This window comes from Canis lupus, chromosome 13 (assembly GCF_048164855.1).
Source record: "Canis lupus baileyi chromosome 13, mCanLup2.hap1, whole genome shotgun sequence".
Taxonomy (NCBI): domain Eukaryota; kingdom Metazoa; phylum Chordata; class Mammalia; order Carnivora; family Canidae; genus Canis; species Canis lupus.
In genome coordinates, this window is record NC_132850.1 from 23,514,892 (window position 1) to 23,803,249 (window position 288,358).

The 288,358-nt window shown below is 36.3% G+C and overlaps 1 protein-coding gene and 1 long non-coding RNA gene across 11 annotated transcripts; one reads left to right on the top strand and one right to left on the bottom strand.

Annotated features, from left to right (window-relative positions):
* Nucleotides 1–10,049: 10,049 nt before the first annotated feature.
* On the bottom strand, nucleotides 10,050–149,503 carry PPP1R12A (protein phosphatase 1 regulatory subunit 12A). 7 transcript variants are annotated; one of them, XM_072772882.1, is made up of 26 exons: nucleotides 149,034–149,503; nucleotides 101,497–101,627; nucleotides 84,982–85,100; nucleotides 74,757–74,916; nucleotides 70,555–70,699; nucleotides 64,341–64,415; nucleotides 63,559–63,647; nucleotides 63,045–63,202; nucleotides 59,086–59,207; nucleotides 51,471–51,686; nucleotides 49,555–49,649; nucleotides 48,817–48,921; nucleotides 47,693–47,860; nucleotides 47,123–47,299; nucleotides 40,221–40,311; nucleotides 38,676–38,876; nucleotides 38,270–38,438; nucleotides 36,065–36,186; nucleotides 30,402–30,467; nucleotides 25,939–25,955; nucleotides 24,577–24,712; nucleotides 22,526–22,630; nucleotides 17,620–17,667; nucleotides 14,926–14,976; nucleotides 13,876–14,045; nucleotides 10,050–12,478 (listed from the first exon to the last, which is right to left on the bottom strand). In XM_072772882.1, exons 1-25 carry the CDS (start codon nucleotides 149,268–149,270, stop codon nucleotides 13,911–13,913), a joined length of 3,138 nt encoding a protein of 1,045 aa, XP_072628983.1. In that variant the 5' UTR covers nucleotides 149,271–149,503; the 3' UTR covers nucleotides 10,050–12,478; nucleotides 13,876–13,910. The 7 variants fall into 7 exon arrangements, with proteins under 7 accessions (XP_072628983.1, XP_072628988.1, XP_072628985.1 ...); XM_072772887.1 differs by lacking the exon at nucleotides 13,876–14,045 and adding an exon at nucleotides 15,705–15,717; XM_072772884.1 differs by lacking the exon at nucleotides 13,876–14,045 and adding an exon at nucleotides 15,687–15,717.
* Nucleotides 147,245–237,797, top strand: LOC140602799 (uncharacterized). 4 transcript variants are annotated; one of them, XR_012005714.1, is made up of 10 exons: nucleotides 147,245–149,201; nucleotides 151,829–151,883; nucleotides 154,719–154,845; nucleotides 160,775–160,912; nucleotides 175,139–175,300; nucleotides 208,633–208,676; nucleotides 231,003–231,198; nucleotides 231,787–231,868; nucleotides 236,898–237,103; nucleotides 237,260–237,797. It is a non-coding gene; the product is annotated as an uncharacterized lncRNA (long non-coding RNA). The 4 variants fall into 4 exon arrangements; XR_012005712.1 differs by lacking the exon at nucleotides 208,633–208,676 and having other exon boundaries at nucleotides 236,898–237,796; XR_012005713.1 differs by lacking the exons at nucleotides 154,719–154,845; nucleotides 160,775–160,912; nucleotides 175,139–175,300 and having other exon boundaries at nucleotides 236,898–237,797.
* The last annotated feature ends 50,561 nt before the right edge of the window (nucleotides 237,798–288,358 follow it).

Sequence of the window (288,358 nt, forward strand, 5' to 3'; positions counted from 1 at the left end):
GTTGTTAGACAATATCAAACAGCGTAACAGGCATGTAATTGCAAACCAAAAGGAGAAGAGAGAAATTATGTAACAGGGAAGAAGAAATATTTGAAGTAATAATAGTTGAAAATTTCCCAAATTTGGTGAAAATATCAACCTACATTTCCAAAAATTTCAGTGAACTCCTAGCAGGAAAACACAAAGAAAATCATATCTATGCACTACCAAACTGCTAAAACCAAAAATAAAGAGAAAAATCTTAAAACAACCAAAAAAAAAAAAAAACCATATGAGGGGAAAATGAAAAAATACTTCTCTCATGAGAAACAATGGGGACCAGAAGACAATTGTATGACAATTATAAAGAGATGAATGGAAGAAGAAATAAGTTAAACTAGAATTCCATATCTAGAGTAAATCATCTCCATAATGAAAGGCAAATAAAGACAATAAAGACATAAAGATAAAAGAAAGTTGCGAGAATCATCACTAGCAGGCCTCCATTACAAGAAACACAAAAAGATATTCCTTAAAAGTAAACAACATGATAGGACAATTTCTAGCTACAGGAAGAAATAAGGAACACCTGGAAAAGTAAATACAAAATATACCTATATTGGTTTTTTATTGCTGCTGCAACAAATTACCACACAGTGGCTAAAAATGAGACAAATGTATTGTCTTAAACTTGGGAGGTCAAAGGTTGGACATGGGCTGCAATGACCTAAAATTAAGGGGTTAACTATGCTCCTTCTGGAGGCTTTAGAGCAGAATCCATTTCCTTGCTTTTCCAATTTCTTGAGGCCACCTGCACTCCTTGGCTTGTGGCCCCATCTTCAAAGCCAGCAATGTCATGCTGAATCCTTCTCATGCTGCCATTTGTATTGTTTTTTATTTTTTTTTGCCTTTCTCCATTTTAGGGATCCTTGCAGACTATGTTATAATCTTTACAATAATAATCAGTTGCCCTTTATATAAATTAAGAGGAAAAACAGTTGGTGTGGGCAGTGGAATGATGCTCCCCCTCCCATATGGCCATGTCCTAATTCCCAGAAGTTGTGAACATGTGAATATTACATGTCAGAAGAGAATTATGGAATTCCCTTCAGAAGAGCAGATGGAATTAATGATGCTAATCAATTGACTTTATGATAGGGATATTGTCTTTAAATATCCAATTAGGCCCAAAACAATTTCAAGGATTCCTAATACTTTTTTTTAAAGATTTTATTTATTATTTATTCATGAGAGAGAGAGAGAGAGAGAGAGAGGCAGAGACACAGGCAGAGGGAGAAGCAGGCTCTATGCAGGGAGCCCGACGCGGGACTCGATCCTGGGTCTTCAGGATCACGCCTTGGGCCAAAGGCGGCGCTAAACCGCTGAGCCACCCAGGCTGCCCACCTAATACATTTTTTTAAAACTTTTTAATAAGTTTTGAATTCATCTTTGTACATGGAGGTGTAAGCCAGTGGTTCAACTTCATTCCTTTGCATATTGGCTGTTCAGTTTTCCCACATTATTTTATTGAAGAGACTATTTTTTTCCGTATTGTATATTTTTGTATCCTTTTTCATAAATTAATTGACCATATATATATGTATGGGCTTATTTGTGGGATTTCTATTCTGCGCTTTTGACCTATGTGTCTGGTTTTATGCCTGTGCTGTACTGTTTTACTATAGCTTTGTAACATGGTTTGAAATCGGAGCGTGTGATATCTCCAGCTTGTTTTTCTTTCTCAACACTGCTTTGGATAATGGAACCACAAAAGACCCCAAGTAGCCCTCTATTTGGGGGGCTCAACTTTCTAGTGAAGGCCCAAAGGTTGGGGCGCCTGCTGTGGGGCATGAACCCCCAGGTCTCAGCAAGGAGCTCAGGCTTTGTGCTATCTGTCCTGATTTTGGGTCGCTGCTCTGGGAGTGGGCTTTTTGGTGAGACCATGTCTTTGCCTCCCACTAGCCTCAACGTGGCCCTTTTATCTTTTGTTGTGGAGGAGCTGCTCAGACTAGTTTTCAGGCCTTTTTCAGAGGGAATTGTTCCATATGCAGCTATAGATTTGCTACATCTGTGGGAGGAAGTGAGTTCAGGACCTTCCCCCATCATCATCTCGGACTGCCCTTTCCAATTTGACTCTTCTTACAGTTTCCATAACTCTGTTGAATTTCCTTGTCTATTCATATTCCCTATCTTTTCCACTTTAGGCTAACATATTAATCATAATTATCTTAGATTCCCTATCTGAAAATTTCATCCATGCCATATCTAAATCTGGTTCTGCTGATTGTTTTGTCCCTTGATGATGGGTTTTAAAGGTTTTGCTTTGTATTTTGTACTTGATTACTTACTCCATCTAATGTATAGAACAGTAGATACTAAGGCAAATAGTATCTATTATTGGAAGTGACCCCCCTTCTTTTGCTAGGCCTGTAGAGGGTTGAGTCAATACAGCTGGAATTGAGCTAGGTTTGTCTTTTGTTGCTGCTATGTCTACTTTCCATGTCCCATGTTTTAAATTCTGCTGGATTTTTCTTGTGGTTAGGGTGGGAGTTGGTTTCCCAGAGACTTTTTCTCAATGTTCTGCTTCTCCCTTAAGTCTTCTCTTTGAGTTTGTTCTTCCGGGTGGGGGAGGGGTGTCTCTCCATGCTCTTGTCCCTTCCCCAACAGACTTGTGTTGCTTGTTACTTGTTACTTGGTGCTTGACAGGAGGGTGTGGAGGGTGGAGAGAGGCCAGAGGAACTGTCTTTCTGGTTCAGCCTCAGCCTCAGCCTTAGACTGTTCTAGGGGTCTCAGGGGTGGATGATCCTGCGGCTCACCTTGAGGTAGGAGACCTCTATTAGACTGGGGCTTACTTGTAACTTTATAAGCACTGAGTAACAAATTCATTTAATAGTATAACCCTATCTGTCCCCAAATAATAATTTATTGTTGGGTTCCTTTTGAAGACTAAAGGAGATGCTTTCTTCATTTGAGATGGATATGCTCCACTTCAGATTAATTCATCTGCTTATGACCCTTCTCAATCCAGTTTCAAAAGTAAAATGTTTCCTGGAATTTTTCAGATTGAGGGAATAAAACCAGCAGCATGCTCTGGATACAGCTAGAGATTTCTTACTCCCTAGTGATCATTCTTTTCACTTTCCACTAATAAAGTCTTTGAGAACTTTTTAAACATTTAATCCAGGGGATCCCTGGGTGGCTCAGCGGTTTAGTGCCTGCCTTCAGTACAGGGCGTGATCCTGGAGACCCGGGATCGAGTCCCACGTTGGGCTCCCTGCACGGAGACTGCTTCTCCCTCTGCCTGTGTCTCTGCCTCTGTGTCTCTCATGAATAAATAAATAAAATCTTTAAAAAAATATTTAATCCAATTTCAGTCCAGATTATCTGGATTTAAAAATTTTAGACCAACAATTCTCAAATTTTATCTTGCACCATCTCTTGGAGGGCTTGTTAAAGACCGTTGGGCCTCATCTTCAGGTTCTGATTCATCAGGTCTGGGGTGGGGCCCAAGAATTTGCATGTCTAATAAATTCCCAGGTGGTCCCAGGATGACAATTTAAACTCTGATGGAGATTTATACGTCTGTATGCATCTGAATTTAATCCCAAGAAGTTTAGCTCTATTAAGTAGCAGCCCTATAAAGCTAGCCACTTAGGCCATCCAGGAAAAAGGGATGCATGTTCAGATGTTGTTGAGTCCCTGTAGCATGCTATACAGTGTTTATGATGCATTGTATGTAATGCAGGTAGCTTGGGCTTTACAGGTAAGAAGGTAGTTATGTTGGCTTTCCTGATTTAAGCTTGCAAGAGAGCTAGATTTTTAAGACATTTGCCTCAGCACACCTGGAGTTTTAGACTTTTTAATCTACCAAGTGGAGAAAAAGGAATTGGTTACCCTTTTCCCGACCAAATGTATGGGACTGTTGTCAAGTTGCTTGTCTCACATGAAGAAAAAATCCTTTTCTGTTTTGATTTTTTTTGGCAAACTGTATCTGGTTTGTTTGCATGTGTCCTTTTCCTCAGCCTGGGTATATGTGTTATGATTGGACACATGATTTTTTTTTTTAAAGATTTTTATTTATTTATTCATGATAGTTACACAGAGAGAGACAGAGAGGCAGAGACACAGGCAGAGGGAGAAGCAGGCTCCATGCACCGGGAGCCCGACGTGGGATTCGATCCCAGAGCCTCCAGGATCGCGCCCCGGGCCAAAGGCAGGCGCCAAACCGCTGCGCCACCCAGGGATCCCTACATGATCTTTTAAACTATCACTGGTGTTACTCAAGGTTTGTTATCTCTGTGATCTCTAAGTATTAATATAGTATATCCACATTTTGGTTTCTCACAAGAGACTTTCCTTTTGTATTCTCTATTTCCATTTAGGAGATGGACAAATGATACTGTAATGTCATACATCTCAAAATACAGTCCCTCAACCAGCAGTATCAGCATCACCTGTTTAATTTGGTAGAAATGCAAATTCACCGGTCCCACTCAAAACCCTGAATACGGAATTAGATATAGGAGGGGGCTCAAATTGTGGCTGAACAAGCTCACCACGTGACTCATCTTTGAGAACCTCTGTTGTAGAAGAATGATTAAGCTAACCATTCCTAGGGCAAGAAAGATGGTTGAAATCACACACTGGGATTAAAGTAATGTGATCCTTCTTGGAGCTACGTCTTAGCAATTATAGAAGCACATCTTACATTCTAGGTTTTGCTCTTTTGAAAGCAGAAATGAGAAATGACCATTTGAACAGAAATACTACCAAACCCCTCTCTTCCCACAAATGAGGACAATGTACTAGGTGTACAGACCAATGGTAAAACTGATGAGAAAACTTTTGAGAACTGACCTAAAATATTCATTTTGCTCAAAGAACTGATGTGCTTCTTTTATATAGTATTGATGTTTATAATAATCCATTTTTCCATTTCTAACTTGGTTGTCAGGAGTCTCAGCAAATGTTTTACATTTAATTTTCCCCTTAGGAGACCTAAGTATAAGTTTTCTAGTATTCTTTTTTTTTTTTTTAAGGATTTTATTTATTCGAGAGAGAGAGAGAGAGAGAGAGAGGCAGAGACACAGGCAGAGGGAAAAGCAGGCTCCCTGCAGGAACCGTGACCAGGGACTCGATCCCGGGTCTCCAAGATCAGGCCCTGGGCTGAAGGCGGCCCTAAACCCATGAGCCACCAGGGCTGCCCTAATTATTTTTATTAATTCAAAATTTATAATCCAATATTTTAAAATAAAAACATAGTATTTGTGGCTTTTATTATAAAGAGCTACAAATTATTGTTGGCAAAAGGGCATAGATAAACTAGTTAAGGTTGTTGAAGAAGCAAGTCTATCATTCAGGGGCAAGGCTAGTGCAGTCTGTGGCCCATATATGTCTAAATGGAGTCCCTAATCTAGCTCTTAGTTGACTCTCTGATCTCTCCTACTCTTCTTGCTCACAGGGCTGGAAATTAGCCTGTTTGTCAGACACTTGAGAACATTGGCATCTCAAGGTCTTTGCTTTCCTTGGTCCCTCAGAAAATGCTCTTTTCTCAGATACCTGTGGTATTTTCCCCTTCTCCTTCTTCTAGTTTTGGCTCAAATGTCATTATTATTTTTTAATATTTTATTTTTAAAAGTAATCTCTATACCCACCATGGGGCTGGTACTTACAACCCTGAGATCAAGGGTCACATATTCTACTGAGTGAGCCAACCAGGTCCTCCTCATGTTACCTTCTCAGTGAGGCCTTTTCTAACCAGCTCTCCCTGAAATCTCTTACCTTACTGTTTTTTCCATAGAACCTAGCTTCTACCATAAGTGTATCTGCCTGTTTTCAACCTTTCCACTGTCTGAATGTAGCTTCTACAGGGCAACGATTTTATACTGTTGCCCGCTTTGCTTCTGAGTGTGTACCCACCACACAGGGCTCTATCTGGCATGTGAGTGCTAACACGAACTTGCTGAACGACTGAAACAAAGTGCAGGAATCAGAATGTTTACATTCAGTAGCTTAAAAAACTTAAAAAATCTAGAAGCCGGCTGAAATTTCTTCTTCCACAAAGTGTATGTATCACAATTTAATTATTTGGATTTACTCTTTCCTTTTTAAAAACATTCAGCCAACACCTACTATACGCAAGGCACTGGGTTAAATGCTGAGAACAAAAATGAAAGAGACCCTGTTCTTTCAAGGAGCTCATAGTAGAGTAAAATAAAAAAGAAACAGCCTAAAATTTTTTTCTCTAAACCACAAAACCAAGATATGTGTAGGATGTGGTACACAGAAAATAGTGAAATTTAGCTTGCCTTCCCTCTGTTTTTTCTATTTTCTGGTTGCAGTAAAGTAAGTATCAGACAGAGGTATGGTCCAGCATAGAGTGAGACACAGGACTGTAAATCTCAGACTAAAGAATAGATAAGGTAATAAAGCTTTTATGCAGAACATCGTAATGTTAAAAAATCAGTCAGATCTAAAGGCTGATAAACAACCGAGATGATCTCAGGATATTTTATGAGAAGCACCATGTACACTTTAAAGCATCCAAAATTAGTGATGATCCTGACATTCCAACAACTATAAATCTTAACGAGAACAAGAAATATTGAGTAGCAGTTATTATCAGCATTAAATCTTTTTTAACTAGCCCATACTTACCACCTGCCTCTTCTATGGCAAATAAATTTTATATCATATTTGTAAATCCTCTGCCACTTTCCCCATCTCTCCTTCTCTGGTACCAGCGACTGGGGTCCATAAATGGGTTAGATTCACACCACTAGAGTCAGTGTCCCTGGGATCTGTTGGCACAGGTATGGCATGGTTATAGAGGTGTACCTTTTCCTTCTTTGCAATGGTTGAAGAAGCCCTCTGAAATCCACCTTTTATGTATCTTTCTCCCTTTACTGATCCTAGAGCAAAAAATTAGGTGTACTTTTAGGTAACTTAGGTGTAACTTTTAGGTGTAACTTATGGTAACTGGGCAAGTCATTCCAAAATTTTGTTTTAATATATTCTAAGAAGAAACTATTAAATTTTAAAATTACTACAAGCTTCTTTGGGTCATGATCTCAGGGTCATGAGATGGAGTCCCACTTGGGGCTCTGTGCTCAGCAGGGGGTCTGCTTGCTTTTTCTCTCTTCTTTCCCCTCTGCACTCCCCCGCCCCCATCCTTCTCTAAAATAAATGGATAGATCTTAAAAAAAATGCTACAAGCTTCTTTGGAAATAAACAATTTTAGCAAAAATAAATTACATTCCAAAGTAAATTAGTACTTTTAGAAAGTCACAAATTAACTTCTTCAAAATAATAATTGTGACTTTGAGCATCTACTCACTAAACCCTAGGACGTATTCAAGGCATTTTGTAGAGATATGTCATTTACCTGAAGAAACCGAGCCTAAATGGTCAAGTGATTTGATCAGTATCATACGACCATAAAGTGGTAAAGCTGAGATTTACATCTAGATCTAATTGAATCCAAAGCTCTTCTTCAGTGTTTAAAAGCATAAAATAAGTAACAAATGAGAAAATCTTGCTGTAATGCCACTTAGGCCTATTTTAACTTCTGAGTACTTTCTTTTGGGCTGAGATCATTATCTAGGAGTTAACATAAATATAATTTTTATGTTCTATACTGACATTCCAAAAGTTTTCACTGGGGAGAAAAACTTGCTGCTAAAACCATGGCATTATCAATATTGCCTGTCTTACTTGGGAATAAAAAAGTGGGATTGAAACTCTGATAACCAATTAAAAATGTCTATTTTTAAAAAAGATTTTGTTAATTCATGACAGATACACACACACACACACAGAGAAAGAGAGAGAGATGTAGACACAGGCAGAGGGAGAAGCAGGCTCCATGTAGGGATGTAGGGAACCTGATGTGGGACTTGATACTGGGTCTCCAGGATCACGCCCTGGGCTGAAGGCAGGCACGCTAAACCGTTGAGCCACTGGGGCTGCCCAAAAATGTCTATTTTTTTTTTAAGAATGCAGAAGCCCTTTTGCATGTGGGTAGTGAAAATATTTTTAAAGAACTTTATGATGGTGTACCCAGATAGTGAGAATTTGCATCAGGGAATCAACTAGCTGCTTGAGCATTAAAGCATTCATCTAAAAAGAAAATCACATTGTAGGGCAAAATGGTTTAGTAATAAGTTCTGAGGAGAGAAGGAGAAATTTAGTGAGTGTGGGGGTGGGGATGTAGAATTAAAGAATGCACAAAAAAAAAATCAAGAAATGCTATCCTTATTTTAAGCCGAGGCATATAAAATAGGCTCATAGATAATTTATGCAATTTCATCCAAATAGACCATCCAACTAACTGATATAGTAGAAAAAGCCCTGGATTAAGGGATGGGAAAAACAATGACAATCACAACCAAGTTTGGGTAAGAGCTCCACTGTGTATTAGGCTTGCAACGTAAAATCAGTTAATAATCTATACATCTCAGGTTTCTCACCTTTAAGTTGGAGATGGGACTTTATTTACCCAGTCTGTTGTACAGATCAAATGAAATATCCTACTGAAATGGATCTGTATCAAATCAGATCTCTAAGAAAAGCGGAGGGTGAGGAAGGGGAGAGAACGTAAATTTCTTCCTTTTTCGACTACCAGTCTCCCAGTCATAAAAGCACAAGGTACAGGCCCTATTAGCTGTATATTATTCAGGACAAAATCTACCAATATTGATAATTTAAGATTTCCCCCTTCTTTTTCATTAGCCTTTTAAAATGAAAACCTAGTCAATTTTTGTAACATATATTTATTGGAATTCAAGTAGTGACAAGTTGTGACAGCCTGGCTCAAAAAAGCTTAAACTTTAAAACACTTGTAATAAAATTTCAAGTTATAGTCATAATTTATGTTACCTTATTATAAGAATCTTAAACTTCTGACTCTAATAGAGCTTTTAAAGTTCTTCTTTGTAATCTGGTCATTTTGTAGTCAAGGTACAGAAATATGACACTCTGTGTCACTTACCTCCAACAAAGAGCAATCTGTTGTTTAGATAGCACTTAACCTCAGAGAGCTTTTCCAAAATGGAAAGAAAGTCAAGAAATGTATTTAGTTAGAGGTATGTAATAAAATAGGAAAAACAGTTTCATTCTGTACCCAATTCTTTTTGGGTCGTACATTACACCTGTTGTATATGCACACTCACTCACAGAGATCGCACACATACGGTATACAACATGGACATCACAGAAAAGATGGCCAGTCAGCCTTCATCTTTGCAGCCAAGGGTTTTCATTAGTGGGTAGTTAATAATTGTTATTGGGGTCTGCTCTGTATTCTGCTTATAATTACAAAGTAAAGGACAAACTATGGGTTTATTATGTCCTATGGGAAATACATAGTCCTAGTCTGGAGAGAATTTGGCCTCCTGGATTATTTTCTTACAACAGACTCTGTGAGTCATGACTGTTTCATTTCAGACTGGCCAGGAAAGACTAAGTGATAATAAACCTTTAATCAGAAGAGTAAGATAGCCTAATGGACTGATGAATATCTACTTTTTATATGAATACTCTTCAACACGGTTCTATTGCTGCTTTTCATTTGGCTTTCAAGTATTGACAAGTGAAATTCTTTTATGGAGGACAAATAGCAGTAATATCTTTCAATCCGTGAGCATGCATTGGGTAAAGTACTGGAAATAGAACAGAATTCTATCCTTACTGTATTTAAACATAGGCTTACTACAAGTCTTCAACCAAAGTTCCAAACTGAAAAGTGCCTCCTATGATAGTTATATTCAGTTACGTATGTGTAGGTAGATCGGGGATTGGACTTTGGACAAACCTAGGTCGAAGAATGATCTAATGTCTTATATCTAAATGTAGTATTATCTTTATATGTATTCCCAAACCCATGTTTGCAGCTAAGAAAAAGCACAGGTTTAATTTAGAAACCACAAAAAAAAAAAAAAAAAAAAAAAAAAAAATTTAGAAACCACAAAATGTTTATGTAAATGAAATCTTGTGCTACAAAGCGACTATCTTAAGACTCACTGTTATTATTTTTTTACCCACTTATTATCATAAAAAAACTAGTTCTCAGATTCTGCATACAGACAGCTTTATGTAAAATATATAAACATTTGTCCAAATTGGTACACAGATTGCATAAATATGGCAATTAAGATTGCATTTACAGATGTGCATGTACAATGTTGTGCAAATTATCACAATATTACAATTTCAAAAATTATTCAAATTGGAATCCAAGTAGAGCAGTTAGTGAAAAAATACCCATGCAGAATTTAAATATCTCAGAACAAAATTTAAATGTCTTCAGTAAAAGGTCACACATTTAAAATAGTTTTATTCATTTTATTTGTATATGTCAAAATACATTTTTATTTCCAAAATAGTGGGTTTTGCAACTAGTTTCATGCAGAAACAAGGTCTGCTCAATACTACCAATAAAATCAATATAGCACAGTAGCTGTTCAGTTTTAGATACAAAGAATAAATAACCTAAATACAAAACACTAAAATATTAGAAACATGTATTTAATCATTCTTCACAGGCATCCAAACTTCACAAATATAATCCTTAGCATGCCTAACTGTTGTGCAACCAGTATATGTTGCAGTCACTCAAACGGATCAATTATCTGTATATTTTACGTCCACATAAGACCCTGGAAATTCTCTCTATTCAGACCCACCATTCATACAGTTACCAAAAATAAAATTCCCATAACTATCCTTGTACCTTTAAAAATCAAGAATCCTGAGCTTGGTAGTAAGAGCATAACCTTATATCTTCATAAAACCAATCAAGAGAGAGAGGACTTAAAATCCTGCTTACCAAAACACCCTTTCCCAGCCCCAAAGTAATCTAAAATAGGCAGTAGAACACAATGACCTTTTAAAATGAAGGGGTACAAATTCACATTTAATATAGTATACAATACAATCAATAATACAATTAGCTACTATAAGCTTTACAATGTACAATTTATTCAAATGGCTGAACTGTTCAGTGGTTAAGGAGACAGTTATGTGCCAGAAAGATGTAATATTTTTTGCATGGTTTGATGAAAATATAAAAGCTATTTGTCCAAATAAAAGCCATCTTCACTATGTACTTGGTTTTGCTTTTTTTTTTCTTTTTTCTTTAAAAAGGCCACTGAAATGTATAAAATGGTTTGAACATGATGGTGGTATCAAAGTCAATGCCTCTTCACATGGCAATAACAGTGCATTTAACATTAACTCACGGGTTAAGTCTGCAAATGATTTCATAGCATTACTTTGGCTAGCACAACAGTTTTAGACAGCACTCAGATAAATATCGGTATGTGAAATGTGAAGCAATTATCTTATGCAAATTTAATTGTGGTTGAATACTATCAAATGAAAACTGGAAATAAAAGTAAAAAGCACTTTACAGTAGAAAACTTTTGTAAAGATAGGGCTCCATTGTAATGTGTTACTTTTAAAGTCTTTTTATCACATTGTTAGCAAATTTTGTTTTTAACACTATTTTGGAGTAGCCTACTTTGCATTAACAGACGTTTGAAATAAGAAAATAGTCAAGCATGCCATGTGGTGGTCTAAAAATCAAAACAATACACTTATTTATATATACAGCATCACTCAGTACCTGCTAAAATGAATGTGAAGATTACAGAATCTAACATCTTATACTACAATAATAAAAAACAAACAAAAACAAAAAAGTGACCAATGAAGGCAGAAAAAAGGACTTAAAAGATTCTAATCTCAATTGACTTTAAAGCATTCATATAAGAAATAAATGCATATTGCACAAACAGTGAAAGCAAATGTTCCACCAAGCAATTCAGTTCCAGGTGGAAGACAACACAGCATGAGCCTAATACAGGACAATGTTATCAGAAGAACAAGTGTGTTCCTTTCTGTAAATGAGAAAGTTGTGAGAACATAAAAGAGTCTGCCACATGAAGAGTTAGAAGGAAAAAAATACAAACCCAAACTTAGATGTAAAGCAAAAAAATTAAATATCGAAAAACTGGAAACTGTGGCACATCAGAAACTGTTGAATAACTGTCTTCTGTGAGAGCTGAAAGTTTTTGTCGACACAAAAGTATTTATGTACAACTAAGGCTTACTGGTTAAATATCTGAGGCATATCTGGCCTTGAACACTTTCCTTATATGCTGGAGCTGTAAACAAGTTTTCTCAGTCATTAAAAAAAAAAATCTTCTCAGCAGCTGCATTAACATGAAACAATGGTCTTGATACAAGAAAAAAAAAAAACAGAAAATTAAACAAAACAAAATTCCTAGATAAGAGGGCATTTGGCAGGATATCCGAAAATGACAGTCTCCAAGGATTCCTCCCAGGCTTCCAGTGACTGTCAGTTATGGTCCACTGGGTTGCTAATATGTGCAATTCTGTTATTTGCTGCTTTTTATTTGGAAAGTTTGCTTATAACTCTAATCAAGGCCCCATTTTCATCCTTTAGCCTCTGGTTGTCTGCTTTTAGGTCTGGTAACATCTGTGAGGGGAAAAAGAAAAGTTTTATTTCAATTAGAAGATACAATGTTACTCTTAATAAATTTTGTTTTCACCACAAGACACATGAACAAGCTCTGTCAGTTATATAAATTTCTAGTGGCTAAAACATATATGAAAGAAGAAAAAACTTGATTTGTGAAGCTAATTAGTTTAATAAATGATGGAATTAAAAGTTTATTCTTCCAAAGTTATCAATTGAAATGTACTAAATCACTTGCTATTATGACTCACAAGCACACCATATTAGAGCAGCCAAGAAAATGAAGCCTGTTTTTGTTAGGATAGGCTCTCAAAGGGAGTTCCTCTTAGACTTCCTGTCGGCACCTAAACCGAGGTCTTTTACTTTATTTACATCGGACCTCAAACCATCGTACTTACTATTATTCCACAAGAAAACCAGCCTATTTGGCAAAGTTTTGATTTGTTCTAAATTATTAAAATCCCTTAAAGGATTCACCTGTAGTCCCAAGTTTAAGCGTGTAGTACAACGTCTGATCCAAGAAAGGTGCTCATTAAATTACAGTAATTACTACTATTAAAATAGTATAAAGTATAAGTCAAAGTAGTCAGTCTGTATTTATGAAAATATCTAAGCCTTGAAAAAAACCACCGGTATTTGGAGCAAACAGAAAAACAGAAGGAGGGGGTGGAAATGTTATCAGTAAACTGGATTTTCCACTAAGAACAAATTAAATTATATGTGCTCTGCCAGATTTGCTAGGAAGCGGAACAGCTTATATTTTGGACATTAAAACATACTTTCCAAAGATTCCAAAATCTTTCTTTAGCTATCAAAATGTATTAGATGAAAAATCAGATAAAAGTAGAACTTCTACTTGGCAAAATTACCTTAAGCAAAATCTTTATCAAGAGTTTATGTGGAACCAATCAATTCTTGTGTTCACAATGTATGGATATAAAATACAGTAATCTCAAGTTTTTATATTAGGATACCTCTGTAATAAAGAACTAAGTGAATATTAACTACAGTGGTTCTGATAGAAAATGACATTATTTTGAAAAACTGATAAAGCATGCTTAATCTTCAGTTTCAACATATTAATTATATATAAAATGTTATACTGCTTATGCTCCATTTTCTTTCTAGTAAAGAACTTAAGTCATATTTTTAGTCCTTAAAGTATCTGTAGAGCCAAGAATGTGCACAAGCTTTGTAAAAGTGCAGACAAATCTTTAAATCCCTAAATCATCTCCTAAATTTATTGTAGTTTATCAGTCAGAATATACAATTAGTGACACTTTCTAACATTCTGAGAAGCCATGCATAATTAACAGTTATATGATAAGCTTCAGACACAATGGCATTAATTTGTAAAAGTGAGCTTAAGACACGCTTACTAATACAAAAACACCTGCCTGGCTCTACCAAGAAGAAATGATGAAACTATAAATTATAGGTTCACAGACTGCAGTTGCCTACAGAACCCTGAGCGCTTGGCTACCACTCTTGTCAAGGCCCTATTCTCAGTCAGCAGTCGCTCATTTAACTCTCTCAGAGTTTGAATTTGCTTTATTTGGTGCAGGTTCTGCAGGAATTGAAACATAAAGAAATAGAAAATAAAAAAATAAGAAAATGGAAAAGAGTACAATAAAAACACAAAGAATCACAGATAATGAATACAAGAAGAAAAAAATTAAGAGTCTTGACTATAAGGATATTCCATGAGTTTTACAAAGTAAACAGTGCAGTCCTAAAGTTCCATATCAAACAAAATACATACACAAAATCCAAAGAATTTGCCTCCAAAGCCATTCAATAATAATGTTCTAATAAGGAACCAATTTCAGTAATATAATAATTAAATCCTGAAATTCTATGGGCACACCTTCCTATGTACCAGATCATTAATACATAATGTGATAAAGATATTTTATGCAAGATAATATGATAAAAGGTAATCAATTAACTATGCTATTTTTCCCCCCCAGCAAAGAGTGTCCCTTCCAACATTCAAAACAAATAGTTACTTCTACAGGTAATTTAGAGTTAAACAAAACATAGCTCTGCTAGTCCACCACTCTAATGTCCTTTATTTTCAAAAGAAAACATATTTGTATTGAAACCCCCTCCACCATTTACTCTCTAGGAAACAGAGTATGTGAAATGCAAAGAATAATAAATCCCAAATCTTATAGTTATTATTGTCTAATTTCTTTGATACCTGAACACCAAAAGACCCATAAAAACTATCAATTAACAAAATGATCTGAATTATAAATGTTTTCCTAACTCACATAAAACTTGGATTTAGGAAGAGAAGCACAAAATATAGATAACCCATAAATTACATAATCAGGATTGAGAACAATTAATGTAAACAATTAATGTAAACCTATAATAGTACTGAAAAACTTGAAACTCATAAACAGCACTATTTCTCGTAACTAGTAGCATGGTTTACTTACTTTGAGTTCTTCTTCCATTTCAGATATTCTTCTTTCTAGAGCTCTTCGTTCCTAGATCAATTTAAGGTACTGATATTAATCACATAATTATATTCTTAATTTTCTTCTAAATTGTGAAATAGTGACACTTTAGAGTCAAAAATCAAATCAGGAGCGTGTGGAAAAAGATGTGATGCCAGTGATGTGTAAAGAGCCAAATTTTGAGATAAATAATTACGAAGATTATTATTTTTATTAATTTCTATAAGCTCTTTCTTTAAAGCTTTGACTTTCTGGTAGCTTGGTACATAACATGTTGATACTATTTTTTTAGTTCAATTAAACTTAGGAATAGAATAAATCAATATTCAAGACTGAGGATTATATAGAAAAGAAAAAAAAACACACATAGATGCAATTATTCTACAGTGACAGAAGCAGAAATGCAGGAAGCAAACATGCCTAAAATATGTGTACTTTAAAATTTCAAAAGGATCTAAGACCTTCACCTACAATGTATACTAGCCATTATTTATCCAATTGACTTTTACAGTTTTGTATTTAGGTTGACATTGTGTGCAGCATTAACGCAGTGAATCTAAGGAAGAAGCAACTGCAGCACTTATTTTAAAGTACCTCCTTCCAAAGAGTGATAGGCAAAGGCAACATACACTACTGCAGTGTCTGGTTTTATTCTCCCTTAAATAAGAAGCATTCTAGAGTGTTATGCAGAAAGCAAGCAGCGGTAATTAATGTGCTGTAAAACTTTGGTTAGGTCATACCGCCCAGAAGATACTGACTCTTGCCGGTCACCTTTCAGATACAAACCATTTAAATTTAGTTTAATCACTATGAATCTCCAAGACATTCTTTCCCAGATTAATAATTGATGTTGATATTTAGTAAAGCAGTATATTTACTGTAAATGTTAATGTTTTTAGATTATGTGATGTAAAAAGTAGATGGAATCCTATGCACAGACGTTTAAGTATCATGTTACTGTTGATAGCTTGTTTAAACACGATTATATAGACAAAACCATTATTTTCTATGAACAGAACTTTCTCCTAGTTAATAATACAGCCATGACTAATTCATAAAAAACACTATATTTCCCCAACAGTGGGATATATAATGTTATATGTGATCTTCATAACTTGGTGAAATCTCATAAATAGCATACTTTCCTTCAGCCTCATCATCAATTTTATTAGGTACCTTTAAGATTTTTTTTTTAATTTTTATTTATTTATGATAGTCACAGAGAGAGAGAGAGAGAGAGAGAGAGAGGGAGGCAGAGACACAGGCAGAGGGAGAAGCAGGCTCCATGCACCGGGAGCCCGACATGGGATTCGATCCCAGGTCTCCAGGATCGCGCCCTGGGCCAAAGGCAGGCGCTAAACCGCTGCGTCACCCAGGGATCCCTACCTTTAAGATTTTAACTACTTTCTGGTAAAGCAAGACAAGCTGTCATGTCACCAAATCAGCAACTATAAAGTTGTATGGGATTTCTTCTGTTTGACAAACTTTTTAACATCAAAAAATATGGTTAAGAGAAAATACATGTAAAGTGCTTAGCCCAGTGCCTGACTGGTACATTAGAGTGCTGAATAAATGTTAGCAGTTATTATTAAAACTATGATTACTAATGACTTTAAATTGAAAGTGAATTAGCTACTTTGTAATTTATCTGCATTTGACAGGCAGACAAAGGAGGTCAGGTGACAATGTCAGAGTATGAAGATGTGTATCGTGTGCACAAGCCTAGAAGAAAGAAGGACAGACATCATTTCTCTTTTTTTTTCTTCGGTCAAAAAGGTAAATTCGCTATTTTTATAATGGAATGGAAGAAAATGTTTTATCAACTGCTCCTGATTATTTATTCTTTGACCTAGCTACCCGGGATGTACTTTCTTCTCTGGCTGAAGCCTTGTAGGTGTAGCCACTGCTCACTTAGACTAAGAGACACTCCTTTCTTTAAAGTTTGATCATTTATACATTCTCAACTGCTCACTAAACTTGTAGAGTTATTCCTATGGCCACTGGCAGACCTCTGAGCAATAACAATAATAAAGAAACACAAGTGAATATATCATAGTCAGGTAAAAAATTATAGAAAGATATAAAAGAGCAAAAGGCTTTTCTAGTAATCATTTTTTTTGTTTAAAATATCCTATTTAAAAAAATATCCTATTTAAGTTAAATATTCAAATTCAAAATTAAACAAAGTTATCATTAGTTTTAAAAAGATTTTGAGAACTTGATATCCTTAGAATCTTTACAAACTTTAAGAATGTATTTAAATTTTCCAAAGAGTTAAACTAAATGAATGTATGATCAAAATATTTTAAGTATACCACCACAGGAAACCAAAGAGAGATAAGGAAACCAAAGAGAGATAAATGGCATTTCAAAAACATCAGATTCACTATTCACAATGTGTACATTTCAGAATCAAGGCAAAGATTTTTTTTTAATCTGTTAAAAGAATAACATGGTAAATTTAAGTCTTATTACCTAGACAGGTAATTTCATGCCTAGAGAGATCCTACAGAACTGTAAAGAAGCTAAGCCAGAAAACATTCATAATTAATATTAATTTATACTAACAAAAACTACCAACCATAAAAACAATACTAAAGGACAATAAAAAGATCTTTTATTGCTTACGTAAATTAAAGGGGGAAAATGATATTCAATAAAATGGACACTTACCCTTTTTTCCATTTCTAATAGTGACCTATCAGCAAACCTTTCTTGTCTCTGTAACAAAGTAACAAATATAAAAGGGATGTAAGTGCAATAAAGGTGGAAGGAGGAGGAGGAGGACCACAGTATCTCCTCTAGTGGTCTTCAAATAAATAACAATATTCACAGAGTATAAATAAAGTATTCACAGGTATAAATAAAGGAAAAACAATTTTGTATTGAAACAATAAAGAGTTAAAGGAAAAAAAAAGAGTTAAAGGAATACTTAGAAATAGAATGGTCTCTACATTTCTCATGGCATACCCGTTACTTTTCCTCAGGTTTTTACACAATATAGTGGGGCTAAGGATGGGTAAGGACTGTTCTGTGGAACAAAACCAAAAACATCCTAGAGTTTCCTCTCCAATGCTCAAGTTCTCTTTTCTTTTCTTTTCCTTTCCTTTTTTTTTTTTTTTTAAATCTTATTTATTTATTCATGAGAGATACAGAAGGAGAGAGAGGCAGAGACACAGGCAGAGGGAGAAGCAGGCTCCATGCAGGGAGCCCAACGTGGGACTCGATCCCAGGTCTCCAGGATCACGCCCCGGGCTGAAGGTGGCGCTAAATCACTAAGCCACCGGGGCTGCCCAAGCTCTCTTTTCTTATACACCACTAGGAATGGAGGCTAATCTGAATGATCAGATTCCAGGACCTTGACTGAAAAGTAGTTCAGTCTTGGATGTGAGTATCCAAGCAGCCAAACCAGTAAAATGGCCTAAATTTTGTTGTCTCTCACAGCTTCGTCTTGCTCACTCTCTATCTAGGGTTTTCTTTTCCAATCATCCACACTCAAAAACTGGTAAGAAGGTTCACACCCCTTGTCACTTAAAAGAAATTCTAGCTATACAGCTTTTCTTCTGGAGAGCTTAGGGCTTTTATTTTTCTTGCTTTCTGTACCCAAAGTTGACAAAATCCTGAGATTTGGGGGATGGAGAGGGCCCTTGGAGTTTTAATCTACACGTTGCAGCCAATACCTGAGAGCTGTGCATGTGGATACTGAATAAAGACCCAGTTAAAAACAAGTGGCATCCTAGGGGTGCCTGAGTGGCTCCATCTGGTGAGCAACTGCCTTTAGCTCAGGTCACGATCTCAGGCTACTGGAATCAAGCCCCTCATTGGGCTCCTTGCTCAGTGGTGAGTCTGTGGCTCACTCTGCTCTCCCCACCAACACTTGCACACTCTCTCTCTCAAATAAATAAATAAAACCTGAAAAAAAAAAAACCCCAAAACAAAGAACAAGTGGTATCCTGGTTCTTACTTATATTGACTTCTGTACATATATCTCCCTTGAGATTCCTGGTCAGTTTGCTATAAAAATCATCAAATGACTCATTTCCCAAAAGTGACTTTGCTGAATAATCAATTTTACCAATTTACCAAAATCGTTTTTGACTTTAACAAGAATGCTTTTATTAACCACAAAATATACTTAAAAATATATTTCATCAATTAAGCGTTCTTTTTTTCTTTTTAAAGATTTTATTTTTAACTAATCTCTATACTCAACGTGAGGCTCAAACTTACACCCTAAGATCAAGAGTCACATTCTCTACTGACTGAGCCAGTCAGGTGCCCCTAAACATCTTCTTTATCTAATTTTTTGTTCTGTCAACTATTTCAGCATTCATAATTTAGTATCATCAAGGCCTGTAACCAAGTTACTTTTTGATCTTCTTTTCACAGTTTTTTTGTGTGAATATGATACATAAAATTGAAAGATCCGTGTCCTTCCTTTTTTTCTGTTGTTTAAAAATTTTTTTTTTTAAGATTTAATTTATTTATTCATGAGAGACACACAGAGAGAGGCAAAGACATAGGCAGAGGGAGAAGCAGGCTTCCCGCAGGGAGCTTGATGCAGGACTTGATCCCAGGACCCTTGGGATCATGACCTGAGCCAAAGGCAGATGCTCAACTACTGAGCCACCTAGGTGTCCCATTGAGCCATCCAGGTGGCCCTCTGTTGTTTTAAAGGGTTTTATGCTTTTGTGCTTACTCTTCCTGGAAAAATAAAAGTCAATGTATTTTAATTACTTATCACATTCAAAATGTCAAATATGATGAGACTTTTCAGCTACTTCTGATTTCTTTTTGATGTTTTAAAATTTAAATTTTGCATTTTAATTGCTAAAAATATAAAACAAAGGCTAATATGCTCTTTGAGGATCTGCAAATGAATCCTAAAAATGCTTTAAAGACTGAAAAATACAGGGGTGCTTGGCTGAATCCATCAGTAGAGAGTTACTCTTGATCTCAGAGTTGTGAGTTTGAGCTTCATGCTGGATGTAGAGATTACCTTAAAAACAAAAAAGACTGAAAAATTTAAAAATGACATTCAAAAGCACCCAAAAGAAATCAGAAATAGCTGCAACAATGCCATTACATAATAAGTTGATAAAATTTTAGATGGAAAATTAGCATTTTTTGAGGATTTTTCTTCATATAGCAGCATTTTAGCAATTTTATGATTCATCTGCTAATTTCTTAGATTAAAAAAACAACTTAAAAAAATCAACTTTAGTTAGTATTCTGGTGAATATTCTAGTCAAAGCGGTTATAATCATAATTAGTTAATCTAGTGAATGGCATTTGACAAAATATTATTCATCAAACTGGTTTCTGGTAAATCAGTCTATTTCCTCTGTTAGAGATTACAGGAAGGAGGGTGGCTAGACTAGGGCAGGATTCAAGAATTCTAGAGTCCCTCAGAAAAAACTCCATGCAACTGTCAAATTGCCACCACTATGTATACTCATGAATAATTATGGAAGTAATGCCCCAAAAGAAAATAAAAATCAGGTGGAATGATTCATAGTAGACTTAAATGCTCAGGATAAATACTCTAAAATTGAATAAAAAGTTTAATGTTTATCAGTTTTGCCTTTATATGTGCCTTTAAATTTTAAGGACATTTACGTAGTTTTCCCAACTAAGATATTAACTCAGAATATGTACCAATGTCTTATACTCTGAATTACCCTTCCCATTATTCATTGACTATGCTGGGCATGGTACTCAGAATGTCTGCTAAGGCAGTTAACAGTAACTTGTTTTTCTAGACACAATCCATAGGATAAGAAATTGGTACATGACCCAAAGGCAACTTGCTATAGGTTGTCCAGCGTCCTATGAAATGGTCACTAACAGGCTCATGAGCTGTAACAGGACTGTTTCATGCTGATAATAACTGGATAATTCTATCAGTTTCCCTCTCTTTTAGGCTTTGAATGAGAGACATATAGGAAGAATTAAATGACAACAGGGGAAGCAAAAGAGCAGAAAAACAGAGAAGGTAGTAATAAGCAGTAAAAACACAGATTAGCTGACTCACTGTAATGACAGGACACAGCAGTAGGAAGCAGTGGACTTTTTTTAAAAAAGCAGTGGATATTTTTATTTAGAAAACACTTATGATCAAATCTCTAGAGCTAAAGCTATTTTCAGAAAACTAGTTGTGATATTTTTGTGTGAGGAGGCTCACGAAACTATTAATGCAACCCAAAGAATGATGACTTTCCAGTTTACCATGAAGCCTCAGTGTACCCCAGCAAGTTGTAACTTGAATGACATTCCAAGGTTTTATGACACCTCACTATGAAACGTGTTCTTGTTCTGACTTCTTTGTGTATCTTTATAGTAAACTCTCATCAACTGATGGAATCTGCAGAACCTTTTTAACCTCATAAGGTTAGCTTAACTCCTGGAATTTTGGCAAAGCCTCCACTGTGCGTAAACAACTGCTTCACAATGTAATAGTGGTTAACAACAACAAAAAGGGACCTGGTAACAAGTTAAGTTCAACACAGAGAATTAACTTAAAAAATTATAAAAAAAAGATGAATGTAAAAGAATGACCAAAGAAAGTATACAAGCTTCATTTACAGAACCAGAGATGTCATTTTTAGAGCACTGATATTAACTGGATTTCAAAAGCTGAACTGCAGAAATATACTACAAAGTCTCAGTTTAAAATTAAACAAGTTTGTTTTCTTAAAAATTACAGGACTGCTTAGAGTCTTTTAAAAAAAGGCCAATTAGCCAATACATAGTACAACTCTAGTTTCAGATGCAGTGTTCAATAATTTATCAGTTGCATATAACACCCAGTGCTTGTCACATCACGAGCCCTCCTTAATGCCCATTATCTTTTAACACATGAACAATATTCTGCAAAATCTCCAAGATGTAGTACAGTATTTCCCATGAAATACTTGGGTCAAAAAAACGTCTTTTCTTTGAAGGGAGACAGGTGGAGAATGGGGGAAGGAATGTGCCTATTACTATCCCTTCAATTAGTATTCCATGGAAAAAGCTTGGGAAACAAGCTAGATCCTACATAGCCTAGATCATAAGTATATAGCTGTGAATTTTGTTTGGCTATCCCAATTTTGTCTAAAATGGTCTCCTATAGGCTGTTAAAGAGAAGGTAAGTTAAAAGACTTAACAACAAACTATCTTCTTCTAGAATTAGTATATCAAATTAATTCTGGGAACAAACAAAATATTTATAATGAATAAAAATGATTATATAAATTTTTAATGGCTTTAAGAAGATTCTGTATAGATGCTATTAATGCCTTGCTACATTTGGTATGCTGGAAATAAGCATTTAATCCCTTTATGTATCAAAACATAGGTATTTTTCCCTTAAAAATACTTAACCTTTCCATTCTAATACTTCCATATTTTTAATTTATTCTAGAAAGAAGTAAATGAAGTTATCAGTAAACTGTATTGATTCCTTATTTTAATAAGCTATCATCAGTAATCAAACTTCTGTTTTGAAGAAACATCTGAAAGTATTTCAATATAATATTTTAGATAGAATAAATCATAACCATTATCTTCAGGGTAATAGAGAGAAAAAGGTACAAACCTGGGTGGCCTTTTCCAATTGTAATTTAAGATCGGTCAGTTCCATATTTGTATCATGTAGCTGTGCTTTCAGCTTTTCATTTTCAGCTAAAATTTGTTCATAAAGCTATAAAAATTAAGGGATAACAACAAATTACTTTTCTCTTAATATTTTAAGATTTTCCACTGATTACTTTGCAATATTAAAACCAAAAGATTAATTTACATATGAGCCTTTAAAGGATCCATAAAAAATATTTTAATGTTTTACAGTTGCAAGGAAAACATTTTTGGTTATACAAGTATTTGTCTCATGTAAACTCTTTGACAAATTAGTTCCAGTATTTAAAATTTAAGACTTCACTTAAAAAATTTCTATTTTCACTAAAAAAAAAAAAAAAAAAAAAAAAAAAAAAAAAAAAAAATTCAGTCCTATGATAAAGAGGGACTACATATCTAAAGAGCAACTATAGCTGGGGCTGAGAAGTCACTAATTTTCATTTAGGGCCTATGAGCTTTTCTGCCTATAATTCTCTCCTGAATTCCTGGCACTGACATGGATCTTCAGTAGTATTTATCATTATAATTGTATTACTTTTACTAAAATTTAAAGGAAAGTGAAGTACTTCTTGATACTTTCATTAATACTTGAACCTACTACTTCTTTCCCTCTCATCTCTACTATTACAAATACAGATGGTTAAAATAATCTCTCATCTAGACTATCCTTCTAGTATTAGAATTATTTTCCTGACCTCCCTCTAATTTGTCCTATACTTAGCATCAAGAATTAATTTTTTAAAATGATAATCTCAATTTCATATGCTAACCATTCCATTAACCCTGACATTAGAAACCCTTGAATAGCTTCCCAGTGTTCTCGGTATAAAGGTATCCTTAAAATAGCCTGTAAAGCACTATATGATTTGATCCCGGCCAGTACAACTAACTGCAACCTCACACTACCGTCCTTTCTGCTCTACTAGCCATACTGAGAATCAATTACTTCAATGCATCCTGTGCCCTTCTACCACCAGGTCTATGTCTTTATATTTCACTTCATGCAGAAAATTTTTTTCTCCCATTTTGCCAATTCACTAATCATCCTTCTATGATTGGTTTCTGAAGCTTCACTTCTTAAGGAAATCTATCTTTAGGCCCTGTCACTTTCCTTTGTTACACACTTTCATGAAACGGATTCTTTACTTTAGGATAATTGTTTCAATTTTTAAATCATACATTTATTAACATGACTGTCTGATATTGTTGGTCTCTCCCACTACATGAAAGATGTCCATAAGAGCAAGGACAGTATCTTCAGCTCTACTGCTCATACGTAGAAGCTCACTATTTAGGACAGTTCAGTGTTTAGTTTTTACTGAATGAATGACAATCTTATGCAAAAGGTAAACTGACCCCTCACTTTCCTTCTTTTGCAGACTTGGCTTATAAGAAAGTAATTTAAATAGCTGCCAACTACCTGGGGAAGGGGAACATGTACAAATATCACAAGCCTTCTTTTTTCCCAGAAAACTTCATCAGGTTTATTCTAAGCTCATAATATTAAGAATTATGATAGAATCCTAGACTGTTGAGTTTCCAGGACTTACTTCTTAAATACTTCCAGCCTTAAGACATAATAGCACTTATGCTACCATAGGTTTTTTTAGTTACCTAGGAAAAACTTGATTCTCCAAGGAAAAGCTCTGTTCTTTGTTTGGCTGCCTCTTACTGACAAACAGGTAAAGAAAAGTGTGTGTGCATGCTTGTGTGAGTGTACACACACACAAACACCCCCGAACCCCTACACCCATGCCTCGCTTCAGCTCAATTACAGTGTCCCAGTATCCTAGCACTGGCCAGAGACACTTAAGTGTGAAATAAAGTCTCTTCCCTTTAAAAAACAAACAGCTCTTTATATTACCCCTATCATTTAGTGCCCCAAATTGAAAATCAAAGTAAGTTATTTCAAGATACTGATTTCATTATGAGTTTCCAGGAATAATATCCAAACATAAATATATTAACACACAAAAAAATTTCTAATTAAATATAGTTACATAATCCAAGTACCTTTTTAAAGTCCGTTGAGTCGTCCTTTTCTAGCCTGCTACTATAAGGTTTTCTTTCTTCTAAGTAACTGTATGATCCTGAGCGACCCAGCAAAGAATCATACCGATCACCAGCTGATGTGGAACTGGTTTCGTATCTTTAAAAAGATGAGTTAAAGTCAAAATCTTTATTACAGACTTTTACAGCTCACATTAACATGCATCCTAGCATATTTTAACTTGACATTCTAAAATAGTACATAACATTCTCTTTCATCTATTATCATTCGTATTTGTGATATACAATGGAAAGTTATTTATAATACTATTAATTTCTATCATTTGAGAAAGAAATTCAATATATCTGTATCTAAAAAGTCAAAACTGGTTTCACATCATGATAAATTTTTTCAACAATTTTAAACCATACACTTTCTCTACATTTTAAAATCTCTGAAATCAGAACATGACTTTTAATTGGTGGTGCATTATAGTTTAACTGTTAGTACTTTTCTTTTAAGTGGTATGTAATTATTTAAAAATTAGTAACATTTTAGGGACGTCTGGGTGGCTCAGTGGTTGAGCGTCTGCCTTTGGCTCAAGTTGTGATCCCAGGTCCAGGGACTGAGTTCCGCGTCAGGCTCCCTGCAAGGAGCCTACTTCTCCCTTCTCCCTCTATGTCTCTGCCCCTCTATGTCTCTCAGGAATAAATAAAATCTTAAAAAAAAAAAAAAGTAACATTTTAGATTTGATAAACTTGTCTATCCAAAGTGATAGATTATAGGTCTGTCCTAAACAGAAAGAACGTAGCTCATCTGTACATGAGAATTTTCTTCTCTTGTTCTGAATTCAGGTTACCTTTTCCTGATAAATGCCTGTACATTTCAATTCAACAGAATCATCAGTATATAAAAATTTGTTCCTGGTTTTACAAGGTTTTGGTTAACTAAAATGAGTGAGGGAAATGGAATGCAGATTAGACTCAAGGACACCGTGGAGGTTCTCCAAAATGAGTAATTTTGAGCTAAATGACAATTTTTAGCATCTTCATTGTTTTTCTTTTATCTAAAGCAGGGATCAGAGAGATTAGGAATACCCTATCAAATAAATTTCTGGTGGGTTTCATCAGCCCCTGCTGTTATTTAATGACATAGTTAAAATGAAGTAACTTAAAAAGTTATCACTGTTATAAGGATTTAAGAAAATATTTTCTTTCTTAGTGACTTACTGTGATTAATGAACTAGACATAAAAGCTTTGACAAAGAAAGATGGTAACAATTATTCGGTCATCTAAATATCTACAGATTTTTACTATTAACTTACAAAATCTATAAATATCTAAGCAACCACAAATAAAAATGTCAGTAAAAATGTAAAACATACCTAGGAATGGAATCCGTCTAGAAAGAGAAAAACAAACATAGGCATATTAAATTTTTATACTCTCATTAAAGTAACTTAACTGATGAAGTAAATTTAAAATTTATACTGTTTTCACACTATTAAACTATCTATTTACTATACATATATGTTTTAACTTTACTGTGATTGTTCCTAGAAAGAAGTTCTAGAACAGAGTCACTATGTATTTTTCATGCACAATGACCATCCATACAATTACACTTGGCAATTTATGGTCATCTTTTATGAATTCCTACAAATGCCACCAAACAATATTTTTAATTAGAAGAAAAAAAGGAGACTAAGATATATACCTATTACTTCTCCCTATTCAGCAGGAGAAAGCAATATGTTTGTTTACATTAAGAAATATAAAGTTTAGTATGTGACATCCCAAAGCAACTATTTTTCTCATTTTTTTCTGTTTCTGAGGCAATAACTCAAGAGGCAAATGAATACTTAAGGTGTTTATGTACAATAATATGGACATAATTTTGCTTAAAATTACTTTCTAGAAATCCAGCTACAAAGTTTTGCAACTGGAGATAGGAAATTATGACTTAACTTTCTCAAGCAAGTGGTATACTTTATCAATGTTTCATAACTCTTCTTATCTACATGGTGAAATGATTAATAGGGTAAAAGAATTTTAGTTGGAGACAAAGTAGTTTTTTTGGTGGTCATCTTTAGCTCTTTTCTTTGCTATTAAAAATCTTGCTCAAACTATATTTTTCTGTAAGGCAACTATTCAGAAATGGTTTGTTAAATTTCTGAATTAGGTTATTTGTATTTTCCCATTATATTTATCTTTGAATGCACTGTAAAATTATTGCATTCCTTTGGGATTGTTTCAAGTCTAATTAGGATTAAAAATGCCTTACTAAAGTCTATTTAAATTTCCTTGCAAAACCAATTTTAATTTTGCACTTGCTTCCTAATCTTTTTGATGTAATGCTTTAATTTCATTGATTTGTTCATTAGTTTTATGGCAATAATTTTGAAGTTAAATTTCAACTTTTAAGAGATTCAAATTCACACACTGCTAAGAGAATAGACTTTGAAAGTTCTTATCACAAGGTAAAAAGTATGTAACCATGTGTGGGAATGAAAGTTAACTAGAGTTATTGTGATCATTTTGCAATATATACAAATAATGAATCACTATGTTGAACACTTGAAACTAATACAATATTGTATGTCAATTATATTTTAATTAAAAAATAACAGAACCAAAAACCTCCAAGAGATATTCAAATTCAAAAAAATATCTGTGTGTGAAATAAAAAGTGTACCTATCAAATGAAAACACTGCCATTTTCCTGACAGTTTGCATTCTGGTTCACTGATTTAAATTTAAGAAAAAATAAAAACTCCAAGCAGTCACAGAAATCACTCAAATTCCATTTCTTTGTCTTTAAAAATCGTGGTGCTATCATTGGTTATTTTTTACATTTTTGAGATTGTAATAAAAAACACATGACATAAAAGTTACCATCTGAACTACTTTTAGGAGCATAGCTCAAGAGTGTTAACTATATTCACATTGTTGTGTGATATATCTCTAGAACGTTTTCATCTTGCAAAACAAACTTTATCCCCATTAAACAACTCCCCATATTCTTCTATGCCCAGTCCCTGGAAACCACAATTCTACTAAGAGTTTGAATAGTTTGGATAACTCATGTAAGTGGAATCATACAGTATGTCTATTTTGTGACTGGCTTCTTTCATTTAGCATATGTCTTTATTTCATAAAGTAATGTTCTAGCTCCTGTGTTTTAAAATTTTTTCCAAAGTAAAAATACTTAATTACAGTACTGTAAACTCGTACGAAAGTACCATAGCATAAAAAGTTCCTCTATAAACTCCCCCGTTCCAACCCTTTAGATAACAAGACTGTGATCTTTTTTGTATACGTATCCACATATGAACTTCTGATTTGTACTGTTAAACTAATCTCCATAAATACTATTTCAATAGTGATCATACCGAATCTGAGCCTTTGCCAATTTCACTTTTTATATTAACTGTCATGTCTTTGGTTATTAATGAGATTAAATGCATTTTCAAGCTTACTGGCCATTTATATTTCTTTTGTAAAATTCATAAATTTCATGTATTCAGTCTTTCTTTTCCTTGAGTCTTTTTATTTTTTAAAATTTTATTTATGTATTTGAGATAGAGAGCAAGAGAGAGAGCACAGGAGGAAGGGGCAGAGGGAGAGGGAGAAGCAGACTCCCCGCTGAGGATGGAGCCCAAAGTGGGGCTTGATCCTAGGACCCTGGGATTATGACCCAAGCGGAAGGCAGATGCCTAACCAACTGAGACACCCAGGTGCCAAAGGGTACCTAATCTTTTAAATGTTATAAAAGACAGCTAAGACTATTTGCTTTTAACTGAGCAAATGTGTCTCAACTTTAATAAGGGTATTTTTTCTGACATATTCTAGTTTTATATGTTTAAATAATCCAATCTCTTATTAATCTTTTCTTTTTCTTGCCTTGGTATCATATTTAAATCCTTGATTTATTACTAATGTCCTTTGCATGGTAAAAGTTTATTCTATAACCTGAATGGACATTCTGTTATCAAACACACTTTTCAGATGACGACGTTATTTATTTCAGAAAACACAGAAGAATTTTGCTGCTAATACTTTTACATGGAAAAGTAAGGGCTGATGCTACAAGTTTTTAAGAGTGGTATACTTAATGACTAGAGGCACTTTTCTAGTTTATTGTAGTAAGACACTGTTAGTGTTAACCTTTATTCTTCCTTTTCCTCAGGGTGTACTAGAGATTCAGTTTAAGTGAGATGGTATATAGCCCACATTTGCAGCAAAGTGGCTGCAATATCCTAGTGGTGGAACTTGTCTGGCCTAAGCCAATTATTGTAATCCTAGCCCTGTGAGGTTAACCTGCTTGAGGATGAAGTGGACATAGAGGGTTGTGTAATATAACTGGAGAATGTAATAAATTCTCTTTGTTCAATTCGGTTTGAGTTGGGTTTTCTGTTATTTGTAACTAAATGCTAGCACAAAAGCAAGTGTTCAATAATCCCCTGTTTAAAATGAATGAAACCTATTGAAATTGTTTGGAACTAAGAAAATGTTTCTTCTTAGGAAGAATTTTCTACTCAATCCTAGTGTATCTCATGTATAATTTTAAAAGGAAAACTTAAACACAACAATTATCAATATGCTTCATGCTTCAAAGTCACAACTTTGAAGTCAGAAAATCTTTTCCCTTCTCTTCCAGCTTGGTGGGATGTGGGTCCATGTGATAAGGCAGTGAGAAGTGACAGCTGGGTATGGTTTATTAACCCATTCCTTCCTTTTTACCCTTCTATTGTCTTTTCCTTGAAAGATAGGTATTCATAGGGTACCACTGGGAAGGGAAGACAATGGTTAAGTTTACGGAAGATAATAAACACAAGACATAGGGAACTGGGGGAGTGCTGACAGTTGATATGCAAAGGGTTTAAAAGTGATAAAAACCCTGCAAATAGTTTACCCTTGGCAGTATTTAGTTCTTCAATATCTGTCTGGTTACTTAATTATAAAATAAAAGTACCTTTTTGGACAAAATAGGAAACTTCACCCTAAAAGTAGCATCCACAGTCATATAGCACAGGTAACAACTTCTGTTCACTTCATATTATTGTAGATCCTTGCTGACTGAAAAGAATTTCAGTAGCTCTACTTAGGAACTCTAAGTCAAAAATAAAGATGATATGACCAGAATGTCATTTCAGGTTAGATCCTGCTGAGCTTAGAAGATTAGAACTAACTCATATTATATGGCTCTACCCCTATGTAAATAGAGCTCTTTAAAGCATGTCAGCTTTTCCACAGCCAAATGCTAGGGAATAGAGACGGGAAAATAGCTAGTGGGACGAAACTTTCAGTATTTGCTAGTTATGTAATTTTTTAAGTCATTCAAACTTGCCTTAGTTTTTCATCACTACTGAGGAAAAAAAAATGCCTTTTTTTGAGAAGATTGTTGGTATGATCAGTTGTGATAATATAAAAGTCCTTTAAAGCACTAATTGTAAAGAAAGTTAAAAAGACCTACTAGACCTACTATCATTTCTAGAATGTAACTTTGCCCTCCCCATTTCTCGATATCCCTTTTTTTCTTTTCAACTTTGAAAATTAATTTACCTACAATAAACTATACACTTAGAGTATGCAGTTTGATGTTTGACAGTTGTATATATTCAGAAAATCAGTACTACAAGCAAGATCTAGAATATTTCTATTGCCTCTAAAATATTCCTTGTATCCCTTCCAGTCTATCTATCCCTGAACCCAGAGAAACAGAGTCTAACTGTAGCATGTAGGTACAGTGTGCAGTAACTGTTTTGCATGAATAAATATGAACACGAATAAATAGTAATCCTTAAAAATATGAATACTTCTAAACACACAGAAAAATGCTTTTTACCTGAGTTTCTTTCTTATTGGATCCTTCTTCTGTATCTGATTGTTGTTCTTGTTCATTTTCGTCACTCTAAAATAAAATAGATTGTCAATTTACTTTAGAAAAGTGAAAATAAATTTCAAAGACTTCATACTTAAAAAAAAAAAAGACGATACTTAAATATTTTAGGATTTCTTAATTTTTAAAAAAGACTTATTTATAATTTTCTATTATTTATTTATTATTTGAGAGAATGTATGAGCAAGGGGGGGTAGTGTGGGGGCGGTGGGAGGGGCAGAGAGAATCTTGAGCAGACTCCTACTGACCAGGAACCGTGACGTGGGGCTCAATCTCATGACCCTTAAATCATGACCTGAGAGGAGATCAAGAATTGGTCCCTTAACCAGTCCCTTAACTGCAGGCACCCCACGACTGATTTTTAAGTGGGAATTTTTCTACCCTATTTTGTCTGCATGACACAATCTAAAGTAGGTTAATATACCTGGTGAAAAAAGACCATCTAGCTAAAAACATGTTTTAGCAAAAACACATTTATAGTAGGAATGAAGAAACTGGAGGCTCAGTGGAAGAAAGACGGTATTTTATATTTGTTGTGCTGTTAACTCCCAAGACATTGATAAACTACCTAAATATAATAGGACCTTTGCCTAAATCTTGCCAAGCTTATGAAATCCAACTTTTCTTACTTAATATAATGGATTTCCTTTTGTTGCTACCCCATTATAGTTGGGTGCCTAAATACTACATTAGAATGTGTACCTTTAGAATGTGTTCAAACTTAAGCAATGGCCATTAACTTAAGGTAGACTATTATAGGATATTATATATGAACCTCATGGTAAATAGATACACAAAACCTGAAATAGACACACAAAAAACAAAGAGAAAGGAATCCAAGCATACACTAAGAAAGTCCTCAAATTACAAGGGGAGAGCAAGAGAAGAAAGAAACAGAGAAAAACTACAAAAACAACCAGAAAACAATGAACAAAATGAGAGTAAGTACCTATCAATAATTACTTTACTTGTCAATGGACTAAATGTTTCAAAAGACAAAAGATGACAAACCGGTTAAAAAATACAAGACCCAATGGTATGCTGCCTACAAGAGACTCATTTCAGATCCGAAAACACATATAGACTAAAAGTAAAAGGGATGAAAAAAAATATTCCTTGAAAATGGGAAAAAAAAAGCTGGAGTAGCAATACTTGTGTCAGACAAAACAGACTTTAAGACAAAGACCGCAAAAAAGAGACAGAGGGCATTACATAATGTTTTTAAAGAGATCAATTCAACAAGAGAATATAAGAATTTTAAGTATAAGTGTACCTAGACAGGAACACCAAAAACAAAGGAAATATTAACAGACATAAAGGAGAAAATTAAAAATCATACAATAACAGTAGGGAACTTTTAACACTCTACATATATCAATTGACAGATCATCTAGAAAGAAAAATCAATAAAGAAGCAGTGGTTTTGAAGGACACATTAGTCCAGATGGACTTAATAGATTTATACAGAACAGTCCATCTCAGAACAAAGTACATTCTTTTCAAGTGCCCATGGAATATTCTCAAGGACAGATCATGTTAGGCCACAAAACAAGTCTCAATAAATTTAAGATGGAAATCATATCAAGTATTTCTCTGACCAAAATAGTATGAAACTAAAAATCAGAAGAAAACTGAAAAAAAAAAAAAAATAAGCCACACATGGTAGTAAACAACATGCTACTAAATAACCAATGGGTCAACGAAGAAATCAAAGAGGAAATAAAAAAAAACTTGGACATAAACGAAATAACGGTTCGAAATCTTTGGGATGCAACAAAAACAATTCTAAAACGGAAGTTTATAGCAATACAGGCCTACCTTAAGAAACAAGAAAAATCTCAAATAATTGAATCTTACATGTAAAGGACTAAGAAAAGGAGCAAAGCCCAAAGTTAGCAGAAAAAAAGGAAATAATAAAGATCAGAGTAGAAATAATGAAATACAGACCAAAAAATAATTAAAAAGATAAGTAAAACTAAGACCTGGTTCTTTGAAAAGATAAAATTGACAAACCTTTAACCAGCCTCATCAAGAATAAAAGAGAGTTGAAATAGATAAAAAATGAAAGAGAAGTTATAATAGACATCACATGAGTACAAAGAAATATGAGAGTCTACTAAAAACAATGAAATGCCAACAAATTAGAAGAAATTTCTAGAAACACATAATCTCAGACTAAATCAGGCAGAAATTAAAAAAAAAAATCTGAACAGACTGATTACTAGTAATGAAATTGAATCAGTACTCAGAAAATGCTCAGCAAAGAGTGAATTCCAGAACCAGATGGCATTAGAGATGAATTCTACCAAACATTTAAAGAGCTAATACCTATCTTCTTTAAACTATTCCAAAAAACTGAAGGGGAAAGAATGCTTCCAAATTCACTCTATAAGGTCAGCATTACCCTGACACCAAATCAGACAAAGACACACAAAAAGAAAATCACAGATCTGTATCACGGATGGACATATATGCATAAATCCTCAACAAATTATTAACAAACCAAATACAACAACAAAAAGATTATTCACGATGATTGCATGGGACTTATCTTAGGGATGAAAGATACAATATCCATAAATCAATCAATATGATACAACACATTAACAAAATGAAGGATAAAAATGATTATCTCGATGCAGAAAAAGCATTTTTTTTTTTTTTCAGAAAAAGCATTTGACAACATTCAATATCCTTTTCACAATAAAAATTCTCAACAAAGTGGGTTTAGAGGAAACATATCTCACCATAAAGGAGGCCTTGGATGAAGCCCACAGCTAACATACTTTATAGTGAAATGCTGAAAGCTTTTCCTCTGAGATCAGAAATAAGACAAAGATGTCTACTCTTGCTACTTTCATTCACTATAGTACTGGAAGTTCCACCCACAGCAATTAGACAAGAAAACAAAATGAAAGTAATCTGAATCAGTAAGGAAGAAGTAAAACTGTCATTATTTGCAGATGACATACCATATACAGAAAACCCTGAAGATTCCACCCAAAACTATTAGAACTAATAAATGAGTTCAGTAAGTTCAGGATACAAAATCAATATACAAAAACATATGTTGCATTTCTATACATTAATAATGAACTAGCCGAAAGAGAAATAAAAAGAAATTCCCATTTACAACTGCATCAAAAAAGATAAAAACCTAGGAATAATTTATTTTATTTTATTATTATTATTTTTTAAGATTTTATTTACTTATTCATGAAAGACACACAGAGAGAGAGAGAGGCAGAGACACAGGCAGAGGGAGAAGCAGGCTCCATGTGGGGAGCCCGACGTGGGACTCCATCCTGGGTCTCCAGGACCAGGCCCTGGGCTGAAGGTGGCGTTAAACCGCTGAGCCACCCTGGCTGCCCACCCAGGAATAAATTTAACCAAGGTGGTGAAAGACCTATACTCTGAAATGATAAGATACTGCTGAAAGAAACTGAGGATGACAAATAAATGAAATGATACACAATGCTCATGGACTAGAAAAATACTGTCAAAATGTCTATACTACCTAAAGCAATCGACAAACTCACACAATCTCTATCAAAAAAGCAATAGTATTTTTCACAGAATTAGAATAATCCTAAAAATTTATATGGAACCACAATGACTCTGTGAAGCCAAAGCAACCTTAAGAAAGAATTTTAACAACACTGGAAGTATCACAATCCAAGATTTCACACTACACTACAAAGTGATAGTAATAAAACCACTATAGTACTGTCACAAAAATAGGCCTACAGATCAACAGAGCAGAACAGAGAGCCCAGAAATAAACCCATGCCTATAGTTAGTCTTCAACAAAGCCAAAGAATATATAATAAGGAAAAGACAGTCTCTTAAAAAAATGGAGAACTAGACAGCTACATGAAAAAGAACGAAAGTAGACTATTTTTATACTGTTCACAAAAAGACACGCAAAATGGATTAAAGACATATAAAAGAAAACACAGGCAATGAACTCTTGGATATCAACCTTATGCAGTATTTTTTTGGATCTGTTCCCTCAGGCAAGGGAAATAACAGCAAAAATAAACAAATGGGACTTATGAAACTAAAAAGCTTTTGTACAATGAAGAAAATCATCATCAGAATGAAAAGGCAACCCACTGAAAGGAAGAAGAAGAAGATACTTGCAAATAATATCTGGTAAGGGGTTATTAAAAAAAAATAAAAACCTCATACAACTCAACATGAAAAAGAAGCGTTGATTAAAAAAATAGGCAGAGGACTTAAAAAGACATTTTTCCAAAAAGACACATAGATGGCTAACAGACATATGAAAAGATGCTCAATGTCACTAATCAGGGAAATGCAAAAAAAAAAAAAAAAAAAAAAAAAAAAATTCCCACAATGAGATTTTATCTTGCACCTGTCAGAATGGTTAGCTTCAAAAAGAAAGAAATAACTAGTGTTGGTGGGATGTGGAGAAAAGGGAACTTCTGTGTATTGCTGGTAGAAATGCAAATTGGTGCAGCCACTATGGACAACAGTATGGAGCTTCCACAAAAAATTAAAAATAGGGATGCCTGGGTGGCTCAGCAGTTGGGCATCTGCCTTCAGCTCAGGGTGTGATCCTGGAGTCCTGGGATCAAGTCCCACATCGGGCTCCCTGCATGGAGCCTGCTTCTCCCTCTACCGTGTCTCTGGCTCTCTCTGTCTTTCATGAATAAATAAATAAAATCTTAAAAAAAAAAGAAATACCATATGATCCAGTAATTCTGCTGGGTAATTCACCTAAAGAAAACTAAAACACTAATCCTTAAAGATAGATTTATCCCCATGTTCACTGCAGCATTATTTGTGATAGCCAAGACAAGGAAGCAATCTAAGTATCCATCGACAGATAAAGAAGATGTGGAAATATATACAATGGAATATTAGCCATAATAAATGAAATCTTGCTATTCACAACAAAATGGATAGACCTAGGAGTATTACGCTAAGTGAAATAAATCAGAGAAAAATAAATACGGCATGATTTTATTTTTATGCGGTCTCTGAAGGCCCGAAAAATTAACAAACAGAAAGAGACTCATAAATACAGAGAATGAACTGATTGTTTCAAGAGCAAATGGGAGGACAGGTGAAATAGATGAGATGGATTAAGAGGTCCAAATTTCCAGTTATATAATAGGTCAAGGTGATGAAAAGTACAGCTTAGGGAATATAGTCAATATTACTGTAATTAATTGTATAATGAGAGATGGTAACCATACTTATTGTGGTTTCATATGCAATGGTTAAATCACTATGTTGCATATTTGAAACTAACATGTAATAATAAAAATATGTAAAGCATCTTTCTTTCAAGAATCTTCAAGATAAAGCAGTTTAGTAGCCACTATACAATATATCTCCTGAGCTGTAGGTCTTATTTTTATTTCAAAATTGAGACAGAACTCTTGCGTTTTAGTAATACCAAAAATCAAAGTACTCATTAACTATCCTTATAAAGAACTTTTCTGATTTAACGACTTAACTCAAAACACACAATGATGATCTAAAGAATATGTAATCTGAGGTACATAAGAAATCATTAGTATGTACTTCTGAAAAGATTAAATATACTATCAAGTAGTTATATGTTAATAGGTTCTCACATCTTGTGTCCAAAATGAAACTCCTGTGGATCTCCTTTTCTCTCTTGGTCGCCGTCGTTCCCGGATTGATTTAGGTTGTGATTTATCTTCTCCTTCTTTTTCCTCTTCTCTCTTTTCTCCTTCTGTTAAGGATTACAATGAACCACATGGTAGTAATGTACTATGACACTATTTTATAAGAAAAATGTAAAAACAATTCAAAGTCAACCCCCTTCAGGAAACCTAAAATTCTATCAGGATTATTTTTTGCCTCTCAGTGCTCCCATGAACTCAGTTTATACATGTATTTGTATCTCTCATTGGATAGGTCCTTGACCAAGACAAGAATTTTAATTATTTCATTTTCCTAGGGTCTAATACAAAATTTCTGCCAAAAGACACACTTAATATCTGCTGGACAGAAAATAATTGAATCCTATGAAAAGAATAGGGATTGGGTTATTAATGTCTGACAGAAAGATAGTTACTAAACCCAAAGTTAACACTTCAAGAAAACCAAACAGTTCCTACTGATGGAAGAACAAGCTGGCATCCAAGTTTATCAGGATCTGTTTCTACTATTCCCAGTCCTCATTCAGTAGTAGAATAAATACAGTATTAATTCCATTTCTATTAGATAGTATCTAAGAACAAACCCTTTTTTTCCAGAAAAAGTTTTATATTTTATTAAAAACAAATCAACATAAAAAAATTTAGCCTCAAAATTTGTTTCCTTTCTAGGACAGTTAAAAATAGCTTTAGACCTATACTAAAAAGACATTTTTAATGTCTCTATATCTGTTTTAAAAAGCAGACATCTATTTAACAAAGTAATGTTAAATATTATTTTAAAAAGTCTCATGTCATTAGCAAGCAGTCACAGCAAAAGAAATTCCAAAATTATAATATCAAGAGGGTTTTTTAGAGTTGTATTTAGAACCAGTATAGAGCAAAGATCTCAAACTCCAAAGCCTAGAGTGACCATCCAGATAATATAAATGGATAGTAAGGGTCAGGAGAGCACTATTCCAAGGAGTTCAGGGCTCGCTCTAGCTAGCTGTTGATATGTGAGAATTTTTATTTTATTTTATTTTATTTTTTATTTTTTTTATGTGAGAATTTTTAGACACTGTTGCTAAATCTTCTAATTTTTCAATATAGGATGAAAATCTAAACTTTCATGCAAATATCTCTAATTTTTAAAATTGGCTTAAAATTTTTACAGACATTATGTGGGCCTCACACTTGTGGGCCACACACTTTTTGGTTTAAAGAACTGAAGGGGCACCTGCATGGCTCAGTCCGTTAAGCCGTCAACTCTTGATTTTGCCGCAGGTCATGATCTTGGGGTCATGGGATCAAACCCTGAGTTGGGCTCCATGCTCAGCAGGGAGTCTGGGGCTTGAGATTCTCTCTTTCCCTTTGTTCCTCTCACAAGAGCTGTGTGCATGTGCTCTAACATAAAAATAAATCTCAAAAAAAAAAAAAAAAAAAAAAAAAGAACCAAAATACTTCTGACCAAAATAAGTCAGCTGAAAATTAAGAAAAATTTAATTTTCTTAAGTTTATCCTATATGATGACTGGTATCATCATGATTAATACTATGAGATTTTCCTTTAAAATATAAAATGTCTACAATTAGAAATGATTTCATGTGGTACCTATCTCTGATTTAAAGTAGGAATTTACAAAATTTAAATACAAAGTTTATATGAAATAATATGAAATATTAATAGTGATCATCAATATGCCAGCATTTGGCTGAAAAAAGAAATCTAGTTATCAAGAAATAGGCATTAAAAACAATTCTGTTTTAGCAAGGACATGACACGTGTAGGTGATTTTAGTTTAAAACATTTCACACACAAAAAAATTTAAGAACTATGATTCATACAATAGGCAACAAATAACTTAAGACACTAATAAACTGCTGGGAGAAAGAGTCTTCCACCAGTTCTTCTATACTGACTTGTTTCTATGTTGGTGGACATTAAAGATTTTTGTGAAGTCTTGAATTATAAAGATATATGTATCAATGCCAGACTATGTAATTTTTTACTTTTATTTTCTACTCTTCTCATTCTCATCCATCATATTCTCTAAGAATGGCAGAATGATTTCCAGTTTAGAATGTTGTTTCTTTTCTGTTCAACTATAAAAGAAAAAAAATAATTCAAAGGATTATTTGTAGAAAACACAGTGTTTTCAAAATTTGGTCTTCTTACCTCTTTCATTTTCTTTTGTTAATCCTCTGGAGTAAGCAGAAGTTATACCTACAAGACTATTTGGCCTGTTTAGTTGACTGGAAGCATAGAGTGAACTGCTCATGGTAGAAAGTGAAGAGGATGGAGTGGTTGAACTTGAAGTTGATACTGGTCTGTAACGCTGGTAAGTCTGTGAAATATTAAAATTAATATCCATTTAAAGTATTAAACAGTTAAAACACATAAATACTAAGTTCATTTGAAAGGAAAAATAATGATCTAATCGTCTCAAAATAATTCAGATTTCCAGTTAAAATCTTTTTTAAGTATTTTGTATACGGTCTGTTGGTATATAAATCTTTTGTATTTTGAGTCACACGAACTATTCATACCATGTGACCTAGCTGTGTTGCTGATATACTATTACCTCATCATATGTTCTAGAGTACTTTTGTTTATATTCATCTTCTCTAGATGTTTCGGACTCCTTCTTTTCTTCTTGCTTCTCTTTATCCTGTTTCTCTTTTTCCTCTTTTTCTTTTTCTTCATTTTCTTGTTCTCTGGTTCGGGTAGAACGATTTCTTCCTATTGTTTTTTCAGCTTCCTGAAGATCAGTCAATGTTACTCCCTGTACACAAAAAAGGTGAATTTAATCATGAGAGGCATTACAGCTTATTTCAAAGAATATTTTGTAAATAGACAAATTTAATATGAATGTATTAAAAGTCAAATACACATGTTTGGAACTGGTTTGAAAATTGAAACACAATTTCTATCTGGCAAGTCACATTCATCCTATGAAGAAATTATCATGAGCAAGCACAATAATAGGTACTGGGAAAGACATAAAATGTGTGTAAGAAATAATCTCTATATTTGAGAAATTAACAAAAACAAAGGGGAGATGACAGAAATATCACATGAATTCCTAAGAAGTTCAGAGAAAGAAGGAAAAACTGATATATACATTGTTTATATACTGAATTTATATGTATATTTTTATGTATATATTTGCAAAGATAATTTTGGCAAAGAAATAATTTTCGAAGGATAAGGCTTGAAGAACAGGTTGGATTTCAAGAACTAAAGGTACAAAGACAAAAAGTATGTTAAGATCATAGCAAATAGTTCAGCTTGAAATGTGAATAAGAATAAAGATCAAGGAGTTGAATCTGGACTTTGGCGCTCCTCAACCGTAGGAAAGGATACACACAAGGTGATATATTAGAGATAACTAGAACAGCAAAGAAGTTAAGGAGATGGCAACTAGATTGAGTGACATGTTCTTCATACGTGCACATTAGCTGTTTGAAATATCTATAACATAATAGACCTATTCCCCTACAAATATTCATAGAATTAATAATTACCAGGCATATTGATTAATTAACACTTACTGAATTATCTGTGCCAGATACCATTTTGTGCCAAATACCATCTTTGTGCCAAAAAATAATATTCAAAGATACACAAAGGCATATGTTAATTAGATTAAATATAATATTAACACTCTCACCATATACAAAAGGCTAGGGGAGGATTACTAAAGCAATCTTTATTTATTTATTTTTTAAAGATTTTATTTATTTATTCATGAAAGAGAGAGAGAGAGAGAGAGACACCCAGGCAGAGCGAGAAACAGGCTCCATGCAGAGAGCCCAACGTGGGACTTGATCCCAGGTCTCCAGGATCACAACCTCGGCTGAAGGTGGCGCTAAACCGCTGAGCACTCGGGCTGCCCAGCAATCTTTAAGATTTACGTGCATTATACAGTGGCATCGATAGTTTTTTTCTTTAAGTTTTTAAAATCTTATTGAAGTAATCTCTACACTCAATGTGGGGCTCAAACTCCTGACTCCAGCTCTTCTGACGGAGCCAGCTAGGTGCCCTAATATCAGTATTTTCACAGAGAAGTGAAAAAGAGAAAGGCAATTTATTTTGGAGCTTTATATATGATACACATTAAATATACCTGTGTTGATCTTCTAGACTGTCTTGCTTGTCTAGATCTTGCTTTTCTTTGGGATTCAGACTCTTCATCTCTAACAGGAGTGAGGTATGATCTATAATAATAAGTAAAAATTGTTAGTTGGAGATACATGTGAATAACTATATATGAACATGTGAATGAATATAATAAGTTCAGCATTTTATTTTATTTTTTTAAAGATTTTATTTATTCATTCATGAGACACAGAGAGACAGAGAGAGAGAGAGAGGCAGAGACACAGGCAGAGGGAGAAGCAGACTCCCTGCATGGAGCCCGACGCGGGACTTGATCCCAGGTCTCCAGGATCATGCCCTGGGCTGAAGGCGGTGCTAAACCGCTGAGCCACCCATTTTATGGGTTTTAAGAAGTTTTCAAATATGGTTACATGTCCATTCAAAAATTCAAGGATACACTCTGATAAATTTTTGATTGGAAATAATCATATTAACTTTTATTTTTCAAGTTCTTCCTAACACTTTTTTTTTTTTAAAAGTCATGCGACATCAGTCCCCTGAGGCCCTTTGTTCCTTCCCTGCAATACCATGCTAGATGATATGTGAAGTTATCTGGCTGAACTCTAGACTGCCAATGTCTTTTTAGGTACAATGATAGGACTGAAGGCATCATTCAACACACGGGATGGGATGACTACACCCCCTACATTCCTACCACTGTGCGTTTATTAATGATATTTTTGGCAGATATCACAGTCTTGTTCACACTTTGAGTTCTCTAGAAAGTCCAGTGTTTTATACATAAACTGCTTTAGAATCAACATCTTACTCCTGGTGACTGATTTTCTGATATAAAGAGGACTTCGTATTTATCTTCACTACATTTCATCTGACACATTGAAGCCCAAGTTCCACCCTGTCATAGGACACGCACCATTTCAAAAGCATGCAATCTATGTCAAGAGAGTAGTAATTAATTAATGAAGAGCTGAATAAGCAAAGATAAGACAGAGCCCTGCAACACAACAAAAAGCTTTCCTCCAATGATTAATATTATTTGGAAAGTTCAATCATTAATAGTTTATGTAGTGATATTACCATCTAATCCACATTTCCAAGAGAACACTTGGAAGTAGAGTATCTCTATTTTCTATGCTGTTTATTAAATCTATCTAGTTTATACCACTTTGCCCCTCCCCTCTAAATTCTACTTTTTAGAAGAGCTGTTTAGTTTTAGTATGCTTTCCAATTTGTAATTCTCCTCTTTAAATTCCCTGAAACTATACATATATCATAGCAAACTTCAGAATTTATTCCTGGTTTTATGCCTTATCCTTTATTGTTTCTATCTGTTCTCTAAAGCTCTAAGTTCAGAGAGTATAACACATCTCAAACTCCTTAGAATCATTTAATTTCTTCAAAATTCTTTCAGAAAACCCCATTCCTTTTGATTTATCTTTCGTTTCCTCTGAGCTCTTTATTTTTTAGAAATCTGTCTCTCTAAAACTAGAATACATGATTCATCATTTCTAGGATTAACCCTAAGATGACAAGGTCACCTGTCATCCAAAATCCCAGTTGCCTCAATTCCATCAATTAACTCTTACTTATTGGTTAAAGTTATTTCTAAAGGACTGGTTTTCTGTATTGCTTCTATTCTAATTACAGACAAACTTTACTCAAGATAAGTCAAGAACTTCTCTAGAGGGTGTTTTTGACCGAGCAACAGATTTAGAGAAAGATGAAAATTCTCTCCCTACTTTATTTTGGCTTGTTTTTATCATCTGGTTTGAGAAAGTATCACCTCTTTTCTCTATTTGGTTGAATGACTTATGGCACTATCTCATAATGAAATAATTTAATGTTTTTCTCTTTCTCCGTATGTTCTCTATCTTGTTTTCACCTCTAGGTTTCTAGACTATCCTGGAAGATTATGTCTTTTTGGTATTATAGTAGCACTACATATAACTCCTAAGTCAGGCACACCTCATGAAGCATTAGAAGAGCTGTATCTTACTAAATGTTTCTACTAAAATACTGGTATTGAGTCATGTTTTTAAACCTAAAATTTTAATTAAAGAATTAAGTGTCTAATTATTTGTTTTCTGTTACTTTTAATTTGACCTCCTAAAAGCACAGGCAAGAAGAAAATTCACTAAAGAAAACATTTTAGTTATCAGTATTTCATTTGTTTGACTTTCTTTTGGAGATTCTGCAACACATAGCTTCATCTCTACCAATGCACAGATCCAAAGAGATGAGCTTAACTGGCAGGATACCTGCCCTCTTGACGGCCCACAATGCTCAAGCTACGCTAAGCTTAATACTACTCTTTCATCCACTGTTTTATAATTTTCACTATTTATTAACTTTAAGCTTTTTATTTAGACATAACATACTAAAAAATAGATATAACTAATACTATTTTTATAACAGGTCTGATGATTTTTCGAACAAGTAATTTAAAGGTGAAAGAGAAGAACAATAAACTTATTATAGTTTCAGTTTAAGAAAATTATTCTGGAATATAGTGAGGAGCTTGTTTGTGGTAGAAGTTGGTTATATGGATTTGGAAAATGCTATGCATTCTAACCTTCTCTAAGAAAAATCACAACATGTTAAAGGCTCTGAGAAAAATGGAAGGAAGAAACCTGTTTAACTTTATGCTTTTCTTTAAACTTTCTCAAGATTATTTAAGTAGAAAATTTGCAGTATACCTATTACATGTGGAAAAGCGCTCTGTGGAACATCAGCTTGGAGAATATGTCCCGATGGCTATTTTTTTAGCCACTCATTTAGTATTTATTTATGTATTTACATGCAATTTATTGCTTTTGGGACTTCTCCAGGATGAGGAAAAGAAAACGTAAAAGGAGATGAAACCGAAACGTAATAGCAAATCTGGTTAAATAGAAAAACTTTATAGCAGCTTAGATGGCTGCACATTATCACTTTAGCATTTCAGGAGCTGCTCTGAAAATAAGCATGAACATGGATTTCTGAATCTGATTCCTCTATGTAATGGAAAAAATTTTCATATTTAGTTTAGAACAAGGAAGTCTGCATTGCCATTTGCCCTTTTAATCCCCATGGCAAACAGAACTGATCAACCATTACACTCTATTCAAATGAGCCTCGATTTTTTTCAACAGTTTCAAGTTGCCATAAAAGTTAAATCTAAAAAAAAAGTTAAATCTATTTAACATACCTATTTTACAATATACAAGTACAGGGGGTAAAAATTACTGGATAGAAGACTTACAGTATCTGTTCATTTATATATATTTTCTATATATTTCCTCCAAATTAGCATAAAAATCTAGCTATATATAGAATAAATAAATATAAATATTTATTTTATTTTCTATATATTCTATATATTTTCTATATATATTTTCTATATATTTTCTATATATTTCCTATATATTTCCTCCAAATTAGCATAAAAATCTAGCTAATCAATTTGTAATACATAATGTATTTCCTACTAAGAGTCCTCATCTCATATTCAGCCTTTCTCCTCTCCTCGGGCTCCTATATAGAGCAGACCTCTGCAAACAAAATGTAGAGAAGAAAATGAATTCATATATTTTATGTGAATTTAATTAATAGAGATGACCATCAAAAAACAGAATATATTAGTCAAAATCCACTGCTGTCTTAAATCATTATATACATATCATATCATTATACTGGATCTCTTTCTTAAAACTACTTAGGGTGCATAATTTTACTCTTTAGTAGTTTTAGATTGCTTACTATTTTCTGAGCAACTGAAAGGTTATTTTTGAATTAAGAATTTTCTATTAATTCCAATGATTCTATAGATTTTTAATTTCACTGACTTTTAATTTTTATTTTTAAAAAAGATTTTATTTATTTATTCATGAGAGACAGAGAGAGAGAGAGAGAGGTAGAGACACAGGCAGAGGGAGAAGCAGGCTCTATGCAGGGAGCCCAATGCGGGACTCAACCCAGGGACTCCAGGATCACGTCCTGAGCCAAAGGCAGAGGCTTAACCACTTAGCCACCCAGGCATCCGTTTCACTACTTTTTTTTTTTTCGTTTCACTACTTTTTAACAAAAGATTTACTGCAGAGAGAGAGAGAGAGACACACACACACACACACACAGAGAGAGAACACAAGGGGACGGGCAGAGGAAGAGAGAGAGAATTCTAAGTAGACTGCCCACTGAGTGGGGAGCCCACTGTAGGGCTTGCTTTCATGACCTTGATATTATAGCCCGAGTCAAAATCATAAGTAGGATGTTCAACTGACTGAGGCACCCAGGCACATCAATCACTGACATTTATTAGCTGAAATATTTATATTTATTTATAATGTTTATATTTTGGGTAGTCAACAATTTACATTTCTAAAAAACTGAAAACCGATCCTTGTTTTCCATTTAGCTTTTTTCCTTGCAGAGGGAAGATAAACGAGCAAATGCAAGCTGGCTGAGCCCAGGGAAAAATGTGGAAGAAAAGAATTATACAAAGCAACAGTTCATGTGAATTCATGCTACAAATATGAACTTATTAGTAAGATACTGTTTTGCAGCTTGAAAAGGCTGTAGAACTAGAAATATTTAAAAAAATGAAAAGAATTTGCTATCATGATCTATCTATTTAAAGCTAGCTTCTCTACTCCCACTCCTCACCACCATTAACCCATTGAAAATATTAATAAAGACAGAAAATCCTCATTCAATCTTGACCAATAAAAATAACAAATCAGGAATACTATGGAATATAATAGTGAGTATGGTAATTTTACATAATATCTGAGTATAGATGTAAGGTTACCTAAAAAGGAATATATGTATGGACTTATTTTTACCCACAATATATATTTAAATACTAATATACACATCTTGAGGACAAATATCCACCCATACACATTTCAAAACCATTACTGAAATTTAATTGAAAGACAAAAAGAAGAGGCCAACAATATATTCAAAACTGCAAACAATTACTTGACATGAAACAAAACACCAACACTAATAATTATTGCAAACATCATCGAAACAAAGTAAGACAAACAAATATCTCTAATATATACCAGAAAAATGTCAATAGACACATTTTGTTTCTTATGCTATTAAAATCTGTTCTGTCTTATTAATATCTCCAAATATTTAATTCTCAATCTTTAATGTCTTCTAGGATTAATTCTAAAAAGTGAAAACTCAACTCTCTCCAACAACCTTATAATAAAGAAATCTGAGGTTAAGAATCATACTTTGCTTATTTTGAAACAACTGATGATTCTGGGAGATATTCATTAGGCTTTGTCACTGTAAACACTTTTAAAAGCATGGAATTCTATAAACAGAAAGTATTCTAGAAGTTAAAAATTATAAAATACCTCTTTTTACAGAAGAAGAAATTCTGACCTGGAGAGCACTCTAACCTTAGGATTAAAGCAGAGAGCACTCAAAGGAGTAAAAGACTAAGGATGCCTCGACCTTTTTTCCTTCACTCCCCCTAGTCCATTAGCAAAGTCCTCAAATTTTTTTTTCACTATTAAAGAATGATGAATGCCTATGATCCGCTAATCTCTGTTGGCTATATGGCCTTACCTGAAAACACCTCAAAAGTCTAAAACTAACTTAAATTTATAGAAAAGTGAAGTATTAAATTATGGTATGACCTATTCTGTTATTCAAATCACCAAATGTTAACTGCTTATAATGGTTTATCATAAAAATAGAATAAAAATGTAGACATATTGGTAGAAAATAAAGAAAATAAAGATGCAAATATAGAAAATAATTAACATTTACAAATTTAATGTTTTATTTTTCATATATTCACCACAAATATTACTGTAAGGATATTAATATGACAGGCCATGCACTTTGCTGGCACCAGAGACAAAGACTAAAGACTATATATGAATACTACATGCCAGAAATATGACAAAGTTAATCTGATTGGTATTTTCATTAAAAAACAAACAAACAAACAAACAAACAAACAGTTATGTAGCTAATTTAATTTTGAAAGAATAAAATACAGAAATGGTTGCACTGAGTTTCCTAAGACTTCCTTTTTCTTCAAGAGGAAAAACAAAATTCAAAGCCAGGAACTATGCATGATATAAGCAGAAAAATATAGTTGACTGATTCTCCTGGAATCTTGGGCTTTGTCTTAGTTCTCATACTAATTAACTAAATAAAAGTGGAAAAGTCACTTAAAATAACTCTGGGTCTTAGTTTCCTTCTGTAAAGCAAGGATATCACAGGTAAGTTCCTTTCCACATCTATGATTCCGAAATACCAATTAGCAGCAGCAAGAAGTGTGCAATGCTCTTAACATTTAAGCACACAAAATAAATTCATCAACTATTTAAGCAATTTAATTAATGAGTACCTTTTATGTGCTATTAATAAAACTAAATGAATGTATTCAATGTTCTTAAAAATTATTTGGCTTACATGTATGCCCTAAAGACCTTTCTTTAAGAGAATCTCAGAATCTTAAAATCTCAAAAATAAGAATAAAAACAGTTAACATCCACCTAAGTTTTTAATAATTTGGAAACAGAAGAATGAAAAATCTGTTTTGTCACATTAGATCTAGTCTTCCATAAGTCTGATCTGATTGGGTGTGTTTAGATGTTCATCACAAAAATACCTTGAATTAAAACAACCACTAAAGAAATGAAGATGGCTAAGAAGACTACTAAGTATCTAGCTCACTGCCTTAAGATAAAAACATCAATTCTGTCAGAGGGAGTCACCAAGCTGAAATGCTAATAATTGCCTATTATATCAATCTGCAAGTTCAGAGCTGATACAGGTTATTTCATTTATTAACTTACTGAAGAGATTGTCACCAACTTGACAAGATCAAAAAACAAAACAAACAACTTTCATCACTGGGCAAGATACATCAGCAGTCCTGTGAGGACCTTTACACACCTGCGTCTCTCCCTGACCTCTGATGTGGAGGAGACAGTGCCAGCAGTAGTTGTAGTCAGGGTTGTGGTTGAGGCTGCAGCATTTACAACAGTTGGAGCAACAGGGATGGTCAATGCCGTAGGAACACTGTCCTTTTCTTTTTCAGTACTATCCTCAGCCCACAAACGATTTGAGGTACTATCGCATCATAAGCAGCAACACAAAAAGAGAAAAGGAAAACAGCTAAACAATGAAAGCACTTTCTAGCAGCCAAAACATGTGACTACAGGGATGGATTTTTTTAAGACACATGGCAAGACATCTTTCAACTATGAACCAAAAAGCTCACCCAGAGCTGTTAAAGGAGAAATTTACATTTTAAGTAGCCTGATTCAAGGAAAGTTAATAATTCAGGAACTTAATTTTTTCCCCAGACATGCATAATTGCCTCTTTTGGAACCAAATTTTGCTTGTAAATAATTTTAATGAGGTAAATGAAAAAATCCAGAGCCCCACAATCTTCTAAACAAAAATGCATGCACGTACATAAGCACACAATAGGCTTGAACACAAAATGTATCTGTGACTCACCTGCTTTGTGTGCCTGCTGAGGAAGAACCCGTTGTAATCTTTGTAGTAGTGCTTGTGCTGGAAAGCAGGCTTTTCTGAAGCCCAGCTGCAGAGGTAACTGTTGGTGTTGATGTGGTGCTTGGAACACTAGAACTAATCAAATCATCTGGTCTTCTACCAAAGGAGCAACTAAAGGAAAGAGTCATATCTATATAGGATGTGTTTATATGTGTATTCTATAGTTAATGTCTATATATTATACAGATTCACAAGACTAGGAAAGAGCTAAGAAACTGTGTTCCTAAATACACCACCAGCTCCAGCACCAAGAGTTGCATCTACAACTTGCTAGGAGTCTGGATGACTTCACTAATTTGGTAGTGTATCATTTTACTGCCTCCCCCTCCCTCAAAAAGGACTCAAAGATGATCTGATCTGGAACTGTTTTTTTTACATTCCTGGAACTGTTTTTTACATTCCTGGAACTGTTACAGATCATGTGGTCATGCCAGGCTGGGTCTGAGAAAAATAGTCAGGGGTTTGGTTTTATCAAAATCTTAACCAGGGAAGGTTAAGATGGATCTTTTTGAAGAAGAGTGTTTCAGTAATGAGGCATATCCTTAGGAGTGACCCATGCCTATATTATACTTGCTCATCTTTTACTCTTCTTTCTGGCTGCTTTTAGCAGAGAAATATTTATGTCCCGTTCCCGCCCCCCGCCCCCCCCCCGCTCCTTCAATGTGATATTATTCCCAACATTTTCATTCAAGACATTTCCTTATTTCTGAGTTCTAAGAAAAGTGGAAACTTCCAGGTCACTAAATAATGACCAGATTACTGAAGACACTGATCTATTTCAACTGCTCTAGTCAATTATATAAGGAGTTCCTTTTAAATACGCTACAACCTAAAGGATACTTCTAATATATAAAATCTAATTAAATATATATACAATAGGAAGACATAAATAGAATCAAATTTTCACCCATCTTTAAATATATATTCTGCCTTTAAGTGATGTTTTATTTAAATAACAAGACATATTAGTTAAAGCATGTATTTTCTCAATGATATTGAGGGCTCCAAAAAAATTGCCTCATATTTTTATAAAATAATACATGAAAGTTACTTAAGAATTATATTACCTTTTATGGTAAGTTGATCCTTCATTAACTGAGCTATTCTTTTTGAGATCATCTTCCCATTTTCTTCTTGTATAGGAACTACTTGTTCGCAAACTTGAAGAATCTCTGCGAAAAGAACATCCTTCAAATTCTGGTATATAATTTTACAATAGAATTAAGAAAGCTGTATATGAATAAACATTAGTAGAAGCAAAAACCAGTAAAATCCTTTGGGAAAACACTTTGGTACATTTACTTTTTCTTTTTTTAAATATTTTTTCATTTATTCATGAGAGACACAGAGAGGCAGAGAGACAGGCAGAGGGAGAAGCAGGCTCCCCACAGGGAGCCTGAGGTGCGACTCGATCCCAGGACCCTGGGATCACGCCCTGAGCTGAAGACAGATGCTCAACCACTAAGCCACCCAGGTGTCCCACTTTGGCATATTTATTAAGAAGTGAAAGTAATTCCAGTTCTAAGATTCTATTCCTAGGGTATATTCCTAATTATAGGAGGGGAAATTAAGATTTTACGGAAATTTTACTTATGATCACAAAATATCAGACAATTTAAATGTCCGCATTTGGGGAGGAGAGAGGGCAGAGCAAATCCCAAGCAGGCCAAGCAAAGAGCCCGAGGCGGGGTTCATGTCACAACCCAGAGCTGAAGTCAAGAGTTGGATACTTAAGCAAATGAGTCATCCAAGCACCCCAATAAAGATTTCATAGTAAAAACATAAAGCAAATTATAATGAATCACCTGTTTTCTTTCTCTTCAATGTCAGATGTACTGGCTAGTCGTCTTGGTATTGTAGGCGCAACATACGCAAGCCTAGTTCCTTTACTATCTTTCTCCTACACAAAGTAAAAAAAAAAAAAAAAGGAGTAAAAACAAATCTGCGTGATATTACAGGAGCTGCTAAAAGTATTAAGGAAAGAGTATTCAACAGTGTACAATTATACAGCCATCACAGTTCACTTTATGTTTCCAAAGTTCCTAGCTACACTTTAAAATTAATGTCTATTAATAATACTAATAGCCTATTTAAACCAATTTTCTTTTCTTTCTACTTTAATCTAGATTTAGGCAATATTTTAATATAAGGAAAAAACTTCTTCTACACTTTAATGACTTTTTTTAAACTTCTATAACAGATTATGTAAGGTAATGCAGTATAATAAAGTAAAATATTATTATTTTTCCAGAGAAAAAGGTCTCAAATATGGTTGATGGGTTAAGTCTCAGTTATTTATGTTATGTAAGTTATTTACTACTTTGATGTAACATTAAAATATTCAGAACGAAAATTACTTAGATTATACTTATCGAAATCAAGTTGAGACTCTAGTAGTAATGGCATCTGATATATTCCCACTATACTGGCATCAAGTACTTGGAAAATAATTAGGCAATCAATTTATAAAAATAAAAAACATTAAAATTACTTGATGAGAAATTCCATTTCTGAATTTGATACAAAGAAACACTTTTAAATAGAGGAAGGAAACTATCTGGAAAAAAGTCCAAGCACTAGAAATGCAACAGAAAATAAATAATCCAGCTAAATAAATTATCACTGAATGAACTGTGGTACATTCTACTTGATATAATTTATAACTTAATACTACCTTCCAAATATAGTTATTAAAACTATTCATCAGAAAGAGGTTGCTTTTGATGTATCAGATGAAATAGAAGATAAAAAATTACAGGTATTAGATGAATGGACTCTATGAGTATAATTACATTCTGGAACAAATAAATAAATTCTAGAATGAATGCCCCTTAATACATATTATTGCAGGCTTTTAAGTAGGGTGAAGTTTTTTTTTGAGTATAGTCTCATAATTTAATTTTTGGGTGAATACATCTGATCTTCCCAATACTTTTAGAGGTGAACTTCATTTTACTGCACTTAACAGAAATTGTTTTTACAAATTGAAATTTGTTACAACCCTCCATCGAGCAAGTACATTCCAGCATATCCAACAGCTTTTGCTCACTTTGTGTCTATGTCACAAATTGTCACAATATTGGTGATTCCCACAATATTTTAATATATTTTTTTAAAGACTTATGAGCAGGGGAAGGGCAGAGAGAGAGAGGGAGAAGGAGAAAGAATCTCAAGCAGACTGCACTGAGGGTAGAGCCCTCATCATAAGCTAAGCCCAAACCAAGAGCCAAACACTTAGCCAAATGAGCTGCCCAGGTACCTCCAAGTGTTTTCATTATTATTATATTTGCTGTGGCAATCTCTGATCAGTGATTACAAACTGCTGAGAGCTCAGATTATGATTAGTGCTTTTTAGCTTTAATAAAGTATTTTTTAATTAAGGCATGTATATTTTCTTTAGACATAATGCAACTGCACACTAAGTGACTATAGTATAAATATATTTTTTAAATACAATGGGAAAGAAAAACATTCATCTGACTTGCCCTATTGTAGTGGTCTGTAGTCAAAATCACAGTATCTCTGATATATGCCTGTAATTCCATATGGACATTTGTTTAAGGTGGGTATATTTGTATTATCATGTGATTCATTAAGTCAGGTGAATTAAGTTCATACACAGATCTAATAATGATATATAGTAGAAAATTCATTGGATTTGATGTTCCTAAAAAAAAAATTATTAGAATTTTGATAGAAATCAGATTGTGAAATAGATTACCTTTTCTTTATTATCCAAAGAGGAGGAAAGCCTGGGACTTGAAGCTGAACGCATAACACCTGCAGTGTCTTTGTCTTTCTGAGCCTCTTTAGATGCTGTGATTTCTGCAAGTGCGCCATAACTGCCAGTCTTTCTAAGTCCTAACCTCCAAGATGCAGGAGACTCATCCTTTCTCTCTTCTTCTTTGGGAGAAACTTTTGTAGCTGAGGTTGGAAACTGTTTTTATTTTATTTTTAAGGAAAAGAAAAAAATTATCAAGACTAATCAATCCTAAGCTGGAAATGACAAGTTTACAGATAATATGTTTCAAATTATAGTTAATAGTTTCAGGAGAAACACTTTTACTAAGTAGGTTAATGTCTTAGTAAAAAATGTAAAGATCTAAAACTGAAAAAAAAAAAAAAGAACTACCTTTCCAAAAGTTAGATTTAATAACACACTCCACACTTTATATCACACAGAAAAATTATGATGCAAATAGAGAACAGAAATGAGCACACCATAAGGACTATAAAACCATGCATCTTTGGAACCAATATTCATATTAAACTTGTTATGCTGTAACCTAATATAAATAATCCTTGCACATAGAAATGCCTCACCATAGATTTTTCACCCTTATTGGGCACAAGAACAATGCCAGTTTTGCGCAAGCCCTGCCTCCATGATGCAGGATCTACTGATTCCACCACAGGCATGATGGGAGCAATGAAATCATACTAAAGCCAATTAAAATAAGACAGGTAAAGAGATAAAGATTGAAAGCATAAAAACAGAAAAGGAAGTTATGATCAAAACACACTTTTTAAAAAAAGAATTTTATAACAAATTAAAACCCAATAACTGGGTAATGATCCAATCTTAAAAGTCACTGGGAACAAGTTCTAGTTTTAGCATGAGAGAGAAATTCTGAAAGAATCTAATAAAGAAATTTCTAAAGCAGTTAAAGGCACACGGAGCAGATAACGTTGCAGTATATGAATGAACAAACTATTGGGCTTGAATTTTGATTTTATTCATTTATATACTTGGGTTAAAACATTTTTAATTCAGCATAATCAACAAAAAGTAATAACTGATAGATCTTCCACTTATAATACTTAATTCAGTATTTTTAATACCATATCCTTAAACTTACTATTTGATTTTACCACCAAATGCTAATTTAAACATTCTAACTAAAAACTAATTTTTTGTACACTTTCCAAAAGCCCTAAAAATGAAACATGTGGTACCTTTAACTAGTTCATTTCATTAACTCACAAAGTTTAAATATTTAACCACAATTAAGAATAGATGGGTAAATACAGTAATTAACTAATTCCTATAAGCATAGGATATGGGTAATTTAAAAAACCCACTTTTTTCCATAGTTATTACCAAAGTTGTCTATACTTAAGCAGTTTAAGAGAGCTTGTTAAAGCACCGAGGATGTCAGAAGGCTATTTCATAGACAAAACTATTGTGTAAGATACTTCCTGTAATTAATTCCTATCAACAGGGTAAAAAAAAATAGACTCATGATATACCGCATTCCTCAGTTCCCAAAATGTGCATTGAGGTATTCTAGGGTGCCAGAGTAGAATCACAAAGGCACTGTAAGATACTTTAAAGTTTTGAGAAAAAGCACAGTGACATCTGTTGGACATTGCACAAACTGCCATTGTTAACTTACTTGCACTTAACTACTTAATAAACGGAACAGAGGTACTTGTTTTGGCCAAGAGGCACTGTGAAAAAAATTAATAAAACATTAATGGTTCCAATGACCGAGAAAGTCCAGGGACTTCTGTAACATTTTATACAATAATACAGGCACTGAGATGATTGGTTATTGATTTCTGAGCCTGAAGTCATAACATTCAGGAATAGGGGTTGGTAAACTTTTCTATAAAGGACCATTTATGAATTTTAGGTTTTGCAGACCACAGAGTCTCTGTTATAACTATTCATTTACACTGTTGCACAAAAGCAGCCACAGGTAATACATAAGTGAATGAACATAGCTGTGATCTAATAAAACTTTATTTAGGCACATTGGAATTTCAATTTGTGTCACAAAGTATTCTTTTGATTTTCTCAACCATTTAAAAATATTAAAACCCTGGGCAGCCTGGGTGGCTCAGCGGTTTAGCACCGCCTTCAGCCCAGGGTGTGATCCTGGAGACCCAGGATTGAGTCCCACGTCGGGCTCCCTGCATGGAGCCTGCTTCTCCCCCCTCTGCCTGTATCTGTCTGCCTCTCTCTCTCTGTTTCTCATGAACAAATAAATAAAATCTTTAAAAATAAACAAATCAATAAAAATATTAAAGCCCAAAATGGAAATAAAGGTACCCCCTCCATGATAAAATAGGTAACCTAACATTTACTGAATGTTAGAACAGAAGCTAACATTTAATAGATGTTTACTCCTGTCAGGTTCTAAGCTTAAAAGTGCTTTTGATGGGTTATCTCATTTAGTCTTTGCAACCACCCAATGGAATGCTATTATTACTGCTGTTTTAGAGTTGAGAAAGATGAGGCAGTATTATTCATTTTGAAATGGACATTTGTTGCACTGCAATGATTGATATACCTCCATTCTGCCTAATGTGAAGTTGGGTTTAAGGGTTTATGTGTTTCAAAGCTCCTTTCAATTTTATTTGGTCTGTATATGAACATCTCTGAAATACTCAACTACACCTGCTCCCTGACACTCTTCTTTTGGTTTTTGTAACAGGGCACTGTTTTGACTTTCTTACTCTTCTGACCACCCTCCTTCTTGGTCTTCGTGCTGTTGTTAGCATTGTCCTGCAACATAAGCATCTCAAGAGTCTGTTCTCAGATCTCCCAGCTTCCTTTTCTACTTCCTTCTCCTGAGGGTTAGGAATAGGGTCTTCTATCCTTCCTCAAGCTAACTGTACTCAGCTTATTCTAAAATTTATCTCTAGTTCAGTCTGACTCCTAAATTCCCAGCCCTGAATTTCTATTTACCTGGAGAATGAACCATATAGAACTACCATTAGAACCTAAAACTCGACATATTTAAAATCAAACCTTTATTTCCAAACTGGCTCTCCCTCAGTTCCCTATTTCTGTTAGCAATGATATATTTCTTCAATTCCCTATATTTGAAACTTCATAGTCATGTTAGACTTCTTAGTCATTTTCCCCCATTTATAAATTAGGTGCCAAGGCTCTGAATCTCCTCTCCTTTGTAAGACCACTGCCACTTCTGTAGTTTATCATCTTGGGCAACTTCAATGACTTTCTAATCAATCTTCTCTGAATTAGCCTCTCCTCAAATACACCTGTATGTTGCTGCCAAAATATATCCTATAAAGAATAATTCTCTCATGGCCTTGCACAAACATTTTCTATGGTTCTCTATTATCTATCAAACTATAAAAATGTTACCAAAGAAATAAAGACATTCCATAATCTGGCTTTATTTTTCTGTTTTACTTTGTATATGTTCCCTAAAATCAACCAAATTTCACAACTTATTTTTTCCTACAAAATATTCCACATTATCCCAACTTTGCTCACATTGTTTATCTTCTCTTCCTTTCAGTAAACTTACAAACTCTCCTTCTCTCTGTCAGCTGAAATACTATCTACTCATTCAAGATCTATCTCAAATGTTCTAATTTTATTACCTTGAATCAAATATGATCTCTTCCCTTTTTACTTTTTTCAATATTTATTTAACTGAGAGAGTGAGAGAGCATGTGTGTGCGTGCACACACTTGGGACCAAGCACATGTGGGGGGTTGGGAGGGGCAGAGGGAAAGGGAGAGAGTCCCAAACAGGATCTGCTCAACTGATTATGCCACCCAGGCAACTCTCTCTTCCGTTTTTAAGCCATTATTCTACATTTGTACACTTTTACTGGCATACATCATATGCCCACAGTACATAGTATTTTTTTGTCTGTGTGTTTCTTTTTTTCTTTTGAATCCATGAGAGACACAGAGAGGGAGAGGTAGAGACATAGGCAGAGGGAGAAGCAGGCTCCATGCAGGGAGCCCGATGCGGGACTCGATCCCGGGACTCCAGGATCACGCCCTGAGCCAAAGGCAGATGCTTAACTGCTGAGTCACTCAGGCATCCCAGTACATAGTTATTAAATTTAATTCTTATTATACTTAATTGGACCCAATCAAAATATGTAATTCCAAGAAAATTTTGAATTTTTACCATCTAGTAAATACAGTTTACATTTATCAGAATTTATGTGTCTACAGCAAAATAGGTAATATTTTTCAGAGATCCCAACAATATTTATTTTGATTAAAGAGAGTATATAAACTTACTGTTAAAATTTCAGTTTACCTATTATGATTATTTTTTAGATTTTATTTATTTATTCATGAGCAACACAGAGAGAGAGAGAGGCAGAGACACAGGCAGAGGGAGAAGCAGGCTCCACGCAGGAGCCCGACGTAGGACTCGATCCCGGATCTCCAGGACCACGCCCCAGGCTGCAAGCGGCACCAAATCGCTGCGCCACCGGGGCTGCTCTCAATTTACTTATTATTCAGTTTTTAATAATCTCTACCCCCATTGCAGTTTTAAACTCATGACCCCGAGATCAAGAGTCACATGGTCTCCTGACTGAGTCAGCCAGGTGCCCCTATGGTTAAAATTTTAAATCATATACCAAACTGATAATTTTATAGGAAACATCTCTACAAATCAAAGTCCTGGTGTCACTGCTACATAAACGGTTCTTTAATATTAGCTGAAGAGTTAAGAACTTAAAGGAAGATCATTTAAAAAGAATGTATCTACATTTCTCTGTAGCTATCCTGAGTTATTAGAGAATATAAATGATATTTAATGCTGTTATAGAGCTTCCAGTTTTGTGATCTATTCCTTGCCATGAGTATGTACCTGTTTATGCACTGGTGGAGAAAGCAATAAAACTGAAGATATCTTTGTCTAAATATCAAAACCAGAGTAGCGAGTAGGAATCTAAAAATAGAGCTCTTAACTACAAAATCTTTTAAGATGCATTTACAGATTAACAATTCATCTAAAGAAATTCATCTGTTAGGTCTAAGTAAAGGAAAATTCTTGAAACTAATTTAGAAAACATTAAAATGCTAAATTAACATAGAAAGTATCACCGAACATAACAAGGTTTAAAAGTCTTACAAAGGGCAGCCTGGGTGGCCCAGCGGTTTAGCGCCGCCTTCAGCCCAGGGTGTGATCCTGGAGACCTGGGATCGAGTCCCACATCAGGCTCCCTGCATGGAGCCTGCTTCTTCCTCTGCCTGTGTCTCTACCTCTCTCGCTCTCTCTCTCTCTCTCATGAATAAATAAGATCTTTAAAATAAATAAATAAATAAAAGTCATACAAAATAAGATTGTTCTATCCATTAAAATAATACTTCAAATTATTTGTATACCATGACTTTATTGATTAAAATAAAATTTGGCTACAAAACCTTAAGAATAAAGACTAAAAAAACATAATCTTCAAAGTAAGCTATGATTTCTGAAATTGAAAACAAAATGGAGTTTCTCAATATGCAAATCATAGAAGCAGATGGTTATTAGATCGATTTAATTACAGAATCAGAAGTAGTTCTGAATAAGGATTTTTTATAGGAAAGAGGTTACTGGGGTAACTCTAACAGTTATTATTATTACTCTAACAGTAAGTTATAACTTTAACAGTTATTAAAAGTTATTACGAGCAATTAAGTTATTAAATTTGGGGCTATGCTTGAGAAAAATATAATTGATCAAAAGAAGTCTAGTGCAATTACAGGACTATAGTAGGAGACTGCTTAGTTAAATACTCAAAAGAATGAGAGCCAGTTAGTTAGTTGTTTGTGGCCAGATATTTCAAGATGAGCTTTTGGGAATTTCTGATAATCCTGTAATTTTAACATATATTAAATTAAAAGAGCTAACGTCTGGTACTCACTGAAGAAGTATACAAGGGTTCTATAATTAAATAAAGTTTAAAGCAACCTATGATGACTCCTGTTATAGCATAATTATCTTTAAAATTCTGCAATTACCCCTGGAGGATTTCATTTTTAAGAATATATGATTATTATCATGTGAACATAGCTTCTAGCTGAATTCAGGAAGCACTCAGTTCTGGAATACAGAAGGTAAGATAAATCATTCGCATCATTTCCTGATATTCAAACTGTACCAGTGAAATCTATGTATTCATTTCTACCACTAAGAATCCACATTATCTCTTTCCTCAGTAACAGTTTTAGAAAAAGATTATTACCAGCAGTATGGATTTTCAAAAAATTCTCTAGTTTATTATTCTAAAAGATTCATATTTTCACCACTTGGAGCCAAATCCAAAGATCAAGAATGTCGACAATATAATAGAAACACTATAGGGATTTAAAATCAGTCCTCAAACCCATGCCAACCAAATAATGTCAGATAAGCAACAAAATAAGAAGTCCAAAGGCAGAGACATGACAGTTAAACACAATGTGCAATCCCTCAGTGGGCCCTTGATTTAAAAAAACAAACAGAAGAACATTAGTAGGAGGACAATTGAAAAAATCTTGACTAAGGTTTGTATATAATAAACATAGATAATAGTATTATATCATAGTTAAATATTCTAAATAGGATCATTTTAGTATGAGAATGAAGGAAAATGCTTTTGTATTTAGGACATTCATACTCAAGAATTTAGGGGTAGAGTTATATTGATTGCACTCAATTCTTAAATGTTTCCACAAAAAAGTGTGTGTGTGTGTGTGTGTGTGTGTGTGTGTATACACAGACAGGGAAATGAGTATGCTCATTAAAGATAAGTATGGGTTGGTGGAAAGAGGGCTTTAAAAAGAGACCAGTGGTAAAAAAAAAACAAGATAAACTAGAACAACGCCCATAATCTTTAATTTGGGTTAAAATAACTACAGGTTTCAGAGTAGCAGGGAAAAGAAAAATCTTTAAAAAGATGAACACACTAATTGGAAAGTACTGTTTGGTGGAGAAAAGGAGCAAAAAGATAGAGAACAAATTGGAAACAGAACAAGGGAGAAGAGGAAGAAATGAAACTACCAATTTGAGAGCGCTTAGTCAATTAGCCAGGCTCTCTCTCTCAAAGTCCTAATGCTAATTTATTTTCTCTTTGTTTATTATTTTTGTTTGGCTTTCTCCTGATAGATAAGGAAGACCATAACTTGCTCAAGGTCCTTACAATTAATAAGCAGTGGTGTCAGGAGTGGATCTCTGGTTTATTCGACATCAGATATCATACTCTTACTGGCATACCATACCTGCATGCCTGGTGCTTTGTACAGAGTTAGAAAATCTAGATTCTAGCTGTCTCCTTGATTTTTGGTAGTATTTTCTGTGCTTAATTCACACATATGTCAAATTATCAAAATGCACCTTTACTGAACAGGGATAAAGAATATAAAACCCATGTTTCTCAGAAGTTCAACAAAATAAAAACTACCACAACCATAAGTTTTCATGTGCAAACTAATACTTTCTCAGTCAAATTAAAAATAAAAATATATTCTTATTCTAAACCTTAAATATTTTTGGAATAAACCATAAAAATTTAAGAACTGTCTTAATGCTTTAGTACTTAAACAAAGTATATGTATTTTTAACAAACACAATTTTAGCTTACCTTTTTCATAGGTGACGTAGGGGTTGCCTGACCAGATGACACAGGTGTTGTGACAGCCACGGGAGCCGCTGGTGTACTAGAAGTATTGGTATTAGTTACGGAAGCCATGGGCTTTGTCTTATCTATTACAAAAACACAAAAAATATTGAGTAAGATTCAGTATGGATTGTTTCAATGCTAGAAAAATAGTATTTTATATTTATTTTTGTTTAAGGTTTTGTTAATTCAAGTCTTTTCTATTTTTCTCCCTTATAACAAGTGATTTTTTTCAAGGAGTTTCTAGAAATGTCTCAATATGTATGCTGAAATAAATAATAGAACATGATGACAAACAACAAAGCTTCTAAGAATAAAAAGTAAAAAACAGAATCTGACTAATATATTTAACATTATAGAAATATAAAAAAAATGATACTTAAAAGCTGAGCGCATGAATACAGCATAACTAAAAAGTTTACAAGAACAAACCTCAAGTGTCCACCATCCAATTTATCATTATTAATATTGTTAAAGCCCTTCTATTAATTTGATTTCAATGAAGAATAAAAATTTCAAGTCCTAGAGGAAAAAAAAGCCCAAAAGCAAAAATATGCTTCCCTGGTTATTCCTTCAACTACCTCTCAAATTTATAAATCATTTGGAAGGAAATTAAACTTTTGGTTGAGTTCCTATTTCCAGCTCATTTATGAGGAAAAAAAAAAAAAACACTTGTAAAAAACCAGTTTGGTAAATACCTTATGAAAGAGGATATTTTACATCATTAGGGTATTTTACATCAGCAAAATCATTATTTTACATCAAATAGTTTCCCAAGGAAATAACCTTACAAAAAAGTAGTAAAAGAAATAACTTAGAAGTTGTCAAATCAAGCTGTAGCTCTACAGGGAAATGACTGTTTTCTCAAGCTTGCCAAATAAAGTATGATAAAACCTTGATGATATTAAAAGAATGAGACAGAGGGAACTATACAGCATTTACATGGATTAATTCTTGAGATAGAGTCAAATTTTCCTGGCAAAACCAACCACTAGCAACAGGAAGAACAAAATTATCATGGTACAATGTTTCAGAGGAACATTTAAAGTTAGCTCAGTGAGAAACTGAGCAGAGTGATTGGTATGCTTAAACTCCAAAGGAGGAATACAATGCAACTTGATGGCAATTAGTTCTATTTGTAGTTACAGAGCAGTATAGTTTATCATTAAAAAAAGAAAAAGAAAAAAAATAAAAAAAATAAAAAAAGAAAAGGAGAAAGAACTAACCGTTTATAAAGAACTATCCAGATCATTTAGTCCAATTCTTATTTAATAAGCAAGGAAATTTCAACCAAAGAGGTCAGGAGACTTGCTTGTTAATGGCAAGACTGGCCTCATCTGAAGTCTTGTTTGTTTTATTTATTTTTTTGTCTTGTTTGTTTTAAATAGTTCCCCAAAGCCCAACATGGAACAGTGAATTAATTATATAGAAGGGGCCAATTAAGAAAACATTAATAACAAAATCTCAGAAATTTCTGTGAGATGCTTGGATTCTTGAATTCTACTACATTAGTAAAAAAAAACTGATATATTAGTTAAAAGATCCAGGTACTAGTTCTGGCTTTCTTGTGCACACATACTGTGATCTGATTAGTAGTGATACATTCTACCACAGATTGGGGGACAAAACATGTCTCAAAGGGAGGAGAGTAACTACATAAAAAATAACTAAAACTTGTGGATATCTAAATCTAAATTTAAATTTCAATAATATCATTTCAGCTTCTAGTTTTCACAAAATGAACAAAGGAAACAGCACAAATTTAACTGAAATGATATTAGGTAAGCATGTGTATTAATCTTATTTAAATTAGCAGAGTTGAATTTTATAAAATTATTATGCAAAGTTAGCACTTTACTACAAAGCATTGTTATACAGTACCCATATAAAGCAGGAAAAATCTGAGAAATCTGAGATTACAGAGATATCTGAGATTAAATAAATTAACCACAGATACAATTACTCATAAACCAGTCTGTCCATGTTTTTAAAAACTGTGCATGCCCATTGTCATATAATTTACTTTTATAAATAGAAATATTTTAATTAGCATGTCATAAAAGCAAATTATAATATTCAATGACTACTCGGTTGCTTTATTTTCCAATTTTACCCATACTCTCACCAAAACAAAAGATATGCTGATTTATCTCCCAGCAATATGACAGCAATAAATTAAAAATTATATTCCTGGTGACTAAAATCTAGCCATTTACAGATCTCAAAAATTCTTTGTGGTTTTACCAAAAAATAATTTAATTGTAGGGTTAGTAAGCTTCAATAAAATAAAGGAATTTAAAACACACTACCTGGCAACAAAGCTAGCCTTTATCTGTTTAACATTTTGTTTTTAATGGGAAACAGATAATGAGTATCTTTTCTGATATGTTCATTTAGTAAATTTTAGCTTCTGCATTTTCTTATAGGAAATATTTTGCTGAGCAAAAATAAAATGATCTAAAACTGTTATTGCTGTGTCTAGAGGAAATAAAGAAGCCCAAGAAATTCTAGAGCTTCATATTTACTGATGACCACCATACCGATCCTGATAAGGATAAATTTTTTTTTAATCAAAAATCTTAATGGAAATGGACTATTTTTTCTGATAAATTTACAGAATTTCACATTGGTCAGAGGATATGAACGATTAACTGATGCACAATAAGAAAAAAATGTTATTTAATAAAAAGCACTCTGAGTTGGAAAATTGAACTTCGATAAAAACAAATGAAAAAAATTAAAAAAAAAAAAAAAGCACTCTGATAAATAAAATGTATAAAAACATGTAGGTCAGATGAAGGAATGCAGAAACCATACCCTTGATAATAAAAAGGAAAAGAATGTAAATTGTGATAAAGACTTTGTAAAGAAATCTGGCAACATCCATGAAAACTGAAAATGTGACTAAATAATTCAATATTTAAGTAAACCTAGTAGAGAATCTCTTACCTATATAAAGAGGCAATTGTACAAATGATCACTATGTCACTGTCAACAATGGAAAAATGGGAGTAAGATAAATTTTTATCAGAAGGGAGACCAATGTATTTGGTGAATACTATACAACAACTAAAGGTAAGTTATGCAGGTAAAGATACAGACAGATGTAAATATATCTAAAAAATACAACTTCTGAGCGAAAACAAAAAGCAAGTTGCATAACAACTCCTAGGTATAAAAATAAAAACACAAAATTGTTCTCTAATTACTGTATTTTACTTCTGAATGTATGAGATGAGAATGTAAAAATAGAATGGAAGATCAAAGAGAAAACTCAAGGTAGTTACTGACTTTGGCAAGAAAGGAAAGGGAAGCAGACTAGGGCTCATGGTTAAAGAAGACAACTGTAATTTTAAAATTTTATTAAAACAAAAATTTGAAGCCAATATAACTAAATGTCAACAACTGTTCATTCTTGGTAGCTGGAATATGAAGATGTATTATACTTTCCTGTATCTTCAACATTTCTCGAAATAAAGCAAATTTCGCCACACCCCACAGGAAAGTATCTTGACTCAGCCTCAAATTTCTAAAATTTTACTATCATTTAGCAAATATTTGGGATGATACTGGGATCAGCTTCCTGGGTTTCTGGGCCTCAGAAAGTATTAGGAGCATTCTTGAATTGCTGGGAACCCATTTATACCCTATCTGTACCATCCTAAGAGAACCTTCACCTTCTTTAAACCTAAAAATACAGTTCAGCAAAATGCAGAGATGAGTAAGAACCTCCAGGTCATTAGAGAACAATAACCCACAACTATATTCAAGTTTCTAATACTCCCTGAAAGATAATTTACTGGCTTGTCAACATCTGAACAAGTAGCAAATCAGCCAAAAAGTTTCAAAATTAAAGCCTAAGTTTATCCTACTTTACATTCCATCAAAATGCAGTGAAAATCCCGTTATGCTTCAAATTTTACCTGTTTCAGCTTCTGATTCTGAGTCATCTTCTTCATCTTCTTCACTAGAGCAGCTAGATTCATCTTTCTTTCCTTCTTCTTCATCATCAACTTTTTCTTGTTCTAGAGATTCAATACGGGATGCATTTTTCTCTGGCTCAATAATCAGTGTCTCTTTGCTGTGAAAGGAAAACAGTTTTCAAATGATTAAAAACACGAAAGACCAAAAATCATTAATTTTTCTCAGATGAACAAAAATCTAATAATCATGTCTATGGTCTTCATGCCAATTCATTCATGACAATAACAAAATCTACTTTAATATTTTACTTACTTTTAATTTTTATTTATTTATTTGACAGAGACAGAGCACAAGCAGGGGGAAGGGCAGAGGCAGAGGGAGAAGCAGACTCCCCGCTGAGTAGGGACCTCGAAATGGGGCTTGATCTCAGGACCCCAGGATCATGACCTGAGCTGAAGGCAGACACTTAACTGACTGAGCCACCCATGTTGCCACATAGAATACTTTACTTACTTTTTAAAGGTCTTCTGTGACTGGTTATTGTCCATATTGGCTGTTGATTCAATTAGCGGAGATTTCTTTTCCCGTTTTTCACTATGCAGCTTTATAAAAGTTATGCAAATGAAAATAAGAATACTATTAAAACAGTATTCATGAGTAAAACACAGAATTTGAGATAACAACAAAGTAGTTTTCCAAACATGAAACAAAACCAAAACAAAACAAATAAAAGATTTAAGTTTTACCTGGAAAAAAAAAAAGGGGGGGTGGAGGCTTGAATAAAGAATAAACAGAACTAAATAGTTAAAAAGCTAAGTGAAGGACAAAGTTGAAGTTTTTGCTCCCTCCAACTTTAGATCACTGATAAAGTCAGGACCAATGAGCCACTTAGGACGTTTAATGGTACTCTACACTTAAAAATCTGTTTCCTACTTAGAAAATTTCTTCCTTATCTAGGGCCCGCTATTTTAGAAATCTGAGATTTTTTTAGTCTCCATCTTCTAAGCAAACTTTATCATGAAATTACAAAAACCATGTTATTCTTGGGTACATTATACATTATAGAAATACTCATTTTGTGAAGGGGAGGTAAGAGAAATGGGCATAAGCAATACAAAAGGTTGAACACTACTACTATTCCTTTATTCTTTTTCACTGTCATATGGTTTTGACTGTCAGGAAGAACTTAAAATCAAAAAGTATAAAACATCACAAAAATACTTTCTCAACTGTCTGAAAATTAATGCTATTAGGAAAATTCACTACTACAATTTTTAGACAGTCATCACACATACCAGATTTTGTTTCTTTTGCAATTCTTCTAAATATCCTAAAATATCTTCATCTGCTACATCAAACGCTGTCTGGCCCTAGGTAGGAAACAAAGGGGGTTGGTGATGGTAAAAAGTCAATAAACTATAAAACACCTTCAGTGATTCTGTATAATCATATCGAAAGAAGTTAGATAACATTTTGTTATGTATGCAGTTATGTATGTAGTTTGTTATAGATGTAGTAACACAACAGTATATGACTAAAGGAGATGTATGAGAAATCCATATGAGAGAGAAGCAGCTGATATATCTCCCCTTACTCTCTTTGGTAGCAGCTTTATTGACATAAGACTCACCATACAAATAGCCATTTAAAACGTACAACTCAACTGTTTTTAGTATATTCACGGAGTATTACAACCTTCACCATAATCACTATAGGACATTTTCATCACCCCAAAAAGAAATGACCTCCCCACCTCATCTCCTTTCCCAATCCTCTAGCCCAAGGCAACCACTAATCTATGTTCTGTTACTATAGATTTGCCTGTTCTGAACATTTCATGTAAGTGGAGTCATACAATACATGGTCCTTTGTGACTGGCTTCTTTCACTTTGTATGTTTTCAAGTTTCATCCATGTTGCCACATGGAATACTAACTGTAATCTTTTTTTATTGCTGAATAATTGCACGACACACCACATGTGTTAATCTATTTATCAGTTGATGGATATTTGCTTTTGCTTTAATATCCAACATACTGCTATGAACAGTATGGTATATGTATATGGTATATGGTATATGGTAGTATATGGTAATATATAACAATACTGCTATGAACATTTGTGTACAAGTTTCTGAGTGAACATTGGTTTTCATTTTTGGGGGGACATAGCTCTAAGGGAAATTACTGGGTCATGTAACTATATGTTTAAGCTTTTAAGGCCTTTTTTCTTTTTGTTACCTCCATAATAATTAAAGTCTTAACAGAATAACAAAATAAAAATATACAAAAATATATATATATATTTCTAAACTGCCTAAAAGTTCAGCAAGCCACAGGTATGCCTTAGTTTCAAAAATTAGCTCAGATGCACATCTGTCAATCTATTTTTATTCACTGTGGAAAAGAAAATTTCAAAGAGCTGTTGACTAAACATAGTAAGGTTTTCTCCCATTGCCTGCATTTGTCCTTATAATAACCCTACTGGTACAGGTTTCCAGAATGTCAAAAAAAGTTTGGTATTATAATACATTCTACTTTATATGTTGGCCAATATATGATCCTTTCTTAGAAAAAAATTTTTTTCAACAAGAAAATATATCATTCTGAAAGAAAATTCAAATTTCTTTGATAAAAGGAATCTTGCAGCTACAAAAAAGCCAGATGAGTAGAAAATAATGACTTCTAAAATCACATAAACTCTTTCATTAAAAAATAAATCTACAACTCTCAATTCTAGACCAACATTAGGATGTTGCCATCTACTTGGATGGGAGTTACATTTCCCAGTACTATAAAATGAGATAAAAGCTACCAATATCTGAGTTGTTTTTTCCATTGTCTGTTTATAAAATAAAAAAATACGGCCTATATAATGTATTCTAAAAATACACGAAATGCTCCCTTATCAAGATAGGGGAATGAACGTATTTAAAATTTACAGGCTTCAAAAACACTTTATATATCTGCCTTTTCTCATTAGAAAATCTTCCCAGCAAGGATTTAAGAGGCAGTCTATCCTTTCCCACTCAGTCCAGGAGAAAATGTTTTAGCTTTAATAAACTTCCCCCCCCTTTACAACCTTGAGTATTAAATGCTAAGAATTAAATTCCTGAAGAATAAGTGGCTCTGAAACAAAATAACTGGCTCAAATTTTGAAGGCACCCTTTAGATTAGAAATACATGCTAATCCATTTTGCTATATCATAGTCTCTTTGCATAATTAGTTCTATAATGTTACACATGCTATGTTATGCATTGTTTTCAAGATCATGTTATGTGAAAATAACTCATTGGCTTCTTTTTAAGTATTATTTTAAGCATTTATCAACCCTTCTAATGAATGAAATACTGTATCTTAAAAATTTTTTTCAATTATAATTAAATTTTAGCCGTGGTTAAATGCAATGGGGTTATTTTAGTAACCAAGGAATTTTCCTTTATAAGAATAAGAAATTGGATCACCTTACTAACCTTTCTTTTCACTTTCTCCCTTGATAAATGAGTCTACTTTGCAAACAGCAGCTGATAGAGAATAAAAACTAGAGTAAAATGCAGGCTATAAACAGAGAAAAGTTTCTAATTTCAGAAAAGCATAGCACTCAACCATGCTCATTAAATAATATATAGGACAGTTATGAGCTAGCCAATTGTAAAGTTATAAACATGACCTGGTTCCTAACTACTATAAGGCTACTATGCTTCATTAATGGGATGCTAACACAGGGCATACAAGCAGAATTACTCAACGCAACCAAGAAACAATAGAGGAGGGCACAGTGCTGAGGTATGAGAAAATAAGAACTCTTACCAATCAAGAAAACAATCTTAAAAAAATTACTGCTTAAAAATTAGTTTACAATACATCTGTAAATTACCAGAGTCACATCAGACCTACTGTTGAAGTCTAACTTCATAGACTATTTATTCTTTTCTCACTTATTCTAACTAAATTGCTTTTGCAGGTGTGATCTCTCTTCATTTTCACAGCAACCAGTGAAGTAGTCAGGACAACCATTATAGATCCTACTGCATAGATGAGGAAACTTATGCTGACAGTATGACATCTGCTCAAGGTCATGCAGGCAATGAAAGCAAAGTGGGAATAGACTCTAGGTCTCACTGCTTCACTGTCTTTATAGAAAATAAGAATAAGCTCAGATAAAAGCAGGAAAAACAATCTGTATGCTCGTTAAGCAGAGTGGTTTTGTTATTCATTTAAATCTTTGTAATAACAGCTATCAAACTAAAAAGTTGTCTACTAATCACCGTAATATGCATTAAAAGAAAATTCCAATTAGAAAAATATCTTAGTTAATACTTAAAAAGGGACAATATTTGGGTACATTCTAGTAAAACAATTATTTTAATAAAGAAACAAAAATCTTTGTTTAAACTCTGTATCACATAATTTGTAACAATGAGTTAAAATGACAGCAAATGTCTTTAATAAGTTAAAGAAACAAGATAAAAATCTGTTTAAGAACATTTCTCCTACTCTTATGTAGAAAGACTTTCAGATTTTCTATGATTTGTTGCATTTTCTATAGTATACATTTACCAAAATTATATTTTCTATTAGTAAAGATTCATCTAAACTGTGAAAGTCTTGTAAGTACATTTCTTTGATATCATTTTAAAAAGAAATTTACTAAAAATCTTTAATCTACAAGTACTTACAGTACCAAATGACAAGATCAATTTACCCAAACAGGCTTACACAATAAAGACTAATTTTGATTGAACATGAAGTATGACATTTTTAAAAAATGCAGCCAGTGATAAGAGATTAACTCACACAAGTAAAATTTATAAAATTAAAATTTTAAAAATTAAGTCTTGTAAAAGTATCTTCCATTACTATAGAATACAGTCTCCCTCCCAATAACAACAAAAATGCTTGCATTTTGGAATACTTATGGCATAAAAGCCTTTAGAATGCTACATACATTATGTAGCTTCTTGCTGTTAAAAGATATCTTTAAAATTTGATATTTTAAGAGAAAATCCAATTTTGATAAAATTTTAAAATCGTATTTTTATAACTCATGAGTTAGTATCTGGAGATATAAAACATGAGAAATAAAAAACTAAGAAGAAGCTGCAGAGGGACTTAGCAGAATAAATTCTTTTTTTTTTTTTTTTAAGAGATTTACTTATTTATTTTAGAGAGCAAGAGAGAGAGAGAGCGAGAGCACGCATACGTCCACACGTCCAGGGAGGGCCAGAAAGAGAGAATCTGAAGCAGATTCCCAGCTAAGCACAGAGTTCAATGCAGGGCTTGATCTAATGAGATCATGACCTAAAGGCCAGTACCAAGAGAGTCAGGCACTTAACTGAGTCACCCAGGCACTCCTAGAATAAATTATTCTCAATTAATTACACTAATTATTAGGGACTTATAGGAAAATCACTTGACTTCTCTGATTATGTTCTCAAACTCTATAGGGTTGTTAAAGGATAGCATTAGAGAATATATGTGAAAACAAATTGAAAAGTATAAAATTCTAAGGAATTATGGGGCATAACTCTTTAAGATCATATAAAGATATACTGAATGATGAGGGGAGTATGAACGTAGGATGGCACAAGAAACTGCTACTAATTGATAGAAACAAAAGGAGATGAAGCAAAACGACTTATATGCAGTCTTTCTCTTCGAGCATAATTATAATCAACTGTACCGCATAGGAATTAGACAATTATAGAACATATTACAATAATTTTTTCATACATACTATATATTGCCTATGATTCACTACCAAAATATGTTTAAACTGGAAAATGATACAATGTTTTTGGAAAACCATTTCTATTAATAAGCTTCTCTTTTGGTCCTTATCTGGAGACCCCTACCAATGAATGAACCAATTATCAGTAATGTCCATGTCAACAGACAAATGGCCGTTAGGGGATGCTGTTTGGGAAAAAGACAGGAATGCAGAACAGAGATTAGAATATAAAAGGTATTTACTAATTTCTTCAGAAAAATCCCAACTGCTGGGGGAATTTCTACACGAAGGTGAGGAAATATGAAATGTCAAGCTAAAATTAGCGGGCCTTTTACCTAAAATTTAACAGTAGCAACATCTGTCTTCTAATGCTGATTACAAATCAGAAAACTGTTATAATAAAAAACAATAGAGCAAATTATCAAAAGTTTTGACTACAAAATTAGGTTGAAGACTTTATACTTATGTATAAAAGCAAACCTGTACCTAGAGCCTCAAACATTTGGATCACTCTCAAACATTTTTTATCTTGATTTTCCTGAGATTTTCACCACTTCTAGGACTTTTACTTGCCTGCACATTTCTTACTTAAAACATATTTATAAATATACACGTGAAATGCTCTAGAAAGAACAAAGGAGTTCAGAGGCTTTTTTATTGTTTTATGTCAGCAACTAGGACATAAATCTGCACAGTAGTGCAGTATCCCAACCTCCAAACACCCACAGGAAATCTTGGGCATATGGTATATCATATTTGTTCTCTTCCCTTTGCAGATCCCCAGTTAGAAACTGCAGTTAATCAGAGCATAATCAGTACTAGCACTTATATTAATGGACACAGCAGAGTCAGATGGTGCCAATGGAATAAAATGAGATCATCTTAGGAACTTCTGCTAAGTAATCTACTACATTATCTTAGACAATGCAATATATAAGGGATATTCTATGCAAGTTAAGGGTAATCAAGCCCACTAGAGGAGATGTGTTTTTAAGCTCTTCAACTGTTGGTAGATGGTAAGAATCATGAACACGGAATAGGAGGGAACTAATAGGAATATTGGTGACACTGGTAACTGACTGATGGTGCTTAGAAGGAGCAGAGGAAAAAGTATCTGATCTAATAGGAAATCGGGTAACCTGAATCTGTTCATGATTTTGTACAAAACACTGAAATGACATTCGCTCCTCTATACCTAATTGGGTGATACTAAGTAAATCTTTTACCTCATAAACGGTTTTCTCATCTGCAAAACTAAACTAGATGTTGGATCTCAATTATTTTATTTTTTTATTTTAAAACTTCCTGGTTATACTATTCTCACGTACTGTAAGACCCCACTATCCAAGTCATTTAAAAAGCTACTGTAAGCAAGCTGTTAAGATCATCAGCTAAAGAGAAATAGAAATATATTTCTGTATGTGTTTCAACTCAGAGTGATGGGAGAGAACATTCACAGAGAAATGCATAATTTTCTTAATTTATGAATTCCAAAGTACCCAAATCTACTCCATTATGTATGGTAATCTGATTACTCAAAGAGTAATGCTTCTTTCTTTGAGGAACAAGACCAAAACTACCTCACAAGTAGATGAGAAACACTTTAACAATCAATAATAAAAATCATAAATGGTTGACAAAATGTTGTACAGTTCATAAAACTTAATACAATTATATAATTTATATTCCAAAATTTGGGGGATTTTAAAACATTTATTTATAAAAGCTATTGGATATTTCTAAAAATTTAAATATTTAAAATACAATTAAAAGGCCTACCACTTTGTTGACCATCTCCATATCACACAGATTGTCCACTAAAATTCGACATGCTTCTTCTTTACCCCAGTGAGCAGCAGCATGAAGAGGTGTCCAGCCATCATAATCTTTAATATTAACATCATAGCCTGCCTGTATTAAAAGTCTAAAGAAATTATAGTAAGTTAGATAATCATTAAGAAATCTAAAAATGAGAAAATATAACCTCTAGCTTTATACCATGCAAGTTAATAAAACTTTGTGATGCATTTCTTTTCCTAGTTCACATCTTCTCCCTTCCCTTCAATGAATTAACTAGGACAAAAGAAAATAATTCTCAGAAAACTTTACCAAAGAGGATCTTGAACTACTGCCATATTAATGCATTCAGGTTTAATTAATTCCTAATGATTAGTAAGTCTTATGGTTTGGTGTAACACTGACTAATTCTTGTTAGTATGAATTATAGCTGAAATTTTCACAGGAAAGCCATTAATTTTTCATTGTGAACTCAAAAACTCCTGGATCAATTTGTATGTTAAACTGATTTATTGTAGGGAAGTCTTCGGGTGTCCATATAATATATCATCTCAGGCTAAATGTGTTCTAAAAATATACTGGGATCAAACAAGTTTTTTTGTAGTTTTTCTGTTGCCTTGCAATTGAGGAAAGCTTTCACAAACCTTAATGATCTACCATGGCTAATTTTTAGAGGGAAATGACAATCTTTTAGGAACAAAACAAAGCAAAACCAATATTAAGGGGTCGATTCTACTTTTCTGCAGCAGTAAGAAAGCAGGTATTCTAATTATCAACAAGGCTAGAAAGGAGGAATACATTTTAATACAATCAAAGAACTGTATAAATTATGTTTGTATACCCTCCTAACTGTATATTGACATTAACTTTTATTTTGTTTAGAAACTAAGCTCAAAAGAGCAAAGAATGGTCCTATAAATTGCACATAGCACAGCCTCACACACACAGGCGAACAGTAAATTCTTTACAACTCATGAAATCTGGTTGACCTTTACCTTACTTTCCAAGAAGCTGAGCTTGAGAAGGGCTTCTTTTTACCTATAGGAGGGGTGGCAGTGATAGCTAATACACAATCCTTCATTTATTTATGTTACAAGAACAGATCCCCTATTTCCTATGAATATGTAAAGCATCTGTTTCCAATTCTGGATCTAAAAACTATCCTGAGAGCTTGTTAAAAAAAAATATTCCCTAGCTCCACCCCAGTCCTGTGGAATAAAGCAGTACATTCGGAGATGAGCCCTGCCAATTTACGTTTTTAGTAAGTCTCCTGTTACCTGCCTGCAGACCAATATTTAAGAGCCTCCAATCTAAAGAACAGGCTAACAGATATAAGTCTAGAGATTAAAGTTTAAAAAAAATGTGTCCATTACCATATATTATCAGAAACTTTGTTAACAGAGACAGAATAATATTGTAAGATATTAAAAATAAAACCCCCATTAAAAATATGAACAATAATAATATTAAATATTCTGAGCAGCAAAAATTATGTAAGTACTTGGGAGTCTATGTGGAAAGGAAAGACAGAAAGGTAGATATTTTTTTTTCCATAACCACAGGGCTCTCTCTTTATGCCAGGCCATACAATACTCAAAAAAATAAAACAGTCACTTATTGTATTCAAGGAGATTCTGATGGAAGACAAAAGTCAGGTAAAACAACCCTCAAAGACATGGCGATGCAACGGCAGTACAGAGTTGAAAATCACCAAAATCAATTGAAAGGGGTTGTGTGTGTTTGTGGGGAAAAGGGTGGGGGGAAGGTTACATCTGAAACCAATATCTTCTATTTATTTTTCATTTCATACATATTTTTATTTATTTTCATAATAATATATTTACAAAGTTCAAAAATAAAAAAGAATGGCTATATAGGGAAATCATACTCCCACTGCTGACCTTTAGCCAACCAGTTTTCCTTTCCTTAGATACCTATGTTACTAATTTTTTTTTAAGAGTTTATTTGAGACAGAGAAAGACAGAGAGAGAGAGAGAGAGAGAGAGAGCGAGAGCATGTGCATAGAGAGAGAGTGAGAGGGAGAAGCTGATTCTACGCTGAGCAGAGAGCCCGATATGGGGCTCAATTCTAGGACCCTGAGATCACGATCAGGGCCAAAGGCAGATATGCTTAACTGACTAGCCACCCAGGTCCCCAATATCCTACTAATCTTGAATGGATCCTTAGAGAGATTTTACGTATGTATCTGCAAATACAATTTAAAAAATGTTTTTTTCTTGAAGATTTTATCTCTTAAGTAATCTCTACACCCAACATGGGGCTCAAGTCCACAACCCTGAGGCCAAGAGCTGCATGCATGCTCCACTGACTTAGCCAGGTAGGTTCTCCTCAAATTTTGAAATACAAACACAAATGATGAATACTTCTGCCCTTGTTTTTGTTTTTGTTTTTTTTACAGTTAATGATTCCTAGTGCTCTATTATCTATATGTAGTGTTTTAACTGCTATAGGAGTATTCCAGTGAAAGGAGGTACCAAAATTTATTCAATATTCTCCTATTCCTATTACAAACAATGTGGTTAGCACATACCTTATTTCCTGTGAGAAATCTGTAAAAAAATATTTCTAGAGGTAGAACTAACTGCTAAGCCAAAGAATAACTGTTACTTTGATAGAATCTGCTCAATTGTCATACTTTCACCAGTAACGTAAGAGTGCCTTTTCCTCAATCTTGCCAACACAGTGTGCCAAACATTTTAATCTCTGCCAATATCACAGATGAAAAATGGTAATTCATTGAAGCTTTATCTGTATTTATTATGAATAAGGTTGAGCATGTTTTTTCATAGGCTTAAGAGCCTTGAATTGAGCAAAGGATCGAAAGGAATTTGCCTCCAAGTTGAAGAGATGGTGAATGAAGGTATCTAGACAGAAACAAAGTAGGCATTAAGACATCATGACAGAACTTCAAGTAGATATATATAGTTGGAATAATGCACACCGGAGGAGCAATGGTAGCAGCTTAGCTTCAAAGGACGACTCATGGTCTCATGTACCGATTTGAGGAATTTAAAATATATCCTACTCCTCACTGAAATCTTAATAAAGAATTTTAAGAACCTAGACTACCTAATTACAAAGACCACTTGGAAGTTGTCTAGAAAACGATTTTACAGTGCAATCTAGTACTCAAAAAATATTACCTCTCTTATATGCAATCCTCTAATATTTTTAATTTTTTCTTTTAAAAAAATGCTGTTGTCAAGTCACTGAATTTATCCATGATCTGCTAACAGGATTTGTGACTTTGCTAAGTTTTAGATTAGAAAGAAGCACATAGGAGGACAAGAAAAGGTAATTAAAAGTTAATTGCACTATTCTAGAGATTTCAGTTATTGAAGTGAATAGGGATTGAAAAAAGGAGGAAACTTGGGAATAGCTGACCCATTTGAATTTCACTGTTTTCACTGAGCAGAGGAAATAAGGAGAATAGTTTGATACTAGAAGCTCTAGTGGAACATAACAATATAAAGGATGCAGAAGATTCTGCGGAAGGCTAGTCTTATTTCCTTTCACATACACATAACAAAAGTTATGCACTGAATTATTTTTTCATATGGCTACCAACACCTTTTTATTGCATAAGTAGAAAAAAAATGTATTCTGATATAACAAAGTTATGTTTCAAGGAAATTTGCTGATCCCTATAAAGTCTCAGTTACTTATATCTTGATATTTATTATTATGCTAAAAGCATTCTGAGTCCCAGTGTTATGTAGTAAAAAGAAAACTGCATTTTAGATAAATTACATGTAAATAAATATTCACTAGGAATCAATTTCTCTGAATTTGATGATTATGTTTCTATGTTTATATATAATACTGTTCTTAGTCTCAGTAACCAGAGTTTGCCAATCTGGGAACATCAAAATGTCTTTGTAGTAATTTGCCAGCCTAGAAGGTAATGTATGATGGCTGTCTGACACTAAGTTGACTTAGTGAAAAACTACAACCAAAGAAAAGAATAGTAGAATAATCAAAATTCAAGATTAAAGAAAGGGCTTTAAAAATTAAGCAATAATATTCAAGGTAGTTTTTTCCCCTATAAATAGACATTAAATAACTTTTATAAACTTTCAAAATAACGTCTGCAAATATCTTAAGGGGACAGTAAATAAAGAAAATAAACTAAAGTAGAAAAATGACTGAAAAACAATACTTACTTTAAAACTTCTGTATAGCCTTTAGCGGCTGCAACATGAAGTGCTGTCCCTCCAGATTTTGCATGCCGAACATCATTTATATGGCCGCTATTTAGCCACTGTCTTGCATCTCTAAGCATTATTCGTTCTTCTTCTTTTCGAGCTGCTTCTATATCAACCCCTGATAAAATAAAAATTGCTTTTATTTTTTATTTATAGAAAATCTTTTTTCTATGTTGGGAAATAAAATTATCCAAAACATTTCCAGTTTAAATAAAAATTAAAAGTGAAATTTTATTTTTGAAAAATGAGCTGTTAATAATAAGTTGGTTCAATGAAGAAATGTGGGAATACTGTAGCTATTTTATTAGCCTTCTCTATTGATTAGTTTTTGGCCCACAATATTATTTCGGGTTTCTTTTACCTTTTCTGATAAATCCTTTTGTTTCTAAAATTTGATTATTTCCTTACATACACCATCCTTTAGTTTAAAAGTAAGACAAAACAAAGCATAATTAAGTCTTAAATTTCAATCTAACTGCTTTGACTAGTCTGAACTCTAGCCTACTAGGTGGAAATATTTACTGAACACTTGAAACTTCAACTCAGAAGTGCTGTTTTCATCTAAAATTTACCAGGCTTTCAAGAAGATTCTCTACCAAACTCTTTATATACAACATATATAACATAGTACATTCTTCACTAATAATATCAGCATTATAATTTTAGTAAGTTAGATAGATGTTCATTCATTTAAAAGCATTAATTAAGCACTAAGATACATGGAGTTGGTAAGAATGGGAAGAATTCAAGAATGAACAGGATATTCTACTTCTTTCTTACTTTCAAAGAGCTCAAAATCCTGAGAAAAAATTAAAATAGAAAAGATAATCTTGAAATTCCTAAATGGTCTCATGTTGTCTCATGGCTTCAAATGCTGGCTATTTTATAAGCAGCATACACCACAATGCATCTATAGTTTGACTCCAAGAACCTAATGAACTTATTAAAGGTAAAGAAATTGCTTTTTTTCCCTGTATCCCCACTGTCTAGATGAGTGCCTAATATAAAGTAAAAAGGGATCAGTAAATGTATACTAACTATATGATGAATGAATAAACAAATAAAAACAATTACACAAACATATCTTTTCAGCTAAGATCTCTCCTATAATTCACATCCATGTATCCAACTGTCTGGTCAGGATTTTTTTTCTTTCATTCATCCATTTATCCATTTACCCACCCAATCAGTATGTACCGAGTGCCTGCTAGATGTCAGGTACTTCTTATTAAGGTGCAATGGGTATAGAAATGAACTTCTAACATGACAGAAAATGATACATATATGAAGAAAAATAAAACAAGGTAAAGGGACAGAGGGTAATGATAAAAAGCTGTTATTTTATATGGTTTGGTAAAGAACACTCTTTTTGTTAAGCTGACATTACAACAAAAAGTAGAGGGATAGTCATACTCTAATTTGGGAGACATTCTAAGCAGAGGAAGTCCTAATAGGTTCTGAGGTAGGAAGCCTGCCTGGAATGTTCTTCTGTTTAGAAGGCCAGGCTATCTATAGGGTAATGAGAACAATGAGCAGGGTGACACAATCTGACTTAATTTAAGAGGATCACTTAAGCTGAAAAGTTAAGAGAAGAAACTGAGGTATCAAATTGGAGGCTACCGCAATAATTCAGATAAGAGATGATACTAGCTTAACCTAGGATAGTAAAGAAGTTGGATTCTGGATTCTTCAAGGTATAGCAAGAGAATCTGTTGTTCGTTTGGATGTAGGAGAAAAAGAGAAGTCACATATGAAAGGTTTTCAGCCTGAGCAATTGAAAAAGTTAAATTTTCAGTATGAGAAATGTGAAGTTTGAGATACGCTGACAGACATCTGATTGGATATCAAGTAGTCAGTTGGATATCTGAATTTGGAGAACAGAAAAGAGTCAAGACTAGGCAAATGATAAAATTATATGCCATAGGCACCTGAAACTTAATGCTAAAATCTTAACTCAAATTCCTTAGCCAGCTGACTTGCTGGCTTTCTTGTATTTACTATATTAGGTACCACTGCTTACCCAGCAACCTGGAAGACATCCTTAATCCTTCCCTTTACCTTACTCCCAGCCCTCATCCAATTAGTTCACAGACTATGAACCGCTATCTCCAAGACTGTCTTCTTGATGGTAACATAGTCCATCACTGTCTTAGTTCATGTCCTATATCCCACACTGTGACTATACTATTAGCCCTTAAACTCAACCTCAGTACCTGATTCATTTCCTACAGCACTGTCAGACTGGTTTTCCATATCAAAATATAATCATTCACTTTTCTACACAAATTTGTCAATGGCTGTTCACCTCCTATAAGACAAAATTCAAGCTCTTTTGTGTAGACAAAGCCTTTTATATGATTTGGTCTCAATGCACTTTTAATATCTACTCTTTCTGTTCTAGCATCATTCAGTGTTCTTACCATCTAGATCTCTACAAAGGTCAAGTACATCACACTGGTGTGCTGTGGTACAAGCTATTATCTTCTACATGGACTAGAGCCTTCCCTTTTTTTTTTTTTAATAAATTTTTTATTGGTGTTCAATATACCAACATACAGAATAACACCCAGTGCTCATCCTGTCAAGTGCCCCCCTCAGTGCCCATCACCCATTCACCCCCACCCCCCGCCCTCCTCCCCTTCCCCCACCCCTAGTTCGTTTCCCAGAGTTAGGAGTCTTTATGTTCTGTCTCCCTTTCTGATATTTCCCACACATTTCTTCTCCCTTCCCTTATATGTTTATAGCAGCAATGTCCACAATAGCCAAACTGTGGAAGGAGCCTCGGTGTCCATCGAAAGATGAATGGATAAAGAAGATGTAGCCTTCCCTTGCCTAAGCAAATCACCATTTATTCAAGGCACAACTAAACTAACTCAAATGAAGTTCAACTTTTAAAAAGTAGACCATAGGGATCCCTGGGTGGCGCAGCGGTTTAGCGCCTGCCTTTGGCCCAGGGCGCGATCCTGGAGACCCGGGATCGAATCCCACGTCAGGCTCCCGGTGCATGGAGCCTGCTTCTCCCTCTGCCTGTGTCTCTGCCTCTCTCTCTCTCTCTCTCACTGTGTGGCTATCATAAATAAATAAAATAAAATAAAATAAAAAATAAAAAGTAGACCATAACTGAAAACACTTTTAAAATCCTCAAATTACATTAAGTACAGGTAAAGTCATCTTCAGACTAGAGACTTATATTTCATTATCACATTTGAAAGAAACTTTGAATAAGATTTCCCCAAAAAGGGGGCTATCCTTATCTAAGTACAAAGCAATTACCCTCTTTTGCCTCCAAATCATGCTCATATAAATTATATGTAAAAACAAACAGTTCAAGTTTAAAATTAAAGTATGTGTGAAGGGAAATTTCTTATGCTTAAGAAAACCCAGTTAGGAAGAAAGACTTTTCTTTCATATTTAAAAAAAAATTTAAATACTATTGTTTAATTACAAACCCTGCTTTAGTTCATTAAAATCTAGAAAAAAATCCCATACTGTACTACATATTACCACACTTCTTTTTCTAGTTCCACTGTTTTAACTAGCTGGTGACCTTGAGAAAGCTATCTTTTTTGAATATTAGTATAATGCGTTAAGAACACTGAAGTTGAATCTAGATTGCTGGGTCTCAATCTCTCATCAACCATTCACTAGCTCTCTTATTTTGGGCAAGACATCTCTGGTAATATTCAGTTTATTTGTAAAATATTTATCTGTAAAAAAAAAAAAAAAAGGGTAATGAAAGCACCTATCCCCTAACGTTGTTGTGAGGATTAAATTAAGATATGTGAAATGCTTAGATCAGGAGTAAGCACCAAGATACTAATTATTACTATCAGCTCTAAATGCCTATGGTTCTACTTCTCTTTTCTTGCTTTACAGTCTAAAAGAAAGAAAAAAAAATTAAGATTTATTTATTTGAGAGAGAGAGAGGAGAGAGAGTATGTGCACAGAAGCAGGGGGAGGGGCAGAGGGACAGGCAGGTTCCCTGATGAGCAGGGAGTCAGATGCCAGGCTTGATCATGACTTGAGCTGAAGGCCAACTCTTATCGGACTGAGCCACCCAGGTGTCCCAGAAAATTCTACAATCCATTTAACTGGTCCTTAGCCCACCTACTACAATTGCAAGGTTTTTAAATAATGAACCGATAGATACCAAAATTAGATTGAGTATAATATAACAAAGTGATTAGATTATTAACATCCAAAGTGATTAGATTATTAACATCCGTCACTACTATTGAAAAACAGTGAATATAAGATTGAAATGTAGCCAATCTCTTCATGAGAAACAATAAAAATAAATCGGAGTTTGGGCACAATTAAGAGATACAAAGACTGACTGACTTGTGTCCCAAGCTAAATAAAGACAATTGCATTAAAATATAAACCAGAAATACTTTTAGCTACTGCTCAATCATTACTACTTTGTTTTGTTTTCTTTAAGTAAACACTACACCTAATGCGGAACTCAAACTCATTACCCTGTAATCTAGAGTCAATATGCTCTACCAACTGAGCCAGCAAGGGAGCCCCAAATCAGGATTAGTTTCAAAGGCAATTTAATTAAGCATAATCAGTTATTTTTTTAAAAAAGATTTTGATTATTTATTCATGAGAGACACACAGAGAGAGGCAGAGACACAGGCAGAGGGAGAACTGGGCTCTCCCATGGGGGAGCCCAATGCAGGACTTGATCCCAGGACACTACGATCACGAACTGAGCCAAAGGCAGGCCTCAACCTCTGAACCGCCCAGGCATCCCAGCATAACTAGTTATTGATCAGATATATTAAATAAGAAATTAGAGCTGAAAGAATTGAAGAATTTAAAAATATTAAGTAAAAATGTTTATATCAGGATAAATAATTTGAGAAATCTTATCACTATAAGAGGTATATTTAAGGTGTTTTTTTTAGGATTATTAAAATTTATTAGAAATATCCTTATAATCTGTTTCTCTGGAATAAAGTTATACTATATAAGTTCATGTATTCCCATAATTCAAGTAAAATGAACACCATGAAGTATTTTCTAGGAGACATTCTTATTTTTTTTTTAATTTTTTATTTATTTATGATAGTCACACAGAGAGAGAGAGAGAGAGAGAGAGAGAAAGGCAGAGACACAGGCAGAGGGAGAAGCAGGCTCCATGCACCGGGAGCCCAACGTGGGATTCGATCCCGGGTCTCCAGGATCGCGCCCTGGGCCAAAGGTAGGCGCCAAACCACTGCGCCACCCAGGGATCCCGGAGACATTCTTAATAAAATACAGTATGGTACAGTGGTGAAGAGTGTGGGTTCAAGATATCTGTCATACTATTTGGGATTGAACTACAGTAGTACTTCCTACCTATATGATCTTGGGTAAGTCACTGATCCTCAATCAGCCATCTGTAAAATGGGGGTAATAGTAGTAGTAATCTCTTAGAATTGTTGTGAGAATGAAATGAAATGAGGCACTTAAAGCCCCCTGGCTCAATGCCTGGCATACACTGTCAGCATTTAATAAGAGCTAGCTACTATTATTAGTATTAGCTTTTCACTTTTCAGTTCCAGGGTCATCTCACCTATTTCCCAGAATTCCTCCTCATCTACTATTCTCCTAGATGTACATTTTCCATTGTGACAGTGCCTAAGCTCCAACAAAGCACCAAATACTGTCATCTGGATGTCCTTTGGCTGCCACAAACTCAATATATCCCAAAACAAACTCATGTACTTCCTAAATCTGTTCCTGTTTTATCCCACATTTTCTGAAATTAATCATCACTAATTCTTTTTTTTTTTTTTTTAAGATCTTATTTGTTTGAGAGAGACAGAGCATGAATGGGGCAAAAGGGAGAGGGGAGACAGAGAGGGACAAGCAGACACCCTGCAGATTCTGATGAGGGGCTTGATCCCAGGACCTTGAAATCAGGACTTGAGTCAAGTCAGAGGTTTAATCGATTGAGCCACCAAGGTGCCCCAGCCATCATTAATTCTTAAACCGGAAACTTCAGGAGGCAAATAGCCTCAATTCTTCCTTTACGTCCACATTCAATTATTCACCAAAGTGTTTTAATTCTACCTTAATATTTCCTCAAGACAGCCTGTTCTTTTCTATATTAAATGTAATTGTTTTATCCTTTCAGCTGGACTAATTTAAGAGCCTTCTTCAAGGAAGATATGCCACCATGTATTTTCCATTCTAAATCATCCTCCGAACTGCCATCAACTATACTTCTAAAAACCAAATCTGATCAGGTTCATTTCTTGCTTAGAGATCTTTGCTGCATCTAATGCCTATAATGCCATTTGGATTCAGCAAATGTTTTCAGGTCTCGCCCTCCTACTCCTACTAATTCCATCCTGACTTTGTATCTCCATTCCTCTTCTAATGAGTTCTCCACATATGCAATGTCTCCAATTCCTTTTCTTTGCACACACTGATACCCTGCCTGACAGGCCTTTTTTGTCCACCACCTCCTTTCTCTGCTAGGCAAACTCATTTTCTAATGTCATCACTCTGAAACCCATACTGACTATTGGAAGCAGTCAGTCAAAAGGCTTTTCTGTTCTTTGCAACCTCCTGTCCCTATCTGTATTTTAGCACATAACACACTGCATTGTGAAGCTCTGTTTATATATCTGCCACTTCTGATATACTGTGAAATCCTTAAGAATAAAGATTCTCCTTCCTTCCTTTTTCTTTCCCTCCCTCCCTCCCTTCCTCTCTGTCTTTTTAATAATACCCAGCACTCAGATCATTTGCTGGCACACTAATCAATACTGAATGAATCATTACAATTAAAATCAGTCTTGCAAAAGCTTCCTTTATATACAAGGAAACCAAAGGAAAGAAATTTTCAGTACACCTCTATGACTTTCCTAGTTTATAATTATTGCTAATATTAGATAGTATAAAAAATTAGTGTTTTTTAACAGGAAATGGTCAGCTATCTATCCAGGCATTCATCAGAGCAAGATATGGACAGATAAGGTAGTCTACTTCCTAGGTTGTGATGCTTTATATCTATCCTTCAGCTTCCTCAAGTCTTGAATATCTCATCACTCCAAAATGCCTGCCTAGAACATGCCTGTTAAAAGCTATTCTGTGTACTTATTCAAGCACCAGTTGTCAACTACTTTTCTAATATGCTCTGTTTCTCCTGGGCCTCAGGAACCTTCAACTCCCTATTACAATTCCTCAACTCTGGGGGATCCCTGGGTGGCTCAGCGGTTTAGCACCCACCTTTGGCCCAGGGTGTGATCCTGGAGACCCAGGATTGAGTCCCATGTCGGGCTCCCTGCATGGAGCCTGCTTCTCCCTCTGCCTGTGTCTTTGCCTCTCTCTCTCTATGTCTCTCATGAATAAAGAAATAAAATCTTTAAAAAAAAAAATTCCTCAACTCTACTTAGGCACTTAGCTATTAGCTTCGGCGTCTTAAGTTTTTTGTTTTGTTTTTCTTGAGAGAGAGAGAAAGAAAGAGAGAGAGAGAGAGAGAGAAAGAACATGCATGTGAGGTGGGGAGGGGCAGAGGGAGAAGGAGAGAGAGAATCTTAAGCAGGCTCCAAGCCCAGTGTGGAGCCTGATGTGGGGCCTGATCTCATAACCCTGAGATCACGACCAGAGCCAAAATTGAATCAGATGCTTAACTAATAACTCAGCCACCAGGCACCCCTTAAGATTTTTTTTTTAAAAAAAACACTCAGTAGTCATTATGAATTTTCCTAATCCAAGGAATAAAAATCTCTTTCCAAGGGACTAATTTAGTACTTTAGCTTCTACTCCTTTGCTTCTATTTCATGGTGAACCATACTTCATAAGAGCCAACCTTCTAAAACAATATCCCATACCTTTCCTTTAACAAACCTTAGAACACAATTCTCTCCTGATAATACTCATTTAATTGCTGTCTAAATAAAATATATTGCTAACTATAATGGAATATAGTGGAAATCCTGCAAACTTATTTATACATATTAATTTTTAATTGTGGTACAATACACATAATATAAAACTTACCATCTTAACATTTTAAAGTATGCAGTCCAGCAGTGTTAAGTACATTTACACTGTTGTGCAAACCATCTCTAGAACTCTTTTCATCTTGCAAAACTGAAATGCTACATCCATTAAACAAACAAACAAAAAAAAGACCCTCATTCCTACCTCCTGACAGCCATCATTTCACTTATTTTCTCTATTAATCTGATTCTTGAAGTACTTCAGGTAAGTAGAATTATACAGTATATGCCTTTTTGTGATGGTCTTATTTTGCTTACCATAATATCCTCAAGGTTCATCCAAGCTACAGTATATATCAGAATTTCCTTTTGAAAGCTGAATAGTCAATTGTATGTATATACCACAATCTGTTTATTCACTCATCAGACACTTTTTTACCTCCATCTTTTGGTTATGTGAATAACACTACTATAAATATGGGTGTACAAATATCTTTTTGAAACCTTCCTTTTAATTTTTTGAGAACATACCCCCCTAAAGAATTGCTAGATTATATAAAGATATATATACATATAAAACATAAATATATTATGTATTATATACATATCTTGAGATACGATTCATGTATCATTTACAGTATCAGTGGTCTTTAGTATATTTGCAAAGTTGTGAAACTATTACTACTACAATCAGTTACTACTCATTGCTCCTAAATAACTCTATCCATAAATAATCATTCCTCGTCTATAAACTGATGTCTCTCAAATATATAGCTCTACTTCTGTAGCTCTCTCTGTTCACAGATTCAACTGTTTAAATATCTAATCAACAAAACATACTTGACACATTTGAAAATAAATTCCTGAACTTTCCCCACAAAACCTACTTTTCCCACAATATTCACATCTCATTTACACCTTCATTTTTGCATACTCTACCCTTAATCACTCAATAATCCTCTGGACCAAACCTTCAAAATGTATCTAAAATCCAATCTTTTCTTATCACTTTGTCCACTACCACCTACTTCTGCTCTTACTTTCCTACAATCTATTCTCAATATAATAGCCACAGAGATCTTTCTAAAGTAAGTCAGATGTCACTCCTTCATCTCAATTCCTCCACTGGCTCCTACTTCTGTCTGCCTAAAAAGCCAAAGTCGTTTTTTTAGGCAGAGTCATTTTTTAAGGCAAAGTCGTTCCAACAACCCAAAGGGCCTTAATGTGATAGGGTTCACTGTTACCTCTGTGATATCATTTCCCTCTAGTCCCTTCCTTGTTTTGCCCACTTTAGTCTACTAAAGTAACTAGTCTACTTACAGTTTCTCTGAATAACCATGTACCCTCCCATCCTTTCACTCATAGTTCCCTATTTGGAATGTTCTTTCCTTAGATGCATGGTTAGTTGCCTCATCTCATTCAGATCTTAGCTTAAAAACCCACTAGTCAGTGAGGACTTATTGACTGCCCTATCTATTTATTTAGAAGATTTTACTTATTTATTCATGAGAGACAGAGAGAGAGAGAGAGAGAGAGAGAGAGGCAGAGACACAGGCAGAGGGAGAAGCAGGCTCCATGCAGGGAGCCCAACGTGGGACTCAATCCCGGGTCTCCAGGATCGCGCCCTGGGCTGAAGGCGGCGCTAAACCTCTGAGCCATCCAGGCTGCCCTTGACCACCCTAATTAAATTTGCAATGTATCTCATTCATCCTGTGCACTTCCCCATCATTCTCTGCCTGTTTTCTCTCCAAAACTTTTACTACCGTAATTTTATGTCTGATCCTACAACTTATGACACTTCTTTCAATTTAAAAAATATTAAAAAGATGTAGAATTGAGAATCCTATATTTTTCAAATAGACTCATACACATATTATTATCAAAAGTGATTTTTTCTAATCAAATTATGATTTCTCCCTCAATATCAACAATTATTTTATTGAAAAAAAATTCAATATTCAATATTTCAATAAATATTCAATTTACTGAAAAAGAATATCATATTCTTTTTAAAACAGTTTGTCTAAAAAGATTTTATTTATTCATGAGAGACACAGAGAGAGGCAGAGACACAGGCAGAGGGAGAAGCAGGCTCCCCATGGAGAGCCTGATATGGCACTCAATCCCTGGACCCCGGGATCACTACCTGAGCCGAAAGGAGACATTCAATTGTTAGAGCCAACCAGGTGTCCCTAAAACAGTTTTAAACGTTTCTTCCATTTAGGTTGCTTTTACATTACCTTGCCGATTAACTTCATTTTGAAGTAGCTCTTCCATTGCCTCCTCCTCAGCAATATCTAATGGTGTGTCTCCTTCACTGTTGACAGCTCCTACATGTGCTCCCTGACCAATCAAAAATCTATAAAATGAAAGGGAAGATAGTTAAGTAATGACAGTATCAGTAAGACTTAACCGCATAGCAAATGAGAAAAACTTCTATGTAAGAACAACACTAAAAACCAACGCTAGATGCATTAAGTTTTAAAGAAGTAGAGCATGTTTTATTTTAATTTATATTTCCTAATTTTTCAATAATGTATATATTGCTTTATTAATACAAAAGTGTTATTTAATGGTAATTAGAAAGTCTTTCATAGGATTTCATACTGTTTCCACTAAAATTTTTTATTAGCTCTATATTGACTGGTGGGCAGAGGGAGAGAATCCTCAAGCAGACTCCCCACTGAGCATGCAGCCCAGTGTAGGGCTTCATCCCAGGACCTTGAGATCATGACCATTTTGTAGCCTGATGCTTTTACATTATACTTGATAATTTATTGTAAACATTTCTTTCTCTATAAGGTAACATTTCATTTTTATGATCTTCATTAAATTTATAATCATAAAAATTTATAAGCGGCTCATGCTGCCCTTCCCCCTGCTTGTACACATGTGTTCTCTTCCTCTCCCTCTCAAATAAATAAATAAATCTTTAAAAAAAAAAAAACTACTGCATATTGTATGAGACTGGAGACATGGAGATCAGTTAGGAAACTAGTCAATATGGAGGTAATGAAAAATTTTGGTGGAGACAGCCTGAAATGATACTATGAAAGACTTTTTATTTTTTTTACAAAGTCATATTAGAATTGAGGCAACTTTTTGTTTCAGAGTTTTAAAAAATGTAATATAAAACTAAATGAGAACATTTATATACTATAAATTAATAAATGAGACCAGAGCAAAAGAGAAAAAAAAAGATGTAAGTGGTATAATAAGCTGTGCTACATGCCAGGAGAATACATAAATAATCTGCTAGCTAGGCAAAATATCAACCAAACAATTAGGCATCCTTATATGAAACACTTTTATTTTGCTTAGGTAGAAATCATTCATATGATATAAAAACAGAAAGGAGTACCTCAGAGTTGCTGCAGTGCTTGCAGCACAGGGAACTACATGGGAAGCAGAGTCTCAAGGAAATACCAGGTCAAAGCCAAATACAGACAACCCAAAATTTATATAAACAGGAAGGATGTTAAGAGAAACTAACAAGAGTAAAGTTCCAAAACTACTGGCAGGAAACAGAGCCTGGAGCAATTCTTGAGCCCAAAGTTTAGGTATATGTATACATTCATACAATTCACAAAAATCTGCACTCCAGAACTGTCACTTGCAAATATACATTTTTTAAAAGATATAAACAAACAAACAAACAAATCTCATGGTATTAATTCTTAGCTTCCACGAATAATCTCAAAAAGCCATCCAAAGATTGGTTGTGGGGAAAAAAAAAGCACAAACATTTAGGTTCTGTGTACTTTGAGTTAGGCTCCCAACTCTGCTTCTTGACAGCTGTGTGACATTCATTAGAATATTTTTTTTTAAATATTTTATTTATCTATTCATGATAGTCACAGAGAGAGAGAGAGGGGCAGAGACACAGGCAGAGGGAGAAGCAGGCTCCATGCACCGGGAGCCCGACGTGGGATTCGATCCCGGGTCTCCAGGATCGCGCCCTGGGCCAAAGGCAGGCGCCAAACTGCTGCGCCACCCAGGGATCCCTCATTAGAATATTTGAAGCCTAATCTACGGACAAATTACAGGGCTGGGTGAAGTTTAAATAAGTTAATGTCTAAAAATAAAATAAAAATTCTATCTTTTATCCCATCATGCAAAATCATCACACTTAGAAATGTTTAAAATAATGTGAAATAAAATAGTACAGACTATCTGGAATACCAGAAATTGACTGTGAGGGGCCCTCGAGATACTGAAAACAGATGGCTATATTTCCTTCAGAACAAAAAAAGCTGGGGTATTATAAACAGCTCATGTGACTGCTAATTAGGAAACACATATTTATTTTAAGATTTCTTGGAAAGAAAAAAGCAAAGATTTCACATAGAAGTCCCAAATTGAAAGTCAGAAAATTGGGCTATTTCTCAGATGAGTAGTTTTTCTGGTATGCTTTAGAGTTAAGAAAAGAAAAGAAAAGAAAAGAAGAGAAGAGAAGAGAAGAGAAGAGAAGAGAAGAGAAGAGAAGAGAAGAGAAGAGAAGAGAAAAGAAAGAAAAGAAGAGAAAAGAAAAGAGAAAAGAAAAGAAAAGAAAAGAAAAGAAGAGAAGAGAAGAGAAGAGAAGAGAAGAGAAGAGAAGAGAAGAGAAAAGAAAGAAAAGAAGAGAAAAGAAAAGAGAAAAGAAAAGAAAAGAAAAGAAAAGAAAAGAAAAGAAAAAAAAGAAAAAGCAGTTTTATTGCCTTAACAATGGTTAATGATTTTCTCAAGCAATACAAATGAGGCCAACACTGGAGATGCCTACAAATGATGAAATTCTTTATAGATTATAGAAATAAAAAAAACTTAAGTTGCCAGTTTCATTGAAATTTATAATAATCTAGCACCTTGAGCCAGTAAGTAATTTTGGATAAATTAATTAACCACAAAATCAAGATATGATTCACAAGGATTTTTACAAAATTATTTGCACACGTCCTAATTTAAAAACCTGACAGATGGTATAGGATTCTTTTTGTTGTTGTTTTTGATAGAGAGAGAGAGAGAGAGAGAGAGAGACAAGCAGGCTTCCCACTGAGCAAGGAGCCCAGCGTGAAGTTTGATCCCAGGACCCTAAACCGAAGGCAGATGCCTAACAACTGAGCCACTCAGGTGCCAAAAGGTAGAAGTTCTTAACCAAGTTATTGGCTGCAACTTGGATATGGTACCTTAAATAAATTCACAGGATTCTATCTGGGTTAGAATTATTTAGTGTTAATTGAATTTGGAAGACAAATTTTGACAGTCTCTATTAATTGTCTTGGATTATGAGTTTTGTAAAAAACCAATTTGTAGACGAGATTATGAGAAAAGGAAATGGTTTTCATTCAAAAAATTTGATCTTTTAAAGAAAATTGTCTTTAAAGTAGAAGCTAATGAGAACATAGGGATCAAAGAGAGAAGGGAGAAGACACTCCATCATCAAGAGCTGAATATATTTAGTGTTCAAATTTAATGTATATTGACTTTTTTTACTCACTGTAGGGACACTAGTATCAAGAAGTCATTATAACCAATACGTGAACTTTTCATGTAATCAATACAGGAGTCTTTAAAAATCAGAAAGTAAGTACAGCCTTAAAAAAAAAAAGGAGGAAATTCTGTTATACAGCTGAACCTCAAGGTCTGTGCTAAGCATTAGAGGATAGTCACAAATGGACAAATACTATATAATTCCACTCATATGAAGTATCTAAAAGTATCAAGATAATAGAAACAGAAAATAGAAAGCTGGTTACCAAGGGCTGAGGGTAGAGGAGAGGGGAAATTAGTGCATACAATTTCAGTATTACAATATGAAAAATTACATATCTGCCGCACAATGTGAATATATTTGATGCTACTGAATTGTACACTTAATGGTAAATTTAATATTATGTGATTTTACAATAAATTTTTGTTTGTTTATCAGAGAGTCAGAAGAATACCACTGGAATAGTTGTTCTTTGAAAATCAAAATGACTTCCTCAAAGTCATCTAGTGACAGAATTATGAACTACCTGAACTTTTCAAAAATGGATAAGCAGAACATTATACTATTAAGAAGAAATACATGCTGTTTTCTTTTGGTAGTCTCCGAGCAACAAAAATCCTAAAATAAGTATAAACCCTCATGCATCTTCAGTGGAAATGCATTTTGCTATTTCATTCTTGAAGTTCTATATCACAATGAAAAATAGCTGACCCATCACTTGTCATTTCATTAAATACTTTTCCAGCCGTGCCTTCTTTCTCCTCTTCTGGGACTCTAATGGCAAAAATGTTAGGTCTTCGTTATAGTCCCACAAGTCTCTAAGGGTCTATTCATTTTAATTTAGTCTATTTCCTCTCTGTTGCTTAGATTTGATAACTTCCATTGATCCATTTTTCAGTTCACTAATTCTTTCTTCTATCCCTTCCATTCCACTCTTGAGCATACCCACTTTTATTCTGGTTATTAGACATTTTAGTTCATTCCCATTTGATTCTTCTGAATATCTTCTATTTCTTTGAAGACTTTCTTTTTGCTGAGATTTTAATTTTTTGGTTTCCAGTATGGTCATAATGGTTGAAACATTTTCGTGATAGCTGGTCTATACTTTGTCAGATAATTTTAAGAGCAGTATCTCTGTCATTCCATGTTGGTCTCTACTGGTTGTCTTTTTTCATTAATTGGGGAATTTCCTTGCTATGGCAATTGATTTTCAATTGAAATCTGAACACTTTGAGTGTTATGTTAAAAGACTCTAGATCTTGCCTAAATCTTCTGTTAGCTGGCTTTGTTTGGCTCTGCTGCAGCAGAGGAAGCTATGGAGGTGCCATTTCATTACCACAAGGTGGGGGCAGAAGTCTAGGTTCCCCACTCAGCCTCCACTGAGGCCAGAGATGGGGTGGTGGCTCCTTGTTCTAGTTTACCACAAAGCCTTCACTGATATCTCCCTGGATGAAAAGGGTATAAGTGCTTCATTACTACTACCATGTGGCTTCCGACTATAAGGTGAGGGAGGTAGGGATCTTTACTGGTGGGTGGTGGTGAAAGTATTCACTCTCCACTAGGCCTCTTCAGACACACCCCAGGAAGGAGTAGGAGCTGGCTGGTATGTAATACAGGTGGGGGTGGGGAGGGCTAGTTAATCATTTGGTGAGGATTAAAGTATTGGCTGGCTCTGGCCTAATCTGACATCACTGCAGTAGGACTATTGGGCGTACCTCAATATAGCCTGGTAACGGTGGAGGTCTATACTCCCTACCTTGCCTTTGCCAGGTGAGGGCATGGGTGAGAATAAGGTTTTTTCCCTGTGGACTTTGCCTGGTTAAGTAGAGTGGTTATTACTATTTTTAAGTTTTCTGTCCTGCAAGGGTACCCCTCTCCCAGTATTTGGCTAAAAAGATTAGGCTTTTGTTGGGACTTTTTCTCTTTTTTTGGTGTGCCCATTTGTGCTTCTGGATTATCAGTGTTTTTCAGTTCAAAAATACATGAGGCAAAAAGAAAAGCTAGGACATTTTCTCCTGTGGGTCCTGTGATGTTTAGCCATCAGGCCTTCTCTTTCTACCTCTCAGAATCTTATGTTTTATATATAATGTTCAGGGTTTTTAGTAGTTCTTAGAAGGAATAGGAAAAACCACACCACATCTAGTCTATCTTCCCAGAAGCAGAAATTCTCTTTTATTTTTAATTGTCAAATTGCAATGTTTAGAACATTACTGATTTTAACCACAATTATATTACAGATATAATTAATTATGCAATAGCAAAGACCAGGCTAACACTAGTGAGAGAAATGAATATATCTGTGAAACTAGGGCCTATTTTTCAGTTGTCTAGGAACATGGATTATCATTTCTTAAAAAAAAATAATAAAAATGTGGCAAAGTATTTAAATTGTTTCTATTGTCCTTTACATATAGGACATCCTCAAGGTTCTGTCTTTAGCATTTCCTATTTCTCTCAATTACTCCCCAGAACAGTAGTTCTATACTTCTTTAATGATGCACTAACTCCTGAAAAGGCATATTTGTTTAATAAAATCTATTAAATGCACTACTGTCTTACTTTAATACTGCAACTTTCAATTCCCAGAGGCAAAAATCCTACTCACTATACAACAATTCTAAAATGTACATTTCCCTCACATTTTAACATCATTGAAATCTTCTACAATCAATGAATGCTATAATCCATGTATCTTACAATGGCTACTGGGCACATGGCACACACAACATGGTTGTGATTATATGTCCTCATGTGACCTCAGTCATAGCTATTTATACTATTTTCATTTCAGTCAACTTATGTGCATTGTTAGTACCTTATTCCTTGAACTTAAAATGTTCCTGGATGTCATCTTAAACTTTTGTTGATACTTTCCAGTAAGATCAAGAAAACATGAAAATCAAAATGGCTTAAAATAAAATCCCAAAGGCAATAAGGAAACATTCTTTAGTAATGTTGCATCAATGACACTCTAAATTGCACAGAAAATGATACTGTGTGAAAAAAAACCCTAGGTGATTAAACACAAACACGCACAGTATTATAGTTTCATTTTTTTAACCTTTTTTAGTTGGCATATAAAATAATGACAGTGATAAAACAATGGCATCTTAAACTTCATGACATTCAGTATATGCATTATAAACACATTCAATATATTCCTGGCTTCCTACAGTACTACCGTCAGCATCTCAATTAGGGCTTATTTAAAACCACATTCCACTACAATCTCTTCTCTGCCGCCCCCCCCCCCCCCCCCCCCCGCCCCGATCTCTTAGTAAGTCTAAAGGCATCATTTTCCCAATTACAAAGGTCAGACAGGCAGGCAAAACAGTGTAATGGTTTAAAGTACAGACTTGAAAAGTTAGACTGGTGAGGTTCAAATCCTAGCTCTGGCACTTACTGTGTGTGATTTAGTCTTTGATTCAAGTTTCCTCATCTATAAGAAGAAGAATTATCATACAGGCCTACCATCACTTACCCAAACCCAAATTTCAAATGTTTCATATTTTAGAAAGATTATATTGCAGATTATGTAAAACCCCCACTAAATCTGAGGCAGTACTTCATAACCAAACACATTAATATTTTTGCAGAAAATAAACATATAGTAAATGGGATAAACAAAGACTATAAATAGCTTCATATAAGTTTAGATCACAGTTTGCTCCCAAATGAGCCTACACCCAAATTTACAATTTGTTTGTCATTCTTCCAAGTTTTTGAGGTTTATAATACTGCATATAGGCATGCAGGACGGTGGTAACAACATGTTTTCATGTGATTGTTAGGATGACTGAAATTATATATATTTGAAGGACTTAGGCAGTGACTAGCACATATTAAGAACTCAATGAACATTAGCTATTATCAGGCATTATTACCACCTTTGATTTTTCCTCCTACCTCATGACCTAGATCCAGTGAATCACACCAAACCATATCAATTCTATTTTCCAAATTTCTCTTAGATCTGCCCCATTTCCAATTTCACTACCATTGTCGAGATCTCTTGTCCAACAGTACTAATCTGTGAAGAATGTTATTCCTAAAATATAGAGTGCATATCCCTAAAAATGCATCACCACTGAAGGTCAAAGTTAAAAAGGCATACAAATTCTTCTATGCTGTGGCTTCAGTTCATCTTCCCAATCAAATCTACTCTCTCCATATACCTACTGCTAATGTTCTTTTTCCTGAAAAAATATGGCTCCAAAAAAACTCCTCTTATCCAATGGAATCAGAACCAGTATTTGCTTGATTAACCAGAAAAGCTGATTAAAATAGGGAATCATAAAATGTAATACATATATGAAAATAAGCACATGTAAATAAGATATTTACTTCAACACAGAAGGTACGGGAGAATGTCTCTAGTGACTTAAACCTATGCTACCGGGGCAGCCCTGGAGGCTCAGCAGTTTAGTGCCACCTTCAGCCCAGGGCCTGATCCTGGAGACCGGGGATGGAGTCCCACGTCGGGCTCCCTGCATGGAGTCTGCTTCTCCCTCTGCCTGTGTCTCTGCCTCTGCCTCTCTCTCTCTCTCTGTGCCTCTCATGAATAAATAAATAAAATCTTAAAAAAAAAAAAACAAAAACCTATGTTGCCTTTCTTGCACAAACCATACTCATAACGCATTTCCTAAGACTTTAGTTTCTTTAAAATGAAGCAAAAGTTGAAGTCAACAGGACAGCAGTCAGAATACACAATCCATCTAGATCTTTTACTTTCAATCTTTCAGTTGTCTCAACCACATCTACTTGAATAGCAATTATATATGTATATAAAAGATTTATTTATCTACTTTAGAGAAAGAGTGAGTAAGAGTAGGGTGAGGGGCAGAGGGAGAGGGAATCTCAAGCAGATCTGAGGGCAGAGCCTGATGCAGGGCTCATTCTCACAACCCTGAGATCATGAGCCTAAATCAAGAGTTGGACATTCAACTGATGTAGCCACCCAGGCACCCCATCAGCAATTATATATATATATATATTTTTTTTTTTAATTTTATTTATTTATTTATTTTTAAAATTATTTATTTATGATAGTCACACACACAGAGAGAGAGAGAGAGAGAGAGAGAGAGAGGCAGAGACACAGGCAAAGGGAGAAGCAGGCTCCATGCACCGGGAGCCCGACATGGGATTCGATCCCGGGTCTCCAGGATTGTGCCCTGGGTCAAAGGCAGGTGCCAAACCGCTGCGCCACCCAGGGATCCCAGCAATTATATTTTTAAAGCCTTGCCTTTATCAAGTCTTTCAAAGTATTTGACTTTGTTATAGCAATAATTTTCTTTTTTGTACACATTTCATGAGTTTTGGGTTATCTAATAAATAATCAAGAACAAGTTCAGAACATGCACAATTAACTTTTGGTAGGCTTGTAACTCATTCGGTGAAACTGAAGTGAGTAAGTTTAGTAGAAGTAGCCTATTTGCTGCAATGTTCATTTTTAACAACTTTATGGGCATCAGTCATTATATTTTAACAAAGTGGCAAATGTCAGTTAATAACAGTGGAGGCCAGTTAAAAGAGCTATACCATATATTATTTCTCATTCATGAATAACATTTTATTCAGACAGCTCCCAATTCTCACAGGCATAAACTCTGCCCTCTGTTTAATGTAGCAGTTAATGTCACCTCCTCTAGAATCTTTCTCAATAATTTCTTCCTCAGTGTTCCTTTTACATGTCTTGGTCCCTTTCTTGTATGTAGTTTAGTTAACTAACTACACATATAACTGTAAGCTTGAAGATTAGGAATGGAGTTGCAGCCATTTTTATATCTCCCAAAGCCTAACACTACTGTAGGAGACAGTTGTAATATAATGAAAAGAATATCAGAATTTGAGTCCTGAGAAGGAAGGTTCAGTTCTGATTGTGAAATGGATGTGATACTGAACATTCCCACAGCGTTCTTTAAAAAAGCAGGAGAAAATGATCTTTACAGTTTTAAGCAAACATACCTCATTATTATATGAAGATATAAATATCTCTTAGATAAAATTTTAATATTTTCATAGAACCCTAGACTTAGTTTCACCTTCTGAGACTCCTAACAGAATACATAATCTGCTTTAGGCAAAGTATCATTCTTGACAAGCTAAGTAAATTAGAGTTTTATCCTCAAATATCCTCTTATCAAAGTATGACAAATGACTACTTTATTATTCTCTGTTCCTCTCATCTAGTTATTTACCCTCACATCAAATGACATGATAATTTTTTTTATAAATCCAGGAGAACTAAGAGCTCAGCTATTTTTCATTAAAAGTAATGACCAAATATAGTATTTTGAATAATAACAATTAATTTAACGTTTACTGAAGGCTAAATATGCTGTATATTGTACCAAGTGTGTTATATACATTATTTCATCTAATCTTCACAATAATCTCATAAAATAGGGATAAGTATTATTATTTTCATTTTACAGATCAGGACACAGAGGTTCAGAGAAGCCAGCAATTTGCCTAAAGTTAATAGCAATTAATTGATAGAGTTAAGATTAAAATATCAGGGATATTATAACATTTCTCATGGATGTGGTGGTGAAGTTTATAGATTTCTTAAATTAGTTAAGAACTTCTGATTTTTTTATCCAAATAACAAAATTGCTGAATTCCGGATACAAGATGCAACAGGTGCAGACTATGAAGCAAGATGCCTACTTTGTTGAAAGGATCAGCAAGGGGATCAAGGTGGCTAATAGAGAGTATGTGGAGAAGAGTGAAGAATATAAGACCACAGGAGTAACACGGGGCCCAAACTACAGACATGTAGGACATCTGGAATGTAGGAATTCTGGCTTCTACTCTGAATGCATTATGAATCCACTGGAAGGATCTGAATAAAAATGTGGTGTTATCTCACTTGTAATATTTTAAATGGATCATTCTGGTCACTTTGTGGAAAACAGATGGGGGTGTGTGTGCGGGAAGAGGATGGTTATGGTTAGAATTTTTGCAACTATAATAATTCCAGTAGAAAACAATGGTGTCCAAGATCAGGAAGAAATTAAAGTGGCAATGAAAACAGTCAGATACTGGATATATCTTGAAGGGTAAGCCAAGTGAAATCTTGAGGATTATATTGGATGTTTATGGAGTAAGGCTACAATGAAAGCCATAAATAAGCCACCACAAATATTTAAGAGTTATCATACCCTTAAATAGTTGATATTTTAATGATGAAGTGATAAAGCTCATGAAATTTTTTCCATGCTGTAAATAAGACCATGAAAATGTCACTGACTGTAATCCTACTAACATTTTATAATGATATGAAATCTTCAATTGTAGTGGCTTTGAAACTACTACAAACACAAAAATATGTTAAATATACTAATTAAACACCATCCTATCCCATGTACTATAACACTACATAATGTTAAGCTTTATACAGGGCTAATTTTCTCTACTATTGAAAAATTTTACAGCAAACACCAAAACTACTCAAGATAAAAGCACACCTAGGGATTCCTGGGTGGCTCAGTTTGTTGACTCTTGATTTTGGCTCAGGTTGTGGGATCAAGCCCTGGGTCCCACTCAGCACTGAGTCATTTGGGATCTTTTCCCTCTTCCACTCCCTTTCATACACTTTCTCCCTCTCTCTAAAATAAAAAAGTAAAAAAAAAAAAAAAAAAAAAAAGAAGAAGAAGAAGAAAGCACTCCTAAACATATGTGGTGGAAGCCTAAAAAAGAAATGTAGTGAAAAAATGAAAATACAAAAAGATAACAGAATAATGGCATCAATAACCAAAATGTTAATAAAATAAATTGTTTTATTATTCAAATACAAATTTTTTTACATAAACATAAAAATTCCTATAATTTGCAAAAATGAAAGGACAATTCCAAGGTCTAAAACTAGAGTCATTCAAACAAATAACATTCATTGGTCAACCAAGAAGGACCGGCTGAATAAACTACAATGACATACTACACAACAGAGTACGGAAACCTAAACAGAACAATGAGAACTAGCTTTATATACTCCATTACATAGTGATCTCCAGAATAGACTATTAAGTGAAAAAAGCAAGTGAAGAACTATGTATATAGTATTCTAACATTTACCTACAAGGGGAAATAATATTTTAAATGATACTTGTGTTAAAAAACAAACTGATAAATAAAATATTAAAAAAATAAATAATTGGGATAAAATACAAAATTTGCGAACACAGGAAACAGGATGGTAGAGCAGGGATTGCCATTAGAACTCAGTATTTTACGTAAATTATAAAACAAAATTAAATTTAAAAAAGCAAACTCTAAAAAGTAAATGAAATTAATAACGAACCCAAGAGTATATCTAGTTGGTGGCATAACACACAGAAAAGAACTATTTCAAAGAACTATTTTGTGATTTCGACACACAGTAATTTGATTGTATATATCTGAAGTAGGATACCTTAGGGACCAAAAGAAATGCCCCCATACAAAACTTCAAACTGCTTTCAGTAATCGGTATTGTTGTTGTCAGTGCTATTGTTGTTATAAGTAGTCTAATGTATATGTAATATATAACAAAGCAAATTAGTAATTGTGGAAATGGAACAAAGGGAGAAAGGAAAAATTGATACACGATACAAGAGGGTAAAGGAAAACATATTGGTGCCAAATATGAATTTGAAGCAGTGACCAACTCAGTAGCAATGAGCACTTCTAAGGAACAGGGCTCCTTGGAGAGAGGCAGAGACACAGGCAGAGGGAGAAGCAGGTTCCCTGCAGGGAGCCTGATGCAGGACTCAATCCTGGTACCCCAGGATCACACCTTGAGCCAAAGACAGATGCTCAACCACTGAACCACCCAGGTGTCCTCCTGTGGTCTGTGTACATGAACTAGGTGTCTCTTTTTGCATCCAAATTTCCTCTTCTTATATGGAAACCAGTAAGACTGAATTAGGGCTGACCCTAAGGACCTCATTTTAACTTAATTATCTCTTTAAAGGCTGCATTTATACAGTCACAATCCAAGGTTCTGGGGGGCTAGGGCTTCAAAATATAAATTATGTGCAGACACAATTCAGCATACCAAAGGAAGAGAATGAAGTTAATGCATACGTTTCAATACCTGACCCATCAGTATTTAGCAAAACAATGCACATACTGAGCATTAACATACTCCCCAAACTCACCTCTGTTACTGTTCCTCTAATCCACTCTGGAGAAGGGGCAGTATTAAACAATCTTTATTTTTAGTTTTTCCTAAGACTTCTACCTTATTCAAAGCAGGGAGAGGTTGAGAAGAATTATTTTGGTGAAAAGGTAAGATAACAGCCAGAAAATGAAGAGCTATCACAAATCAGATGTGAAATTGTTAAATGTCTAGAAACTAACTGTAATTTCATACTGTTTGTTCTATCTCCGCCGGAGCTCAAAATTTATTTACTTTTTTGGTAAGATTTTATTTTTAAGGTAATCTGCACACACAATGTGAGGCTCAAACCTTGAGGTCAAGAGTTGCATGCTCCACCAACTGAGCCAGCCAGGTGCCCTCAGAAGTCAAAAATTCAGAACTCACTGTATCCAAACCATCCTCACAACTTCAGAGTAAACTATGCGTGCTTCATTGTTTGTTTCATCTCTCATTTCAATAGGGATTAATTAGAACTATTCTGTGCATGATACATTTCCTAAAGAAGCATGTAAACATCTGATGCATTGTAGAGATGATGAATTAGCCAGGAATATCCGAAAAGTTTTTGGAAGAAGTGACCCTTATATAGCTACATTTGAGAATCTGGTAGGAGCTGGTCAAGCAAAGAAATAAGGCAAATGAACCAATGTAAGAAAAGACTCATTAATATGAACCAGCAGTAAATGCTGGGGAATTAAAAGTAGTCCAATATTGAAGACAGTGAAAAATATGGAAAGTGTTAAGAGAAACAGAAGTAGGAAGAAGCCAGATTATTTCTATTGATTGTATAAATAATATTAATCATTGAAGCTACATAGCTTGGCCAGGGGCATAAAGTTAGTGAATGGCAGAACCAGGATTTGTAACAAATTTAACTCCAAATACTTCAGTTAGCAGTGACCCAACTTTCCTAGGTCATTACTGTTTTATAACTATTATTTCTACATCATTATTAACAGGGCTTTCTTTTACCCTATAAACACTGTAACTTGGGGATATCTTCACTCTATCTCTTAAGCCACTATGCTATATTTTTCTAAACCAAAGAAAACATTAGTGAGACTAACTGGTGGAACAGATAATGTTGATAAAAATAATGGTGTATTCTGGAAGGGTTTTGGACTATCATCACCTTAACAGATAATCCAGTCAGTATCTATCAGTTAAACTGTCTTTTATAAACATTGTCATTACTTTAAAAAGTCCGAAAGAGCAAAATAGAAAAAGTCATCATTCTTCTACATTTAATTTTGTTCAAAGACACTACATATTTAAATACTTCAGTTACACTACAGCCATAAATTCAAACTGCCTAAAGAAAAGTAGTTACATCAGCAAAACTCTAGTGAGCCTTGGCCAAATCAAGTTACTTTTGTTTGTACAAGTCCTATGAAGCACTTTGTTCCATAGCCTACCTTCTAAAAAATGAAAAGTTGTAGTTGTTCCATTGAAAATATGAACACCTGCAGCAGACTGCTTACCCTTCCTCATACTTCTTTACTGACATGTAAAACACTGAATATGCCAAGTACCTGCTTTTCCCCAGGTAGACATGGGCAAGTGATCAAACCCAGGCCAACGCAAATCCCTGAAGAGGATATGTGATGTACTCAGAGGACTCTGAGAAAAATTCCTCTCTCTGGAGAAAATAATTTTCATTCCCCACTCTTTATTTTGCTCTCAGATGTGCATATGTAAAAACACTACTGAGGAGTTGAAGCAATCATCCTGCAACCAGGAGGGGACAAGGCTAAGAAAAAAGTTATTTTGGAAAGGCAGAAGAAGAAAAAAACTGAAAGATCCCAGGCCCTTGGGTGATATCACCAAGCAGTTTAATAAACTTGAATGACCTTCCGCTAAACTATATTATATACCATCAAACAAGGATCCTTACTTTTTAGGTCATTTTAAATTTGATACTGTGACTTGCAGCTAAAATCATCCCAACCAACACAGTGGGTTATCAGTCAAGTGGAGGAAATTATTCCGGATGATTCTCTTTTCCAACTCAGAAGCATGAATTTTAAAAAGGAAACACAGGGATTAAACATTTGAAGAAAAGGTTGAGTTTTCATTTCCCATGAGAAAGTAAAAAAGATAATGGTCAAAAGTTAATATATACTGAGTACTTACTATGTGCCAGGTACTTTGTTTAATGGATTCCTCAGTTAATCCTCACAACAAACTAGGAAATACTATTCCCTTTCTATAGGAAACAGAAATATTCATAAATTAAGCAACTTGCCCAAGGTCATATCCCTTGAGAATGGAGGAGGAAGTATTCAAAATCCACATTATTTGACTCCAGAACCTGAGTATCAAATATTTAAGGACACCTAACAATAAATGCACATTAGGCTATTTTTTCTATGAAGAAGAGATCTAAGTCCTCTGTTGGGCATGACAAGAACAGAAAGGAATAAAGAAGTTAAGAATCATGATTGTAATTATGAACAACCACCATTATTTTGCAATGACAAAAGACTACCACATTTTACACATAAAGAAATCAAGGCCTGAGGCACCTAGTTGGCTCTGATGGTTGTGTCTTGACTGTTGATTTCAGCTGAAGTCATGATCTCAGGGTCCTGGGATGGAGTCCTGAGTTGGGCCCCAAGCTCAGTGGGGAGTCTGCTTGAGGTTTCTTTCTCTCCCTCTCCCATGCCCCTCCCCACTATCTCAAGCTCATGAGCACTCTCTCTCAATCTCTACTATGTAAATCTTAAAAAAAAAGAAAAAAGAAAAAGAAAAGAAAAAGAAATCAAGGCCTAGAAAGGAAAAGAGGGAAGTGTAATTAGCATTATAGGCAGTAAATAAAACTCAAGTAACTCACACATTCTATTTCCAGGCCAGAGTACTTTTCATTTTCCTAAATGCTGCCTCCCCTTTAAAATGATGTTTTGGGGCACCAAACTGACTGGATGCCTCAGTCAGTTAAGCGTCTGCCTTTGGTTCAGGTCATGATCTCAGAGTCCTGGGATGAGTCCCAAGTCAGACTCTGCTCAGCAGGGAATCTGCTTCTCCCTTTCCCTTTCCCCCACCACCTGCTTGTGTGCATGCATGCATGCTCTCTATCTCTCTTCTCTCAGATAAATAAAATCTTAAAAAAAAAAAAAGACCTATCATATATCATAGTTCCAATACATGAGGGGAGAAATGAAATACACAAATAAATAACAATATTTAAGGCTTCCTATGAGAGATTCACAGAGTAGAACTCCCATATTCAATATTTACCAGTTGGTAAGCTTTGATAAGAGCAGACAATAAAACCTATTTATGGTGTTGGATACATTGGATACATAGTAAGAAGAAAGTGAAATAACTTAGTGAAAAAATTATTTTGTCAGGATAACTATACTACCTTGTTATATGTTTGAAGAATCAGGTTTTCTTGGAAAGTACCCACTCATTAAAGGTAGATAAGAATAATGACCATTTCTTTTTTTTTTTTTTTTTTAATTTTTATTTATTTATGATAGTCACACAGAGAGAGAGAGAGAGGCAGAGACATAGGGAGAAGCAGGCTCCATGCACCGGGAGCCCGATGTGGGATTCGATCCCGGGTCTCCAGGATCGCGCCCTGGGCCAAAGGCAGGCGCCAAACCACTGCACCACCCAGGGATCCCAATAATGACCATTTCTCATTGAATTTTTTAAAAAGCCTACTTTTAGAAAACAATCTTAATAATAAGATTAAATAAGTAAATGTTTTGACTAGAGAACTATGTATCATATTCTCCCTATAGTAAAGTAACCTAAGTTATTGTTAGTTTCCCTAACAACTCATGATTACACAAGAATAGACTACACTGCTAAGTATTAACCTTGAATCATTTGACAATGCTCTACATATACTCAAAAGAAAAGGAGATGGAAATGGAGAAGTGTACAATTAATTACTCATATCAATACAAAGTACCAAAAGCCAAAGAGGGTGGGGAGATGGAGGATCACCTCCTAATGAAAGACTCAATACATGAATTCCCAAGAATGGCTTATTCTTTTTACTGGGAAGAAGAGTTTTCATGAATTAAGGTAATATAAGTGCTCATTCACTTATCTGTAATAGCAATTTCTATAAAATCTCAGGTCTCTAAAATAGTGTTTAGGTATTTAAATAAAAACACAGAACTGGCTTACTCTGCAATATCGAGATATCCACAGGAAGCAGCTGCATGTAGTGGTATCCAGCCTTCATTATCAGGTTGATTAATATTTGCTCCATTTTCAACCAGAAACTTCACCATATCAACATTGTCATCGATGCAAGCCTAAAAACAAAATAGAAAGCACAATCAGAAAAATCTGAATCAACACTCCTAATAAACTACAGTTTTTATAACATAAATATTCTTTTAGTCTGCTATCTTGATTGTACTGCCATCAAACAGGCTAATGATATCAACTAAATGGTAAGGGTCCTTGCTTAGATACACATACAGCAGTACTGTGGGTGACCAGACCATGCCAATCTCACGATGAAAATAAGTACACGTTAAAATAATATCAAAACATTACATAAGTACCAATAATATCTTCTACAGCAATGGTTCCCAAAAATGTGGTCTGTTGAGGGAGGAGGGATCCTTTCAAGGAATTGACAAGTCGAAACTACTCTCAAAATAATACTAAGATGGTGTTTCCACTTTTCACTGTGTTGACAGGTGCACTTGAGGATACAGAAAGCACTAGTGGCAAAACTTGCTGTGCCTTAGCACAAATCAAGGAAGTGGCCAAAAAACTATTAACAGTCACTATATTTACCACTATGCACTCATAGTTTTTTTCTTTTTTTTAAGCTATTTTTATTTATGAATATCCTTGACAAAGTAGTAAAACCTATAAATCTTAAAGGTCTTATAAATCTCAAAATTTGACCCCTGAATACACATCCTTTTTAATATTCTGTAGAACAAGACAGGAAATATGGATAAAACACTTCTTCCAAGTATAATGGCTCCCTGAGGAAAAGCACTTGTACAACTAAGATGCTAGCTGACTAGCCACTTTTCCCATAAAATTTAATTTTTACTTAAATGAGAAACTATACTTAGTCTAACTTGGATTCTTTGCATTCTTTTTCTTAAAAAAATGAACACTCTGTCATTTCAAGAAAAACAAGTTATTTGTTGTCAATGATAAATTCAAGCCTTAAGAGCAGATGAATCAGTTACTTTAATTTTGAAATGTTATTTATGTAACATAGGTACAGTACTGCTGCTTTAAAATGAATTAATAAGTACTTAAAACCCTCCGTTTTAACTTCTATTATCGTCAAATATTAATATACACACAGCATAGGAACAAAAAGTTCTTTGAGATCTTTCAGTCATTTTTAAGAGTATAAAGCAGTCCTGAGACAAAAATGTTTGAGAAACTGCAGCCTATGATAGGTAAGAAGGGACGTTTATCAATGTTTCTTTTGTGCCAGGTAGCATGACTGGTATTTTGTCTATTTTACGGACTTATATACACTATCCGCACATAAACTCTTTTGAGAACAGGAATTCTGCTGCATCTGCAGCATCTTATACAGTTCTTGGTATGTGGTAGGGGCTTAATAAATGGATGAACAAATGAGAAAGCTAAGATTCAAAGAGATTAAGTTGCTTGAGTAAGTCAGACCGGTGGGAGATGACAGAGCTGGCACTCTAATAGATGTTTAGAATCTAAAAGAATAAGCTCTTTTCCACACCTCACTGCTTTCCACAGATATTCCTAGTTTATCAACATATTTCTTACCTAATTGTAGTGTCTGCAACAGGATATCATTAAGTTCTAGGCACTTACAAAGTGTTGTGTAAGTGAAATCAATTTTTTATACCTATCACAGAAACAGAAGAAAACACTTTTAGTAGCATTTTCTTAGGGGGGGAAAAGGAGTGTCAAGTAAAGCACTATGAACAAAGTACAAAGTGGAAAAGTACTGACATGGAATCATAGCTTTTGTTTCTAGGCTCTAGTATCAGCTCTGCCACAAATTTTGTAGTGATGGACAAGTAACTAATCTTTTGAGGCATTAGTGTCTTTGTTTTTCAAGTGGAGGAAAGAAGCTAAAACTCCCTAACATGTTTAAGATTCTTATGTATCTATGATTCTTCTCCTTGGAACAAGTTATAAGCAACTTGATGGCAAGGTCCCACAGTGCCCAGAATGGTACCTTACATATGGCAGATGGTAAATGAATATATAAATAACATTCATTTGGACTTTAAGTATATACTGCTCATGAAAAAAAAATTTTTTTCAAGAAGCAGTAGTTAAAGGGTTGGAGAGAGATGAAAACCACAGCTATCTAATAGCAAAAAAAAGAAGAAATGTCAAAATACTATTAGAAAGCACTCTATAAAATGTTGAGATAGTTAATGCCCCACAGTGATTTCAATTAGTATTAGATTTATAGACTTAATCATTAATTTTCCTTGAGAAAAGATATAGATTTAATTATATTACCATTTTCACTCAACCTGCTTTAATTCCTACAGGCTCCGTAACAGTATTTTTTAAATCACTGACATAAAAATGTAACACTCTATTTGATAAATAATATGAATCTGATTTTTTTAAATGAGAGAATGTCAAGCAAACAAGAAATGATTCTTTATAAAGGGATATGAGAAAATGCTCACAATATATTAAATTTTTAAAGAAGAATCCAAGAAGTTTACCTAATATTCCAATTTTACTAAAAAATATGTACACAAAAAGACTATACACTGAAGGTTTTTAAAAAGATTTTATTTATTTATTCATGAGAGACACAGAGAGAGGCAGAGACATAGGCAGGGGGAAAAGCAGGCTCCCTGTGGAGAGCCCGATGTAGGACTCAATCCCAGGACCCTTGGATCATGACCTGAGTCAAAGGCAGGTGCTCAACCACTGAGCCACCCAGATGCCCCTGTACTGAAGGTTAATAGTCATTATCATTAGTTGTGAGACTAAGAAAAAATTTTATTTTCTTTAAATTTCCCTTTATTTCCAGATGTTTACAATGAATAGGCAGTGTTTACATAAGAAAACTTGACATCTGATTCTTTTTTTTTTTAATATACTATTTTTAAGTAAACTTTACATCCAACGTGGGGTTACACTCACAACCCAGAGATCAAGAGTCACACACTCCAACTGAGCCAGCCTTGTGCCCCAACACTTGATTCTTAAAAGAGAAATATTAAATTTATTTTATTTTAATATGGAGAAAAAAACTGTTGATGAAAATGTAAAATTCATAAAACCCCTTCAGAAAACTATGTGACAGTATCCACTAAAGTATAATAGCATGATAGAATATCTATCATACTATAAGGTATAATAGAATAAAGAATAGTAGTAAATAAATAAATGGCATGGAATGTATGTGTGTAAGGAGATTCTATTCATGTAAAAGGATCCTATACATCAATGAGAAAAGAACATCAAGCACAATGAATAAACCACTGCTAACCTCCACAAGACAGATGATCTTCACAGACATAGATGAGGGAAAAAAGGACGACAGAAAGGATATATACTATGGTTTCTAGACAAAACTAATCTCTGATGCTGAAGTTCAGAATCATTGTTAAATTGGTAAGGAAAGGAAGGGCATGAAGGAGTTTTCTGGAAGACTGGAATTGTCTTTTAACTGATAGCTTTTAAATACTATGAAGAACTCCTTGCCCCCAAGAATTCCCACTTTTTTTTAAGCTAAATATCCCGAATTCCCTTATCTATTCTTCATATTATATATACTAAAAACCATATAAGCCAAGGCCCTAGAAACACAGGGAGGGGGCAGGATCACACTGTAATAGAGCAGCCTGTCCATAAATTGACTATGATCATATAAGGGCACAACAGCAGTGGATAAAAAACTACTAAAGTATCACTGGGACACAGAGATAACTTCTTGCAACTAAGGTGGTCCATATACATGTGAGAGGCACCTGGTTGGCTGAGCTGGGAGAGTGTGTGATTCTTGACCTCAGGGTCATGAGTTCGAGCGCCATGTTGTGGGTAGAGTTTACTTAAAAAAAAAAGAAGTATACCTTTGAGCAAGGTTTTGAAGATTACATAGGAGTTGTTCAACTAGCAATTCAAGTGGAAGGACCTTCACTGGGCAAATGCACTGTGATTAAAAAAAAAATGTATGAAATAAACTAAGTAAATCATCCAGTGGTATAGAGAGTTTTGGTAAGTTATGATAAGGCTACGTGCTACAAGGTCTCAATATATTTGTAAAAGATCTGAATATAATGCAAAGATGACTGGATTTGACGCTATAGGTGTTTTTTTTTTAATTTTTATTTATTTATGATAGTCACAGAGAGAGAGAGAGAGAGGCAGAGACACAGGCAGAGGGAGAAGCAGGCTCCATGCACCGAGAGCCTGACGTGGGATTCGATCCCGGGTCTCCGGGATCACGCCCTGGGCCAAAGGCAGGCACCAAACCGCTGCGCCACCCAGGGATCCTTTTTTTTTTTTTTTTTTTTCTATATAGGTGGTTTTTAACCCACTTTCTACTCCCACACATCAAAGGAACAGACTATAATACTCCCATCAGTCATACTGGCTCAATTCAGCAGTAGAGAGAAACAGGAGAAACATTTTATAACTTTAAGAAGATAATGTTCGAAAAAAGCTCTTCAGAGGTTTTTTTTTTTTTTTTTTTTTTAAGATTTTATTTATGTATTCATGAGAGGCCCAGAGAGAGAGAGAGAGGCAGAGACACAGGCAGAGGGAGAAGCAGGCTCCGCAGAGGGAGAAGCAGGCTCCACACTGGTAGCCTGACGTGGGACTCGATCCCCAGTCTCCAAGATCACACCCTGGGCTGAAGGCGGTGCTAAACCACTGAGCCACCCGGGCTGCCCCTCTTCAGAGTTTTTAACCAGAGGGGTGACATGATCAGATCAATATTTCAGAAAGATTACTGGAAGCAATAGGAAAAGAGAGGAGCCTAAACTGAGCCTTAGAAGTCATTCAGACTGACCATATTGAAAAACTTAAAGAGAAAATATGCAAGGCTTAAAGAATGGATACATTAAAGTGAAGGACAGGGAGAAGCCATTCATGAAAATAAACACTACAGGTTCAAGAAACAGATTGGGGAAAGAAAGATGATTTCATAGCTTTGGACATGCTGAATTTATAGGTGTCTGTATATCTAATGAGGCATATCCAGTGGCCAATTGGATATGCAGATCTAGAGCTTTGAAAATAAATTTGAAATGAAAATATCAATTTGGGAATTATCTGCATTAAGCTAATAATACAATGGGGCTTGAAATCACTGAGGATATAGCAAGTGATTCTGAAAACAGAGAAGTGTTAAATTATGACCTATACATTCTATTTGGAAAACAAAGACATTTGTGTTATTTTATTCAGTCAAAGGGAGAGTTCTCAAGCAGCTTACCAGCTGGTATAAAGACAAACACACAAATAGATAACTATATTAAAAGGAATATTATATAATTATGGGGCTGTGTACTACTTACTGTGGGAGCTCAAAAAAGGAGAACTAAAGAAGAATGGTATGTGATAGTCTGGGAATATTTCCTGGAGGAGGATCTGTATCAGAGTTTAACATATGAACAAGTGACAGGCATCTTCTGGTGTATGAAGATGCAAAGTCACATATAGTGAGGAAAAAGGTATGCAAGATCTAAAATAGAGTTTATTTGCCACCTTTGAGTAAATCTTTGACACTGAAGATAAAAAATTTTTCAAGATGAATGGTTACTTTTTTAAGTTTAAGAAGGCAAAAATAAATAAATAAAATGAAATTAAAGTTTAAGAAGGCAATATTCAAAAAAAAAGAAGGCAATACTCAAGCTCTTTGAAAAAATTAACCTATGGGTACAGCTAATTCCCAATAAATGAAATGTTGATTCTGATTTAAAATATTTGTGTTTAAGTCAGTATAATGCAAGAAAAACCAATAAAAATCCCTAAAGTAGTTAATGCTAAATCTACTTGTTCCTTTGTTTATAAATGTAATAAATTTCTGAAATGTTTTAATATAAATTAAATGGTAAAAATACTGTCACAAAATATATATATATATTACATATGAATCTCAAGTTTGTGGTGCAAGTTGTTCAAAATGTTCTCCTAAACATTTATAAAGCATACACAAGCAACTGGCAAGGCATGCCCATAAAAATATTGTTGCTAAAAGAATCAAAACCTAACACATGCAGCACATTAAGAGACACATGACTTGCTAACTTTAAATATTTGACTAAATATGGTCAGTTTATTAAGCCATATATGGAAGGAAACAGAATGACTCAAACTATGCTAGTAAGATTTTGTAGGTAGATCTTAAATTTTTCATGACTACATATCCAGAGCAACCGCCAATAATAAATAGCTGTGTGAAGACACATTTGTCATTTAATTCCAGGTACAGAACAGCTTTGTCAACCTGAGATGTGAACTAATTCAACAAACTAGTTCAAGTACATAAAACATCTGTTTTTATTGAAAAGGAAACCTAGTTATTTTTCTCAGAGAATAAGCTCAAGGACAAGCTTTGTTTCCTACACTTTCTAAGAAAAAAGTTGCAAAGCCTAACAACAAAGTATTGATAAAGGGGCTATACAATGTTGGCTGAAAGTAGACAAAATTCATGAGTTAATGACAAATTTTGGTTAGAGCATGAATAGCTTGAAAAATCATTAAATTTCATTTAATGAAATTAAATAAAACCAAAATAAAACCAAAAATGTTATGTGACTATGTAATTCAACTGAGTAAAATCACAATTACAAAATTAGGAGCATTTCAAATAAGTTCTAACACCATAATATTCCTTTTCATAAAAGTGAGTTAAAAAAAAAAAAAGGTTTGTTTAAAGTGCATATCCTAGAGCCAGACTGTCAAGGATTAATCCAGTTCTGCCACTTACTAGCCAGATGTTGGATAAATTACTTAACATCCTGTGTGCCAGTTTCCTCTGGAAAATGAGGGTAATAGTAGTACTTACCTCAAAAGTTGAGTATGAGAAGTATATGAATTAATATAGAAAGCAATTAGAGTAGTATCAAATAGTAAGTGCTTATGTTTGTATTAATGCATAATCGACATGCTAAATCATCTCCATTTCAAATTTTCTTTTTTATATTCACATCTAAAACTTGCTTTCTCATCCCTCTATAAATTATAAAAAAGGTTATATGTTGGAGACTTGTCAAATATTCCTTTTAGTATCATTTTTGGTAAAAGTCCCACCCACAATTATTTCTAAGAGGAGGACTAAATTTCAAAAGATGCACTTACGGGGTTTCAAACTTCCTTCAAACAAACTTTTATATATAAAAGTTTCAATATAAGCTCATACATATTATATAAGACTCAGGAGGGAAAAGTAACAGAAAAAGATTTAGTTGTACGTCATTTGAGAACTTAAGTACTTAAGTGAAAATGAAATCACAGCCAATTAGTTGAAATGTTTACAATTTGTACCTAATCATTAGTAACACAGTTCATTAAGACAAATTAATTTAAATATGGAGGTTCTCTAAAACCAATTTGCACTTCCTTGAAACAATTCTTTATGACTCTTACTAAGGAAAACTCAGTTCTGCTCAACTGCTGGGAACAGAAATTTGTAGATATATTCGAAAACAGTCCATTCTCTAAGCATTCAGAGGGACATACGTATCAGTGAGTATGCTTAAGAGGAATTGAACTGAAGCTATTCAAGCAAGTATTTGTCTATTTTAAGGAAAACTGAATTTGGATTATCAAAGGAAGAGTTATGAATGTGGTTTATACAAGAAAAACAATGAAGACTTCTAAGCAGTACTCTCATACTGAATAATAAAAAAGTAAATAGCTTGGTCTTGGATTAAGAGGAGCAAGTAAATGAGCATGTATAAGCTTAGGAATCATCTATTATATTAGTTATGAAAACAAGTAACAAGTTCAGCACTATATTATCTTTAAAATATTTTTGCCTTTTGACTCTTATATACAAGCAGGTAGGAAATCTAGATACAAAAATAAAAGCTTGTCCTCATATAAAAAAGCTTGTCCCTTATACAAAGTGCTGGAACACAGGAAATTCTTCATTTGGATTAAGAAAAAGTTCAGGCTTATGGTATCCTAGAGAGAATAAAAGAGACATATATCTGACAAAGAGAATATCCAATATATATTTGTGGATTGTATGAACTAGACATGGCAAACAGACAATAAAAATATCTGAAAAAAATTTTTGAGACCAAAAAAAGTTTCTAGGGGAAAAGCAATCTAAGTACTGCTTGAACATTCATGCTTCATCCAACAAGCACTACATATTTGAAAGATAACCCTAGAAATTGGAAACTATAAATATTCAAAGATTGAAATATACCCATATCTTCTTATTACACAGCTCTGTTATTTCCTTTATTGATAAAGATCTATAAACTACTAAGTTAAACCTAGATCTTCAGAGGCCAACACTTTTATTTGGGGACTTAATAAGGGAAGAGCATTTCTTTTAGAGTTTAAAATTCTTAGGATCTATAGAGAATGGATCTTCAGGATCATTCTCTCACTGTAAAAATCATGATTTGTATTGATTGCCTACTTTATATAATGCATTCTAGTAAATGTAAGAAGAGACTAAAAAGATTATATTCTCTTTTTTTCCTTCATGAACAGTCCCTGGCATATAGAAAACAGATAATAAATACATGTAAAATGAATCAAAACAAAATGCTAACTTGTCCTTAATGAGTAGGCATTTATGACCTAGTGTGTGGATGTGTAGGTAAAACTGTCCTACGTACTGTGCAAGACTTTATTATTTTTTTTGTACTGTGCAAGACTTGCTGCCTTTCTGGACCTGAGTGGCTCAGGGTGTGATCCTGGCATCCTGGAATCGAGTCTCACATTGGGCTCCTTGCAGGGAGCCTGCTTCTCTTCTCTGCCTGTCTCTGCCTCTGTGTGTCTCTCATGAATAAATAAAATCTTAAAAAAAAAAAAAAAAAGAAAAAGACCTGCTACCTTTCTTATTGTTTCATATGTTCCAAATCTTTTCTCCCATTGAGATGACAGTTCCTTAAGAATAGAAAATGTCTTTATATACCCCACAATACCTAACAGTCACCCAATAAATTTTTGCTAATGAGCTAAAACAGAATGCTTGTAATCTAATTAGGAAAGTAAGATAAGCATATAAAACAAAAATAATAAGCAATTTAAAAGAAATATAGCATTAATGAAAGAGTCAGTATGGGAGTAGAGATGAGTTAAAGACAAATTTTTGGAGAAAATAAATCTTTGGCCAGGTTTCATTATTGTCTGAACTCTAGACAGGAAGGTAGTTATAAGGTTGCTGTTTTGCTTGTTGAAGTCTTTCATCAGAAGTGATCACTCACTGACCTGGATGGAGGAGTTTAATCCATGTATATACTATTAAGAAAATAATTTAGTTTCAAGAGAAGAAATAAAAGCTTCTACCTAATATTTCTATTAAATTAAAAAAACAGGTTACAAAAATATGCATAATATGATACCATTCTTGCTACTGATATGCCTAATTAAGAGTTCAGAAGAGGGGATCCCTGGGTGGCTCAGCGGTTTAGCGCCTGCCTTTGGCCCAGGCCATGATCCTGGAGTCTCGGGATCGAGTCCCGTGTCGGGCTCCCGGCATGAAGCCTGCTTCTCCCTCCTCCTGTCTCTCTGTCTCTCTCTCTCTATGTCTATCATAAATAAATAAATGAATACATCTTAAAAAAAAAAAAGAGTTCAGAAGAGTACGTGCCAAAATGTTAATTAATAGAAGTTAAAGTCATTGAATTATTTTCCAAAAATGTCTCTACAGTGAGGACATAAAGTTCTTACGGTTTTCCAAAACAAAACAAAGCAAAAAATTTCAGATAGCTGTGAGTTATATTTCTTGATGGATTTCTTCAGTGTCCAGAAAAATATGTGGCCGATAAAGAGAAGATTCTTCATTAACTCAGAAAATATTAAGTATCCACTTCAGCCAGACACTATGATGCTGCTAGAAATATACTGGTGAAGGATACAGACCAGATTTCTGTACTGTTAGAGCTTAGAGTCCAGCAAACGAGACAGAGAACTAAACAACAGCAAAAAGAGGTAAAATAAATGCTATAAACATAACTAGAGTACTTAACTTCAATTTTGAGAGAAAGAGAAGAACTCAGAGTTTCTGATGGTGGTGCCCAGGAATTTCCACTTTAAAGAAATTCCCCATCTAATTTGTGAACAGACTAGACCAAAAACTTCTGACATCCATGGTAACTGAAGCTAGAGAAGAAATAATGCATAACCAGCATTTGTACGATGTGATCAGAAAAGCAATGTCAAACTTGGAGGACCACCAGTATTTAAGAAAGGGGAGACAAAATATAAGGAAAGAAAAAAAAGTTTACTAGTAGGCAAAAATCCAGAAAGAGAAAGCAGTATGGGAGAAAGCACAACTTGACGAGCCAAATGCCCCACATTTTGGTGCTACTTAATAACGCAGAGTAAAACACAAGATCAAAGGTAAGATGATAAACCCTATTTCACAATAAAATCTATGCAATCAAATGAACAAAATACATTCAGAAATCAAGACAGCATGATCAAAGGAGTCATAAGTACATTTAAAAAAGAATGTAAATATTATAAATTTTAACAAAGTAGAAATATTAATATAGCTAATAAAATGAAATGAGGGGAGAAAAGACAAAAATGGATGAATGCTAATATGCTAACCTTTCTTAGAGAATAGTCAAATCTTTCTAAAATTGGAATGTGCTCATTAAAAAAAATCCGATGTCACTGTATTCATAGGCTATTTTCTTAACCTTAAAGAACATTTAAGGAGATACCTCATCTAGTTATAAAGAAAATTTAATCTAAAATTTAACTTTTACTTCAGTCTTCAGCTGTCTTCTTTGGCAAATTAAAGCAAAACTAAATTTAACACTTTTTAATTAAAACAGTATATATAATACATGTCCTGTTTAATAAAACTATGTCAAATGGTCTACACAGAGATATCCTAAAATAATGTTCCCTAAATGATGGTTAGATATGGATAATCAACATTCATTGGGCAATTATCACTACTATTTTTTTTAGCATACAGCACAGTGCCTAGCTCAAAATTAAAGAACCAAATCCTGCCTATAACTCACAGTCTAATCAGAAATAAACATATACATAGATAGAATCACAAAATGATAAACCTTTCTAATCTCAAATTCTCCTCTGCACTTTAGTATACACAGATTACTTCAGTATATCTTTTATGGAACCTCACAATGTTAAATTTTAAAAACTATATATATGTATACAAATAAATTCAAATTGAAAAGGGGAGAGGTTTGGGAAGAGAAACAGATTTTTGTCATGTCCATGACATAGATGGGGAGGGGAGAGGAAGTACAGGGAAGAAATAGGCTAAGTCTTTTTTTTTTTTTTTTTTTTTAAGATTTTATCTATGCATGAGAGACAGAGAGGCAGAGACACAGGCAGAGGGAGAAGTAGGCTCCGCACAGGGACCCCGATGTGGGACTCAATCCCTAAACTGGGATTACACCCTGAGCCAAAGGCAGACGCTCAACCGCTAAGCCACCTAGCCACCCACCTAGGTCTTGAAACTATATCCTTGATTCTTTTCATAAAGGAAAGGGCAAAGATAGGTCTGAAAGGCTGAGAACCTTGTACTTGTTCTGCTATATTCTGATATGCTTTGGCAAAAAAGCATCAAAGATGAAGTTAATGATATATAATTCTGAGTCCCAAGAAAGAAAATTAAAAAAAAATTCTATTTGGTCATTTCAATCAAATATTATTTTCCATTTCAGACTACCAAGTTACTCTGTATTTCTGGGACCACTGATGGAGGAGTTAAGGAAACAGGTGCGTATATTTCCAAGTCACAAAATAAGAGTCACCGAACACTGAAATGGAGAGCAGAGAGGGATAAACAAAAACAAACGGGCAAAGATATAATTGATTTTCAAGTACTCTGTTGAACAGTGAGAGAAGTTACTAGTAATAGTAAGCAAAGTACTAATAGGAAGCAATTCTTAAATATTTACTAATATAAATTGAGGGATATAAAATCCCACAAAAATTATTTTATTTTAGTTTGCTGCCATGGTAGGTAGGCTCTAAGATGGCAAAAGATATTTGCCTCATGGTAGTTACACGCTGGACTTGCTTGCAACAAACTGGACAGGGTAGAAGTGATGGGATATTATGTATTTACTCTCTCTTGCCCTCTCCTGGATCACTCACAACCTGGGAGCACTCAAATGTCACAACAAGAGGCAGTCCTGATGAGAAGCCCAAGTGGCAAGCAAGCAAAGCCTGTCCATAACCACATGAGGAAGCTTTGAAGTAGATCTCTACTTACCCAGCCCCCAGCCCAGTTAAACCTTCAGATAAGACTGCAATCCCAGCCAACAGCTTAAGGGCAATCTCCTGTGAGATTCTGAGGTAGAAGCACCTAGATAAGCCACATTCAAATTCCTGAACCATAGAAAATATGATAATGCATGTTTATTATTTTAAGTTTAGAGGTAATTTGCTATACAGCAATAAACAGTAGCCACAACACTATATTTGGGATGAAAGTAAATGGTATTTATATCAATTTTCTTTGCTTCAACTAGTGTATATCTGAACATCATGCTCCCTTCTCTACTTAATCTCTAATTTGTCATTTCTCCTATATTTCAACTCCTTTTGAATGCTATCAGGTAGTCCTTTACACTAAGAGTTACCTAAATTATCTAAACCTGTCTCTCCATTTCCACAAATCACACTGGACCATCCTCCATTTCTTGAATATGCCAGAACAATCTGAAATTATAACTTTAGAGTAGATAAATAATGTAATTTAAATTTTATTATGTATTCATGAGACACACACAGAGACAGAGAGAGAGAGAGAGAGAGGCAGAGACACAGGCAGAGGGAGAAGCAGGTTCCATGCAGGGAGCCTGACACGGGACTCGATCCCGGAACTCCAGGATCACGCCCTCAGCCGAAGGCGGCGCTAAACCGCTGAGCCATCCAGGCTGCCCCTCTTCAGAGTTTTTAACCAGAGGGGTGACATGATCAGATCAATATTTCAGAAAGATTACTGGAAGCAATAGGAAGAGAAGAGCCTAAACTGAGCCTTAGAAGTCATTCAGACTGCTGAGGAAAACATGACAATCAAGAGTCTTTAGATAAAACCCAGTACTAAATATCTTAAATAAACATATTCTTAGGTTCCATCACACACACACACACAAAAAGCTGGTTGATGGGAGGAGGGGGTTGAATTTAGGTGCCAAGAAAAAGTAACCTGATAATGAAATTTCATTTCTTTTTGATCATAAGACTTAACTAAGGCAATTTGGAAACTTTATAACTTTTCTCGAAGATAAAGGGTACACATGGAGTAATGGCTGAGGCACTGCTGGACCCTATAGATTACTCCTCAAGTTAGTCTTCTTTTAACCATCTTAAGCCTTTATTTCTTAAGCTTTCCCCAGCTTATGTGATAATCACTCTCTCCTTCCATTTTTTGTAACACTCCAAACACATCTGTCCCATCTTACTTAAAACATTGTGTTGCAATTATCTTCCCATACATACTATCTCTCTACATTCACTTTCCTTCCTGCCTCCAACTATACGATGAGCTCTCAAAGCCAAAGGATCCCATTAAGGATTATAACATGGTATCTAGAATATATCAGACAATAATCAAATGTGAAATGGAGGAAGCTACAAGTATGATTTAGCTTCAGTGGTAGGACTCAGAAATAGGTTGCTATTCTTCGTTACCTATAGTTGACTGTATCAGAGAAATTAATTGTTCCATGTGATATCCGACTTACCACAGATCATCTTATGTTAAGGGGAATAATACCTTCCCTCTTCAAACATAAAAAAATTGTAACTGATAATATGAGTTTTAATATCTATAATATTAAATATATGAATGAGTGATAATCATATGATCACTCAAAAAAATCACATTCTCCAAAGCAAAAAAGATGACTAGAGCTAAATAAGATCATAATAGTGTAGAAATAAGTTATTGTTTTAGCAGCCCTTTTGTTGGCTAGCACTGCTGCTCTTGAAGGTTCACATCTTTTTCAGCTGTGTCCCCTAATCAACTACCAGGAGTTTCAAGGAAGAAAACTCCAAGCAAATAATTTCATCTTCAATTCCCTAATACCTGCCATTAATGAAACCTACACTTTGAAAACTGCACCACGTGCAGCTATGATCCTCTCCTCTACTTTGTAGTAAGATAAAATAAGCCAGAATTGCTTTTAAGTTTCCTTAAAACACACACACACACACACACACACACAAAGTAAAACCCCAAAATTATATAACCAATAGCATGCAGTGTTTTGTTAAAATAACATTAGCATTCTAGCATAAAACTACTGCCACAAAAGGAATTCCTTCCATTAGTAAGACAGACTCTCAATGCACATGAGGTTCTTAGTCATTTAGCTACCGTGGTAATAAAAGCAGCCAAGACAGTACTGAAGACAAAGTGAAAGCCAGCTAGTTTTTTTTTCCCTTTCTTTCTTTTTTGGAGTGGTGCCTTGCATTTCACTGAATGTCTAAAAGCTAAGTCTTGACCATATAAGGCTTTGGGATTCCCATGGATGGAAATGTCTAGGCAACAGTCAAATCTAATAACCCTAAAATACATGAAACATAGGTACTAAGCTACCATGAGAAGGTTGTCACATTTTTTTCTACTTTCACTTATATTATCACAGATAATCCTAAAAGTGTTCCTGCAAAACACTACGATCAAATTCACAAAGTTACAGTATATTTTAAAAGTATATTTAGGTTATTGAATTTCCTTAAAAATATTTCTGATGGTATCTTCCTTTAAAGTCTGTTACACATTCCTTTACATTTTAAACAGGTACAAAAGATGTTAATTTTATTTTTCTCTATCAACCCATTATAGTATCAACTATTAAAATCTAGTATTATACAACAATGTCCTTGTAGCTAATAGTTTATGCAGCTATAATGATACTTAAAATGCTTTGTGGAAATCATTTTTGCTTTTAATAGTTTTCTGCCTTCTATCTTGCTTTTATCTATCATCTCTTAAAACTATGTGATAGCTTCCTATCTTCATTTTAATTTGTAGCTCTTAATTTGCCAAACACTAAAAAAAAAAAAAAACCACAAAACAAACAAACAAAAAAAAAAACTGAGCCTAAAGAAGAGCACATAGGAATTATGTGAGGACTTCTTAGTAAAATAAAAATATTTGTGCTTAATTGTGTGGATTCTGCAATGTGTGTTTTGGTTTTGACTAATGCTTATTTTCCAATTCTTTTAGGTCATAAAGTTCCCAATATGAAAAAAAACGTATTAGAGAAACTATGACCTATAAAAGGTAGAAGGCTGACCAAGTGACATCAAAACTGACAACCGCTGAAAAGAACTAAAACTGATAAACGTTACTGGCAATGTTTTCTTTGCATGGTTGTGATTACAAAGAACACTCAGGTGACACAACTAGTGCTGAAAGTTTCAGAGTTCCTGAGAAAAACAGTGGTGACCCTAAGAAAATGAGCAAAGATCCTGAGGTAACAGTTAACTTTTTTATTATTTACCTTTTACTTACAACTTTGAACACTTTGTCTTTAGAACAGTAAAATGTACAATGACTTACTTTGCGATTTTTAAGAAACCAAGAACAAAAAAAAGGAAAAGCAGTAGTTCATTTTATAGAACTTCGCAGTATGTAAACCTCAGTGGAATACTCATGTCTGATACAAATGGAAGTATTTTCTGATACAGCTATTTCATGTTAATAAGAGAACAGATTATATAAATGAGACATGAGTTAAACCTCAAAGCTCTATTTTGTCACAGTAATAAACTTCCTCTTCCAGAAAACATCTTTCAGAAGACCAAAACTGTCTGTGGACTCTAATACCCATCACCAGCACTGCAGAAGGATCCAGATCTTTTCTAAAACTACTGAACATCATTAGGTACAATATGCTGGGATACAACGATGATCAGATGATCATCTGATACAGATGGTTATGAAGTAGATCATTTTAATTGGGATCCAAGCAGGAAAAAGATGATCTTTATTTAATATGGCAAGTGTCATATATTTTTAGGAACTCAGGAGACAGGAATAGTCTAGGGAAGAGCCAGTGCTTCCTGGAGAAATCTAATCTATGTCTTTAAGGGTACAGAAATGGTGAAAGCCAAAACAATTTTCCAATTTTCTCCTAAAAGGGGGAAGCAGCTGATTGGACAGAGAGCATTTGGTACTGCTGAAGGACGACAGAGTACAAGAAGGGATGCTAGGTAATTAGGCAGAACTAACTAGAAATGAGAGGGGGATACTACAGCTAGTCTCATAATCCAGGCTAAGGAGACTAAATTTACTATGCACAACAGTGCTTGTCAAGAATGAGTAACATAAGGGGATCTCACTAAAAGGGAAAAAATTCCCACAGACTTCCCTAAAATTGACTGAAATTATTATTAAGATAAACAGCTATGAACATAAACCTAGACCTTTATACATGCTGTAGCACATATATAAACCAAAACAAATTTATAAATTTCCTCATCACTTTTTTTTTTTAGTTTATTAAGAGGGCTGTGATGTCATTTGGTTGGGAATTGACCCCCGCCTGTTACACACATGACATTTTCGTTAAATCCATCTAGGTCTTTCCTCATTTGTTTATGATTGTTAAATCCGTTGTATTTGGCACCAAATCCAAGAGAAATGCAAATGTATGCAACTAAATGAAGCAGTATTCATTTGCAAGACAGTCATTTGTCTGTCTACCTGTCTATCTAGCTACTCATGTCGTACAGTTTATATTATCTTCACAATGTAAACGGAAGAATTATTTATTCATGAGAGAGAGGCAGAGAGATACAGGCAGGGAGAGAAGCAGGCTCCCTGCAGAGAGCCCAAATGGGACTCGATCCCAAGATCCTGGGATCATTCCTTGAGCCAAAGGCAAATGCTCAACCACTGAGCCACCCAGGTGCCCCTGAAAACTCAAGAATTAAAACATTCTTGTTGAGATAGAGATTAAGAGAAAAAAAAGTTTTAAGAATGCCTCCTAAATTTCTGGCTGACTGGATGAGGTGGACAATGAGGCCACCATTTCCAAATGTCACTTCTAAGATCTCAGAATGATGAAATTCCCAGAGAAGAGCACAGTACCTCATCCTTTCAACTCTTTCCCCCTCTTTTCACTGAATCTCTTTTTTTTCTGGGCCTCATTGTGAATTCCTGATTCTTGGCCCATTCTAATTCGTCCCAGCCTACCTTCACTGGCTTTTCTTGCTATTTTCTATTTCAACTATCCATTTGCCATCCCAGGATTCCATATAACCCTTCCTAATCTCCAAGGCTGAACAATACTATCTACTTGCTTTCTGTGCTCTAATGCAGATGCTGTAGAGCAATGCTAGAAAAATCATGAAACCATGCTCCGCTATAACTTCACCTTAACCTCATTATAATGTTCCACTAACAGATCAGTCTTTTGCCTGAATTCCTGTCACATTATTACACCCTACTGCTCTATGACACCACCTATACTACCAAGGAAACTGAAATGGTCAACGGCAATTTCAAAGGATAGTACTCTTTTCACATTAGAAGCTCCTACATCTTCACACCCTTCTTTTTTTCCTTTTGTTTGGAGGAAGAAATGTCTTACCATTCATTCCTAAACAAAATTCCTAATGACTTCTTATACCTCTCATTTTTATATGTTTATGGTTTCAATATTTTACCCTGTGCTTTAGCCAAAGTGAACTACTTACTACTCCAATTCTTATCCTGGTATTTCTTCTAATGCTGCATCTTCCTCCTATAATGCTTTCCCTACATCTCTGCCTAGATGCCCCCTACTCCCCGCCTCATCCTTTCTATTCCTCTAGATCCTAAAGGTTACATAAAACATAAAAATATTTCTTGGAACTACCTTCCACATTAAACATTCTCCCTCTTTCCTTCCCATTTTATTATGAAAAAGTTCAAACATACAGCAAAGTTCAAAGAATTTTACAGTGAATATGTATGCATTCACCATCTAAATTCTACTATTAACATATTACTACCTGCTTTGGCACAGCACTATCTACCTAGTAATTCCTTTATTCATCTATTAATCCAGCTACTTTGAAATTTACCAAAAAAAGTAAACCTGTAGAAATTAGTATAATTACTAAATTAACTAAATAGTTCAGCCTCTATATCATTAAGTGGAGTTCAATATTTATTTAGTTTTTTCATATAAAATTTACATATTATGAAATGCAAGGATCTTAGATGTACATTTCCTGTGTTTTAACCAATGCATAAATCTGTGTAACTCAAACCCCTATCAAGATTTAGAACACATCATCACTACAGACTTCTTTCATGTCCCTTTCTGGTCAAACTGCTCCTTCAATCCCCCAAGGAAACCATTATTTTGGCCTTTTGTTCCTACTATAAATTAGATGTTGCCATTCTAAAATTTCATGTAAGTCCTACAGTAGATCGATATTTTGTGAAAGGCTTCTTTAAGGAAAACATTCATGAGATTCACATGTAGCTGTACCAGTAGTTCATCCTTTTTACTGCCAAGTAAGTAATCCCCTTGTATGGCTACATCATAGCCAGAGTTGATCCATTCCAGTTTTCAACTGGAAACAGTCCAGGTAGTCATTAGGAATATTAGGAATATAGTTGTTACAAACACTATGTACAAGTCTTTTTAGAACATATGTTTTTATTCCTCTAGAGTGAACATTAAGAATGGAATTTCTGGGCAGGTGCATGTTTACTTTTATAAGAATCTGGTAACATTTTCCCAAAGGAATTGTACCAATGTACATCTCCACCAACAATGAGAATTCCAATTGCTCCACTTCCTCACAACATTTGATGTGAGTTTTTATTCATTTAGACACTCACTGGTATAACATTCCCCCTTGTTTAATAAAACTGGCATTTTATGCAAACCTTTCATCTTACTCTATATAATATTACTTATGTATGTACTTGCCTCTATTAGACTATACACTTCCTGGGGTTACAAATTGAGTCCCTCTTTTTTCCCCTGTAATGTTTATAGCAGTGGTTTGCACTTGTTGGAACAACAAGTATCAGTTTAATTGAACTGCTTAATAAAATTTCTTTGTCCTTCCCATTACGGCTAAGCCATGAAAAAAAAAATTCAAAGGCAGATCTGTGAAATGAGGCTACAGAAAATTAAGGTTGGTACCCTCCAGTCTTAAGTCCTCTGCTAAACTATGAAGCAACCATAAAACCATTTATTATGTTGTTTATCTTACACATCTAGACACAAACATATAGAAACATACAGAAATAGAACTCAATCTCCATATAAACTCCACAAGTGAGATTTTTGTCTGCTTTGTTCACTGATGTGTCCTAGTGCGTAGCATAGTGCCTACCACATAACAGGAACAGAAATATTTAAGGAAAATGTTTATGTTGAATATGCACTACATATACGTTTTCATAATAGCAGTGAACTTACATAACGAACAAAGCTTCTTACAACTATAGCTTTAACAGCTTTAACCATAATACCCATGAACATATCCTCCCAGATACAGATTTAGGTTTCTATCTGGGGTTTAAAATATTTTCCAGTGTTTATCTTTACACAACCTGAAATGGTTATTTTCTTTAACTTAAGTATATGACTTCAGGAAGCATACTTTGAATTTTGAGAGAAAGCGGTTCCTGAATAGTTCCTGCAAATGTACCAAATCAAGCTGGCAATTAATGAGATATCCTATCCTGTACCATAGTATAGAAGGACTGCCCACCTAGTAAAAATCTTACTGTAACTATTCACCTGAGTACCTATACAACAAAGAAATTGGGGAGAGAGATTTCCAAATGTTCACTTCTATTCAAACCCTAAGATGAAGTCTTTGAAATGAGTCACTGAAAAGAATTCTTCAGACCATTAAACATTTCCTGCATGTTTAGCAGTCAGTATTCCAGGTACTGTGCAAGGTGCTAGGTCTACAAAGACAAAATTGAGGTACTTACATTTTAATGGAAGAGACAGTGAAGTTTATAAACTACAAAACTGCTATAGCAAAATGCAAGATTTCAAGGACAATACCCAAGAGCGTTCTCTATCAGGAAAAAGGATTAGCTTCTTGGCAGAGGTACCTGCTTGAGATGATACTTAATTGCATGAGCTAGAAAAATAGCAGTGCATCCCTGAAGGAAAAACTCAGTAGTAATCATGCTCAAGAGCCAGTCTTCTCTAGAGCAACTAATCTTCTTCAGGAGGGTTCCTACAATTACTGAAGGACAACTGAAGGGCATTTGGGCTCTTGATATGACAGCTGAGGGAAATTTCATTTGTTTTCAGTTCTTGGTGATCATGAATAAAGCCATTATAAAAATCTGTATGCAGGTTTTAATGCAACAATATGTTTTCAATTCTCTTGAAGAGACCAAAAAAAAGTAAGCTTGCTTTAATTTGTTCCTCACTTCTTAAGACTCATTACTAATATATATATGTGTGTGTGTATATATATATATATATGACAACTGCCTGCATAGCTTCCTTAAAGGTACTATTACCATGCAGTAGAGTCATTTACTATCTGAATCTGCCAAAAAAAAAAGAAAGTTAAGAAAAAGTAGCAAAATAAAAATTAGATTAGGATCTAAAGAGAAGCTACTCAATTATTAAATTCAATCATTCAAAAATTATTTACTGGGAATTCACTATGAACCAGGCACTGTGATATGTTATAAATGCTTGGGCTTCAATGGCAGACAAATAAACAAATAAACACATAATTATACCCCAAGAGAAGAAGTATGAAAGAACAAGGTGCTTATAAGGAAAGACAGGTTTGAGGAGAGTAAGAAAGTCAACGAAGGTTTCCATCAGGAAATCAGAAAGCTTAATGAATATGAGTTAGCCAAGGAGTGGAGAGACTTTTAACAGGCAAAGGGGAAAAAAAACATTAATGGGCTGGAGGCATGAAAGAGCTTAGTAAGTATATTTGAGGGTGTGAAGGAATTGTATCTAGAATACAGACAGTAAGTGGAAGACACTACAAAAGTCAGCAGATCTTGACAGATCTTGGGATCTTCTTCCCTGCCAAATTTGTTTAGCTTGGATCAACTACTTTATACACCTGACAATTCCTAAAAATTGAGGGAGACCTAGAAGTTCAAAGCAGATTTCCATCTCAATACTGTTAAGTGTTCTCTAACAAAGAACATCATTTCCTTTGAGCTTCAACTGTTAATGATACTATCAGTACCAATGTTTAAGGTGAAAATTTGACATTTTCTCTTAAGCTCTTTTATTATAGTTACACTTTATACATCATTTTTATATGTTTGGTATTTCCTCTAATCCTCACAATACATTGGTCCAATTTTTAAAGCAAATACTAGATTTTTTAAATCTCTGATTCTCAAATTGAAAAAAAAAACATGATTCTGATTTTAAAATGACAAAATTCAATTCAGCAAGCATTCATTTACTTGGTACTCAAAAGATGGGTTTACAAAGACATAAAAAAAACAGATGTTGAGTTTTCAAAGTAATTCTTTTAAGTCTCACTTCTATGCTGTTTAACTTATGAAGCCATTTTAAACTAATTCTACCTAAAATGCAAAACAGAAGCTAAACTTTTGTATTATTCTAAATACCACAATCTGGATCTTGAAATGTTAAAGCCCAAATTTCATGCATGTATGCTATCTTCTATTTTCACTGAGAAAATGAAGGTAAATATAAAAGCAGTCATCAATTTAAAAGTATGAAAGTAAAACCACACTATAAACTATGATTGTCTAGCTAAAGTCATTTTCCCCTCCACTCAATCAGGAACTCTGCCTTTCTTCCCGTGCGACATTAGATTTTTACCCCTGAAAATCTGCTTTTATTTATCATCTACAAACAAGGAAGTAATTACCTTTATGTAAAAGTTCTGTTTCTTTCCAATTCTCCTGGACTAGAATAAAATACTATTTGTACATACAATTAAACAGAAAAAAATGTTCTAAATGACTAAGTCATTCAGATACATTCATTCTGTCTCCCCAAACAGATTAAAAACTCAAAGGCAGATACATCCCACTTGTGCCCCAATACCTAACACAGGGTCTGAAACTGGATAGTTACTCAAATAATTAGCTCTCTTTCCCTTTTGGTGAGAAAGAGGCTGTGCTAGGTACTTTCACATATGCCATCTCCTTTTATCACGGGAACCCTGCTGCTGAATGTTATTCTTCCTTAACAGACTTTGAAGGGGAAAGGACTCAGATGGAGTAGCTCATTCCAGTGATAGTTCTTCCATCTACATTTTATGATCTCTTAAACACCTACAGCACTCTATAACATTTTATTAAGCAACTGGCTGTTTAATAAACTTGAATATCTGCAGATTTCACTTGCTCCATATTCAACTTTTTGAAAGCCAACAGCTCTAGGTAGGTACTTAGAGGGACCAAACAAAAGTGTGTGATATAGAAGTGAAGCAGAACAAGGTGACAGAAGGACTATCATTTAATTCTTCAAAACACATTGAAGCATCTTCACTTCGCCTGAAGTAAATACCAAGCTCATACAAAAGTTCAAATACAAATATAAAAACATTTCTAAAACTTAAAATAGCAAAATTCATGTTTGAAAATCCACTTTACCACGTTATACTGTAATTCAGTTCACAAATAGCTTGGCTAATGTTTCTTCCAGCTGCCATGTTCCTAAAATAATCTTTACTAATTCTATTCATGTTTTACCATAGCTATTATTTTCCTGCTAAGTGTACTTAAAAAGTCTTCAATTTTTTATAGGCTGTTATGCAAAAATCTGTGTAAACGTTCTAACAAAGTAAAACTGAAAAGCCCAGTAATTTAAAGATAGCACCACTAGGAGCTCAATAACACACCATAAAGGTAACAACAATGAGAACCAGAGTTACATAAAGAAAAGCTTTTCAAATACTTTATTCTAGTATTTTAAATTTTTCTTTAATTTTTTTTTTTTTCCTTTTTCTGAAGGAGAGGAATACAGTACCTGTGTACTCTAAATCTTCTCCCCTGACTTCTCGGCAATCATTTTCCAAGCTTACATCATCCACATTTCATAAAAGAGGAAACAAGCTCAGAGGAACTATATAAGAACACAGAACTAAATAAATGACACAGGAAAGATTTAAACCTAAGAAAGAACCAGTGTTCTTTTCCAACTACCATCCTTCTCCTAACAGTTTTAAACTTGACTTGTTATCTGTTATCTGGTATATGTTTGCATAGGTTTTTGCTTCCTTCTTTTTTCATTTTTTTTTGGGGGGGAAGGGCAGAAGGAAAAAGAAAGAGAATTTTAAGCAGGCTCCACGCCCAGCACGGAGCCAGGACTTGCTCTCACAACCCTGACATCGTGACCTGAGCCAAAATCCAGAGCTGCAATGCTTAACTGACTAAGCCACCCAGGCGCCCTGTTTTTTGCTTCATTCTTAACTCTTGTGTTTGTATTTTTAATTATGATTCTGAATCAAGTATTTTCTATAGAAAAAACCACTTAAATTACAAAATAGATCACACACATATTTTTTAAAATTTACACAATCTATCCATAATATATTTAAATGTTAAAATTTATCCAAATCATCACATTCAACTGAAAGGGCTGATGATAAGCATACCGAACAAGTGAGGCTCCAGTAAAACAGACTCCCATTTCAAGAGGGCAATAAGCCTGGGACAACCCTTTGACAGCAATTTGGTAATGTGTATAATAAGTGTTTTTAAAATATTCCTAAATTTTGATCCACATGTTTCAGTTCTGAGAATCTATGCTAAAGAAATTATCCTACTTACACAGGAAAAATTCTTATACATTAAAATGCACATCAAAATAAGAGTGCCAGAGCAAGCACACAATAAATATTTGCTGGTTGAATGAATAAATGAAAGAATGAGTGAGCTATGTATAATGAAAACCTAAGGGGGATCCCTGGGTGGCGCAGCGGTTTAGCGCCTGCCTTTGGCCCAGGGCGCGATCCTGGAGACCCGGGATCGATTCCCACATCAGGCTCCCGGTGCATGGAGCCTGCTTCTCCCTCTGCCTATGTCTCTGCCTCTCTCTCTCTCTGTGTGACTATCATAAATAAAATAAAAAAAAAAATTAAGAAAACCTAGGAACAGAACTAGAATGGTTAAGAAAATTATAAACATCCAAATGAACATTATTCGTGGTAAAAATTGAGAAAAACTCTATGGTAAGTGGGATAAAAAAATATCTAGAGGGGTGCCTGGGTTGCTCAGTCGGTTAAGTGTCCAACTCTTGATTTCAGTTCAGGTCATGATCTCAGGGTCCTGAGACTGAGCCCTGCATTGGGCTCTGCCCTAGGCTTGGAGCCTGCCTAGGATTCTTTCTCTTCCTCTGCCCCACCCCCTGCACACACTTGCACATGCTGTCTCTCAAAGAAAGAAAGAAAGAAAGAAAGAAAGAAAGAAAGAAAGAGTATCTATAGTACAATCACAAATATAGAAAAACATACACAAGACACACACCTGTGCAAGATAAGAGTTTTTCTTCTCTTTTTCCTCTCTCCTCGTCTCCCTCTCATATTTTCCAAGTTCTCTTTAAGGCAGATATATAACCATCAAAAAAGAAAAAAAAAAAAAAAGTAAAAACCTTGAACATTCAGCAAATATATGTAGGAAAAAAAATCAGCTTATTTTTCCTTATTTTATATAAAACCAATTATACTTCATAAATTATGTTTCTTTTTTATCTGTGCATAATTAAGTTCTAAATTCTATTTCATTAATGTGTAAATATGTTATAATTCTCTGGTTCCTCTCACTCAGTGGTCCCTTAGGCGTATTAGTATGAGAGAGGAGAAAGATAGGTCAGCAGAGTGTTGCTGCCATCTAGATGAGAGCCCTTGTGAAAAAGATTAAAAATAAAATTAAAATGTTTCTTGACAAGCTTTCTAATTACCCTAGCAGATTATTTAGACAAGTCCTATTCCTTTCCTTACTTCTACTGGAACTCATTTGCCCTTATTTTTAATGTACAATATACACACTTTGACTTTCAAAGACAATTAAGAACATAAAACTCAACTCTAGAATTAACTTCAAAACGGAGGGGAAAAAATGTGAGTGCCCCAAGAAAAATCAGCTTACACTAACAAAAAAATCATCAAGATTAAAAAAAAAAAAGTCAAAGAAAACAAAATAAAGCAAAAAATGTAAAGTGTAGAATATTTCCTTGGGAGGGGATGAAAAGAAACTGGTAAGCAGAGCAAGTGCCTTCAAAGAAAGATGAAAGTTCATTCTACTACTGTCTATTTACACTTAATGATGGGCTTAAAACTAAACACATAAGCATAAATCTATTTTCTTTAAAAATTGAGAGACTGGGATCCCTGGGTGGCACAGCGGTTTAGCTCCTGCCTTTGGCCCAGGGCGCGATCCTGGAGACCCGGGATCGAATCCCACGTCGGGCTCCCGGCATGGAGCCTGCTTCTCCCTCTGCCTATGTCTCTGCCTCTCTCTCTGTGTGTGACTATCATAATTAATTAATTAATTAATTAATTAATTAAACAAACAAACAAACAAATAAAATTGAGAGACTGCTGGGGAGCCTGGGTGGTTGTTAGTTAAGCATCTGACTCTTGATTTTGGCTCAGGTCATGATCTCAGGGTTGTGAGATTAAGCCCCACATCAGGCTCCTAACTTAGCAGAGTTGGCTAGAGATTCTCTCCTTCTCTCTGTCTGCCCCTCTCCCCCGCTTATGTACATTTTATGTACATAAAATCTTTTTTAAAAATTGGAATACTGCTACACTTATGGTGTATAAGTCAACAAAGATTCATAATATTTTAAATGGAGTGATTTCCATTATTATTAGCAATAATAATAAGGAGCAATCAGATGGCTTGCCACAGTAAATTTCTGAAAGAACAGATTTCTTCATATCAATGGGTCTCTGGGACTGGAAATAAATTCATTTCTCCTATATAAAGCTTTCTATAATCAATGTTAATTTTTGTAGTATCTTACAGAGTAATTAAGGAGTAGAATCTTTCCTGAAAAGTCACTTCTATTTAAAACAGGGTGATAATCCAAGGGACGCCTGGGTGGCTCAGTGGTTGGGCTTCGGCTGAGGGCATGACCCCGAAGTCACGGGATCAAGTCCCTCCCATTGGGCTCCCTGCAGGGAGCCTGCTTCTCCCTCTGCCTATGTCTCTGCATCTCTCTCTGGGTGTCTCATGAATAAACAAATAAAATCTTTAAACAACAATAACAACAGGGTGATGATCCAAAGCACTGTATTTAATTATTTCAGATCTTCAAAGAAGATACTGATAATTACCATAACTAAACTAGGATCCAGTTTTACTTTTATTCCAAAATAGGAAGAGAGTAATTCATTGAAAAAAACAACAAAGAGATGCCTTTGAATTTTCTGCTGAAACTAGGAACTGCTTTTCTTATGATCTTTTCTGTTTTTTAATCTGTCATCCACAGTCCTGTAAAACGTAGAAGTTCTAAACTTGGAATCAGATTAGCCAATAAAAACAAACAGGCTTTTAGTAATGGAAAAAATGACCTAACACAAGAGCAGAAACTAGCAGAAAAGCAGGTGTATGATCCCATATATGTAAATTAAAAATGAAACAAGCATTTTTTAAAATTTTATTTATTTATTCATAAGAGACACAGGGAGACAGAGAGAAAGAGGCAGAGATGCAGGCAGAGGGAGAAGCAGGCTCCATGCAGGGAGCCCGATGTGGGACTCGATCCCGGGGCTCCAGGATCAGGCCCTGGGCCAGAGGCAGGTGCTAAACCGCTGAGCCACCCAGGCTGCCCTGAAACAAGCATTTAATAAACTTTTTACACAATATCTTCCAACAAAAGAGCATTTTAAAGAACTTAATGAAAACATGTAATACTAACATAAGACCTGTGACCTGCTAATTCTGTGTTTCACTTTAGTCATTATATGTTGTTAATATTTTTGAGGAAAAGGTATTTAAACCAAAGGGCTGACGATACAGAAATGAGCCATATCCAACAGGATTCTAAATTTCTATTCCAGTATCACTTACAATCCTAAACAATGAGCCTTGGGGCAGCAGAGCATGTTAGCTGGCAAGAGCTAAACCTTGATTTCTCTAACTATATCTAGAAAGTTTCTTGGAATACACCATGATACAGCTTCAGGAGGTAACTGACCTACTGAATCTGTCCCGGCCTATCTACTGTCCTATATTTAGTTCCAGGGATTCCTGAGGATATCATATGGATGATATCTGAAGATTCAAGTAGTACAGAGGCACTACAATGTAGTATTTAATAGTGTTGAGTCAGACTGCGCAGGTTCAACTCTCAGCTCTGAATTTTATGTTGTTACAACCTTCTAGTTAAAACTGTTACCTGTTTTCTTCTCTGGTATAATGGAATAGTAAAAATAAAAATATTTACCACATAGGATTGTTATGAGAAAATATAACTGTCTAAAACAGTGTCTGTTATATAAACACTATTACGTAAATGTTAATTTACTATTATTCCAAAGAAATAGATCCTTCTGAAGATGCAGAGATACTAATTCCCACACTTGTTGTAAGAATCTGTTATGAACTAGGGCAGCCCAGGTGGCTCAGCGGTTTAGCCCCTGCCTTCAGCCGGGGGCATGAGCCTGAAGTCCTGGGATAAGTCCCAGGTCAGGCTCCCTGCACGGAGCCTGCTTCTCCCTCAGTCTGTGTCTCTGCCTCTCTCTTTCTCATGAATAAATAAATAAAATCTTTGAAAAAAAAAAAAAAGAATCTGTTATAAACTAAGTTCTACATCCTAACTATAGTGTCTCTATATGTCGTATTGTTTTTACAATAAAAAGGGGAAGGATTATTTTGTAAACTGATGACAAGCATTAATTGTTTGGATGGGAGTAGAGAAGATTTTAGTAAGAAAAGAGTTTAAGTAAATTAGTCTAAGACCCAATTAGAACAAAATGGGATGGGGTTAACTAAGAGATCTAATTAAAATGTATATTTTATTATATAAAAAGTATATTTCAAAATATAATCTCCATGAATTACTTTGTTCTTTAAAAAAATTTTTCTGATCTTGTAAGAGCTACATAAAACTAAAATGATTTAAATTTAGATTATTTTACAAAGAATTTCACTTTTAAAAACATCAGAACTAATGCATTATTAGAACACAAACTTAAAAAACCCTCCAATTTCTATGGTTTGTCATAGTACAAAAATATTTAACAGTTCAAATTATTTAAAAATTTGTCAATTTAATGTAAAGTACATGCAGCTGTATTAAAACAGAATGTAGCTAATGGCTATGAAACTTAATGTTACTGACTTGAAGCAGAAAAAAAAAGATTTCTAACTTCTTACAGCTTCTAATACAAGTCACTTTGTATCTTACTTAAAGATGGAATTCTGAAGATTAAAATTTAAAATGCAGATTCCCCAAACAACTTTTTCAATAAATAGGAAATTTACAATATCAAATAAAATCAAAGGGTGACTAGAGGAATATTTTTATCTCTAAGCTCAACTACTGAAATGGTTCCCCAGATGCTGTGTCCTAACCTACTTTCTATAATCATCAAATGAATCCTCCTACATAGACCTTAGTTCACTCACTCTTTAGGCTCCTCAATATTTTTTCACATTAAAATAAAATAAAAATTTAAAATATTATTTTTTGAGACAGTGGTAGATTATAGATGCACGCGAAATTATAAGAAATAATACAGAGATATCTTTTGCCCAGTTTCTCTCAATGGTAAAATTTTGTAAAACTACAGCATAATAACCAGGATACTGACATTGATATAATTCATCTATCTTATCACATTTCCCCAGTTTTACTTGTATGCATTGGTGTAGTGTTATCTTTAAGTTTTAAGATTATAAAAGGGGGCCTGAAATCAAAAAGTTTGAGAATTGCTGCCTGAAATCAAAAAGTTTAAGAATTGCTGACTTAAGATTTAACATTTGTTTACACTTTTTGGTTTTTATAGATTGTGTATTTATTTACACATTCAGTATCTGCATCTTTCTGAAGTTGCTTATTAATTCTTGTTTTAGGTCTCCTTCATTTCCTCAAAATACATTACAATCAGATTTACAATTAAGAGTAGATATACTTGTTCAGAGGGATATACCAGCCTCACCAGCCACTGCTGATAACCTAACACATAAATAACCTAAGGTGGATCAATTGGTCCCTTTCCTGGGAATCTGAGTTCCTGGGATTAGAACTCAGAAGATCAAGATATCATGATCTATAAAGATCTCTCTCTCTAGATATCTAGACCAGAATAAAAACTCTGAAATTACTGGCGTCCTTATATTTTGCCTTTTGAACCAGGAAAACAAGAAATTTAGCCTGCTATACAAAAGAATAAAGTGTATTTGTCAGAAACGATGAAAAATTTAGATAGAATACTTCCTGAGTTGCATAGAGTTGCTGGTTCTAATTCATTCCAGAAGCCCAGATTCCATGAGATATCTCCATAATCTTACAGTTAATTACTATATTTGATTTAGTATAATTCTGATGAGCTTTTCTTACTTAAAAAATCCTTACTAATTAACATGTGCAAGAAGTCACCATTTTCCTACTAATGGTTAAGTAGATATGTGCCTTTGAAAATGAGCTCTCTTTTATTTTCAAGGGGCTCAAAAGAAAACGGCCGAACTGATAAATGGCTTAGGGGACTGGTGTCTTAGGGCATATGAAGAACTGCAAGTATGTGTGTGTAGTTATGTATAAATTTGTTAGCAATTCCAGAAAATGGATTCGATATAGGTTTGTTTTTCTCTGCAGAACTTTGTTAGACAAAGCCATACTCCTGGTGAGTAATCAAAAGAAGGCTGTAATTGGTAATATCTGCTGAAAGAGGAGACAAATCTCAAAACTGTAAAACTAGATACCATTCTACAGACGTGATCTCACAGTATAGAGGAACATTTTTTTAAAAATCTATGCTACACTGATTTAGCTTTACAATGATTTACTGTGTTTTAGAATTATTACACTGTTGTCAGACATGAGGCTTGCTGTTAAACTTTTAGTGGCCTTTTTGCATGTCAAAGATGATCTTTGCCAACCTATACTTATCAATTATTAATTCAGATATTTTACACTAATACCCAATATCTTTTTATCTTACTTTTTTTAAAAGATTTTATTTATTTATTCAAGAGAGACACACACAGAGAGAGGCAGAGACACAGGCAGAGGGAGAAGCAGGCTCCATGCAGGGAGCCTGACGTGGGACTCGATCCCAGGTCTCCAGGATCAGGCTCTGGGCTGAAGGCGGTGTTAAACTGCTGAGCCACCCGGGCTGCCCCTATCTTATTGTTTAAAACCAACTATTTTATGCTTTTTTTTTTTTTTTTTTTGAAGTTTTCAGCTCCTACAGTTTTGGCTATGAAAATGTTAAATAGGATAGGGTCAAAATTGAGAACACAAGAACTACTACTTTAGTCTTCCCTCTTGATTGCTAGTGAGTGATTGATTAATCAGTAGGTTGATGTGCATATGGTAGTTCGTCCAGCAGTTAATCCATCTAATCCTGCAAATATTCATACCACATTTTTGTCACATTAACCACAGCATCTAACAAGAGCCTGTCCAAGTGGTTCACTAAAAAATCTAGCTATTCTTGATTAGCAACATTTCCCTCATTTAAATTTACCAATCTTGTCAAAAAAGGAAGTGAAAGATAGAGCAACATAACTTAGTTTTCAGAAAACTCAATCTGGCATCTAGTAACAACACAATCTTTTCTAAAACTATCTGCTTAATAATCGATATCAGAATTTTGCCAGAGTAGAACATTTTAAACACGTAAAAACATGTAACTTAAATCCCATGCCATTAGTTACTTCCTTCTATTCTTGCTCCAGTTTACCACTCTTAAAAGCCCTCTTTTTATACAGCATAATGTAGTCAAATGATATTATAATAATGTATGACAGATGATAACTGTACTTACACCAGCGAGCATTGTATAGTATGTACAATTATCAAAAAACTATATTGTATATCTGAAACCAATGTAACACTGAATGTCAACTACACTTCAATAAGAAGAAAAAAATTTTAAAGGCCTCTATTCACTGTCTTCAAAAGTATTTTCACAAAATTCATGTAACTCTGGGCTTCGACATTCTTGATTCTATTCTTAGAGTTTTGGGGTCATTTTTCAATTCATTCTTAAAACATTTATCATTAAATGCTTTACCTATTCAAATAAAACAAGGCAAAAGAGTTCACTGTATCCAAACTGCTTTTCTAGATCTTTTGTCTACATTTCTCCCACTGGGCTTTTTTAAAATTCTGAAATCGAAACTTTATCTTTTAAAATCCCTTTATTCCTCAATGACTAGCTATCTTTCTGGGAATTATGCTTATCTTTTGTCTGAATTTTCTGTAGTCCACTGGCCAAAAGCTTCAAAATACATTTAAGTAACCCCTTAATTTTCTTACTTGTTCTTAAAACTCTCCCAAGGTATCCATCATATTGGCAATCAGTCTTTCCTTTTTAAATAAAAAGGTTAAAGAGAAAAGGTAGGCATAAATGCAGAAATAAATATTTAACCATCAACACCACCCTCCTGGGATCCCTGGGTGGCGCAGCGGTTTGGCGCCTGCCTTTGGCCCAGGGGGCGATCCTGGAGACCCGGGATCGAATCCCACATCAGGCTCCCGGTGCATGGAGCCTGCTTCTCCCTCTGCCTGTGTCTCTGCCTCTCTCTCTCTCTCTCTCTGTGACTATCATAAATAAATAAAAAAAAAAAAATTAAAAAAAAAACACCACCCTCCTTGAGTAGCCAATGACTAGGCAAACAAAAATCCATGAATTATGTCAATATCTCTACACTTATTTAATCCTTAAAACATTACTGGAAGTAGTCATTTAAGCATTCTTTTCCAACTCAGATTCATCTTCATATTTCCTTTGTTTTAAAAGATTAAAAAATGACATAATTCGAAATTACTATATTTCTCTCACAGAGATAATCACTGATAACAGTTGGGGATTTCCCCAGATTTTCTATGCAAACCACTTTTCCCCCCAAATGGAATCATACCATACATCCTGTCGAAACTTACTTTTTGATACTTTAAAAAAAAAGAAAGAAATATTGAAGATTTATTTATTTATTCACGAGAAACAGAGAGGCAGAGACACAGAAGAAGAAGCAGGCTCCCTGTGGGGAGCCCAATGTAGGACTCAATCCTGGGACCCTGGATCACGACCTGAGCAAAAGGCAGATGATCAGCTTAACCACTGAGCCACCCAGGCATCCCGATACTTAAATATTTCTTGAAAGAAGACAATTTATATATTATCAGTTCACTTTACACATAAACACATATATCTCTTCCCCCACTCCCATCCCAGATTAGCTTTAAATGTCAAGGGTAGGTTGAAAAGGGAAAAAGACGCAATGTTAACTTTGCATTAAAGTTTAATATATAACCATTTCCTATTTTGTCTACGTTGAAACAAGTCTAAAGACATTTCCTCACAGTCAAAATAACCCATACAAGCTTTTTGTACAACTGCTATTTTTCTCATTAAATGTACAACTTAATAAAACATTGAAATGCAAAAAAGTCATAAGTACTCAAAGCAACTCCAGTCAAATTTTGAGGGGGAAAAAAAAAAAAAAAACCTTTAAAATATATTATGTAAAAGAACCAGGGAAATCATTATGGAAATGCAAATTAAAACCACAATGAGATATCACCTCATACTTATCAGAATGGCTAAAATCAAAAAGACAAGAAATAACAAATGTTGGCAAAGATATGGAGAAAAAGGAACACTAAAGCACTGTTGGTGGGAATGCAAATTGGTGCAGCCCCTGTGGACTGTAAGCAGTATGAAGGTCCCTCAAAAAATTAAAAATAGAACTACCATATGATCCAGTAAATTCTACTACTGGTATTTATTGAAAGAAAACAAAAACAAATTAAAAAAGATATATGTACCCCTGCATTTACTGCAGTGTTATTTATAATAAACAAGACATGGAAGCAATCCTAGTATCCACTGATAGATGAATGGATTAAGAAGTGGTACATGTACATACACACACACACGAATATTACTCAACCATAAAAAAAAGAGAACATCTTGACAACATGGATGGTGGACCTAGAGTATAACGCTAAGTGAAATAAGTCAGAGAAAGACAGATACCACATGATTTCATTCATATATGGAATTTAAGAAACAAATGAACACAGAAAAAAGATTTAAAAAATCAGACTCTTAGAGAACAAGTTGGTGGTTGTCAGAGGGGAGGGGGGAGGGGGGGAAGGGGAGTGTGAAAAAGATAAAGGAAATTAGGAGTATATTCATCTTGATGAGCACTGAGAAATGTACCGAATTGCTGAATCAGAATATTGTACTCCTGAGACTAATACATCATTGTATGTTAATTATACTTGAATAAAAAAATATATTAGACAAAAGAAAAATATATCAAGTTGTAAATTTCTTATATATAAATAATACTTTATCTTTGCTTGCCCTGAAAAAAAAGACTTGGTAAATTTAGGAACTGGGGAAAGTTAGAGATTGTTGAATGAATGCTTTAACTGCACCACTCTGAGCAAAATTCAACATGCTCTGAAAACAAAAGTACTCTCCTCTCTCATTTTAATCTATTACCTTATTTTCACAGTGCATTATTTTAAGCAATAAGACTTTTAGATTGTTATTACTACTACAATTTTATTCCTAACAGCTTTGTGCTCCATTCCCGAGACCCCTAAAAACACACACTCTGCCCTTTCCCACAATATCATAAAAGTAAATTTGGCTTACTTGTAAGTTCTTAATGGACTCTGCCGAACAGAAAAACACAGAATTTTTCATGTATTTTTAGATAGTTCACCAAAATCTTAAAAATAATCTAATCAGGGGATCCCTGGGTAGCTCAGAGGTTTAGCGCCTGCCTTCAGCCCAGGGCATGACCTGGAGTCCAGGGATCAAGTCCTTCATTGCACTCCCTGCATGGAGCCTGCTTCTCCCTCTGCCTGTGTCTCTGCCTCTCTCTCTCTCTCTCTCTCTCTCTCTCTCGTCTCTCATGAATAAATAAAATCTTAAAAAAAAATCTAATCATGAATCCTTATCCTTTGGTTTTTCTATAGCCTCACAAATCATTTTCTATTTGGTATTCACACATCCAGAGGACCAGGGAGATCTAAGAAAAAAGGCTAAGTCCAAGACTAAAAAAACAAAAAAACAAAAAAACCCCAACTCCACTCAAGATTTTGATTTATTGCTTATAATTAGGCCACACTTTCTCCATGGTGACTCAAAAACTTGTATATCCTCTAGCACACATTTTGCATTCCATTGTAATTTCTTGAATATTGCCAGTCTCCACCAATATCAAATATACTCTGCTTCTAACCTACACAGTAAGCATGCTGTATTTACTGAATGAATACACACTGAAAAGCACCTTCACTCGACTCCAAGCCAGAAGCACATCTTTGACTCCTATTACCTCCGGTCAATCCACTTTCAATTTATACTAATTCTGTTTCCCAAATATGTCTTGAGTCCATCTACTATTTTCCAACTCCATTGCCATTAAGTGAGTTCATCTCTTAGACTACTCAACTTCCTAAATTAGTCTCCCTGCCTCCAGTATTGTTCTCTTTTCAAGTGCAGTCTCGGGACTGCACCCAAAGTAATCTTTCTTAAAGAGAAAATCTGATTGTCTCATTTAACCTGATTAAAATCTTTCAACACTTCTGTTCACCTCCAGCTTTTTGAACATACTATTCCCTCTCTCTAAAATAATTTCCTACGTCCTTCCATCCCTTACAACCCTGGCTTTTACTCATCACTCAGCAGATCAAACATCAACTTTCCCCAAGAAGACTTCCTTCTCCCTAATTCTAGGTGAGTTGTGCCTTCACAAACTTCCATAGCATTCTGTACTACTACCATTATATATCATTACACATAACTGACATAAATGTATAATTAACCTGTTATGTTTACCTACATATCCCAGTACCCTACAAGCTGTGTTAGTGCAGGGACAATGTTTGGCCATCCTCTTTGCCATGTAACTACAGTGATGAACACTAAGCCTACGTGGGAGTTGGGGAGACTAAGAGAAGATAATTGCAGCCTCTGCCAATGCCTCAATTCTTAGTGGTGAACACAAATAGAGAATTTTATTTTTAAAAAGATATTAATAGCTTATTGAGATATAATTTACACATCATTACAATAGCCCATTTCAAGTTGTAGTATATTCAGGGCTGTGTAACCATCACCATAATCAATTTTAGAACATTTTTATCGTTCTGAAAGGAAAGGATATACCCATTAGCAGTCACTCCCCATTTCCCCTCAGTACGTCTGACGTTTGGCAACCATTAATCTATCTTCTGTCTCTACATATTCTCTATTCTGAACATTTCCTAAGAATGGAATCATCCAATATGCGGTCTTTTATGACTGGCTACCAACATTCAAGTATAATGTCATTAAGATTAATCTATATTGTATCAAGTATTAGTACTTTGTTTCTTTTCATTGCCAAATAATATTCCACTGATTCCAGTAACATAATATAGGACATTTTATTCATCCATTCAACTGATAGACATTTGTGTTGCTCTCACTTTTTGGCTTTTATGAGTAATGCTCCTATAAACATAAATGTACAAATTTTTGTGTGGACATCTCTTTTCAATTCTCTTGGGTATATAAAAAAGGAGTATAACTGCTGGGTTATATGGTAACTCTATGTCTAACCTTTTGAGGAACTGCCAGACTGTTTCAAAAGTAGCTGCATCATTTCATATTACCACCAGCAGTGTAGAGTTTTAATTTCTTCAAATCCTAGTTAATACTTGTTATCATCTGTTATTTTTATTTAGGGCCATTCTAGTGGGCATGAGATACAGTTCTGATTTGCATTTCCCTGATGGCTAAGTAACTTCACTCTGTAAACACTGCAAGGGCAGTGCTGATATCTGTTTTGCTTAAAAATAAAATCCCCCAGCATTTAATAGCATATTGTACAGAAGAAGCCTTTGATTTTGTTAAATGAATACCATAAAAGCTAGTATGGAAATGGGAGCATTTCTCTTTCAGGTATGCATGTAATGGGAAATAGTAATTTTAACTAGGAAGTAAAGAAGAAAACAGATGGCCCTGAGATTTCAGATTAGTATATGGAAGACTTATGATATCAAAAATAAGATGTGGATTATATTAAAAAGGAGAACAAATTATATAAAGAGAAAAGTGAAGCTACAGAAATGAAATGGGAAAGAAAAAACAGACATAAGAGAACCTTGGAATATTCTTAAGAAAGAAATAGACTAAAAAGGGACACTGAACAGGGGCATTCAGAAAACAAGAAAGGATTAGGATCATAAGTTACCTATAACTTAACCATAACTTTCTCAGGGATGTCTTCTCTGATATTCTAGGTTAAGTCCTCCTAATAAAAACTTTCATCTCACCCTTTATTTCCATTCTAACACTTAACTAATTGTAATCATTTGTTCATACTACCATCCCACTATATTATACACTATATTCAGGCAGGGAACGTTGTTTTTAGAGATTTGTACAATGCCAGACATATGGTAAATAATGATTTATGTATTCATTGTATAAATTAATCACTAATTTAAATGAGTAACATCAAATATCTGTAAAATAAATACTACTTAACATTTTAAATAACATACACAAATTTTATTAACATACATGGAGTAATAAAACTAATTTTCCTATGGGTGACTTAGAGAAGAAAGATGACATTACCACATTATGAATGTAACAGGTATATGTCAGCAAGAGTATTTTCAAGGTTAGTCTTCTGTATTAGATATACCAGAGATTTTACTGAAAATGTCTTTTGCATCAACAAGCATTAAAACAGCCTGTTATTTTGAGCAAAACATAAAATTACAAGTGAAATTTCCAAGACAATCCTAACAATACAGTGTCATGAGTGAACAAAGACATACATAGTATAATATCCACCACGTCATGAAAAATTGGAAATACACTAAAAATTCATCACAGAAAACTGGAAAAATAAATTTTGGGATGTGTACACACATACACACAGAAGAATACTCTATAGCTATTAAAAAGGAGGGTGTTATCAGTATTCATTAACATAGAAATATTTTTGGGGGGCAGCCCGGGTGGCTCAGCAGTTTAGCGCAGCCTTCTGCCCAGGGTGTGATCCTGGAGACCTGGGATCGAGTCCCATATTGGGCTCCCTGCATGGAGCCTGCTTCTCCCTCTGCCTGTGTCTCTGCCTCTCTCTGTCTCTCTCATGAATAAATAAATAATATCTTTAAAATATATATATATATAAAATATATATGTATGTATTTTTTAAGAGTTTAATTTAGGGGTGCTTGTGTGGCTTAGTCAGTTAGGTGGCCAAGTCTTGGTTTGGGCTCAGGTCATGATCTTGAGGTCCTGAGATCCAGTCCTGCTTCTGGCTCCATGCTGAGCGTGGAGCCTGCCTGAGATTCTATCCTCTCCCTCTGCCTCTACCTACCTCCACTTATGTGCACTCTCTCTTTAAAAAAAAAAAAAAAAAAAGTTTACCAAAAAAATAATAAATAAGATAAAAAGTTTACAAACCAGAAAATTAAATATAGCCCCATTTATAAAAAATTATATACTAAATAAAAATGGATAAAGGAGAGTTTATTAAGGTTTTACGTGGGGCTACCTCCAGGCTGAAAATCTAAATAGTCTTTCTTTTCTTTTTTTCTTTTCTTCTTTCTTTCTCTCTCTCTCTCGTTCTCTCTCTGTGTTTCTCATGAAAAAATAAAATCTTTAAAAAAAAAAAAACTTCAATACTGAAGATATACTTTTGGAGCTGAAGTGTTCCAGTTCTAAGCAAAACTGTAAATACTAGAATACATTCATAATCATCTAAAATAAGACTAAATAAAATATACATTATATATATGTTTCCTGTAAAGGTAACTGGTATGCATGTATGCGTGTTTTGAAAGTTAATCCAGGAAAATAGACTTTTCCACATGGTTAACTTCTAAGAGCATATCAATTCACATTCTCACAAAATTTCTCCTTTGCACTATGCAAGTATTTAAGAAATTCACAGAAACTTTCTGTAACCTTATATTTTTGTTAGAGAACATGTTAAACTAACAAAAAAATGTGACTTCAGCTCAAATATGACTTAATAAGCTAAAGTAACGCTAAAAAGTGAAGCTCTTCCAGCAGAATCTCTCACTTGATGCACAGAAGGCATTTAAGCAGATCACTAAAAAGGTGACAGCTGAGGAATGCCCTCACTTCTTTCCACGGTTTCTACCGAGTGTCATTTCAGAAATGCCTATACAACACATGACAATGTGGAATGTCTCCACCCATGAAAGAGCATTTGGGTCGAGCAAGCACACTTAGGGCAGTAATACAGAGCTCAAGTTTGTCTTTTTATGGTTAGCCAGCATAACAATGAAAAGATAAACAACCAAAATACTAATAAGGTCAGAAAATACTGGCATACAAGGATCCACAGTGAAAGGGTTATTTAGAAAAAAAAAAATAACACACAAAAAACCTGTGTGATTAAAATCATTCAAAAATATGAATTAGCTTCTAATGCCGGTATGCTAAGGACTCCTTTTCTAAACCAACCAAAATTTTGTTTGAAGAAAAAAATCACTTTTAAAGTATTTTGCATAAGCTGAGCAAAATTCTGCTTGTATTGGTAATCAGAAATATATTCCATTTCAGAAAAATCTAAGATCCTGCTAAATTTTTACTGCAGCAATGGCTACTTCTGCATTTTAAGCATTATAAGTTATTTTATATGCACTTTTATTACAATATTTTTAATGTTTGTTAATTCTGTTTGTACTTACTCATACAAACCCATCATTTTGCTTTCTATGAACTCAGCTAGCCCTTCACAAGATTGATATACACTGTATTCAATTTTTTTTTAAACCAACAAATAGTCACTGTGCAGCTGCTAAAATAAAATTCAGATACCAAAGGGGATTTAAAGAAAAATGAATCAAAATCCCTCTTTGAAGGAATTCACTATTTTGTCTGGAGATAAGATATACTAACAATAGTAGGTAGCGTATAGGTGCCAAACTTAGAGTTTAAACAGTAATTTAGAGAATCACTGTGTGCCCCAGTGGTCAAGCAAGTCTACACTTTGTGCTTTGAGTTGTGCTTTAATATAAATAAGCTAAGAAATACATTCCAGAGTAAGATTACATGTGCAAAAAGGCTTATGTTAGTATAAATATGAAACTGGTGGTTCCTAAAATATGAACTGGTGGATCGCTTTCACTGGTTTTCTGAATCTCTTTAGAATTTTTTTTGCTCCATCTTAGATAATCAGGAGCCAGGCACTTGTTTTCTAATGATCTGGCCTGCCACCACCTGCATGCTATCCTATCCTACCAAAAAGAGGACATAGGGAGTAGAGTCATGAAATCTGCTCACCCTCAACCACTCTCTCTACTTGCATGAAAGACTAACAAGAACATATATGGTCAATACAGCAATAATTTTATAGACTGACAAGAGTCCTCACTTTCCTTTATTTAATTGGATATTATATCCTTTTGTTGTGAAAATATTCTCTTTATGAAAATGGTGTTGATAGTATAAGCTGGTCACGTTGGCAAACAAAAATTAGTCACTGAAATTTAAGAAAACATCTTATTGGTCTATGGAATGTAAAATTCTGGGAATCAGTGATTTGATGGACAAGTAAATCACATTTCAAATGATGCTCTCACTATCAATGAGGAGAAAGATCCTATTGCCATTTCCAAGTTAAGACCTGAAACATAATTTGGCTAAATTTTGCAAAATGATTTTAAAAATATTTTTATTTCTACTAACAAAAAGCTTCCAATTAAAATCAAAGATGAATAACATTAAAAGTTTGTTTTATTAATTCATTAAGTTAATTCAGGTAATTTTATTAGCATTTCATGTAACATCTCAAGTTCTAATTATAAGCACAAATAATTACTATATAGGAAATAAACTGCAGATTAAATGGTAGTGACAAACTCAAGGTTGTTTTCTTTATTTTTAAATTAATACTGATATGAGTTTTCCTATAATGTATCTCTTTTCATTAAAAGTTAAGAGTGTGTGGGTATAAGCAAAACATGTTCTGTAAATGCATACATAAAAATATCTAAAACAATAATATAAATGATTATTAGGATAAAGGAAAATGGAGACGTTTGAAGACTAATAAACTCCGTGTCCTAAAAAAAAAAGAAAGTTTTTGTTGCCTTTGTTAACTTCCTTTGCAACTTCCCAAAGCACTTGATCAAATATTCTGCACATAATAACCAGTCAAAAACAATCTTGGCAGTTCCTAAAATTTAGGACAGAGTTTCAGTTACTGCATTTCAGTTACTACAGAAAGCTCACAGAGTTGGCTAGTTAAAACAAAAGCAGATGAAGAAAAAAATTATACATATATATATGTATGGTGTTTCATTTGATTCTCAGCTGATTAACAGAGAAACCTCTAACTACTAATCATCAGCCATAATGACTAGAAGATTTAAGAATACTTCAGATTTAAAGAAAAGGAGAGGGACACCTGGGTGGCTCAGTGGTTGGGCACCTCCCTTCGGCATGATCCTGGAGTTCCGGTATCAGGTCCCACATCCGGCTCCCTGCAGGGAGCCTGCCTCTCCTCTCCTTCTGCCTATGTCTCTGCCTCTCTCTTTCTGTGTCTCTCATGAATAAATGGATAAAATCTTTAAAAATGAATGAATGAATGAATGAATGAATGAATGAATGAATGAATGAAAAAAAAAGAAAGGAAGGAAGGAAGAAAGAAATCTAGCATGGTGTTAAGTTTGGGCTTTGGAATCAGACCTGTATGTTAGAACTCAGCTCTTTTATTACCTTCGTAATCTTGAGTAAGAAAAAAGGGATGCTGTGAGAATTAAATGAGATACTGGTTGTAAAAACATGCACCACAATGGTCCGTATATAGCAAATCCTCAGCAAATGCTACTTCTCAATAAAACACTATGATAATTCATGGCTACTACCTAACTCCAACTTAGAATAAACTTAAAATGACTGTTGGAGGTTTTCAACCTCTCAAAGAGGATGTCCCAAAATGCCAATACTGCCATCTTTTCAACATGACTGTGGAACCCCAAAAATTTCAAAAGAAGAGGTGAAAACAGCAATATTTTTCAAGCAGAAGGGAATGAAAACCAATTTCAGGAACCTTCGAGAAGTAGTATGTTATAGCACTAATAAAATAATTTTCTATACTCCCCATTCCGCTTAAAAGTCATCTTTCTAGTCATCTTTAAAAAAAAATCAACCAGGTTTTTAAAAAAATTTTATTTTTAAGTAATCTCTACACCTGACACAGGGCTTGAATTTACAATACTAGTTCAAGAATTGTATGGTCTACCAACTAAACCAGTGAGGTATCCCTAGACTTTTTTTTTTTTTAAGTACAAGTACTTTACTTTTGTCAACAGTACTTGTAAAATGTGGTTCCTTCCACTCCATCTAGGGTTTCTTCTACCTGGCTATCCTAGAAAATGCTCAGTCACGGCTTGCAATCACACTAGCTGAAGCTCATGAAAGATGGTTTTGGTTATGACACTTCAAACCCAGACCACAAAACTGTTGCCAGGAAGCACAATGGCAGCAACTGCAGAGAAGACCTTGTAACAGCAGCAGTCTGGGTACTGGTGCCCTACCAGCACACCCCATATATGGCTAGGGCTGTCCATTTATTTGCAGGAAGTGAGGGGCCAGTTTAGAGGAGGTTAGAAGTTGTTGTTTGTTTAGGTGGGTTTTTTTTCTTTTAATGGATTTAGGATCGTTTCAAAAAAAACTTTCAAGAGCAATCAGCATAGTGTTACAGTCTTTCTAATAAGAAAATTATGTAGAGAAAGCAATGTATGCTGCACATTTTTTTCAACAGATATTACTATTACTTACAAGTGATTCAACAGATTCTTCTAAGATCTTAACATCCCTCACCGAAACATTACACAATAAACTCTATACTCAGTTTTAAACAGATTTCTCATATATAGCAATCATACTATTCTCTAACAACAGACTCAATATCAACTGCTCCAATCTCTCTTCCTTTTGGTTGGAAAACACTTTAAGTAGCCCTATTAGAATACATTTAAAGAGAGTTACATTTCAGATTACGATTCATTGAAAATGGCTTGGCTGAGAAGATTAAGCACTTAAGAAAATACTGCACAAAAGTATTCCTTTTACTGTCAAGAGGGGAGCTACATATTTTTACAAAGAAGTTTCAAATGGCTCCCTTAAAGTTGATAAAATTTGTATTTTAAGAGCAAAAGAACTGAATACTAAACTTATCTGCAAGTCTGTATTGAAAAGGAAAACTTTTAAAAAAATTAATAGCACAGAACACGGATGTAATTCTAGTTTGTATTTCTCTACAGGACCTAATTCAGACTCTTATAATGAAGGTGGCAAATTAATGATTCAACTAAATATTTTTCTATCACTTAACCAAGATTTACATAGGAAAGAGGTTAATATTGAGAACTTTTTAGGGCAGCCCGGGTGGCTCAGCAGTTTAGCGCCGCCTTCAGCCCAGGGTGTGATCCTGGAGACCAGGGATCGAGTCCCACATCGGGCTCCCTGCATGGAGCCTGCTTCTCCCTCTGCCTGTGTCTCGGCCTCTCTCTCTGTGTCTCATGAATGAATAAATAAAAGTCTAAAAAAAAAAAAAAACTTTTTAAAAACTCAAGATATTTTTAAAAATCTACACAGAAGATCTACAACAAAGATTTTTATTTACTTTATAAACACATAAGTTCTACCATGTGTAAGAACATTAAGTACTGGATGTGAAGGCTTTAAAATTTATCTCATAATATACAAATACATACAGAACTCTGTATTTATGGGACCCCTGGGTAACTCAGCAGTTGAGCGTCTGCCTTTGGCCCAGGGCGTGATCCTGGAGTCCTGGGTTCGAGTCCCACATCGGGCTCCCTGCATGGAGCCTGCTACTCCCTCCACCTGTGTCTCTGCCCCCTCTCTCTGTGTCTCTCATGAATAAATAAAATCTTAAAAAAAAAAAAACCACAAAACTCTGTACTTATAATACAAGGTAAAGGATACAAGTCAGTAACTTTAGTGAGCACCTAATATGTGCCAGGCTCTGGAAAGACAACATGTGGGAAACTGGGTCCTTACCGTGTATCAGGAAAGACAAACTTAAAAACAAACACTATTTAGCAGTGCACAGACAAAATATAAGATACAATGAGACTCCAGAGAAGAGCATTTCTCCAGTACCATAATATTATACAAATTCAAAAGACAGAAAGATTCCTACTGGCTGGCAATTCTATTGAACTCTGAAGAATAAGATTTTGACTGGCAAAGAAGAGAGGGAGGATATTTTAGTGGCAGAAAAAGCAAGACCATAGGCATGGAAATAAAGAATAAAAAAATAGAACACAATGGAGATCTATCAGGTATAAGCTAAATGATGAAACACTTTAAATTTAAGAAGGAGTGACACAACATGATACTGTTAAGAAATTATTCTAACAGCAACATGAACGTTGGATTGGACCAGAGAGAGAACAGAGGCAGAGAAAGCAATTAACCAATTACTATACTCTAGGGATAAAATAATAAAGGCATGAACTAGATTAATAACGAGAGTAGCAAGGAAAAGAATTGATACAAAGGCAATTATTAAGATGGATTAGATATATGTAGAATAAGGGATGACTAAATAATAACTGAAATGTTTAAAGCTTGATCCAGAGATTACTGACATCATTAAAAGAATCAGAGGCATCAATGAGAAGTGTAGGTGTGGTGAAGAAAGATTTAAGCTTTATTTCAGGCTGAAATAAAAAAAATTCCTGACATTGATCTAAAACTGAGTAATACACTGAAAAAGGGACATAGGTAAAGTCTACAGATATAAATAAATAAATATATATATATAAACTAATGTTAATAAAAGTAGATTATAAAACTGAATTATAACTATGAAAATCCATGTTTGAATAAGAATCTTTTGAAGAAATCACAAAGCTAAATGTAAATGCAGTAACTGCTATTCTATGGCAGAAGGGGGTGAACATCTATTTACTATGTCACTACTTAAAAATGTATTTTTAAATATAAAATCACAATAGAGTGAATTAATATTTCACTTCATATCAATACATCATCACTAGAAAAATGGAAATGAGGGACTGGAGCTCTACAGAAATGTGAAAACTGGAAGCTGACTTGGCAGTTACTGGCACAAAGTAGGTAAGATTTTAAGGTAAAATCAAAGGTTAAACTCAACACTGATGGAAAAAATCTCAGTCTTGCATTTTATGGACTCTGGTATCAAGAGGAATCAGCAATAAGGCATTCTATAGAAAACTCTATGCATACTGAAATACAGATATCACAAGGTAGGAGACTCTACCAGGTACCTATAAAATCAGAGCTAATTAATGTCCACCAATAAAAATGAAAATCTACTCTAGACTTCAGTTCTAGGACATCAGAAGTTTATTTTAGCTTCAGTACTGTTCAGCATTGTTTTCTAGCTATGGGAGTCGGGGAGGGAGGCTATTCCAGAGACCAAGACAGGAAATTTGACAAGAACACTGCTTTTTCTCCAATTTGGATGACATATTTCTATACAGAAAGAATAGCTGAAAATTAAGTTGCTTTTGTAACTTCTAATGAGAGGGCACATTCTGCCAATAAACTTTTAAGTATAGGCTGCTTACATTAAAAATGGAAGTAAAAGATGAAGGATATTTATAGGTTGTGAAGTTTCTAAAACTTTTCTCCTGACAGTGAAATTTTAGATACTTGATTAAAACCAAAAGGGTAAAAGTGTATTCCAAAAGACTAATCAATAATTAACCCAGCAAAAATATTTTAGGTATTATATGATTTCTTGAAAATTCAATGAAATAAACACTATTTAAGGGCTATTATATCAGTGGGTCAATTTTAGGCTTTATAATTTAAGTACGTAAGACAAGCAACATTCAAGAGATTTTTGAAAAGCTTAAAACTTTCTTGTGATTTTTTTTAAAAAGTTTTATCACCTTTCACTATCTGTTGTCCTGAATTTGCCCAAAGCAAACTCCTTGTTCTCAGTCACACTGGGAAAAAAGTACAAGAGGTGATAATACAGAAATGAAAGTGAAGAAAACACAATACAAATTTTAATGCTTGATATTTTAAAGACTTTTTCGCTGACGTAAGGAATGTGCAGATAAATTACAAAAAGATACTATGCAAATGGTTATGCATAAACTTCTAAACTCCTGCTCACAGGCTTGTCAGCTAAAACAAAATCCCCAAAAGACTGTACCTATATGCTGCCAAACTAACTCCTGAATTCAGTTAATCAGGAAAACCCTGAGAAGTCTGGGACTTCTTGCAACATGTCCAAATTGAGAGAGGAAAAAAGCCTTCAGAAGTCTGTTCCCTGAATTTTCTTTTCCTACCTAGGCCAATACTACTCTAATACAAGTATCAAAAGGTTTCCTCTTCCTCCCAGCCAGTACCACTGGGTCCCTCCCCAAGTGTGGTAACTTTAAATCTCTATGTGAAAATTTTAATAAAACGTATTGATGTAAATAAACAATTATCCAATCGTACCTTGACCTAAGCATACAGTAACTGTGTCTTCCAGAATCAATTCCATCCTGAAACATGTAAAACACGCTTCAAAGATCCTTCATCTTACATAACTACTTAATCATTTTTAGAGCCAAAACTTTCTTTCATTCTCAGCACCATGGTTTTTTTTTTTTTTTTTTTGGAACCTAGACTTTGCTATGCTTTTAAAATGAACCTCAGCCAAACAGAAAGTATGCTATACATTAGAGACTCTAAAGTCAATGAAAGAGAAAAAAAAAGAACCAAAGACGGCGCTGTAGTTTTTTTTGTGTGTGTTTTTTAACTGGGTGCCGCATTCTGAATTCCAGATTTGCCCTGCAATGTGTCAGTCATTTCAATCCATCCAGTCAACTCTGTAAACAAAGGCTACAAGCCAAGTTTGATAGGAGAATTCAATTAAATAAAACTTAAAAACGGTCATCGTCCACCAAACAGGAAGCGGTAAAAAGGGAAATGCCACCGCAACACCTTTAAAAAGCCCAAGACAATATTCATAAAATTAAAAAAAAATATATATATATATATATATGAAAGCCTCAAGGTTCAACCTCTGAACAGGGTTTTTGTTAGGGTGTTAAATAAAATAAACAGCTGTGAGCTTCCACATATAACCGAGGCACTCCGAGGCAGCTCCGCAGATCTCCCGGTGGAGGGAAGGCCACTGTTGCACAAGCAGTTTTCTCGGTGATTCCAAGTCACCCAGTAAGAAAATGTGAAAAAGGGTCTCTAGGTCTTGTCACCTACTACCGTCGCTTGAAAAAAAAAAAAAAAATCGCTTTTTTTTTTTTTTTTTTTTAAATGCAGCGCTCTGCGTGGTGGTGTTGCTTTTGGCCTGTTAAAGGCAGGGCAACATTATCTCCGGATTGCCAATAGTTTCTCCTTATTTGGCTAACATTGAGAGATCCCAATCGGACTACTATAAAACTTTAACGTGCACAAAGCATCCATTTTGAGCAAAGTTTGTGAACGGCTTTTTTCCTCCCCATCCCCCAAAGGTAAATCCTGGTGCCCGGCTCTGAAAAGCGTGCCCCGCGCGCCTCTCCCCGCGTCTCTAAGCTTTGAGCAGTGCACACGCCGAGCCGCGGGGCTGCAGGACCTCCGGCGCGCTCCCGGGCGGGGCGGGGCGGGGCGGGGCGGGGCGGGGGGAGGGAGGGGGAGGGGGAAGGGGGCAAGCCCTGCCGGACGCCCCCTTACCTTACCCACCTGCGCCCCCTCCCCTTCGCCCGCCGGCTCGCTACACCCCATCTCCCCCTCCCCAGGGACCAGGAGGAATAAAGAAGCCAACAGGAAGCCGTCCGCTGCTGCGGCGCTCGGCTCCGGGCTCTCGATGACTCCTAGTATCATCATCGTTGGTCATCGAGTCCCCCCCAAAAAGACGACAGCAAACCCCATGCCGACCCTCTGAGCCGGGGCCGCCCATCCGCTCGAGGGTCCCTAAGCGCCCCTTGCGGGTCCCTAGTGCCCCTTCTGGGTCTCTAAGCGCCCCTTGCGGGGTCCCTAGCGCCCCTTCTGGGTCTCTAAGCGCCCCTTACGGGTCCCTAAGCGCCCCTTGCGGGTCCCTAAGGGCCCTTCTGGGTCTCTAGGCGCCCCTTGCGGGGTCCCTAGGCGCCCCTTGCGGGTCGCTGCCTTGAGCATCCCCCGTCGTCCGAGCGCAGCACGGACACCCCCCGGAGACAAGCCCAGGACACTCCTCTCCGTCTCGACCCCAAACCCCAAACCCCGGCCGCACGTCCACAAACGGTCCTGGGCGCCCCCGCGCCGCCCCCGGCCCCGGAAATCACCCGGCGGCTCGCCCCCCCCGCCCTCGCGGGAAGCCGCCCCCTCACCCCGCAGCAGGGAGGCTCCCGCCGCCGCCCCCCACCCCCGCGCCCCGGAGGGCGGCGGGAGGCCGGCGAGAGCCCGCGGGGCCGCGCACGGACCTGGTGCAGGGCGGTGAGCCCGTCCACATTGGCGTAATTGATGTCGGCGCCGCGGTGCAGCAGCTTGAGAACCTCGTCCGTGTCGCCGCTGGAGCAAGCGGCCAGGAAGACGGCGCCATCGTCGAACTTCACCTTGGTCTTCTGGCGCTTCACCACGGGAGGCTCCAGGTCCGTCTCGGAGCCGATCCAGCGCTTCAGCTGCTCGTTCCGCTTCTGCTTCGCGTCCGCCATCTTCATCCCCTCTCCTGCCGCCGGGTCTTCTTATCGCGAGGGGGGCGGGGGGGGAAGGGGGAGGCGGCGAGGGACGCGCGGGCCGGCGGGGGGGGGGGTGTGACTGCTTCGAGGCGAGCGGGCCCGGGGAGGGCTGGGAGCCGGGAGGAGACGCTCGAGACTTCCAGTATCCCACAGAGCACTGGGGCGGCGCGCCCGGCCGAGCGGACCTCCCTTCCGACCGCAGGAGCCCTCCCGCCTCCCCCCTCCTCCGCTCCTCCTCGCCCCTCCCACCCCTGCTCCGGCTGCCCGCCCCCCGCCCCCCGCTGCCCGTCACCGGCGGACGATCGAACGTAACTTCGCGAGATCCGGGCAGGGAGGCGCCCAGCGGCCCGTGCGCATGCGCGCGAGGCCCCGGAGCCCCGCCCCCGGAAGAGCGCTCCCGCGAGCCGCGGCGAGGGCGGCCGGGCCACCGGAGGGAAGCGGGTGTGGTCCCGGCCGCCGCGCTGGGGGGAGGGGGGCGGGGACCGACCTGGAAGGGCGGAGACGGGTCGGGAAGGTTGTCCCCGCCTGGCACGGGCTCGGCGGGGAGGACCCTCCTGCTGGCTGCGCGGCCCGGCGGGGATGGAGGCGAGGACGTGAGCTAGGCGCCGGCGGTCTCTCTTGCGGAGGTGTCCCTCCCGGGTGCCCGCCCGGCCCCCGGGGTGACCCGCGGTGACCCGGCGGTGGCGTCCTGCCAACCTCCGCTGCACACACGGCTCTCTCCTCTCTGGCTTGTTTGCTGTTGCCCTGTTGTGTCTTTTGGTTTTTTTGTAGTTGTTGTTTGCTTTTGTTTTTGTTTTTTTTTTCTTAACTCTCCCGAGCCCTCTTACCCTTCCCGCCTTGCTCAGCCTTGTTCCTCGTCCTAACCTTTTAAGGGATTTCTGGTTCCAGCTCCGTCGCTTTCTAAGGATGGGTAAAGCCCCAGCTGCTTCTGGGGCTTCAAAGGAACGTTAATACTACGCAAACCAACTCGATTGGGGTTTCTTGATTATTTACCCTGAGCCAGTCATTGTTTTAGGCATTGGCGACCCCTTGACTGTAATGACCTATTTAAGCCACCTTCTGAGGTCACATGTTTTAAAAAAGTTTGCAATTCATTATCATCTTTAAAAACAGGGTTATTTAATTTTATTATTTTTTTAATCTTTGTCTTGACAACCACACACACGACTTGCAAGAAATACCTGAAGCATTTCAAGCCATCTAGCTGAGGTCTTCACCAATTGCTGTTTTTCTAGACGCTTCCCCTGTTTTCAGACACTGCATGTTTTTAGAACATGTAGAGCCAAAGTAAGAGATTTGGGTTTAAATTTTTACCGTCAAATGGAGCTTTAGGGATTTATCTAGACCGAGTGCCGGAAACTGGTTTTATTCGGGAGCAGGACTAGGGTGCCTTCAGCAAACATTTTGCACCTGTGCTGCTGGGTCAGGGATCGTTCTAGATCCTGGGGATGCAGCTTTCCTTATCCACCAGTCGACTACCCTGCAGCCTGGCGTATTGAGAAATGAAATGATTGAGTAAAATGCATGTAGGAAGTCACTTGCCTGTAAGACTGAATTTTCTGAACTGCAATTATTACTAGGATCGTAGCAGAACCCAAATGAGGGTAAAACTATTACCCCTGGAAGTACTGTAGAAATAGAAAGTGAGTGTAATGTGTATATAATGCACCAAAGGCAATATCAGGCCTTTGAATAATGATAGTGTTAGGTGCTGAAGAACTGTTAGTGCTGAAATACAAAATTTCTATTCATTGAAGAACTCCAGAGTACAGCTCTTCCTCTGTCTACCTAGAAAAGCTGAAAATAAAATAGTTAAGAACTCTTGGGATCTACATGCCCCTTTGCTTAATTGATAGCTCACTGCTTTGCCATAATTAACTTACCCTGTTTCCCAAAAAATGTTATGGTCTATTTGGTGGCCCTTAAAAGTGTTCTGGAATACGGTTGGTATCTCAAGTTTTCATTTGGACAAGAGTTTGATGGAAAGTTTGCTATTTCTGATTCAAGTACTTCAAAATGTAGAATTAATAAGTAAAGCAAGTGAAAGTTTATTAATAAAACATAAATAGCTAAGTATCAGTTACCAAAGGCTACCAGTCAACAAAACAAACACAGCAAAAACCCACCTGGGCTGTTAATGTTTCCTTCTCTGGCTCTGAGGATCAGTAACTCCATATTCATCTCATTTGGAGGTACTCTTAAACTGGCACCTGCTTTGCTTTCGGAAGGAAGATTTTTTTAAATGTTATTATTGAATGAATACTGAAGACCTATGGTTAATTCCAGAAGAGACAAAACTTCTTAATTAAAAAACAACACAAAGCTAATCACTTCATAAAACTTTAGTAACTGAGTGAACCTCAAACTTTAAGCAGAAGAAATGAAAATACAAAATAAAAATTGAACTATATTAATTTGCTAAATGGTTTTTGCTGCAGCAAGTCGTTTATCATATTGGGGGTCTTAATTACATGCAGGAAGTTGTCAAAAAGGAATTTTTTTTAAGATTTTATTTTTAAGTAATCTCTGTATCCACATAGGGCTGGAATTCACAACCCCAAGACCAAGAGTCACATGTTCAACCACCTGAGCCAGGTAGGTGCCCCCTAGAATATGCATCCTTTAAAAAACCTAATTCCACTTCAGATATCCCCAACTATCTGTTACTTGTGATCAATTTGAAGAATTTTTTTTAAAAGATTTTATTCATCCATTCACGGCAGACAGAGAAAGAGAGAATGGCAGAAACACAGGCAGAGGGAGAAGCAGGCTCCATGAGGGAGCCCGACGTGGGACTCGATCCCAGGACTCCAGGATCACGCCCTGGGCCAAAGGCAGCGCTAAACCGCTGAGCCACCCAGGCTGGCCAAGAATTTTTAATTAAATCATTATTTTAAATGCTTACATACAAGAAGCATAAGTATTTTTCTATGCTCTCTCTCCCATGTATCATTACCTAAAGAGTCCAGCAATAACATACTACACTTGCATTCAGGTTTATTATTAGAAAAACAACTAGAGAATATAACAACATAGACACAAAAGCTTGTGTGTGTATGGCCTTAACTTAGTACCAACGTACACAATGTGGAGACTTGTTTTACTTATGAATTATTCTAAACTTAAAAATATATTTGATTATATTGTAATATGTGAACACAGAACGGGAAAAGAAAAATTTTAAAGTCAACCCAAGCAAAAAATAAAAATCTCAGAATTAGCCTTTTGTTCACTAAAAGACTGGTTAATTGCCAGATTGTAAAAACTTTCTTACACATAAAAAGAAGTTAATCTTTAGTAAAGAAGATAGTTAAGGGGTGTTGGGTGGTTCAGTTGGTTAGGTACCTGCCTCTTGGTTTGGGCAGGTCATGATTTTAGGAGATCAAGCCCCATGTTGGGCTGCGCACTCAATGAGGAATCTGCTTGAAGCTTCTTTCCCTCTGCCCTCCTGCTCTGGGTGTGTGCTTTCTCTCTCTCTCTCTGTCTCTCTCTCAACATAAATAAATCTTAAGAAAATAGTTAAGAACTCTCGGGATCTACATGTTTCTTGGCTTAATTGATGGCTCACTGCTTTGCCAGCCTTTACAATCTTTATAATAGTGAAGATATATATGACTAATACAATGTAGCATACCAAATATTCTATGAATCAACTTTCTGTTCAGTGAATCTTTTTCCCTATTAACTTTTTTTTTTTCCCTATTAACTTTTAATACACAATTGGAAATGCATTTTGGTACAAAGTGTGTGTAAGATATCGATATATACTTTTAAGTCATACCTTTAAGTTCTCATCCCTAATTCAAACCTGAAATGCCAATTTACATTTATACAGTTAAGAATAGAATAGTCAGGAAGGCAGTTTGGTCATATCTCCTGTACTCTACATCTGGGCTAGCCTCTCTTCCATTGTATAATAATTTCTTCCAAATGTTTTTAGAAACCCGAAGAAAAGTTTACAGTCTAACCAGCATCATAAAATATCCAGTCCCACCCGGATTGTTGACTGGGACCAACCCTGAATCACCCTAAATTGCTTCAGACTCTACTTTTAGATCAACCTGATGCCTAGATCATAGTATCTAACCTGTTTCCTTGACTCTAGGTTACAAAGTCAGCCTCACTCCCCAGACCCAAAGACACACTACTGTGAAGGGTATCTTGCTTTTAACCCTTCAGGGTAAGTGTTCTATCACATCTGGCTTAATCCCAAGAACCTAACCCTCATACAATTACCTGTGGCTGATATTCCCATGAAGCTCCTTGGGTCCCCATAAACAGGCAATCAGATGAGTGTCTGGCAAAAATTCAGAGCACAGAACTAGTTCTAAGCAGATGATGACTTGCCTCTACTTCACATGACTTACAACCTGTATCATGGTCAGTGTCAGAACATCATATGGCCATTCATATGAATTGCTTTATTTAGTGTTCCCCAAACTTTGTCATGATTTTTGCCTGATCCACAAACCACAGATACTATTAAAATGTTTCCTTTAACCTTTTAAAAAAGTTAAATAGATTTACTTTTAAAAATAGATTTATTTTAAGGAAACTTTCTGTCATTTTTGTAAGTGGAAAACATTTCCAATTGATATAAATAAAAGAAGACTTTAAAAGCAAATGCAATGAAAACAAAATGTCATACTAGTTAGGTTACCTATCAAGGATCTGAGCCCAAGGCCTCCTCTCAATGTGTTTAAAAAGGAAGATGGGCAAGTGTTGGCCATATTAGCATTAACCTGTTATTTTTCTACATAATATAACCATAAAGACTAAAGTACATTGAAAAGAGGATAGCCTTTTTTGCTAAGTGCTTCAGTGGTATTTTAATGTCCTATTCATCTAAAATTACTTCATGTACTACCAGTCTACCTGCCCCACACTTTGGGAGAACACTGGCTGACTTTAATTACCATGTATAATAATAATTATAATTAATTTAGTGAGGATTACAAGAAGTGCCTTCATGACACACCCACCTCAGGGTATCAAAGCAGGCCATTGGAAGGCCAATTTATTTTTTTTATTTTTTTTTTATTTTTAAAGTTTTTATTTATTTATTCATGAGAGACACACAGAGAGAGAGAGAGGCAGAGACATAAGGCAGAGAGAGAAGCAGGCTCGCTGAAGGGAGCCCAATGCAGGACTCCATCCCAGGACTCCAGGATCACACCCTGGGCCAAAGGCAGACGCTCAACCGCTGAGCCACCCAGGTGTCCCTGGAAGGCCAATTTACATGAAAGTATCTATGAGCTCTGGAAGAAAACATGACAAGAACTTCACAATTAAGCTCCATAGTAATGAAATTACAAGAGCAAGTAAATGCTGCTCCAACATTTAGGTTCATGAGCTCCATCTTGGGACACTAGCATTTAGCATTTAGTTCAGAGATTTATTTAACTCAGTGTCCTTCAACTCAAATTATAGGAAAAGCTTCCAAATTCTTCCAGAGACCAGAGTGCAAAAAACGTGCAGAGCAGAATACTAGTGAGAATGAACATGTGCAGTGACAACAGACACAGCATCGCTGGTAACGACTGCTCAGTTGCAGCAGGTGGGAATAGAGTAATAGCAGCTTCATGTGGTTATTTTCAGATTAAATGTATCATGCATATAAGAAAGAAAAAAATTGAGATTTTATTTATTTATTTTTCTTGTATTTGTCTCTTTTTCCTTCCCTCATGTAAACTGATAGCACTCTGTTTCCTTGCCTCAGGGGATGTTTGTGGCTGGGAAGAAAGCAGAAGTTGCTTTCAAAACACTTTCCTTTGGAGCTTGAAAAGGCCACCCCCAAATTACCATTTAAAAGAATTTAAAGCTAATAATCTGGTTGGAAGTTGTGTGCCAGGTGGCTATGAAATCTATGGAAGCCACATTTACGTAGTATTATAGATCAATACAAACAGAAACATTTTTCTAAATTTTGTCCTCACTTTAACAATGTCCATTCATAATATCACGAGTTATTATTTTTATTTGGAGTGGAAAAGGGGGAACCAGGCAGAGAGGTCTTCCAAGCTGACCCTTAAGTACTGCCACAGAAAAGAATCACTGAGAATGAAAAGTGATGCCTAAGCTAAAAGGATAAAGAAGTCGGTGGTGGGTCTCTAGAGCAGTGGGAATTTGCTACTTGATCCCTGAAAGTGTCCCTAGGAATGTGATAGGCTCTGAGGGCGGATGGCTGATTGAGAGAGGCTACTATGCCTGGGACCCTCCCTAGCCAACCATAGCTGCGCCCCAAAACTGGCAAGTGCTATGGTCTGAATATTTGTGCCCCCCTAAAATTCATATGTTGGAATCGTATCCCCCAAGGTGATGATAGGAGGTAGGGCCTTCGGGAGGTGGTTTGGTCACTTGTGCCCATTTGTGCTCTGAGGTCCCTGAGAGCTCCCTGGCCCCTTCCACCATATGAGGGCACAGGAAGAGAGCTCTCACCAGCCACTGAATCCTCTGCTACCTCAATCTTAAGACTTCAAGCCTCCAGAACTGTGAGAAACGAATGTTTCTTGTTTCTAACCTGCTCACTTTATGGTATATTATGATAGCAGCCCAAATAGACTAAGCCAGTAGCAGTTTGGCAAGACCTGAAGTTGATCAGTCAATTGTTATTCTAGGTTCTGGAGATACTGAAATAAGTAAATCAAGTGCCTGCCTTCAATAAGCTTACATTCTAGCGGGTAGGGACAGAAAATGAACACATTTTAAATGAATAAACAAATCCACATATTGCTAAGTGTAGTAAAGGAAAAAATTAGGATGAGAGAGAAACTAAAAGACAGTATCTGAAGTTACTGGCCATTGGGGCAATGTGGGGTAGTGAAGAAGGGATTACTTTAATCAGGAAAGTTCTGAGCTGAGGAATAATCCAGGTTTTGTGGTGCTTTACATTTATACGATTTGCTGATTCCCCTTCCCCCCTTTTTAAAAAAAGATTTTATTTACTTATTCATGAGAGCCTGCAGGGAGCCCAATGTGGAACTCAATCCCAGGACTCCGGGATCAGATGCTCAACCACTGAGCCACCCAGGTGCCCTGGTGATTCCTTTTTAAGAAAAAGGATGGGCAATTTCAAATACTCAAGTATAAGGCCTTAGAAAGGACCCATTCAAGTGAGAGGCCCTGAAGTTTGACAGTAAATCTACCCCTAGCTGGAACCTGAATGTCACAAAGACACCTGAAGACATCATGCAGGCGAGGATAGATGTTCCAATATTAATGAGTGTACAAACGTGATGGATGACCGCAGTAGCACTGGGGAGTGTCCTCTCAGAAACTTGACACACACAACCTTGGAAGAGGTGAAAGACCACCAAAAATGACTGATTTAGAGTTTCCCAGGTGTAAGGTTGAAATTAAGTTCTTTATAGAAAATTAGAAAAGATGAGGAGTCTTTAAGTGAGATTCATTCCCAATACTTGTGTAGAGTCCTGCGTATAGTTCACACGTACTTCATTTTCTATTGTTGCCATAAGAAATGCTGACACACGTAGCCCTTATAACAATACCCATTTATGATCTCACAGTTCTGTAGATCAGAAGTCCAAGTAGGCTCAGCTGGGCTCTATGGGAGGGTTACCACAAGGCCAAAAGCAAGGTGTCAGCTAAGCTGGGCTTTTATCTGGAGGCCCTTGGGAGCTCATACAAGTTGCAGTTGTAAGACAGATCCCATTTCTTTGCTGGCGGTAGACTGGGAGTCATTCTTAGCCACTAGAGGCCTTTCTGTTTCTTAGGCATGGTCCCCTCCATCTTCAGAGCCAGCCACAATGCTGGCTCTCATGCTTTGTTTCCTCTGTCTCTGACTTCTCCTTTGCCACCAACCTGAGAGAGGTGTCTGGTTTGAAATGTTGATGAAATTAGATAATCTCCTTATTTTAAGGTCAACTGAGCGTATAATAGAGACTAGTCACTGGGACGATATCCCATCATATTTATAGGTTCTAAGGGATTAAAGCAGGGACATCTCTTTGAGACTATTTTAGAAGTTTTGCTTGACATAGGGCTCAATAAATAAAAGCTCCTTAGCATATTACATTTCAATGAATATTTCTTGATTACTTTAATCTAAGAGCCAATTTAAAGGAAATGAATGAGATATTGTCTTTTACACATTAGTGAGGAAACTGGTATTGAAACAGGTAATTTTAATATGATGATAAGTGCTAGTACTTGGACAGAATTTACTGAGTGCCTATTCCTATTATAAGCACTATGTGTGTATATCATCCTGCAGGGTAAGGAAAGGGTTAGAGAGAAAGCAGTATATACCATTGAAGCATAGAGGAGTATACTTCAGTGGGGGTTGAGGGGAGGGGTAGATAAGCATGGCCTATCAGGGAAGTCTTTGAGAAGGTAGTTTATCCTCAAGGCAGAATAGAAATTGGCTAGTCACAAACATGAAATGTGTGTGAGAAGGAGATGGGGGAGGCGGTGTAGGGATTGGGAATTTTATATGCATAAAGCAGAAGGACAAACAGGTTAATAGTACCGGAACACAAAACATCAAGAAAGTCATTAACAAGATACAAAACTGGAGAAATAGTAACTTTATTACGGAACATCTTCTATGTGAACAAGAGGACATATTTACCGTAAAAATGATGGGAATGATTGGAGGATTTGTAAAAGAGTCACACAGAACTATTCAGAGTAACTCCGAGAGACCTAGATAAAATATGAAGAAGGCTTAATTAATCTGTGAAACATTTCTCTCCTCCTCAAGAATTTATCCTGTGACTCATTCTTGCTATTAGCAGATTTAATCAATCCTTGGCATAAGCTGAGAAATAAGATCTTGGTTAATTAAGGCTTAAAATATGACCTATCTCATTTTAAAAGAAAATTTTCAAAGACTGAAAAGTCATCCCTTCAGTGATGAGCTACCCAAACCCTCGTATATTTAGACCAGAATGGACAATGCCTTTTTTTTCTACTTAGAAAGCCAGTTTGAATGGAGTTGTAGAGGGAAGCTAATGGGATAGTGAGAACTGTGTTCCCTGCCACTTTCTTCCTTTGCTCATTGGTCCATTCTGATTGCATCTTTGAGTATTAGACATGTCCTACTGGCTTGTCCCCAATTATGCTTCAATCAAGTTGTCTGGCTAGACTAAATGATTCGAACTTACAGAGAAAATAATTCTTTTTTTTTTTTTTGAGGGCAATTCTATTTCTACTCCATCATCATAACTTAAAGATAAGAAATCAATGAAGACTTGGAGCACTACTATTAAGACAGTGGAGACTTGGTTAAAAAATAATAATAAAAAATTAGAGGAAAATTAGATATAAAATAATATGCAGGGGACACCTGGGTAGCTCAGTCAGTTAAGTGTCTGCCTTTGGCTCAGGTCATGATCCTGGGGTCCTGGGATTGAGCCCCCCAGCTGGCTCCCTGCTTCTCCCTCTCCCTCAACACCACCTCCCTCTGCCCCCCGCTCATGCTCTCTATCTCAAATGATTAAATAAAATGTATAATAATAACAATAATATGTAGGTAACCAGTTGACTTTTAAATTAAATATGTATACACACATACATACTTACAGTGTGGTTAACATCGTTTTTTTTAAGTTTCACTTCTCTGGCCTGCCTTTCCCCTTGTGTTAATAGTATTGCATAGCTTTTCTTGGAAGGGAAGGAGTACTATTTCATGGCACAGAGTCTTGGAATTATGTCCCCTGGCCAAGAGTGGATGCATGAACCAGTCAGGATTCTTGATTGCAAATAGCAGACTGATACTGCATATTCATATTAGTTTTCTATTGCTTTGCACTAAATTACAACAAAAATTTAATGGCTTAAAACAACACAGATTTTTAAATCATAATTTCTGTTGGCCAAAAGTCTGACACATTTTAGCAGAGTCCTCTGCTCAAGGTTTTTCAAGGCTATAATGCAGATATGGCTACATCATCAACTAAGCCTTGGGGTCCTCTCCCAAGGTCTCTGGTTGTTGTCAGCATTCAATTCCTTGTAATTGTAAATCTGAGGCCCTCATTTTCTTTCTGGCTATCAATCGAGAGTGTAGTGTCCCCTAAGGCTTGTTTGCAAGTCCTTGCCATGTGGCCTCCACCATAGGCAGCTCACAACATGGTGTTCAGTAGGAGAATCTCTCTCTAGGAAGGTCCCAGTCCCTCTTGTAAGAGCTTTCTCTATGTATTTGGCCCAATTCAAGATAATCTTTAAAATTTTGTTTTTTACATTTTAAAATTTTAAAGTTTAAATTGTGTTAAAATATATATAACCTAGATTTTACTATCCTAAGTGTAAAGTGGCATTAAAAACATTCTCATTAAAAAAAAAAACATTTGCATTGCCTTGAAACTATCACAACCATCCATCCTCAGATGTTTTTCCATATTGAAAACCTGATACTCTGTACCCTCTAAAGAATAACTCCATCTTCTGACCCCTCAGTCCTTGGAAATCATCATTTTACTCACTCTATATGAATTTGACTACTTTAAGCACCTCATATGAGAGGAACCATACAATATTTGTCTTTTGTGATTGGCTTATTTCACTTAGCATGATGTCCTCAAGGTTTATCTATGTTGTAACACATGTCTAAGTTTTCTTACTTTTTTAAGGGTGAATAATATTCATGTGTGTGTGTGTATACATATCTGTATGTTGCATTTTGTTTATTCACCTGTCAATGGACACTTGGGATGTTTCCACCTTTTAACTGCTATGAATAAAACTACTATAAACATGAGTGTACAAATATCTTTTCATGACCTTGCTTTAAATTCTTTGAGTATATACTTAGTGGAATTGCTGGATCATATGGTAATTGTATATTTAACTTTTTTAAGAACAATCATACTGTTCTCCATAGCATCAGTACCATTTTACCTAAGTGTAAAGTGGCATTACAAAAATCTGCTTTTGACAAACTAAAAATCAACTGGTTTGGGACATTGTTTACATCTTTCACTTTTGTTATGTAATAGAACCTAATCACAGGAGTGAAATCTATCATATTCAGTTTCTCCTGACGCTCAAGATGAATGGGTTATACATGGTGTGTACCCCAGAGACAAGAATCCTGGGTGCCATCTTAGAAGTTTGCCCACCATACTTCCATAAGCAGAAAAGATATTTATGGAAAGGATGTTGAATGGCTCCAGAATTGGTGGGAAGCTTGGAGAATGAGCTCCCAGAATGAGCAAGAACAAATTTAAGGCAAGCAATAACAAGTATAGTTCAAGATCATACTATATGAAAACTCTAATAGAATGATATTGTTGGTGCCACCACCACCAGACAGTAGATATTACAATAATTGTGGTAATGAATCTCCACGAAGGACCTCAGTGATCTCTACCTTATGGTATTCACACTCTGTGTAGTGCTTCCATGTTGTCCCTGTGTTGTTTTGTGTGACCAATATCATACAGCAGAAGTGATGACCTGTCACTTCCAAAATTGGGCAGACACTTAACTGCTGAGCCACCCAGGCATCCCACTCTCTCACTCTTTAGGATCACTCACTCTGTGGGACTTTATGGAGAGGCCCAACATGATGAGGAATGGAAGTCTCCAGCCAAATGAATGAACTTAGAAGCAGATCTTCCAGCCCCAATCAAACCTTCAGATAAATAACTGCAGCTTTCTTGCCAGTGAGTAAATAGTGGTTTTTACATCTTTAGAGGATTTTGAACAAATAAAGATGAATATGGGAAAGAGATTATATGTACACGTAATATCTAAACAATTTACCATCTAGCCCTTTACAGATACGTTTTGCTGACCCTTCTACCACCACTGCTGAGAAATATCATGAACTTTTCCTTCAGCTTTCCGAAAGTTTCTTATATTCAAAGTCCTTTGCATGAATGCCCCATTGATCTAACCTAGTGCCAGTGGCCAAGGTTTAACTGCCAAAAGATTGGAAGAGAGAATGTCCAGCCTCATGTAACTTCTATAGTGGGTGGCATGGTCTTTTCTCCCGACAAGACTCACATAGTGGGTAGCCTGGGTGGCTCAGCAGTTTAGTGCCGGCTTCGGCCCAGGGTGTGATCCTGGAGACCCAGGATCGAGTCCCATGTCGGGCTCCCTGCATGGAGCCTGCTTCTCCCTCTGCCTGTGTCTCTGCCTCTTTCTCTCTCTCTCTGTGTCTCCCATGAATAAACAAAATCTTAAAAAAAAAAAAAAAGATTCACATAGTGGGAGTTGTCCCCAATTAAAAACTGTGACAAGTAACAAATAACAAAAAAATGACATAACTCCATCTTAACCAATCAGATTAGCTTTCCTTATCATTTAGCAAAGTTTATTTGTCCAGATGATGGTACCTTAGACAGACTATCTACTCTTGTCATCACTTACCTTGGTTTCTGTACTCTTGGTTTTTTAGCTTTTGTTTTTGTCTTCAATTTTGGGAACTATCCCTATCCTTCCAATTAATCAATCAATCAATTAATTTTGCTTAAAGCTAAATTTAAGAATTTATTTTAGCAGAATCAATTTCTGTGCTGGCAACAAAGAACCCTACCTGGTAGCAATATTATTGATATCAAGTGACAAAGATCATCAGACAATTTCAGGTTTGTTAATAATATTTTATTTCTTTGAGATAGTTTGTTACACCAAGTGAGGACTTTTCCCCGTAGGAAATATCTCTGTACTACTTCACTTTTCACAGCAAACAACATCAGCATATGTTTTTGAACACCATCATCATAATAAGAATGAGCAGAAAATTATATGCTATAAAACATAAAATTTAAAACTATACAGAATAAATGCTCAATGATTTCTTTCTACAGTTAGATCTATAACCGTCTATTTTAGAACTTGTGTGTCAGAATCCTACTCCCTCTATTTTGCTAGCTATCCCTTAAACTCAGTTTATATCATTTATTTATTGAGCTGTTCATTCAACAAATATTTATGAGCAACTCCCATGTACCAAATTCCATACAATGATATGGCTAAAGTTATAACAATGTACATACATATTCCCTACAATCAACAACTTATAGTGGGCAATAACTCAATTCATGATCAATCATAGTACCAAGAACAAAAGAAGGACCTCCACTATGTGCCTTTGCATTATCTGTGGTATATTTTTTGCCAAAAATGAATAGCGTGAGTCAAATTAGGTCTTTTAGATCTAATATTATTTTGTAACAAGTAAGGAAGCTGGAAGAACATATTAGATATAAGGATTTAATAAGAAAAACCCAAATGTAGGATAGTCTACAGGACAGTTGACCTGGTCTCTTAAAAAAACTAATATCGTAAAAAATACAAAACAGAGGATGCTTTAGATTGAAACAAACTGAAAAGCATAACAACCAAACTAAACATGTAAATTTTGATTAGGGTTCTGATTTGGTAAAAAAAAGTTATTGATTATTGCAAAAAATTGAATATAAATTGGATTTTAGATAGATGTTAAGGAATATTTTTGTCATTTGTGTTCTAAGATGTGATAAAAATGTTGTGATTACAGAACCAGTCCTTAACTTAAAGAGATGCATGTATAAAATGTCATATGTTGACAACTTCTTTTCAAATGGTTTAGCAAAATAAAACATAAATATAAACACACATACATAAGTAGATAAAGCAAATATGGCAAGATATCAATAATATCTGAATCTAGCTAGTGGGCATTCAAATACTTATTATACTATTCTTTCAGCTTTTCTGTTTGAAATTTTTCATAGTAAAATGTTGAGAGAGAAAAAGAACCTGGGGGGGGGGGGGAATCTATGCTGTGCTTTTTTCTAATAGGACAAGTACCACTGCCCCCAAAGCATTTTGAAATGTAGATGGGGATATTTTGGTTATCAAAGTAACTGGTGAGTTCCACTGTGATATAGTGGGGAGAGAGGAGGCAGCAATGCTAAATAACTTACAATATGAGGAAATTCACATAATATTAAATTACCCTTCTCAAAATGCAAATACCTTCCCTACTGAGAAACGCTAAAAATAAACAGATTAATAACTTTTCCAAAAATGTCCCTCTTCCTCTGATATACAATTTTAATGTTTCTTCTTCAAACCATAAAAAATAATCCTAATAGGAAATCTTTATTCATGGTTTCAATTTCATCATTTTTTAATTTATTCCTTAATTCACCCTAGTTTGGTTTCTTTTTTTTTTTTTTTTTTTGTTGTTGTTGTTGTTTTTTTTTCCTAGTTTGGTTTCACAACCACTATTCCTTTAAAAATTGTTATCACAATGACTATCGATGTTATCACTAAATCCAGTGGACATTGTGTAGTATTTAACCATGATGAGTATGCTTCCTCCTCCTTGAAAATTTTCCTTCATCTTCTCTGACATCATTTTCTTCTGGTTTTCCTCCTAATTGTCAAACTTCCACTTTTTAAAAAAGATTTTTATTTTTAAGTAATCTCTACACCCAATGTGGGGCTCCAACATACAACCTGAAATCAAGAGTTGCATGCTCTGCTGACTGAGCCAGCGAGGCGCCCCCTCAAATCACTACTTGTAAGACTCCTCTCTGCTTTTTTCTCTGCTTTTTCTCTGCTCACACCTTATTTCGAGGATTTCATCTATAGCTCTCTTTTCTTTTCCCTTTACAAAGTTTTTCTCAGATTCCCCTCTCAGGCCAGACATTGCATCTAAGTCCCATACCTATTTATACACTTGCCTACTGACATGAAATATCCAAGCCCTACAAACATGAAATGGAGCTTAGCTCCCCACATATACTTGCTTCTTCTCTTAGAGTCTTTATTGTAGATGATGACTGGGGTTTACTCAATGCTTTGTGAGACCACTGTAAAGATATCTATCCTAGGTGGCCAGGGAGGGGACGGTTGGCTTCTGGGAGGAGATGACACTTAAGCAAGACAATCAAAGATGAATTGGATGAGGTGTTTGGGAGTAATGCAGTGTGAGTTGGGAGTACACTCCATAAGAGGAACAGAAGCAGAAATACAAAGGTAAGTAATACTGTGCTTCTTCTGAAAGTGATAGTAACCTGCAATTGATGAAGAATACGTGCTTTTTTTTGGCAGGATGAACTGGCCAAGATAGGATAGGAAAGGTAGGTAGGAAATAGATCATGAAGAGCCCTTTATGCCATGTTAAAGAGTTTGGATTTTATTGTATCAGATCAGAGTTGGCGGATTAAATGCCCACAGACTACAAAAGTGGTTTGACTCCTGCTGTGTTTAAAAAGTATTGAATTAGTTGTTACATTTAAAACTTGAGAAATTTCATGTGCAAATCTGGACTTCTAGCCTCTCTCCTGTCACCACTCTGCAATAGTCCCCAACTGATCTACTTTATTCCACTTGCATAGACCCTATGTCCATTGGCAATTGCTTCTTTTACTTCTGATGTTGGGAACCATTAAAAACTGTTAGCAGGAGAGTAGTTATCGTCAGATAGTTGGGTCAGAAAGATCAGTCTGGAAAAAAAGAGAAGTTGGATTCTGGGGAGCAGAAAAGGGTACCATAAAAAATGAATCTGTAAATTCTAGAGCAATAGTGGAATGTGGATCAGGAGGGAGAAAAAACTCATAAATGGGTGTCCCCAGCACCATTTATTCTCTGAAACCACTGGATATATCTCTTTGTGGTACCAGACAGTTGGAGGAAGCCTCAGCAAGGGCAGTGATAGTACAGATGGAGAGGAGGGGCCAGAAATCAATAAGGCTTAATTACTGGCTGTATATGGGGTGTCAAAAATGGAAGGAATGTAGGATAGTTTCTGAAAGGATGATGAATGACAGAGTCTAATTTTGCTAGAAATCCTCATTTATTACACTGCTAACTAATAGATAAGCTCTCTTGCGTTAATTGAATAGATTGGCTTTTCACAGTGATCAGGTCATTTTTGACCAGACACAGGCAGAGGGAGAAGCAGGCTCCATGCACCGGGAGCCCGACGTGGGATTCGATCCCGGGTCTCCAGGATCACGCCCTGGGCCAAAGGCAGGCGCTAAACTGCTGCGCCACCCAGGGATCCCAGGTCATTTTGTATTTTCACATTTCTCTAGTAACTATACATCAATAAATTATACACTCAGTTCCTGCAAAAAACTTTAAGAAAGACATAAAAGGAATACAATGTATTGCACATTTGAAATTTGCTGAGAGTGTAAATCTTTAAAGTTCTCACCATAAGAAAAAGAATTTGTAACTTTGAATGATGACAGATGGAAATTAGACTTATTGTGATCACTTCATGGTATATACAAGTATGAAATCGTTATGTTGTACTCCTGAACCTCGCATAATATTATACATAAATTATATCTCAATTTTAAAGAAACATAAAATGAATGGAAGCTTTGAGAAGAGTTTGGTGATTACTAGGCACAACTAAAAGCTCTTGGAAAATGAGCCACGCTAAATTAAGCTCAGTGGTTTATTGTTTGCCTGCTTATTTGTTTTGTTAAAAACGGAGGCTAAGTCAGGATAATATAGAGCCGGAGAGAGTAGTTGCTTTGACTTGACAACTACTTGATAGACACTGGATTTCTTAGTCTGCACGATTTCTCCAAATCTATCAGCTTTCCATTTTTCTTAAGAATTCTCCATCTTAACCTAATCTCTTTTTCCTTTTTTTTTTAACTCTTCCATTTTCCTTTCATTCACCAAGAGTGAATCTATCTATCTATCTATCTATCTATCTATCTATCTATCTATCTATCTATCTATCATCTATCTAATCTATATCTATATATACACCTATTGGGCTTTAGAAACTTCTAGTTTTCCCAAACTGTATGAATTTTATTTAACTCTCCAATACTATTACACCTATTGTAGATATCTTCACCTCTCATAATCTTTCTCACTGTTGATATACACACACATTAATTCACGTATTATGTGTAAATTATATGTAACTCCTTTGATATTTGTGTTTTAAGAAGTTTGTTTGTTTATTTTGGGGGTATTGGTGGAGGGAGAGAACCCTTCAAGCCGACTCCCTGCTAAGTGAGGAACTGGACAAGGGGCTTGATCCCATAACCTATGAGATCATGACCGGAGACAAAATCAAGAGTTGGATACTTAACTTACTGAGCCACCCAAGCCTCCTTTGATATTTACTTCAGAAATTATCTTAATTTATTTCACTTTAATCCCACTTCAGATTCATCTTTGTGAGTTTTATCCTTTTTATATCTTATTTTTTATTTTTATAGATAAAATTCTATAACTATGGCATTCTTTTATGCCTTGTTAGTACATACATACATACATACATACATAGTATCTGAGTAGCTAGGAATAAAGACTGTATATGCTCCATTTTCATTTATGGGTGTAAAAGAAGATATGAAAGATATGCTGAGAGGGATAAGAGTTATATTAGCCAGATATGTATAGATACGTAAAACAAACAGATTGAAATTATGAATGAAAATGTCTTTATTCTTACTTTTATTTATTTTCATTCTCTTAAGTTTTAATTTGAATTTTAGGTAGTTAACATACAGTGTTATATTAGTTTCAGGTATACAATATAGTGATTCAACAATTCCCCATCACCTGGTTTTCATCATGAGACTGTCTTTATTTATTTATTTATTTATTTTAAGATTTATTTATTCATTTGAGAGAGTGTGCAGGTGAGTAGGAGGGAGGGGCAGAGGGAGAGAATCATGAGCAGACTTTTTGCTGAGCACAGAGTCTGACTTGGGGTCAGGAGACCATGACCTGACTGAAACTAAGAGTTGGATGCTTAGCCAACTGAGCCACCCAGGCACCTTGAAAATATTCTTATTCTTAATGAATTTATATCCAATTAGGCAATCAGCTAAGATATTTCTATCTGGGAAGGTAACTAATTTTCACTTTTTTTTTTTTTTTAAGATTTTACTTATTTATTCATGAGAGACACAGAGAGAGAGAGGCAGAGACACAGGCAGAGGGAGAAGCAGGCTCCATGCAGGGAGCCCCATGTGGGACTTGATTCTGGGGTCCAGGATCACACCCTGGGCGGAAAGCAGACGCTCAACCACTGGGCCACCCAGGCTGCCCCAATCTGATTTCTAAACAAAAATGCAACATTCAGTATTCTTCGTGCATTAAAAATAATTAATATAGTTCCTCTGCTAGTTAATTTATAAAATACAGCTCCTTAGTGCTTTTTGGTGTAACTTATACTATATTTATTTTTTTTAATATTTTATTTATTTACTCATGAGAGACACAGAGAAAGGCAGAGACACAGGCAGAGGGAGAAGCAGGCTCCATGCAGGAAGCCTGATGTGGGACTTGCTTCCAGGACTCTGGGATCACGCCCTGAGCCCAAAGCAGACGCTCAACCGCTTAGCCACCCAGGTGTCCCTCACTTTTCTTTTAACATAGGTTAAAAACAAACCTTAGAATAGATAAGAAGTCCATTCCTTTGCATGTTTTCCTGAAGACCATTGCAATGTTCTACTACTTCAGGTACAAGAACTATTGGTATGACATCAGATTAGTCCAGCATGGAATGAAAGCTTGAAAATCTGTCCCTATAGCCTTGGTCTGGTGTGCATTCTTATTGCATTCTTGTGTGCTTACTGTGGCACCCTCTCAGGCTTCCTTTATCTCCATCACTTCCATCACACTTCAACGCTGTTTACCTCATTTCTTGAAATGAACTCTGACAGTGTAGTTTTCTCTCTTATATCTGGTACATTATTGACTTAATTCTGAAGACAAATGTTTCCTCCAGCCGAGTAAGGGAAGAAAAGGAAGAACATAGAAAAAGAAAATACTAATATTTTGAAGTGATAGAGCTGTTCTCTATCTTGATTATGGTTATGGTTATGTAATGGTATACATTTGTCAAAAATCATAGAACTGTACGTGAAAAAGAGTGAAATTTACTATAGATAAATTATACATCATAAAAAATGAAAGAGAAACCACCTAACTTCTAAGACTGTCAATATTGCAGCCAGAAAAAATTATGCTATGTTTGTAAAGTCATGTTTCTAACTTGATGATAATTTTCCTGTTACAATGGTAAATATTACTAATATAACCTTCAATACAGCTTACTCTCTTTAAAACTTTGGAAGAAAACAGGTAAGTTTTCAAAAGCCATCTTACACTCTAGTCATTTGTTTTTCAGCAGTTTAAATATGAACTCCAGTTAATAATATCAAACTGGTTAACTAAGTGTGGTAGGGAGTCTGCTTCCAAGATGGTCCCCAGTAAGTCCCATATTCTTGGTGTTATCAGGTGCTATATCTCTCCCTCCCTCCTTTTTAAAAAAGATTTTACCTACTAATTCATGAGAGACACACAGAGAGAGGCACACTCAGGCAGAGGGAGAGGCAGGCTCCCCATGGAGAGCCCAATGTGAGACCCAATCCCCGGACCCCCGGATCCCAACCTGAGCTAAAGGCAGATGCTCAACCACTGAGCCACCCAAGTGCTCCTATCTCTCCCTTCTTATCTCTCTTTTTATCTCTCTATTGCTCTGCCTCTGTGCCTTGATTTCTCTACCTCCTTCTTCCCATAATCTTTGTGTTTCTCTCTCTCCACCCCTCAGTTTCTCCTTTCCCAACTGCTGATTTAAGTTTCTCTCCTCCTCTTCTCTTGTCCCTTTCTCTGCATTCTTTCTTCCCCCTTCTAAATCTTTCCATTTCTCTGTCCCCCACTTTGTCCATCATACCCTCACCTCTCCTTCCTCACCTTCCCTTATTCCTTCGCTTCTTTTTTCTCCACTTCTCCCTCCATTTCCTTTTGTATATCTCTCTCTTTTTTTTTGTTATTTTGCATCATTTCTCATTACTTATTCTATGTATCTCTTTTGCCCTTTTCTTCAGAAGGATGCCTGCCTTCAAACTTAAAATATAAAGATTCTAAGATCAATTTAATGATTAAAGTCAATTGAAAAGTTCCCATCAAAGTTTTATGAATACAGAACATCTCAGAAATCTGGAGGTTACAAGATCGTCAGCAATCAATGGCAGTATTGAGAATTAAGAAGACAAGAAAGACCCCAGAGCAACTAATGTAAATGTCTCAAAGTTCTTGAACCCATTTACTTTACATATGAGAGCTCCTACCTTTTCCTCACCAGGTCTTATTCTTAGCCTGCAGTAAATTAGGTAAAAAAAAAAAAAAAAAAAAAAAAAGAGAGATACTGCTAAAGTCAGATACTTGGCAGCCAGTGGCAGGTGACACCTGAAGAGTGAAAGACTATATTGTTTAAAAACTATAACAACAAAAAGCAGACACAAGATCTGAGAAAACATAACAGCATGGAGCCAATCAACAAATGGGCAGTCTTATACTCTTCAGTAGTCTGGAACAAATTTATATAATAGAGAATATTCATTATAGCAAATTATGGAGAGTATCACATTTTATTTAGCTATTTAAGAAGGCAAGGATGTACTTTGTGAATATTTAGGTAAAACATTAAAAAGTGTGACCCTTAAAATGTAAGTTCTGGACATGAAGAAAATTTAGATGTGAAGACTGTTACATTTTCAGATGATTTTAATAAAAAGTCAATTATATTAAATAAAGTCCAACTGTTAGTTTTAGTTTTTTTCATTGTCATAGGAGAAAAATTAATAAATTAATAAATTCAGCTTTTGGTACAGTAGAGTCCAAAAGGCCTTAAAACACTAATGCTCTTAAAATTAGAAATTTAAAATGACACAAAAAGTATTACAGGTCTGCATCAACCTCATTTGAAGCACAAGCATGAAACTGGTTCAACAGTTGGCAAAAGATAAAGTTCCTTCTGCTCACAAACACCAGTTAGCAAGTTTTTACACTCCTTACTACTTAATAGTAAAAAATGGATCCTGTAGATGTGTTTTCATTCTCCAGTTCTAAGATCCTTTAAGGGACATTTAATTTCTTCTATTCTCTTACACTTGAAGCATTATGTCCCTTATGTCGTGCATGCTTGACAAATGCTTATGATTGATTAACTGAATGATACTGGGTTTTCCAACTGGGGCTGTGGCAAACGAAATAGATTCTTTTCAAATGTGCTGAATATATGACCATTGTAATAATTTTTCAGGGACCATAGATTAAACTTCCCCTTAAATGCTCATCAACCTTATTTTGAATCGGTTTTGTTTTCTGATTATAAAGCTAATTTATTCTTATTGCAAAATTATCAGGAAACAATAAAAAACCTATAAAGAAGAATATAATGTCACTTGTAATTCTGTTACTCAAAAATTTGCTAATATTTTGGTGCATAGAATATCTTCCAGATTTTTTTTCTTTGAATACATTCATGAATACATACACATGTATAATTATTTATTTATTTATAATTTTTATTAATTTTAATTTATTAATTATTTAAAAATTATTTATTAATTTTTTCCTTTCAAGTTTTAATTTAAATTCTAGTCAGTCAACATATATGGTAAAATTGGTTTCAGGTGTAGAGTTTAGTGATTCATCACTTACATATAACACCCAGTACTCATCATAGGTGTCCTTCTTAAAACCAATCACTTATTTAGCCCATCCTCCACCCCCTTTCCTATTTATTAGAATTTTTAAAATTGAGCTATAATTGACATATAACATTATATTAATTTTAACTGTACAACATATATTATGAAATGATCACCACCCATCACCATAAATAGTTGCAAAATGTTTTTTTAGTAATGAGAACTTTTAAGATTTACTCTCTGAGCAATTTTCTTTTCTTTTTAAGATTTTATTTATTTATTTATGAGAGACTCAGAGAGAGAGAGAGGCAGAGACACAGGCAGAGGGAGAAGCAGGCTCCATGCAGGAAGCCTGATGTGGAACTCAATCCCAGGTCTCCAGGATCACACCCTAGGCTGAAGGTGGTGTTAAACCGCTGGGCCACCGGGCCTGCCTCTCTTAGCAATTTTCAAATACATGATACAGTACTATTAATTATAATCACCATGTTGTACATTGTATCTATATAACTTTATTTATTTATATTTAATTTATTTATTTGAGACAGAGAGAGAGAGAGAGCATATGGCAGAGAGAGAGGGAGAAGCAGATTCCCCATTGAGTAGAGCTTGATTCCAGGACCCTGAGATCATGACCTGAACCAAAGGCAGATGCGTAACTGACTGAGCCCCCAGGAGCTCCTCTTATTTATTTTATGACTGTAGATTTGTACTTAAAAAATGATTATTTATTTGAGAGAGAGCATGGAGGAGGGTGAGAGGGAGGAAATCTTCAAGCAGGCCCCCCGCTGAGTGTGAAACCCAATGCAGGGCTCAATCTCACCACCCAGGAAATCATAACCTGAGCCACAACCAAGAGTCAGGTGCTTAACCAACTGAGCCACCTAGGTGGACCTTAAATATGTACCTTTTGACCCCTTTCAGCCATATTTTTCAGCCCCAAACCCCACTTCTTTGTGGCAACCATCAACTATTCTATGAGCTGTTTTTTTTTCCCCACATATTAGTGAAATTGCATGGTATTTGTCTTTTTCTGTTTGACTTATTTCACTAAACATAAAGTCCTCAAGATCCATCCATGTCGTCATAAATGGCAAGATTTCCTTCTTTATTGTGGCTAAATAATATTCCATTTTATATATACTACATATATATATTCCATTATACACACATGCACCACACTGTGTGTGTGTATCACATCTTTACCTGTTCATACATTCATGGACACTTAGGTTGTTTCCATATCTTGGCTATTGTGAATAATTCTGCAATAAACATGGTGCATTTATCTTTTTGAGGTAGTGTTTTTGTGTTCCTTGGATAAATAGTCTGAAGTGGAATTGCTGGATCATGTGCTAGTTCTATTTTTAGCTTTGGGAGGCACCTCCATACTGTTTTCCATAGTGACCCTCACTAATTTATAGTCCCACCAACAGTGTACAAGTGTTCCCTTTTTTCCACATCCTCACTAACATGTGTTTTTACTTGATTTTCTGATATAGCCATCCTGACAGGGTATAAAGTGATATCTCATTCTGGTTTAGAACAGGTTTACTTTTTAAAAAACAAAAAAGAAGTTACTTTATACAGAAAGAATAATCATCTTTCTCATTCAGCTATACATGATGAACATCTTTCCATGGCAATGAATAGAGGCCTACCTTATAAGAATATACTGTGTTTTATTTAATCAATCTTCTTTAGATGAGTTTTCAGGCATTTTACAATTTCCTATTATAAAAAAAATGCATAGCTGAATATCTTGACTCATCCTTTATAAGGAAAAATTCTTGAAATGTAGTTGCATAAAAGAAGTTTGAGCTCCAAGCATGAGATTAGTAAATACTTTCTGATTGATCATCAGACTATATGACTGATTATAGGGATCCAACTGTTGTTTCGCTACTTTGGAATGGTTAATATTCTAAGCAAATGAAGGTGTTTTATAAAAGTATATTTAAAAAAAATAAAATAAAAGTATATTTTTGAGGTAATTCTAAAAGTCCACTGACAAGAACTTTGAAATGACTATTTAGTAAGGAAACTGCTGAGAACTTTTTTGGTCTAAAGTTTTGGATAAACTCAACATACACTTAACTATCAAAGTCTTGATATCACTATCTCCCAAAGGGAAATACTAAACCACAGTTGTTTTTGTGGTTGATATTCTCAGTGATGTTGAGCATTAATAATGTCCCCTACTAGTGATAGGGAGATTCTTTATAACTGTAGTTTGATTATCATGTATCAGAGGAAGTGGTAAATTCATACTAGAAATTAAAACTTTTTTGCTAATTCAAGACTCTTGGGGGAGATACTGACCTTTTACTCTTAAGTGACTAGTTTTAGAGAAAGCTTTTTGATGATATTCAGACAAATTCATGAATTCTTGAAAAAATGATGTGAGGCAGTTAATATAACAAAGTTAACACAGCATGATATTTAGGAGCATATACAGGCTTTGTTATTTGATAACTTGGGTTGGAATACTACTGTTTTTTCTGGAGCAAGAAACAACTTCTTTAAGCATTAGTTTTCCCATCTTAAAAATGGAGATGATCGTAATCTGAAAATTATTGAGAAGGCCAAATGAGATAATGCAAAGTGCCTGTCATATGGTAAACTGACAAAAAAATATCAATCTTTCTTCCTTATAATAATAATGATACTTTATCTCCAGCAGGTATGCATTACTACTTTTGAGAGATGAGTGTTCAACCTCAACCAATTAACAATGACCATTAAAATTAATTCCATATTTGTATGGAGTTCTATATGATTTGGGTTATAATCATTTAAGTATGTCAACTACACTAATTTTATTGAAAAAACCTGAGTTAGTAAATAGCATTACAGACTTTTTAAAAAGTGAAGATAGTTATGTTACTTTGAAATTAATTTAATAACTATAAGTAAATTGAAGGTTTTCAAGAAGTTATTTGAGGGAATATATTATGTTACAGAAGTAAAGGTAAAACTAGTGCTTTTTTCACTTATAGATTGCTAGTAGTTATTGTGTGCCATCAAAACTTCTTGAGGTAACTGCACAAGGAATTTAAAACATTTTCCTCCTAAAATCTCATTCTCTTAGATAATATTGTATCATAAAGGTAAAGCTTGTCAAATTAAGATTTTAAAAAGTATAAGATGCCTTACTGTGGTTTTCTCACTGTGTGTTTTTTATATAAGCTGGGTAAAGGAAAAATGAGAGGAAAATGACCTTTTTTTTGGAGACCATTTCAATTTTAATATTAAACTTAACATTGAAATCAATGTTTGCTTTAAACTAAAACATTGTAAAGTATTAGAGACCCTAGCACTTCAACCTAACTCAACTAATAAATATTAAGCTCATATCATGGGTCCAGCATTGTGTTAGAAATACAAAGATGAATTTTAAGTGAATGTTAATGCTGGGAGGGAATTTAGAGATAATTTAATACGAACTCCTTAATGGACAGAAGAGGAAATTAAGGCCCCTGAGAGATGAAGTGGCTTTCCCATAGTTAGTAGATTAAGTAACAGAGCCAAGATTAGAACACTTCCAATTTAGTATTCCTTGCATAGCCTCACACTAACTGCCCCAAAGTTTTACAAAAGATACTTGGTACAGTTTTTACATTGAGTAGAGCTTGCGGCTGGGCTATCCCAACAAAGCAGGTCGGGAAAATTTCCATGATAGTCAGCATCTCAGAATAGCAGCAGGTCACTGCAGTTTTGTTCCTAACTCTGTAAGAAAGAAAAAAAATTCTAATTATACAACTGGCACTGGACAAATGGTCCCTCTCAACGAATTTAAATGCTTACCATGTGCCTGGCTCTGTGTTATACTCTAGGAATGTAAAGTAGACTCAAAGTAGTTTTTGTCCAGAAGAAACTAACAGTCTAATGGAGGAAACAAATCTATAAGGAGATTAATTTCAGTAACATTACACAGTCTAAACCAATGTCTAGGAAAATGCATTTCAATTTAAAAAAATCATTAATTGTCAACACTTTCTTATATTTTTAGGGTGTTTTAGCCAGGTACAAATACCCAACTCCTACTTCAGTTAACCCTCTAAGAAGTTTCTGTGGCAGGAATATGCAAAAGAAACAATGACAGAGTAAAGCAAAGTTAGCAGTTTGGCTACTAACCTCAGTGCAGAGGAATATGTTAAACTGAATAATAGTTTTAGGGGTGCAACCATTTTTCTAATCCAATTGGATTTAAATTACCTTAGGTCAAAGTACTTTTAACAGTCAAACTCACATTTTACATCTTATTCTGGTCACAGGGAGTAAAAATAAGCGTGAGATTGAAGGTAAGCTAGCTGATTAGCCCTCTGACATTCCGGGCCAGCTCCAGTTTTAATGTTCTGACAGCTTGGAAGAGAGCAAATGAGACAGAGCCGCTATCCCTGATATTTCACACTTGGAGTCTGCTATTAAATATGGCCTGATCAATGACTTTTTTTTTTTATTTTTTAGATTTTATTTATTTATTCATGAGAGACACAGAGAGAGAGAGGCAGAGACACAGGCAGAGGGAAAAGCAGGCTCCATGCAGGGAGCCCAACGTGGGACTGGATCCTGGGACCCCAGGATCACGACCTGAACCAAAGGCAGATGCTCAACCATGGAGCCACTCAGGTGCCCCATAATCAATGACTTTAAAGCTGGTGTCCCCTTCCACTCTACTTGGGCAATTTGGTGTCTTGCATAAGGCATTATTTCCTCCCTAGAGTATTCTTTTCCTTTTATGCTGCCAAGTAACCTCCTTAAAAACTCCAAATTTTGTTTATAAAATCTTTTATTTAATGTTGGTAGATTTGGATCAGTCCTTTAATTGCGCCATGTTACCTATTACATTTATGAACATATAGATGGGTAAAATGTTTAGTCTTAGTTTGCTCTCCTGAGTTCACAGAAGACTTGAGCATTTCAGCAGAGGAGCTGACCAACCATGTAGACCTTACATATTTTTAGAGAGGTCACAAGAAGTGACAAACATTTTGAATGATTACAGCTCTACAATTCTACCATGAACCCATTTTTATTTTTGAAAACTTGGCATTACACAAGAAACAGACACTCTGACAGCATCTGATGATTATCTCATGAGGAAGTGCAGCTGTGGACAGTGGAGAGCAACAACATGGCAACTTGGGTCCAGAAAGCTTTGCCTTTAATTTGATCTTTTTTTCACAAGCAGAATCTAAGCAATCTGTAATACTAAGTGTTTGGTTTTACACGTTTATCACTTTTTTAAAAAAAGATTGTATTTATTTATTCATGAGAGACAGAGAGAGAGAGAGAGGCAGAGACACAGGCAGAAGGAGAAGCAGGCTCTATGCAGGGAGCCCCATGTGGGACTCGATCCAGGGACCCCAGGATCACGCCCTGGGCTGAAGGCAGGTGCTAAACCACTGAGCCACCCAGGGATCTCCCATTTATCACTTTTGAATGACACTGGACTCATCGACCTTTCATGTCAAACCTCAAGGTTTCCCCTCAAAACACATTTTTATACTCCCATTAAAACAAGCATTTAGTTTGTTTTTCAGATTATAATCTGCAGGAGAGTTACTTATGCAATTTAGATCTTCAATTCAATTGAACACACACCTATTGCATGCCTACTATGTCGTAGGCCTTAGGCGAGGTGCTAGAAACACAAAGATGGGGAATTCACAGTACGTGAGGGTGGACAGACTAGCCAACTATAAGAAAATATTGACAAATGCTATAGGAGCAGCAGAAGCACTGCTAAAGGAAGGCAGGACAGGGAGACATAATTCTTGGTTGAAAGGGAGATCATTGCTGGAGAAAAGCAATGATTGGGATTGATGCCACTATAATATGGCATCCGGTTTCAGCTTCCTGTCCAGTGTTCCTTGGTGCTTGGATTTTACTGCTTCTTCTATTCCCTTTGCTAACTCTCCCAACCTTCACAACCCCTTATGTGACTCAACCCTTTTCTTGTGTTTCATCTTCCTTTGCTTCTTGCCCTCTTCCTTCTGGCAAGCCACCAGTCTTCCCTGTTTGTAGAACAAACAGTTTCTCTCACACAAATTCCCTCAACTTCTGTACTTCTCCATTTCTCCCTTCCCTAGTATTTCAAATGACACTTTTTGTGTGTGTGTGAATGCATGAATTAATGGATATGTCAGGCACTCTTTGTACTTAGATGCTGGGGATATACACATGCTAGTAAGATGGGCTTCTCCCTGTCTTCAAGCCAGTCACAGTGTCATGGAGTCGCATTGTAACTCCAACAACTCTTTACATCTGAGTTCTAGGCCTAAGTAGTCATCTACTTGTTTGATATTTCCAACTGTTTGTCCTCCATTTGTACTTCAAATGTAACATGTCCAATGCTGTATTGCCTTACTCCCATGCTGTGCACCGATTGGTTCGTTCTAGGTCATTTTTCCTCTCCTAGAACTAATAGCTACAATAGTACAGGACTGACACTGCAGGGAGGGTGGCTTCCCAACAAAACTCAGGCTGCTGCTACTAAAAGAAACATGAAAGATTGGGAAGGCAAAACTAAAGATATCCACTATATACTGTAAACAAACTTTCCATGTACATGCAGCTTGATGGATGCCCAACTTCTAATCAAGATAGTGAGGTTTGAATGACTGAATTTGCTGTGGTCCAAACAGTCTGAAAATCATTCAGTAATTCACATTCGCCATTTTGAGAACTTTAAGTCATGTCAGAACGAAGTAGTATATTTTATAGAAAGTATATTAACTTCTATTCATTTTTTAGAAAATATATGAAAAAATCTAATTAAATGGATTTTGCAGATTCAACTATAAATACATCTCTTCCACAAAAGCCTGAAAATCAATGCCCATTTATATAAGCTAGTTTATGGAGTAGCCAGCAGCTAAATTGTCTATGTGAAAAAAATAGGACTTTGTTCCCTTATCCTAGCAAAGTTGGATACCACTGAGGTTTTGAGGTCCTGTACCTGATTGAGTCCTCCAGTGTTTCTTAGAATAGAATTACCTTTTTATATCAGGGAATAAAAACTCACATTAAAGACATACAGGGTATGTTTTGAGAACAATAAACTTCATAGCCAACCAACAGTCTTTGCCAGAAATGCTGAGATAAAAATAATTACTAAATTTGCACATAAATCTGCATAAATTCAAAATAGACACCAAAAGTATTTATTATCTCTATTTGACAGCCACAGTTAGCTTTGCTTAGGTAGTACTTAAGTCAAAGAGGAGAGCCTGGTGATTATCACTATAAAAAGCACTTACTGTGATAGACATTTGAGCAATAGTGAACATACATAAATGAAATCAATCAGTAAACATTAAGCGTAAGCAAAGACCAAGTGCCTGTCATGTAGGGTTGACAGATAAAACATAGGATACCCCCAAAACAAACAAACAAACATAGGCTTCCCCATTAAATTTGCATTTCAGATACAAATAAATAATTCTTTAGCTTAAGTATGTCCCTAGTATTTCACAGGAAATACTTAGAGTAAAAATTATAATTTTTCTGAAACTCTAATTTAACTGGGTGCCCTGTATTTTTATTTGCTATATCTGTCAACTTAGCTCTTATAACATAATAATTTAATTTCTTATGGGGACACAAAAATTATCAGAAGTTCTGTGTTCGTGGAAGGTGAGGCTGGAAGGAATTTGCTACCACATTTCCAATTGGTTAGGCCATGTTTCCTTTAAATGAATTCAATTCAATTTACAGAGTATCTCCTACCCTCTAATGGAGTTCTAGGTACTGACTATATAGAGTTGGATACATTGCTTTCTTAAGAGTCTCAGAGCTCAAGTGAAGATGGCTTTAGGCCTCTGGCACAGGTGGTCCAGAAATAACATGTGAAGCAGAGAAAGCAGAATATGACCACTGAGCAAATGTGACTGTGAGGAAATAGTTGGGTAGAAGAAAAATTATATAATAAATGATGAGCAAGTAGAAACATCACTTTAAGAATATATAGCAGTGGACATTAATAATGTACTATGAGAGAGAAATAGAGAGAGAGAGAGAGAGAGAGAGAGAGGCAGGCTCATGTGTCACCAGTGGATGTGACATTATATCAACAACTTGGTCTGGAAATAGGTTAAGAAATTATTTATTGTATGTTTTTTGAGAGCAGTATTGAAACCAGTTAATGTGTAAAAACTCTCCCCACTTCTCTTTTTTTAATTTGTAAACATTTTTTGAGAGAGAGAGAAAAAAAGAGACTGGGGGGAGGGGCAGAGGGAGAGGGAAAAAGAGAGAGAGAGAATTGCAAGCAGGCTCTACACACAATGTGGAGCCTAAGGCAGCGCTGGATCTCATGATCCTGAGATCATGACCTGAGCTGAAATTAAGAGTCAGACGCTTAACCCACTGAACCACCCAGGTACCCCCAAACTGCCCCTACTTTTCAAACAAAACAACGTCAGCTCATTAATATGGAAGACAGAGAATGAGAAAAATCACCATTTGGAATTCTTAATGGAAAATTGATTTGGGCAAAGATAATCGATAGAGCCAAAATCACTAGGTGAGAAGCTGATGAGGAAGAAAATATTTGTTTAGTATGTCCACAAGTCACTTGTTAATTGCAAAGGGAAAAAAAAACAAACCCTTACTTTTACAGTGGGGGCACTTGATGACTTAATACAGCTATCAAACCCAGTGTCACAACAGACAAGCGGAAGTTTGTGGTTCTGGGTGTGTTCACAGGATTATAGTGTCAGTATGACACAAATGTTTAAACTAAATCTAATCAAGTTTTTAGACCCAATTCCCAGGTTACAGGAAAGAGGAAAAAAAAAAAAAAAAGACAAAAGAAAAAAAGAACAAGTTCAGTGACACCAGAAGGCAGGTCAAAGCACTAAAAGGCAGTGTTTTGTTTGTGATTTGATCAGAGAAACCTGAAAAACCCTTTAGTTTTTAAAGTAGATAGGCAGAGGTTGCTTCTCTCAGCTTTTATTGAAAACTCTATTTGTTCATAAGGATAGCAGGCTGATGTTGGTGGTCTGAGCAGTTATTCAAATATAAAGGAATAATTTTACATTAGATAGAAAAACAACTCCAATTTCAACATGGGGAAGCAATACAAATTTAAGAAACATTGAGCTTTCCTTAGAATCAGAGACCTTTTTCTAAATAAAAGAAGAAACTGTTCTTATCTGAATACAGGCATTTTGATTGCTTGGTTCCACTGAACCCTTCTTGCTGCTTTTGCTACATTACATTCTTGTTCAATGTGCGCTTGCCTTCTTTGCAATGAAACCAAATTAATCTTTAACATTGATTTTTAAAGCGTTCTTTAGACTTCTAACTGGATCGTTTCTTGTTGATGCTATTACACTGCTATTACATTTTGGACTTAGTGAATGGCATTGAAAATCACCTCTCTTGTTATATTTAAGCTTAGGTGAAACAGCAGAGAAGCATATGGTTCATTCCTTCCGCATAGAATGCAGATTGCTTTGACTATGGGCTCTTCTTGATTAGAAGAAAGAATTGAGAGACAGTAGAGCACTGCACCCTGTTTTTTGAGAGAGGAGAAAACTCAAGTTCACCCTTTTGGAGCTGCCAGACAGCATAGCTTCGGAGCAGAACTGCCCTATTTTTGCCACTGGCAACTCCACCCTTGCTGCTCCCAGAAACACCCTTCAGTTTCCCCTCTATGCTATTTTCTTCCCCTATTGGTTAGTACACATCATTACTGTTAAATAATAATCAAATGCATGTTCTTGTCTAGTTTAGAGAAATCAATTTATTTTATAGTCTTGCTACACTACTGTTAAACTTTACATAGCTCTTCATCTTGTATATGTGAGTACAAGAGCTAGGTTCATGGTAGAAAAATGGTTACTTTACTGCATACATGGATAGAGCAGTTTATAATCTTAAAATAAGCTTAAAACCCTTCAGATGATTTCTTATGCATACTAAAATTTGAGGTCCATCTAAGCCATGAGATTTCCTTATGTTTCTTTATTAAGTCAGCAAACATGTTTAAGCACCTTTTGTGTACTATGATCCATAAAAAAGTAATATAATAATCTCTGTCCTGAGGGTGGTAATATGGTACATAGGAAGAACAAAGTTTACACATAAAGCTGTAACAGGAACTTATTATAATCTGCCTTCCCAACTTCTGGGTGTTCCCAGGCTAGTATCTATAGGTATGAATGGACGAACCATGTTAACCAATGGCAAAGAGGCTAAATTGATGTATGTACTTGTAGAGAACAGCTCCTGATGTGTTTGAAGACCAAGAGTAAGGTTTAAAACTCTGAGAGTAGAGAGGTTGGAAGATGATGGCAGAGTAAGAGGACCCTAGGCTTGCCTTGTCCCATGAATACACCTAGATAACTATCAAATCATCCTTGTACCCCAGAAATTGACTTGAAGGCTGACAGAACTCTGTAACTAAAGGTAAAGAAGAGGCCACATCAAAGGAGGCAGGAAGTGCTTGGGAGACAAGTGGGTTGTGGCTATTGCAGTGGGGAGGGACCCATGGTCTTGGAGAAGGGCAAGAGACAGATTATCACACAGGGGAGTGCACTGGGAAAACAAATCCCTACAGCAATTGGCTTGGAAAGTGAGAAGGTCCACATTTTGTGAGTTCTTGCAACCAGTCAGACTTAAAGCCTAGAGTATCAAAGGTCAGCAGGCTTAGCTGAGAGACAGCCCTGAGTGCATTGCACTGCTCATGGAGAGAAGGCAGGCAAACAACTGCAGACACACAGCATGGAAAAAGCAATCCAAAGAGCACCTGGGCCACACAGTTATTAGCTCATCTTGTAGGGTGTCCCAGAGAAATAGTGTTCACAGGGAAACCCTCCAGGAACAAAGAAACTGGCAGGCATCACTTCTCTCTCCTGCTCTTCAGCATAAGCACAGAGCCACTTCAGGGAACTAGTGCAGCAGTGACACTTCCTACCTATCTTAATTACACCAAGCCCTAACCCCAGTGGTCCAGTGGAACCACCCATTCCAGTCATATTTGCCTCAGACCCAGAGTGGTGGGTGGGTCCCTCCTGGGCCCTAGGAATATCAGCCCAAACACCATGTCTCCTGAGGCATGAGTTTTGTGAAGCTTTGGTTCCAGTGTCAATGGCAACAGGTCATATTTCACAAACAGAGCAGAGCACACCTAGTTAAAATGCATTACATTTAGGCCAGGGACCAAACACTGCCCACAACAGGCAAAGAGAGCCTCTGCAGACAAGTGGCCTAAAGGACGAAGCAGTCAGGACAAAAGATCAGAGCCCACATGACACACATTGGAGCCATTGTGGGAAGTGCCAGGCCCTGGGGAACAGGTAGCACTCGCTATACAGCAGGGCACTAGAGGGCCTCTTCTATATAAGGCCATTATCCTCAAGAACTGGAGATGTAGCTGACTTTCCTAACACGGAGAAATAGGCACAGTCTTAAGGAAATTGAAAAGACAGAGAAATTTATCCCAAATGAATGAACAGGACAAGGCCACAGCCAGAGATCTAAGAAAAACAGATAGGAAAACTATAAGTAGCATGCCTGATAGAATTGAAAGTAATAATTATAAGAATACTCACCAACTTGAGAAAAGAGTGGAAGACATGCATGAAACCCTTAACACAAAGATAATGAATAACATAATAGAGATAAAGGGCTTAATAAGCAAAATGAGAAACACACTTGATGGAATGAACTGCAGGCTGGAAAAAGCAGAGGAATAAAGTAATGAACTAGAAGGTAGAATAATGCAAAGTAATCAAACAGAATAAAAGAGAGAAAAAATAATTATGCATAATGAGAATAGACTCAGGGAACTCAGTGACTCCATCAAACATAATAACATTTGTATTATAGGAGTCCTAGAAAGAGAGAAAAGGGGGCAGAAAATGTATTTGAAGAGATAGTAGCTGAAAACTTCTCTAATATGGAGAAGGAGACAGATATCCAGATGCAGGAGGGACAGAGAACAGAGAACTCCATCAAAATCAATAAAAACAAATTCACACCAAGACATATTGTAATTAAATTGACAAAATATAGTGATTAAAAATTTAAAGCACTAAAACAAGATAATAACTTATAAGGAAAAACCCATAAAGCTATCAGGTGATTTTTCAGCAGAAACTTTCCCAAGCCAGAATGGAGGGGCATGATATATTCAAAATGCTAAATAGGAAAAATCTGCAGCCAGAATACTGTGTGCAGCAAGGCTGTCATTTAGAATAGAAGGAGAGATAAAGAGCTTCCCAGGCAAACAAAAACTAAAGGAGTTCATGACCACTGAATTAGCCCTGCAAGAAATATTAAAAGGGCCTCTTTGAGTGGAGAGACCAAAAGTGACAGCATAAAGGTAGGAAACACAAAAGTTATCAAAATGAATATTTCTATAAAAAAATCAATGAGATTCACAAAATAAAAGGATGTAAATATAACAACATATACCTAAAATATGGGGAGGAGAAGAGTAAAGAATGGGTTTGAATTTAAACAACCATCAACTTAATATAGATCACTAGGTATAGAAGATGTTATACAGAAACCTATTGATAACCATATATCAAAAACCGCTAATAAATATGCAAAGAATAAAGAGAAAGTCATCCAAATATATCACTAAAGAAAATCAGTAAACATGAAAGACAAGAAAATAGCAGAGAAAATCTTCAGAAACAACCAAAAAAATAATAAAATGACAATAAATACATATTTGATTTATTTGATCACTTTGACTTAAAATGGACTAAACACTTCAATCAAAAGACATTGTGTGACCCATCTATATGTTGCCTAAAAGAGACTCATTTTAGATCTGCAAATTGAAAGTGAGGGAATGGAGAAACAGCTATGATGTAAATGGATGTCGAAAGAAAGCTGGAGTACAACACTTATATCAGAAAAAGACTTTAAAATAAAGACTATCATAAGAGAAAAAAAAGGACATATATAATCATAATCATAATCATAATGCGGATGACCCAATAAAAAATCTGGTAAGACCACAAATATGTGAAAGTTAGATAATATGCTACCTAAACAATGAATGGGTCAGTCAGAGATAGAGGAGATAAGACGTTACATGAAAACAAATGAAAATGAAAACCATGGTCCAAAATCTTTGGGATGCACCAAAAGCAGTTTCAAGGAAGAAGTTTATAGCAACGCAGGTCTACCTCAAAAAGAAAAAATCCAAATAAGTAACTTAACCTTACCTAATCCAAATAAATAACCTAACCTAACCTAACCTAACCTAAAGAAACTAGAGAAAGAATAATAAACAAAACCTGAAACCAGCAGGAGGAAAGAAATAATTAAGATTAGAACAGAAATAAATGACATAGGGGTGCCTGGGTGGCTCAGTTGGTTAAGCACCGGCCTTTGGCTCAGATCATGATCCCCAGTTCCTGGGATGGAGCCCATGTTGGGCTCCACTTACCCCTCCCCTGCTGGTGCTCTCTAGCTCTCTCTCTTTCAAATAAATAAATACAATCTGAAAAAAAGGAAAAAGAAATGACATAGAAACTAAACAAACAAACACAATAGTAGAGATGAATGAAACCAGGAACCAGTTCTCTGAAAAGATCAACAAAATGGATAAACCTCTAGCTAGACTCATAAAAAATACCCAGATAAACAAAATCACAAATGAAAGAGATGAAATAACAACCAATACCACAGAAATACAAACAATTGTAAGAGAATATGAAAAAATACATGCCAACATATTGGATAACCTAGAAGAAATGGATAAATCCTAGAAACACATAAACTACCAAATCTGAAACAGGAAGAAATAGAACATTTAAACAGACTGAAAACCCACAAAACAATTGAATCAGTTAACCAAAAAACTCCCAAAAAACAAAAGTCCAGGACTAGATGGCTTTACAGGTGAATTCTACCAAATATTTAAAGAAAAGCTAATATCTATTTTTCTCAAACTATTCCAAAAACTACAAAAGAAAGGAAAACTTCCAAATTAATTCTATGAGGCCAGTGTTACCCTGATACCAAAACCAGATAAAGACAATACTAAAAAAGAAAACTGTAGGGCAATATTCCTGATGAACACTGGTGCCAAAAGTCTCAACAAAATACTATCAAACCTAATTCAACAATATATTAAGAAAGCATACACCACAATTAAATGGGATTTATTCCCTGGTTGCAAAAGCGGTTCACTATCTACAAATCAATCAGTGTGATAAATCACATTAATAAGAGAAAGGATATGTTCATTTCAATAGATACAGAAAAGGCACTTAACAAAGCACAATATGTATTCATGATAAAACCCTCAACAAAGTGGGTTTAGAGGGAACATTACCTCAACATAATAAAGGCCATATATGAAAAAGACACAGCTGACTGACATCATCCTTAATGGTGAAAAACTGAGAGTTTTTCCGCCAAAGTCAGGAACAAGATAGGGGTGTCCACTCTCAGCACTTATATTCAGTGTAGTACAAGACATCCTAGACACGGCAATCAGACAACAAAAAGACATAAAAGACATCCAAATCAGTATGGCAGGATTAAACTCTCACTATTTGCAGATAACATGATACTATATATAGAAAACCTGAAAGACTCCACCAAAAAACCCTGCTAGAACTAATAAATGAATTCAGTAAAATCACAGGAAATAAAGTCAACGTGCAGAAATCTGTTGCATTGTTGTATACTAATAATGAAGCAGAAGAAAAAGAAATTAAGGAAACAATCCCATTTATAATTGCACCAAAAATAATAAGATACCTAGGAATAAACCTAATTAAAGAGGTGAAAGATCTGTACTCTGAAAAAACACTCTTGAAAGAAATTGAGGAGGACACAAAGAACTGGAAGAACATTCCATGCTTATGGATTGAAAGAATAAATATTGTTAAAATGTCTATGCTGCACAAAGCAATCCACAGATTTAATTCAATCCTGATCAAAATAACACCAGCATTTTTCACAAAACTAGAACAAACAATTCTACAATTCATATGGAACCACAAAAGACCCCAAATAGCCAAAGAAGGTTTGAAAAAGAAGAGCAAAGCTGGAGGCATCACAATTCCAGACCTCAAGTCATATTACAAAGCTGTAGTAATCAAAACAGTGTGGTACAGGCACAAAAATAGACACAGAGGCCAATGGAACAGAATAGAAAACCCAGAAATAAACCCACAATTATATGGTCAATTAATCTTTGAAAAGCAGGAAAGAATATCCAATGGGAAAAGCACAGTCTCTTCAACAAATGGTGTTGGAAAAACTGGGCAGCCACATACAACAGAATGAAAATGAACCACTTTCTTACACCATACACAAAAATAAGTGCAAAATGGAATAAAAACCTAAATGTTAGGCCTGAAACCATAAAAATCCTATAAGAGAACCCAGGCAGTAACTTCTTTGACATTGGGCATAGCGACTTCTTTCTGGATATGCCTCCTGAGGCAAGGGAACAAAAGCAAAAATAAATTACTGGGACTATAACAAAATAAAAAGCTTCTGAAAAGCAAAGGAAGCAATTGACCAAACTAAAAGACAACCTATGGAATGGAGAAGATATTTGCAAATGACATATCTGATAAAGGCTTTCTATCCAAAAAATATAAGGAACTTCTAAAACTCAGCACCCAAAAAACAAATACTCCAGTTAAAAACGGGCAGAAGAAATGAACAGACATTTCTTCAAAGAAGATGTTCAGATGGCCAGCAGACACATGGAAAGATGCTCTTCATCACTCATTATCAGGGAAATGCAGATGAAAACTACAATGAGATGTTATCTCACACTCACTCGTCAGAATGGCTAAAATCAATAACAGAAGAAACAATAGGTGTTGGTGAGGATGCAGAGAAAAAGGAACACTCATATACTATGGGGTGGGGGGAGATGCAAGCTAGTGCAGCCACGGTGGAAAACAGTTTGGAGTTTCTTCAAAAAGTTAAAAATAAAACTACTCTACAATCCAGCAATCACACTACTTGGTATTTCTCAAAGAATACAGAAACACTAATTCAAAGGGATACATGTACCCCTATGTTTATAGCAGCATTATTTACAATAGCCAAATTATGGAAGCAACCCAAGCATCCATTGATTGATGAATGGGAAAGGAAGTGGTATATATATATATATATATATATATATATATATATATATATATATATATATAATACATATACACATATATATATATTCCACCATGAAAAGAACGAAATCTTGCCATTTGCAATGACATTGATGGAACTAGAAGGTATAATGCTAAGCAGATAAGTTAGAGAAAGACAAATACCATATAATGGCCTTCATGCATGGAATTTAAGAAATGAAACAAACGAGCAAAGGGAAAAAAGAGAGAGAGACAAATAGAGAAACAGAATCTTAATTATAGAGAACAAACTGATGGTTACTAGGGGGGAGTTGTGTGTGTGGGGGAAAGGTGTGATAGGTGGTAGGGATTAAGGAGGGCACTTGTGGCGATGAGCAACAGGTGATATATGTGATCGTTATATCACTGTAATGTATATCTGAAACTAATATAACACTGTATGTTAACTAATTGGAATTAAGATAAAAACTTGAAAAAATTAAAAATATGTATAAAAAAAGATTCTGAGAGTATTAAAAGAAGATCCCATTCTATGTTATAATGAGAAAATAAAAGCTACTAAAGAGCATTGAGAAATGGTGGGAGAGATGGTAGGGGAACTAGGATGATCCAGTTCAAGGGGAATATTTAAATTATGCATGGTGTGTGTAAACAGCATTATCTGTCCTTCCCCTGTTGACTCAGCTGGTTGAAGTTCTGTCATAGATTCAGCTTCCTACTGAGACTGGATAAATTATTCTTGTTTTTAGCCACAGTCTGCATCACACAATCTAAGGCATCAAGAACAGGTGAAATGGGGCACTGGGAAAGGATGGGAGATCATCACATATTCATCTCTATTTTGGGTGAAGAACTGAAGGCCAATGAGAATGGGTGGTGGTACCATCTTTGTAGGAGGTAGTAGACAATAAATGATAAATTTCTCAAATTATTTCCCAAAGCTTTAATTGACACAGAGAGCTGTTGTTTTTGTAGGGGGTTTTCTTCAGGCAAATTTACCTTTCTGAAGAAAAAATACATAATAATTTCTTAAGGAAAATTGGTAAAGTTTAACTTAATGCTGTTAGAATTCTTATGTTATATAAATTCTACAATGCTTCATTTGGTAAAATCAGTTCATTTAAATATTTATATCAGCACATAAGCAGGTAGCTCCCTTTTTGTGCACATTAAATAGAGCTTAAATTTAAAAAATCTAGAGGTTAATCTGTTACATCCATATAAGGAGACAACAGTTCAATGCCTCACTTTTAAATATAGCAAGCTCCATTCGCTAACATCAGCTAAGATGCCTCAATGTTTCCATGCAAAATTTCGTTCCTAACTCAGCCCTAGGAAAATGCCTCAAGGTAAAACTCAAACAATGTATCTTTCAGCAGACCTCTTCATAAATTTTCTGAGTTTAAAATTACTATAAATATGGACAGTGTGTTGGAATATTCATATGCTTGGTTTTTTCCTGTGTCTAATATTTGAACAAATAGGAAACGTTTATAGTGGACAGCATCATCATAATAATGAATGTCAGTGGGAAAAATTTTTTTAAAAATAATTTCCCATCATCATTTAATACCAAGAATCTCTCCTACATGGTTTAAGGAAAAATCTTTTTCTAAAAATATCACTTTTACAGAAATAAAAGAAAGAAAGTCAGTAAATAAATCCACAAGCTAAGGGCTGGGTGTCTTGATCTTGGACTACCTCCATGGACATAAGTTATGCTTTGTATAAGAAGATAATGTTAGGGACACCTGGGTGGCTCAGCGGTTGAGCGCCTGCCTTTGGCTCAGTGTGATCCTGGATTCCCAGGTTCAAGTCCCACATCAGGCTCCTTGCATGCAGCCTGCTTCTCTGTCTGCCTGCGTCTCTGCCTCTCTCTCTCTCTCTCATGAATAAATAAATAAAATCTTAAAAAAAAAAGAAGATGCTGAGTGAAGTAAGTCAGTCGGAGAAGGACAAACATTATATGTTCTCATTCCTTTGGGGAATATAAATAAGAGTGAAAGGGAATATAAGGGAAGGGAGAAGAAATGTGTGGGAAATATCAGAAAGGGAGACAGAACGTAAAGACTGCTAACTCTGGGAAATGAACTAGGGGTGGTAGAAGGGGAGGAGGGCGGGGGGTGGGAGTGAGTGGGTGACGGGCACTGGGGGTTATTCTGTATGTTAGTAAATTGAACACCAATAAAAAAAAATTAAAAAAAGAAGAAGATAATGTTACCTGTCAACTATCATTAAGACTTATTTATTAGTAAAAGGATAAATAACTATACAGAAATCTGAACCTACAAAAATACATTTTACCAAAACTGGTAATCCATTGAGCAGAAAGACTTGACTTTCTGGTTTTAGAATAACCAATGAAAAGGATTTTGTTTTGCTTCATTTTGTTTGAAGGATCATACGCACTTACAAGGAATCATTTTGAAGCTAATCAATAGAATACTTTATTATTTTTTGTTTTGTGTTTATTATATATATTTAATAGAATACTTTAATCAAGGTATCAATATTCTTCACTATAGCATGGGGAGGAATCAGGGAAAATAAATTTTTAATTAACCTATTTACCAGATAATTAAATTATACTCTCTGGAGACCAGGAATTGCAACCTCAAATGTTTGCAGGAGGGAATATATGGATGATAATATGGATGATAATATGGATAATATGGATGATGAAGCAGACGGTGTATAGCATGCATGGAGAAAATTCTTAAGCTGAAGATTCACACTCAGTCTAAAGGAAATAGCAGTACTCCGCTCAGTTTACATAGTAATGGGAATTTCTAGATCTTTTGATGGTCAAGAGAAACTCCAATATAGATTTTTTTTTTTTTTTTTTTTTTTTTTTTTTTTTTACAAAATCTCTCAATCACTTAATGCTGGGAATTAAATAATTTTTAGAAATGTGTTTGTCAAAACACACCTGCTGGGTAGAATTGTCTTGTGATCTACCAATTTATGACCCTTCATTTTAACCCCAAATTGTGGTATTTTCATTTGTCTTTCTCTGCCACATAGAACATTGAATAGTATATGCACATAAAAACATTATTATAAAAAATAAGGAAACTCCAACTGTTTAACTTTTTTTTGAATATTTATTTGGAAAACTAATATAATTTGTATATTTTGGGCAAAGGTTTTTACCATAATCAACACACATACCTATTGGCATGAGAGCTTATTTCCACTTAATGAGTGAAATAGGAGTGTTGATTTTATTGACCCAACACTACTGATTCATGGAAGAAAAGAAAGCTGGACTCTTGCTCTCTCTCTCTTGTCACACACATATACAGACACACACAAGCACTGTGAAACAGAATACGCATTAGTAGAAGTTATTGTATAATTGCAAATCCAAAAGGTCAGGGTTCATATGTCTATAAGTAAAACTAATATATTTGGAAGTGATCTTGCCTCAACAATTCTTACTTTTATTTAACTTCCAACATGCTAGCACAGTAGAGATCATTAATAGAAGCAGGCAGTCCTTGGCATGAATGAAGGAGCTTGCTTTATCAATTAAAAAGATGCATGTTGAGGAAAAGATGAAAAATAGTGAATTTTCTCATTTTGAATATGTATAGTTTAGAATTGTCATCATCTTGGGTCCTTGCTAAATGTGTTAGAAATTGTGCATTTTTAAAGTAAGCTTTTTTACTTACTTTAAATCATAAATCATTAAATAACCTAATGGGTGTTTACTAAGTAAACCCAAGGCTATGTATTATCTTCGAAGACCCAAGCTTTAGATCTTTTGGAATGACTTGACAATGCATTTTGCATATTTAGTTACCCCTGAAAATAACATTATCTCTAACTTGTGCCTTTTTTTTTTTACTTTGACTCTTGTAGATCACTTATTTCTGCAAGCATTCATCACCTATAGCCTTTTAATCATATAGCACTAAGGCTGTGTCTTGAGCAAATTCATCAGTATTATTTCTAAGTTATTCATTGGAGTTACAAGATAAACATTTTCTAATATGACATTTATTTTTCTAAAAGAAGGGAACTTGGTCATGGTATCTAAGAATGTATAAACATCAATAAGTACCTTTATTCCTTAAAAATGCTAAAATTTTCCAATTTTCAATTAAACTTTCTTACAGGGAAGAGTAAGAAGAGGGCACTTACAAAAAATTCCCATTATTAGAATCAGAGCCTAGCATAGACTCATCTAAACAATTTTACTATAAAGCACATACCTATAAACATATTATATAATGTTTTTTGTCTGAAGAGTTAAAGCAGGTCACATATCACAATCAAAGCAAAGATAAACACACGTTGTAACCTAGAAACATGATTAAAAATGTCATTATCTTACATAATCAAAGTATCATTTAAGTAGGTGAGCCAAAACAATTACACACAATTCAGTCTATTGATAAATTCAGAAGAAACTTTATTGTCTGCTCATGGTAATACTTATATGTCCCTATGTCTACTTGGAGTTATAGATTGATTATTTAGATGAGGTTACACTATCATAGTAGAGTTTTCAGATTGATGCCTGAAGATACTCTGTATTTTATCCAGAATGATGGTGCAAAGTAGGCTATCTATAATTATAATTGAGGGACACAGCCCAAGTTTGGAATGTTTTCTTTCATCCTCAAAGATATAATATGCATATTACAGAACCACAGGCCATTGCATCAAGTTGCTGGTGAAAATAAATCATGTCATCAAAGGAAAAGATTCCGATAGAGTAGAATTTTGTCTTCCAATTCTAAAAAGTTCTCCTCGATTGCACTGTAAGTGCCAAGGAAAATTATTTTACACAATGGTCCTAAGACAAGGCACTGTTGATATTTTGTGTATGGTCGTGTGATTAGCAAAGAGTTGGAAGTATCTGTTGATCCAGTCTTGTCTTTAAGTATAGAAATACTCAATGATTTGGTCTGCTTCTAAGACACTATGTTTTAGGTACTAAGGATTCAAAGATGAATTCTCATGTTTGAGAAATTCAGTGTCTAATCAGGGCGACAGACACATAAACCCATAATCACAATATGATGTTGTAAATATTAAGTTGGAAGCAGGCACAGAATGCTATGGGAACACAGAGGAAATATGGACTATGGTTTTCAGAAATGTATATCTTAAGGTAAGGAATCCAGCAAGGGGGCAATTGAAATACTTTTCACAAAAGATGAGCCTGATTCAGGGCAACAGTTTTTAGGCTAGGGAAAAGGAGATAAAGTCAAGCAATAACTAAGAAATATAAGAAATAAAAGGCTTGATTAGACAGGAGGAGAAATAGAGATAGTGATATAGATAAAGATGATAAAAAAAGGATAAAGAGATGATAGATCATAAGACAGGGAGAGATAAAGACTAGATGTGGATAGATTTCTGGCTTAGACAAAGGTGCTATTAATTGAGACCGGCAATATAGGTGAAGAGCCAAATTTGGAGGAAAATATTGTATTGGTTGGGGCAAGGAGGGGTGGGAAATATAGTAGGAAGTTGAAGTAGGGTTACCTGTGGCACATCTTTGTAGATAATGTCCAACATACGGTTTAATATAAGAATCTGAACCATGTGTAAAGGTAAAGTACCAGCACTGGAGGAGATAGTTAAACCCTAGTTGAGTAAGAGGATAATAAGTGGGTCCTCATGGTGATACTCTGAACCTTATTATCATCCTGATTTTTATACATCTAACAGCAGAAGTACTCCTACAACCTATAAGTCATCACTGAGTGCTACCATCTTCTTGGCTTCACCAAAGCCAACCACGTTCTCATTTAAAGGAAGTGTTTGAGAGCCTAATATTAAACCAGCCTTGAAGCTGATCTCATTTTAAGTTCACCCGCAGTCTTGCGCTTCCCCTTAGTTTTAGTAGCAGTGCCTAAACATGCTGGTTCATGATTGAGTCCCACTTCTGTGGTTGCCCCAATCTGTACTTGAAGTCCTCCAGCCTTGCTTTACTCCCATCAGTGACCCCCCCTCTGCCTCCCGGGACTGGAGCCTTGTGTAGACCTCATGTTTGGGTCTCTGCTGCAAGACTACCTTGATTCAAGGTAGCACCTTCATTATGCCTGGGCCAGCTGCCTCAGTGTAGACATTTGTTGTTTTACAGAGCCCAACACTCACTCACACTTGTTCTAGGAAATAACCTTAACCAGATTTCCCTTTGGTGAATCCCCTCCATCTGTCAGCACAGGTGGTTATTGTGAGGCTGACCTTATGCTATCCTTAAAGAGGTTTCAGACAATCAACACTTTGCATTCCCTTAACTCCAGTGATTGCCTCAAAAGTGGTGTGTGTTCTAAGCAGAGGCAAGGCTGTATGGTCCCACTTCCCCTCATTCATGTATGCGAAAGGCTTCTCTCTTCTCTTGTTGGATGAGGCTAAGAAAGCAAATAGCCCTGGGAAGTGCTGGTGGTCTGAGAATGGGAAGACAAGAGAGACCACACATCCTGCTGATAGTATTTGGGCCTTGCGTTCAGCTGTTTCTGAAATCAAATCTAAACCAGGACTCTTCAGGTTTGTTTTTTGTTTGCTTGTTTGTGTAACAGAATTTGTAGAAAGGCCTTTTACCTTCAACTGAAAAAAGACCTTAATTTATTCATAATTAATTCACTGAACTCATAATCATTGGAGATGCACAACATGTAAGGAGTTAGGTAGGCATTGTGGATATGGAAGAGAATAATCAGAAACAGTCCTTGCGCCCATGAAGCTCACAGTTGACGGGAAGACCGCTGTTAGATTTCCCTGACATTGATGTTATGCTTGCCTAGACTTCTTTTAGGACTTCTGTCGGCAGATGCCTTTGGTTCTAGGCTTTGTTTGTGAGGTCTCCCAGAGTGTCTATCAGTGGACATGCCAAGAATTCATAACTTCATAATTATGAGCCATCTGCTATATGGGCTGTCCTATCCTGGTAGGTCTTGCTAGACTCTGGGTCTCAACTATTACCTTTCTGATCTATAGCTTCAGAATGTTACTTCTCATGTTTTACTTTGTGTGCTGGTTTTCAGGTATCTTGAAAAATAAGCATTCAGGGGATCCCTGGGTGGCTCAGCGGTTTAGTGCCTGCCTTTGGCCCAGGGCGTGATCCTGGAGTCCCGGGATCGAGTCCCACGTCAGGCCCCTTGCATGGACCCTGCTTCTCCCTCTGCCTGTGTCTCTGCCTCTCTCTGTGTCTCTCATGAATAAATAAATAAGATCTTAAAAAAAAATAAGCATTCAACAACTTAAAGGAGTCAGATGGTAAGAAGGCAGGTGGGACCTCTTGTGAATTAGGAAAAGGTAGGTGTATATTCATTTATCATACATTTATTCTTTCATAGAAGCATTTCAGAGCCACTTTATGGAAAAAAGTAAATAACAATGATCAGAAATTAAAATTGACGGAGCCCATAATTGTCCTCTCCTTCCTTCCTTCTCTCCCTGTCTCTCTTCTCCTTCCCTCCCTCTCAGATTTCCTTCCTTCTAAGTATATTTATTAAACCAATTCTTGGTACTGTTTTGGGGTTGAAGTACAGCTTTAGACCTGCAAATCCTTGTCATTATGAAACTTGCATTCTAATGTGGAGGCACTGAGTTCAGAGCTTTTACATGTAATTCCATTTGAACTGCGCAATAATTCATTTTTACCAATAAGGGAATGGAGAACAAGAGGTATGAGTATGTAATTTGTCAAGGATCAGAACAAGGGCAAGGGCAAGATTCTTAGCCATGTTCGTAAGCAGAAGAAATCAAGCTAAGCACGTAAGTGCTATGAGGAAAATGGAGTAAGGTACAGAGTGATGGGGTCAGGAAATCTTGAGTTCCGGAAGTAGAGCAGTGATCTGAATTAGGCCATGCAGAAACCCATGGACAAGCTTTGCAGGCAGAGGGAACTGCATGTGCAGCAGGAGCATTCTGGAAATGTTGGAGACCTGAAAGGAGAGCAGTGCAAGGAGGGGGAGGGTTGTAGAAGAGGGGGCCACAGGCAGACAGAAGCCTGATGATGAAGCATCGTATGGACCACAGTAAGGACTCTGGATTTAGGTGATACTTGTCACTCTGATCCGGTTCTAAAATGCCAGCTTTTTCTGTTCAAGGTTCAAAGGGTTGAGGAAGAATGAATCAGAGCTAGGAGTTTGAGAGCTCAGGGATTGGGTAAAACAGATGAGATAACAATGCTCGGTCTCTGGCCAAACTCACATCCCACAGTGTAACCACACCCTGCTTGGATTTCATTTCTATCTTTGAACTGGAGTCAGAGCAGAATGGGAGTGGAGGGTCAAACTGCCTCCCTGTAAGAATTCTGTTCGGATCTCTTTCCATTCTGTGCCTGGGCAGAGAAAACAAAGATCAGCACAAGTGGGTGTGAGATCAGAGAATTATGCAGCTGGTAGTCTGTTTAAAAGGAATTCCAGCGTTCACCCCCACTCCAAAATATCAGTGGGTATTTCTGCCAGCACGAAGGCTGACACTGCAGTGCTCTACTGACTTGCTCTTCATTTTATCGGGAAGGACATTTATATAAGTCTGTATAGCTCAAATATATAAAATAAATCAAGCAGAAGACCCTAAATAATGTGATCTTTAAACCTGTTCTTGCAGTTTAAAGTGAGTCTCTCTGAAAGTATTGGACAATTTTCACTGCTTACAAAAATCTTCACTATTTGACTTAAATGTTAGGCCTAAGAGTGATTTTCTTTCTTTCTTTTTTTTTTTTTTTCTAAGAGTTTTTCTAAGATTTTCCTTCCACATTTTCTTTGTTGAATGGGAATTCATTCTACAGTGGAAAAAAGAAACTTTTTTTTAAAATAGAGAAGACATCATAAATAATCTGTGTGAAAAACATGCAGTATTAGAATTGGGTGAAGGTGAATGACAATACTCAGAACACAGGAATGGAATCGAAGACAAGTATTCTGAGCCTAGACGTTCTTTAAATCACCCTTGATTTTTTTTTTTAACATGAGAGAATTAACTATGGAGTAGGTAAGCTTAAGTACCTCCAAACTTTAAGTAGCCTGTTCTGTTTTAACTTTTAATTTTACTTGGTTTTGCCACAGATAGCTATTTTATTATGATTGCATTTTTGTAGATGCCCATGAATATTATGACAGAGAGTGCCTCCAATGGGGTTGATGATAGCATTTTGGAGAGACTTTGCCAGCTATTTCTTTTATATATCTCTATCTCCATATTTATATCCATATCTAGGCCTATGTCTGTATCTATTTTTAGAACTGTAAGCCACGGAAAGAAATGTATTTTATATTGGGACTCAGCATACACAAACACATACACGTGCATACACATAACTAAAAGTTCTTTTCTTCTCTTTGTCCATATTCCCTACTCTTGAGTTCTATTTTATTCGTTTCTATATAATTAAAAACTCTGGCCCCAACCTACTGAAATGATTTTACAACCCATTTATCGGTCTCAACTCACAAATGTAAAAGAAGGCATGATTTTGAAAAAAAAAAAAATCATTGGCTAATGATGAAAACCCAGAGGCTGGGGATAATTTGAGGATCATATTCCCAGATACTTTGGTGGTTGTTATCATTGAATCAACCCATTCTTTACTCCTCAGCTAGATAGGCAATGACCCTGGGTTCGATCCCAAATAGCATTTGTCATCTTCTTATCTCTTTGTTCTTGGTGTCACTCACCAGCTGGGTTGACCTTACAGTACCGGAAAGAATAGTCACAAGTTCTTGCTGTATACTGTAAGCTGGAAGTGTATGCTTATAGCTATATAACTCTAGGTTTCAATAGCTAGAGAGAAGGAAATTAAAAGGGAGCAAAGTTCAATGGTTCACTCACATGTGAGGCTCAGTCATCTGTCCAAAGTTCTCCCAGAACTTTAACAAACTGTAGAGGCTTTAATCCTTCCAACACATTAAAGTCGCAGGAATCATAGAAGTTAATGGTTTTGGATTGATCTATAGCCTAAATCTTTCAGAATACATACCATAGTTTTCCTACTCTTTACTCATTAGACAGCATCGCTATATTGAAACTCACAGTAGGGAACAGCTCTTGTTTTACCAACTCAGTATCTATGAATTCTCCCTGCAGTAAAACAGTAACTCCTGTTTCCTCTTGGGTACCATCTTCACTGGCCCCTCTCAGTTCTTGTAGTGTCAGTCATGAGTTCTGGGACCAGTTCTCAGCTGTGTTTGCTGTATTTTGCTGTACTTTCCTCCCTACTGCTGATTGCACTTGAACCCCAAAGCATATGCAACCTCACCCTACCTTCAACCAATACTGAGGAGAGGTAACAGTAATCTAAAGAATTGTGCAAGGCAATGTCATAATTTTTCTCCAAATTGGTTTCTGACATTGTACCTCGGTTCTAAAAATGGGCCACCTACCTTAAAACCTGGGGTCTGATGCTTTGCCTGACTCTTGCTTGGTCCTGGAGACTTAGCTTGTGACTGCATCAATTGTCTGTCTACTGCTGACTTGGTGTTAAGTGGCTCTTGTAGCTTTCCTTTAAGCTCCTGGACGACTAGTCTGTACTCATCAGCTATGTCATGGTTAGGAGGGTTCCTATTTCCTTGTAAAAACCACCTGCTGGGCTACTTGTCCAGGCTACCACCTACTGTTTGTTGCAGTGTTTCAGATACCAGCATTGTCTTCTCACTGGGGTTTCTCTCAGAATCTGTGTCAAGTGTCTACTCTACTCCCATGGATGAGCCTGTTATCAGAGCTGAGCTCCTCCTTTATTTCCCTACTGTTAATTTGACCTTATCTGGTGGATTCTCAAGATATATGAAACGAACTTTTTGTTATCTTCCCCTGTGTCCAGCATAGTATCCTTCTCAGGAAATTGTTGAATAACATATCCATTTGAAAATTAGTATCACTTATCACAGTTGTCATTTTGTTTAGAGGGTCAGACTCACAAAAAGAAAACTTGTACCTTGGTAACTATTCTATGTGAGAAAAACTTGGGAAGAATGAGTCTACTTCAAGATTTATTATGAAATAAAATATCAAAAGGTCAGGTTCAGAAGGATGTTTATTTAACTGCAACATTCAAACCGTTTCATTTTGGTACTACAACTTTTGAGTGTGTTCAAAGTTACCTCAAATAGTTCAAAAATATTTTTATTATGATAAATTGAAATATTATATTACTATGATATTAAGCTCTCTCATGACACAACACAGTATCACAATGGTTACATGACACAAGTAAGAGGGAAAGAAAAAAGAAAGAAAGAAAGGAAAGAAAGAAAGAAAGAAAGAAAGAAAGAAAGAAAGAAAGAAAGAAAGAAAGAAAGAAAGAAAGAAAAAAAGAAAAGAAAGAAAGAAGAAAGAAAGAAAGGGAGGGAAGGAGGAAGAGAGAGAGAGAAAAAAGAAAAGGCAGGGTTCCATGTGGTTCCCTGATAGTACTAACTCAGAGATCCTGAACTCCATTATGTTCATTCAAAAAACTATTTTGAAGAAACTAGAAATTCACTTTAATTATTATTATTATTATGTTTCAAGTTTCTATTGGCAAAACTACACCCTATTAATAGAAAATAGATTGCTTCTCTTCTTCAGGAAATGTGTTCATTTGGAATGTAACTCCTAAAAGTACATCTTGCTGGTAAGTTAAATGTCCATTAAAACATACTCATTACATTTTCCTGAAAATGCTCCCGGGATTGGAAAGTTCTCTTTGTGGATTTTTGTGGTGTGGGTATTCAACAATCTTAAAACATAATTGAAATAATTATTTGGCCCTTCTTACGGATAAGCTTGTCAACCTTACATATTTGTTTTCTCCTGTGTTTGGGTCTGAGAGTAGCAAAATGAAAGAAGGGGTAAGTGCAGGAAAAAAATTGCATAGCAAGAGAGAACGCATGACGAAATACTGCTATCATTGCTTTAAATGCAGCATCTTGGGCTATTTGCATTTTTGCCAATTCTGCTTAAGCACCAGGATATTAACACTAGCTTTCAAGGGGCTCCCCGTCTCAGCACAAAGGCAGACATGCAAACAAATAATTGGAATATAATGTAATGGCGGAGCAAGGGAGTGAGAGACAAACTATCTGGGTGAGTGAGCTGCAAAGGCTTCACACTGTAAGTGAAGCTTGAACAGTGTAAGTGAGCCATGAAGACTTCACAAATGGGGCTAAGTAGGTTTCAAATGGGGATAAGAATTTGCTGGATGGAGAGGAAAAGACAGGCATTGCAGGCAGAGACTAGCTAGAGCAAAGGCACAGAGTTGTGCAAGTGCCAGGCACGCTGAGGGAATCTATGAATGGCCTAGTGTGGCTCTAAGACGATACATCTTAGGAAAGGGTTCCTGGAGTGAAGTGATGAGAAAGGTAAATTAGGACCAAGTGATGGAGAATTTTATGTCAGTCAGAGAATTTCAGATTTGATCTTAGCAGAATTTTGGGTGTTTCAATGTTAATAAAAAATTCAATATGACAGGAATGCCTGGGTGGCTCAGTCGGTTAAGCGCGTCTGAGCTTAGCTGAGCTCAGCTCAGGTCATGATCTCCGGCTGGGAGATGGATCCTGAGGATGGGCTCCCGCCCCACGCTGGGCCTGGAGCCTGCTGAAGATTCTCTCCCTCCCTTTCTCTTTGCACCTCCCCTATCCCCGCTCATGCTCTCACTCTCTCTCTTTCAAAAAAAAAAATTAAAAATTTATTATGACAAATGTTCACAACTTGAATTTTACATCATGGTGAGATTTCAGGGGTAACTTCTTGTCCTTAAATCTTTTCACCTTGAGAGGGTAACTTTTGCTCATGGTGTCCACTCAGTAGACAGGGAAGACAAGGCTCCTTCACGGCTCACTCACCCAGATGCTCCCTGGATTGGAAAGTTCTCTTTGTGGATTTTTGTGGTGTGGGTATTCAACAATTTTAAAACATAATTGAAATAATTATTTGACCCTTCTTACAGATAAGCTTGTCAACCTTACATAGATGTTTTCTCCTCATTCCCTTGCTCTGCCATTACATTATATTCCAATTATTTGTTTGCATGTCTGCCTTTGTGCTGAGACAGGGAGCCATTCTGTGCCATTTTGTTTTGTCTGGCTTTGGTAGAAAGGTAATGATGGCCTCTTGAAATGAGTTTGGAAGGGTGCCCGCCTCCTCAATTTTTTAAAAAAACTTTGGCATTAATTCTTTAAATGTTTGGTAGAATTAATCAGTGAAGCCTTCTTTGTTGGGCGGCTTTTGATTACTGGTACAATCTATGTGTTATACGTCGATTCACACTTTCTTTTTCTTCATGATTTAGTCATGGGAGGTTGTATATTTCTAGGAATTTATCCATTTTTCTAGATTGTCTAATTTGTTGGCATATAATTAATTGTTCACAGTAGTCTCTTACGATCCTTTTTATTTCTGTGGCATCAGTTGCAATGTCTCTTCTGCTTTTAATTTTATCTATTTGAACTTCTCTCTTTTTTTCTCAGTCTAGCCAAGGGTTTGTCTGTCAATTTTATCAACAACAACAACTCTTAATTCTGTTGATTTTTTTCCTTCTTTAAAAATTGTCTATTTTGTTTATTTCTGCTCTTCTTTTTATTGTTTCCTTCCTTGTGCTAACTTTGGGCTTAGTTTGTTCTTCTTTTTCTAGCTCCTTGAGGTATAAAGGTAGGTTATTTATTTGAGATCTTTCTTCTTTTTAAAAATAGGCATGTATCACTATCAACTTCTTTTTTAGTAATGCTTTTGAGGCATCCTATAAATTTGGTGTGTTGTGTTTTTGTTATTGTTTGTCTCAGGAATTTCCTTTTTGATTTCTTCTCTGAAGCAGTGGTTGTTCAAAGGGATGTTGTTTAATTTTCACATTTGTGAATTTTCCAATTTTCCTTCTTCTGTTGATTTCCAGTTTCGTTTTATTGTGGTCAGAAAAACTGCATGGTATGATTTCACTCTTCTTAAATTTGTTAAGACTTGGTTTTTGACCTAACGTGCTCTAACCTGGACAGAGATCTGTGTGTGCTTGAGCAGAATGTATATTCTATTGTTGTTGGGTGGAATGTTCAGTATATATGTAAGGTCCACTTACTCTATTGTGTTATTTAAGGTTTTTATTTCTTTATTGATCTTATGTGAAGATGTTCTTGAAAATGGAGAATTGGAGTCTCTACCATTTTGTATTTCTGCTTATTTCTCCCTTAGTTTTGTTAACATTTGCTAAATATATTTAGGTGCTCTAACATTAGGCACATATATATTTATAATTATTGTGTCTTCCTTTTATCATGATATAATGTCCTTCTTTGTCTCGTATGAATTTTTTTCACTTAAAGTCTAATTGGTCTGATGTAATATTGTCACCCATGCTCCTTTTTGGTTATTGTTTGTACTGACTTTCCTATCTTTTCATTTTCAGCTCATATGTGTTCTTAACTCTAAAATGACTTTCTTGTAGACAGCATATAGTTAGGTCTGAGTTTGTAATCCACTTAACCACTTTACATCTTTTGATTAGAGATTTAGTCCTTTTACATTTGAAGTACTTATTGATTGGGAAGGCTTTATAATTAGCATTTTGTTAGTTATTTTCTGTTAGGATCAGTTAAATAATTTAAAAAATCAATGTATACAGATACTTTTGTAAGTTATATTAAAAATGAATTACTTTGAATGAATGAAATGAATGAAAACCACACAAAAAATCAAACATGAAAAAATAAGCCCTGATTACTATATCAAATTGCTATAAAAGTTTATAATCACTTAATCTTAGTTTCTATATTTATTTCTTGGAGAATGAGTAGCAAATAGTTTGCAAACCAGCAACGGCCAGTAGACCATATTTTGGGTAGTGCCAGTCTAGAAGGGAAGACAGAAATCAATCAACTAATAACACAAATGATTATCCTAGATCAAATTTTACTAAGAGCTTTGATTAAAAATCATAAAATTACGTGACTTAGTTACAGAGGGGATCAAGATAGGATTTCTGAAGAGATGAACTCTAAGCTGAGGGTAATGCATGAATGTGACTTAATTAGACGAGTATAGTTCTATTAGAATCTAATGACAGTGAGAAAACATTCATGGAAATAGAACTACATGTACAAAAACCTTGTTGTGGGAAGGAACATACTATATCTCTGGAACTGTGGTAAGTCCTTTGTGTGTTTTTCTCATTTAATCGAAATAATCCTGTAAGGTCATTCTTATCTTCTCACTCATACTCTCACGAGCTAAGTCATCCATTAACATGACTCTTTTATCTATATTACAGATGAGAAACATGAGGAATAGAGATGTGAAATAACTTACTTAAAAACGTGTTGTTGGCTAGCAAGGCATAGGAGTTGGAGTTGGATTCCAAGACTACTTGAGGCCACAGTTTGTTCTTTTACTCACTGTGCTATGCTAATTTCATATTTAATCCAAATAACCACGATTTCAACCCTGGAGCCATTTGCTTCTTAGCAATTCTAAAGAACCCCCCTAATTTCGCCATCTTCCTTGGTAAAGCCAGGATCTGTAATTTGCTTTATCACACTCCTGAGCGTTTCCACTGAGAAAATGGACAGAGAACTGGAACATTCAGTGAAGGCTAGTATTAGATACCAGAGCTATTTGTAGTACCTGGTAGAAGGAGAAGTATGTGGCTCGTTATCAGAATTAGGTTCATCTGTAAGTAACAAAACCCTCAAAATAATAGTTGCTTCAAAATTAAAATTCATCTCTTTGTCTTGTAAAACTCCACAGACAGGTAGTTCAGAACTCTATTTCATGAAGTCATCAAGGCCCCAGGTTCCTTCTGTCTTGCTGTTCTGATATTCATAGCAAGTCTTCTCATGATCCAAGATGACTGCTTAGGCTCTGTATTAGCTTCCTAGGGCTGCTGTAACAAAGCACAATGAAATGTCTTAAAACAATGAGAATTTATTGTTTTACAGTTCTGGAGGCTGAAAGTATGAAATGAAGATGTGTGGTCATACTCTAAAGGATGTAGGGGAGAATTCTTCTTGTCTCTTCTAGCTTTCACTGTTTGCTGGCATTCTTTGGTGTTCCTTGGCTTGTAAATGCATCACTTTGGTCTCTGCCTCTGTCAATCACGCAGGTATCTTCTCCCTGGATGTCTACATTGCCTTCCCTTTGTGTCTGTTGATGTATCTTCACATGGCTTCTCCCTATATGTCTATGTTCAAAGTTTCCTCTTCCCATGAGGACAGCAGTCACACTGGATTAAAGCTTACTCTCATGATCTTATCTCTATTTGTTTAAATCTGCAAAGACCCTATGTCCAAATAAAGTCTCATTCACAGGTACTGGAAGTTAGGACTTCAACAAATCATATTTTTTGCAAGGAGACACAATTTAACCCATAATAAGCTCCAACATCATATTCCATTCCATCCTACAGAAGTAGTAAAGGAAGAAGGAGGCTATTCCTCCTTCCTTCAAAGATACTTTTTACGTGGTGTACAGAAAAATTTTGCTTACACTGGTCATACTTAGGTGCAAAGGGAGGTAGGTCAGCTTTGTGCACAGCTAAGTTGGAGGTACTGTCATTAAGGAAGAAGGAATGCAATCATATTGGCTAACAATAAACTGTCTTTGCCATATGGTCTAAAATTGCTTTTCAAACTAGTTACACTTGTTGTAAGGCTTAAATTGGAGAATATATATGTGGAAGTTCCTGGCATAAATAAGGTGGTTTATATCTGCTTAGTAAATACTAATCCAAAAAGAAAAAGATGGAGGGAAAGAAAAAGGAAGAAGGAAGGGAGAGAAATTTTCTTTCTGGACATAATATTTCAAATGAGAAAAACACCCTTATGTAAAGGAAATTTTCTTCTGTGTTCTCTTAAACGAGTCATGGTTCTTCTGAGAAAATATTGATCTATTTGCTCTTGGCTCTTTTGATGTGATATAAATCCCATCAAAATCGTTCAAAATCATTTGAATGATTATTTGGGAATAATTCTCAGCCAGTAGGTCAGAAAACAGCCATTTATCAGATAATCTCACATGGCCTGGTTAGGTGGCAGCTACTGCTATTGCAGTTAACCCAGAGTGGGCTGAATGACTCCTTTGGGATTTTACGTACTCAGCTTCTCTGGTGGGCATTGTAGCGGAGTCTGCTAGTGGTGCTCCATATCCAGCCCCCTTTCTTTTTCTATGTGGTTGAATATTTAGCTGGGGCACACGACTATCTACCAAATGATTGCATTTCTCAGCCTGTCTTGACACTTGGTGTGGCCATCTGATCAAACCAATGAATATGAGCATAACTAATGTGTGCAACTTCTGACCTCTCTGATGAGTGCAATTACTTAGGACAGCAGAGCATCAAGATAATTTGAGCCCTGGGTTCCTAATAACACAGAACTGCTATATCAGCCCAGTTCTGTTGAAACTTGGATTGTTACATGAATATGGATTATTTTGTTTAACCACTATTATTCTGGGTTTTGTTATAGTGCCTGAACCTGTATCCTAAAAAATGCAAAATTTGTTACCTCAAAGTGGGCATTGGCTGAGTGGTACAAGAACACAGTTACTGCATTCTGGAAATTTGGCTGCCATATTACACTGTGGAGAAATATCTGGCAAGCTGTCATCTACAATCACTTGAGAAGTGGACAAAATGTTTATGGAGACCAAAGCTCTAAAAGAAGTAAATAGAAATCAGGATGTTGGTGTGTATTCACTGTTTCTTGACTCTTTCAGCAAAATTTTCAAGACAGACATAGATTCAGACTGGATTGAGTCAATTACCTGTAGAAATGGAAGGCAATGCAACTTTCCTAAGAAAAGCTCTCTCCACCTGGACCAGCAATCTAGATAGACCAAGCATGGAGTAATTTAGGAAGGGTTGGAGGAAACAGCTCCTCCTCCTCCTCCTCCTCCTCCTCCTCCCCCTCCTCCCCCCCCCTCCTCCTCCTTCTCTTAAGATTTTATTCATGAGAGACACACACAGAGAGAGAGGCAGAAACCTAGACAGAGAGATAAGCAGGCTCCCTGTGGGTAGCCCAATATGGGGCTCAATCCCAGGACCCCAGGATCACAACCTCAGTCAAGGGCAGACACTCAACCACTGAGCCACCCAGGTGCCCCGGAACCAGCTGCTTCTGCAGGCCAGACTGTAGTAGTGATAAAAGGTGACTGTGCGCAGCAGGAGTGGCAAAAAATTGGTTTTAGTTCCTTATTATCTCTACCACGCCTCTGAAACAAGTCCAAAGAAAAATAACAATACATTTTCCGGTTGATTTTTTTCAATGTTCAATAAAAGCATTATTACAAAACTTTAACTGTTTATTGATTCACACATACAATCTGTGTAAGAATTTGCTTACTATATAAACATAGCCTCAGATAAATTAATCTGGTTCAAAGATCTTTAAACCAAAGTGTGCAATCCCTAGGGTATAGGGAGAATTTCCTGTGGGTACCTGGACCCGTATAAGTATCAGAGGGCCAATTTATCGATCTCAAACTTTCATGTTCATCTTTTCTAAAAACTCATCTACCTGAGAATTTCTCAATGGTCAAGAGTCGTTGTACTTTTCCTTTGTTACTTTTTCTTTCCCTACCCCTCTTCCATCTACAGTCCTAGCACACTGCCAATGTGCGATATTTTATGATGTTTATAGTAATTGATGATGAATACTAATGATAACCAGAAGACTTGTAATGTGACACTTAGACCATTGTGATTATAGGGGGAAAACCTCATTTAATGTCAATATATATGCATAGTCTTATTGCAAAGAAATATTATAGAGGTGATTGAGATGAGATGTGAAACAGAAAATATATCACATTGTACAGTCCATGAAGGAAGTGACAGGGAAATACCAATTTAAGGGGCAAAAGGAACTGTTAAAGAAGATCTTGCCCACATTTATTTTTAAATGGATGATGGTGGTGCCAAATCATTACATTACTAACATTCTTTTTGATATATTTAAAAGTGTTATACCCATTTTGTTTTGAAAATGTCAAAATAAATGGTATGTTGGTATTGCATCTTTTGTTACTATTTAAATTTCTAACGGAGATAATTTTTTATATTTAGATTTAACAATGTTGGAGGGGCTTCACGGTATTTAAATGTTCCTAAATTGAAAAAAAAAAATAAATGTTCCTAAATTGTATACTCCAGCAAAAATGTTTGAGGACCCCACTTCTATTCCCCATTGTAATTGGATTACTGCCCATAAGCTCTTCCTTAAATAGAGTCAGGGACCCTCTGTTGCTCCTGAGCAAATATGGCCTTTGTTTAGAATTGCTGATGACTTCTGGATGGTTGCATATTGTCTATGGCAGCCAAAAGAAATCAGCAGAAGTTTTGTCTGCATAAAATGTAGGGAAGGTTAAGCTTCAGACTTGGGTACAACTATGGGCCTTTCAGTTTAAGTGTAAACAGTAACATTAGGTTATTTGAGGTGAAGAAACCTATGAAGAAACTAACAATGTATGCTTATCTTTTTTCTTCTCTTGATGAGCTTTCTTTTTCTTTCAGAAAAGGTTGAAGTATACTTTCTCATTCCTTCCATATTTGATACCGTCACATGGAGATAATCTTGCTGAAAAATTGTTATTCCAGATGCTTTTCATGTATCCAAAGCAAATACTAGTTTCCAGTCCTTTGTATTTTTCCAAATAGGACTGTTGGAGTTCCCAAATATGAAGTATTCATTCTGCTATAGCTAGAAGGCTTGGCAAGTGTTTTCTAATGAAACTTGTATACCTTATTAGGTTTGTTACTTTTTTTTTTTTTTAACAAAGGAGATTGGGAAGAATAAATCAATGGAATGCCTTACAAGCCCTTTAGCTTGGTATTCTAATAAGGAAAAAAAGTATTAGACTTGTAATAGCACACTGATCCCCTTTTAAAAATATTTGAGATAGGGATTATCATTTGAATAAAACTTTATTTATTTATTTTTTTTTAAAGATTTTATTTATTTATTCATGATAGTCACACAGAGAGAGACAGAGAGGCAGAGACACAGGCAGAGGGAGAAGCAGGCTCCATGCACCGGGAACCCGATGTGGGATTCGATTCCGGGTCTCCAGGATCACGCCCCGGGCCAAAGGCAGGCGCCAAACCGCTGCGCCACCCAGGGATCCCTGAATAAAACTTTAATTTCTCTTTAACAGAAATTCCTTCTCCACCATAGTACATATTAATCATTCCTAATAAAGCTGTGAAAAAGATAACAAGGCATGGTATAATTTGTCTTCCAACTGGAATATATTGATTTTCCATATTTTCTGCCAATTTGTTCTATTGAAATAAGAGGAGTAAAACGTGCATTTAATTTTACCTGGGAAGGTAAAAGATACTCAGAGAAGAATCCACCTAGCTAAATTTCTCTAGGAATTGCTCATTCTACCACAGGGATGTCTCCTCCTCTCATGGTCTTATTTCTGGAGAAAGGTTCACTTTCAAAGTACTCAAATAATTGGACAAGGAGCTGCACCCTCTCCCCTCTCCAACCTGAGCTGAGCCAATCAGGCTTCCTCCCAGGAATTTGGGGTTGGAGCTGGGAGACTGGAGTTTGTTTTCCACTTGTGATAGAGTCTACTGCTTGTTACCTTGGAGCATACAGCCTACCTTTGGGAAAGAACTGGCTTATCCTTAACTTTTTTTTTTTTTTTTTTTTTAGTTTTTAAGATTTATTTATTCATGAGAATAAATAGAGGGAGAGAGAGGCAGAGACATAGGCAGAGGGAGAAGCGGGCTCCCTGTAGGGAGCCTGATGCTGTACTGATCCTGGGAGTCAGGGATCATATCCTGAGCCAAAGGGAGATGGTCAACCACTGAGCCACCCAGGCATCCCTTAACTGTAACTTTAATGGCACTAGGAGCAAAAGTATAAATGGTAGCCCTCATATCATGTATTTAAATATCAGAAAGGCATAAATTAAGAAAACAGACTTTTAAAAACGATATTTTCTTTCTTCCTATCTTGACAAATATAATTTACAACAACCTGGGGGATGAGGTTTGGAATTTTAAAATACTAAAACTCCTCAGAATTCTCCCAAGGGAAAACTGGTTTTGAGGGAAGAGATAGTCTGTAGCTTCTCATTTTTCCACCAAGTACCACAAAGGGCCATATATTGCATGGACATGGACACTCTAGGAACTCATTTAATCACCATCTGTCTTGACCATGTTTGGAATTAGAGGGGTACACTTGCAGAACAGTCTGTCCTTGGGAAGACAGATCCAGGAGAGAGGCTGCTGCAGGTCCTGGAAATAAACTCAGGCTCACTGATAGTGGAGGGAGGGAATTCTGGGGCCTCATGTGTCCCAACCATGTTCTGGAAAGAGCTATGTGGACTCTGGAAAGGTACAGCTTTTGGTGGTGTTGTCATAGAAAACACACTTTATTTTATAGAGTAGTTTTAGGTTCACAGAAATGGTGAGCAGGGGGTACAGAGACTTTCTATATACTTCCTGTCCCCACATATACATAGGAGAGGCCATGCATGTGTGGAACATATTTTTTTAACCTCACAGATTCCTTGCCTCATGGGGAAGGTCACAGTCAGGGAAGGGCAGGCATAGGGCCTTCTAAAGTTCTGAGTTTAGGGCTCATGTCTCTCTTTCCTAGGCCTAAGGACATTGCTGGGGAAGATAACTAATTTAACTGATAAAACAAAAGACAAGATAGAAAGAGTACGAGGGATCTTCCAATTCCTGGTGTTAGTCTCTTCCACGGCTCTGCCATTTTTTCTGCTCTAGTTTGTTTGTTTTCTTGACACTCTGGCATTCTTATAAAACATTTCCCCATTTTTCTTAAGATAGTTTTATGTAGTTCATGTTGCTTGTAACCGATGAGACCTAACTAAGGAAACAAGGGCATCCAACTGGGAGACTTTGAGCTGCCAATCCCATTAAAATTGTATTAACTGAATGTATATATTTATCATGTGTCTACTTTACAGAGCGATTTCATATCCACTTGGTAATCTCCACAATACCCTGTAAGGTAAGAATCACTATCTCTATTTTGCATATACAGAAATGAAAGCTCAACTAACTTGTCCAAACATCTAAACAAGATTTCCTTGTGGTGAAGTATGGAGACTTGTGTATATTGCTCTCCAGACATTGGTGTGCATGAGAAAGCATATCAGCAGGTGCTAGAGGTAAAGTCAGGAGGATATCTCTTCCCACAAAAAGGATTAGGAGTGAGGTAACATTAGATCAAGACATCATTTGTATTCATCTTTCCAACAAATATGATCCTTTTGAAATTTCCTTTGAAGGGAGTGCAAATAGAATTCAATTGTTGACAACCCTTCATTTGATGTCATGCACCAGGTACTAAGCCAAAGGTACACTTTCTAAGTGTGAGTGTGTAACATATAAATTCTAGAAGAACTCTTTCTATACTCAGTGGGAAATTGGGAGGGGACGGGGAAGAGAAGCAGGTGTTAAATTTATAACTGAGCTATGTGGGGTTTTTAGAGTTTTAGGAATCCACAAATATCTGGTGCTACTGCATATACAGAAAGAAAGTGAAGGTGTGATGTGTGGGCAAGGAACTCTTCTTTGGTTTTGCAAACATGCCTCCTTGAAAATGGAGCTGGGGCAGGTGGACTGAGAATAAGTTCGCTGGAAGTTAACAGCTCTTTCGGATAACCCCCAAAAATATGTGTGTATGTCCTTCAAACTAATATAACAAGTTTGGTATGGAAAGAGAGAGACCCCAAAATTAAAATAAATAAATAAAATTAGAATTATGATGATGCCTGGATGCAGGCTAAGGAGGGTGGGACTGTCACTATGGAAAACAGTATGGAGTTGAAAAAATTGAAAAATTTTGAAAATAGAAAAATTGAAAATAGAAATACCATAGGATTTTTCACAGAATAATCCTAAAATTTGTGTGGAACCACAAAAGATCCCAAATGGCCAAAGCAAAAAAATTGAAAATAGAAATACCATAGGATTTTTCACAGAATAATCCTAAAATTTGTGTGGAACCACAAAAGATCCCAAATGGCCAAAGCAATCTCGAAAAAGAAAAACAAAATGGGAGGTCTTATGATTCCGGATTTCAAAATATGCTACAAAGATGTAGTAATCAAAGCAGTATGGTACTGGCACAAAAATAGACATGTAGCTCAATGGAACAGAATAGAGTCTAGAAATAAACCCACATTTTTATGGCCAATTAATCTATGGCAAAGGAGGCAGGAATATATGAGGGAAAAACACAATTTCTTCAATACATGGTGATGGGAATACGGGGCAGCTACATGCAAAGGAATGAAACTGGACTACTTTCTTGCACCACACACACACACACACACACACACACACACACAAACACACAGACACCTTAAAATGGATTAAAGACCTAAACATGAAACCTGGAACCATAAAATTCCTAGAAGAAAACATAAGCAACAATGTCTTTGACAGCAGCTGCAGAAACACTCTTCTAGCTATGTCTCCTTTGGTAAGGGAAACAAAAGTAAAAATAAATTATTCGGAATATACCAAAATAAAAAAACTTTTTGCACAGTGATGGAAACCATCGACAAAACAAAAAGAATCTACTGAATGGAAGGAGATATTTGCAAATGATATACCTGATAAGGGGTTATATCTAAAATATCTAGACAGCTTATCCAACTCAACATCAAAAAATCTCACAAATAATTCAACTAAAAATGAGCAGAGAACATGAATAGCTATCTTTCCAAAGAAGACATCCAGATGGCTAACAGACAGATGAAAATATGCTCCACATCACTCATCATCAGGGAAATGCAAATCAAACCACGATGAGATATTACTTTACACCTGTCAGAATGACTAAACTCAACAACACAAGAAACAGCAAGTGTTCATGAGGTTATGGAGAAGAAGAAACCCTCATACGCTGTTGGTGAGAATGCAAATTGGTGCGGCCACTGTGGAAACCAGCACAGAGGGGGGTCCTCAAAAAATAAAAAAAATAGGGGCAGCCCCTGTGGCGCAGTGGTTTAGCGCCGCCTGCAGCCCAGGGTGTGATCCTGGAGACCTGGGATCGAGTCCCAAGTCAGGCTCCCTGCATGGAGCCTGCTTCTCCCTCTGCCTGTGTCTCTGCCTCTCTCTCTGTGTGTCTCTCATGAATAAATAAATAAAATCTTAAAAAAAATAAAAATAAAAAAATAGAATTACCATATTATCTTATAAATTCTATTAGATATTTACTCAAAGAAATAAAAAACATAAATTTGAAAAGATATATGCACCCTTACGTTTATTGCAGCATTATTTACAATAGCCAAGATATGGAAGCAACCCACGTGTCCATTAATAGGTGAATGGATAAAGAGTTGTGGCATATAAAAATGGAATATTGCTCAGCCATTAAAGGATGAGATCATGTCATTTGCAACCATATGGATGGATCAGAGTATAATGCTATGTGAAATAAGTCAAACAGAGAAAGAAAAATACCACATGATTTCACTCACATGTGGAATTTAAGAAACAAATGAACAAAGAAAAAGAGAGACAAACAAAGAAATAAAGGCCCCATACCTTTAAATATAGAGAACAAACTGGTGATTGCCAGAGGGGAGGTTGGTGGGGGGGATGGGTGAAACAGATAAAGAGAATTAAGAGTACACCCCCCCCATGAGTACTGAGTGATGTACAGACTTGTTGAATCATCTTATACACCTGAACTAATATAAGATTGTATGTTAATTATACTTGAATAAAAAAAATCAAACAAACAAAAAACATCATTAGTAACCATAGCATCACACTATGGCTATCGATTAAGTAGCATAGAGCAGCTTCTTAGAGGCTCCTTCATTAAAGGTTCAGGAGTCAGCTTTGTGGGGATGAAGGATAGGGGATGAGAGGTGATGAAGAAGGGGCCTGATAAACAGGCCTTGTTTATTTTGAGAACTGGAGTCAGATGTGCTAAAGAACGAAAACACACCTGTCATGGGAGGAAGGAAAATGAGATCAGGCTCGCATACATCAAGTGTTACTCAACAAAGTACTGCCACTTGTATGTACGCGTAGGGTAGTAGCAGGGTGGTAATAGCTCATAGTCTTAGGGACTTGTACTTCTGGCGCCATCCTTTGACCTCCACGGGATGATACTGGGTACCGACCCACTGCAGGAGGCTTTCCAGGGTTCCTCACCCTGCACTCCTGGAATAGGAGAGACTTAATGGGATGCGTCTAGATCCCGTTCCCTACAACCTTTTGACATCATTGTCCCTCCAGTTCTGTGGTGGGCTCTGGACATTGGAAATAATATAAATTGGGTTGTGACGCTTGGATCTTTTAGTACAAAATCAAGAATATTCTCATGAGTCATTACTCTTTTCCATTTTATCACCATTCAAAAATTTCTCATTCTTCAAGGCTGTGGGAATGTGTCAACTTAAAGGCTATGACTCAAATCATTAATTATGTTTTTTGCTTGCCTTTATTCATCTTTTTTTATTATCCCCATTAGGATATGAATTAGAAATATAGAGTCAGACCTCTTGTGCTGTCAGTTGCTCAAACTGGCTTGTTAGTCTATTAAAATAACTCAGATTAAAGCGAATTTTGTAAATATTTAAGAAGATGAAGATTCTTGAAGGCATTCATGAAGTTCCCTACTATAAATAGAACATACACTAATGTGCCATATAAAGAGATCCAGGTAGGCCTTGTTCTTTTGTTTTAGGAGGTTGTACTCACAGATGGAATGGCAAGAAATTTTTAATTTTTATAAATTAATACAAACTAGAGAATATGGGCTTCGGAAAAAAACTCTTTAATCTATAAAAAGACCCTGAGGTGTCAGGGCTGTGTTTGATGATGACAATAGAATTGTGTAATATTGGATGAATATGTGTATGTGTGTGCACCAAGCTATTTACTCATACTTAAATACCTTATACAAGTATTACTTATACCCTCTGATAATAATAATCAGGCTTAATTGCATGTTTACTGTGTGTAGGGTAGAATTAGAAATGCTTTATTTATATTGTCTCATTTAGTTCAATAAATGGCCTATTCAACTATAGGTTAGGCATTTTTTTCCTCAATTTATAGATGAAGAAACTGAGGTCCAGAAGGATGAGGTGATTTGGCCAAGATTAGATAGTGATAGTTAATTGGTAGGCTTCTTAGACCTTCGAACAGAGGTCAAGAAGACTTCACAGTCCCCACATAACCCAGTCCAACTATCAAGTATAAACATATTCAATATTAGGTAGAACTGTTGCATGCAAAGGTGATACCTTAGGCTCACTTTTTTTCTGAGTGCGCTCTGGCCTTCTTCAGTGTTTCCTTTCCAGTTCTGGCATCCTGGGCCAGTACTGCTCCTCACCACTTGAACTGGATGGCCTAATCTGTGTTTCCAGAATGTGCTCTATTTTCCACTTGCAGCAGATTCATCTGGGAAGTTTGTGGTCTACCACAAATCTGCTGAATTTTAATCTCTAGGAGTAAGGTCTGAGAATCTGCATCTTATTGATGGTTTCCAATGATTCTCATGCACACAAACGATTGAGAACCGTCAGGTAGATGTTAAATTTTACCACACCTAACTTACACAGTATTTGAGGAGTAAGAGCTAGGAACAGGGATAAGAGGATGAAGAAATGGAGCTACCTTGCCTATTTAATGGACATAAATACAAACATAAGTACCCCAGCTTTCTCGTGTTCATTTTATAATACCCTTAGTAATCTGGAACCCAACTTCAGATTCAAAAATAAATTAGAAACCCAACAGCAGCAACAAATCAAACAAAGTTCCCTTATTGACAGTGAGGCTAACAAAAGTGAGCCCAGATACTTTACTTCGAATAACAGTCTGGAGCCACCCTTGAAACAGAGCCTGTCATTTTAGAATTGTAAAATTTCATTTAAAAATTTTGACAAAGCAGGCTATCTAGTGTCCTCTGTTAAACTCTAGCCCTTTGTATGTTTACAATGAACCAGATTAGAAGAAGTTAAGAAGAAAGATGGCTGCCCGAAGAGGAATCCCTGTGCAGAGAAAGTGGGCCGCAGAAGCAGGGGCTTCCCCAGATGTAGAAGTGTCCAGTTAAGTCAATGAGTAGAAAACATCCTACTTGTCCCAGTGATCATTGAAGGAATCACTGCCTGGTGCACAAGATTAGATGCTTAAAATAAGGATTCCAAATCTCAGCTGCTCTTTGGTTGAAACTCTGGATTTGTCTCTGACTTCCATCTTTCTTCTGCAACGTATATCTATTCTGTGAACAAATCCCATTGCTCCTGCCTTCAACATAAATCCAGAGCTGAACCTATATCCAGAACTACTCTTACCACTGCCACTACCGCCCCAATGCGAGGTCCTATCATCTCTCCCCTGGATTATTGAAACAACCTGCTGGTCTTATGGAATTGTCCTCAACACTTAGAGTCTATTCTCAATATACCAGCTGAAGTGATCTGGTAAAAATGAAAGTTAGATCGTGTTACTTCTCTGCATAAAAACGTCTGATGGCTTAACATCTCTTAAAGAATAAAATCAAAATTCTTCTTTTGACCTGAGCCCCTTACAACCATCTAAACCCCCATGATCTCCTTCAGTTAATCTCATTCTGTTTTCTCTCTTGATCACTCTGTCCCCGTACAATAGCCATCCTGCTATACCTGGAACATGCCAGACACCTCAGCTGAGGCACTTATTTCCTTCCTGGGATGTTTGACTTCTTTCTTTATTTCTTTTTTCTTTTTTTTTTCTTTTTCTTTTCTTTTCTTTCCTTTTCTTTTCTTTTTTTCTTTTCTTTCTTTTCTCTTTCTTTCTTTTTCTTTCTTTCTTCTTTCTTTCTTTCTTTTTCTTTCTTTCTTTCTTTTTCTTTCTTTCTTTTCTTCTTTCTTTTTTTTTCTCTTTCCTCAAAATTTTCCCAGTGAAAAATTCCCTGACCTCATATTTCAGATGACAATCATCTTCACACATCTTATCCATCTTCTGTGCTTTATTGTTCTCTATGGTACTTGCCTATTTACTTCCAATGAGTAACGAGGCTGGGCTAGGAGTCCTAATTCTTCCTCTTCATGTACCATCAGGCTGACCCAGGTGGGCCTATTAGTGTGGGGAAGCTTTGAGGGATTGCTTTGTGGAGCCCCAATTGAAGATCTGAGCAATAGCCTCCTACCTGGGTCATTTACATAATAGCATCTCTTCAATCACTGAGCAGAGTTTGAATGGAGAAAAATTGAGAAACAAACATCTAATAGCTTTACTCTCTCCTCCCCTACTTACTCCCCATAATTTCCCAGGCCACAGAGGATGGCTCCTTAATCACTCGATGTAAAGCTCTATAGTCAATCCTTCAAACTCTATGGTCTACCCCAAATCAGGCTTGCCACCTGTTTTTGGTGTGCCCAAAGGTTAAGAATGTCTTTCTTTTTTTAACACAGTTGGAAAAAAAACCCAATAATAATAATAGTTTGTGACATGTGAAAATTATATGAAATTCAAATTTCAGTGCCCATAAAGGAAGTTTTATTGGAATATAACTATGCCTACCTATTATGTATTGTCTAAGGCTGTTTTGTTTCCCAGTGGCAAAATTGGAGTAGCTGTTACAGAGACTGTATGGTCTATAAATCCTAAAATGTTTACTCTCTGGTCCCTTACATAAAAAAATTTGTTGACTCCTGATATAACAGAACATCTTTCTGACTCAGGATAGGGAGGAATTTCTTAAGTCATGAAAAGCATTAGTGAAAGGAAACAACTGATGAATTGATTTATGGTAATACTCACCCTGGATGGAGATTGGGACAGGGCGAGGAAGACAGAAAAGGAATAATGACATAAAGAGATGATATTTAAATTGAACTTTGAAAATTTTTAGGCACACATCACTGTTTGTGGAGCTCTTAAAATCAAAGCCCAAAACACATGCAAAGAGTATAGATGACAATTTGTTTCTTAAAAAGACCATTTAAATGCATAGTTACAGATTTTCTTTTCACTTTAAAGAAAGATTAGAGGTTTTCTTTATTTTCCTACATAAAAATTGTAGTAATTGTCAAATTTTTCAGAACTTAAGAACAGATTTTATGTCTTTGCCATTAACACTACTGTGCGCACTGGATTGCTCTTTGCCAGGCAGGATATCTTGCTGCCTGGTATCTTCTGGCCTAGGGATTCCTCAGTATGACCTCATGGATGAACATCCCATCTTAAACCTAGAAAAAGAAAAATTGCCAGGAAATAGTGTCGGTTTGTTCAGGAATTTGGAAATACCAGGGGATTCCTTTGTAAACCAACAACGATCTATTTGTCATGACATACATCTTCTAAAGAGTTTGTAGTTTTGTCTTCCACCTTTAAGATTCTAACTGGGATTTGATTTGATTTTGTGTATAACTAGATGACCAATTGCCTTAGTGGCAATTATGGAATAGTTCCCTTTCTATAGCCTTCTGTAAAGTCTGCTCTGCCATAAATTGAGAATCCATTTTTATATGAAATCAATCTCATCCTTTGACTCTGGTGTATTTGTCTTTTCCTGTGTCAGTAGCCCACTGTCTTTATTACTACTGCACTACAGGAAATCTCTAGACTTTGTAAGCATGTCTCTATGAGCTTATTATTATTGTTATTGTTATAACTGTCTGGGCTCTATGTGACCCTTTGAGCTTCCACATTAATTTTATTTTATTTTTTATAAAAAAGATTTTACTTATCCATTTGACAGAGAGAGAAAACACAAGCAGGGGGAGGGGCAGAGGGAAAGTGAGAAGCAGGACTTGATCCCAGCACCCCAGGATCCGACTGGAGTGGAAGACAGACGTCCAACCAATTGAACCACCCAGACGCTCCCGCATTAATTTTAGAGTGATTTTGTCAAATACTATCAAGAACCCATTTGAAATTTTGATCATCATAGCTTTGACCTTTAATTTTTTTTGATCTTTAATTTTTTTAAAAAAATATTTTATTTATTTATTTGAAAGAGAGAGAGAGTATGAGCAGGGGGAAGGGGTAGAGGGAGAAACAGACTCCCCACTGAGCAGGGATCCTGATGGGGGACTTGATCCCAGGAGCCCAGGACCATGATCTGAGCTAAAGACAGATGCCCAACAGACTTAGCCACCCAGGCATCCCAGCTTTGACTATTTAAACCATTTTGTAGATGTTGTCACTTTTGTGATATTAGAATTTCCTGTTTTCTTTAAAAATTTTTATTATGAAAAATTACCCACCACCCAACTTTAACAAACATCAACATTTTGACATACTTGATTCATCAATCCTCTAATTACTTTTGCTGAAGTATTTCAAAGCAAGTCCCAGAATCATGTCACTTCAATCCCTAAATATATATGCACCTCAAAAAGTGGAAAGAATTATCTCACATTACCCCCATGTCATTACATCTTACATAATTATAAATAATTTTTATTATTATCTAATATTCAGTTTATATTCAAATTTCCCCAATTATCCAAAAATGTCTTTTTTGTAGTTGTTTTGAATTAGGATCCAAGCAAGGTACTCTCACTATATTTGGTTAGTAGATCTTTTAGTTTCTTTGTAGTGTAGAAATGGTTCTCTCTCCTTTGGTTTTTCATGCTGTTGACTTGTTGAACAAACTTGACCAGGTGTCCTGAGAAATTCTGCATTTGGCACATTTCTTCCTATGATGTCCTTTGACTTGTTTCTCTATCTGTAGAATTTCCTATAGAATGGAATTTAGATGTGGAAACTTAGAATTAGTCTTAAATTATTTTGGCCAGAAATACCATAGATAATTCTGTATATTTCCAACACATGTAGTATTTCCTGTTACATCCCATCAGATGACATATCATGTCAGGCCATCTCACTTCCATGTTACTAAGATTGCTGTATAGGTGCAAGTGGTGATAGCTTGACTATCCCTTTATTTCACAGTCTCCCATCAACCATTAATCTAATGTTATTACCTCCATCGACGACCATATCCTAAATCGGTTAGTTCATTAGAATTTGTAAAAATGAGCCACTGCGTGGCTCAGTGGTTGAGCGTCTGCCTTTGGCTCAGTTGGTAATCCCGGGATTCTGGGATCAAGTCCTGCATCAGGCTCCCCGCAGGGAACCTGCTTCTCTCCCTGCCTATGTCTTTGCCTCTCTCTCTGTGTCTCTCATGAATAAATATATAATTAAAATCTTAAAAAAAATTGTAAATGGCAATTCTCTAATTCCATCATTTTACCTGCATTTATTTGGTATTTTTGATGAATAGAATGACCTGTTCTCATCCACCAAAGATACTTGGTTACTCTGAGATAATTCATCCAAGAAAGGCAGGATAGAATGCATAATTATTCCCCTTTTATTATGAATTTATGGAGTAACAATTCCATGCTCCTACAAATTTCCATAGTATCTAATGAGCTCTGTTTTACTGTCCATCTGTTCCTCCCACCTTTTTTTTAAAGCATTCATTATGAACTCATTATTAACTCATATGTTTGTATATTTTACCAAATTGCTAGATTTGGTCTATCAGCCATAGTCTGTTGGTCCCTGTTCTAGATGGAGGCTACTCTGGGGGAGAATAGCACAAGGTCCCCAGTTGATCTGCAAAAGATACCCAGCATGGGTAAGAAATAATAAGACTTGTTATTTCAAGCCATTGAGATTCTCTTTCAAGTTACAGCATAACCTAGTCCAATCTGATACACTAGGTTGTATTTAAATGGTAAGGCAGCAGTGAAGCACTAGGAGGCAAGAGTTAATGGAAAGAGAAAGGAAAAGGGAAGCTGAGAAAGGACCAGGAGTTTGGACTGAAGTTGTTAAAAAGCTCATTAGAATTTTGACAGATTATTCCTTTTTTTCATCCGGACTCCATATAATCATCTGCCTGTTTGTGCATTTAACAACATATCTTCTACTCTTTCTGGGATGCTGGAATGTTGACTGTCACAAAGATTTTTTTTTTTTTAAAGAAAGTCTTAGAAGGATTTTTAAGTAAATCTGAAAACTGCGTCAGAAAGTCATGAAGGCCAAAATAAGGAGCTCTGTTAAGAGACATTCCATCAACAAAAATATCTCTTCTCTTCTCTGCCATGGCAACTCCAAAATAGTAAAGAATATGTAATATGCAGTATCCTGATTTGAACCAGGATGCTGAGAATTGTGCAGCCAGCATGTGTCTATTTTGGTGGCAAGCAGGGGCAGATTCTGAAGACACCAGCACTGATCCTGTGGCAGTGCTTGAGCTTTCCCGGTTGTCAGTGGCAGGATTCCAGGGATGCTCAACGTATCCACTTTCCAACGGCTTAAAACTGTATATTCACCTTGTGTGTCTTTGTGATTGTTGGAGCCCTGATTCTAACACGGTTGGTGTGTGTCAGAAAACCTTTTTCTTCGGACATGCCGGAGCAGGAAAGAGAAGAGATGTTTGTGGTGATAAAGGTTGCACTTGTCAGAGCTTCTTGCCCTAGAAATGTTGGTGAGGAAGCAGTCCTTATTTGATCATTTTTAGGGTGAGGGAAATGAAAATAAGTTGTGTGCACAGGCTCTAATTCCCTCAGGGCAGCTGAGTGGGAGAGAGAGGCTCTTTGGAAAACCTACAGTTTATTCTTACAAAACAATGTAGCCTCTAAGAAGTTGAAAACATTTGGAGAAAGTACAGAAATGAAAAGCATTATTGTGTGAAGTTCAAAATCTCAAGGGAAAAAAAAAAGGTGTTCTATAAAAGTTTCAGACTTTACTTTTTGCCTTGGAAATCCTCTGGCCTACAATAATATGATTTGTTTAAAATGTAGCACTTAAATATTTAAATGTAGCAGGCCCTATGTGTTTAATTTCTTTGTTTAACTGATGCATAGTTTCCCAACTATGTAGTGACTGGTGTAAAGTGTTCTATATTTATGTGGTTCGGCTTTCCAGAATATTTGGATACTGGCCTTAAATACGTACAGTATCATTCCTTTCCAGCAGTGTTGACAATGCCCAAATACATGAATGTTGTACCTCCATAGTCTCCTTTTCTGAAGCACGGTGAACGGTGAGAAAAGTAGATTAAATTATCAAGTAGCTTATTAAACTGCAGGGACCACAGAGAATTACAGAATCGAATTTCCATTTCACTAGATAGAAGGTCAGACCCCAGACAGAATCTTTTATTTATATTTTAAATGATGACTTTAGTCATAGGGACTCTATGCAAAATCAATATGTATTCTAATGGAATGATAGCCCTGTATTAGCATGAAGCAGGAGCAAGGCTTCAAGAATTGTAAAAATAATCATTTTTTTTATAGCTGCTTTTCTATCAGAAGCAGTGGGGAAAGAAGTTGTTGAAGAAAAAAGGAGTGAAATGTTACTCCGCAGTGAATGCTTTTATACAGAATCAATGTGCCTTCTAACAAGGGGTTGACTATACTGATGCCCCGTGGCACCAATACATTGTCTTTAAGTGTAGAAAAGAGAATGTGGATGCCACAGTCTGGTCATGACCCTGTGGATACGTGGAACCTCTCCTTGGGACTGACCTTCCCTGGACTGAGGTCAGTGGCAAGAATTTGGCCTTGGAGAAATCATAAATTGACAAGCAGAGAATATGAAAGAGCACATTTTCTATCAATCAACCTCTATTAGCCTCTAGGCAGAGTGCATATGTTTTAGGAAAAGCAGTCCACTCCTGGGAATTGGGGCCCAAGGCAAAAATGAATGAAAGAGTAGTAAAACAGGCTAAGAGACAAAAGATAGCCAAGGAGAGTCTATATTATAAAGCACGTACTAACTTCCATAATGTGCAGTGTTCAAACCAAGCATGATTTTTTTTTAAAGATTTTATTTATTTATTCTTGAGAGACAGAGAGAGAGGCAGAGACAGGCAGAGACACAGGCAGAGGGAGAAGCAGGCTGCCGGGAGCCCGATGTGGGAGTCGATCCCAGGACCCCAGGATCATGCCCTGGGCCAAAGGCAGGTGTTTAACCGCTGAGCCCCCCAGGGATCCCCAAACCAACCATGATTTTAAATGATACAGAAGTTCCCAAGATATAAAGCATTTTGTGGTTTTAAGACCTCTTAGGGGTCTGTAGATTTTCTAGTTCAAATAATGTGATACGTTTCTGTGTGTTCTATCGGAGACCATTAATCCAAAAGATTCTGTGGCTTCCTAAAACACTCTGTGAACAGTAGGAAGATCTGTTTCTTAAGAGACTGTTGGTTTTTTTTTTTTTTTCCCATTCTGTGTTTATTATTGCTGATAGTCTAATTTTAGAGGAGACAAGGTTATGGGCTCGTGTTCCTAAATGTGTTCCTCCCCAAATCCATATGTTGAAGCCCTAAACCCCAGTGGTTCAGAATGTGACTGTATTTGGAGATGGGACTATTAAAGAGGTGGTTAAGTTAAAATGAAGTCGTTAGAGTGGGCCCAAATCCAATCCGACTGGCACTATTCCTTTTCAACTCCTGGCTGGGTCAACTTGTTTTATTGTAGAACCATCCCATTGGCTCCCAAACTTGGTGTGCGGATTAGAAGCATGGATTTTGTGTACAGGTTTGACCTTAATTCCAATCTTAGACAATCTGCTGGCTTTTGGTAATCCAGCCTACCCTCGCAATTTTGAACAAGACCATCCTAATCCCCCCGCTCTCCCCTCCCCAACCCAAAGCCTGCCATGGGAGTGCTCCACACTCTGATTCCACCTTATATGTAGTAGATTTAAGATCACTTTTCCAGAATGCTGCCTTAATTGACCTTCCTCCTTTCTGGTGTCACACGGCCGTCCACAAAGGTCAATCTTAAGAAAAGAAAAATCTTCATCTTGTTGAAAGTTGGACGTTTGTAATCACAGAAAACTTTTTTTTTTAACTCCTGCATATCTTCCTTCCTATGCCTTTAAAATGCAAATAATGGCTATAACTTCATGATGCAGAAATATGCAAATATTTCTGATGTTTCACAGTTGAATAGAAGCTCACCTTTCTCTGTTTTTTTCTTTTTTTTCTTTCTTTAGAATCTGTTCTTAGTATTTAAGGCTGGTAAAGAATAGGTGGTCATTTTTGGATATCAGATTATCAGAAAGGCTCAAAGAATTAAAACTAAAAGCATCGCTTGGTTTCTTCTGGAATTCTGGTAAAGCAGTCGATGCTTGTTAAATCCAGGAGTTAGGTGGAGGAGTATGCCCCAAAGTAATCACAGTTCATAAAGGCATGAACTGAAACGCTGAGCTAGCAGGGCAGCAGTGACGACTCACAAACACATGTGGGTAAGAAATAGAACTTGTATAGTTGTTCCCCGACTGAAATTAATATCCATTTTGAGCGCTGGTTACCCAGAGCCCCTGAAACATCATCTAAGTCAATTCAGGGTTTCACCATCCCTTCCCCAAGCTTGTGGCCAATTTCTCTCATGGTTTATAGAGTATTGGTACAGCCATGTGGAGGCTTTACATCTTGCCTTGGTTGTTTTGACCCATTCACTCAGGAAGATGCTGAGATGGACATTACCTCTCTGGTCCTGTTCATCAGTCCTTGCAGGATGCAGCTAAACTATCTCTTGCTCAACCATAAGAGCCTCTTTTTTTTTTTTTTAATTTTTGAGGGTTTATTTATTCATGAGAGACTCACAGAGAGAGAGAGTGGCAGAGACAGGCAGAGGGAGAAGCAGGTTCCTTGCAGGGAACCCGATGTGGGACTTGATCCTCAGATGTGGGATCGTATCCTCAGCCTAAAGCAGATGCTCAACCACTGAGCCACCCAGGCGTCCCAAGAGACACTTAACTATAGAAAACAAATTGAGGGTTGATGGAGGGAGGTTGGTGGGGGATGGGCTAAATGGGTGATGGGTATGAAGGAGGGCGATTCTTGTGATGAGCATTGGGTGTTGTATGTAAGTGATGAATCATTAAATTCTACTCCTGAAACCAATATTACACTGTATGTTAACTAACTGGAATCTAAGTAAAATTTTGAAACAAACAAAAAAATAAACTGTCTCTTGCTCATAACCTAGTGTAGGAAAAGCTTTTGGATGCTAGTTGTTCCCTCTGTATCCATGGGATCTTTAGGAGTTCTCTTAGCTTCTCTCTGCCTATGTATTCTCTGTAGCCAATATGACTCCACTGGTCCTGCACCTTACTGAGCCCTGCATCTCAGAGACTCCATTAAGCTCTGAGAGAAGGAACTCCAAGAGTCTCATCTTCTACCTCCCTCACTCCTCTGCCCCAAATCCTGGATTTGGTCTGTGAGCAACATCAGGGCACGAGACTCCTGTAGAGACCCAGAATCCAAATTCTCGTCCTCCGTTCTCTGAGTCATTATCTTTCTCAGATCTGATTTCCAAAGTGAGCCATAAACACTGCCTCTAGTTGATAGTATGATCTCACAAGGTTACTATTAATAGCACATATTTATCCCCTAAACTCTTTATTTAGCTACTTTTGAAGTAATAAAGCTCAGGTCCTAGAAACTAAAAAGTTACAAAATTTGGCACTTTTGTTGTTTATTATTCTAAACTGCCTGAACTGCTGTCTAAATGGGAGAGTGGGTCATATGTGAAGAGAAAGTACAGAAAAAGGAAACCAAGCCAACCAAAATACACAAAATTAGTGATTTATAACAAAACTAGAAGAGTCCATGGAACTGAAACTTAACTATTAACTCCAGTCTGTTAGGCAAAAGTTGGTTGCCAAAGCTCAGAAGATAGGCCAAAACCTAGAGAGGCTATCTATCCACCTATCTATCTACCTACCTACCTCTCCCCACCCTCCCACCCTAGAAAGGTTTAAATAAGCATGAATTAAAAATGAGGTGTAGTCATCAGTGGCAATGAGAAAGGACAAAAGCAGGGCAGCATGGTTTTAAAGATTCTTTAAAGGCAAGGACTTGTTACCTCTGGTTTGTATTCAGGTCCTGTGGTCATGAATGAGGGGCTAGTTCTGAGTAGTAAAGGTAGGGAACGGCAACCAGATCAGTCTACAAATGTCAGCTTAGATCAGATATGACCTATAGCAACGCCAAGAATGAGTTCATTCTCTTAAACTCAAAACTTTATGACAATACAGTAGACTGGGAATGACTGGAATCACACTGAAGAATAGATTTACAGTTTACACTGTAAGAGCAGTGTGGCTCAGTGGTGATGAACACAGACACCCCCCTCCCATCACGTCCTCTATAGCTTAAGCTAGAAACTTACCAACTTTTTCATCTTGAGGAAATTTCACAGAACTCATTCATTCTGTGATTCTTATTGCTGTGTTGCAGCATTGTTTCTTTGACTTCAAGAGCACTGAAGACTTCTTGCTTTTGGTATTTTTTTGTCCAAGTTTTGTGAGCACTCCAATGGGAGATTGAGCTTCTTCAAGTCTATATATTGCATTTAAAAACAAAATATAGGGGATCCCTGGGTGGCTCAGTGGTTAAGCTCCTGCCTTCAGCCCAGGGCGTGATCCTGGAGTCCCAGGATCGAGTCCCAGGATCGAGTCCCAGGATCGAGTCCCACATCGGGCTCCCTGCATGGAGCCTGCTTCTTCCTCTGCCTGTCTCTGCCTCTCTCTCTCTCTCTCTGTCTCTCATGAATAAATAAATAAAATCTTAAAAAAACAAAACCAAAATATAGTTGACCCTTGAACTATGTAGGGGTTGGGGTGCTGTCCCACCATGCAGTCGAAAGTCTATATATAATTTTTGACTCTCCCAAAACTTAACTACTAATCGCCTACTGTTGACCAGGAACCTTACTGATAACACAGTCAGTTAACAAGTATTTTGTATGTTATATGTACTACATACTGTACTCTTGTGATAAAGTAAGCTAGAGAAAAGAAAATGTTATTAAGAAACTATAAGAAAGAAAAAAAAAGAAAACTATAAGAAAGAGAAAATATATTTACATTATTGTATTTATTGAAAAAAATCCACCTATAAGTGGACCTGTAGAGTTCAAACCTCTGTTGCTCAAGGGTCACCTGTACATGAAAATATATGGACTTGGTGCAGTAGAGAGTTCATTTGGGAGCCAGATAACTAGGGTTACAACATGGACTCTGGCATGTTCTACATGTATCCTTGGGTAGCATTATTTTCTACAGTTCTCAGACTCCTATTTCCTCATCTATAAAAGAGACCAGTAACTCTTACCTTGAAGGTTGCTGTAAGAAGAGTTGATGACTAATTCCCTATATTGCCAATATCCGGTGAGTGTCTCAAAAATGTTGATTGAGTTCAAACATTTATGTGGGATATAATAGTAATAACAATAATGAGTCATTTATATTAGTGTAACACATTTAGCTTCTATGAGAAGTACTTATGCACCTACGAAAAAAATAACATTATCGGCAAAGAAAGAAGTGATAGTCTTTAGTTGACAGATTTAAGTTTCTGGCTTTGTTTTATCAGTCTCATTTTGGCCCTAACATGCAGTACCTGTCCTGATTATTATTATTATTATTAGTAGTAGTAGTAGTAGTAGTAGTACCTGTCCTGATTAAATGAGATGTCCATAACCTGCTGATTTCAGGGTGAATAAATAATTGAAATTCTGAGCATACGTACATATACTTTTAACCTTCCTCTCTTCCAACGCCTTCCCTCAGGTATCCTGAACTGTCTCCTGTCTTTAAAAACCTTATCTTAAAAAAAAAAAACCCTCTCTTAACCTGAGACTGTCCGTCCATTATTATTCTATCATACCGAATATATATATATATTTTTTTTTTCCCGTGTCTCATCCTCCATCCAAATATTAAATCTTTGATTCTGTGTTTTAGAGTTATTTCTTAGATTACCTCTCAGATGTCAGGTAGTTGTAGGAACAGAAAGTAACTTAAATATTTGAAACAGGACAAAATTAAAAAAGAGACTCTACAGTACCCACGTTAATGCCTCAAATTTTGCATCAAGAAATAGAGGCCTTATATTATTTGTACAATTGATCCTATAATTTCTGTCCCAATGCTATGAAAGTCTATCAGCATTTATTGATTATCTGTCATGCAATTTCTGGCCCTAATTCAGAGATAAGAGAAAATATCCAGATAACATTATCCTTTGGGTCAGGGAAAACCAAGGAAGATAGGAAAAAAGAAAAATAAAAAAGAAGAAAAGAGAGTAAGGTAGATCATAACTAGAGATACTATTTGGCTGTAAACCACAGAGGCCCAGTTGAGTTCTCTTAAAGCAAGGTGAGCTTATTCCAAGAATTCTGGGATATCAAAGAAACAAACAATCCAATCATGAAATGGGCAAAAGACATGAAGAGAAATCTCACAGAGGAAGACATAGACACGGGCAACATGCACATGAGAAAATGCTCTGCATCACTTGCCATCAGGGAAATACAAATCAAAACCACAATGAGATACCACCTCACACCAGGGAGAATGGGGAAAATTAACAAGGCAGGAAACCACAAATGTTGGAGAGGATGCGGAGAAAAGGGAACCCTCTTACACTGTTGGTGGGAATGTGAACTGTGCAGCCACTCTGGAAAACTATGTGGAGGTTCCTCAAAGAGTTAAAAATAGACCTGCCCTACGACCCAGCAATTGCACTGTTGGGGATTTACCTCAAAGATACAGATGCAATGAAACGCCGGGACACCTGCACCCCGATGTTTCTAGCAGCAATGGCCACGATAGCCAAACTGTGGAAGGAGCCTCGGTGTCCATCGAAAGATGAATGGATAAAGAAGATGTGGTCTCTGTATACAAGGGAATATTACTCACCCATTAGAAACGAGAAATACCCACCATTTGCTTCAACGTGGATGGAACTGGAGGGTATTATGCTGAGGGAAGTAAGTCAGTTGGAGAAGGACAAACATTATATGTTCTCATTCCTTTGGTGAATATAAATAATAGTGAAAGGGAATATAAGGGAAGGGAGAAGAAATGTGTGGGAAATATCAGAAAGGGAGACAGAACGTAAAGACTGCTAACTCTGGGAAACGAACTAGGGGTGGTAGAAGGGGAGGAGGGCGGGGGTGGGAGTGAATGGGTGACGGGCACTGGGGATTATTCTGTATGTTGGTAAATTGAACAACAATAAAAAATAAATAAAAAAAAAGAATTCTGGGATATCTAAAACCATCCAGGATCAGAAAATATATTTGTTGCTTCGTAAAGAAATGGGAAGTTGTCAATAATTAAGACATATTTGTTTTCTTATATTCTTGGTCTTGTTTTCACTTTCTCTAGTCACATGGCCTCATGTTTCTGCCTGTTTCTGAATGCGATTTCACTTTCTTCTCTCTGAAATCTGGTTCCTTCTGCTTCCTCATCAGTACAATTACTTCCAAATGGCCACCTGGTTCCTGACGCCACAGTACCTTTTTAATTTTAGCTGACTCCCAGTTTCTGGGACTCTTTAGTTCAAGTTCTCAAGTAAGGGGGGGGTCTGGTGGGAGCCAGCACAAGGGTCAGATGTCTGCCAGTGATCCAGTCAGCTGCTGGCCAAGGAGTGGTGGTGTCATGTGATATAAACTGCTGGGACTGGACCAAGATGCAGCCTCAGAGAAGAAGGCATGGGCTGGATGAGCATCCTAAAATGTGTTGATGACAAGCATAAGCCGAATACCCAGGATGGTTTTAATTCACAGTATGGTTGCTGAGGAACAGTTTGGAAAAACAGCTTATGGTAGAGGTTCCAAGTGTGTGTGTTTGTGTGTGTGTGTGTGTGTGTGTGTGTGTGTGAGAGAGAGAGAGAGAGAGAATACAGAATTCTCATTATAGAAAAAGCCAGATCTAAACAGGAAGGAAAATAATCTTCCAGATACCAAAAATGGGTCTGAGAACAGAGGTTGTCCTAGGGCTGGAGGATGCAGATTGCTTAGACTACGCAGGAAAGTGAACCTTGAGGACAAGCCCTAGGGCGCAGGCCGTAGGAGGTCAGGGGTTCAGGGGTGCCTGTGGAGCAAGGGTGGCCTTGTATGCGTCCCTGTAGAGGAAATCCAGTCTCCCCTGAGGGGCCCAGGTCATCCCAGCCCTTCAGACTTGTATGTGAAATATAAATGAAATAAATAATGTGAACAAAAAGAAAGTTAGCAGAACTAGAGACATGGGCAGAGCTGGGGTGGGGGAGGGAGAGGCAGCAAGAGAGGGGGAGGGAAAGCAGGGGAAAGGAAGGGAGGGAGAGATTGTTTGCTACTTTAAACTTAGACCGAGCTAAGTACTGGGAAACTACTTTAGGAACATTAATCTTTTAAAAACGTACACCCAGAAATTCCCATCCAATAGGGTAAGTTAGCCGGGTCCTTGGCCTGTGTGTGCATGTTGTCCAGAAATGGAATGGAGATAAAGTGGTGCTATAAGAGATGAGCCAGGAGGGAAAGGGTTGGGTCCAGAGATGTCGTTTTTTGCTGGCAAAATTGCTCTCTTCTTTCTCTTTTTTAAACTCTTGGTTGGGCGGTAACAAAGACCACACTCAAGCTCCAATAATACACGAGTTGGGTGTCAAAATCCAAAATGCTGGTTTCCAAGCAGAACTTAGAAACATGGTCATAAAATGTTAGTACTGATTATTCCTGGGGAGTAGGACTGAATGTGAGGAGGAGTAAAAAGGGGGATGTTACTTTTCATTTCATACTACTTAAAAGTGTCTGATTAAAAAAAAAAATGAAAAAAAATAAAAAAATAATGAAAAAGCATATTAACTTTATAATAAAACAATATCTGTTAAAAACTCACAAAAATGCATAGTGACAGTAACAGTAGATGACTAATATTTGCAGCTTGGTTGGAGTATTAGATTTTTGTATTTGTTTTAAAGACAAAATGTCTGAAGTTTATCCTGCTTCAAGAGTTGAAATGCTGCTCCTTTGCCTTCTTAAAAAGCGAATATTGGATAATTCAGTAACTTAATGATTAGAGCATGAGGAGATTTATAGAAAAGGATACAAAGTTCAGTATCATGCATTTTATGTGAATTTCTGGTCTAAAATTGAAATGCAGCCTAATGCATAATTAGAACATAAGATGTTCTTTTAAGACTACGGTGTGTGGCTCCAGGATCCTGGAATAAGAATATGGAAAACAATGAAAAAAAAATAGGTTAAGTAATAATTACTTCACCAAAGCTGATTGTTCCTAAGTATTTTAATATTAAATCGAGAAAGAGGTGATACTGTCTTACTATTATAATCATGGCACTGTTATTTCAAATGACTGGAAACCAAATCAAACCCAATATGCTGCCTAGCAACTGCAAGAAACAAACACTTTGTTTCTTAAGCTAACTGACATTAAAACATTACCAAAGATTCCTAAAAATACCTGCCTCAGAGTTCAGTTCTCAGTTAATCTTTTTAGTTCTCAAACACGCTTTTTTTTTCCTGTTGGAACATGTGACATTAAAATTCCTAAGATGCACTTTAGTTATTATCCCAGTAATTCATCAACTTTTTTTTTCTATTTCAATCTTCAAATAATTTTAAGTTGCTTTCCTATTAATACTATAAAATGATAAGTTAAATGCCTTTAAACATAAATAGCTTAGCAAAACTTTTGGCCTAGAACATGATTATAAGGGAGATGATGTAGAGCTGAAAATTTTTGGTGCTGCAGCTGGGTGCTGAAGAAAGAAGTGGTTCACAGGTGTCTTTTACAAGTGAAGCCCCACCGACTGGGTCCTCATCCTGCAGATCCGTGATTTATGCGGGAGGAGGAGGGAGTCTTTATTGCTCCATCACTCAGAGCAGGATTAGAAGAAGTATGTCTTGCCGATGAAGGCCTTGCCTAAATAGGAAATCTAGAAATCACCTAAACAAATGTGACTCCCTGAAGGGGAGTTAGTTTATACTCCCGCTATGAGAAATATCAGCCAGTCACTGGTTTTTGAAAATACATTTAAAATATTGAATACTCTAACAAGAACAAATTGTCTTTTGTCTCATTTGCTTCGGGATAAATGGAGATAAGTCAGGCAGGGAAGATATAACGTGGATAGAAAAATGAGTGCTGGGTACTTAAAGTCAGAGAAATAAAAATAATGATGCTAGCGAAAATTTATTAAGCATTTATTATGTGCTCAGTACTAGGTGAATGCCCTACAAACGTTTAATCCTCACAACTACACTTGAAGTAAGTAGGTCGCCGGAGTGACTCACGTCATATGTGAAGCTCAATGGAGAGAAAGTATCTTGGCCAAGGTAGCCCATGGGCAGTGGCAGAGCCAGTTTCAAGCTTGAGTCAATCTTGGTCCCAAAGGTCTTGACCATGAGAGTCCATCTAAATCCCCATTTATCAAAAAAAAACAAAAAAAAAAACAAAAAAAACAAATCCCCATTTATCGTTCGGTAATAGCTGATTGGTCTATATTATTCTGTTTTGAAATTTTTATTGAGATTGCCAGATAATCAAGAGCTTAACGAATTCCTGGGAACTAGCACATTTGTATTTCGCTGAATTTAATTGAGTGAAAGCTATAATCAACAAACCGAGTGTCATCTTCTGCATTGTAGGCTGAGTGCCAGCCCATCTTATTTTTCTCCTGTGCTTGATATGATTTTGTGTAATTTTATTCCCCTAGAGCTTAACTCTGAGCCTTAAACATAAGTGCACAGTGAAAAAATTGCTGAATGAGCGGGTCCCATTTATAGTTAGATCTTAACCGTGATTGCTTCTAGTAGTTAAGTCTTCCTGTGTGTTGCCTTTGTCAAGGTCTAGAAGTGGTAGCCGTGCAGAAGCGCTACGAATCACAGGAATATCAATCTGTCTGTAGTACTTTGAGGCTGTGTTAAGCGCCATATATATGTTAGCTCATCACATCCTCCCAATCATCCTGTTAGATGGGTACTAGCACCCCTATCTTATGGGTAAGGAAACTGAGGCAGAAAGAGATTAAGGAATTTGTCAAGGTCATAAAGTCTGTAAGTAGGGGAGCTAGGATTTGAACTCAGGCTATGTGGCTCCAGGGACACGGCGTTGAGAGGGCCAAGAGAAGGGGAATTGAGGAGTGGTACCGGGCTGCCTCGTCTCTCTCTTCTTTTCCTCTTCATCCAGTTGGTATTCTCCTTCACGCCTCACCCCTACTCTTTTCCTTCACTCCCAAGAATTAAACACTTGGGGCGACTGAATTATTTCTCACACAGACAGTGCTAATTAACTGGACTACCAGGACAAAGAGTGGGACTACAGGCTGCCCTGGAAACTGGGGTTTTGAACCATCATAAATATGGTGTGCCTGTGTTTTGCTTATTTCTTTGTTGTTTTGAGTTATATGAAGTTAGCAGACTAGAACAGGTGTTCCAACTTTGATTGTGCCAACCCCTATAGCAAGGTATTAAGCGGTTTCCAGTAGTTTGCTGTTTTTTGTTTTTGTTTTTGTTTTAAGCTGCAGTGTATCACCTTATGCCTTTGTGTTTCACAGGTACACATGAGTAAATCTGCGAGACAGTCTTTGCTGGGCTGAAGATATGCATACGTGCAGCTTTGATAGACTCTGTTATATTATACTTCAAAGCAGTCTTGCCAATACTCACCCAGCATGCATGGGAGCGTGTGTTCCCAAGTCACTTGCCAGTAGAGTCTGCAATAAATCATTTGGGTCTTTGCCCATCTGAGAGGTAAAAAATGATAATTGAATGTGAAGTTCATTTGCATTTCTCTCATTTTTATTTCCTTTCCTATAAACTGTCTATTCATATTCTTTCCTATTTTTTTTTCCTTTTGGGTGAATGGCTTTGCTTTTTGACTTGTGTGAGCCCTTAATATAGTCCTTTGTGATACTTGTTGAAATATATTTTATTTCTTTTTTTTAGAGATTTTATTTATTTATTCATGAGAGACAGAGAGAGAGGCAGAGACATAGGCAGAGTGAGAAGAAGGCTCCATGCAGGGAGCCCGACCTGGGACTCGACCCTGGGTCTCTGGGATCACGCCCTGGGCTGAAGGCGACGCTGAACTGCTGAGCCACCCGGGCTGCCCTGAAATATATTTTCCAAGTCTATCATTTGTCTTTCCATTTTGCTTTTAATAGTTTTTGCTATGCAGAAATTTTTGCCTTCTTAGAGTTGTATTTATTTGTTCAATTATACTTTTAGGTCTTGAGTCATACTTAGAAATTCTCCTACACTCTAAGGTTGTATGTTTTTAAAATGCATCATGATTTCTTCTAATTTATTTGAAATTTATTTTGTGTACTGGAACTACAGATAGAATGAACTTGTTTCCCAGATGACTACCCAGTTTTCCAACATCAGTTATTAATCCAACTTTCACTACATACAAATTCTGGTATGTATTTGACTCTAATTCTGGGCTTTTCATAGTGCTCCATTGATTTCTCTGTCTAGTCATGTGCAGGTACTGATTGTTTTAATTATTACAGATTTGTTATATGTTTTAAATATTTGTTAAGGCTATTTCCTCCACTCTATGCCTTTTGTCCCCAGAATTGTCCTGTTTTTTTCATGTTTATTTTACATATTAACTTTATAATTAACTTGTCCAGTTGTAAAAATCCTAGTTATTCTAACGAGGTTATGTTAATTTTAAATTATAGTAGAGAAAATTGGTGTTCTTATTACAGTATTCAAGAACATGGTATGTCCTTTGAACTGTCCAAGTTCTCTTTAGACCTCTTATCAGTGTTTAAAAAATTCCCTTCATATGGATCTTGCAAATTATATTTATTTATTTATTTATTTATTTATTTATTTATTTATTTATATTTTATTTATTCATGAGAGACAGAGAGAGAGAGGCAGCGACACAGGCAGAGGGAGAAGCAGGCTCCATGCAGGGAGCCCGACGTGGGACTCAATCCCGGGTCTCCAGGATCACACCCCAAGCTGAAGGTGGCATTAGACCACTGAGCCACTGGGGCTGCCTGCAAATTATATTTATATTTGTTCCTTTTTATTTTACTATTGGTATTATAAATGGAATTTTATTTCACTGTATTTCCTAATATGGTATTGTATGGATATGTGAAATTTTTCTTTTAAAGAATGGCTTACAGGGTCGCCTGGGTGGCTCAGTTGGTTAAGTGTCTGACTCTTGATTTTGGCTCAGGTCATGATCTCAGGGTTATGAGATCAAGCCCCCAGGCAGGTTCCACGCTCAGCACAGGGTCTGCTTGAGATTCTCTCTCCCTCTCCCTCTGCCGCTCACTACCTCCCCCCACCCACCAAAATAAAGAAATCAATCTTAAAAAAAGAAGAATGGCTTACAAGCAGACGTATGCCTACCAAATTCAAAACCATATTTAAAACAAATTCTCTTTCCAGAAAAACCCTGTGAAGTTATAATTAAAGTTATTAGAATAGGGGGCGGGTGCCTGGGTGGCTTAGTTGGTTGAGCGTTCCACTTGGTTTTGGCTCAGGTCATGAACTCATGGGTCATAGGATAGAGTCCCATGTTGGGCTCTGTGCTCAGTGGGCATCTGCTTCAGATTTGCTCCCTCTGCCCCTCTATGCTTTCTTTTTCTCTTTCTCAAATAAATAAATAAATCTTTAAAAACTAAAGCTATTAGAATATACATGTTTATACATAACATACAGACAACATATTAGTCTGTGGGCTTGATATTCAGATAGATATATATAAGGCTTCAATATCAAAATCATCACACATATATTACTATTTGTATGTTACTTTAAACTACCACCGAGTTTTCTTTCCATTACAGTTAGGCTATGAATTGTCTCAAATTTATTAGGAATACTACTTTTTCAGCCAGCTGGTAGAGGCAGAGAACGCTGATTTAAATTTACTTCCTTGTCTTTTGTTTCTGTCTCTTCTCCCTTCTCAAGATATATCAGTGACATCATCTGGTACATTCTAACTTCTTTCAAAAAAGAAAAGAAATTAAAAAAAAAAAAAAGAAAGAAAACCAACCAACAGCCAAAACATGCATTATTCAAACTCCTTGAGTTCTTTTAGTTTCAGAGAAAAATTGAGGGAATTCTTTCTGTGTGTTATAATCTTGTTGGATTCAGACTATATTTACTTAGTTTATTCTATAATTAAGAAAGGAGAAAGAGTTTCCATTTTGGTAACAAATGTGTTTTATCCCACATAATTCTGTAGTTATTGTAGTGAAATAGGAAGAGTTGTGCGTTCAACCACATGGCCCCCTTCTTACCCATAGTTATCCCACTTGCTGACACTGTTTTGCCATTCTCTTCAGTCCCTGTTGGGCTCACATGCCTCAGTTAAGATTTTTTTTTTCTTTTTCCTTTCTTGGTGACTGTACCAACATGGCTACCAGAAGGAGAGGTGTTGACACATAAGTGATGTGCGAAGGCCGTTAGCTAGCAGTTGCCTATTGCTCACGTCTTCTTTTTTTTTCTCCTTTTTTTACCCCTGACTGAAGCCGGCTTTGTTTGATTTCTGCCCCAAATGAGGTTTTTAGAGTATGTGAGGAAAATATCTTTGGTAAGAGAAAACAAACAAAATGTAAAAAAAAAGAGTTTTTCCCTCACCATCCAAAATCTTTGTGATGATTTTGTTTCTGAAGATAATTTTAGAAAGTCATCTCTGTACCCTGAGAACACAAATTTGTCCTTGTTCTTGACAGCCCAGAGTGTTCAAGATGAGGACTTCTCTAAACAAGTAGCTTAACATGAAATGATTATGAATGTTTGGAAATTCCATGCTGGATTTGTGGAGAGAAAGTGTCATTATCTTAGGAGGTGAACATTTTTGCTTGGACTGAATATACACTAATTCTTTCAAAGGATGAATTATCTTTCAGATAATAGTTCTGTACAACCTGTGGGGATGCAAGTAGGAGTGATTTTCTGGCCATGTAGTGCCATAAGGCAGGCTTGGAAGTCAGACTTCGATGCAACTCTGGCTACATAACATGTAGAGATCATAAGTTTGGGATTTTGGGTACATCTCTTAATTTCACTAGACCTCAGCTTCTTCAGTCATCTTAACTCTGTGTGTGTGTGTGTGTGTGTGTGTGTATCTTGTCCCAGCGTGAGTGTTTGTGTGTGTGATGCATGATGTGTGTAAATGCTAGCATTGTCCAATCAGCTAAGATATATAAAAACACCAAACCAAGTGCTTAAAAAATAGTAGATACTATTTTAAGTTTAAAAATTGAGCATGTGAAGAGTGTATTATAAACATTAAAAAACCTGGAATGTGTTAAGTACCATCACAGAGTCAAATCAGTGGGCATTTAATTTGGTTACATTGAGCTGTTAGTGACAGTGAGCTGTCAGTGTTTGAAGAAAATAATGTGGGGACCATCTCTCTGGGAGCAAAACTTTGTGCCATCTGTCTATTAAAGAGGAAGAATTTCCAATGATCAGTCTTTCTGAAACTACTGCTTCTATCAACCAAAGAAAGGTTTTTATATTGTGGTGTGATAACAAAGGTTGGCTGGACATGGTTTCACCAGGAATTTACTAAGTGTATGGAAATACCCAGTGTGGGCTCAGTTTCCTTCTCCAAGGAGATGGTTGTCTTGTTAGAGAAATCAAGATATCCATGAATAAAGCAATGAAACCCAGCCTTGTACTGAATTGAATTATGTATTGAATTCCAAAATGTGTTTCAAATGGAAAGGGTGCCAGAGCCAAATAGAAAGAGTGCCTGTCCAGATATTGTGAAGACCTACTGGCCCTGGTTGCCTGAGATGACTGTCCACCTTCTTTGCCTACTTCTTTTGGAGAGTAGCTCTTTGGCTACAATCACATGGTCCTGGGAGGAACTATTGATCTTTTTTTTTTTTTTTTTCCTGACTTGCTCTGTATACACTCCCAACCCTGCCCCCATCCAGAGATCGGTAAACATGTCACCCTCTTACTCAACAAGGATTGGTCATAATTAGGGAATGACTCTAGCCAGGCTAGATGGAATACTTTCCTGAGTATCTTTTGAACTGGAATTGGGAATTTTTTTTCTTTCTCTTTTTGGTGGTGAAGTTAGTAATATATGAGCCTGGAGTTTATAATATCCATAGTTTCAGCTTCATGGACAAAATCTGATTTTGAGAAAGATGGCAATGGTCAGAGAGAGGTGGAGATACCAAAGAGAGAGAGAGAGAGAGAGAGGAGTGAGGCCCTGGTTCCCTTTGTTGCTGACCCTGAGTTTTGAACGGGGTTCTTGTCACCCTTAGTCAGAGTCCTAAGTTGAGTGAAGCCATCCTGTAAGATATTGCCTACCTCATTTGCCTATTTTCATCACCAGGGCAATGACTGCAGGTCCCATTTAAGCGTGGGGCAGACTCCTTTCCGTAGTAATTTTCAAAGGAATTCCTTTAAATCAGAACCAGTCGTGTACATACATGTAATATTGTTTAGCCCCGAGAAAGAAGAAATTTTTGCCAACTTACAACATGGGGTGGGGGAATTGGGGAGATGTAGTTTAAGGGTGCAAACTTGCAGCTAGTAGATAAATAAGCTCTAATGCACAATATAGTGATTATCGTTAACAATACCGTACTGTAAACTTCAAAGTTGCTAAGAGACTAGTCCTTAACTGTTCTCAACACAGAAAGAAATTATAATTATGTGACATAATAAAGGGACTAGCTAATGCTGCTATAGTAATCAAAGTGCATACATAAACGAAGCAATCAAATAAAGGATTAATTTAAAAGAACCTAAATAAGTAGAAATCGAATTTATATGATTGAGTACATAACCTCCATCTTTTTATGTTAAGCAGAGTATTGTTGGTTTCCCCACTTCCTGGCTTTCTTGCTTTGGTTTATTTTGCTACACTTTACATAGCTGTAAAATACAGATAATGATTACCCACGACGTACCTAAGAGGTAGTGTAGGAGAATGGTTAACAGCATAGCCTCTGGAAAAAAGACCTCCTCGGGTCAAATCCTGCCTCTACCATTTTACATTTACTTGTCTGTGGTTTCTTGGGACCTGGGGGAAATCACTAAACCTTTCGCTGTTTTAGTTTCCCTATTTGCAAAAATGGTGGTCAAGCAATATCTACCTTATAAGGTTGTGTGTGATGCGTGTGTAGTGAATTCATGTGTTTGAAGGAGTTCACATAATGTGTACTATGTAAGTGTTAGTATTGATTATAATGATCTCATTCAGTTGTAGCTGGATTAAATACAATCTGTATCACAACACCTTCTTCACGAGGAGGACTCAGTAAATGTCAATTTCTGGGGCTGTTGATGCTTGGGTCTCGTTCCAGCTCTTCACTGACCGTTGGCATACCATCGCCACTTATTAAAGTGAAATTTTGTCATGTTTTACTTACGCCAAATGCTCTCAGTGGGCCTATTCCCTGTAGGTCAGACCATCTCTATCCTAATCATTTTCATCTATTCCCCAGGATCGCCTCACATGATCACTTCACTGAGTTAAAAGATTTTTCTCATCATTCATTGGATGCCAAGAACTGTGAGGAGTCTGAGATTTTAGCTCCCTTGCAAGCAAACGGGTTAGCCTGCCACCAAATCATGGATGTTGGCAAAAGACGTGGCATTCCTGGGCCAGTACTCACAGCACAGCAAGCAGCATGAGCCTCGTGTTTGCAAGGTTGTCCTCACGTCAGAAGTCCCCTGGTGGGGGGATTCGGAGGGGCCCGGGTGGGTGTTCCATGCAGTGGGCTGGTGTCATAGCTGAGGAACTCAGGATGCCTAATATTCTCTGATCAGAAAGCAAAACTCAATAATGGCAATTTCATTTAACAAGGCAGGAAACCACAAATGTTGGAGAGGATGCGGAGAAAAGGGAACCCTCTTACACTGTAGGTGGGAATGTGAACTGGTGCAGCCACTCTGGAAAACTGTGTGGAGGTTCTTCAAAGAGTTAAAAATAGACCTGCCCTACGACCCAGCAATTGCACTGTTGGGGATTTACCCCAAAGATACAGATGCAATGAAACGCCGGGACACCTGCACCCCGATGTTTCTAGCAGCAATGGCCACGATAGCCAAACTGTGGAAGGAGCCTCGGTGTCCATCGGAAGATGAATGGATAAAGAAGATGTGGTTTATGTATACAATGGAATATTACTCAGCTATTAGAAACGAGAAATACCCACCATTTGCTTCAACGTGGATGGAACTGGAGGGTATTATGCTGAGTGAAGTAAGTCAGTCGGAGAAGGACAAACATTATATGTTCTCATTCATTTGGGGAATATAAATAATAGTGAAAGGGAATATAAGGGAAGGGAGAAGAAATGGGTAGGAAATATCAGAAAGGGAGACAGAACATAAAGACTTCTAACTGGGAAACGAACTAGGGGTGGGGGAAGGGGAGGAGGGTGGGGGGTGGGGGTGAATGGGTGATGGGCACTGAGGGGGGCCCTTGATGGGATGAGCACTGGGTGTTATTCTGTATGTTGGTAAATTGAACACCAATAAAAAATAAATTTATTTAAAAAAATGACAATTTCATAAAGCTTAGTTCCAAGGTGGAATCTGAAACCATATTTGTTCCTATATTGCATGAAAGACAATTGATCTATCCTGCATTTTGGATGAATCCTGTCCCCATGGATCATTTTGTGACCTCATAGATTGGTCATTGAAAAATATTGGTTTCCTAAGCTACGTAAATATTCCAAATGTTGATACATTTCAATTAATTATTAAAAAATTTGTGAATACCATCGTGGACCTCAACAGAAAAAAATCAAATTTGGAAATAATCGGGTTCACGGTATCAGACACTAGATTTCCAAAATTCTAATTTTCCTGATATTTTAACTGGGATAAATATTATGTTATTCTAATATTCCATGAAGAATTCAAAAATCCAGCTTGCAACTCAAACATTGACATAATTGCTTTTCTGTGAGACGAGAATTATTTCAATATGCCAGAAGCATTCTGTGTACTTTCCATTTCATTTCATAGAATACTTAAGAGGTTTGTGCTCAAGAGTCAAAATTTTGAAAAATTAGTAATTTTTACTGCTTCATCAAAGATACTTTTCAGTAATGGTGGTGAAGAATACAGTAGTGTTCTAGTATAGTTTGCTGCTCCACCTTATGTATGCTAAGTTGCCAGCAAGTTGTACCACCACTGTGGGTTTTGTTTTGTCTTATTTTTCAGCATTAGTGCAAATGTCAATGCAGGTAAATAGCAGGTAGCATCTTAGTATTACTATGAAAATAATTTTGACCTTGTGGACCCCTGGGAATGGTATCAGTTACTCCCAGATGATGTTGGACCATTCTTTGACAGCTACTGGGGTAGCAAACCCTGTTAGGAGGCTGTTACCAAAGGAAAATTGATGGGGACCTGACATAGATGTAGAAACATGAACGAGAGGTGACTTGAGAAATGGAGCAACTGATTCTGACTTGTCTGAGAAAAGTTCAAGTCCAGACACCTGGTAGCCACTGGAAAATGAAACTCAATATGGAAGGTTGTGATTTAATGATTTATGTGAAGGAAGCATCCACGCATAGTTTGAGGTCATGGAAGTGTGCATAGCATAGTGGCTGAAGGCACGATCTGCCTTGGTTCAAATTTGAGTTCAGCCACTTTCTTGGTCAGTTTGTGCCTTGGCTTCCTCATCTGAAAAATGAAAAAAAGTGGTATTACCTACATCAAGTGGTGGGTATGAGGATTGCAGGAGTTCATACTTGCAAACTGTTTAGAATGGTGCTTGGCACATCATTATACATCCACACATCTATTAAACCATGGACATGAAATTCATATATAGACATGAGTTGTATGTGCACATATATATGTATATAATTTTGCTAAGGAACGAAGTAGAAAAATGTAAGTATATGAGATTGCGCTAGAAGAATATTGGGAGAGAAGAGGGCTGAAGATGAAGCACAACTGCTAGGAGCCATGAAGGGAGACAGTGATGCGGGAGGCAGGGAAAAACTCTGAAGAGCAGCATCATGAAAGCCCAGGAAGAGTGTGCAACCGGATGGACTTGAGGCAGAAATGTGAATCACGAGATGGGAGCTACTCCACCTGCTTTGTTCTCATCTCAAATCCTTGGACTTAGCACAGTACCTGATATACAGCAGGTGCCCAATAAATACTTGGGAATGAAAATGTTCTAAAGAAATTGGAAAGTTAAGGGCCTGCTGTAGTTACTTACGTGCAGCAGGAACAGATCAGCTGGGGACTGAGACCCCCACTACATAGCACCAAACTAACCTCAGAGTTTGATGTGAAATTTTTGTTGTTTTGAGAGAGAGATAGAGAGAGAGAGAGAGAGAGGGAGCATGTGCACACATGAGCCGGGGTGGGGGGGGGCAGCAGAGGGAGAAGCAGAGAGAATTTTAAGCAGGCTCTACACTCTGAGTGGAGCTGGACACCGGGGCTCCATCCCTCCACCCCGAGGTCAGGACCCCCTGAGATCAGGACCTGAGCGGAAATCAAGAGTCAGATGCTTAACCAACTGAGCATCTCAGGCGGCCCTTGATGTGAAAATCTTAACCTACGTTCTAACCCTTAGAGTTACTGCCTCTTATTACTGTTGTTTCATTACAATTTTATAAAACTAGCCTGGAGTCTCATTTTTTAAGTAAGTGAATTCTGCTCATGATCACAGTGATATTCTTAGTCTTCTTTCTAAATGCCAAAGTTAGTCATTAGCTAGAAGACCTGGTCATCACCCAGGCCACTGGATGACTCAAGATTCCGTCATTTGACCTCATATTGAAAATATGAGGGCCAAACAGAGTTTATCTGACAAGCAGCACTGTAGCAGTGTTTTCTGCTTTTCAGTTTTACTGTACGGAAAAACATAGTCGGCTCTAAAATACTGGTTTTTCTTTTATTGAGCCAGTGGCAGTATGTTGCTTTTTCTTGAGAATGGTCCAGTTATAAAAATCTGCACTGGGGAGGTGGTTATAACAGAATGCTAGCACCACATTTTCTGACCTGCTTAGGCCAGTGGATTCGATTTAACTGGTGTCAGAATGAATTTCTTCAATTACAACATTAATTTTGCCACTTCCTTGCTGAAAAGCCTTCTGTGGAGTATATATTCAAGCCTTTTCAATCTGGCCAAATTCCTTTATGTGAATCTCCCTGCAGAAACCCTATACTAGAGTTACAGTGGTCGGCTTCCTTTTCTTTAATTCTTCATTCCACTATTTATCTTTTGTAGATCTATTCTTATCTATCTCACAGTGTTTGCTTTGAGTGGAATTTTTTTCTGTTATGTTAATAACAGATGTTATGTTAATCTCCAATGGATTATTAGTGGTGCTTAAGAATATGCCATCAGTTTTGGTATGCAGTCCTTGTAGACATAAATCTGCTGATTTTTAAAATTGAAATGGCTGGATTTAGAGGCTATTGAATTTTCTGTGTGGAGAACCATATTTTCCACAAATATATGACAGTTAGGTCTCTTCCTTTCCAATTTTTGTCAAATAATTCTATTGACTTGCATTTACTAGAACCTACACTACAATGTTCAGTAAAAGCAATGATAGCTGGCATGCTTGTCTTTTTTCCTGACATTTAAAATAATGCTTCTCAAATTTCGTCATTAAGCTACTTGATGAATAAGTATATATGAGAGTCAGCATTCCAAATGGTAAAGAGCTAGGACTCTGGACTGACTTGCCTGGGTTTAAATTCCAGCTCTGTCACTTACTGCTGTGTATATCGGATACATTAACCCTGGCTCGATGATAGTACCTAATCATAGGGTTGTTGTAAAGATTCAAAGAATAAATACTTGCAAAGTGCTTAAAACTATCTGATACATAGCAAGCATGATATAAGTGTTCCTTATATAATATATTGAATTCGTCATTTGAAATTTCTCATTCAGTATATTAACTTTAATAATGTTATTATATTGAACAGCTTTTAAGTTCCCAAGATGTCATATTTCATAATGAGTTCTTAAAAAGACATAGTTCACTTCTATTCAATATTGTCCTGGAGGTTCCAGCCAGAACAATTATATAAAAGACATCTAGATTGGAAAGGAAGAGATAAAGCTACTCACAGATGACATGATATTGTATATAGAAATCCTAGAGGAAAAAAAGAAAGAGATTCTGGGAAATTCAAACACATATACACACATGCACAGACAGACAGACAGACACACACACACACAAACCATGAGAACTGATAAATCCATCCAACTTGCAGGGTACGATATCAATATACAAAAATTAATTGTATTTCTGTATAACAGCAATGAGCAATTAAGAAGGAAATTAAGAAAATAATTCCAGTTATGGTAGCACCAAAAAGAATAAAATATTTAAGAATAAAGTTAGGGATGCCTGGGTGGCTCGGTGGTTTGGTGCCTGCCTTCGGCCCAGGGCATGATCCTGGAGACCTACGATGGAGTCCCACGTTGGGCTCACTGCATGGAGCCTGCTTCTCTCTCTCTCTGCCTCCCTGTCTGTATCTCTCATGAATAAATAAATAAAATCTTAAAAAAAGAATAAAGTTTAAAAAGTTATACACTGAAAACTAAAACATTTTTGAAAGAAATTAAGGAAGATCTAAATAAACAGAAAGATATCTCTTGCTCATGGATTGGAAGACTTATTATTAAGATGGAAATATTCCCCAAACTGATCTACAGATGCAATGTAATCCTTGTCAAAATTCCAGCTGCCTTTATAAAAAAGGTGACAAACTAATCTTAAAATTATATGTAAATGCAAAGGTCCCAGACTAGCCAAACCAATCTTGAAAGATAACAAAGATAGCAAGTTAGATTTCCTGATTTCAAAATTTACTATAAAGTGATAGTAATCAATGCAGTATGGTACTGGCATAAGGATAGATATATAGGGCAGCCCGGGGGGCTCAGCGGTTTAGCGCCGCCTTCAGCCCAGAGTATGATCCTGGAGACCCGGGATCGAGTCCCACGTTGGGCTCCCTGCATGGAGCCTGCTTCTCCCTCTGCCTGTGTCTCTGTCTCTCTCTCTCTCTCTCCGTGTCTCTCATGAATAAATAAATAAAATCTAAAAAAAAAGGAGATATATATATATATATATATATATATATATATATATATATATCAATCAATGGGATAGACTTGAGAATCTAGAAGTAAATGCTTTCATTTAAGATCAATTGATTTTTAAAAAATCTTTTAAATATTTATTTTTTAAAGATTTATTCATTTGAGAGAGGGAGAGAGAAAGTGTGAACATGTGGGGGGGGCGGGAGGAGCAGAGGGAGAGGGAAGGAGAATCTTAAGCAGACCCCTTGCTGAGCACAGAGCAGGTTGTGGGGCTTGATCTCAAAACCTTGAGATCACTACCTGGTTTGAAACCAAGAGTCAGACACTTAACCAACTGTGCCACTCAGGTACCACTAAGATTGATTGATTTTTGACAACAGTGTCAAGGCAACTCAATAAGGAAAGAATAGTCTTTTCAACAAATGGTGCTATGACAACTGATTTGTACAAAAATTAACTAAAAAATGTTTACAGGCTAACATCTAAAACTCATAGAATAAAACAGAAATAAATCTTGTGACTTTGAATTAGGCAAAGGTTTCTCAGATATAACACCAATAGCACAATAAAATAAGAGAAAAAAAAACGGATTGTATCAACTTAACTTTCAAGCTTTAAAGGAAATTGTTAAGAAAATGATAAGATAAACCACAGGATGGGAGAAAAGATTTAAAAATCATATATCTGATAAGGGATTAGATTCAGAATACATGAAGAACTCTGACAAATCAACAATAAAAACACAAGCCAATTAAAAATGGGCATAACATTTGAAGGCATTTCTCTAAAGAAGATACACAAATGGCTAGCAAGCACCTGAAGAGATGCTCAAAATCATTAGAGCAGTGCAAATCAAAATGATAATCCTCTTCACACTCACTAGGGTGGCTATAATAAAAAAAAATAGGCAATAACAAGTGTTGATAAGGATGTAGAGAAACTTGAGCATGTGTACATTTCCATGGGATAGTAAAATGGTGCAGCTTTTTTGTAAGTTTGTCAGTTTCTCAAAAAGTATATATAAGGGTAACCATGTGATCCAACAGTTTTACTCTTAGATATATAGACATCGAAAACACATGCCCACACAAAAAATCGTTCACACATTTATAGCAGCATGATTCATAATAGCCCCAAAGTGGAAACCACCCAAATGTTCATCAACTGATGATTGGATGAACAAAAGGTGGTATAGCCAGCCGTACAAGGGGATATTATTCAGCCGTACAAAGGAATGACATCCTGACACGTGCTACGGTTAAGGATGAAACTTGAGAATATGCCAAAGGAGAGAAGACATTAGTAAAAGATCAGTATCACGTGATTCCATTTATATTAAACGTCCAAAATAGGAAAATCCAAAGAGACAGACAGATCAGTGGCTTTCTAGTTCAGGGAGCCGGGATTGGTGGTGACTGCTAAAGGATTTGGGATTTCTTATTGGAGTGATGAAAATGTTCTGGAAAGGTTGCCCAACTGCATGAATGTACTGAAAACCACTGAATTGGACACTTAAAAAGGGTGAATTTTATGTATGTGAATCACATCTCAAAAATGTTAAAAAATGGTTTTAACGATGGTTTAAATTTCTAGTATTTAATTCAGGATATTTGCATATATGTTTGTGAGTGAAGTTGTTCTTTGCTTCTCTGTGCTTACACGGTCTTTATTTAGTTTTGGTATCTGAACCTGAATAATTTGGCTTCTCTCTTATGTATGAACTTTGTTTCTCTTCAGATCTTATTCCACTTTAGCACTAATTCCTAGCTCCTTCTGCCTACTTAAGGACTTAATTCTGTCAAATTCTCCCTCTCTTCCCTACATTAATACTTTCTTCTTCTCTACTATCTCCTTGGTAATTCTAATAAGTATTAAAAAGTAATATAATTCCTCTTATTGTGAAAGCATCCTCCTTTGACCCCACATTCATTTCCAGCAACTACTGTGTTTCTCTGCTCCTCATGATAGCAAAACTTAATGAAAAATTTATTTATGGTTACCAGCATCTTTACCTTCATCCTCTCTCAGAGCCATTTTATTTTATTATCATATATATGGCATATTAATATATCACAATATAATATATAACTATCATATATAATATTTATTTATTATATATTATAATACACATATAATAAATATTATATAATAATTTAATGTGTATTTATGTATATTTATAATATATAATATTATACAATGTTTTATAAATATATATAATATTTATTTATATTATATATATAATATTTATTTATTTATTTATTTATTTATTTATTTAGAGCATGTGCTAGCAGAGGGAAGGGAAAAAGGAGAGGGAGAGAAACAGACTTCCTGCTCGGCACTGAGCCCCAAGCGCGTCTCAATCTCATGACCCTGAAGTCATCACCTGAGCCAAAATCAAGGGTTGGATAGTTAACCAACTGAGCCACTCAATCACCCCTTTTAGGACCATTTTAATCAGGTTTTTTGTCCTCATTTAGCCACTAAAGCCATAGTTAGCTCCCTGTTGTTAAATTCTACTAATCAGCTCTCTGTTATCATCTTACGTGAACTCCCAGAAGCATTTGATTAGATGATAACTCTCTTCTTGAAATATTTTCAATTTACTTTTGGGATGCTATTTTATTGGCTGTATGATTGAAGGTCATGGCTTTTTGCTAGTTATCAGCTGAAGATCATGCTCAAATCCTACGGATTTGACCAAAAAGAGAGTTTCGGACCTCAGGAAGCCTCCCTTTAGGACTTTTCATCTGATTAAGTCCTACCAGGCTTACCAGGATAATCTTGCTTTTGATTAAGTCAGAACAAAATTATTTAGGGCTTTAATTACATCTCAAAATACCTTCACCCTGGCCATATTCTATTGGTTAGGAGCAAGTCACAGGTCTTGCCCACACTTGAAGAGTGGGCAAGAAGAGCTTCAGAGTATGAAGCACCAAGGAGTAGAAATCATAGGGGCCATCTTGTAATGATATCTACTGTACTCCTTATCTGTTTGATCTCTACAGTTGTAATTCCTCAGGACTTGGTTCTCGTGCCCCTTTGTTTGTTGTGCTGAATATCTTTGGCCTTTCCCCATTTGATTCCTCCCTTCTCTGATTTGTGGCCTAAGAGGTGATTTGAGTGCATTGTATCAACATCTTCCCTTGTTCTTGTCTTCCTGTTGGCTGTGGGGAAGAGGGTGAGGTTGGGCTATTTATTCCTCTAGCCTCTTAACTGCTGTGTTGCTTCCCTTGACTAAAAGTTACAGCTCTTGTCAGCGGGCCCTGTCCATTTGGCCACCTCCTCTGTGGTCCCGGTAACAACTCCCTCCCCTTACCCCCTTAGGTTTCCTGCATTATTCTTCACCCTGAACTGCCACACCACTTAAATAGACCCTTTGTTAGATTCTTCTCAAGGTGTATGGTTGAATTTTGCTCCTTGGACTGATGGATAAGTCTCCAAGCTCTCCTTTGTTCATCTCATTGGGTCTCATGGATTTAAATTTCATGATTCCTCTGATGACTCCTACATTTTTATCCATAGCCTGGACCTCTTTGCTGGAATTCTTGCTTGAAATTTCCACTTGGATAAATTCCATATATTACAGACTTCACATGTCCCAAACCTCTAACTCTGATTCTTACTCAGCTTCTAACTTCAAACCTGACCTTTCCACATACTTTCCAGTCTCAGTAAATGGTAACATCTTTCTTTCAGCTACGGAGGCCAAACAGTCTGGACTTCTTTTTGGCTTTCCCCCTTTCTTTCACACTCCTGATTTGATCTAACCAATCCTCCTCTCTCTCTTCAGGTTTTAACCACGTCTTACACATACCCCCCTACTTCCACCATGGTCTAAGCCGTTATGATCTCCAACCTGGACTACTTGACTAGACTTCTGATTTCCCTGCCTCTTTCCTTACTCTTTGCATGTCATTCCAGTCTTTTCTGAACGAAGCTGTCGTAGTGATATTTTCAATGTATGTCATATCTTTTCTTTTGTCTCTTCAAAATCCTTCGGTGGCTTCTCACCTCATAGGGAGCTAAAGACTTTAAAATGGCCTAAAAGGCTCCATGTGGTCTGGCCTCCTGCTACAACGCTGACTCTGCTCTTAACTTCTTGCTCATTCACTCCTGTCTCCTTGCTGTTCCTTGAATGTGTTGTGCATGCCCCTGCCTCAAAGCCTTTGAGCAACTTGTGCATGAGATGCTTGTCCCTTATATCTCTCTGTGGCTGGCTCCCTCAAATAACACCTTTCACTAAGTCTTCTCTGACATTCTCTATAAAATAGCATCCTTCCCTTCACTTCTGTGCTCTTCTTCCTCCTTACCTTTGTTTATTTTTTTCTTCCTGGGACTCTTACCCTCTGAAATGCTATACGTTCTTTTTATTTGTGATCTGCTTCTCTTTTTTTTTTTTTAAATTTTTTATTTATTTATGATAGTCACAGAGAGAGAGAGAGAGGCGCAGAGACACAGGCAGAGGGAGAAGCAGGCTCCATGCACCGGGAGCCCGATGTGGGATTCGATCCCGGGTCTCCAGGATCGCGCCCTGGGCCAAAGGCAGGCGCCAAACCGCTGCGCCACCCAGGGATCCCTGTGATCTGCTTCTCATTTTGCACCCCCCGCCCCCTGCAACTAGAACGTAACCTTAATACATGAAGGGCTTTGTTTTGTTTGATCCTTTTTCTCCAGCACCTAGGATGCTGCCTAACATGTGCTGCTGCTCAATAGTTGTTGAGTAAATAACTGAGTCACTTAATGAAGCAGTTTGTGTGATTAGGTATTATAGTAGTTTGGTAGACAACATCTTTACAATCTCTAGAGTTATTTTGTTTGGGAGCTCCTGACCCATGGTAATGTTGGAGGTAGTGCTGATATAGTTGTGGTGCTAGAGATCTTTGGGGGGTCTTTGGATCAGTTCTGGTCTTAAGACTGTGTTTTCTTTTTTCCTGCTTTCTCAGGTCCAACACTTCCTGATAGACCACAGTCCCGAAAAGCAAGTGGATTGTTTTTTAAGCCTCCTACATGCTCATGGTAGTTTCAACACAGCTGAGGCTTCAGGCAGGATGTCTGGTTCTGACTACTCACCTGCCAGAGCTTTCCTTGCTCACTACATCATCTTTCTGTTCTGTTTCTGGTCTGTGGAGATACTTATCTTGATTTTGTAGCCGCTAATGTCATTGAGCTTTTATCTTTTTATACATTTCCAATCATGGTTGAGGGTTTGGAACAGAGAGGGTGTGGTAATTTATGAACTCACTAAACCATCTTGACTAGAAGTCCCCACGCACTTCCAAACAAAGTTCGGATTATTGCCAAATTTAAAATCTGGGAGATAGCACATAAAAATTCGGGTTTTACACTTTATCTCGAAAATTGGTAACATCTGGCAACACTCAGCCTACATTTCTGCATATGACAACTGAGTGGAGGTAAGTAAATACTAAGACCCTTCAGTGGGTCAAGTACTCTACACGTTGCCAAGTTCTCACTGCTGCACATTTTCTTAAACTTGACAGAAGTGATTTCGCTCCTTTGCCTTGTGGAGGCATTTTAATTTGTGATTACTATTTTGGGTAAATTATGAGCTAAAGCATCAGATAATTTATTAAGAGGTTAAAAAATAAAAGGCACCAAAACCACATTATTTATTTTTGAATAGTGTGTGTGAAGTGGAGAGAGAGAGAGAGAGAGAGAGAGAGAGAAGTGAGAGAGAGGTTGGGAGAGTGAGAGAAAACATTCTATGTTTTTTCTTCCTAGTGTGAGTTTTTTTCTCCTATCTCTTCCAGTCCAAAATTTCCAAGCCTACTAAACCTACAACTTTTCCATTTTAGGCCAGACTCCTTCCCTTAAATAAATTTCTTTTGGATAAAACTTTATATCAGGCACTACCCTGGAATTGAGTGTTGCTATTACACAGTAACACAGCACTGAGAATGTAATGTGTCTATAAGATCTCTCCAATTCAAGAAAGAACTAACTCTTGGTAATACTGACAAGCTTTTCTTCCTAAATTGAACTGAGTTGTTATGAGAAACAGATTTTTCATGCATATGAGAATCTAGGTGATCAGCTCCTTTTGCCCAACTACTGCAGATACTCTTCCTAGAATGATCTGTGGCCAGTTTAAAGCATTTTTATACTTCTTGAATTATAAATTTCTGGTTTATACTAAATAGTCACCATCTGTCCCAAAATGGACAAGTCTGTGCAAGAGTAACCATGGAACAGACATTTGCTTAGCTTATGTGATTTGTAGAATATCAGAAAAGCCTACTGCTCCCCATGCTTTCCCTGCCAGCGAGTCATGTGTTAGAAATGATGATATTTCTTACTTATTCAGGTTGATGCAATGAAGCTATTGTTGAATAGCAAATAGGCCCTCTTATGTTTGTGCCATTTGTCACCTCCTTGTAGATTTCAAGTTTGCAAGGGTGGTTTACATAATGCAACTTGCTATTTTCTGAATACTCTGCCAGAGAACTGGATGACTCTATTATATACTTACTTACTACTTGCCTTATCACTTACTTATTACTTACCTGTGCCTAGGCAAGGGGGCTTGTTGTGGTCCAGATAGTTTAATTTTTGAAGTATAGTTTTGAAGTTGTAATTGTAGTCTATTTTTCTGTTGAATTGTTTCCCTTCCAAAAGTTAGAATTCCTTCAACACATTTACTAATGTTTATCTTTGCATTTCCCAGGAAGAGTCATATGGGACAAGATTTACAGAAAATCAAACATTAAGCACAAAAGTGAGCAATAAAATTAGATATTATTAATATTTGTCTAACCCAGGTTTGTTTTTTCTCCTAACTTGAGTTGGATCAATTCACCTTGAATTACAAATGCTTTCATTTATCATTTTTATTATTTTGTTGTTTGAATACAAGTCTCAATGGTTGATTTCATTCCACATTTGAGGAAATCTTTAGCTGCTTGCTTAGGAACTAGATGTCAAGTTACAATTTCTTGGGAAGGAATGGTTCACAGAATGGGATAGGAAAATGGGCTTTGTGGACCTCTCTATATCACTTGAGCCTAAGGTTGGGTAATCCTGTTTGAGCTATCTAGATTTAAGAGTCTCTCTTAAGTCAGGATAGGCTCTTTCTTTCCAGAAGTTCTAACAATTTCCTTTTCCTTACCTTACTGTATATCTAGATAGATACGGACTTTTTTTAGACAGGAAGGGGGGGGGTTGGAGATGGCCGGTGGGCGGGGGGAGGAGAGAAAGAGAGAGAATCTTAGGCAGGCTGAGCCCCACATGAGGCTCCATCTCACAAGCCTGAGATCGTGACCTGAGCTGAAATCAAGAGTCAGATGCTTAATGGACTAAGCCACCCAGATGGCCCAGTTCATACACGTTTCAAGCTCAAAGCCCTCCATGTTTAAAAAAAAATCACTCTACAGATTGGAGTACCCTGTCTTTTGAGGCTTTGGGATGTGTTGGAAGTTTATCTTAAATTCCAACTGCAATAGTGTTATTCTTAAAAGGCAGTCCTGCCTTTTCTGCTTCCCTAGTAGTAGTGTGGGTGTCCCTTCCATGCTGAACTACAACCTACCTGACCAGGATCCACAAGGCATCTCCTTTTGTTAGACTTCTCTGATGGCCAGGACACAGAGTCATTCAGGTAACCTCACACAAGCAGGGATATTTTGTAAGGACCTGAGGAGATGAACTCCTCCTTAGCAGTTGTACAGCATCCTTAATGGAATCCCGTTTATCATTGTTCAGCATTCAGCTACTGTAACTCTACTGATCTAAATAGCATCTTTGGTGACCTGGTCATTTGCCCTCAAAAGTGGGCATCCATTGCTCCTCTCAAATTCTAATGCTTGAACTTTTTAAAAAATTTCGGCTTCTCTCTTTTTCTGACTCCTTTCCGCTGTTTTTTCCCCCTATTGCTTCTGTCGTCTTCTACTTCTTCTTCTTCTTCTTCTTCTTCTTCTTCTTCTTCTTCTTCTTCTTCTTCTTCTTCTTCTTCTTCTTTCTTCTTCTTCTTCTTCTTCTTCTTCTTCTTCTTCTTCTTCTTCTTCCTCTTTCTCTTCTTCTTCTTTCTTCCTCTTCCTCTCCTCCTCCTCCTCCTTCTTCTTCCTCTTCTTCTTCTTCTGTTCTCTCCTCTCTCTCATTCTCAAATTTGATCTTTCTTGAACTTCTAATACCTTGCTACTCAAAATCTGGTCCTCAGCCCAGTAGTATCACTATTAACTAAGAACTTGTTAGAAATGCAGAATCTCAGGTCCCCTTTCCAGACCTGAATCATATTCTGTATACTAACAAGATCCTCAGATCTGGAGAAGTGTTGCTTCAGTATGCTAACTGCTTAACCTTTTCCCCCTTCTGCTCCCACTTTCTTATCTGTTTTCATTCTTTCGCCATCATTATTTGGTTTAGGTCCCACAGTCCATGATTTGAATGACACTCTCACTAATAGTCTTAACTCCCTGTCCCTTTGTCTCTTAAGCATTTTCCCCTCCATTTATGTGACAGAAGTCCAACTCTGAATGAATTCATCTTTGTTCTCTCTATGCCTACGACTGAACAACCTGGCATTGCCACAAAAAGTCACCCATCAGGGCAGATTGGTGCCAATACATTGGGCCCTTTAAGTCTGCCAATTCTTTGTTCCCTGGTAAATTCTCTCCCTCTATTTTCAAAAATTATTTTAAACATTCTACATTCTATTCAAACCTCTAAATATTCTTAGCTCCTCCTCAGTCTCAGCAGATGACTTCACCTCCTACTTCCTGAAGAAAATAGAAGGGATCAGATGGGAACTCCCTCAGCTTCCTGCTACCAAATTCATACAGTTCCATCTGTACTCATGTTCTTCTCTTTTCCTTCTATTTTAGCATAGGATGTAGTCTTCTGATCACTTAAGGCCAATTTCACAACTTGTTTTGGATTTCATTCCTTCATGCTTTATCAGGCTTTATCATTTCCTCCTCTTCACCTCCACTCTGCTATTTATTCAACATATCCTTCTCACTTGGGTTATTTCCAACTACATTTAAACTTGTTCATGTCCCTTCTATCTTAGCAACCACCTTGGGGTTGTTGATTGGCTTAGTCAGTTAAGTGTTTGCTTTTGGCTCAGTTTATGATTCCAGGGTCCTGGAATTGAGCCCTGCATCAAGGATCCCTGCTCACTGGGGAGCCTGCTTCTTCTTCTCTTGCTCCCCTTGCTTGTGCATGCTTTCTCTCTCTCTGTCAAATAAGTGAATATATTTTTTTAAAAAAAACAACCAACCAACCAACCAACCAACCACCTTTTCTTGACTCCCATTTCATCCCACCCAATTCCTTTCAGTCTTTCCCATTTATTTAAATCTGAATTTTCTAAAGATCTTTCATTATTTGGTGAGTCCATTTTTTTCACCTCTAACTCACTTTTTAACTTTTGCCATTATGACAGCTATTTCTAACTCTACCAAAACAACTGTGGCTAAGGCCACCAATGACTTCCATAATTTAAATCCAATGGATGCTTTCCAGTAACTTTTTTTCTGATCTCTAAGCACTCTTGCTAACTCCATGTGGTTGGTAATGTGTTAATTTAGGCTTCCAGGTTTTTGCTATCCAGATTTTCCTTCCTGTTTTCTAACATTTCCTTCTTTGTTACTTTGCAGGCACCCTTTTGGTTGTATGTTCTGAGCACTATTCCCTTCCCACTTTATATTCTGTTACAGCCTGTGTTCTCTAGATCAGATGTTATTGTGATAGAGTTGGGAGTACAAGGTGTTCATTATTAACCAACACCTGTGTCAAGAAGGCAGAGATGTGAAAACGAAGTTGAATTTTAAGACAGTCCCAACCAAGCTTTGGCCAATCTGGGAATGAGTGTGGGGGCACTCTCAATCATTGACCATTAAATTGAAATGGCTGAGCCTTCATACACCTGCCTTACTCATTCATCAGATATGAGGTGCCCAGAAAAGGCATGAGATCCTGCAGGGAGGTTCTCTTAGCTGAAGAATATGCTGAATGAGCTGAGAGTTAAAGAATATCTGTTGAGAGATGTGAGTAGTATATCTTTGTGTCTATCACATATTCTCTTTTTGGGCAGTATTTTCCATGTGGATGGTTCATTTTCATTGTTTGGCTAATGATTCTCAAATTTATACGTTTAGTCCAGACCTGACCAGACCATACACTGAATTGCCTATTAAGTATTTCTACTTGAGTATCTCAAAGAGTTCTTAGTCTCAATGTGTCTAAACCTCTTAACAAATCTCTTTAATATCCTATGAATCTATTCACCTCTCTCTCTTTCTACTGCTATTGCTCTAGCCCACATGACCTTTTTCCTCTAGCCTGAACTCCTGTAAATTCACTCTATTTGGTTTTCCCATATCCACTCTACTTCTTTCATCATCTTATTTTATTATAGAGTAATATTTTCAAATACAATTTTGAGTATGTTACTTCCTCTCTATGCCTGAAACCCATACCTTGAGGGTCTTAACATTATTGTTTTAGGTACAGACCAAAATAATGAGTACAGCTCTCAAGGGCTTCTCAAGTTAGCTCCTATCTGTGTCTCCAGCATGACCTCAACCTACTCTTTTCCTTAGTCCCTGCATTCCAGTGGTATTAATTTATTATTTATTTTTATATTTTCTCTAATGGGTTCAAAGATTCTCACAATGCTGTTCTCTCTACTAGTAATACTCCTCTCTCATTTTTCAGTTTGTTAGCTCTTCTCCAATTTTCAGCTCAAACCTCATTTTATCAAGTAAGTCTTCCTTAAGCTTCCTATATTGTGTCAGTCTCTCAGAGTATTTTGCTTTATTTCTTCTTAGCACATGTGTTAGAATGTAAATGTATACTCATTCTTGTGATTGTCTACTATTTGACTTCTCCATCAGTAATTCTCATGAGTACAGAAAACCGCTGTCCATTCTTCAATGTCTGCCATACTTAGTGCACTGTCTGACCTAGAGAATGTTTTCAATACACACTTATTGAATGAATAAAAATGTCTAAAGGTAGAACACCTGATAGGATTATTAGTTGCCCTGCAATATGGAGTCCATCATGCAAAATTTTTGTTCCAGATTAACTAACAGGCTCTTAGTTCAGCCTATCAGTTGCTTCTGGGGAAGAGAATGATTGAAGTATATGTAGTCCAATCATACGTAGCCAACCCCAACCAACCCTGAATTAAAAGTTACATGTGGTTGCTTTCTTAGAAGGTGCCTATGGGTACAACCAGTCTTGGAGAATGATAAACTCTTCTCCAGATTAGACTTCTAGTTTATTGCATTAGAGTTTAGATGACATTAGATCAGATTCTTTGGTGGATATAAGAGGAATCAAAGCTACCCATACTTCTCTTTACTGACTGTTATGTGTAGTGTCATTCTAAGCAAAGCCTTAGTAAGCAAGTCTGTTGAATGTGCATTTACTTCTGATTGAGTACAGTAGGAAAATTACCTTAGGAATGTTAAGTGCAGTTAACTGACATTACACAAAATCTAAACATTTTGTTCATATAAGTGCACAAATACTAATGGCTTTCATTTGACTGGAAAATTCTCAAAGTGATTTGCTAACACACAAAATTCATCAATACCAACCAGATCTGAGAGTTCAGCTGGGGGCAGCTGTATAATGCCACACGATTAAGCCTTTTCAAAATGCAAATTCAGAAGAACACCTTACTCAACTGAAGCTTCAGGGGAAATTTAGAAAGGCAAATGCAATTATGCAAGTTGGACAGCTGCCAGAGAAGGAGTTGGCCAACATCTTTAATTTTGCAAAGAGGGTCATTATCAATTTTTATAGGTAAATCTCCATCTGCCCCTGGAGAGATAATGAGTCCCCTAGGGTACAAAGTAAAGATGTTTTTCATGGAGAATCAGTAATATGTAAACAATAATGTTGATGCCAAGATACATATAGCATCTGCTATCAAATAGACGATGATACTGCATATAATCACACAATGCTAAGTAGTGACCAAAATCTAGAATTTTCATTATGCATGAGTTTTTGTTTTTGTATTGTGAACATATCCCTGGTGATACTGGACAGAAGATAAGTATGTTACATCATTTTGTCTCTCTAAAAATGGCTTAGGAAAAAATCTAGTTGAACATATACAAACAACAAATGTTTAGAAAATAAATGTTAGTAAATACCTATTTATGACTCTTTTTACACCCAAAGTAAAATCTTGGACCCAGTAAAAATTCTTTTAGTTTATCTTATAGTCTTTCCTTCTTGGGAAGCTAAGAACTAAACTGAAAAGAGTTTATTTTTTACATCAAGAATTTATAAATAGATCGGTTCTTTCCATATATATATATATATATATATATATATATATATATATGGAAATGATATATATATGGAAATATATATGTTTATATATGGAAATATATTTATTTATATATGGAAATATATATATTTATTGTATGCTAACAATGCACAGGACAATGCATTGGATATTAGAGATATGACAGTCCCAACCTTAGCATTTATAATGCAGTGAGTATGACATAATGTAATGAAGTAATCACACAAACAACTATGAAGCTATAGCTGTGTCAAGAGAAGTCAAGATTGCAATGTCACAAAAACTGAAATTAATCTAATGGATGAATTGATGTGGTCAAGGAGGTCAGGGAAGGCTTTTCCTTCTCTGAAGATGGGAACTTTGAACAGAACTCCAAAGAATGAAAAAAGGAAAACTTACCAGGCAAAAATAAGAGACTATAAGACCCTTCTGTGGTGGTGGGGGGGGTTGCCTGTTATATAGGAAAGACTAGAAGATTAGTGGTGAGCCCAAAGGGACTATGGCATGATGTGAGGGGATAGCAGGAGCCAGACTATGGTGAGTTCCATGTGCCACATTAAGGTGTTTGGTCTTTTCCTTCAGAGAAATCAAAACACTAAACACTAACTCCTATGAATATGAAGATATTCCTTCTAAGCAGAAGGAAATATGATCTAATTTGTATTAACTCCTAAATTTAATGTCAATTACATTTAGATTGCTAATATATATTAACTGAATTAATCTGTGGAATCATATATGTGTGCAGGATATCTACACATTTTATTTCTTATTATATCCTTAAATATAAAAAGATATTTTGAAAATTAATTTTATCCCATCACCACTTTGAGATTGAGTAATAATGAAATTGAATTCATTGAAAAATTAAAATTGCTTTTCTTTTTAAATATTGAAACAATCTTGGTCAATGAAGGATTTTAGAAAGTGAAGATTAATAAGTATTTTGAATGTAGATGAATAGAGGGGGAGACCAAGGAACAGAATGACGGGAATGTGTAGAAGAGAAAGTGAAAAATAAAAGATTAAGCTTGGATATTCAGAAATATAAAAAGTATAAGTTTAGGTCTGGGCATTAAAAGACGATGCTGAGTCTGAATGCAAAGGGGATGCTTGGATTCAAGTGAAATGCTTTTGAGTTTTTCCTTTTTATCCATTTTGTCAGCCTTGCATCTCTTCCTTTCAGATAAGAATCCGTTTAAGCTAGTTCGAGTTGGGTTTTGTCATCTGAAGCCATGAATCTTTCCTTTGCACCAATTTTCAAAAAACTCATGTCTATATCAACCTAACCATCTGTCATCTCTATACACCTGGGATCTTAAAAATAGTAGAGTCATTACAAGAATCGCTAAGAGTTGTAAGTATTACTGGAGATTTACATGAACTAGTAGGTTGGTGACATGGAACAGTCATGGCTCACACCATATTTGGGAGTTCAACACTACTTGGCAGTATTTTTTTCTGTATCCCTGGTTAGGGTCACTCCCATTTTACTGTTTTAACTTCTTTTTAAAAATCTCTAGCCTACCAATTCTACCTTTACTCTCAGTACATATATTGAGAGTATTTACTTCACTTAGAAAATTGAAACCATCTGGTGATATTGTCTGTCTGCCTATCAATAGCTCAGAGTCTGCTCTCATCCTTTCTTCTTTTCCCCTTGGCACACAGGAAGAGATATCTTTCCTTCTGTTCAAGAAAATTCTGTCTTGTGCTTTGGTTCCTATTTTCTTCACCTCCTTCAATACCTCAGTCTGGCGATCTTCCTGTTTTCTGTGTTATCAATCTCTGTCTTTTGGTTCTTTATGTATAGTCTCACGAATTTAAAATAATCCTTAATTTTATATCCTTCTCTACCTATGGCCTGCCCTTCCTCTCTCTCTCTCTCCCTCCTTTCCTTTTCTTTCTTTCTTTCTTTTTCTTTCTTTCTTTCTTTCTTTCTTTCTTTCTTTCTTTCTTTCTTTCTTTCTTCTTTCTTTTTCTTTCTCTTTCTTTCTTTCTCTTTCTTTCTTTTTCTCTTTCCTTTCTTTCTTTCCTAACTTCTTGAAAGATTTAGTTACCTATCTCCACTTCCTCACCTTTCCTCTATGCCTTAACTTACAACAGTCTGACGTCTGCTCTTACCCTGGTTCAATCTGCTCAGATAGAGGTCACCAATGACTTCCATACTGCCAAATCTTTTCTCTCCTTGTCTTCCTTGACCTCTCTGCAGCTCTTGACATTGTTGATGGCTCTTGCTTTCGAATGGTCTTCTTCCCTATGTGCCTTGAGCCTTCTCTCTAGTGATGTTTCTTTTATCTCTCAGGTTGTTTTCTTCCATAGCTCACCAGTTCATGACAAATTTATTAAATGCTTATTTTGGGCCAGGACCATTAGCTTATGTAATTGTAGGCACTATTTATGTTTTACATAATTATTTAGAGGTAATTACATAACTATTATGTTTTACAAATCGGAAAGTTGAGGCTAAGAGAAGTTAGCTAACTTGCTTAAGGTCATGCAGTTTGTAAGACAGAGTCATGACTTGAATCCAGAGTCTGCTTTGTATTTTTATGTAAACTTTTAAATGAAGTATAATATACAAACAGAATAATGAATAATAGCTTGATAGACTTTCATAAAGTAAACCCGTCTGTGCAGTCAGTAAGCAGATCAAGAAGCAGAATGTTCCCAGTGCTTTAGAGCCCCCTCATATTATCACAACACTCCTACAGAAGGGTAACCAATAACCAGACTTCTAACACCTAGATATTTTGCTTGTTTTTCAACTTCATATAAATGGGTCATGGAATCATACAGGATATATTTATAAGATTCATTCATTAAGTTGTGTGTAAGAAAAACTCATTCACTTTTATTATATTGTTACATTTCAGTACTTCATTGTGTAGTTATATCACTATTTATCTATTCTACTTTTGAATGGACTATTGGGTTGTTTCCTGTTTATTTTGTTTCTAAAACAAATAGTGCTCCCGTGAATATTCTTGTATATGTCTTTCAGTGGACATTATATACATTTCTGTTGGCTATACATCTAGGAACAGAATTATTGGGTCAAGGGGCATGCTTGTATAGACACTGGTCAAGGATTTTTCCAACTAATTTTTTCTTAATGATTCACTACTTCAGATCCTGCCCAAAATAAACCCATTATTTCCCCAGTAGATTAGAAAGGTTTTCTTCATTTATTGATCATATTCCTTACATATATCTTTTACCTAGAATTTATTTTTATACATATGAGGATATTTTCATTTGCTCCAGCTTCAAAATTTATAATTATGTTGATTGAAAATTGTATCTCCTTCATTTACCCCCAAAAGAGAATCTTGATCTGAGTTAAATTTGTTTTTCAAATGTTCTTTGTTCTCTTCTCTTCTCATCCAAATGCCATGGACATATCAGCTTGAAGTTGCTACATTATTGTGTTACTCCAAATGTGACTGCCTTGTATTTGCCCATGTTTAAATACTATTCATGGACATGGTTTAAAGATTCATAGTCACCTCTTTTTGCTTAAACATCTTTCTTTGAGGGTGGGGTGGGGATTTTGCTTCTATTAGTGCCACAGCAAGTGATCAGTGCCACAGCAAGCAATGATTGTTGCACAGTGCTCTAATTGTCATTTCTACTTGGACCAGCTGAATCAAACCCTAGAAAATCATGTGTGATGGAATACATACTGCTAACCCAGTGGTTTTCTATAAAGGAAGCTCATTGTGAGGATTAATTTTCCACTGTACACTTTTGAATAAAGTCTCTCTTCATTCTTTGAAGGATTCCTCTATCCCACAGATATGCATAAGTTAAAGCCCAGCATTACCCAGCTGCAATGTTATGTGAACATATGCAAGCAAAAATGCCCTAAATAATATCCTCATGTGTTTGGCTGACTTCTATTTACTTCTTGCATCACTCATTCTCCAGCTGTCTCTTCTACCCATTTTATCATGTGAAGACTTGCCAAGGAATCCATTCCTACTTTAGTGTTTATCAAGGTAGGGAACAAAATCATCTATGTTTTATTCTTCTTCCATGAGACTCTCCCATAAGTCTCTTCATAACAAACAAACAAGTACATAAGTAATTTTTGGGTGCTTGGGTGGCTCAATCAGTTAAGCATCCAACTCCTGATTTTGGCTCAGGTCATGATCTCAGAGTTGTGAGATCAAGCCCTCTATAGGGCTTCATACTGGGTATAGAGACTACTTAAGATTCTCTCTCTTCCTCTCCCTCTGTACCTCTGCCACCACTTGCATTCTATCTCTTTCTAAAAGAAAAGAAAATAAACAATTTATTGAAATAATTTGACATGTAACAATGTGTAAGTTTAAGTTATGTATATTGATTCAATACATTTATATATTGTAATTTGATTGTCATTATAGTAATAGCATTTCTATTACATCACACAATTATTATTTTTTCTTGTGGAAATAATTAAGGTTTAGTTTCTTAGCAACTTTGATGATTATTATACAATATCATTGCCTATGTTTATCATATTATATGTTAGATCTTCAGAACTTATTTGATAGATATGTAATATTAAGCAATTTTTAAGTAAGTGGTCTAGAAATAGAAAATTTATGATCTCTCACCTCTTGAGGAATGAATGCTTTAACTAACTTAATATAGAGACATTGTACCAAAAATAATAAAATACCTAGGAATAAACTCAAGCAAAGAGGGGAAAGGCCTGTACTCTGAAAACTATAAAACATTGATGAAGGAAATTGAAGATGACACAAACAAATGGAAACATTCCATGCTCATGGATCAAAAGAACAAATATTGTTACAATGTCTATACTACTGCAAGCAATCTGCAGATTCAATGTAATCCTTACCAAGATACCAGCAGCATTTTTTCATAAAGCTAGAACAAATAACAACTAAAATTTGTATGAAACCACAGGAGACTCTGAATAGCCAAAGCAACCCTGAGAAAGAGCAAAGCTGGAGGTATCACACTTACAGATTTCAAGTTATACTACAAAGCTGTAGTGATCAAAATATGATACTGGCACAAAAACAGACACATAGGTCAATAGAACAGAAAAGAGCGCCCACAAATAAACCTAATATGGTCAATTAATTTATTACAAAGGAGGCAAGAATATATAGTAGGGGGGATAGATAGTCTTTTCCATAAATGGTCCTGGGAAAACTAGGCAGCTACATGAAAAAATATGAAATTGGACTCCTCTCTAACATCATACACAAAAATAAACTCCAAATGGGTTAAAGACCTAAACATGAGACTTGAAACCATAAAAATCCTAGAAAAGAACACAGGCAATAATTTGTCTGACATCATCTACAACAGCATTTTTCTAGACTTGTCTTCTAAGGCAAGGGAAACAAAAGCAAAAAATAAACTATTGGGACTACATCAAGGTAGAAAGCTTTTGCAAATCAAAGGAAACTATCAACAGAATGAAAAAGACTACTTAATTGGAGAAGAGATTTACAAATAATATATCTGATAAGGGGTTAATATCCAAACTATATAAAGAACTCATACAACTAAAACCAAAAAAACTAACAATCTGATTTAAAAGTGGGCAGAGGACCTGAATAGATATTTTTTCAAAGGAGACAGTCAACAGATTAATGAAAAGATGCTCAACGTCACTCATCATCAAGGAAATGCAAATGGAAACCACATGAGATACATTCTCATGCCTGTTAGAATGGCTAAAATCAAGAACAAGAAATAAGTGCTGGTGAGGATGTGGGAAAAAAAGGAACTCTCTTGCACTATTGATAGGAATGTAAATGGGTACGTTTACTGGGGAAAATAGTATGGAATACTATGGAAGTTCCTCAAAAAAATTCAAAATAGAAATACCATATGATCCAATAATTCTACTGTTGAGTATTTATCCAGGGAAAATGAAAACACTAACTTGAAAAGATAACACTCACTGCTCTGTTTATTGCAGCATTATTTACAATAGCTAAGATATGGAAGCAACCTAAATGTCCATCAATAGATGAATGGATAAGGTATATATCAATGGAATATTACACAGCCATGAAAAAGGATGACATTGTGCTATTTGAGACAACATGGATGGACCTAGAGGGTATAATGTTAAGTGAATAAGTTAATTGAGAAGGACAAATACTCTATGATTCCATTCATAAATGGAATCTAAAAAATGAATAAATGAACAAAAAGCAGAATCAAGACTACAAATATAGAGAATAAACTGATGGTTGCCAGAGGGGAGGGAAATGGGAGGTTAGACAAAATAGGTGAGGGGGAAATGGAGATAAAGTTCTCCAGTTATGGAATGTGAGTCAGTCACGAGAATAAAAAGCAGTGCATAAGGAACACAGTCAATGACACTGTCACAGTGATGTAATGGGACATATGGTAGCTATACTTGTGAACACAGCATAATGTATAAATTTGTCTAATCACTGAATTTTACACCTGAAACTAATGTAACATTGTGTATCATCCGTACTCAAATAAAAATATACAGAGGCATTGTGATATAATACACTAGCAGTCAACATTCAGAGTTCCCTAAATTATTTTTCTATGTAAATGTGGAATAATACGTTTCTAGACGCGAAATTACTTCTGACCTTTTAAAACTAACCTTAATGGGGATCCCTGGGTGGCGCAGCTTTAGGGCCTGCCTTTGGCCCAGGGCGCGATCCTGGAGACCCGGGATCGAATCCTAGTGCAAGGAGCCTGCTTCTCCCTCTGCCTGTGTCTCTACCTCTCTCTCTCTCTGTGTGTGTGACTCTCATAAATAAAAATAAAAAATAAAAATAAAACTAAGCTTAATGTTCACATTTACTGTGATTCTGCAAACTGGTAAGAAGTGAGAAATTTCACAAATTGATTTAATATATGACTGATTCATTTTCTTTAAATTCTAAATTACTGGCTCAAGACAGCTATAGTGACAAAAAACCAGAGTTAGGATTTGACTATGTTTGTTTTTGTATAGATTGAATTACTTGTGTCTGTTGATCAGTCCATGATTTCATGATTTCACTTTTCTAATTTTGCATGTTGTGACAGGTATCTAATATCTGTGTTCAAAGGAGTAAACAGCGCATAACAGGAATTTCTTACCACTATGTTATTCACTTTTGTTGTAACTCTAAATGTTTTGTCATTTTCATTCCCTCTCTTCCTCTCAATAAGTTGTTTGAGAATCTTTGGTATCTTCCTCCTATTGTACTTGAGAAAACTAAACTGTTTAAAAGAGTTTCTTTAGCTTCATTCAGAGGGTAGTAGTTTCTTCTTTTTTATATCTCAGTTTTCCCAAGAGCGCAAAACCTATTGCAGATTGGTAGTTGGTACAGTTATAGCTTTACTTGGATATCCATGGAGTCAGACCAGGGTTTTGAGAGCCTGCCTTAGTTTCTTGACTGTGTGCCACTTACAGTCGGGTAACTTAAATCCATCAGATTCCTCATTGATAAAACAGCAACTATTATAATGGCTCATATTCATTGAGCCAGACACCGTTCTATGCACCTGAGATACCTTAACTAATGTAATAGTCACAAGAATTCCTTGTACTAGGTATTATTATGTACTATTCCTGCTTTATAGCTAAAGGGAAGACACTATGATTAGGCCAATTTTACAAAAAAAAGAAATAAAGAAAGAGAGAAAGAAAGAAATAAAGAAAAAAGAAATAAAGAAAAAAGAAATTGAGGCCTAATTAAGTTGAGGTTAAGTTTCATGCCCAACACACCTAGTAAATGGCAGAGCTAGAAGTTGAGTGGAACTCTAACATACTGTCTGTTACCTGCCAGGTCAATTTGTGAGAATTAAACTGATAATTCTATTAAAATCACCTCACTATATACTGGAATTAAAAACAAAAACATCTCACAGTGAACCTTAGTTATAAAAGCTCAATAAGTGGTGATTATTATTGTTTTTATTGAGATAGCATGACAGTGAGAATGGGAAGTGAGGTGTCATATTCACTGTAGATCTCCCTCACCTAGAACAGTGCTTTGCAATGAATGAATGTATAACAAACGATCTTAAGACAAGATTAAATTGGACATAATCGATAAAAACCATATATAAAGATACAGAGTGTTCTAAGCGCATCATAAATGTCCATACAATTTGTTTTTATAGTGTTAAATAAAGTTGAGAAAGGGTTGTCAGAATAGGAAAAATGAGACTATGAAAAAATACTTAAACATACTGTTACAGTAATTTTATTAATTTGTTTTATTAATTGTGATTATAATTCTAGCAAAAAAGGAAAAGAAAAGAAAGAAAAGAAAAGAAAGAAAGAAAAGCAGAAAAAAAAAAAACCAATGATAAAATGTCAATTTGTTGTAGATTTGTCGCAGCCAACAGAAAGGAAGAATATTCTATGATTTACTGGAATTAAAAAGTAATGATTATTCGATCTTTGGGAAATTTTGTGAATGCATAGCTATTTCAAATTCCTTTTAAATGAATACCAGAAATAATATTAATGTAAAATTTTTGTCTATTCATCTCTTTTTGTGAAGAGGAAGATATTTACTCCATTGATATGTATGTATATTCACACAAATATTTCTAAAAACATGGTGGTGTTTTGTTATCCTTGGCTAATAATGTTCAAATGCCTTAATTAAACAGTGTATTTTATTTTTAATATATCAGGATAACAATTAAGCTTTTTTTAGATGTATGAATTTTGGTACAAAGAAATCACCAAATCATTTAAAGAAACTATTTGTGCTTTCCTCATATCATGTGTGTTGATTACCTGTAAGTCATTCTTACTAAACATAAAAAAGGTGAGACTTCAGCATTAAAATAAGCATGATCTCCATGTTAAATTTCTTATAAGCATGCAGTGGTTAAAACTTAATTCTTGAACATTAGATATACTATGTTAGATGTAGCCAATATTATTTTTGTCTAAGAAAACAGGCCACCAGTTTTGCAAAGCTGTATCCATTTGGATCACATTCAAAATTTTATAGATTTTTTTAAAGTATAAGCAAGAATTCATTCCTTTTTAAAAAGATTTTATTTATTTATTTGAGGGAGAGCACTAGCGCAGGAGCAGCGGGGAGGGGCAGTGGAAGAAGGAGAAGCAGACTCCCTGCCGAGCAGGAAGCCATCAAGGCTTCCAGGGCTCTATCCCAGAACCTCAAGATCATGACCTGAACTCAAAGAAGATGCTCAATCAACTGAGCCACCCACGCACAGGTTTAATTCTAAATAAGAAAAATATGTAACTGTATGGTTATGATCACTTATTTTTAAATGATGAGGGGAACACTATCAAAAGTCAATTTGTTTAAACAATTGCAAGTGCTAAAGACAGATTCTATTTGACAAATCTCTAATTACATCTGTAAAGACAGAGGAAAGCAGACATTCTCCCTATTTGCTTTACTTACTCATCTTCACCATGGTTAGTAATCTACAAATGCATGTTTAACACTCAGTACTCATATATATATATATATATATACACACACACACACACACACACACATATATATATATAATTCAACTCAAACATCAGGAAGAAAATATTAATCAAAAAAATAAAGAAAGAAAGAAAGAAAATATTAATCAATAAAAATTAAGTCTTAATTTTCTTTAAGACAAATTAACTACAAGTATTTTAAAATATCCTCAAACAAAAATAAAAAATTCAAGTTCAGCATTTTTTAGCATTGACAATTTATTTTTTTCTCATTATTTAAATATGTGTAAATCTTAAGCTTGGTTTAGTTCCCAATGCTAAAATAAATAAATAATAAATAAATAAATATAAATTCCCAATGCTTATGGTTCTTAAATGACAACAAAACTAACACACATGTACAAAACTACAAAACCAATAAAATATAAATTAGTGATATTAATTTCATGTGATGGATAAAGTTTTACTGAAAAGAAATTGTTACTTGTTATGTGAATACTGACTATTTGACAGGATACTTTCCAGCCTGCTATGTCTGTACTATAACATATTTTATGATCACTTAATTTTGTCACTGTGTTTATAACTTGGGCTATAAAGAAATCTTTGTACAGCATGCCATGATAGCATTTGGTCTTTGCTTGGCACAGATGAATCATTTAGGTATTAAGTCAATCTCTGTTCTTTTCTCATTAACTGGTGACAATTAGAGCGTACTCTTTGTTGACAGTGTAGTCATAAATACAGGCACCAATGCAGGCACTAAAATTGAGTGACAGTATTTGGTTATAAGATTATTCTAAAGTTCCACAATCTCTTTTTAGTTGTGCTGTTTCAACATTAAACTGAACACATGACATTAAGGAAAAAATCCACAGAGCCTTCTGAGACCCTTGAAAAAATTCTCAAGGATCAGTTGGAGAAACAATGATTTATAGAATTTTCCTTTCAGATACTATAGATGTCCTTTAAACTCATTTTATTAAAATTTATGAAAACATGTCTGCTAGTCATTAAGGTGTGATGGAGCAGAAAAAGAATGCACACTTTGAAGAAAAAAAAAGGATAAAGTAGATTTCCTGGAAAGAATGCTGCTGATTATGGACGTTTTACAGCTGATGTAATTTTCTAAATGGCCATAAATTTACAAATATGATATTAGGATAGTTTTAAAAGGAGATGTTAGGTGTATCCAGAACATTACAGGCACCATAGTTCTTAAGAATTTTAAAGACTTATTAAAGTTCATATTTATCTTGTTCAATTTTGACCCTTGTTATTGCATTTCTTTAATAAACCAAGAGTAAACTCAAATTTACTAAATAAAATGAATCTTTAGTACTATCTCTTAAAACACTTAGAAAGATATTCAAGTCTTGATTTTTCTGTTAGGATCATTGTAGACTTTGCCTAAGTGAGAAAACCAAAAGATAAAACTTGGATCAGAAAATTAGGCTTTTAACTGATATTATTAGCTTCTTGCTAGATGGACACTACCAGTAAGAGAAATATTCCAGTGAAAAGAATCAAGGTATAACAAAACAGAGCTTCAGCAATTTCAATATCAATGTCATTATCAACTACACTGATTAGCAGCAGCTAATATTTATTGAGTTGTTGCCAAATGACAGACACTATACTAACTATCTGGGTTTTCTCATTTAATCTGCATAAGGACCCTGAGATTAGGTACTATTAATATCCCCATTTTGCAGACAGAGAAATCGAGTAGCTTGCCTGAAGTCACGTGGTCAGTAAATGGCAGAGCTGGAATTTGAATCCGGGCAATTTGACTGTGAGCCTGCTCCTGTGACTCTAGGCTGAAAAACTTCCCCAAATAACTCACTTTGGACCAATATGGATGAGTAAAATTTTCTATCCCATTAATGACCCTCTTCTCAACTTGCATGTCTTACATGATAGTAGCTTAAAGCCTCCATGTGTTATTTTTTATATTGAACTATTGAAAACACAATTGCCAATGAACTATATAAAATGGCATTCATTTCTCCTATTTGCTAAATTGACAGTAATTGAGAATCCTAATTCTTAATAAAAGAGAACTACTACATAAATTTTGCAAATCAAAGTTACACAGAGAATTAAATGAGTCGATTGTTCTTTAATAAATCTATTCTAGCACTTTGTTAAAATTTACATTTTTAGGGATCCCTGGGTGGCGCAGCAGTTTGGCGCCTGCCTTTGGCCCAGGGCGCGATCCTGGAGACCCGGGATCAAATCCCACATCGGGCTCCTGGTGCATGGAGCCTGTTTCTCCCTCTGCCTACGTCTCTGCCTCTCTCTCTCTCTCTCTCTCTCTGTGACTATCATAAATAAATAAAAATTAAAAAAAAGAATTAAAAAAATTTACATTTTTAAACATTCATTTTGAACACAATGAACTATCAGCAGTGTAGTGAATTCCTCTCTTGCTTGAAGTTATGCCTAATTAAAACATTAACCAGAAGCATTACAATGTTGGATGCCAAAAGCAAACAGGAATGCATATATTTCATATAGTCTAGCAAAGAATTCTCAAGAAGACCAACCAAACAACTAAATAAGGTGGCATTGAAAGCATTAAATATAATATATCAACAAAGTAATTTTGAATTGTCTCATAGAATTCAGGGTGGAAATAAACAAGTAGAACATTGTGTCTGTTCTGCTGATGAATAGGTATTTTTAAACAAATGGAATGAAAAGAAAAACAACCAAAATACTGTATGTTCTTACTTAGGATTTTTTTTTTAAACCTATGGTAGATGTGTTAACACTTGAAAGTGATGAGCTAGAAAGAAGGGTAAATGTGACTTATATTAAAAACATTTCAGGGATGCATGGCTGACTCAGTCAGTAGAGCATGCAACTCTCGATCTCAGTGGGGCCATGCCATGAGTTCAAGCCCCATGTTGGGCCTAGAGCTTACTTTAAAAAAATTATAGGGGCCCCTGGGTGGCTCAGTCACTTAAGCATCTGCGTTCTGCTCATGTTGTGATCCCAGAGTCCTGGGATGGAGCATCATGTCTGGCTCTCTGCTCAGCAGGAAGCTTGGTTCTTCTCTCCTCTGGGCTCGTTATTGCTGTCACTTTCTCTGTCTCTCTCTCAAATAAATAAATAAATAAATAAATAAATAAATAAATAAATAAAATCTTTAAAAAATTATATATTTTTTCTGGTTATAAAAGTAAACTGTGATCATTATTTAAAAAAATTCCAACAAGGGAACCCTGGGTGGCGCAGCGGGTTTAGCGCCTGCCTTTGGCCCAGGGCGCGATCCTGGAGACCCGGGATCGAATCCCACGTCGGGCTCCCGGTGCATGGAGCCTGCTTCTTCCTCTGCCTATGTCTCTGCCTCTCTCTCTCTCTGTGACTATCATAAATAATAAATAAATAAAAAAATAAAGTTTAAAAAAAATAAATAAATAAATAAAAAAAATAAAAAAATTCCAACAATACAGAAACATATTAAAGAGTAAAACTGTCCGGTAATTCTATTTAGTTTATAAAATATTTTTATAGATTTTTTTCCTCTGCATATAATAGCATCAATAGAATATAGCCTACATCCATACTTACAAGTACATATCTTATTTATGTCATAGGTATGTACGTACATACATTTTTCTCTTACAAAAATTATCACATTATATATGCTGCTTTGTTTTTTTAAATTTATTTTTTATTGGTGTTCAATTACTAATATACAGAATAACCCCCAGTGCCCGTCACCCATTCACTCCCACCCCCCCGCCCTCCTCCCCTTCTACCACCTCTAGTTCGTTTCCCAGAGTTAGCAGTCTTTACGTTCTGTCTCCCTTTCTGATATTTCCCACACATTTCTTCTCCCTTCCCTTATATTCCCTTTCACTATTATTTATATTCCCCAAAGGAATGAGAACATATAATGTTTGTCCTTCTCCGACTGACTTACTTCCCTCAGCATAATACCCTCCAGTTCCATCCACGTTGAAGCAAATGGTGGGTATTTGTCATTTCTAATAGCTGAGTAATATTCCATTGTATACATAAACCACATCTTCTTTATCCATTCATCTTTCGTTGGACACCGAGGCTCCTTCCACAGTTTGGCTATCGTGGCCATTGCTGCTATAAACATCGGGGTGCAGGTGTCCCGGCGTTTCATTGCATCTGTATCTTTGGGGTAAATCCCCAACAGTGCAATTGCTGGGTCGTAGGGCAGGTCTATTTTTAACTCTTTGAGGAACCTCCACACAGTTTTCCAGAGTGGCTGCACCAGTTCACATTCCCACCAACAGTGTAAGAGGGTTCCCTTTTCTCCGCATCCTCTCCAACATTTGTGGTTTCCTGCCTTGTTAATTTTCCCCATTCTCACTGGTGTGAGGTGGTATCTCATTGTGGTTTTGATTTGTATTTCCCTGATGGCAAGTGATGCAGAGCATTTTCTCATGTGCGTGTTGGCCATGTCTATGTCTTCCTCTGTGACATTTCTGTTCATGTCTTTTGCCCATTTCATGATTGGATTGTTTGTTTCTTTGGTGTTGAGTTTAATAAGTTCTTTATAGATCTTGGAAACTAGCCCTTTATCTGATATGTCATTTGCAAATATCTTCTCCCATTCTGTAGGTTGTCTCTGAGTTTTGTTGACTGTATCCTTTGCTGTGCAAAAGCTTCTTATCTTGGTGAAGTCCCAATAGTTCATTTTTGCTTTTGTTTCTTTTGCCTTCGTGGATGGATCTTGCAAGAAGTTACTGTGGCCGAGTTCAAAAAGGGTGTTGCCTGTGTTCTTCTCTAGGATTTGGTGGAATCTTGTCTCACATTTAGATCTTTCATCCATTTTGAGTTTATCTTTGTGTATGGTGAAAGAGAGTGGTCTAGTTTCATTCTTCTGCATGTGGATGTCCAATTTTCCCAGCACCATTTACTGAAGAGACTGTCTTTCTTCCAATGGATAGTCTTTCCTCCTTTATCGAATATTAGTTGACCATAAAGTTCAGGGTCCACTTCTGGGTTCTCTATTCTGTTCCACTGATCTATGTGTCTGTTTTTGTGCCAGTACCACACTGTCTTGATGACCACAGCTTTGTAGTACAACCTGAAATCTGGCATTATGATGCCCCCAGATATGGTTTTCTTTTTTAAAATTCCCCTGGCTATTCGGGGTCTTTTCTGATTCCACACAAATCTTAAAATAATTTGTTCTAACTCTCTGAAGAAAGTCCATGGTATTTTGATAGGGATTGCATTAAACGTGTATATTGCCCTGGGTAACATGGACATTTTCACAATATTAATTCTGCCAATCCATGAGCATGGAATATTTTTCCATCTCTTTGTGTCTTCCTTAATTTCTTTCAGAAGTGTTCTATAGTTTTTAGGGTATAGATCCTTTACCTCTTTGGTTAAGTTTATTCCTAGGTATCTTATGCTTTTGGGTGCAATTGTAAATGGGATTGACTCCTTAATTTCTCTTTCTTCAGTCTCATTGTTAGTGTATAGAAATGCCACTGATTTCTGGGCATTGATTTTGTATCCTGCCACGCTACCGAATTGCTGTATGAGTTCTAGCAATCTTGGGGTGGAGACTTTTGGGTTTTCTATGTAGAGTATCATGTCATCGGCTAAGAGGGAGAGTTTGACTTCTTCTTTGGCAATTTGAATGCCTTTAATGTCTTTTTGTTGTCTGATTGCTGAGGCTAGGACTTCCAGTACTATGTTGAATAGCAGTGGTGAGAGTGGACATCCCTGTCTTATTCCTGATCTTAGGGGAAAGGCTCCCAGTGCTTCCCCATTGAGAATGAGATTTGCTGTGGGCTTTTCGTAGATGGCTTTTAAGATGTTGAGGAATGTTCCCTCTATTCCTACACTCTGAAGAGTTTTGATCAGAAATGGATGCTGTATTTTGTCAAATGCTTTCTCTGCATCTAATGAGAGGATCATATGGTTCTTGGTTTTTCTCTTGCTGATATGATGAATCACATTGATTGTTTTACGGGTGTTGAACCAGCCTTGTGTCCCAGGGATAAATCCTACTTGGTCATGGTGAATAATTTTCTTAATGTATTGTTGGATCCTATTGGCCAGTATCTTGTTGCGAATTTTTGCATCCATGTTCATCAGGGATATTGGTCTGTAATTCTCCTTTTTGGTGGGGTCTTTGTCTGGTTTTGGAATTAAGGTGATGCTGGCCTCATAGAACGAATTTGGAAGTACTCCATCTCTTTCTATCTTTCCAAACAGCTTTAGGAGAATAGGTATGGTTTCTTCTTTAAACGTTTGATAAAATTCCCCTGGGAAGCCATCTGGCCCTGGACTCTTGTGTCTTGGGAGGTTTTTGATGACTGCTTCAATTTCCTCCCTGGTTATTGGCCTGTTAAGGTTTTCTATTTCTTCCTGTTCCAGTTTTGGTAGTTTGTGGCTTTCCAGGAATGCATCCATTTCTTCTAGATTGCCTAATTTATTGGCGTATAGCTGTTCATAATATGTTTTTAAAATCGTTTGTATTTCCTTGGTGTTGGTAGTGATCTCTCCTTTCTCATTCATGATTTTATTAATTTGAGTCTTCTCTCTCTTCTTTTTAATAAGGCTGGCTAATGGTTTATCTATCTTGTTAATTCTTTCAAAGAACCAACTCCTGGTTCTGTTGATCTGTTCCACAGTTCTTCTGGTCTCGATTTCGTTGAGTTCTGCTCGAATCTTTATTAACTCCCTTCTTCTCCTGGGTGTAGGATCTATTTGCTGTTTTTTCTCTAGCTCCTTTATGTGTAAGGTTAGCTTTTGTATTTGAGTTCTTTCCAGTTTTTGAATGGATGCTTGTATTGCGATGTATTTCCCCCTTAGGACTACTTTTGCTGCATCCCAAAGATTTTGGATGGTTGTATCTTCATTCTCATTAGTTTCCACGAATCTTTTTAATTCTTCCTTAATTTCCTGGTTGACCCTTTCATCTTTTAGCAGGATGGTCTTTAACCTCCACGTGTTTGAGGTCCTTCCAAACTTCTTGTTGTGATTTAGTTCTAATTTCAAGGCATTATGGTCTGAGAATATCCAGGGGACGATCCCAATGTTTTGGTATCGGTTCAGACCCGATTTGTGACCCAATATGTGGTCTATTCTGGAGAAAGTTCCATGTGCACTTGAGAAGAATGTGTATTCAGTTGAGTTTGGATGTAAAGTTCTGCAGATATCTGTGAAATCCATCCGGTCCAGTGTATCATTTAAAGCTCTCGTTTCTTTGGAGATGTTGTGCTTAGAAGACCTATCGAGTATAGAAAGAGCTAGACTGAAGTCACCAAGTATAAGTGTATTATTATCTAAGTATTTCTTCACTTTGGTTAATAATTGATTTATATATTTGGCAGCTCTCACATTCGGGGCATATATATTGAGGATTGTTAAGTCCTCTTGTTGGATAGATCCTTTAAGTATGATATAGTGTCCCTCTTCATCTCTCACTACAGTCTTCGGGGTAAATTTTAGTTTATCTGATATAAGGATGGCTACCCCTGCTTTCTTTTGAGGACCATTCGAATGGTAAATGGTTCTCCAACCTTTTATTTTCAGGCTGTAGGTGTCCTTCTGTCTAAAATGAGTCTCTTGTAGACAGCAAATAGATGGGTCCTGCTTTTTTATCCAGTCTGAAACCCTGCGCCTTTTGATGGGGTCATTAAGCCCGTTCACATTCAGAGTTACTATTGAGAGATATGAGTTTAGTGTCACCATGATATCTATTCAGTCCTTGTTTTTGTGGACTGTTCCACTGAACTTCTTCTTAAAGGGGAATTTTAAGAGTTCCCCTTAAAATTTCTTGCGGAGCTGGTTTGGAGGTCACATATTCTTTCAGTTGCTGCCTGTCTTGGAAGCTCTTTATCTCTCCTTCCATTTTGAATGAGATCCTTGCTGGATAAAGTATTCTTGGTTGCATGTTCTTCTCATTTAGGACCCTGAATATATCCTGCCAGCCCTTTCTGGCCTGCCAGGTCTCTGTGGAGAGGTCTGCTGTTACCCTAAGACTCCTCCCCATAAAAGTCAGGGATTTCTTGTCTCTTGCTGCTTTAAGGATCTTCTCTTTATCTTTGGAATTTGCAAGCTTCACTATTAAATGTCGAGGTGTTGAACGGTTTTTATTGATTTTAGGGGGGATCTCTCTATTTCCTGGATCTGAATGCCTGTTTCCCTTCCCAGATTAGGAAAGTTTTCAGCTAGAGTTTGTTCAAATACATATTCTGGCCCTCTGTCCCTTTCGGCGCCCTCGGGAACACCAATTAAACGTAAGTTTTTCTTCCTCAGGCTGTCATTTATTTCCCTTAATCTATCTTCATGGTCTTTTAATTGTTTGTCTCTTTTTTCCTCAGATTCCCTCTTCGCTATCAACTTGTGTTCTATGTCACTCACTCGTTCTTCCACCTTGTTAACCCTCGTCGTTAGGACTTCTAGTTTGGATTGAATCTCATTCAATTGATTTTTAATTTCTGCCTGATTAGCTCTAAATTCTACAGTCATGAAGTCTCTTGAGTCCTTTATGCTTTTTCCTAGAGCCACCAGTAGCTGTATAATAGTGCTTCTGAATTGGCTTTCTGACATTGAATTGTAATCCAGATTTTGTAACTCTGTGGGAGAGAGGACTGTTTCTGATTCTTTCTTTTGAGGTGAGGTTTTCCTTCTAGTCATTTTGCTCAGTGCTGAGTGGCCAAAAGCAAGTTGTATTGGGAAAAGGAGAAAAAGAGAGGAGAGAAAGAAGGAAAGAAAAGAGAAAGAGAAAAAAAAGGAAGAAAAAAACGAAAAAAAAAAAAGAAGAAAAAGAGAAAGAAAAAGAAAGAAAGGAGAAAAAAAGGGGTGGGGGAAGGAAACAAATCAAAAAGCAAAACAAAACAAAACAAAACAAAACAAAAGAACCACGGGGGAGTATCTTCTGATTCTGTGTACTTTAAGTCCCTTGGCTTCCCCTGGAAGTTGTCAGTCAGTCTAGGTGGTCTTCTGGGGGAGGGGCCTGCTGTGCTGATTTTCAGGTGTTAGCAGTTGGGGGAGCTGCTGTGCCCCTGCCTGGTGCAGGGCTCAGTGGGGGTTGTTTACCCTGTGAGGCCCCAGGAGGAACAACCGCAGTGGCGGGGCCAGCTCTGGAGCCCTGGAGTCAGCCCCCGCAGGAAGCACGGAGCTCTCGGTCTGCAGGGCCTGGAGGCTCCGGGGCGGGGCCGCTGATCTGCTCAGCTGGGGCAGGAGCGTCCTCGCTGTCCTGGGCCCTCCCGGCCTCTGCCTGTCCCGGGGGAGGCCGGATCCTGGGCTGTGTCCCGGCGCCCTGTGCTCCGGAGCCTGCGCTGTTGGATTCGCGCTCCCGGGCCGCGCAGCCCCCTCCGCGGAGCCGCCGCCCGAGCCCCCCGAGCTGCTACCCCCCCCCGCAGCCCCCTCCGCGGAGCGGCCCCCGAGCCCCCCCGAGCTGCTCCCGCCCCGCAGCCCCCCCGCGGAGCCACCCCCGAGCCCCCCAGCTGCTCCCCCCCCGCAGCCCCCTCCGCGGAGCCGCCCCCGAGCCCCCCGAGCTGCTCCCGCCCCGCAGCCCCCTCCGCGGAGCCGCCCCCGAGCCCCCCGAGTTGCTCCCCCCCGCAGCCCCCTCCGTGGAGCCGCCCCCGAGCCCCCCGAGCTGCTCCCCCCCGCAGCCCCCTCCGTGGAGCCGCCCCCGAGCCCCCCGAGCTGCTCCCCCCCGCAGCCCCCTCCGCGGAGCCGCCCCCGAGCCCCCCCCGAGCTGCTCCCGCCCTGCAGCCCCCCCGCGGAGCCGCCCCTGAGCCCCCCGCCCCGAGCTGCTCCGGGTCCCGCCGGGCGCTGCAGCCCTTAGGGAGCTCGGCGCACTCTCCCGGGCGCAGGTCCCTGTTACTGTCCCCGGGAGCCCGAGGGCATCCCCGCCCTCCTGGGTCCTGCTCCACCTCCCCGCGAGCCCCTTTCCGCCCGGGAAGGTCGGTGCAGCTCCTGCTCCTCCGGGTCGGGGCTCTCCTGTCCTGGGGACACTCGCCCCGGCCTCAGCCCGGCTCCTCGCGGGGCCCCTCCCCCTTGGAGGCCTTTTGTTTCTTTATTCCTTTTTCCCCGTCTTCCTACCTGGATAGAAGCGCGAACTCTTCTCACTGTTGCATTCCAGCTGGTCTCTCTTTAATTCTCAGGCCGAATTCTAGATTTTCAGGATAATTTGAAGGTTTTCTAGGTAATTTGGTGGAGACAGGTGATTTGGGGACCCAACTCTTCCCCCATCTTGCCCCTCCCTATATGCTGCTTTGTAACTGACTTTTTTTTTTCATCTCAATGGCATATCTTGGATATATTTATTTTTTTGGAATTTTTTATTTTATTATTTTATTTTTATATTTATGTTCTTCAAACTTTTATTTAGATTCTAGTTAACATATGATATTGGTTTTGGGAGTAGAATTTAGTGATTAATTACTTACATATAACACCCAGTGCTCGTCATGACAAGTGCCCTCCTTAATACCCATCACCCATCTAGCGCATCTCTCACTCACCTCCCTCCATCAACCCTCAGTTCCCTATCATTAAGTCTCTTATAGTTTGCTTTTTTCTCTTTTTTCCGCCTTTCCTACAAGTTCGTCTATTTTTCCCCCTAAGTTTCACCTGAGTGAAATTTGTCTTTCTCTGAATGACTTATTTTGCTTTGCATAATACTGTGTGGCTCCATCTGTGTCATTGCAAATGGCAAGATTTTATTCCTTTTGATGGCCGAGTAATATTCCAGTGTGTGTGTGTGTGTGTGTGTGTGTGTGTGTACCACTTCTATATCTATTCATCAGTTGGTGGATATCTGGGTTCCTTTCATCGTTTGGCTATTGCTGATAATGCTGCTATAAACATTGGGGTGCTGTACGCCTTTGAATCTGTACTTTTGTATTGGACATCTTCAGTGTCATTACATATTTCTTCCCAGTGACCGCACTCTTCCCTTGTACTATACTTTGGTTAACCAATCCTTTATTGATGATATTGGAGTTGTTCCTAGTTTTTCATCATCACTGACACGTTCAATAAATATACTTCTGTGTACTCAGAACTTGCTGACTGTTATCAGTTAAGATAGGCCAAGTTATGCTTCATTAATAAGCAAACCTAAAGTTTAAGGTGCTTGATACAACATAAATGCATTTCTTATTTAGGCATTTTGCAAATTTATTTTTTTAAAGATTTTATTTATTTATTCATGAAAGATACAACAGAGAGAGAGAGAGAGAGGCAGAGACATAGGCATAGGGAGGAGAAGCAGGCTCCATGCAGAGAGCCCGATGTGGGACTTGATCCTGGGACAGGATCATGCCCTGAGACAAAGGCAGATGCTCAACCACTGAGCCACCCAGGCATCCCTACTTTGCAGATTTAGATGATTCTTTGGGGCACTTGTCTTGCATGTATTGGCTTAGCATTACGAGATTCTTTGATACTATGACTCCTCCGTATCAACAAGTACTTTTATGATCACTGTGACAGGAGAAGAAGGAGCTAAGAAAGTCAGGAACTAGAAATTAAATACTTTTATTGCAAGGTAACTTTTGCTACCATTTTTATTGACCTAAGGAAAGAATAAAGTCCTGCCTCACTTCATGGGATAATCTAATGCTGCTTTGTGGCTGGTAGTGGAGGAGATCTGAGTACTGCCAAACACAAGAAATAACTACCACAGTGATTAACTCATTGATTGACGGTGAACAATAAGGAGTCCACGATATCTGAAAAGGTTTGAGGTTAAATAGTGAGTTTAGGAATGTCATTTACTAGATCCTGGGGTTCTTCTGGGGACGATTAATTAATTAAGATAGGATGGAGATTGTGGTGGGAATTGGATCAGAAATTATACCTGCTCCTGGGATGAAAGAATTGTCCCAGCAACTGCTGTGGACAGAGGAATTTTAACCTAGAGAACAAAATGCAGTGTTGAAGGAGAAGCTGTATTTTCAGTCATAGGTCTGGGAAATAATTGGCCGTAAGAAAAAGGTGAATATGAGACATATTATCTCAGTAAGTAGCTGGAGACCAGAACTAGGAGATCCAGAGTTGGTGGCACTTGGTATTCCAGAGTCTTAGAACTGGCCTTAGAGAGTGATATGGTTCTAGGTGCCAAGATAGGATTCAGGATCAGAAATGCAGTATCTCTTGGGGGTGGGGGGGAAACCATGACATGACAAGACTGGTCCAGTGGTTCTCAACGTTTATGAGTTCGTAGTGTACTTTGTAATGCTGAAAGAGATAAAAAGATAAATATTAGTTAAGAAAAACAAGCAATCTTTGGAAAATTGAAAATATTATCCAGTTGTTGCCCATATCCCTAGGTGTGCTTTCACACTGAGGACCTGTTTGAATAGAGCTGTTTAATGTCCTAAAAGTCCTCTCCTATATTAGCATTCTAAAGAGGCATGTGGCTTTTCACTACCTTTCACTTGTATCTTTACAGATAAGTGCCCTATTGATATCTAATTTAGTTATCTCTCTTTCTTGATTTTCAACTCACTTTTTTGGGGGTTTAATGCAAAGATAAGATTTAAAAAAAACATTTATTGATTTAGAAATGTAAGGCCTTGATTACTTAAAATTAATTGAACAGCTTCGTTGATACACTAACATCAAAAAATGCATGCTTTTAAAGTATAAAATTCAATGGTTTTTTAGCATACTCAGTGTTGTGTAACCCTTGCCACAATCAATTGTAGAATATGGTGGTCCCCTTTTGTCCATGGGGAATACCTTCCAAGACCCTCGGTGGGATGTCTGAGACTGCAGATACTACCAAACCCTATCTATATTATGTGATTTCCTATAATACCTACCCATGATAAAGTTTAATTTGTAAATTAGGCACAGTAAGAGATTGACAAAAATAACCACTAATAAAAGAGAACAAGCATAACAATGTTCTGCAATAAAAGTTAACTGAATGTGTTTCCTCTCCAATATCTTATTGTACTGTAGTCACCTTTGTTCTTGTGATGATGTGAGATGATGAACGGCCTACATGATGAGATGAAGTGAAGTAAATGACATAGGCATTATCATGGCATTGGCCCAGTAGCGTTGGGCTGTTATAGACCTTCTGAAGATACATCGGAAGGAGGATCATCTGCGTCCTGACCATGCCTGACAGCCTGAAACTGGGGAAAGCAAAATGGTGGATGGAGGTGGGGTGGGGATCTACTGTACTTGGACAGAAACTATTCCCATGAAAATGTGGCTATGACAGTGGCTAGCAGTCCACATTTCAGGAATCAGAGGGTGAGCTCTTCCCTGATTTGAGCTGGCTTAGATTTCCAGGTGCCCTATGTTAGTGGAAGAGTGATGAGTTTCCTGGAGGTAAGGAACCTACATTTATTGATTACCTATTGTTTGTTATGCTAGATTCTTCATATATTTTATCTTATTTCTCACAGCAAGTCTGCAAGGTGGAGAATATGATAGTAATTTTGAGGAGAAGGGTAGAAAAATGAGACCCTGGAGGGTGATTTATTTAACATCCCATACCTCTTAGTAAATGGTGGAGTTAAGAGTTAAACCTGGGTCTGTCTGACCCCAGAATCGTGCAGTCACAATAGCTGTGATTAGCTGTTCTGGTTCTGGCAGCTTCTATTCAATTTGACGCACATGTCAGTGGTAGCGAAACCAGCACTGTGTTTGGTCACATGTATTCTGTGGTCACATACCCATAGAATAAACAAGGTATCTCTCACATTTACCTATGCCTGTTTTTCAAACATATAAGGTTGATTTTATGATTAATAAGTCATACAATGGAATATCCTCAGCCATTAGAAACGACAAATACCCACCATTTGCTTCGACGTGGATGGAACTGGAGGGTATTATGCTGAGTGAAATAAGTCAATCGGAGAAGGACAAGCATTATATTGTCTCAATCGTTTGGGGAATATAAAAAATAGTGAAAGGGAATAAAGGGGAAAAGAGAAAAAATGAGTGGGAAATATCAGAAAGGGAGACAGAACATGAGAGACTCCTAACTCTGGGAACTAGGTGTGGTGGAAGGGGAGGTGGGTGGGGGGTGGGGGTGACTGGGTGAAGGGCACTGAGGTGGGCACTTGACGGGATGAGCACTGGGTGTTATTCTATATGTTGGCAAATTGAACATCAATAAAAAATAAATTTATAAAAAGAAAAAAAGAAAAATACAGAATATTAAAAGTGTAAGACCGATAAAAAATAAAAAAATAAAAAGGTGAGGATGAAATCATCAAATATGAAAGAAAAGAGTAGTATCAATAAAGATATTTTAAATATTACACACAAAAAATAAGTCATAAACCTACTTAGATCTTTAATAAAATTAGAATTTCCTTTAGTCATTATATAGTAACAGTTTGAGAAAATAGACCCACAGGTAGAAAGCAGTATTGTGCAACGGTTAAGACCCCAGGTTCTGGAGGAAGAACGTTTTGCATTTGAATCCTGACTTTGCCATTTACTCTCTAGCTTCATGACATTGGGTAAGTTACTTCACTTGTCCAGGGCTCAATGTCTTTATCTGTAGAAGAAAGACACCATGGAATTCATAAGTTTGCTATTAGGATTAAATAAATTGATCAATCCAAGTTCCTCAGACAGCCCTTGGCTCAGGCTAAACTAAAGGTTTAGTTACTATTATAACTTCTCACCTACAGAGATTTTAAGAAACATTCTGATTTTAAAAGGGAAAATACTTGAAATGGGTAAGAGCGTCTGCATTCAAATCCAGTTCCATCCCTTAGGACCTATGACTTTGTAAAGTTACTTCAAGGTTTTGTATCAGTTTTCTATAGGGTGCTTTTAATGATTAAAATGAAATTATATAGATTTAGCACTAAATATAGCATGTGAGAAATCATAAATGCTCAATCCATGATAGAGATGAGAAATATAATCATTATGATTTAACCATTAGCCATAATTTAAAATTTACTTGGATTAAGTCACTTTTCAAAAATAGTCATCTAAGGAAATGTGTAACAAGAATGAAAACAGAAAAATCACAATTTTTCAGCTTATGGGTCTATTTCTGTGTTAGACAATATCATCCAATAAAAAATGACCAAGTCCCTGACTATAAAGGAACTTGCCACCTAATTTGAGATATGAGTCACCCACAAATGGGATAATGTCTGTCAAGCTCTCGGTTACCTGTCTGTCACACAGTGGGACCTCAATCCCTAAGAGCTGATATTATTAATATTATTACTGTGTTAATTATCAAAAAATACAGATCAAAGAGCTGAACAGTATAATATCAACAATTAGAGTCTGAGTCTGTAATAAAGGGCTAGTTAGGAAGTAGAGACATTTAAATGAGAGCAATAAGGGTTTAAGGTACAGTGAATTCTTATTATTTGCAAGTTATGATTTATAGAGTTGCTGCGAACACTGAAGTAGGGAATACTGAAACTAATTGCTTCAGTATTAGTTAGGATTAATTAGGATTGATCACTGCTTTTAGAGGGAAATACGGGGTTAGGTTCCTGTGAGTCTCGGGTCACAACATTTTCATCCACTGATCCATACATAATCTTGTTCCATGTGTGTCTCTGTTTAAAGACACTTATTTAATATACATTGTTGGTTCTTCAACACTGACCTCACCGCCAACAGCGTCACATTGAATGAAGATCATCCAGCCCATGTATTCTCCCTAAGACATCACCGCTTACTCATGCTTAGGAATATCAACAGCCCTTCAGCACTGTGCTTGGGGGCCATTTCAAAGAGTGAAATCACCAACAGGAAGCACCAACATGTAGCTAAATACATAGCATGAACTAGATGTTTACAGTATTAAATACTTGCATTTAGTACTTGGCCAAGAGTTTAATACGTGTTGACGGTATGAGAGCTGAAATAGGAAGACAGAGCGTTGCCAGGCTTGACTTGCCCTGGGAGGCTGCTCCTCTCTACGTGTTTGTGAGTGACTGGGGAAGCACCCCAACTACTGATGTTGGGGGTTACAAACACACTGCAGCCAGTAGGTGAATTTGCAGACACCTAATCTGTGAATAATGTACATTGTAAACCTGGAGGCCTGGCTCTGTGGAAGAGGAGAGTTTTGAGATAGGCCTTGTGGAATGAGCCAATAAGGGTGAGAGAGATGGATGGGGAGAGACAGCAGGCCCCCACAGGGGCCAGTCTCCCACGGTTCTTACCTTGCTCCTACCGATTGTCTGCTGACTCTGGGATACCAAGCTGTCTCCCAAGGCGAACCTTTGAACTCTACTGTTGATTAAAGAAGCAGTTTCATAATCAAACACAGGGAGGCATCTCATTTACAGAATGAAGTATGGTTAGATGTGTTTCCATAACCAAGGTACACTTCTTTTGTCTGCGAATGGAAACGGGCTGGAAGTTTCACAGTTAGGGATAGACATTGATTTAAAACCCTGGGTTCAATCTGCAATTAAGCCTGCAAATCAGGACAGATTATTCTCATTTTTTTCTTGTACACCTATATTAGGCAGAGCCCAGATAGAAAACTGGGGGCAATCAAGGAGAGCCTTTCAAATCTTATAATGCTTTCCAATCCCCAAATTAGCTTATGTTGTTTTTGATTGTCTTTAAGTGGAAAAAAATGATTTTCCCTTAATCCATAATTCAAACATTGCTTCTCAAAGTGATAAAAATAGCATGTAGGTATTAGTCAAAGATTTTCTTTTTCAAGATTTGGCTGAAAACCAAACTAAAACTTCCATGTGCTCCAATAAACCCAGTGTTTCTCATAGGTTGCTATTTCTAATCCCTGTTTCCATGGAAATGGACTTTTTACATCAGCAAAATGGGGATGAGGTACTGAGTGATTTATACCTGCTGTTTGATATTTTAAGTGATTCACCGCTGCTCTTTTTCTCTACTGTAGAAAGTGTATAAGATTATTTTTCTTGTAGGGCTCTCGGACCCTCAGAAAAGGAGTTCTAGAAATAAAATCCATCAGGGATAAAGCCACCGCCAGTGTGTCCCTTATAAGCCATGGGAGACAGAGGCCACAGTGGTTATAAGAGAATAAACCTAGAAGCCATGGTAGTTTGCTCCTCTACTGAAAATGGTTTAACGGAAATGGGAGATTTATGAAGTGCTTACAATATATCCTTTGGTACCAGCTAGGGGATAGAAAACATCTAAAAATTATTATTAAAATCTACTGATTTTAATAGATCTATTAAATTAAATCTACTGATTTAAATCAATAGATTTTAATAATAGTTCAAGAATGACCTATATTTTTCCCTCTCTCTGTAGGGTATTTTCCCTTTGATAAATCTAAGAACCCCTGGATGTTCACTCAGAGGCTCTGTGATTTTTTTTTTTTTTTTTTGTGTGTGTGTTTTGGTTCTAATTGCCTTCCAGAAAGGAAACTGGTAGTTCTGATGGGTCCACTTGTGGACCTGTGCTTTGTGGCCATTGTTGTTGCTTCTGCAGTAATGGGAATCATTCATTAGTCAAAAGTCTGTTCTGAAAGGGTCAAGTATACACATGGCTCCTGCCAACTTCCTTTTTTCTTCTGAGCTGAGTCCCCCTGTTTCCCCACAGCCTAGAAAGCAGGGATCCCTTTGACCTATAATTGATAGTCTCTCAAAGTTCGTCTAAAAACTCAGGAATTTTAGCTGCCCTATTGGTAGCAAGTATTGTTATTTTATATAGTTTATACAAACCTTATTACTCATGAAGGTCCGCATAGACCCGCGCAGTTGATTTCAGCTTTTAAAAACATCCTGTTTTGCAAACTGCTAGAAAATATTTGACTGAATTCATTACATGAACCTGTGTTCAGGTGTAATGGAAAACTAGTAACAAGCTCATTATTTTGCAGAAGTTAACCTCTTTTCCTTTTCCTTCAAGTTGGCGTTGGGGCTATAAGCTATTCTTACAACTCTAGAATGTTTATGCAAAGGAAGAATGATTCAGTCTGGCTCTAGTCATTGTGCTAAGATGAATAAATCCTTTCCTACTTTTGTTTTTCCAGTTCCTCTGCTTTCACTTTTTCCCTCCGTGGCTGCTTCTAATTTCAAATGGAGAAAATCATAGTACATTAAAACACCATTCTTTTCAGTTACCAAAGGCAAACGTTTTCAAACTCCCTTCCCAGCAGGGCAGCTCCATGATCTTCAAGAATTATTCGATTTTCTTTACATTTATATTCTTATAGCAAGGAGTAGGTTCACAGTTGGCACTGGCCAAGCATTAAGTAAGAGTTTGAAGAAAATCTTCTAACTCCTGCATGCTTATGAATAAACATCCAATGAACAGTAAAATGGAAAGCCCCAATTTAAAAAACCGAGTGTCTCTTGCAGTGATTTAAATGTTTGCTTTAAAAGCACTTAAGGAGTTCCTGCAAAATCTCTTGCACCCCCCTTTTAACAAATCCTCCTTGCTCCTCCTGCATGAAAGGTTGATGTTACCACAAGAGTTCAAGTAAACTGGCGTGGTGCAAGTCCATACAGGCCAGGTGCCTCTCAGTTCTTCTCGTGGGGGTAAGTGGGTGGAACGCAGAGCCAGTTTTCTTAACACAAAGAATGCTAAGTAGTTTGAATATTTTAGTGTAAGAATCAAGGTAGTCACACACCTCCTCTTTCTGGAACATTTTTGTTCATGTCACCCAGCAATGTCCTCCCCCCAGCAATGTCCTCCCTTCTGATGTTAAGGCTCTTGGATGCTCGCCAAAAATACAAGGCTAAATGGAGACTGTTTTCACACACACCCCCCCCCTTTAGAGTCTACACTCTCTTACAACTGCATTATAATCCAATTAACGTAAAATACGGAAAATATTTACATCATAGCCTTGCTATAACTTGTTCATCAGGAGGCCGTGTGGAGAGCGAATAGAAGGGGAGTGCCTGATCCTGTATATATGTGATGTTACTTCATCATTATACATGTGAAAGCAGGTTGTTTTTTTTTTTTTTTAATCCTTACTTAAAGATGAAGAAACTGAGTCTGAAACTGGCAAAGTGGCTTTTTGTTTGTTTGTTTTAAAGATTTTATTTATTTATTCATGAGAGACACACATGAGAGGCAGAGACACAGGCAGAGGGAGAAGCAGGCTCCATGCAGGGAGCCTGATACAGACTTGATCCTGGACCTGGGATCATGCCCTGACCCAAAGGCAGATGCTCAACCACTGAGCTACCCAGGTGTCCCAAGGAAGCTTCCCCCCCCCGCCCCCAAAGGGCACAGAGCTAGTTATAAGGGAAACCTGAGGTTGGAATCCCTGTTTACCGGAGTCCCGCACCGTACATGTAAAGAGGGGGAAATGGTACGGTGTTGATGTCCTCAGTGCGATTAAATAGAAAATCATTTGGGAAGGGCTCCAAAATTAATCTGCTCCATTTAAGATTTTTTATTCTGGAGAAAGGTTATTTGGTCTTCAAGGATCAACTGAAATTAAGTAATGTTCTTAACTCTGCTAACACAACCTTATGTTCTTTTATGAAATGATGTATCCAGCCAGACTTCAATTAATTCCAGACCTATGAATCTACTGGTTGGTTGTAAACTGGCCCAGAGTACAAGAGGGTAAGGAGATGACAAAAAGAAGGACCACTCCAGGTTGGTAGGTGGCAGTTTTAATAAGCAAGGGAATTTATACACAAGGCTTGTCTCTTGTAGTCACAAGACAGGCAGACCTCTGCACCTGCTGGTCAGAATCTCCAAAGTTTACATAGAGGCTCTTAACCGGGTTCAGTCATGATACAGTTCAGTCTCCACGACACGTTGCTCTCTCAAGGCTGGGTCCTTGAATATGGCTCTGGCTGTGGGAATGGTGGGTGGAATGCACATTCCAAGAACAGGGTTGGAGGTGAGGGGCCTCTTATCTTCTGGGTCTGGCTATGGGTCAACTGGCGGTCACATCCCCTTGAAGGTCTTCTTCTACATGACTGGTTGGTAAGTCCACTCAGAAGATGCCTCCTGGGCACCTCAAACTCAATACAGGTAGGTTGTTGAATATGAATATCATGGTTGAGGGACTCTGCTATGAACTAGCTGTGTGGCTGAGCAACTCACCCAGGCTTCCTGCGCCTCTTCTCCCTACTGGTGAACTGGGGATTGTATAGAACCTATCTGAAGACTTGGGATTATATAGAACCTATTTGAAGACTTGGCATGAAGCATTGGGGAAATAGATAGATAGATTAGATAGATGATAGGATGATAGATAGATAGATAGATAGATAGATAGATAGATAGATAGCTGTATCACCTAGAATAGTGCCAAGTGCAGAGTATTGCTGCATAATTGCTTGCTTTATCATGACCTGACAGCCTTATTCCTTTTTCCCCAAGGCTAGAGTCTTCACATGTTCCTTGGATGACCTGCCCTGGCATGTATTTGCCCAGTGGTCCAAGCCAGAGGATTGGGCATCAGCTCTGATTCTTTCCCCTCCTTCACCTCCATGTTTAATCAGTCACCTAGTCTTGTTGATTTTAGCTTTAAATCTTTCATGAATCAACCTACTTCTCTTCATCTCCACTGTCAATTCTCTAGTTGGAGACACAGTCTCTCTTACCTTGACTATTTGAATAGCTTTCTTGAAGATCTCTTTCCATTCATTCTCTCTACCCCTAGCTGCATTCACTTGCCTCATGGCAGTTAGGGTGCTTTGAAAAATGCAAGTCTGACTGTGTGACTCCTAGCTTCAATTTTGTTATGGCTTTCTTTTTTTTAAATTTTTATTTATTTATGATAGTCACACAGAGAGAGAGAGAGGGGCAGAGACATAGGCAGAGGGAGAAGCAGGCTCCATGCACTGGGAGCCGGACGTGGGATTCAATCCTGGGTCTCCAGGATCGCGCCCTGGGCCAAAGGCAGGCGCCAAACCACTGCGCCACCCAGGGATCCCTTGTTATGGCTTTCCACTGTTCTTCATCTGTTTTCTTGTAGGCTTCACACCCCTTCTAGTTGTAGAATCTTATTTGCTGTTCCTCATGTCAGAACGTTCTTTTTTCTCATAGTTAATTTCTATTAATTCTTCAAAACTCGGCTCAGATGGTAGTTCCTTTACTGTAAGACTGAATCAAATCCACCTGTTATATGTTCACACCACTCTTTTTAATTCTCTTTAATAGCATTTATTTAAAATGCAATAAACTAATTAATTAGCTATCTTATTTGTGAGAATGTAAGCCTCATAAAAGTTGTCCTATTACTGCTGAATACCTATTATCCAGCAGCGTGCCTTGCACATATTTGGCATTCAATAAATATTTATTAAATGACTTTCTCCATCTAAAACTCAGTAATAGTGGCATAAAATGGAAGTACTATTAGTATGCTTTAAAAGTCCACACCTTTGAAAACTATTATACAACTCTTTGCAAAAAAGAATGAGCTTATTGGGGCACCTGGGTGGCTCAGTCAGTTAAGCATTTAACTCTTGATCTCAGCTTGGGTCTTGATCTCAGGGTTGTGAGTTCAAGTTCCCATAATTATGAAACTGGTTTCAAGATAATATTACATTCTAGGTACCTGATAAATGATAACTTTGTCTTGCTTCTGAAGATTCATCAGTATTATTTCAAGTATGATCAACTTTTCCTGGCCTGAGGTTTTGAATTTGAATTTAGCTCACATATGAAATAACTTGATACTCTTCTCTATTGATTTATTCTAACCACTTGTTGGGCTATAAAGGGAAGGATTTCCAGTGCTCATATCCATTTTAATCTGAAAATTATTAAATAAGCACTATTAGGTGTAAAGCACCCTTCTAGAAACTGTGAAGGATACAGAGCTGTATAAGGCAAAAAATCTATTCTGAAAACAGTTTACAAACTAGTAAAGGAGACGAGAAAAGGACTTGAATATCCAAATTCAGTAGATTTGTGGTGGGCCAGGATTTTGGCTTTTAAAAAATGTCCCCATGTGACTTGCATTGTTATCCCAGATGGTTTGGGGATCAGTATTGTGTGGCTGACAATACTATTCTGAATCCTACATATAATATTATCTGATGGTGGGAAGGGCGCCATAAGATCTGATTATTTTACACGTGAAAATGTTCCTATGTTGAGTGTGCATGCAATAAATACTAATTGAATGTTGGTAATTCCATCCCTTTGACATTTTGGTAAATAACCTTGAAATGGGGCATAAGAAAGATATACCATGTGGAAGCTCAAGGCCAATCCCCATCCATGAAGAAATGTCCCAACCCCACAGTTCTTCCCCGACCAAGACTCTGTTAGGGGGTGCTTAAAAAAGCCATCAATCTTAAGCTCTTCCATTTCTCAATACCTGTAGCAGCTTGTCACTTGGGAGCTCCAACAAGTTGAAACTTGGGATCCAGCCAAGACCAATAAGATCAGAGATGTTGGGGCGGGGGCACGGGGGCATATTCTGTGCTGCTATCTGTAGAACGAAGTACCAGCCTAACTTGGGGAAAGACCTAACTCAACTGGCTAGTTAGGACCAAGGATACATTTAATAATGAAATGGTCACAGAATTTTAGTTCCTCATTGCCTTCCTTATTCCTTCAAGAAGGCATGCCTTGGTTTAGGGTGGTGAGAGCAAGGTTGTGGGTGAGGGTGGGGGAGAGGAGAGGCTTGGTCAAGCATGTCTTAAGTACAAGGCATTATTGTAGGGGCCTATAGATTATGTCACAAAACAGTTCAGTAATGATTGTGCATCATCAGTCTTCTAAAAAATCTGCTGAAATCTTAAATTTTTAAATTAGGACCCCAAAAATGTTAGAAAATAAAAACTGAAATTAAGAAAATACATTGAGAAAAAATTTGTGAGTAGATTAGGAATAACCTGTCTTTCAGTAAAATTTATTTAGAGCTATTATAAGAAGATATGCAGTAGAGGTAACTGGGTTTTAAACATCTGTGGAGAGGAAGTCATATCAAAATAAATTTAATTATCACTCAGTCATAAAATGCTAGAGGTAAAGATGTCCTAGGGTTCAACCTTCATTTTAGAGAAGTTAGGTTACTTGTCTAAGGTCACACAGCTAGCTATTTTGGGAAGTTTTCTCATATACCAGCTAAATTTTTAAAAGAAATGGAAGTAGTGATCTTAATCCAGGAAATGTTATGTCAAGATATCTCCAAGATCTTATGTTTGCGCTACATGTTATCATTGTTCTTAGACAGTATCCAAATTGTTCTAATTAAGACTTTTTCTATCTGAAAAGTAAAAATATTAGTTCTTAACCCAGCCTATATAAAAGTTTGAATATATATCAGGAATTGGAAGTCTCATGAACTCTGTTGTTAATACAAAAAGTGAAAATTGAAAACATTTTTCAATTTGAGAATTTTCCTATTCTCCAAATATTATCTCCCCCTACCATACACCCCTTTTCCTACCCAGGCTTTCGGATTCTGGATAAGAAAAGGTAAATTGAGGGATCCCTGGGTGGCGCAGCGGTTTGGCGCCTGCCTTTGGCCCAGGGCGCGATCCTGGAGACCTGGGATCGAATCCCACATCGGGCTCCCGGTGCATGGAGCCTGCTTCTCCCTCTGCCTGTGTCTCTGCCTCTCTCTCTCTCTCTATGTGACTATCATAAATAAATAAAATTTAAAAAAAAAAGAAAAAAAAAGAAAAGGTAAATTGATATCTGTGTATGACTGCATTTCAATAATGAGTGCTGAAGGTGATTTATGGAAAAGTTTACAAAGCATTGGAACTTTGCTGTCAGCATATGAGGGTGCACCCAGTGGAAATCATGAATGGCTTGGTTCCAAAGGGTACTGGGAAAAATAACATCAATCATGCTCAGATAAAAACATTTCCATCAAAACATGAACAGACTGCATTTGGGTATGTTCAGAGTTAATTGTAGAAACAATAGCTTATCATATTATTAAAAATAAAAGGGAACTATTCCAAGATCAACAAAGATGAATGGATGCAAATCATAACTGCTGGGGTGTATTGATGAAAATATTTGCTGGCTCCAAGGCTATGGAGCCTCGTCAGCTGTTATAATCTGATGTCATCAGTCAGTGTCTGTGTGTGGCAAAACTTATGTATGAGACAATGAAGAAAGATTCTTCAGCTCTTGGCAGCTTCATCTTCTCATGAAATCATCACTTTTTCCTGTCTTGTTTTAGGACTTAATGGCCTTTACGTTACCAGGAACCACCTCTTGCTGACGCCATTGTGTGATCAATGATCATGTTCAGTGATTATGATCTTCACAATGT

Coding starts and splice junctions, on each gene's coding strand:
- PPP1R12A (XM_072772882.1), bottom strand. CDS start 149,270: ATGAAGATGGCGGACGCGAAGCAGAAGCGGAACGAGCAGCTGAAGCGC. Junction 70,700..74,756: donor GGCTATACAGAAGTTTTAAA/GTAAGTATTGTT, acceptor TAATTTCTTTAG/ACTTTTAATACAGGCAGGCT. Junction 22,631..24,576: donor ACTCAACGGACTTTAAAAAG/GTACTTGGATTA, acceptor TAATTTTTATAG/CTTTATGAACAAATTTTAGC.